General features: G+C 46.3%; 4 protein-coding genes across 6 annotated transcripts; 2 read left to right on the top strand and 2 right to left on the bottom strand.

The window, feature by feature from the left end:
- The first annotated feature begins 83,831 nt into the window (after nt 1–83,831).
- Nucleotides 83,832–93,522, top strand: CIMIP1 (ciliary microtubule inner protein 1). The gene is made up of 4 exons (XM_082428352.1): nt 83,832–83,987; nt 85,968–86,049; nt 87,474–87,575; nt 93,105–93,522. The coding sequence occupies exons 1-4, from the start codon at nt 83,920–83,922 to the stop codon at nt 93,264–93,266; spliced, it is 414 nt and encodes a 137-aa protein (XP_082284478.1). The 5' UTR covers nt 83,832–83,919; the 3' UTR covers nt 93,267–93,522.
- A 40,472-nt stretch (nt 93,523–133,994) lies between these two features.
- Nucleotides 133,995–146,462, bottom strand: ANKRD60 (ankyrin repeat domain 60). 3 transcript variants are annotated; one of them, XM_082428347.1, is made up of 3 exons: nt 140,341–144,919; nt 138,640–138,805; nt 133,995–136,449 (listed from the first exon to the last, which is right to left on the bottom strand). In XM_082428347.1, exons 1-3 carry the CDS (start codon nt 140,461–140,463, stop codon nt 136,145–136,147), a joined length of 594 nt encoding a protein of 197 aa, XP_082284473.1. In that variant the 5' UTR covers nt 140,464–144,919; the 3' UTR covers nt 133,995–136,144. The 3 variants fall into 3 exon arrangements, with proteins under 3 accessions (XP_082284473.1, XP_082284474.1, XP_082284475.1); XM_082428348.1 differs by having other exon boundaries at nt 140,346–144,919; XM_082428349.1 differs by lacking the exons at nt 133,995–136,449; nt 138,640–138,805 and adding an exon at nt 145,152–146,462 and having other exon boundaries at nt 139,660–140,471.
- Nucleotides 146,463–148,165: 1,703 nt separating this feature from the next.
- LOC309644561 (serine/threonine-protein phosphatase 4 regulatory subunit 1-like) lies at nt 148,166–217,296 on the bottom strand (the record flags this gene model as incomplete). The annotated part of the gene is given in 24 exon segments (XM_082428354.1): nt 148,166–148,622; nt 149,761–149,902; nt 152,130–152,264; nt 153,067–153,187; nt 155,460–155,560; nt 156,748–156,909; nt 157,170–157,298; nt 157,302–157,355; nt 158,219–158,314; nt 160,975–161,168; nt 163,185–163,498; nt 163,500–163,634; nt 164,739–164,923; nt 165,463–165,621; nt 167,179–167,244; nt 168,041–168,148; nt 176,789–176,935; nt 185,264–185,406; nt 186,840–186,943; nt 197,094–197,226; nt 216,660–216,704; nt 216,849–216,980; nt 216,983–217,037; nt 217,039–217,296. Coding segments are annotated over 24 exon segments (3,276 nt in total). The 3' UTR covers nt 148,166–148,464.
- On the top strand, nt 217,197–269,963 carry RAB22A (RAB22A, member RAS oncogene family). The gene is made up of 7 exons (XM_082428350.1): nt 217,197–217,330; nt 218,350–218,429; nt 248,677–248,758; nt 257,140–257,211; nt 257,303–257,409; nt 258,045–258,154; nt 262,851–269,963. Exons 1-7 carry the CDS (start codon nt 217,295–217,297, stop codon nt 262,946–262,948), a joined length of 585 nt encoding a protein of 194 aa, XP_082284476.1. The 5' UTR covers nt 217,197–217,294; the 3' UTR covers nt 262,949–269,963.
- The last annotated feature ends 18,395 nt before the right edge of the window (nt 269,964–288,358 follow it).

Raw genomic sequence — 288,358 nt, 5'->3', positions numbered from 1 at the left:
TAAAGAAGATGTGGCACATATATACAGTGAAAGTGCTTTTAATCAAAGAAATGAACATCAGTGCAGAATTGTGATTGACCACAAACCTGCTTGGTATCAACTCTTCAGCAAGTGAGAGCCAGGCCGGGCAGCTGCACGTGTTTGGGGACCCTAGTTGTAGGTTTGAAGGGCTTTTCTCACTTCTCTCCCCTGGGATGTCCGGAGCTGCTGCCACACCATGTGATGCAAATTAGAAAACATGTTCCCTTGGGAGGAAGCTGCCCCACACCCTGCGGCTGAAAGAGGGGTGCCTGGGCTGGACTTACACCCTCTGCTGAGCCGTGAGGATGCAGAGGCAGAGAAGTCACGAGAGTGTGCAGGGAGAGGTGCCCGCCCCGCTTCAAGGAAGGACTGCACAGCCATGGGAGCGTCCTTCAGGGGACCAGGGGCAGCCGGCGTAGGGGACTAAGGCGGGCTGGGGCACGCAGGCTGGTCTAGCTGCTCGGGATAAAGGCAGAAAACTGTGCCCGGCACCCTGCCACAGGCTCCACCAACTGAGCGAGCCCTGCCACGCTTGCGTTGGACTTCTCCCTCCGCCCAGCTCTGCGTCCCCCATCTTTGACTTCCCTTGATAAGTGTTGGTCCCTAACCAGCATGTCAGACCCCCAAATTCCGTGTCAGCATCTGCTTCTGAAGGGCCCAGCCTGCGACTCCAAGTCCTGCCCTCTCCGTCCAGTTGGAGAGACAGATGTCCCCGAAGGAGCAGAGGACACACAGTGAAAGTTGCAGCTTAAATCTCTGGAAACAGGAGCCGCCCTGACTGTGAAACGTTCAGGGAAGAAGAGCAGGGCTGGGCGGCAAGTCTGGAAGGGGCTTTGCTGTGGTGAAATCGGATGGGATGGTGGAGTTGACAGGGGAGGGGAGGAGGGGCAGGACCTTTCCAGGCTGGGGCACAGGCCCTGGGGGGCAGGGGCAGAGGAAAGCCCAGCGTGAGCAGGTGTGAGAAGCAGCCAGGAAATTCGGCAGGGCTGGGCCCTGCAGGGCTTGGTAGGAAAAAGTAAGGAGTTTGGTCTTCGTTCTAAAGCTGTTGCGTCCCAGACCTGGGGTGATCTGCTCAGATCTTCCGGGTACAGAGGGCATTCAGCCTTCGCCTCTGGGAGGTGGCCTGCTTCTAGGTCGGGAGGCGGCTGGGCTCTTTGGGCAGCAAGGAACCACCATCCTTCTGTAAGGGGAACAGAGTCTGGTGAGGGCGTGCAGCTGAGGGCAGGGTTGCACAGAGGGGCCCCAGCTTGGCTGTGGCGGGCGCCCCCAGGGCATCGTCAGCTCCCAGGGCCGGCGCCTCACTGATGAGCTCAGCCCTGGGCTCCTGCCTGGGAGGCGGCCGGCCCGGTGGGACTCCGCCGGGGAGTATCTGCTGGAGGCTGGGTGTGCCAGGGTGTCTGACAGCACAGACACCGTGTGTGTCTCTGTTCTTTCAAGTCTGTTGGGCTTCCAAGGTAGCCGCGAAGCAGTGACTGGTGAAGGCAGGTGCCTAATCCGGTCCCTGCAGCCCTGGATCCTTACAGAGCCGTCATCAGGCGGATGGGTCAGGGAGCAGAGAGGGGAGTTGGAGGGAAGAAGGCGGGGTGGAGGGGCACCGTCTGCAAGTCACAGGAACGCGTGGAATTCTTCAGCTGGCGTTCAGAGCTCTGGGTTCTAGAGCTAGAGGGACCAGGGGGACTCTGCTCTATCTGGAAAAATGCCAGGCATGGCCGATGAGGGGGAAATTGATGACAGCGTTGTACGCTGCGGGGACTACCGATGGGGTTACGGATGAGAAGAACAGGCGTCTTAGGATGGCTGCTCTTCCGGGCCAGCCCATTCCCACGAACATCCACGTGGCCCATCAGGACCCCCATTACAAGAGGGGAATGACTTCAGGAAGGTAAAGGCAATCCTGAGGCCTTGCAGCTACGGATTCCAACCCAGGTCTGGGGACACCAAAGCCGCCGCCCCCCCGGGCACCTGGCCACCCTGAGGGGGCCCAGGAAGAGCCACGTGCCATGCCCTGTGTGCAGGGGGCTCATGCCGTAACCGAGCACCGGGCAGCACCGGGCAGCGGGACCAACGGTGCTGTTGGCAGGAAGTCATCACATCCACGGAGCACTCCCGTTTACAAAGCACTTTCATGGCTGTGTTCTCACCTCTACGTCACCCCCGAGCAAGCGGGGGGCAGCAGAGAGTTAATAAGGATCATAACCTCCCCGGACGTCCTCTCCCCGACCCCTCCTGCTGGGTACAGCTAAACCTGCACATGCGTGTTCCACCATTGGCCAAACCCAAGTGAGAGGCAGAGCCCAGGAGGACCCGCTGGTGTGGCCCCCAGAGGTCAGCAGCCCTGCAGGACATTTCAGGGAGAGCGAGGGATGGGGTGTCACAGATGGCTCCCTCTTTCCTCCAGACTCTACCTCCCCCTCCCCACCCCCCCCCCCCACCCAGTGCAGCTTCTCTGGGTTGCCAGGGGCTGAACCAGGCCTCCATTCAGTCCACTTAATAAGGACCTACTATGTGCCGAGGATGTTTCCAAGCCTTGAAGATACAGAGGGGATAAAACACAGTCCCTGTTCTCGTGGAACATGGACCACTGCTGTGACGGGAACAAAGCTAGTTGATGTGGAAGAGTTACGAGGAGAAGGAGGAGGGGCGAAGCAGCCTGCCATCAGAGGAGGGCACGTGCTTGGCAGACAGCGCAGGGCCGCAGGGCCAGCAAAGTGCTTACAAAGGCCACTCTGGTCACTGGGCCACTGCTACGTGCTGGGTTATACTAGCATCTCTGTTCACTGTCTTAAATAGTACAGAATCCCAGCGCAATTACTTAAAATGCCTTGAGCTTCTTTCTCCAGCAAGACCAGCAAAGCTCTTGAAGTCTAGGTGCTGAGTAGCGGGAATTCAGATCCCATCTCTACTGTTTCATCCTCTGAGACAGTTTCCTGAGGGTTTATCAACTTCCCTTCTGAGCCTGTTATGAAGATTAGACTGGATCAGGAATACAACTCAGTCGGTACACTGCCTTGAGCGTGGTAGGTACTTTGTTTCCTATTAGTAGTAATACTACCGTTAATAATGGAAGCTAGTGTTTATTAAGGACTTCTTATATTCCAGGCATGGTTCTGAGCGCTTTACCTAGATTAACACACTGAACCCTCACCACCCTGTGACAAGAGTATTATTATCCCCATTTTATAGATGAGGAAACTGAGACACAGAGAGGTGAAGTCACTTTTCCAAAGTCACACAGCTGCCGAGCAAAAGAGCTGGAATTTGAACCCAGGCCAGCCTGACCCCAGGACGCAATGCTATGTTCCTACTGCATTTTATCCACACGAGGACCCCACAAGGAGAGCAAGGTGGACAGGATAATCTTGCCTCATGCCTCTATTGCCATATCCGTAAAGTGAATCTAAGTGATTTGTCCAAAGTCACCGCAGCTCCTAGTTCAGCACCCAGCCCTGCACTGCGTATCATCCTAGGTGTTTGGCTGATAGCTGGTGGTCGTTTCTGATTTTCCAAGCATTTCCTTTTTGATCACACCTCTTTCTAGACATGAAGACACCACAATGCAGCAGATCTCAGCCCAACTTTTACCTGCAACAGAAAGGTTGCGTCTCCCGCCGCCCTGGAGGCTAAAGGCACAAGGGGTGATTACAACCAGCAAAAGAACTGGAATTAACAGAATCAGACAGTGTAGAACAAACATCTCTCCCCAGCGATGGGTGCCAGGTATTTACGCTGCAGCAAGACAAAAGCAGACGATTTCTCTTCGGATTTTAGCATTTGCTTCCAAAACGGCAGAAGCCCAGGCAGGGGGACCAGCGGAGGATGGATGGGCGTCCGGCATTGATTGGTACCCGGCTTGAATAATACATCAAGGGCCTGTGACTTCATCACAAAAGCCTTGAGAGCCAGCCTCCTGCAAACCAGACTCCCCAGGGACTCGCCTCGCCAGGTGTCTGAAACTGGAAATGAAGTGGGAGGGATGTTTCTAGACGGACTCTTAAGGTGAGCTCCGGATGAGAAACAGAGATAAAGGAGCATCCCCAAGACTCCTGGAGCTCCAGACCTCATTATGGGCCCTACACCCTGAGAGCGCAGCCCCCACCGCTCCTCTTGAGCTTTACTGCCGCTGAAGATGAGCCGGATGGGAAGATAAGGCTGCCTCCTGGGCTTTGCACCCCGTAGGAGAGACACAGGCTGCTTAGGAAGGAGGGATGTGGCAGTGAGCCCCTGGGTGCCAGGCCCTGTGCTCCAGGCTGAGAAAAGGGAGAAGTACCAGCAACCTGCATCCTTCCTCCCTCCTTTCTCCCTTCCTCCAACATTCGCTGAAGTACCGGCTATCTGGCAAGTGATGTGCTAGGAAGCAGAAACACAGCGCTAAACAAGACCACCTTGGCCTCTTTCTCACACCCCAGAGAAGGAATCCTCGGAATCCTTTTCACTAAACATCTGTCCAGCACTCACTGTGTGCCCCTCACAGGGTTGGTTGAAGATCAAGCCCAATTTGCAGAAGAGAAAAGGGAGACTCCAAGAGGGGTGATGCTCTGTCACTAACCTTGTGACCTTGGGCAAGTGGCAGAGTTTGGACTGATTTTTCCTGTGCTACATCCTGTGCATTCCCCTCATGCCTCCTGGCCTTCTATGTAGCTCCATGCGAAAGGGTCAGATCTCCCAGAAGGAGAGGAACTACTAGTTCATCCCTGTGTTCTAAACAGAACCCAGCACAAATCCGACACCATGGGATGAAGACAAGAAACCCTTGGCCTCATGAGCAAACTCACCCAACTAGGTTTGGCTGCTGTCCATGGTACCAAAAGGAAGCATGGCGCCAGCTGATGTTGGCGCTGTTCTCATCACCTGACTCATGGTTTCGACAACCCCCAATGTGTTTGATGGAGGCTTTCTAACATTTCACTCTCCTTCTTCCTCTCCTGTGAGCTTTTCCATCAACCATTGGAGGCCTTGTATTAGATGTCTTAGTTTTATTTATTTATTTTTTTGTCTCTTAGTTCTTCCCAAGTCATACTTAACCCTCAAAGCAAAGAAAACTCCCAATCAGCTGTACCTGGTGTAACATACATTGTTCCACTAGATCTCAAGTTATTCATGAAATATTTTTATCTTTTATTCAATGTGTTTGTCTCTTTTATCCACTATCCTGCATTAACAGAGACCCCAGTTGCAATACATATTTCCCACCATGTTTCCCAAATGTCAATCACCCACATACCTCACATGTGATTTTTGCCATATTCTTATACCACCTATTATATTCTATACTGAATATATTTCCTAAAATCAAGTCACTTTTTAAAAATTCTAAATAGATTTTATTTCTAAGAACAGTTTTAGATTTACAGAAAAAATTGAACAGAAAGTACAGAGAGTACTCTCTCCCTCCTCCCTGCACACATTCTCCCTATTATTACCATCTTGCATTAGTGTGACACATTTATTACAATGGATGAACCAATAACCCATTTCGTTATTATTAACTAAAGCCCATAGTTTACATTAGGGTTCACTCTTTACGTTGTGCATTCCACGGGTTTTGACAAATGCATAATGACATGTATCCTCCATCACAGTATCACACAGAGCAGTTTCATCCCTTTGAAAGTTGCCTTATACTGCAGAAGACCTAAATAGACATTTCTACAAAGAAGATATACAGATGGCTAACAAGCACATGAAAAGATGCTCAACATCGCTAATTATTAGAGAAATGCAAATCAAAACTACAATGAGGTGTCACCTCACACTGGTCAGAATGGCCATCATCAAAAATTCTACAAATAATAAATGCTGGAGAGGGTGTGGAGAAAAGGGAACCCTCCTACACTGTTGGTGGGAACGTAAATTGGTGCAGCCACTATGGAGAACAGTATGGAGGTTCCTTAAAAAACTAAAAATAGAGTTACCATATGATCCAGAAATCCCACTCCTGGGCATATATCAGGAAAAGACAGAAACTCTAATTCAAAAAGATACACACACCCCAATGTTCATAGCAGAGCCATCTACAATAGCTGAGACATGGAAGCAACATAAGTTTTCTTCAACAGATGAATGGATAAAGATGTGTCATATATATATATATATATATATATATATATATATACATACACACGATGGTGTATTACTCAGCCATAAAAAAGAATGAAATATTACAGCAACATGGATGGACCTAGAGATTATCATACTGAGTGAAGTAAGTCAGAGAAAGACAAACATCATATGCTATCACTTATATGAAAAGATGGTCAACATCATTAGTATTGGGGAAATGCAAATCAAAATCTCAGTGAGATACTACTTCATACTCACAAGGATGACTATAATCAAAAAGAAGAACAATAACAAATGTTGATGAGGATATGGAGAAGAAATTGGAATCTAAAAAATGATACAAATGAATGTATTTACAAAACAAAAGCAGACTCACAGACATAGAAAACAAAGTTATGGTTACCAAAGGGGAAAGGAGGGATATAAATTACAAGTATGGGGTTAATAGATACACACTACTATATATAAAATAAACAACAAGGATTTACTATATAGCACAGGGGACTATATTCAATATCTTATAATAACCTATAACAGAAAAGAGTCTGAAAATATATATATACTTTTACAACTGAATCACTTTGCTGTGTACCTAAAATTAACACAATATTGTAAATCAACTATACTTCAATTTTTTTAAAAAAAGTTGCCCTGTGCTCCACCTATTCATTCTTATCCCCTCCTTTTGAACCATTGATCTTTTTACTGGCTCTATAGTTTTGCCTTTTCCAGAATGCCATATAGTTGGAATCATACAGGGTGTAGCCTTTTCAGACTGGCTTCCTCAACTCACTTTTTTTTTTACTTAAATAAACTTATTTAAAGGGGAAACTTTATATCATCATCAGGTAGATACCCGGATTCATGTACCACGTATGAAAGGAAACCATAGGGGATTCATCAAAAATGGCAGAGTAAGGATCTCTGACAATTCTCTATTCCATAAAAGCCAGAGAAACACTGGCAAAAAGTCAGAATCGACTTTTTCGGAGCTCTGAAAATTAACCAGAGGCTGAAAGCAATCTAAAAAGCATTTGTTCAAGAAAAATGGCTGAATCTCAATAAAAACAGTGAGTTTCATGGCATTTTAACTTGCTCTATATCCATCCTCTCCTGTCCAGCTCTGAGTTAGCCTTGGAAAACAACAGACTGCGAGCGTGGTGAAAACTAGCAACCCGGCAGCCACTGGAAGGGGCAGAACAAGGTTGGAGCTCCTAAAAGCCTCATTCCCCCAGAAGTGTCCTCATGGGACTTGTCTGGTGCATCCCTGCATGACTCTACGTGCAAAGCTGTCTTTATTTTTGACTTTAACCTCACTCAATATGGAAAGCCTGGGCACTTATCGGAAACTATTAGAAGTAATTGATTAGCTTCCTGGGTGCCTGTGGTGGTGAATAACTCTTGGGGCAAACTATAGGCTAATCAAAAAGCTTAAAATAAAAAGCTGGAGAATGAGATGTCCACGGGGGATTTGAAAAGTTCCAACATATTCCTGAGAATCTAGAAGACCATGTGCATGTGCAGGTCTGTGCACACAGTCAGGAAAGACCTGAGGAGACCCCAAGCTCTCACCTCTGTCTGACCTTGAGGGCCTGCACAAGCAGGAAGTGAAGACTAAGGCAGGGTTGTCAACGTCCTGGCCAAGTGCTGGAGACGTGCCCCAACATACACACATTTACCATGACAAAAACTGGGAGACTTCTTAGTTCCAAGGACAAGGAAGTCTCTGTCCAATCATTAACTTACCAGTAAGCTAACTGGGCAGAGACTTCACTGGCCTCATGTGAAAAACAATATAATACACCGTATTAATAGAATTAAGGGCAAAACTACATGATTATCTCAACAGATGCAGGAAAAGCATCTGGCAAAATCAATGCACTTTCATGATAAAAACCCTCAACAAACTAGGACTAGAAAGGAACTTCCTCAACCTGATAGAGGGCATCTATGAAAAACTCAGAGCTAACATCATACTTAATGGTGAAACACAGGTTTTTCTCCCTAAGGTCAGGAAGAAGACAAAGATAGATGTCCACTCTCACCATTCCTATTCAACATTGTACTGGAGGTTCTAGCCAGTCAATAACAAGAGGAAATAAGAGGCATCTAGAGGGAAAGGAAGAAGCAAAACCATCTCTATTGGAAGAGGGCATGACCTTGGATATAGAAAATCCTAAGGAATCCACAAATAAACTATTAGAGCTAAAAAACAACTTCAGAGAATTTGTAGGATACAAGATCAATATACAAAAATTAACTGTGTTTCTACACATTAGCAATGATCAATCCAAAAATGAAATTAAGAATGTAATACCATTTATAATAGCATCAAAATGAATACAGTACTTGGGGATAAACTGAACAAAACAAGAGCAAGACATGTACATTGAAAACTACAAAACATTGCTGAAAGAAATCAAAGACCTAAAGAAATGGAAAGATATGCCAAATCCATGGATAGGGAGAGATAATATTGTTAAAATTATGGTGCCCTTCCAGTTGATCCACAGATTGAACACAATCCCTAGCCTTGGATTAGGCAATGGTTTATTAGATATAACAGCTGAAGCACAAGCCACCAAAGAAAACATAGATATATTGTACATCATCAAAATTTAAAACGTTTGTGTTTCAACAGACACTATCAAGAAACTGAAAAGACAACACACAGGACAGGAGAAAATACCTGCAAATAATATATCTGATAAGGATATTGTATCTAGAATATATAGAGAACTCCTTACAACTTAACAATGAAGACATCCAATTAAAACATGAGTAAAGCATCTGAATAGACCTATCTCCAAAGATGATATACAAATAGCCAAAACACTTATGAAAAGATGGTCAACATCATTAGTATTGGGGAAATGCAAATCAAAATCTCAATGAGATACTACTTCATACTCACAAGGATGACTATAATCAAAAAGAAAACAATAGCAAATGTTGATGAGGATATGGAGAAGAAATTGGAACCCTCACATATTGCTAGTAGGAACGTAAAATAGTGCAGCCACTTTGGAAAATAATTTGGCAATGCCTCAAAAAGTTAAATAGAGAGTTACCATATGACCCAGCAATTCCACTCCTGGTTATATATGCTCACACAAAAATTGTACATGAACATAGTGGCATTATTCATAATAGACAAAAGGTGGAAACAACCCGAATGTCCATCACCTGATGAATGTATAAACAAAATGTGGTATAGATACAAACAATGGGACATTATTCAGCCATGTAAAGGAATCAAGTATTGATACATGCTACTACATGGATGAACCTTGAAAACATGTTAAGCAAAAGAATTCAAACACAAAATCCCACATACTATATGATTCATTTATATGAAATGTTTGAAACGGACAAATCCAGAAACAGGAAGTAGAAAAGGCATTGCCAGGGGCTGGGAAAGGGGAGAATGGGAGTATGGAGTATGATGAAAAAAATTTGGAATTAAAAAATGATGATGGGGCTTCCCTGGTGGCGCAGTGGTTGAGAATCTGCTTGCCGATGCAGGTGACAAGGGTTCGAGCCCTGGTCTGGGAAGATCCCACATGCCGCGGAGCAACTAAGCCCGTGCGCCGTGACTACTGAGCCTGCGCGTCTGGAGCCTGTGCTCCACAACAAGAGAGGCCACGATAGTGAGAGGCCCACGCACCGCGATGAAGAGTGGTCCCCGCTTGCCGCAACTGGAGAAAGCTCTCGCACAGAAACGAAGACCCAGCACAGCCATAAATAAATAAGTAAATAAATAATAATTTAAAATGAATATCTGCTTTAAAAAAAAATGATGACGGTTGCACATCTCGTAAAAACCACTGAATTTTACACTTTAAAAGGATGAATTTTTTATATGTCAATTATATCTTAATTTTTTAAAAGATAACCATAAAAGTAAATACCACAACAAGGAAATAGTTGCTGTACTTTAAAAGATAAAAGTAAAAATTATACAATTAAAACCAAGAAATAAGAGTAATTATTTTACGAAAATGTATTTTTGAAAATAAGTTGATCAATGATAAAAAGATGCTCTTTATGATAAATCACTAATCAAGGGACACAATTTAATGTGGTTTTGTCTAAGATAAGGTTTTATGTCAATATTGTGATTTAGCACGAATGTTAACCTGCTCACACGTGAATTCCAGCTCACACGTGTACGTAGTCAGAAAGGACCAAATACATGTAACCACCATGTTAATTAAGATAGAGGTGTCCAACATCACAGCACCTTAAACAAAAGAGAAGTTACTTTCTCTGCCTGGTAACCATTCATGGCTGGTAATGCAGTTTCATGGTGCTGGGCACTGAGACTCCTTGTTTCTCCACCTCCCCTAGGGAGTAGCCCTTGTCCACAAGGCCCCAAACAACTAGCCAATGTGTCTCTTCCCTGGTAGAGGGAGAAAAGGAGTGGAGGGCTGGTCCCAACCCTTTAAGGACATAACCATCAACATTAACGGAATCACTTCTCATTCCCATTGGGTAACACAGGGTCACATGGCCACGCCCAGCAACAAGGTCTTCTGGGAAATGTAGTCTTAGTCAGGGTGGCCATGTACCCCGCTAGCGTTCCGGTGGTGAGAGAACAGGTATTTGTGGGGGCAGGAGCACGTGACTGTCCCTGACTCAACGTGTTCTGAGTGGTTGGATAATGAGGATTAATTAGGGTGCAACTGGTTTACAGACCGACTCAGAGGGAACCCTGCCTAAGCCAAGGAAATTGGAAAGAGCAGTTGGTTTGTAGCCAGGCGATTAGTTGGAAGAATATAATGATTGGACTCAGTTCCCTGCTAAAAACGCGCTTTAGGTAGCCAGGTTGGTCTCAAAGTTAGAGTGACAATGGAAATAATAATGATTGATGATGTGTTTACTATGTGTCAGCCCTCAAAAGCATCCTAGGAGGAAAGTACTATCATTATTCCATGTCCAGAGAAGGAAACTGAAGCTAGAGAGGTTAAAAGACTGGGTCAAGGTCACTCTGCCAGGTAGGTGGTAAAGTCACACTCAAACCCAGCACCAACTGGCTGCAGAGCCTGTATTCTTGGCTTCCTTTCAGGGATCCGGTCAGCGGCCAGCCTAGTGATGCCAGGAATGGACACCAACACCAGGGCAAAGGTCGGGCTCCTCCCAGAGCTGCCCTGGTTTAATCCCAGCGGCCACATACCTGGCTCCAGGCATGTCCACACAAGGGCAGCTGTGCTTGAGTCTGGGGCTGATTCCAAATCCCATTTATACGTGTCAAGTCTTCCAGTCCGGCCCTCATTGAATGCTTTTGAAGGTTTCCAAGTTTTAGGAACAACGGTGACTTAACATCCAAAGCTTGCCATCTGAGGCCACCCAGTCTCCTGACATCTGGCTGCTCCTGACATTGCCCCCGCAGTGCCCCTCCTGGGCAGCTCCTTTGGATTCTGCATGACTCACAGGACTCACCTGCCCTACGCATCACCAAATGACTTGTTGTCTGCTGAAGACAGGGCCCTCGGGCAGTCACTGGTGTTCCTGAAAGAAGCACTCGCAGGTCACAGTAAGGGACGGGTTCGTGGGGCAGATTTGGGACCCAGAGCCCCAAGTGCGTGCTGTGGAAAGCAGAAGATGAAGGCATTGTATGGTACGTGGGCGAGCATCCCCACAGCACCAGCACAACACGGGGCTTCCTGGGCTTCTTAAGAGCAGTTAGTTGGTATTATTAAAGGATCAGGTCCTCTGCTAAAACGGAGCCCAAAGATAGAAGCAGAAATACCCACAAGGATGTGTAATCTTCACAGGTGCTGCTTGGCTCCCTATATCGGAAAGAAAGGCGGGGAGAAGAGAGAGGGAAGAAAGATGAGGGGGATGGAAGGAGGGAAAAGGAGAAAAAAGATGCCCTTGAGACCCTGGGAGCAGGGGTGCCTGACAAGACACAGTTGGAACCTCCCGGGAACCCTGGTTCTAAAACCCACAAACCCCACCCAATGGCCATCTTGTCATCTAAAGTCCCCTGCTAGAAAGGCACAAATTTACTGATTCACATCGGACACCTGCCCTGTGCCAACCCATGCTGGGCTCTGGAGGATACAGGCAGGAATAACAGCCACAGCAGTAGTAATAACAGCCAGCATTTATGGAGCACTTACTATGAGCCAGGCAATATTCTAAGCCCTTTATACATAGCAAGTTCCTTAATTCTCCCCACGACCCCGTGAGGCAGGGATTCATATTATCCCCGTTCTACAGACAGAGAAACCGAGAACCCGAGCAGAACTTGCCAAGGGGGAACCGGCGGATGAGCTGAGCCAGGATCCCACCCGGGCTCCAGGGCCGTCACCTGGCCCCGCAGAGCCCCTGCCTCGGCAGTCCCCGCCTCGGGAAGCTCACAGTCCAGGGAGGAGCCACGAGGGACTAAGCCAACCCCTCCAGGTAGCACAGAAAGTGCCACGACGGACACACAGAGGAGGAGCAGTGAGTCACCGCCCGGAGATGCAGGAAAGGGGCAGGACGAGTGAGTCTGGGGCCTGAGCTGCCACTGGGGGTTGGATGGGAGGGGGCGCCCATGGGGGCTGGGCTGAGAACTGGACTTGCTCCAGGAGAGGCATGGGGATCTTCAGGACAGGGCGGCACTCCTGGGCCCCCTTCCAGGGAGATAATCCTCCTCAGGCTGCCCCTGTCTCCCAGTTAAACAAACCCAGGTCCCTCCAGGCTGAGGATTCCTAATCCAGCCAGCATCCACCCTGCTCCTGACAAGCATCCGGTCTGCCTTGCTCCTGGCTGGGTCACCCCCTGCCATGATGGAGGGAGAGAAACGATGGGAGAGGCAGGTCTGCAGCCCAGGGCTGGGGACAGAGAAAGCAGGCCCAGGACAGAACGGGCAGGGGCAGACAAGGCTCCGAGAGGGCTGGGCTGGCTCTGGGGAAACAGAGTGATATCGAGCTGCCTGCTCTGATTCCAGGCCCTTCGTGGTGGAACGTTCCATTTCCTACGTTGACCTCATCTACCGGCTGAAGCTGGTTATTCGAGCTTCTGCACCCACTTCTGCCCCTTAGATCCACGGGGTAGCGTCTGGACTCAACCACACCCACTGCAGATAATAAGAACAGTCATAACGAAGATGATGACCATTTACGAAAACAGCAATCGTGGAGCCACCGCTAGGGGGTGTTCACTGCGCTCAGCAGGCACCATCCCATGGACCAGCCGGCTTAGCTGGGGCAAGGGCTCTTCCTCACTCACTGTGGGAGCTCGTCCCAGAGCACCCTGCTAGACAGAGACCAGCACCCGGTACCCCCAAGTCTGTGTACTTAAACTTGGCACAGACTGTCCAGGATTCCTAACAGCGTCCGTGGGGGTCCAGGTTGTTTCTTGAGATGGTTGCGCTTGTCTCCTATTTTACGCCGTAGTTTCACTGAAGTGGAACCCACACTGGAAAATCGGATTCACCGTGTCCGTGATCTAGAAATGACCACGTGGAATCACAGAGTAGAACCCACGGATTAGAAAGAGCTCGTCGCCCGGGATACTGAGAGTTATCTTGATGAATCCTCAGTGCAGCTCGATTTATGGAGTGCCTACTAAGTGTCAGGCCATATTCCACAAGGAGTTAGATACGATTATATCCCTTTTAGCCAAAAGGAAACCGAGGCATGGGAGGTAAAGTAAGTTGTCCAAGGTCATACCTCTACTTAGTGGCAAAACAGTGACGTGGATATGGACGGCGTTTCCAGGACCCAGCACTGATTGCCTTGTGGCCGCCTCCCTGACACTTAGGGGGCGACCTGTCACCTCACGCACAGGCATTTTCTCACTCCCCTCCTGGGCATGCTGTGTAGGGTGTGTACATGGGTCTGCTATGGCCAAAGAGAAATAGCGTGTTTCTGGGCCTGCCTTCCAGAAGCCCGAGCTTCCTCAAGGTCGCAGCCTGGACATACTGATCTATGGTATCTTCAGCACCAGCCTCAGGCTTGGCTCTCAGAGACTGGAAACCAAACCAATTTGTGGGTAAACTGACAGACCTCACATAGGCACCGATGGATGCGCTGCGGCTGCCGCTGCCTGTTAATCCCCACACATATAATTAGCTATTTTGATTTTCTATTCTTTTTCCATCCACAATCGTTAATCCAGAAAGAGGAGAAGTGGTTTCAGTGTTTCCTCCTGGACGGAAGAAACAGAAATTGGCATTTGGGGCTCCCAAGACAGCTGGAATTTTCAGGGTAGAGAACTTCAGAGGAGGTAATTGCATACAGAGGGAGGTCCAGGAATATATATGAGGAATCCCTTTAGTCTTTGACATAATACTAAGTGCATATGCACAGGGCAAGTCTCTGTGAAGCCTGGCATAGAACAGGGGGAACCAGAGGAAAGGTGGTGAGTGGAGATTCCAGTGTTGTGCAGAGCTAAGACACATTGCGGTTCAGACCAACCAGAATGGAGAGACATTATATGCCCTTATTCAGTTGACAGCTCACAAAATCCCCTCTTGCAGTAGAGTATGGGGCTCCTCTACATTCACCCCAAGAAAGTCTAAAATCAAGCCACAATAGACTCATGCTTATCTTCCAGGAAATTTACTCCTTGCTATGATAAAACCTAATGCTCTTTAAAAAAGGAAAGACAAAATATCCAGGCTCAATAATATATAGCATATAGACAAAAACTGTTAGATACACCATGTGGAATTAATGGCAAATTAGACATTGCAAGACAAAAAATTAGTGAACATTAAATCATAACAATAGAAACCAACCAAAATTAACCACACAGAGAAAAATGAATGGGAAAAGAAATGAGCAGAGCATCAATTACCTATAGGGCAACTTCAGGCAGCCTAATATATGTGTAATAGGAGTACACTAAGGAAAAGGGGACTAGAAAAAAATATTGGAAGAATTAACGGCTGAAAATTTTTCCAAATCTGATGAAAACTATAAAGCCACAGAGCCAAGAAGCTCACTGAACACTAAGCCCCAAAATATGAAGACAAGTACAACAAGGTACATCAAGATCAAGTGCCATAAAATGAGCGATATATTAAAAAATCTTAAGAGCAGCCAGAGGAGTCAATCACATTACAAAAAGAGGAACAAGCATAAAGAAGATAGCAAATGTCTCATCACAAACAAAAGATGCAAGCCAGAAAACAGTAGAGTAACATCATTAAAGTACTGAAAGAAAAACAAACAAAAACCAGCATTCTATACCCAGCAAAAATAGCTTCCAAAACCAAAGATGAAATCGAGACTTTTTCAGACATACAAATGCTGGAAGAATGCATCACCAACAGATGCACCCTGCAAAATATGCTACAGGAAATCCACCAGGCAGAAGGAAAGTGACACCAGATGGAAATCTGGATCCACACAGAGGAAGAAAGAGCACTGATTCTCGGTCCTTTGCGTTACCATGCACATTTTAGAATTAGCTTGTCCATTTCTACAAAAAGCCTGCTGGGATTTTGATGAAGGCTTTCAAGAAAAAGAACAAAGTTTCTGGGCCTGCACTAACTGATTTCAAGATTTGCTATAAGGCTACAGTATTCAAGACAGTGTGGTATTGGCGTACAGTTACGTGAATTGCCCAATAGGACAAGACAGATTCGAGAAATAGACCCTTATTTATAGAGTCAACTGATTTTCCCCAAAGGTGCCAAGGTAGCTTAATGGCACACTTACACACCCCTGAAAGTGAGGGCTCCTTAAATTCTGTGTCCTGGTTGCCCCCCATGCCTCTCCCCCCAGTCCTGCTGTTGAAAGTTCATATAAAAGTTATGGCTGATGGAAATGCCTACTCTTTTTGGCATCCATCAGACTGGGATCTCACCAAGGGACCTGAAAGTTCCTGGAGGGCTGAGGGCCCATCACCCACATCTTGCTCCGTCATTGGGGCTCAGTTGACATCAACACTGAATGTGTTCATGTCCCTTAACACATGCACATCCAGTCTCTCTGCTTTGCCCCAGTGACATCATCTGAGAAGTGATCCACTTTGATCCCAGGCTGACCAAGAGTCTCTTGGCTGGTTTACAATTTCTAGAAGTAGGCCCAGTTTCCCCTGGGAAACATGTCTAACAGCACAGGCTGGCCTCATGCTGCTGCTTCCTCAGTCAACCTGGAGCAGGTGCTGCCCATGGGGCAGCTTTGGTGGACAGTCCTGTATGCGCCCCAGCACCCCAATGCTCCCCAAGTTGTAGCCCTTCATGTAGTCATCCCTGCAGTGCACTGAGGTCAGTAAGCAGTCCTGGTGGGTTGCTTTTTTTTTTTTTCAATTGTGCGCGAAAAGCTGTGCAATGACAAGATACTTTGGTTGCGGAGTGAGCAGTGAGGCGGGGTCAGAAGGTCACACCTCACACTTCAGCTCCAGTAGCACCAGAATGAATCATTCCCATGGCTGAGCCTCTGCTTCCCCACCCAGAAAATAAAAGAGACTCTTTTACTCCTGGGGTTCCCAGCTCTGACTGCCCGTGGGTATCCCCTGGGGAGCTTTCCGAATTCTGGCGCCTGGGTCCTCCCCGCAGAGGCTCTGAAGTCCTGGTCCAGGCTTTCCGAGGTTTGGAAACTTCCCCGGGTGATTCTCAAGACCCATCATGCGTCAGCAAGGCGGGCTTCCTCTGGCTTGTCACCCTGAGACCACTGTCCACAAGGAAAACTCAGGAGACAGCGAAAACCCACAGGGATGTTGAAACTGCAGGATCACTTTTTAAATCACGTCATAACGTCCTGATTTGTCTTTTGTAGAAACTCAGTTCCTGGCACTGAGTCGACACCTATGTGCCAGTCTCAACGCTGGTCTCCACCCACCACCAAATCACATTGTGTCCGCACTGAGCTCACGGACCTGAGATCCACGACTCTGCTTCTTCTAAGTAGCTTTTCGTGCTGTTGTTTTCTTTTTAATTATCCTGTTACTTTTCCTTGGGATGAACTTTATAAAATATCCTCAAATCCTTTCAGAAATCTGGGAGGAGCATAAATCTTTGGAAGATGTAACTATAGATGTAATTCTTCAACAGTCTGTGAAATTTCTGCAAGTCGTTTGTGGAAGGGAACAGTACATAAATCCCAAGAAAATGGACTTGCATATGTAATTTTTCAGCACAGCGTGATAAACGCAGCTGCCTCCGAGTTTTCTGGCTGGGGGTAAAATTATGAAGATTCTTAACAGACCCCCCGCTGCAGTAGCGCCAGCGAGGAGACCAGCGTGAGAGAGCGACGGATGAGGATGGTACCCAGCCTTGAGGCAAGCCCGTGTCAGTACTGTGATGCCCAGATCCACCTCGGCACCCTCACACCTCCACTCAGACCCTTCCTTCACCTCCTGAGGGTATCCCAACTCCCCTCATAACCAGAGGTGCCAGATTGAGCAAAGAAAAATACAGGATCCCCAGTTAAGTTTGAATTTCACATAAACAACAAATAATTTTTTAGTGTAAGTATGTCCCATGTGATATTCAGGACATACACTAAAAATTTATTTGTTAGGTGGACATCTGTATTTTACCTGGCAGCCCTACTTGTAACCTCCCAATGTAGATTAAATCCCTCTGACCAGTCTCCACTGGGAATAAACGTGAACCAGGTATATTGTTCTAATCACTACTTTCCACAGAACTCTTGCAAGTCTCCTTTCCCTATCTGAAACAGGAACCACTGGCTTTCCCCAAATACCAATCTTTACTTCTTCTTTAGTAACAGAATCTCATTGCCCACTGCCATTCAGCTAAAAGACCATATTCCTGAGCGTTCCTTGTAGCTATGTTCAGTGATGTGACTAAATACTGGCCAGTAAGATATAAGAGAGAGTGTTGTGGGGTATACCTGGGAATATTTCTTGAAAGGGAGTCTCCGCCTCTTCCATCCTACCTCTTAAAACATTGTTGTGATAACTGGAGCTCTAGCAGCCATACTGGACCATGAGGACAAGGGTCATATTCTAAGGATGATGGAGTAGAAAGCTGGAAGAAGCCTGGCTCCCTGGTAGCTCCATGGAGCAGAGTTACCACATCAGCCCTGGACTCCCACCTCCCGACATCTTTTACAAGAAAGAAAACTCAACTTCTGTCTTGTTTTAGCCAATGTTATTTGTGGGTGCCCAAACCAGAACACACCTTTAATAACACCTGGGGCAAATCCCACCTCTTTCTAGTCACAATTAGGGAAGTCCAGTTTAAAAATCCAGTCTCATGTTCAATTTAATCTTATCTCCTCCCTCCCACCAGGCTGGGTGGAGTTTGAGGCTCTCAGGACTTGGGGGCACAGAGGGTAAGACAAGCTATAAATAACTATTAGGAAAGGAGACCAGGGTGGCAAGGGATGCTTGCCAGAGGAGATGATTCATTCTGATGGAGGATCCCAGGTGGCTTCTGGTAGATCACGGCACCTGAGAAGCGGGGGCATGATTCTGCTAGGCAGATACCATCTGGGGTGAGGGCTGTGCCCCCAGTGAGTGTGAGCAGTCACCAAGGCATGAGCGTTCAAACAGGCTTGGAAGTGGAGATCGGGGACACAGTGTCCACTAAGAGTTCCGTCCAGGCTGTGTCCAGGGCAGAGAGCAGGGCTGCTGGCACCCACCATTCGGTCGCTGAGCATGACCCTCCCACCTGCAGGTGCCAAGAGGGTCGTCTGCAGCTCCATGAGGCTCCCCTGCCCTCCACGCTTCTCAGAGGAAACAGGTCCCTGCACCCTTGCAGTGGAGCTTTCTGACCCAATTTCTGACGGCCATGTCTGCTCACTCCCACCCTCTCCAATCTGCAAGTCTGAACTAACTTTTCACCCAACCTCAAGGGACTCAACTCCCAAATCTGGGGTTTGCTTTGCAATATTGAGCTGGAGTGGCCCAGGAGACACCGCCGTTCTCAGAGGACCGCCCCCTCCCCTCCCCAGATACACATGGTGGCATTTTTACTTTATGAGGTCCCACACCCCTCAGTTACAGCTGATCAGACTGGAATGGACCCTTGCCTGTTGCTGGACCAATCAGAACCTCTCTCCTGGTTCTTTGGAGCTGGGACTCAAGACTCCAGTATAGAGCTTTGCCCACTGGGAGAGCCCTAACCCTTCCAGTGAATTTCACTTTGGAAGTCAGGCTCTGCTACTTGCAAACACGAGGACCATGGTAAGGTAACACTGGAACGACGAGTGAGTTTCTAAGCCTCTTAACGCCTTGGTCTCCCCATCAGGAGAATGGGAACGGCAGCGACCAAGGCTATTCCCTCAGCATTCGCTGTGTCCCTACTGTGCATTCAGCACCCTGCCAGGCAACCTCTGCTTCCTGCAGAGCTGGAAGCACCTTGAAAGCATCCTCAGCACTGTTAAAAATGCGAGGCTGCATGTGTGCGTGGCTTTAATATTATCGCTCATCATTGGTTCTCTGGAGAGCCATCGAATCTCTGGCACGCAGGGACCCTTGGAGTCAGTTTCATTAGCGAAAGAGCCAACTTAATTCCAGCCCCGTGAGAAGGCTCTGAATCAAACGGCCGCCTTTTCCCTCCAGAGCATCTCCAGGCTGACCCCGGCTGCCTTTCCGTCAGGGGAAAGATTGGACCGCCCAGCAGTTATCGACAGAGATGGCAGACGGACATTGATTGGGAATATGGAACGAGTCTCTTTCATCTCCAAGTGCCAGCTGCGAGCAAGTGATGGACGGGTCTCGGTGAGGTTTCATGTTTCCCGGAGCTGGGTGATACGGGGAAGTCGGCGAGCAGGGTCTGCCTGTCTGCACAGTTCAGGGACATTATCAGCCGCAACAAGTCGCTGACCTTTAGAAGGAGAAAAATAATAATACAACCCAGCAGCCGCCCCTGACTGATGGGTTGGCGAGAGCGAAAATGCAGAAGTCTAAATGACTTCAGAGGAGTAGCTGCCTGCTTTCTGCAGCACAGATGTTCTGTCCCACTTGGAACCCCCCTCCCCGTCCCCGCTGCCCGCTCCCTGTAGGCGCTTCTTCCCCTGGAAGGTCACGAAGCTGGTCTCCTTGCCTCCTGACTCTCCTCACTCGGGTCCACCCCAGAGCACCTGCCAGGGAAGAGCAGGTCCTGAGAACAGGATCGGAATGCTCACACCAAAAGGAAGGAGAGCGGGTGCTGGGCCGGCCAACCTCAGCTGCAGGCTACCGTCGCCGCTGAACCCTGCCTGGCTTTGGGGGTCTTCCCTGGCCACCCCGTTCTCAGCACCACACCCAGGACCCCACCCGTAGTGGTTGTCCAGGGAGCTCTCCAGAAAGGTTCTGGAGAGCTCCTGAGGCCGGTGGCTTCTGCCAGGTTCACGAGCCTCCCCCTCCAGGGCGCATCTCTCTGGCTGCTTGCTCGGTCCGGCCCTCCTGTGTGCACAGGCATCTTTTCAAGGGCAGACGCCCTGACTCTCCCATTAAGGAGATCAAAGGTCCCTTGGCAGCCAGACTGCCCTGTCAGGGAGAAGGGATTTGGGAATCAGGTCAAAGGCAGCCCCCCTCTCGCTCCACCATCCTGTCTGCTGGGTTGGGGGAGGGGAGGTTGGGGGATGGATGCTGGGGGGTGGGGAGAGGGGCAGACGGGGGTCACCTTTATGGATCAAAGAGGTGTATCTGTCTACCGATCTGTCAGCTCGGTTTTCAAGGTTTCATCATTTCTTTGTTTCATACTCCTTTTATGGGGACCTTTCCTCTCGCATAGTGGACTGAACTTGACGCCTACAGGATGCGCTGGCCCGTGAGCGTCAGCAGGCAGGACTGTTCTGCTTCTGCCCAGCACCGCCCCCTGCAGGAGCCCAATACATACTGAAAGAATCAATGAATGCATGAATGCATGAATGAATGAATGAGTGAACGAGCTGCTTTGTTCTTCCTCGTGTTCTCCATTAGGAAATGGTCTCCCAGAGAGCGGCCAGAGGCTGGGAATCGGAAATATGTCCGTGCTGAAGCTGCTTCAGCAGGTGGTCCTGGGGGTGCAGGGGTGGACATGCGGCACCTTCCGGGGGAATCTCGTTGGGAGGTGCCCCATCGTGGAACAAACGTTCACCGCGCCCCTGAGGAATCGGCACTCTTCCTGGTTTTCCTGTGCGTTATCCCATGTGAGGCTGAACTTCTTGCCCCCTGCCCCCCACCTCCACTGCCACCACCCTGGCCCAAACCACTGTCACCTCAGCCGATCTCCCTGCTTCTCCCCCAGCACCACTGCCGTTCTCCTGACAGCGGAACCGACGCTTTTAAAATGGGAACGTGAGCCTGTCTCCAGACAGCCCACAAACTTTCAGAGGCTTCTCATCCCACACAGAACAAGATGCAGAATCCTTCCTCTCCTGGGGCTGCAAACCCCCATGATCTGTCCCCAGCCCGGCTGATCTCATTTCTCACCCCCCTTCCCGTCACCCACTCTGCCCTTCCAGCAAGGGCTCTTGAACCTGAGGCACCTTTTGTCTGGATTGCTCTTCCCCCAGATAGTCCCAAGGCATTCTCCCTTGCTTTCTTCCATCCCTACTCAAATGCTGCCTCCTCCAAGCAGTATTCCTTGATTGCTCAGGTAAAATGAGTTCACGACCAACAGACTCCACCCACTTACCTTCCTTTACAGCACCTCTCCCCACCTGACATCACATCACATGTTACAGTTTGGTTTTTTTTATAGTGTGTTTGTTATCGTCTCTGTTATTTAAAAGGGAGCTTTGAGAGCACAGAAACCATGTCCATCTAGTTCATCACTAAACCCCAGTATGGCACATAGTAGCATGCAATCCATAGCTGTTGACTAAATTAATTCCCAATTTAGCAATGACGTGAACTGAGACGTGGAAAGATGAAGAAACACAGCTAGAAGACGAGTGTAGATCCTGGCCCCGCCCTCTACCTGCTAGGCTCAGATTCTCTCCAAGTCAAGGCAATGGTAGACCCGAGACCCTGGGAAGGCACCCACAAGACCTAGGTCTCTCAGGACTTTGCTCAGACAATGGCTTTTTGGAAGTTTATTATATTTGACAAGAGAGAATTCACCATGTCCCTTGCATGAACAGCATTGGAGAAAGAGTGGCCTCAGCTTCTGCAATTGCCTGGGCAGTTTTGAAAACCAGATTATTACTAAATATTAATATTCAATGAGGCTCACTTTCCAGATCTCCCTTCCTCATCCACAGTCATTGAATATGATCTTGCAGCTGAAATTCCCACTCAGCTAAGTCTTGTGTAGGAAGAGGGAGATTTCAAATCCACTCGAGATCCCAATTAACTTTCTTTTTCACTCTTAATAGCAGATGAAAAAAAAAAAAAAGCAAATACAGAGAGATTATGCCACCACTTCTCAAAAGCCCCATCGGGCTTTGTGGTGGGTTAAACAGTGTCCCCTCAAAATTTATACCCACCCAGAACCTCAGAAGGCAACTTGATTTGGAAATAAGGTCTTCGCAGATGTGATTAGTTACGATAAGGTCACATTGGATAGAGTGAGCCCTACATCCGTGGACTGAAGTCCTTTAAGACGAGGACGTGGCAGAGGAGAAGCCACGTGATGGCAGAGGCAGAGACTGGACGTCTGTGGCCACATGCCCAGAAGCTGGAGGAAACAGGAAGGAGTCTCCTATGGAGCCTCCAGAGGCGGTGCGGCTCTGCTGACTTCGATTTTGCACTTCTGGCCCCCAGAACCACTTGAGAAGAAATGTCTGTGGTTTTAAGCCCCCCAGTTTGTGGTCATTTGTTACAGCATCCCTAAGGAACTAGTACAGGGCCCACCTGAGCTCCTTTCCACCAGAAGGCGAAGAGGGGCCAGCAGTGGGCAATGAGTGGCGGAGTGTGAGGGGCAGATGGCCCGGCTCCGTGGTCCACCCTGGGCGCCGCAGCCTTTCCTGCCAGCCCTCAGCTGCTGCCCTCAGCTTGCTGGGCCCCAGGCGCCTGCCGCCCCTCGCTTGGGCTTCCAGGGCCCTGTCTCCAGGCCACCTCTTTGCTTCCCCTTCTTCTTCAAGGCACCAGCATTTGAGTTTCTGGTGACGCTTAATGCATCAGCATTTCAGTTTCCAGTGACACTTCCCAGAGTGGAGATGGGCTCTGTTGAGGGGACCCTGAGGACCGGTCACGTTGGTGAGGGAACCTACAGACAGTAAAACTCAGGGCAATGGGTGCAAAAAAGGGTCACCTGTATCCCTGATGGCCACGTAGAACTCCCTGCTCTCCCTCCCCCTCCCCACCCCCACCCAGGATGAGCCTCGGCGCCCTCACCCTCATCAGGGGAGGTCAGCCCAGGGGCACTGACGGCCGGCTCCCCTGCGGAGGGAGAGGGACAGGTGTCAGCTCCATGCGACTCTGGCCCTGCTGTGCCCACGGACTCCCTAGGCATCCTGCCCAAGTGCAGGTGCCGATGCAGCGGGGCAGGTGGTCCGGAAGTTCTGCATCTCTCACAAGCCTGCGGGTGCTGTTGCTGGTCCAAGGACCACACTTGGCGACGTGGCTCCGTAGCGATCTCTCTGCTCTTTATCATTGACTGGTCTGTACTCCCAAAGGGACCAGATGTTGCAACGACGGCAGCGAATAAACACACCCGGAAAGGTATCACAGAGAGACAACACCCATCTGCACTAGCTCTGGTTTGGGTTTGTTCAAATAGGGAAGTCGGTTTCTTCCCTAGCAAAGCAGAGAGCCATAGCACAAACAGCCCTGAAGAGGAACAGCATGGATGCTCTCTTCCTAACAGCAAGAAGGGGGTGGGCAGGTACATGAAGTGGTACCCTCGATGCCACTGAGGGCTCTTACAGATTAATCCAGATGTGAGCATTTCTGAAAAAATCATCGTTTCCCCCAAAGAGAGAAAAACCAACACTAGTTGTGCACTATGAGCTGTCATCCATTGACTTGTTTCATGCCAACAGGCACTCAGCAAGTGGATGCTAGTGTCCCGTCTTACAGTTGGGGAGACAGAGGTTCAGAGAGGGTAAGCGACTTCCCCAAGGTCACACAGCCCACCAGTGACAGGATGAAGAGCACTGGCTCTTTCCACTCTGTTACCTGTTTTGAGAGTTAAGCAACTTCCAGGGATCATTTCCCACCTGGAATGATCCTGAGAGAACCAACAGGGGAGGGAAGGCAGGGTTTGCCAAGAAGGACCAAATTGTGTAAATAACCAGATGAAGATCTTTGGCCCCTTTCTGATGATCAGAGATTAAGACGAAGGGAGAATGAAGGCGAGGATGTCTTTGCCTCACTGGGAAGAAGCCCTGCTAAGCAGAAAGAGTCAGAGGAGACTGGATGGTGAGAGGGGAGGTCAGAAAGATGAAGCCGGGAGAAATAGGGAGAAACTTCCCAGCTCTTCCAGGCCCCCACCCTCCTGGGTCTGTCGCGGGAGGGAAGGGAAGTCACTGCTCCCCCTTCGCGATGCTCTGCAAGGCTGAGGCCCAATCAGGGTTCCGGAGAGCTCAATGGAGGCCACGGCACCCCACAGAGAGCCGTCTTTGGCCAGCCTGGGGGGTTGGGGTAAGTCCCGGCACTGTGACCCAGTTCCCTCATCCTTCTCAGGACAGCACAGCAGGGCACCGGCCCCAGTGCTGACCAAGCCTTGGATTCTGGACTGAGACAGCCCTGGATGTGACCCAGGCCCATCACCTCCTGCCCAGTGGCCTCAGTTACCCTGCTTGGCCCTCCACACCCCTCCCCTATGAAAGGAGGTGACTCACCTAGCCCTGGCTGAAACTTGATTAACCAAATTCACCCCAGCCCACAGAAACAAGAGTAGACAGAGCAAGCAGTGGCCCCAGCGAGGGCCTCCTCACCAAGATGGGAGCTTCCAACTCTGTGCCCATCTTCCGGTGACCCCCCCAGCCTGGAGGTTCCTGTTGCCTCCTTACGAAGAACCTCTCACTAGAAGCCTTGGTGCCAGAGAGTAAATGGCCCACATACGCCCTCTTTTTGCCCTAAAAGACAGACCATTACCACCAGAATGGACCCAGACCGCGAGCTCCCTGGAAGGGCGGATGCTGTGCCCATCTTTCCCCGTCAGTTGCCAGTAGCTAGCGTGGTGGATACACTTGATAAACACTTTTGGGTTTATGAATAAGTGAGTGTCAAGGCTAAACTCTTCAAAAGCAGGTGATCGTGCTTTTTTTTTTTTAGTGATTCACAATTTTTAAACGTTATACTCCACTTATTGTTATTATAAAATATTTGCTATATTCTGCTGTGTTGTACAATATATCCTTATAGTTTATTTTATACTTAATAGTTCGTACCTCCTAATCCCCCACCCCTATATTACCCCTAGTGGTACTCCAGGGGAATTCCCTGGCTATCCCATGGGTTCAAGCCCTGGTCAAGGAAGTAAGATCCCGCGTGCCTCAAGGCAAAAAAAAAAAAAAAAAAAAAGTGGTATTCCAAATTCTCCAGCCCTGATTGTGACCAATGTCTCTTCAGGGAGCGCAGACAAGTGGGGGCCAGGATGATGGTTTACAAGGGCAAACCCTCATCATGAATTCCATCCCTTAAACAGAGCTGCACTTTATCTCATCAAACGGAATGAATTGATCTCAGTGTCAATCAGGACGGAGTTCGCCTCCAACTAACTCACATAACAGATTAGAAAGCTGATCAAAGGCTCTGTTAACACGGCACTTTAATAACAATATCACTTAGATCTCAAACTGCTTAATTAGATTTCACTCATCACCATCACTCGCCTCATTGCAACGGCTCGTTTATAATTTATGATCTTTACGCATTTGGTTGTTCATTTGTAAAATGGGAGAAAACAATCACCAGGCAAAAGGAAAACTTATGGAGAAATGGATTTGATTTTTCCCAAGGGCCAAGGGGCCTCCAGGGTGGGCACGATACCAAGGGAAGGGCCTGCTCAGCATCTTCCGCCCCTTCTGTTAGAGCTCCTGGGGTTCCCCTGGAAGCACCCCCAGTTCTAAGTCTCTGGGTTGGCCCACTCTTCCAGCCTCAGAAGGGATTCTGTGACATAGGCCCTGCCCACCAGCTTGTCTGACTCCAGTCTGCCCAGGGATTGGTTCAGGAATAGGCACATGACCCAACCCCATCTAATGAGAGTGAGCCCTGGGATATTTGCTGCAACTATTGGGAAGATGTTGCACTGTTGGACCCTCAGTCTGCAGCCACCTCCCTTCCAAGGTGGGTGAGGGCTGGGGGCTGAGAATGATACCAACACAGAGGATGGGGAAGTAGGGAGGACAGATTCCTGGCAACAGTTTTCAGCACCTGGATTCAGCCATGCCTGGACCACCCCCTGGATATTTTAATTTTGTGAGTCAGAACATTCCCTTATTTCCTTAAGCCCATTTGAGTTGAGTTTCTTTCACCTGCAACAGAAAGACTCACACTTGATCGAATATCCGAGATAATCCTAATGAGAATAGCCAAGTCACCAATTCTCCAAATCCAATTAGCCACCAATTCCTAAACATAAAAACATGTGAAAAGTGCCATCGTGATATAAAAGATGTCGTTTTGAATTCATAGGAAAGACAACAGTTACTTTAGCGAGGCTTTCCCTGAGTTAACATCCAGAATTTCAACATCACCCCAACCCCCAAAACATAACGCACCCCTTGTCTTACTTCATTTTTCCCCATAGCATTTATGATCTTACATACTAAATATTTCCCTTGTTTTCCTTTTTATCATCTGTCTCCCTCACTAGAATGTCAGCTCCATGAATGACAGGGATTTTTCTACATTTTGTTCACTGGTATGTCCTCCTATCAGTGGGAACTGGTACACAGTAGTCATTCAATAAATTATCATTGTATTTGAAATAGAGTGAATTAATCTGCTGTAGAAATTACACTCAGCTACTAATAAGATATGGGAATCAAGCAATGTATGGGAGGTTATTTCTCTTGCACATAGAAGAAATCCCAAAGTAGATGGTCCAGGGCTGGTGTGGTGCCCACACATTGTCCTCTGGGACCCAGGTGCCTTCTCTCCTTATGTCCCTCTGGCCTTATGAAAAGCTTTCTTCCTCAAGGTCATCTTATGATCCAAGGTGGCTGCTGGTGCTCCAGCCACATCATCTGCATTCCAGGAAGGAAAAAAGGAGGGACCCTGCTAATGTGCTTTCCCAGAAGAACAAACAAATGACTTTTATCTACAGCTCATTGGCCACCCCAGCTGTAAAAGAGGTTAGGAAATGTAGTCTTTTATATAGGCACATTGTCACCCACAATAAAATCAGTGTTCTTTTACTAAAGAAGAGGGATGATACTAAAGAAGAGGGATGAGGAGAATCTTGGGTAGGCAACTAACAATATCTGTGGAAAAAATCATAACTGGAAGCCATGTAGTGTAAACAAGTAAATGATGGTACATCCATAAGACAGGAAACTACCCAACTATTAACAATCTAGTTTTTTGGAAAATTCTTACTAATGTGAGACAATGTCTCCGATACAATGTCACATGGGAAAAAAATGGGATCTAAAACTACCCAAAGATCTCCATTTTTGTGAACACACTTCCCATTCACACACACACATGCACATATAAACACACACGTACACAGGACAAAGACTTCAAAGACATACACCATGATTTTCATAGCGTTTTTCTCTAATTAAAGCAATTAGAGGTGGACTTTATTTTCTTTTTTATGCTTTATTTTTCAGATGTTTTCAATAAACAGATGTTGCTTAATGGTAAAAATAGACAAGTCGTTAAAATTTTAAATAAAAAGTAGAAGCGAGTGGAATCCTCACTTGTGGCTTGGTTTGGTGCCATTTCACCATGTGGCAAAGCCTGGCGCCAAGAAGAAAAGAAAGGGAGAGGGAGTAGAAATGGGAAAGGAAAAAAGAAGGGGAAAAAAGAAGAGAGGAGAGGGAGGGGGAGTGGTGAGGTGAGAAAGAACAGTCAGGAAGGGCGAGGGAGGGGAGGGGAGAGAGGAAGACCAAAGATTCCCGAGATGCTGTGCTTTTTTCTGGGAAGGACTCCAAAAAGGGCACTGGAGTTGTGTTTCCTCCACAAACTCCCAAGAGCCCTGGTCCACCCCACACCCCTGCCTGACTTCAATCCCCATCCTCTCAAGGGCGAGCTCTAAGGGAGGCCCTTGGGTATTTTCTTTGATCAAGTGAACCATGCAGGAAACTCCACAGCTGGCACTGACTCACTCCCTCTCCCCTGGCTGTTCCTGCCCCAGAGCCCCTGCAGCCCCCGTTGCTCATTTTTGGCTGGTTTCTCTGAGCTCTGCAGCTGTCTCAACTCAAAAACCTCCCCAGACTCCACTCCAGGCTGGAGCTTGTACCGGAGGTGGCTGGAGATGGGGTTCATCTCTAGCCAGTTATGCCCTAAGAGGAGATGGAAATCAAAACCAATAGATAAATAATGTGGTTCGCCAGCCTTTCCAGACATCCTGCCTGGAACAGAGTCAGACCTTGGAAAAGTTCATGGGAAATCCTGGGATCAAATGCTTATTCAGCAACCACAAGCTGTATCTTGGGTCTCAGTTCCAAAAAACAAAGATGTAAGTTTCTTTTCAGATGCTCTCTTCCCCCTGACCAGCCAGCACACCATTTCCAAATACAGGGGCCTCCAAAAAACAATCCTGAAACGGAACTTGAAATTTAAATCCCATTTCTCAGAACTCATGCAGTCAAAACACAGGCCCGAGGGTCCCGAAGTGTTTACGGGCAATGGCAAGTATGGTTCCACCCCCGCTCGACCCTCCTCTCTCACTGCTCCCAGCAAGCAAGAGATGCAAGAGTGTAACCAAACCTGGACTGCTAGCGATTAGGAGCCTGCCATGACTGACCACTTGCAACGTGGATCATGCAACTGGGGGACTGAATTTTTAAATTTTATTTAAGTTTAATAAACCTCAATGTTAAAGCTGTACACTAAAAAATATTTTTCTAAAAGACAACTTTATTGTTTTGTAGTACTACTGTATTCGTTTCCTATTGCAGCCATGAGAGATTTGTATCCTGAAACAACACAATTTTTTTTCTCTTACAGCTCTGGACATCGGAAGTCAGAAATGGGTCTTACTGGCTAAAATCAAAGTGTCTGCAGGCTGTATTCCTTCCTGGAGGCTCTAGGGGAGAATCCATTTCCTTCCTTTTCCCGCTTATAGAGGCTGCCTGCATTCCTTGGCTCATGGCCCTCTTCCTCCACCTTCAAAGGCAGCGATGTTGAGTCTGCCTATTCTTCCATAGTTACAGCTCCCTCTAAGCACAGCTGAAAAAGATTCTCTGCTTTCAAGGACCATTGTGATTTCATTGGGCCCACCCTGATAATCCGGGACAATCTCCTCATTTTGAGGTCACCTGATTAATTCCATCTTCATCCTTAATTCTCTTTGCCATGTAAGGTGACTTATTCATAGATTCCAGGGATTAGGACATGGACATCTTTGGGGCACCATTATTCAGGCTACCACACAAAAGTTCATAACTTTCCATCCCATCAGCTATTATTATAGTATCGTTGTATATGTGTTGAGCAAGTGCACTGTTTCTAGTATTAGGCATAAACATAGCACTGACCTAATTGGTATCAATGGATTGGTGCACTTAGGATGATTATTTGTCTATGCACTAATGTAACATCGTGGTGTATTTACTTTCATATCTTATGCAGATAGAACAAGTTATTGTGATATCTATGTAATGACGTTGAAATTCTTATTACTTTAATTTTAATATAAAGTTATTTTTCAAGTTTAAAAAAATAAATATGGAAAAACAGATTTCATAATGGAGGAATTCTACTGATGTAAAATTGAGTAGACATGCAGAACAGTAAAGGAAACCTGAAAACATCACAAATTTCACAATGAATGGTAATTGTAATTTGCTTCAGCAGGAAAAAATTAAAAGCTTTTTATTTGCTGGATAAAAGATAACAAAATGAACAATAGTAACAGATACTTTTATCAAATACATAATGAATTTGAAAAGAAATTTCCTCTCAAGCATCAAAAAAGAATCAACAAAATAAGTCAACTAGAATCAGAATGAAATGTCCAATAATAAAATTTTAATGAGTGTTAACAAGATCTGAGCTTGTAACTCTGGCCAGTTATAAAATCATTTGAATTCTCACACAGAAAAATGGAATCATTTTTAGATGTAGAGAATTTTTAAATTATTACGTCAGTTATAAAAATTTTGTTAGAATATGAGGAAAAGATTTAAAATTATATTTCACAAAAGTATAAAATCTTCAATTAAGCCAGCAAACAATTGACTGTAGAATTCAAAACCTCTCTAAAAATATCAAAGACTGGAAGTCCTAGCTAACACAATAAGACAAGAAAAGGAAACAAAAGGTATACGGGTTGGGAAAAAAGAAATAAAACGATCTTTGTTCATAGATGACAAGATCATCTATGTCAAAAATCTCAAAGAATTAATTAAAAAAAAAAAACTCCTGGAACTAATAAGCAATTATAGCAAGGCTGCAGGATACAAGGTTAATGTACAAAAGTCAATCCCTTTCCCCTATAGCAGTAATGAACATGTGGAATTTGAAATTAAAAACACAATTCTATTTATATTAGCATCCCCCAAAATGAAATACCTGGTTATAAACTTGACAAAATATGAATAAAATCTACTGAGGAAAATGGCAAAATTCTGATGTACAAAATCATAAAAGAACTAAATAAATGGAGAGATATTCCATACTGATGGTTAAGAAGACTCAATATTGTCAAGATGTCAGTTCCTCCCAACCTGAGCTATAGATTCAGTGAAATTCCAATTAAAATCCCAGCGAGTTATTTTGTGGTTATCGACAAACTGATTCTAAAGTTTATATAGAGAGCAAATGATCCAGAATAACCAACACAGTATTGAAGGAGAACAAAGTCGGAAGACTAACACTGCCTGATTTCAAGACATACTATAGAGCTACAGTAATCAAGACAGTGATACTGGCAAAAGAATAGACAAACAGATCAATGGAACAAAATAGAGAGCCCAGAAACAGACCCACATAAATATAGTCAACTGACCTTTGACAAAATAGCAAAAGTAATAATATGGAGCAAAGATAGACTCTTCAACAAACAGTGTTGGAACAACTGGACATCCACATGCAAAGAAGAGAATCTAGACACAGACCTTACACCCTCCACAAAAATTAACTCAAAATGGATCATAGACCTAAACATAAAATGCAAAACTATAAAACTCCTAGAAGATAACATAGAACACCTAGATGACCTTGGGTATGGAGATGACTTTTTAGATACTACACCAGAGGCACAATCCATGAAAGAAATAACCAATAAGCTAGACTTCATTAAAATTTAAAACTTCTGCTCTGTGAACGATATTGTTAAGAGAATGAGGAAGCAAGCCACAGACTGGAAGAAAATATTTGAAAAAGACACATCTGATAAAGGACTGTGACCAAAATAAACAAAGAACACTGAAAACTCAACAATAAGAAAACAAACGACTCAATTTAAAAATGGGTTAAAGATCTTAAGAGACACCTCACCAAACAAGACACACAGATGGAAAATAAACATATGAAAATATGTTTTACATCATATGTCATCAAGAAAATGCAAATGAGATACACACCTATTAGAATGGCCAAAATCTGGAACACGACAACACTAAATGCTGCTGAGGATGTGGCACAACAAGAACCCTCATTCAGTGCTGGTGGAAATGCAAAATGAAATGGTGCAACCACTTTAGAGGACAGTTTGGCAATTTCTTACAAAACTAATCATAGTCTTACTATATGATCCAGCAATCACACACCTTGGTATTCACCCAAAGGAGATGAAAACTTATGTCCACACAAAAACCTGCCCACGGATGTTTATAGCAGCTTTATTCATAATTACCAAAACTTGGAACAAACCACGATGTCCTTCAGTAGGTGAATGGATAAGTAAATTGTGGTACATCCAGATAGTGGAATATTATTCAGTGCTAAAAAGAAATGAGCTATCAAGTCATGAAAGGACATGGAGGACTATTAAATCCACATTACTAAGTGAAAGAAGCCAATCTGAAAAGACTACATCCTATATTATTCTAAATATGATATTCTGGAAATGGTAAAACTATGGAGATATTAAAAAGATGATTGTGTGCAGGGGTTGGGGGCATTGCAGGGAGGGATGAAGGCAGAGCACAGAGGATTTTTAGGGCAGTGAAAATACTCTGCATGACACCGTAACGGTGGATACATGTCATACATTAGTCCAAATTCAGAGAATGCATGGTACAATACCAAGAGTGAACTGTAATGTAATTATGGACTCTGGGTGATTATGATGGGTCAATGCAGGCTCCTAAATTGTAACAGATGCACCACTCTGGTGTGGGGTGCGGATGATGGGGAGGCTGTTTCATGTGTGGGGCAGGGGTGTATGGGAAATCTCTGTACCTTCCCCTCAATTTTTCTGTGAACTTAAAACTGCTCTAAAAAATTATCATAATTTAAAAAATAGAACTCATGGCATAGATAATTTTGAATCTTCTACATCTGTCAGAGAAGAATTTCAGCTAGAAATGAGAAAATTAGTTTCTATGACGACAGATGATACTTCAGTTATGTTAGATCAAACATTCAGATTTACTGGGATTTTAAAACAAGAGACTGATGTTTCCTTAATGTTTTGTTCCACTCTGTGATACATATAAAATATTTGTGTTCAGTTTTCTGGAGCAGACGCTGAAAAGTGTCATGGATAAAACAGTTAAAACCATTTAGTATTTATGTACAAATGCTATGAATCACCACAATTTATAGAACTCCTGAAAGAAGTAGAAGACAATGAATTTAATGATCTTATGTTCTTTGCTCATTAGCTGTCATGAAAGAGTTTTTACACAGATTTGCTGTCGTGTTAACTCCAATTCAAGATTTCTTTGAAACAAAAGATATACTTGCCATATATTCCTTAATCAAAGACAAAAAATGGTGGTTTGATTTAGTTTTCTCACTGTTATCACATAACAGATGAAAGACCTAAATTTGAAGCTCCAAAGAAAAGAAAAGCTTATTGATGACCTAGCTAGACAGGTAGGAGAATTCATGTTGAAATTTAAACCTTTCATAATACAAATCAATAATAATGACTTTCACATTTTTTTCCAACATAAATCAATGTGCAGAAGATTTTAATTGCAATTGACAATATTATGTAAATTGGCCACAAAAACTATTTTAAAAATTTGAGGAATGCTTTGTTAACGATAAATTTAGAGTTCCTTTTCAATTTATGTGATGTCTCTATTGCTGTCAACGTTAATAATACTGAGTTAGCACAAGAGTTCGTGAATTTATTTAACTTAGTTTTAAAGCTAATACACTTTTACTTCAAAGTCAAATCATTTCTAAAAAAGATGGACCAATTTTGTCAATGGGGATGCAAATATTAAAAGAAAATGACATTTTATGCACAATTCAATTACTGGAAAACTTTTCTGTGTTTGGAGCAATTTAGGTATGGGAATCTACTCTTCCAACTGTAAACTTTACAAAATCTAAATACAAATCAAGTATTTCTGATGAAAACTTAGCAGCTAAATTGAAATGTACTATAAATATAAAACACACACACTAGATTTCAAAGATTTAAAACGAAACAGAAAGAATGTAAAATATCTCATCAATAATTTTTGTATCACGTGTTGAAATATTTTTCAACATATTGAAATATTTTTATATCACATGTTGAAATATTTTTGATATACTACATAAAATATATTTTTAAAGTTAATTTCATCTGTTTCTATTTTTAGCATGTTTCCAATTTTTTACTGGAAAATTTTAAATTACATACGTGGCTCACATTGTATTCCTACTGAACAGTGCAGAGTTAGACTTTCTTTTCAGAGAAAATGAAGGTTACAGTAAAAGATGTCATTCCTTTCTTTGGCTCCCTGTTTCAGATCATGGGTCCAACTCCATTGTAATAAAGGTTGCAAAATGGTAGCCAAATCCAGTCAGCAAATTTGATTTAGTCCATGTTGGTGTTAAAAAAAAAAAAATGCCTTAGTTGCCAGCACAGAAAAATTGGAAAATTACACACAAGCATTCAATTCTTGGCTTTCTTTGAAAAACCAGATCCTGCCAATCTGAGCCCATATTTCCAAGTGGTGATACCTGGTCCAGAACCCAGTGCCAAGTGGTCCTCCTTTGCCCAGCGTGGTTCTGTTTGTGAGCCAATTTATCAAAGTTGGGTGTCCAGAGTTTTCCAGCCTCATAAAATTAACCAAGAGGATTTTGCTCTTTTTCATTGTCTGATAAAGTTTAAATGGAATTACCACTTCTTTGAAGATTAGCTTGAATCCACATAAAGTCAAAGTCACTTATTTTTTAATGACAGATCTTTGATAAACTTTTCAATCTCTTCTATGGTTGTTTTAAATTTCTCCTGTGGTTGTTCTATGTAGCCACTTTTTAAAGTCTTCTTGTGTCAATTTTACATATTTATATAATTCGAGAAAGTCATCTTATTGCTTCACTCGATTTTTAAATATCCTCTGGTAATTTTAAAATATTCTCTTATAATTTAAAAAGTCTTGTTCATATCTGTGATCATATATCTTTTCTCTATTTTTATGTTGCAAATATTCGTTTTAGTCTCTTTATGATACAGGTTTCTGAGGTGGTTGTCTATGTTATTAATCTTTTGAAATAAACTATCAACTTTACAAATTTTCCTAATTAATTTAGGCTTTAATCTCTAATAACTTTCTGTTTTCTCATTTATTAATATTGTTTCTTTTTTTATATTATTTAGTTAAATTAGTAGTTCCTTTATATCCACTCATTCTTTTTTATAATAATAAAAAATATTTTAGGCTATGGATTTCCCTCTGAATACAGCCTAGGCTACATCCAAGGCATTGCTTCAATATATTAATGTCTTAAGAGCTAACATTTAAGTTTTCATTTCCTCCTTGATCTGAAAACTATTTAGAAGAGTATGCTTTAAACTTTCCCAGTAAAATTATCTATCAACAAGGAAAAGGATCATTAAATTGTGGTAAGTTCGTACAAAGAAATACTACACAGCAATGAATAAGAATGAGACTGATATATACAACAGTATGTATGAATGTCAAAAACATCATGCTGAACAAAAGAAGCCAGACACAGCAGACTACACGCTATATAATTACATTTGTATAAGATTCAAGAACAGACAAAGCTAACCTGTGGTGACTGGCGTTAGAATAGTGGTTGCCTCTGCAGAGGGGCACCGACTAGAAGCAGTGCAGAGGCATCTTTAGAAGGTTCTTTGTGGTTTTACACGTGTAAAAATTAAGATGTATACTTAACACACTTTGTGCACTTTATGGTATGTAAGATGTACTTTAATTTTTTAAGGGGAGAAAAATCTAGTTTTCTTACAAATATCATAAAACATTATTGTCAGAGAATGTGACCAGTAAATTATCTCCTTTCTAGGATTTGTTAACATTTTCTTCTTGGCCGGAGTAACGGACCCTGTCGATTTCTATTCAGCATCCTTCTCCCCCTCCTCCTTCCCACCCCAGCGCGGATTTTGCTCCCTTCTGCATGCAGCCCACGGGGAAGCTGACCCCATCCAGCTCTGGGGTCAGTTATGAGTGGTCTCAGACATCATGTTGATTCCATCCATCTTTCTCAGGGTTCCAGGTTTAAACCAATCTGTGCATTCTCTTGGCAAAACTTTCTGGATTTGAGGGCAGCCATCTGATATCAGTTAGCTCAAATATGACTAAAAGGAAGGATTTGTATTCCACATATGGAAAAGAACTTTCTTCCTGTTTCCCAGTGGATGGGAACAGGAGGCTCCTACCCGGATCTTTGAAATAACTCACCCTTCCCAGACGTCCTGGATGTGGGCTCACACATTTCCTCCTTGTTTAAAAACAAAAGCAAAAAACACAAAACAAAAAACCTGTTTGAGTCCAGGTTTTTGCTCACTGCAGCCAAGAACTCTACCAGGGAGCCAAGTCCGTGACTAAGCACTGAGAGTGCTCTATGGGCCAAGGAGAAGGATGAGGCTATTCCTTTGGAACAAGGTTGTACTAATATATAATAAATCAAGCCTGTTAGGTGTGTTGCTCAAATCCTTTATCTGCTTACTGGTCCAGGTGATCTATGTAATTATGAGAGGGGAATGTTGAAGTCTGCTGCTGTGATCATGGCTTTGTCAGGATCTTGTATTAGAGCCTGTGCCCAGTTTGGTGAATTAAGATTCATGCCTGTTATGACGTCTTGATGGATTGTAGATTTTATCCGTATAAAATACTTCTCTTTTTCCTGTTTACTGCCTTTGGCCTTCAGTGTTCTGCCTCATCTGATATGAATATTTCCATCCTAACCTTGGTTTTCCCTTTGTGCTACCCAGTATATCCTGCCTGGTTCATCTCTTTACCATTAAACTTTCGGGATCATTTTATTTGTAGTATGACTCTCTAGGTAAGAGTTTATAGTTGGTTTTGGCTTTTTAAACCAAATCTGAATCTTTCATCTCTACTTGTTTAATAAATATTTGCCATCTAATTTTGTTTTGTGTTTACCATGTTTTTTTCCTTTCTTTAATTTTGTTGAATTAAGTTTTCCTGTTCTCCCTATTTTCTTCTTGGACTTTGGAAATTTGACTACTGTGTGCCTTTAAAGATTTTACCAAACATAGTTAAACCTATATTTCTTCATCAGTATCAAAATTTCTTAAATATTTATTTCTTACCACCTCCACCCGCCAAAGCAAGCCCGCAGGCAACTTCCATGAGCAAACTGTATACAAAAGATCCTCCACCTCCAAACTGGTACTTACCACCCTCCCCCTGATTGATTTCCTGCATAAAACTTATGACCAACTGGCCTGCCATAGACTGAGTTGTTTTGTCTATATCTTTCCACATAGCTCCAACAGGGCAAGAATATTTATCTTTTTTCAGTCTGTTATAGCTCAAGGGCCTGGCATAGTGCCTGGTACATTGTAGATGCTTTAAAAATATCTGTTAAATAAATGAATGAATGCCTTTATATTTCTCTCTTCCCAAGTTATAAGTGATTTGGAATTTCAGTCCCCAGATACGAATTTTTTTCCTGTTTATGTAATTTACCCACAGAACAACTATGAGCTGTTCCAATAAGTACAAGTACTATGTCCATATTGCAGATGAGAAACTGTAAACTCAAGAAGTTTAAGTAGTTTCAGGCTGATACAGCTTAGTAATGGCCAAGCTGAGACTTGAACTCAGATTTGCCCAACAGTAAAATTTGCATTCTTAACTGTTCAGCTAGGCACGCATGCATGAGTGCACACACACACACACACACACACGTTGTAAACGCTTCCTTTGTGCCACCTGTCAGCTCAGGTGGAGAAAGCTCAAGATGAGACCCACAAGTCATCCTGATCAATGCCACCCCTTCCTCAGGGTCCAGCTCCAATGCCACCTTTTCTGTGATGCTTCTCCAGGTCCCATCAATCAGGATAACTCTGGACTTTTTCTTTGTTGCCAACTTCTATCTTACATTATAGTTATGTGAGCATCCTCTTGGTTCCCCAGATAAACTGTATCCTCCCTGTGGGGCTCCATCTGAGGCCCGTCTTGACTACTGCCCCCAGGACAGTATCCAACCACACTGATGAATTGAATTGCTGAGAGGTGGTGCCAGTGGCCTTGACCCATCCAGACCAAGATCCACCTCCTCCAGGTAGCCTTCCTGGACTACTTCTAGCTGAACACCAACTCCCCCTCTCTGACCTTTCACTGCAGTTAGAATTAATTCTAAGAATTCTGTTGCTAGGTTGTTCTCAGGCAGAAGAAAAACAAGCCAAATGAAAGAGTATGACTGCAAAGCCCCTAGGGAAGAAAGCAACGCATGCCTGGGAGCATCATCTCTCAAGTGCTGCCCCCTTGTGGTCTGAGCCTGGAACTCCACCCAGGCAACCAGACCTGAGGCATGATTTTTTTTACTCACTGTCGGATTTCATTCCTAGCTGGCCAGCCCAATGTTGCTCCAGTAAATTATTACATTTTGTTGCCTTCTTTAAAAATCCCTGCTGCTTTTCACCCGGAGATCAGTACTTAGAGTTGCCCGTGTATGATGCAGCTTGACTGCAAACCAACATCTGCGTTTTGCAGCGTCTGCTGTTGTGACTTCAGGTTTGGGGCTCATTTTTGAAAGTTCTGCTTGTTTCAGTGGATACAACAGTGAATGAGGCAGACATATTCCCTGTATCCATGAGTGTACATGTTAGTGGGGGAGACAGACACTTAACAATAATCCCAGAAACAAATTTGCTTGTGATCACAGGCTGTGAAACCAGCTGTCTGATACAGAAAGCCATCGATGCCATAATGGCCCGAAGTCATGGTGTCCTGTGCTCTGTCCTGTTCTCTTGGACTCAAGTGTGACCCGACTTCCCTGGGAGGAGAGTCCAGTACTGAGTGGTTCAGAGCCCAGATTCAGGAAACAAGCTATTTGGATTCTCACTCTGCCTCTTTCAACTTATTTGATCTGGGGCAAGTTATTCTGAAAAGCCTGAGTTTCCTCTTTCGCATAATGAAAATAATAATAGTACCCACTTCATAGGATTCTTGAGAGTAGAAAATAAAATCTTATTTTAACATCCAGTGCTGGGCATATACTAAACACTCAAATGTAGCTCCTATTTTACTCATGTGTGTGCACAGTGTGTGAAGCTGGGTCTAAATCCTTCCCAGTTGACCGATAGGCATTTATGTGCAGGTAGATTCCATTCTACAAAGGAAGGTTCACACCAACCACCTCTGTTTTCCTGGACAGGACAGGTCGGTGTTGAGGACAATGCCATGTAGGTCACTATCAGATCCCTGCCCAACATCCACCCACTTCTTTGTGAACAGATCCTGGGCTGGACTTGGGCATCAATGGCCAGCTGTGGATCATGAAACATCTAAGTTGATTCAGAAATCCAGCTTCTCATTTGCCAGCCTCTCTTGCAGCTAGGAGTAGTCATGTGGCTTGGTTCCAAGTGGTAATCTGATGACGGATTTTCTGGAAAAGCTTTTCTTTTCCTGATAAATGAGTCATGTGACTAACACAAAACTTTTCCTTTCTTCTTGCCTTGAACTCAGATGCAACACCTGGAGCTATGGCCACCTTCTTGTGACCATGAGGCAAAAGAATGAGGAAGATAGTCAATATGATAAGGATGGCAAAACAGAAAACTAGAAAAGGCTGAATCCCTGAGGGCACAGTTGACAGCTGAGCCCAGAACCAACAACCCACCTACCCATGGTTTTGCTTATAAGGAATCCAGGGACGATAGATAGGGAAGATAGATATTATTTAGATAGATAGATAACCTGCAGCTGAATGCATCCTTCATAGATTTGCTTTGCATGACTCACAAGTAGCAGCTCTCATCTCAGGGAATTTGCTGACAGTGGCTCTCCCCTCTCGGAGCTAGTTCCAAGCCAGATGGGAAGGTTGGACTCCTCTATTTGCCTGGATGGTGGACTGACCACTAAGAAGAGGAGACCTTTTATCAAGAGGAAATCCAATAGCCTAGATATTCTTCTGCCTTCCTATGGCCTGCATTGGGCCAGCCTGCAGGAAGTTATCAGGGCAATTAAATGAGATGTTCTCAGACTCTCCTCACCAAGATTCATGATTGAACACACATAGCAGACTCAGTGACCTCAGAAAAGCATTCTGGGAAACTGTGGGTTCCCAAATTCCCATCCACCCCTACTGATGGTCTCACCAGCTTCTGCTCAGGGTTCTTGTTTATTATTATTAAAAGGTCATGGTGGTTGACCAGCAGCATGAGCTGCAAAATTCCTAGACCCGGGGTGTGGCATGCTGAAGTCATTTTACTGTTGTCAGGCTTCAGGGTAAAAAGGGTTGGCATGTCCCAAAGAGCAGCCAGATCCCTCCGATCTCCCTAGTTTGCACACATCCAATGTGTGTGCTCCCGGACTGCACTCAAGCCTGCCCTGCATGATGGTCACGATTCCCTGGACACATCAGCCAGGCTCCCCTTATCCTCCTTGCTCCACTGGGCTGTCCTCGGCTGGAGGTGCAGAATTCTTGACCCCTGACCCCAATCCCAAACTTCCCCTCCCCAGCCCTCCATCACTGTAATTGGCGCCAGCACCCACGAGCCAGAAGTCATTCCTGAGCCCCCTTTCCTTCATCCCCTGTAACCAATTCACTATCAGTCCTGCTCACTATACCCCAAAAACATCCACCGAAACTTCCCGCTTCTCTGTAGCTCTACATCTCCTGCCCCAGCCCAGTTCACCAGCCGCTCTCAGCTGCAGAGGACATAGCGCTCTTGGCCCTGCTTCCCTCCCATCCACACCCCAACGGGAGCCACAGCGACCTTTGCATAACCCAGATCCGATCTTTCTCCCTTGCCAAGGCCCTCCGATGGCTTCCACTGCACAGAAAATCCAGGTGCCTGAGTTCACTCTTCCCTGAGACCCTCGAGCCTAGGTAGCCTAGCTCCTGCTTCGCACCGTCTTTGCTCGCTCTGCTCCAGCCTCACTGGCCTCCTTTCTTTTCCTGGGACGCACGGGGATCACTCTAGCCTCCCAGCCTTCCAGCTCACTGTTCCCTCCGCCTGCACCACCTTTTCAGGACTGCTGGCTCCACCTCCTCCAGATCTCAGCCAAGAGCCGCCTTTCAACTCTGGCTCGCCTAGCCCCGCCCACTCTCGCTCATAGCCCCACCCACTCTGGCTCGCGTAGCCCTGCCCGCGCCCCGCCCCCTCCATTAGTCAGTCTTATTTTCTTTATGGCCGCCTTTGCCAGCTGCAGTTGGCTCGTGGATTTATCTGATTTGTCAGCCACGCCCCCACCCCCACCCCCAACTAGAATGTGGGCTCTTTCGGGGCTGGGGTTCTTCACTCCTGCTTTGCCGGTGGGTGCCGAGAGCATTGCTTGGAACATAGTAAGTGCTCAATAAATTCTTGATGCTTCCACGACTCTTCAGGTTGGAAGAAATCCAAAAAATCATCTACTATAGGATTGCAAATTTGCAAATTTTAGAAAAAAAAAAGGCAAATATTCCAGTTAAATTTGAATTTCAAATCCAAATCCAAATCCAAATGAATAACTTTTTTAATATAAGTATGTCCTCTGCAATGTTTGGGACATATTTGTACCAAAAACTTGTTCATTGTTTATCTGAAATGCAAATTGAACTGGGCATCCTGTATTTTTTCTGGCAACCCTAGTCTGATAGAACGATCACTTTATACTAAGGCATTGGTTTCCAAACCTGGCTGGGAAGCTTCCTAGAAATATTGGCCCCCGGCTGCACCCCAGACAGATTGATTCCGCCTCTGGTTTCAGGCCCAGATGCTCTGTGATTCTGAGCATTGGCCAAGTTTGGAGGAGCAGGATGCTGAAGGTCTCAGAACATGTCCAGAGAGAGGTCACTCCAGCTTGGAGGAGTGGGGAACTCACTGGGGAGCTCTGGCTTTGAGGAAAACTCCCAATGTCCTCTCTTCTCTGCACAGAGGGAAGGCAGCCCCAGCCCCATCCTGCCTGGCCTCTCCCATCCTTCCATGCATTTAGTCCTAACTCCCGGTAGTGGGTAGAATTGCGGCCCTCAAAGGATGTGTCCACGTCATAACCCCCCAGAACCTGTGAATATGACCTTATTTGGAAATAGGGTCCTTGGAGATGGAATCAAGTGAAGGATCTCGAGTTGAGATCATCCTGGATTTAGGGTGGGCCCTGAATTCAATGGCCTGTGTCCTTATAAGAAAAGAGAGATTAGAAACACAGAGAGAAGAGGCCATGTGAAAATGGAGCAGTCACCAGGACCTGAGAGAGAGGCATGGAAGGGATTCTCCCTCGGAGCTTCCAGAGGGAACCAACCTTGCCGATGTCTTAATCTCGGATTTCTGGCTCCGGAAATGTGAGAGAATTCATTTCTGTTGCTTAAGCCACCCTGCTTAGGGGACTTCAGTTACAGCAGCCCTAGTCCTCAACTGGATTAGGGGCAAATTGAGGGCACTAACTGCTTTCTTTTTATAACCCCTCCCTCCAAAAGCGTTTTCCTAAGGATGCAGTAAGAGCTTAATATGAACCTAAGATGAACTGAGTCCAGTTAATGGCTATTTTCCAGAACACTCTAAGACCTCAAGATTGGATGAAGGAAAGGCAATGGAGTCTTTCGGTGGCATGATGCACAGCAGCCTTTGCTGGAAATGGTTTATTTGTATAAGGTTTTGAAATGTGCATCCCAATGTAAAATGCATCCAAACGATCACTCTTTACACCAGGGGCTCTCAAACTTGACCATGCATGACCCAGAGGGCTTGTTAAAACGGGTTGCCTTTCTGGACCCACCCCGCAAAGCTCCTGATGCAGTAGGTGAGGCCGGGGAGAAAGCCTGAGAACTTGCCTTTGTAACGTGCTCCGTGGCGAGGCCAATGCAGCTGGTCCACGGACCGCACTCTGAGTAGCTGGTTGGGGGACTTCTATACGAGCCTGCACTCAGCAAGCCAGCTCTGTGCTAGGAACGGTGCTCAGCCCTGGGAAGGTAGAAATAAGGATGGCGCCGTCCACCTCCACAGCCACAGCCTCTGAATGGGTCCCTGCGTCCACTCCTGCTCCTGTCAGATCGCTCTCAGACCTGCGACCAGGGCGATCTTTGAACACCCCAAATCCTATCGTGTCATCTGTCCTCCACACCCCGCACTGGTATCCCCGAGGCCTCCCTCCCTTCCCTCCCCAGCCCACCCCCCAAACGGAGAAGGAAGAAACCCAGGAATTCAGAAGGGGGGCAGGTGCCCTCATCAGGACAGAGGCAAACAAGATCAAAGTCAGACTGAGGGGTGGGTGCAGCCCCAGCGTTTGAGGTGAGGCTGCCCCCTTCCCTCCAACCTTCCCCCTCCCATGAGACATGACCTCTGTCTCCAGCAGCAAAAATTCCAGGTTAAAAGACAGGCTTTGACTTCCCACAGCAGCTGAGGCTGTGAAAGCTTACCAGACGTAATACACCCCACGACCGGCGTTTGCGATTTGTGAGGGAGGAGCAGGGGGTTCAAGGAAAAGGGGGTGCAGGTGCCCCTCCAGAAGAAGTTGTCTGAGAACGTGGGTGAGGAGACAGACAGACAGACTGGAGGAGGGGCAGCCCCGAGAGCCGGATCCCCAGCCGGTCAGGTGCCTGGAGTAGGTCTGCACGCCCACCCCCTCTCTCAGCTAGCGCCAGATGCCCCCTGCCCGGCTGGGGCAGCAGGGCCTGGAGAGCAAGCCCAGGAGGAAGAGCAGCGTGGCCCCCTTCCCGCTGCCCCTCCTCACCCCGAAGGGTAACAGAGAGACTCCTGTGGCTCCAGAGAGCAGGTCACATAGGTTACACCCCGGCGGCAGCTGGCTAGTCCTGTGGGTCACGGGTGGTAGTTAAGTGTTTTATCTCATCAGGGAAGGGAGGAGGGAAGGAGCGAGGGGGCAGGCCAGCTTTCTGCCTCCAGTCTGGTGGGAAAACACAGTTAAGGCCCTGTAGCTCTCCCCCTTGGGTGGGGCGACAGGCCACCCCAGGCTGTGAGGGGCTCCAGGGGGCGGTTCTCCCTGGAAGGAAGACAGACGGCGTCCACCAAGAAGGTAGCAGGGTCGCTTGGGACAAGGTGCTCCGCCTCCCGCCCCCGTACCTGCCTTCAGATGGGCACTGCCCAGGTGGCTCACAGGGGGCCTCCTGTGCTGGCTCCCACCTTCGTTCCCTGCAGACACCCCACACCCCCAGTTTCGGCCACAGGCTGTCCTGATGGCCACCCAACCCTTTCCTCGTCATAGCTCTCATCCTCCCACAGCCCCGACCCCCAGGACAAGGAGGGCCCCTTAAAGCACCAAGGTCCTGGCAGGTGGCTTAAAAGGGCCCTCTCTGCCACCCAGAAGGGCCCTACTGTCCTCTGACGCTCGCAGGACTTCCTTGTTTGGGGAGAAATCGGAGGTAATCGTCAAAGAAGCTATGAACTGACTAGTCCCTTCGTTTGCTATCAATCATTGCACGTCCCCTAAATTCCAGACGGTTCCCCGACGTTACTCCTCCTCCAAGTCCCAGTGTCTTTACAGGACTTTGTGTGGTGAAAGCAGGAGGAGGTGGAGGTCCAAGCCCAGCGGGGAGAGAGCACCAGGAAGGGGGCAGTGTCCCCACTCTAGGGTGACTGAGTCTTAGCCCTGAAAGTCCCTCCCCCGCCCCCCAGAAGCCCCTCGGTCCTGGGAAAACCAAGACTCTTGGCCACCCTAACAGGTTACTCCCACTTCCGGAGCGATTTGGTCTGTTTCCTGGCCAGTAAGTGGGAGCAAAGTTTACAGTCATGCTCTCTGGAACCAGGTTGCCTGGGGTCAAGTCCCCACCGCCCCACATCTGAGCTCTGGGACCCAGAACCAGCCGCCTGGCTTCTCTGTGCCTCAGTTTCTTCCTCTATAAAACGGGCATGAGAATAGTTCCCCCCTCAGAGGGTTGCTTTGGCAATCAGCTGATTTAATGTATGTAAAGCGCTTAAAATACTGACCGGCACAAGGCAAAGGATGTAATGGCTAGCCTGCAATTAATTATTTATTTAAATAGTCACCTAAATGGTCCAAGCCCTCATTTTTCCCATAATGAGAATCAAGGACATTTAAGGTTATTTCACTTGGGTTCAAAAAAATAAATAAATAAATAAAGAGATATGCAAAAGAGAGATGCAAAGATGCACACACAAATGTATATTATGTATGTTTGTGTATGTGTATATATACATACAGCAAACCCAAAGAAACAACCACAAAAAGGACTGTTGGAAATATTAAGCAATAGAATTCAAGGCAAAAAGCATGACAAAGAGGTTTACTTTGTGTGTGTGTGTATATATATAGAGAGAGAGAGACATCCACAATGATGATATAATAGTCATGAGCCTTTATGCATCAATAACGTAGTGCTAAAATATATGAAGCAAATGGATTTGAGATGTCCTTAAACTTAGATGTTTTTTCTTGCAGAAAACCTTCGAGGTTACCTCAAGATCTCTACAGGACACGCTGCTTGTTCCATCACAACGTTTACGGTCAGTATTTGCAATTACCTGTTTAACTGCCCTTCCCCACTCCCACTAGAGTCTAAGCCCCCGGGGTTGGGGGGAGGGAGGTCTCAGACAATGTCTGTCTTGCTCAGGACTTCAGTGTCCAGCCTGATGCGCACCAGGTAGTGACATATTCCATTCTGTTTCCCAATTCATGGATGTTTATAAAAATCCATCATATACATTTGGCCAAAAGAAAACTTTAATCAACCTCAAAATGTAGAAGCTGTACAGGTAACTCTGACCTGATAGCAAAAGGATAAACAAAAATAAGGAAACAAACAAAAATTTCCAACCTTCCAGAAATTAAAAATCACTTTGTGAAATGACTCCAGTGAAGGAAGAAATCAAAACTGAAATTAGAAGTTACTTATCAAATATGATATAAGCAACAATCCACATAAAAATGTACAGCAAGTGGCCAAGTCTGCACTCAGAGGAAAACATGAGAGATTGAAATGTTTTCATATTTGAACAAGAAATAACTAAACTAAATGAAGAAAGCAGTGAAAGCAAGGAACTAAAAAAGAACAAAATGAACCCAAGGAGAACAGAAGGAGGGAAATAATACAGATAAAATAAAAATTAAGAAATTAGAAAACAGAACAAAACATAGAATTTATAAACATATTCAAGAACGTGTTCCTTGAAAGGCAAATAAAGCCAACATGCATTTGGAAAGTTCAACATACAAACATAAAGATGCAGTCTCTTCACACTTGCTTTTTTAAAAAAACTATAAAATATCTAGGAGTAAACTAAGGAATAACTCTGCAAAATCAATAGGAAGAGAATCAGAAAACCACCACATCTTACTAAAGAACATTCTAGAAGACCAAAATACACAGAGAAACAAACGGAGCTTCTGGAAGGGGAGACGCAGTATTTGTAAACATAGCAGCCCTTCCCAAATTGATAAGTGAATGTCATATAATTCCAATCACAAGGGGTCAGAGAGAGGCAGGTTTTAACAAGTGGGTATAAAATTTTCCTAGGAAAACGAATGCACGAGAAAAGAAAGACAGTTCTGAAAACTAGGATGACGAGGGAAGCTGGATGAAAGGGAGGGTGGGGCTCCACGTATGTGGCTCGGGAGTGGGGCTGAAGGTCTGAGTGGACGGGAACTCATTGTCCTGGGCACCCTGAACTCTGTCTCTCATCCTCACAGGCTGCTGGCCAGACCAACACCCAGCCGGTCTCCCCACAAAATGCTTTGACCACCCACAGTCCTTCATCAGATGAGGCCACCATCCCTTCCCTACCCCCACCCCACTTGGACTTATGCCGAAGACTTAAAATTCAGTGCAGATGTTTGAGTCCTGATGCTTCAAAGTGTGAATCTGTAGCTGTTGCTATGGGGCTAAAGAAGAAAGATAACTATTAAACAAAGTTGGGGCAGATCCAAAGTAATGAAAGATGGTGTGACCCTTCAAAGGACTTAAGGACTGACTTAAAGGACAAATAGGTAAGTACTGGTGCCAAAGATGCTCAGGACATTGGCACTGACACAAAGGAAGAGGCTGGAGTGGTACCACCCATGCACAGCATGCCGTGCTCACAGCATGGGCACGCTCTGTGGCCAAGGAAAGTTGGAGAACAACAGTTGGCCCAGTGGACCCCAGACCAGGAGAGGGGTGTCGTGGCTTCGGTGCTGTGTTTGCTGACACAGCAATGTGACAAGTGAAGAAGCCAAGAAGTTGCAGAAGGTGCCCAGATGGCTACGCGTTTGGCAGATGGGGACCAAAAGAACAGGGCAATATCATTTCTGACGCAACGAGAAAAGGTTGGGAGAAGGAGAGTGATCGCAGTCAAGAATGGAAAAACTCTGGATGACGACTTAGAAATTACTGAGAACATGAAATTCAAGGGAGGTTTTTTAATCCATACTTGATTGACACATCAGAAGTTCTGAAATATGAATTCCAGGATGCTTGGAATGAAAAGAAGCATTCTAGTGTCTTGTCCCCAGAGGAGAGAGATATTTCTTCCCCCTCAGTACCAGTGAAAGTCCACGTTCTAAGCTCTCATTGGCCAGAATTTGGTCACATGCACATCCCTGAGCCAATCACAGTGGGCAAAGGAATGGACCCTTTGTGGGTGGGTTTAGACTGGGGTCTCCTGCCATACATGCAAATGGGTGGTGTCAACTCCACCATGACCATGGGGACTCCAAGGAGAATCCAGGTGTGTTTAGGGCAGGTAAACAAGACAGGTATAAATTATAGGAAAGCCCGTCAGAGTTCACTTCCCCCAGAAGAGAAATGCAATGTTTGACTTCAGGCTTTGGGACAGATCATCTCTCACTGGGATTCATTTAAAAGGACAAACCTCAGAGCAGTTTGGGCAATGCTGCTCTAATATCCCACCAGCTTCCACGAAGGCAGCCCCCTGTCCCTCAGCCCTCACCCAATGGGCAGCCCCCATGAACAGTGACAAGAGCCCGCCTGGGTCCAAGGTGGGAGAGATCACTTGCCATCGTCATCTATCTTGGCCAGGACTGCAGCAGCTGCCCTCCCCACCAAGTACAGCAAGAAAGTTCACGGTCGCACCCAACTGTGCTAAGGAAACCCAGGGGCATCCCCTGCTACAGCCCAGCCAATGAAGACTTTTTTTTCAGACCATGTCGGGGGCTGTTTCTGAACATGTTGCCCATGCCCATGTTCCTCTGAAGCATGGCACCCAGCTGGTTAGCGGTGGGGTACATCAGGAGAGGGACAGAACGAGTTCTCACCCCAGAAGGTGGCAGAGGATGCCTCAACCTGTGGTCAAAACGTTGGCTGCGAGGTGCTCCATCTGAATCCACTTAATTGATGAATTTTCATCAACTGGCATTCAGATGAATAGGATTTTATTGGAACAGATCAAATGTTCAAGGGAGACGGGTACATACACGGTATCATTTGGAACAAAACCTGCCAGGCAGTCAGCAAATAACAAGAGGCAGGTGTTGATCTGCTTTCCGGGTGACCTCACACATACCTCTCTTAGAGCACGTTGCTCAGCCTTCAGTGGGGGACAATCTGTCTCCCCGCCAGCCCATGAACCCACAAGAAAATGGGGAGGTATCTTATTCCCCTGGGAATTACAGTCATCCCTCGGTATCCATGGGGGATTGGTGTCAGAACCCCTCACCGACGCAGAAATCTGCAGATGCTTAAGTCTCATATAAAATGCCATAGTATTTGTGTATAACCTATGCACATCCTTCCGTATACTTTAAATCATCCCTAGATTACTTATAATACCGAATGCAATGGGAATGCAGGTAAATAGTTGCCTTTGAGCAGCAAATTCAAGTTTTGCTTTTTGAAACTTTCTGGAATTTTTCCCCCGAATATTTTCAATCCTTGGTTGGTTGAATCCACGGACGTGGAACCCATGGATAAGGAGGGCCGACTAGACCCTAGTGCCCAACACAGAGTGTAGGGGCCAGTAATTGCTTGGCAAATGTTTGGAAAGAGGGAAGGAAAGGAGGAAGTGAAGGAAGGTGAGAGGAAGAAGAGAGGGATGGTGGAAAGAGGGAGGGAGGAGGGAAGGAAGGGAGGGAGGTGGCATGCAGACATCCCTGACCCTCTGAGACAGCCGCAGCCACAGGGCAGGAGCTCCAGCCTCAAGTCTTCACGGAAAAGAAGCAGAAAGATTTTTCTCCTGGGAGCTCACTCCGTTTCTTTCCGGCCCCCTCCTCCCCTTCCAGGAATTTTCACCTTCTCTTTGTTGGAGTGAATCTTCTGGGGCCCATCAGAGCACCGGTCCAGGTAAATTTCACAGGAAAAGAGGAAATAATCTTGGCTTCCGGATTCTTTCTGGAAGCAGCTGGTAGCCGTTTGGAGCACACTGAATCCCAGGCCGGCTGTGGCGCCACTGGCTGGCGGGTATTCAAAGGCAGCCCTTCCTTCCCTCCCCGCCTCGTCCTGCACTTACTTCCTACAGCTGCTTCCTGCTCATGAATCCCTGGAAGAAAGATACATCCCATAGATTGGGACATCAGCAGAGAAAGTTCCAGCTCTTCGTGGGATCACAGCTGTGTCTACCCCAAAGGTTGCTGCTCACAAAAGCCCTTTCTAGGGGCACGGGAGAAGGAAGAGGGTTGGAGGGACCCGTGTTTCTAGTGAAATCACTGCATCTCCCCTTGTCATTTCAAAACAGCCTCAAAAAAGAAAGGCTGTTCTAGGGAAACAGGCTCAGGGAGTATTCATTTCAGGAACTTCATCCCCCATCCTTCCTTTACAGAGTCCCGAGGGCTGCCATCCCAACCAGCGTGGAGCAGGATGGATTTTGGCCAAAGGCTGATCTCAATGCGGCTGTGCTGGCACCCAGCAGTCTTTTTCTCTGGGCCTCCATAGCCCCCTTTGTCACAGCAGAAACTGGGTCATCATTCCTAAGATAAATTAATAATAATATGTAATATTTATATCGCATCTTATATTTTAAAAGCACCTTTATTTCATTTGCTTCACTTAAGCCTCGGAGCCAGGTACTATGTGTATCCTTATAGACGAGGAAACCAAGGCTCGCAAAGTTGATTTATCTAAGCTCTAGATAACCGTCTAGACAACCATCTCTAAAAATATTGAAGCTAAGACTGATCAATATCCAGTCCATGAAGAACATATACATAATTTAATTCCACAAGTTCAGTGTGAAGTTAATTATAATAAAGCTTAAATTGGCCATTCACAAGCAATGTTGCATTTTAGTGGAATATGCATCCAGATTACTTTTCTTACCAAAACTGGATTCTATTGCAAATACTGCTTTCTAATTTGCTGTTTTCTCTGTTTTGTTGGTTAAAGAGCATTTCCTTGTGAGGCTGTTTGGTCATTTATTTAACCAATCCCCTACTGCTGGCTGTCAAGGTTGTTTCCAGCCTCCTGACCCAGGCTTTCCGAGGCAAATCCTCAGTCCTTTCTAACACGTGAGGCAGTGCTCCCTACAGGAAGAGACTTTTCCAAGTCATTGACTCACTTGGATGGAAAATCAGAATTGAATGTCCCTCTGCCTGGCTTGTTCACTTCCCCACAGTACTGTCACATCCCCGAAGGCACAGGAGGAAATGACTGGGATGTCAGAGTGTTGACTCTGAAGCCGCTGCTGCCTGCATCCCCTCAGCCGTCCTATTTCCGGTCCACACCCGCAGCTCTCTGGGCTGCTTTCCCTGGCAGCCAGGACCTGCTCTGCTTGGACGGTGGTGGTGTGCTGGTAAATGGGGAGAAGGGGAGCTCTGATTTGTAACATTTGCCAATTTCCATGATGTAAATATTCCTACCACAGCTGATTTTAAACTACCAGTGCAGTGTCACTGGACACAGAGTTGGGGAGAGCTGAGCACAGTGGGTGCCCGTGAGCTGGTACTTGTTGAAAGTACCATCAGTTGGGATAACTCAGTTACGAGCTCCGCGCTGCCTCCCAAATTTCCCAGTGGCACAAGCTCCAGGCACCCACCGAGATAAACGGCTTAATAACGCTTGGCTTGGCTTCCTTCTCTTCCTTGTGGACTTACACCCCGATGGAGTTTCCTGGGATCATCTTCCAAATAAACCACGTATACTCAGAGTCTGCATTTAGGGGGAACTCCACCTAAGATGCCCCTCATACAAACTTCACAGCAAAGGACAGTTTTGAACCTGAAATCACAATAGGAAGTCAGGGGTTCAAGGCAGGGGTGGGAATTATTTCACACAAATGCTCCCCATTAAGAAAAACTCCACTCAAGTTGGCGGCTGCAAGGAAGTGCCATCAAACATGGTGTTGGCTGCGAGCTGAGAGAAGAAAGGATGTATCTCTGCTGAGGCAGAGGGAAGGGCATTTCCTGGGGTCTGGAACCCAGGGAGGAAGAGGGCATTTCTCAGCGCTGTCCCCACCTGCATCCGTCCAGCCTCCATCACCTCTCTCCTGGACCACGGCAGCAGTGCCCACGTGAGTTAGCCTCACTCCACATACCACCTCCCCCATTCTCCACCCTGAGCTGAAACACATGGCCACGCTGACCTCTTCCTTCCCCTGCTTAAAACCCTTCAGATGTCCCTAAAGGTCTCAGCTTCCGCACCATGGCCTCTGGACCGTTCCATGATCGGGCCCCGCCTCCCTCTCCAGACCAGGCCCCAGTCCCAACCACGTTGCTCCCCGCCCCTTGCCTCTCCTTGGCACACCCGTTCCCTGGAATTCTCTTCTTCTCTTCTTTGCCCAAGTCCCGCTCCTCTTTTGCAACTCAGCAAGAAGGGTGTCTCCCATCCAGGAAGCCCTGCCTGATGCCCCTAGCCTAGACCAGCCAACATTCCGGTCCCTTTGCTGCCAGGGGTCCCTGTGTACGGTACCTAACACAGCCCACTGTATCATAATTACGCGTTCATGCCCCGGTTTCCTCTGTGAGGCTACGACCTCCCTGCAGGCGGACTCCTGGTTTTAGTCATCTCTGCATCCGCATCACTTAGCATCTTGTCTGGAGAATGGTGGGTGCTTGGTAAGAATTTTACGTCAATTCAGTCGTTCGTTCATTGCTTCTGGCTGCAAAGATACCTGCATTCCCTCCACGATTGGTAGCTGAGTAATGAGGGGAGGAAGAGAGCGTGGTGACAGTTAACAAAATTTATTAAGTATCTATTTATGCTAAAGAAAATACCGGTGGCTCTAGGTCTTAAGGAATGGGGTCTCTGAACTCAAGGAGTCTGCCAGGAGGTAAGATTTGCACACCTAACATGTTAGACCATGGCACCTCGAATTTTAATCTGAACACAAACCAACCAGGGTTCATGTTAAAGGGCCGGTTCTCACTCAGCTGGGCTGGGGTAGCCCCAAGAATCGGCACTTCTCACCAGCTCCCTGGTGATGCCGATCTTTAGGCCTGCACCACACTGTGAATAGCCGGGTCCTTGGCTCTTAATGAAAATCATCTGGCAGACTGTAAACAAAGGTGAAGTTGCATGGCACATTCCCCATAATCACCAGCCCAAACTGAATATCTCCTTTAAATCAACTCTTGCTTTTGTGTCCTAAATGTATTTACAATAGCCAGGACATGGAAGCAACCTAAATGTCCATCGACAGATGAATGGATAAAGAAGATGTGGTACATGTATACAATGGAATATTACTCAGCCATAAAAAAGAATGGAATAATGCCATCTGCAGCAACACATATATATAAATGTGTACATATATATATATTTTTTTTTTCTCCCTGTTGGTTCTTTTTCTCTGGAGAACCCTGACTAAGACAGTCTGTTTGGGAGAGGCCCTGCCCTAGTACCCCATTGTAACCTGAGGTCTCACACGGTGCCAGGGACATGGTAGAAACTCTGCCAACATTTGTTCAGTAAATAAATTTTCCAAGAAAACCACGTTCGACTTCACTGAACGAGCCCCTGGTCACTACGTATCCAACCACCCATGCTCAGTAAGTTAACATGTCACAAAGCTCCCTTTACTATTGTTGTTCCTTAATTTCTTCAGGGTCAGTTGGAGTCTGGTTGGTTGCAGTAAATTTCCACACTATCAAAAGGGCTGAGTTAACATCATTTAGAGATAAACTAGGACAGCATTTTCTTAAGTCTCACCAATATTTTTTCCTACAGTCTATCCTTTTTTCCTCTTGCTTTTGATGCAGAGAGAAAAGGAGACACACCAGGAGAATTAGAGCACAATCCAAACCCCAGGTACTGATTTCAAAGCAAGCGTCAAAACCTTTAGGCTTTTTTTTTTTTTGGGGGCTGGTAAATAGGAACTTCTGACTCTCTAAGACAAGCCCAAAAGGCAGGGGAGGCCCCGTTGCTAAGAAAAATGGCAGGTGAATGACTCTGCTTTGAGGTCCCCCAAATCCTGAGGCTCCCCAGCCTTGGCTGCATGTCTGGATGTTAGTACAAGGATGTTAGGATGCTGGCAGAAGCAGGCAGTGGGCTTGATTGACTCAAAAACACTCCAGGAAAAAAGAGTTTCTAAACTTGTACCCAGCCCTCTGTCTTTTTCCCAACCTCTCTCTCCCCATGAAAGTAACAGATAACCTAGCAACTGAGATGGGTGTTGAAATTTGAAGATTACAACTACCCCGAAGAGATTCGTGTTTTATGGGAAGAAATCAGGACTGAGCTTTCTTCTTCTAAGATTGATTGGGTCAAAGTCAAGAAACAAAAACATCACCTATTACAAACTCAACTGCTTCAGCAGCTAGGCCAGTGATGTCACGGTCAGTGGGACATAAGAGAAAAGAGAATGGTGACAATTGTGGAAGCCCAGAAGCCAGGGCCATCTCACCTGGGGCCCTCCACATGGCTCCAGACAATTGTCGCTGCATGGAAATACAGCCCCCAGATCTCTTGATTTTTCAATAGAAGTTACATATCTGTATCTAAAATTCAAATCTCCCAATAATGAGAACAATTCATGTTTTTTAAAAAGGATTTGGGGAATCCCCTGGCGGTCCAGTGGTTAGGGCTCCGTGCTTCCATTGCAGGGAGCACAGGTTTGATCCCTGGTCAGGGAACTATATAAAATCCCACATGCCATGTGGCACAGCCAAAAAAATTAAAAATAAAGTAAAAAAGGATTTGGACAGGTGCCTGGCCAAGCGAGTCTCCGACTGGATTCTGCCCTCAAGCCAGATATTAAACAAAAGACCTTGATCAATGAGATTTGGAAAACAGGCATTTGTCAGCAGGGTAGCTTGTCGTGACTCTGTGTAGGGTTCCTTTGCTTCTCATTACTTCCAGGGTGGCAAATCAGTGTTATCTCAGTTACTGAAAATATGTATTTGAGCAAACAGTAAAGTGACGAACTCATCCCGGTTTGCCTGGGCTGTCCCAGTTATAAAACTGAAAGTCCTGCTTCCCACAGACCCCCTCGGGCCCTTTCAAAACCAGGACAGTTGGTCCCCTTAACAAAGAGACCCTCGGTGAGCCATCTGGCTGTGCCCACTTGGGAGCTCATAGGTTTGAAGAGGAAAAAGACCCTTTGGGGAATAACTGTGGCCACAGTGGGGACCGTGCCACTCAGACTCAGGTCAAACATCGCTTCTTCTGACCTTCACTTAGTGGAACTAAGCTGAGCAAAGCTGTGCCTTCAAACATAGTCTATCCAGTCTCCCAGGTGCCTGCACAGAATTGCTGGGAGAGCCTGGGTGCATGAGTGACTACACAGTGCAGCCCCCCTGCCACCCACACTGGGCTGTGTCACAAAGGAGGACACATTTTGATGCTGTGAAGCCACTGAGATTTGGGGGTTGTTTGTCACGGTACTTGGCGTACCCTGACTGATACACCAGGGGACCCTTACCTTTTTGGCCAGCGGCACCTGGCATGAAGGTGATCACACCACCCGATTAGGCCCATCAGATTTCCTCCCCAAGGAGTTTGGATCCAGTGCTCGGGGGCCTAAGTGGTTTCTACCTGCTGCTTGAAGGTAAGTCTGAGCAGGAGCCATGGGGTGGTCCAGGGCTCGGAGGAGAGGAGAAAGCTGGCGTTAGGGGCTGAGTCATGTCCCCAAATTCATATGTCGAAATCCTAACCCCCAGTACCTGAGAATGTGACTGTTTTGGGAGATAGGATCCTTCCAGAGGTAACTAAGTTAGAATAAGTTCAACAAGGTGGCCCCAATCCAATATGGCCGATGTCCTCATAAGAAGAGGAGATTAGGACACAGACATGCACGGAGGAAAGACCATGTGAACACACAGGGAGAAGACGGCTGCCTGCAAGCCAAGGAGAGAGGCCTCAGAAGAAATCAACCCTGCCCCCACCCTGATCTGCAATTTCTAGCCTCTGGAACTGCAGGGAAATTCATTTCTCTTGTTTAAGCCTCTCAGTCTGTGGTCCTTTGTTTTGGCGGCCCGAGCTGATGATTATAACTGGTCAGCAGAGAAGAGGAGCCTGAAGGTGAGAGAGGCAAAGCTTCCCTGGCTCCTGCAGTCTTTCCTGTTTCTGAGCCTTCATGGGATCTGACTCTACTTCTGGTCTTCAGATCTCGGGAATAACAAATTCCGCCCTTCTGCTAAGCTTACTTGCAACCAAAGCAACCTGAACCACATAATTTGGTTTTGTGATTATGACCATTACCCAGAGACCTTATTCCTATGAATGTTCTTAGCCCATCAGAAAAGGGACATTTAATGCAAAATACTTTTGTGGTAGACAGGTATCTTTGGCCTCCCAAAGACCTCCACATCCTAATCCACAAAACCTGTGAATATGTTCCCTTATATGGCAAAGGGATTTTGAGATATAATTACGTTAAGGGTCTTGAGATGGGGAGATTATCCTGAATTATTCTGAATTATCTAGGTCAACCCAGTATAATCCTAAAGGTCTTATAAGAGGAAAAGGGAAGCAGAAGAGTCAGAGAGAGACTGGAAGATGCTGTGCTGCTGGCTTTGAAGATGAAGGAAAAAGGGCCACAAGCCGGGAAAGCAGGTGCTCTAGAAGCTGGAAAAGGCAAGGAAATGGATTCTCCCCCGGAGCCTCCAGGAGTGCAGCCTTGCTAACACCTTGATTTTGACCTCCAGAACTGTAATAAATGTATGTTGTTTTAAGTCACTAAGAGTGTATTAATCTGTTAAAGCAGCAGTAGGAAACCAATACAACTTTGGTGTACTCTTCATAAGCCCAAGCCCTGAACTTGTTCAAACTCTTGTTTCCTTTTCCCCTCAACTATTCATACAGAAGATGGGTCAATCAAAGAATGCACCCAAGTTTTGAATTCCGGTTGAATTCCAAACAAGAAGCAATTAATGGAAAGAACAATTTCACATTCAGCCAAAGTAGTTAAAAGCCTCACAGCCATGTGAATCTTCAAAAGCAAATGTCCCATCCTTCCTCTTGCTGTCTCTTGCACTCAGATGGTTTATTGGATGGAGCATGTGTTAGCAAAACATCAGGGCTTTTGGAGAAATGCAGTAACTCTGCCTTGACGTCCTAGCTCGTGGGCCATCCAGGGCCACCCACCCCAGCAGGAGCAGAAGATATCAAGAGACTTCAGTCCTAATGCAAGTAAAGCAATGAAGGAAATCAGTCAACTCTTCCAAATGCTGATGCTTTGGCCTCATTTTTACCCTCATCTCCCAACAGGTCCCCATCCACACCTTAAGTGACATCGCAGGTTAGCAGAGTGGAGCTGCCCAGAGAGGTGCTGTTTTCCCCACGTCTGTGCTATCGGTGCAGTCACAAACCCCTCAGCCTGGAAAAAGCAGACAGCTGTGCCCGGCGGGCTCACATGTGCCGGCTCCACCTGCTAAATCATTAAAACTGAGCCTTGGCAGTCTGCAGAAAAACACATTTGTTTTCTCCATAAAGAGGAAGAGTAAGCTTTCCTCTCATCCTCATAAGTTTCTGCAATTACTTTAATGTGCAAAGCGCCTTGTACAAAAGCAGGAAGCTCTTCCACAGGCTAAGGGGCCGAGAGGCAGGCTTTCGTTAAATTATGTTCTAGGTTAAATGATACATCCACCCGCTCTGGCGGCTTAACCACCATTTCACAGTAATAAGACACATTAATGCCAAAGCTCACAGCGACATGCAGAGCTCAGCAATGTGCCTCTCCCACTAACACACGTCCCCGGGAAACATCCAGTGTGGTGGTCCAGGAGGGTTCACTCGGAGAGAACGGACCGTCTTGGGGACGGTGACAGGTGTGATTCACACACACAGTCCTAGAATCACCCGGGAAAGGGAGGCTGAGTCTACGAAACCTAAAGAATAGAGGTGTCCCAGCTCCTGAATCCAGAATAAATAAGCCTTTATTTCCATCCTTTTAATGTGTGATAGAGAGCCTGTCCCAGATTTCATATTTCATAAACCAGTTATATTCCCAGCTCACCCCACCCAACATGGAACTGCCTGGGGTCATTAGGACAGCCTGAAGGTCCACTCTCTTGCGTGGTAAGTATGCGACTCTGAGCTTCAACTTTCTCATCTGTTAAATGGGTATAAAAATAATAGCTCCTTCTTAGGGCTGTGAGAGAATCAAGGGAGAGAATGTATGCAAAGGACTTAGCACAGTGCGTGTCTCTTCAAGACCTGTTATCATCAGCGTCAGCATCCTTTCTCTGTAAGTATCATATAAGATACTTTCAAAGCTTACCTTGCCCTTTCAGTGCAGTCCTCGGACCCCATTCTAAACCTGGTACCTACAGGTCTGTGAGACTAAGGGCAAACTACAGCTTGTGGGCCAAATCCCCTGCTTGCCACCTGTCTTGTACACCTGTTGAACTAAATAACAGTTTCTACATTTTTAATAGAAAGAGAAAAATAATCTTCTTCCAAAGAAGACTGTTATTGTGTGATGTGTGGAAACTTAATGAAATTCAAATTTCAGGGTCCACAAATAAAGTTTTATTGAAACACAGCCACCCGCATTTATTTAGGTACTGGCTATACTTTGTGCTAGAATGGTGGAGTTGAGTAAACTGCAACAGAGCCATCACCCATAAAGCTGCAAATATTTACTATAGTTCCCTGACAGGAAGTTTACTGACCTTCATTCAAGGGAATGAAACCATCATCTTTGGAGGTCCTGTCCCAGTCTCACAGTTAATGTTGAAAAACCCCAAGACCTGACTTACTGGGATGGATGTGAGAAGCACCTAGAAAGATAGGGATTTTTATCAGCTCATTGACATCTCAACCAAAGACAACGCCAGAAGGGGCTAATGGCTTAGAGTCATGAGAAGGACCCTGGCATCAGAGCCATGTTTGAAACTCAGCTTGGCCACAACAGACTGTGTGACTTTGGACTGGTGACCTAACCGCACTAAGTTCTCAACTGTAAATTGGGGTATCAGTCCCTTTGGCAAGGGGTCGTCATGACAACGGCAATAAATGGCATCCCCACTGCAGAGGATCCGCTGCTCTGCTGGTGAATGACATGTGTTGGCTCCCTCCTTCCAAAGTTTGTCTTTGTTGTCTGTCAAAGAAGAAAACATACCAAAAGGAAAAACTTGTTCTATGATATGAAAAACACTGTTGACTTTCAGTTTCAGCTCCAACACGTGAAGAGCTTCAAGTCGTCACTCCCAGTTCTACAACAACAACAAAAGCTGAACTAACTGAAGAATCAATAACTTTTCTTGGACCCATCAGATACCTGAGTTTTCAAGATAAACTTCTGCTCTGAACTCTGGAAAGATGGATGATGCCAGAGGCACAGCTGAGCCGTGCTTACCTGGGACAGAAGTTGCTGGAGCCAGAATCAGTAGGAAGAGTTAAATGGTAATTTTTTTAAAGCTTTTTGTTCTTTTGACCTTGAAGTGTGGCATGTGGGATCTTAGTTCCCTAATCAGGGATCGAACCGGTGCCCCCTTCATTGGGAGCGCAGAGTCTTAACCACTGAACCAATCGCCAGGGACATCCCTAAATGATAATTTTTATGAATTGCTGAAGGCGGACTATGAACTAGCTGAGAGAGAGGAACTCTTGGAAGCTGTGGTCCTTGGGTTGAGGGGGGTGGGGAGTGGATTTCATGGGCTTTATCTCCAGGAACTCCACCAGGTTCTTCCTGTCTTCCTGTGAATATCCAAGAAAGATCCCTTCCGGGCTCTGGCAGGGGGAAGGGAAACCTAATCCTTGTGAAATACACTCAGAGATGTCTCCATAATAAAAGCTCACTCTGCATTATCCCAGCTAGGGAAAGAGCAATCCTCTTACTTTAAACCCCTCCAGCCTGGTCTCACCTAAGGATGGGGTAATGGATGAGAAACATTTGTGAAGGTCACAAGCCTGATACACAGGCCCGCTAAAAGACAGATTTAACCTAAAGATTACAGAACACTCCCCTTCTCCCACTCCTGACCACCACACCAACAGGGCTCCAATATAATAGCAGTGGATTACAGCTGAAAGTATATTACTTGATATGACATGTCTGGCTTGCAACAAAAAATTACAAGGCATACCAAAAGGGGAAAAAAACACACAGTCTGAAGAGACAAAGCAAGCATCAGAACCAGACTCAGATACGACACAGATGTTGAAATCATCAGACAGGGAATTTAAAGTAACTATGATTAATACTTTAAGGACTCTCATGGAAAAACATGCAGTACAGATGGGTATTGTAACCAGAAAAATAAAAATTCTAAGAAATAATCAAAAGGAAATGCTAGAGATCAAAAACATTCTAACAGAAAGGAAGAATGCCTTTGATGGGCTCTTCAGCAGGCTGGATATGGCTAAGGAAAGAATTAGTGAGCTTCAAGATACATCAATAGAAACTTCCCAAACTGAAAAGCAAAGAGAAAAAAAATGATAAAAACAGAACATCCAAGAAGTGTGGGGTGTTCTGGCATTATTGGAATGCCAGAAGGAGAAGAAAGAGAATGGAGAACAATATTTGAAGAAATAATGGCTGAAAACTTTCCCAAATTAATGACAGATATCAAACTACAGATCCAGGAAGCTCAGGGAATACCAAAAAGCTAAACCTGGGCATATCCCATTCAAACTACAGAAACCCAAAGATAAAGAGAAAATTTTGAATGAAGCCAGAGGGGGTGAAAAAAACTTCACCTCTAAAGGAAAAAGGATAAGAATTACAGCAGATTTCTCATCAGAAATTGTGCAAGCAGGAAGAGTTCAGTGAAATATTTAAAAATATTGAATAGAAAGAAAAATAGGACCAATTTAGAATTCTATCTCCAGATAAATTAACCTTCAAAACTGAAAGAGAAATAAAGACTTTCTCAGACAAATAAAAACTAAGGGAAAGTGTTGTTTGTGGGTGTGCTCTGCAAGAAATGTTGGAAGATTTTTCTCAGGCAGAAAGAAAATAATAAAGGTCACAATTTTTTTAATGTACATTTAAAAAAAAAAGAAAAAGCATCAGAGGAGATGTAAATGAAAATTAAATCTTTTATTTTTCTTATTTGTATTTAGACTTAAAGATAACTCTTTAAAGTAATAATGGTTTCTTAGTTTGCTGAGAAACCATTATTTTTAGGCTGCCACAAAAAAATACCACCACTGGGGGGCTTAAACAACAGACATTTATTTTCACACAGTTCTGGAGGTTGGGAAGTCCAAGATCAAGGCTCTGATCAATTTGGCTTCAGGTGAGGGCCCTCTTCCTATCTTGCAGACGGCCATTTTGTCCTCACATGGCCTTTCTTTGGTGTATTAGCACAGAGAAAGCAAGAGAAGTCTGTCTGATGTCTCTTCTTACAAGAACACTAATCCTGGTGGATCAGGGCCCCACCCTTATGACCTTATTTAACCTTAATTACCTCCCTACAGGCCCTGTCCCCAATACAGTCACATTGAGTGTTAGGGCTTCAACATCTGAATTTGGGAAGGGGAGACACAATTCAATACATAGAAAATAGTAACATTGTACTGGGGCATCAGAAATATGTAAGCTGTGCCAACAAAGGGCCCCAGAGGTCCACGTGGGGATGCCCTCCTTAACTGAGGATAGACTGTAGACCATCTGAGTTCTACCAGGTAGTGGCTGCTATGTGGTCAAGAGTGTAGGCATATCAGAGGTGAACAGTACTGGGGATGTAGTTCTGGCCCTCACCAGAATGGGGAGGTTTTACTAATACCTCATTAACATGCCTGGCATCCAGCTGAGACATCACGTTATTCTTAGGAGTAAGAACCACACCATAGAGTAGGGCCTGTTCTAGAACTTCCCTAACAAAGCCTATATCAAGCCCTCACAAGATTTACAGGAATCTGCAGTGCTTAGAGGTTAAGTCTTACTAAGTTAGAGAGGCTTGGGAACCATCTAATGCTTTACATAGACTCACACTAGGAAGATAACAAAATCCAGAGTCTCTACAATACAGTTTCTACATCTCTGGGATTCAATCAAAAACCACTAGACCTACAAAGAAAAAAGAAAATGTAATCCACAGTAAAAAAAAAAAAAAAATTAGTCAATAGAAATTTAAACGAGATGGTTCAGATGTTGGACTTAGCAAAGACTTTTTTTTTTTTTTTTTTTTTTTTTATTTATTTATTTATTTATTTATTTATTTATTTATGGCTGTGTTGGGTCTTCGTTTCTGTGAGAGGGCTCTCTCTAGTTGTGGCAAGCGGGGGCCACTCTTCATCGCGGTGCGCGGGCCTCTCACTATCGCGGCCTCTCTTGTTGCGGAGCACAGGCTCCAGACGCGCAGGCTCAGTAATTGTAGCTCACGGGCTTAGTTGGCCTAGTTGCTCCGCGGCATGTGGGATCTTCCCAGACCAGGGCTCGAACCCGTGTCCCCTGCATTGGCAGGCAGATTCTCAACCACTGCGCCACCAGGGAAGCCCAGCAAAGACTTTTATAAAGATCTTTAAATAAGTAAAGGAAAACATGGTCTTAATGGCTGACCAAATAGGGAATCTCAACAGCAAATTGAAAATTACAAAAAAGAATCAAATGAAATTGTAGAATTGAAAACTGCAATAACTGAAATTTAAAACTCCCTAGGGTATTTAACATTACACCGAACAAAAGAATTGGTGAACTTGAAGGCAAATGAATAGAAATTATCTAACCTGAAGAACAGAGAGAAAGGAGATTGGTTAAACTGCTGAAAACCAAAGCCAAAGAGAAAATTTTGAAAGCAACCAGAGAAAAAAGATGCTTTATATATAGAGGAACAAGGATAAGAATTATTCTTGACATCTCATTTGGAAACAATGGGGGCTAGAAGACAATGGAATGTCTGAAAGAGAACACCTCTCCGAATTATCTACCTAAGGATCTACCTGGAGAATTATTCAGTCATCAGCTTCCACTCCCCATTGCTTGACGCTTTCTCCTAGGGTACTGGGGTACACATTCAGGCTGAATGTCTGTGCTTGGTGATCAGGGTGCCACCTGATCACCAAGCATCAAAGCATCTCCAGGGCAGGGGTATTAATTAAAGCTACATGGCAGGACTTCCCTGGTGGCGCAGTGGTTGAGAATCCGCCTGCCAATGCAGGGGACAGAGGTTCGAGCGCTGGTCCAGGAAAATCCACATGCCTCAGAGCAACTAAGCCCGTGAGCCACAACTACTGAGCCTGCGCTCTAGAGCCCGTGAGCCACAACTACTGAAGCCTGTGTGCCTAAAGCCCGTGCTCTGAAACAGAGAAGACACTGCAATGGTAAGGCCGTGCACCGCAATGAAGAGTGGCCCCCGCTCGCCGCAACTAGAGAGAAAAGCCTGAGCATAGCCACGAAGACCCAGTGCAGTCAAAAACTAAAATAAACAACTTAATTAATTAATTAATTTTTTAAAAAGCTACATGGCACACTTGGAGGCTAGATTCTACAAGGGTGAGGCGAGTCCGAGCTTTCATGGAACCTACAGCAGACACAGCTGAAATTCCAGGGGAAACAAGAGGTTATCAGTCAGGGTGCCAAAGACATCTGGTATTCTGTGTGCCAGGCACTGTTCTCAGCATTTGACAGGGCGTATCTCATTTCATCGTGACAGCAACTCAGTGAAGTTGGTGCTACCATAAGAGTGGGAACTAGCATCAGCTGGTTTAACCAAGGTGCAGCCAGACGTGGGTCCTTCACCATGTCCACCCACTTCAGAGGGTTTCTTCTGCTTTAGCACATTCGCAACAGGTGGGCACACCCCAGAGGCTCCACCTCATCTCAGTCACCCCCATTTCAGCATCCATACCCCACTTGGCTGTACATGATGCCTTCGGCCTTCACACACTGCATTTCAGCACCCGCACCCCTCTTGTGGGTGCACCCTCCCCTTCAGTGACTCCTCTCCTTCCCCACGTACACGCCTCCTCGCCAGGTACACGTCACTCCAAGGGCGGACAGTGAGTAGACTTGCCCAACCTGGATGCAATTCCAGGCCACCCCAGAAGTGTAGTAATAATTTCTAGAAAAGCCAGGCCAGACCTACCGCCATGAAATCCATTCTTGTTTTTAAAGACAAGAAAATCAAAGCAAGTGGGTGCCCCCCAGATTCTACTCCATGTCACGGCAGAATGGCTTCAATACTGAGTGTCCCCACGCGTTTATGGAGCAGCTGCACCGAGCCGAGGGTTGGAACCTGCTCAGAATTGTTGTTTCCCGTTTAATTGGTGGGAACAAAAAGTCATGGATCCCCAACCAAAAACCATTCCACTCCATCAACCCTGTTGTCAAAATTGCTCCTCTCTCGCGAGCTCCAACCTCATTATTGGTTGTCCACGTGTTTGTTTGACAGGCAAGCCTGTTTCCCCACAGCATCAGGTGGGAACTACCCCAACTGCCACCACGTTCCAAGCATCTCTGGAGATTCAGGGTAAGCGCAAGTGACTTTAAAAGTGCATCTTGGGACTTCCCTGGTGGTCCAGAGGTTATGCCTTGTCAGGGAACTAAGATCCCACATGCCTCGTGGCCAAAAAACCAAACATAAAACAGAAGCAATATTGCAACAAATTCAATAAAGACTTTAAAAATGGTCTACATTGGACCTCCCTGGTGGTGCAGTGGTTAAGAATCCGCCTGCCAATGCAGGCGGCAGGGGTTCGAGCCCTGGTCTGGGAAGATCCCACATGCCACGGAGCAACTAAGCCCGTGTACCACAACTACTGAGCCCACATGTCACAACTACTGAAGCCCGCGTGCCCTAGAGCCCGTGCTCCACAACAAGAGAAGCCACCGTAATGAGAAGCCCGAACACCGCAACAAAGAGTAGCCCCCGCTCGCCACAACTGGAGAAAGTCTGCGTGCAGCAATGAAGACCCAATGCAGCCAAAAAAAAAAAAAAAAAAAAAAAAAGTCTACATCAAAAAAAAAAAAAAAATCTCTAAAAAGAAAACATTTTTTTAAAGTGCAGCTCTTCCCTTCAACCCCTCTCAAACTCAAGTTTTGACTTTTGAGCTGTTAATAAGGATTTCATGGAGCCAAAAGTTCTGTAAGTTTTTTCTGCTGCACTCACAGGGGATCATGTGCAGACTTTGAAGGTTGCCATGGAACTTCAGCAGCCAACCAAGAAAATGGAGAGACTGCAACCCACGCAGACACGTCCCACGTCTTCTCTCTCCCACCCCCAGCCCTGCGCTCCCTCCCTAGCACTCAGGTTGTCAGGCTGCCCATTTCAGACCTGTGCCACCAGCTGCAGGGAGCCTGTCGTCCTTGGGTTTACACTAGCATTTATCACCCGGCTGCACTCTCAGAGTGGCTCATCTACTGGCACCTCACCTGGCTCCCCTGTGGCCTCGGTGACCACACCCTTCACTTCCCCACAACCACACAGAGCTCTGCGGGGCAGGGACTAAGATCTTTTTCCTTTCACTCTGTAGGTCATTCATAAACACCTCCTGGATTTGTAAGCCAATTGCCTACAGGCTGGTGCACCAAATATAACTCTACAGCCACAAGTTCTGGGGCCCCCAAACTGTCAGGTTCCTTTTTTTTTTTTTTTTTTAAAGCAAACTAAATCCCCCTCTGAGGTCCCATCTTCAGGAAACTGGACCACCATCCTAGTAATGCACAGCCTGGGGTCTGCAGGAGTTTGAGCCAAGAAAGCTGGTCCAGGGCGCACGTCCTACAACTCACTAGCTGTAGGGCTTCAGGCAAGGAACTTAACGTCTCTGAGCCTGAGTGCCTGGTGTGTAAAGTGGGAAGGATTGCACACATGTGTTCACACACACGTGCCTGACATAACAGGTTACAGCACTTTGTAATCCGGGGCAGAGAAAAAGTATGACCTATTAGTGCTATGATTTACAACAGAAAATCAGAGTATTTTCACGTTTCTGTTTCTCTGGATTCCCCCCTCCTCAATCACTTCCTTTCCAGAGGTCAATTGTATTATCAGTCACCGGAAGTTACAGGCTGCTGCGGTCCCAGCCAGGGAATGGCAGACCCCAGGCTCTGCCAGTAAGGGCTTTGCAACATCACTCACGGAATCCTGCAAGAGCCCGGAAAGCTAGGGCTCTCACATCCCCATTTTACAGCTGAGCACACCGAGGCCCAAACAGGAAGAGAACACATCCAGGATCACTACACTGCTGAGTAAAAGGTAAAACCAGTTCATGCTGAGGTCTGGGGGAAGCCCCCAGGAAGCAGGAAGACTGATTGGCACAGACAGAAACTATAAAATGCCATATCTTATGAAAATTAAAAACAATTTTTTAAATTTTATTTATTATTTTTATTTATTTATTTTTGGCTGCGTTGGGTTTTCGTTGCTGCTCACGGGCTTTCTCTAGTTGCGGCGAGTGGGGGCTGCTCTTCATTGCGGTGCGTGGGCTTCTCATTGCTGTGGCTTCTGTAGTTGCAGAGCACTGGCTCTAGGCACGTGGGCTTCAGTAGTTGTGGCACGTGGGCTCAGTAGTTGTGGCGCACGGGCTTAGTTGCTCCGCGGCATGTGGAATCTTCCCGGACCAGGGCTCCAACCCGTGTCCCCTGCATTGGCAGGTGGATTCTTAACCACTGCACCACCAGGGAAGCCCTAAAAACAATTTTTAAAATTCAGGCTTAGGGCAGTTTCTGAACATTTTTGAAGGTTTTGAACATTTTTTCAAACTTTATTCCTCTACAGCTTCATATCCGGAAGTCAAGCCCTTCTGGGCTTGTCGAATAGCGTGGGTGGGTGGGTGGGTGGGCGCTAATGTCAATCCACTTTCCTCCTTTTTCCTCGCCCCACCCCCAGCCCCCTCCGATCTGTCCAGTGGATGCTGAGGAATCATTCCGCTGATGGCTTTGAACTTGGCCTCTCAGGGGGAAGCGTGTCCGAGCGAATGAGAACCTTGTTCAGATGGGTTGGCAGTTTTGCTCCTGTAGTGAATTCTTTTATTTTCATCCTCCTTGATTCCTTCCCAACAAACTGAAGCCATCTTATTTTCCCCTTGTTGAATTAACTTAATTAGGGCACTTGCTTTTGACAATGCTGGGAGATTTTTAGATACTGAACACTCCTCAGGAGACCAGAGGAAGGTCTGATGCTCTCTGCCTGCAATTATGGAGCGAATCGCTCAGAACACGCTCACTTGTTGTATCTATTTATATCTTGGGATATAAACCTTCATTTCCATTTTCTTCAGTTCTGCCTTTTGTGCCCGGCAGTGAGCAAGAAACTAGGGGCACGAGATAAGCCCGCATTTATGGAGAGCAGCTGGGAACACAGGCATTAACAAATAGTAACACACAGAAACATGTAAATACAGGGTGCAAAGAAGGCCACGAAGAAATAGTACTTTGCAATAGTGCCTTCTCTCTGGAGTTTCTTTAGAAGAAGGCGAACAGGAGCACACCTTTCATACAAGAGTAAGCTCTGCTTTGTAAAATATTCTGTTTGAAGTCAAATCCATTCCTCACCATAGCCAGTGGCGGGCTCCAATATTCTTTTTGTTCACAGGCTGCATCCTCTGGTCCTCAATGCCGAGCCCTGAGCTGGTCACAGGATGCAATCAGAAGAGGCATATTTTAGGGAGATCACTTCTAAAATTCACACGAAAGAGACAATATCTGAACTCTCTATAATCAAACATATTTTCCAATTTCTCCTTGGGTCACAGATGTGCTGCTTTCTACATCAGCTTTCAAAAAGACAAACCTTTCTGTGTCAGGAAGAAAAGTACAGAGACGAAAAAGAAAAAAGAAATCTCAAGATCTGATTCTTCACTCTCTTCTGACTTCCAGAAACAAATGATACATTTCCCAGCAGTGACTGGCAACCACCTCGAAAACAAAATGATTACTCCTTCCTTTATTAAAAAAAAAAAAAAAAAAAATGGTGAGGCTATTTAGTTGTCCTTGGCTACAACCAAATTTCTCTAAGTATTTCATTGCAGCTCAGGATACTGCGTTGACAGGTTCAAATCATAAAAAACTGCGTTGGGAGTTTTGAAAATGCACTGGTAGGGTTATGCAATTTTCCTTCCATTTGAGGCTTCCTCTGAGGACATGTTTTTTTTAAGTATAAATTGTAGCATTTAGAAGATGGAAGACTGATTTGCAGGCTGTGCTGACTTCAAGTAGCCCTGCCATCTCCCTCCATATGATGCCACCAAACTAGCAATGCCCGGAGGGGACACATCCCAAAGGGAGGTCACGAGGTGATTTTGGAGGTAAGGTGGCATCACAAAGCACAGAAACACACACTGACAAAGTTATTCATTTTTAACCCTTCTGACTCGGCCAAGGAGAGCCTCCATCGGGGAACTAGCCAATAGTTAACACATCCTGAATGGTGCCACCACCCTTTTTAATAGAGTGAGCAGCTACAGCATTGAACTGGAATTTAATAACATTGGCTTACGTTACTTTTATGACCACCTTCTACATACGGCAAATAACATTGGTTTTCCGTTGATGGTAATGATTTAAAGTTTCCATTTTGAATAGATGTATGTTTTCAAAAGTGTGTAAAAATTTGAAAGAAAAGATTAAGTAAATAATAGCACAGATGTCACAGGTGTGGTGCCAATGACAGGCTTGGGAAAGAGTACCGTCAATAAAAAGAAAATCCAACTTGGTTCTCCTGCTTTCCCATCGCTGCAGAGCAAACGAAAACTAAAATTAATTCCCTCTGCAGTGTGATGGAGGAGAAGAAAGAGTGGCCAGAAGGAAATTCACTAAACCGTTAAAAGCTATTCCCCCTAGGGAAGGGGCTTGTGGACAGGGGGAAAACATTCATTTTTTACTTTAAACACATGTGGGTTATTTGGAAATTTTGTGTTGCCCAGAAATTAACCTGTTTGTCTGACATCTCGGTTATAAACATGTTTCTCCAGATTGGTCATGTGCGTAGTGCCTTTGTGATATCTTTGGCATGAAAAACGTGTTAATTTCATAGAGTCAAAAAAAATCAATCTTTTCTTTATAGCTCCTGGGTTTCCAATCTTGGTTAAGAAGGTCTCCCCACCCCCTAGATTGTACATGTAGTACCATAAATTTCTTGCAATACTATTACTATTAATTTATTACTTGTACCTAGTTAACCCTTCTAGAATTTATTTCTGTGTGCCGTGGATGACTGGTTCCATTTTCCTTTTCTCCCACTTGCCAGTGGGTCCATCCTGCCTCCTCTAAACTGAACTATGCCATGGGCTCTCTCTATAGACACCATGTGAGTCAGAAAGGCAGTTACTGCTCCCTGCACCAAAACGGACTTGTTTGCACGGCCTTTAGAGCAGGGGTCCCCAAAACCCGGGCCAGGGATCGCTACTGGTCTGCAGCCTATTAGGAACCGGGCCGCACAGCAGGTGGTTGGTGGCAAGCCAGAGAAGCTTCATCTGCTGTTCCCCATGACTCCCCATCGCTCACATTAATTATCGCCTGAACCATTCCCCCACCATCCGTGGAAAAATTGTCTTCCACGAAACCGGTCCCTGGTGCCAAAAATGTTGGGGACCGCTGCTTTAGAGCACATACTGATATCTGGAGGGGTTAATTCCCCATCACTGGTCACATTTTCCTAGCCATTCTGGGGTCATCTCTTCCTCCATATGAACTCTAAGAGTTTTATGTGACTATGCGTTACTTCAATCATTTTCAAAACAAATTTTCTTTTATTGTTAAAAATGGGGAAAGGGCCTTTTAAGTCTCTTTCTAATATACCAAGAAGTAAGATATGCCAGCATCATAAACAGAAAGTGGCTGAGGGTACCTCTGGCACTGGCCCCTCGTCCGCTAGGAGGCTCCCAGAACTTTCTGAAAGAGGAAGACAGAGGGATGGAAGTTGGAGCCCCAAGTGCAGTCACCATCCTGACCTGAATCCTAGAAGATACCTATCATTACCCCATTTCACAGATCAGCATCTCAGAGAGCTTAGTTCTTTCACACAGCTCGGGGCACTTGGAGCTGAGTTGTTCACTCCACACACATACCACGCTCAGTGCAAGAGCAAGAAATATACTGCCAGCAGCACCCTGGAGGAAAATACTGGTCTTTGAATATGCATCTCCCTGATGTATGGATACGTATAAACAAATGAACTCAATGCTAGCATATATATACACAAAAATGACTAAGCCTGAATCATCATCTGACAAGCAAAGAGATACAGCAGTATTGATGCTGGCAGCCAGCATCTTCGAACAGACAAAACAAAAACAGAAAAAAATGAGAATCACTCTTTCTAAGTGTTTTTGCATCAAATCCAATATCTGTTCAACCCCTTGCTGTTGCTTAAAGGATGTCGAAACTTTCAAATGCACAGCGTGGTAAAATCTTCATTATTTCACCTTCATTTGTCCCAGCTCAAAGTCCTCATGAGAGAACAGGAATAACATAAAACAAATAAAAAGTTCTCGGCTGCTTCTCCCTTCTCGACTTTTTAAAAGTTTGGCGTCCAAGTGACTTGACAAACCCAGACCGTAGCAATGATATTTTACACAGAATTCTGGGATCAAAATACAACTTTAAAAATAATGTATTTTCTGACATCCCCCGAGAAAAAAATTACTGGTTTCTTCCCTCTGAAAGGATTTAGATGGAATAACATCTGTGTTGAGAATATTGTGAATATGTTAAACTGACAGGCAGTCTCTAAGGCACTCCGCTCATTAATGTTCTGTGCATAAAATTAAAACTTGAAATATATTTTTAAATCCATTTTGAATCATTTAAGCAATTCTCCCGCAAAGAAACTATTGTGCTGAAATAATATATTTGGAGCGAGGAATATGAAAGCTATTAAAATGTCTTAGACCCCCTGCCTTTCACGAGAAGAAGAAGAGGGGGAAATGTTCTCTCTCTTTGATTTGAAACACGCTCTCTATAAAGTACACCCAAAAGGAAAAAAAAACAACCTACTTTGAAATTACACTAAGAGCTTGACTTAAACCCACAGGAGCCAAGAAACTCAAGTTGGGCCTTCATACTTCTGCCCCAGCACACTTGACGGAGCCAGAAGCGGTTCAGTGCGGGCGTGGGATGGCCAGCAAGGGTGTGCACCTTCCCTGGTCTGCAGCGCTCAGAACCGCGAGCATGAAACCCCAAAGGAGGCGGGAGACAGAGGCGCAAAGACAGCCTTGGTTTGCTCCCGCCTTTTCCTGATTTCTGCAAACACCTCCATGTACGCTCAAAACACTCATGACTCGGTTGGTTTTTTTGGATCCGGTCGGCATGAGCGTGTGCTAAGAACAGCAGGTGGATATTCTCTCATCATTGTCCCCATCATCTGTTTAACAAATATTCATTGAGTGTCAAGAGCCACCACCGTCCTAGACCTTGAGAGTTCAGCGTTGGGCAAAATTCAACTATGGAAACTATGAGGACACACTCTAAGAGAAAGGACATGATGCTATGAAAGGGTGGGGAGGTCATCTGGCCTGGTCTGGGAAGGCTTCCTGGAGGAAGTGACAGCAGAGTTACGTTCTAAGGGAAGAGGAGGAAAGGGAAAGTACATGCCAGGCCAGGGAACGGCAAGTGCAAAGGCCCTGAGGTAGGAATTTGCCTGAAGTGTTTCCTCGATGGAAACCAGGACAGTGTGGCAGGAGCAGAGATTGTGGGGAGGAGTTGAGAGAGGGTGGAGGTGAAGGTCGAGGTAATGGGTCAGCCCAGGCAGGGCCTGTGTCCACCATGAGAAGCCTCCACCTGCCCCTAAGGGCCGGTACTTTCATTGTCCTTTGCACATGTGGGGCCTTTCCCATATGGTATTAATTCATTTCTTCCCCATAACAACTGTCAAGGTGGGTATCATCATGATCCCCATTTTACAGATGAGGAAAGAATCTCCTCAACTTTGCTCAACTGGTAAATAGCAGAGGATTCGAACCCCAGGAGCCTCGCTCAGCAGCCCAGCCCTCCCCATGCTGCAGCGTCACCGCTGGGAACGAGGGGGCCACTGGGGGCTTAACTCAGGGAGGGTGACTCCACCCAGTTTGTGAGTGTCCAGCCCACTCTGGCTGCCGCGTGGAGGGGGGTGGAAGAGGGGGGCCTGGTGGGTGCTGATTAGGTGAGATGGGAGGGGAACGTGGTTGGGGGGCTGTGGACGTGCCACTTCCCACCCCAGGGCTGAGTCAGCGGTTCCCCCTCCTGGTTCCCCCCCCCCCCCCCCGCTAGCCCCTGCTCATCGTTCGTGACTCAGCCTTGGCAGGATGCGCCTTGACCGTGCTGTGCCGGGACCAGCTTGCAGGGGCGGGTCCCCGATGAAGCCCTGCGCTCCCTCCCTCACCGTCCGCACGCACCGGAGCCCGCCATCCACCCTGCGGGCTGGGGGCTCCTGAAGGCGCGGCCTGGGGCTCACTCACCAGTGCACGCCCCTGTCCACCTCGGGCCTGCCACCACCTGGGGGTCCCAGAAAGGCAGTGACCACACGGCATTCCCCCCTCACCATATGCACACGGGACACTTGTAGACTTCTGCTGAGTGAATTTCTGCACAAACTGAACTAAACGGGACAAACCGTGGCGTCAGGAGCATTTAAGGCTTCCAGGGGGGATGACGGCATGGATTTCTGGCACTTTTCTGGTTCAAAAGCTGAGATTCTAGGGGACTGCTGTGTCATCAGTCACCTGAGAACACCTGACCGCCCCCTGCAGCCAGGAGGACGGCCCCCTCTCGCCTTGTGGCCCAATTCCCCACGTGTCCAGTGCTTCAGCAAACCCCTGGCAGGGAAATTTCGTCTCCTCTCTCCACGCCCCTGCCGCTAAGACCTTGCAACTCACAGTCAACACTAGCCCCTCGTGGAGACACGGAGATGAAATCCGCCCTGCGCACGAGGCAGGAGGGAGCGACAGAAGCACCCTGTGCAAATGCAGGGATGTGGCCCTGAGGAGGAGCCCGGCGCAGGGCCGAGGAGGGGCCGCATCTGGCCGGGCTCCTCACGCTGGACGTGCTCTCTGTTCTCACCCACCCTGGGTTCAAGGCCTTGTATTTTGCTGATTCTAAATGCACGTGAGTTCACATTTTAACATCTCTGGAACTGAGACACAACTTACGTTGGATGGATGTCAGACTTAAAGGGCAGAGTGAGGCTGACACCCAGATGGCGGTGGAGGTTTGATTCCTCCCTCTTCTGAGAGCGGAGCAAAGAGCTGGCCCCACGGGTCTGAGTTTGCTTTGCTAAGAACAGGATGACTCAGCTGTGAGGCTCCAGAGGCTGTCTGGTCCAGCCAGGCCTCCCGTAGCTGTCAGAGATTCCCTGGCCGCCATCCCTGTCCATGGGGAGAGCGTGACAAGGACAGAATCCTTCTGCCTGGGCTTTTTCTGAGCTGCACCCCGTCCAGCCACTGCCGGGCACGGCACACCTCCCAAGAGCTCGGGGCCCGAGTGCGCTCAGCTTCTTCTCGGCCAAGTTCTCGGCAGCAAATTTGACCGTTTATATGTGTATGGCGCGTGAAATACCAGGGTGTCTCATGATCAAAGGCATTTTAGATTTCATTACATACAGTGGTTATGTAATGGGGAAGGACAAACCTGACCCCGTATGGGATCTGTTTCTTTTACTTTAACCTTTGTCTTCTATTGCTTTTGCTACAAGTTAAGAATGTTGCCCATAGCCTGAAATATCCAGGAGAGCCCCTTCTCAAGGCTCTGACCTTTAACGGTAGAACACTTTTCCATTCATATTGAGATAAAAAGCTGCAGAACGGAGAATAACATTTGTCTTTGAGGTCTGCAGGAACATTGTGATCTGACCTGCGTGGTCCCCTGTAATAACAAAGGATTCTGACACCAAGAAGATTGCAACAACCAACAAAACCCCCTCCCCTTTTAGTGTTAAAGACGCCTGAATTCTAACTGGGGTAAGATGGTTCTTTGGGATATCAGTCTACCATTTTTTCAGTCTGCTGGCTTTCCAGATAAAGTCACTATTCCTCACCCCGACAACTCATCTCTCAGTTTATTGGCCTGTCATGCAGTGAGCAGTACAAGCTTGGACTCGGTAACAGTTAGTTGACCTGGGCTGGTAGTACAGCCACTCTGAGCCTCAGTTTCCTTATCTGCATAATGGGGTAATAATACCTACCTTGCAGGATGAATGCAGAAAGTCAATAGAGTGTTACATGTGCATAATACCGGCACATAGTAAGTGCCTGATAAACACTGATAACCCCAGATGAAGATCACTTAACTCTTCTTTAGCTTGGGCTGCACTGATTAAAAAGCCTTCTCAAGGCTATCCAGGCACCAAATTGCTAACTCCTCACTGAGCCCGTAAGGTGGGTACCACTCTCTTACCCATGTTACAGAGGTGACGGAGGCTCCAAGAGGCCGGAGGGTTGGGCTGAGAGCTCACAGTGAGAGGCTGGCAGGGCTGGGGTGTGCACCCAGGTGTGTGAGGTTGAGGACCAAGCCCTGGAGCCAGCCAACCACATCCCACACCTCCCTCCACACTGCACCCTCGTCACCTGGGGGACGGGGAGGGTGGGGTGACGGTGGCTAGAGACGGGGTCAGGGTGTGTTGGGCCAGGATGGTTCCAATTCACTGAGGATGCCTGACAGTCCACACGCAAAGGCAGCCCCTCTCCCCAGGGACGAACGTACTGGATCACATTCTGCTCAGAGCCCCACTTGTGCTGGGCATTTTCCTTGTCCTACTCAGGTTCCTCCAAGGAAGCTCTCCCGGATTTATAAGCGTGGATTAGAGGCCCATGGATCTCCCGTCCAAGCCCTCAGCAGCCTGCACAGTGGTTGCTGAGACCCGTGTGTGTCCCCTGTATTCATTTCCTGAGGCTGCGTTAACAAATGACCACACACTCGGGGGCTTAAAACAACAGAAACGTATTCTCTCACAGTTCTGGAGGCTGGAAGTCCAAAACCAAGGTGTCAGTAGGGCCATGTTCCCTCCAAAGGCTCGAGGGAAGGATGCTTGCTCGCCTCTTCCGGCCTCTGGTGGCTGCCTGCTTCCTCGGTGTCCTTGGCTTGTAGCTGCATCACTCCAGTCTCTGCCTCTGTCTCCACGTGGCCTATCTTCCCCCTGTGTGTGTCTGTGCGTGTCATATGGCCTCTAATAAAGACACCAGTTACCGACTTGGGGCCCCCCGATCCAGTATGACCTCATCTTAACTAATTACATGTACAAAGATCCTACTTCCAAAGAAGGTCACATTCACAGCTTCTAGGGGAACATGAATGCTGGGGGGGACACTATTCAACCCAGTACACCACCTTGCAAGATAATTGCCTTTTGAGAGCAGAGCTGGGGCTCATTTACCTATGTAGGGTGTCAATAAGTGTCTGATAAAAAAAATGAATAAATGCGCGTACTGGGGCTTGGACATGCTTATTCTTACTATCAAAGGTCACAAGCTTCTGAAATCGGCCCAGCCTGTGAGCACCTCTAACACACAGGGGGAGCCCCCCACTCACTTGCAGGGTCCCCGGGCTGAGCTCAAGGGCTACAAAATGGAAACGGGAACATCTGCCCTGGGAATGCTGTGAGTTTTGAACATACGGTTCAGGGGTTCTCGACAGGGTCTAGGGAACATGTTAGAAATGCCAGGGAGAAACAAAAAAACAAAAAAACACGAAATGCCAGGGAGGGGAGGAGCATTTGGGGGTTATCACAATGATGGGGCCACGTGGTGTGCTAAGAAAAATACACAGGACAGGGGGCACCACCAAGAAAGATCCCCACCCCCAACGACTCGGGATCCCCCTGCTGTACATTCACCGAGGTTCATTCATGAAAATCTCCCTTATAATGATCTAAGCCGGGAGCAGCCCTCTGTTTTTCATATAAACGCAAAGCCATTTCACACATGTCAATACAGTCCTCTTTGCACAGGTTTATTTGACTTTAAATTCACCAGGAATAAAACTGCTGCATTCAAATATGGTCAAGAGTTGTTTCCCAAAATCACATCATCAACGGCAATGTCACCAGTGGTATTTGAGGGGCCACTATGCTCATCCGTGAGTAAGTGGCATCTGTGACTGCATACACCCCATGATTCCACCAGGTCATGCAGGAGATACGGATCCCCTGTCTGGCTCAGTGGAAGGGCTCCTACCTGGGGCGCCTGTGTTATTATTAGGGATTGGAATCCAGACACGGCGGAACCCAAGGGTCCTTCGAGCCCAAGACTTTCACCAATTTTTAACCACAGCCAAGAGAGGGGAGCCTGGGCACACGGTCACTGAGAGACAGGGACCAGCCACAAGCACAGGGCCCTCAAGAACGAATGGGGGATTTTATGATCCCAAAGGACTCACGGTCAGTCTTAAAGGCAAGGAGGGTGTGGATGGGAGAAGACCCAGTAAAGGGCCAGAGGTAGGTTGGAGGCCCCCAGGCTGGGTGCGGAGGGAGCCTCACAGTTTAACCACATGGCTAGAGCTGCCCTAACACACCCAAAGACACCCTAAACCCAGACTCCAACAGTCCCCCCCAACGCACTCACCAGCAAAATGTTTTCTGTATTGAACCAAAAAAAATGGTTTTCCTATAAACCCATCCTGATTATTGCCAGGGTGATAAGCCGATTGTCCCTGGAGATAAAAAGCAAAATTGCACTGGTTCATCCTTTTCCCCGATCGAGGAACACTAAACACGTTGCAGGGTGACAAGATCTTCACTGAGAGATAAAGAGGAAATGACAGCTGAGTTACAGGCAAACGAAGGCCGATCGTCACAAATCTATAAATCGGGAACACTTAAGTCGGGCAGAGCCAGAGGGTTGTTTTGGTTTAATTTGGTCCAAATGTCATTGCTGTCTTTGCCACTCCCCTATCCCCTTGTCAGCGGGCTCAGTTCATGGCACCCAGCCCCAGCCCCTGGTTACACCTCAGTGTGATGCTCAAAGTCACCTGTGGTGTCCACTTCCTCCCCGTGTCCACTGGGCCTCCACACCCCGTGCAGGGACATTTGTCGGAATCGCCTGCTCGCACCTTGACCACTTCTCCAGGTGCTGGAGTGGACACGTGGCCCCAGCCCATTGATCAGCTCATTCTGTCTGCTGGCCATGGTGATCCTGTCAGAGATGGGCACACGCCTCCGACAGTCCAGTCAGAGAGAATGCTGAGACTGGTGTAGGAGCCATGGGAAAGGAGGAGCTTCCATCCATCGGGAGCCTGGAGCTGCTGGCGGCCACTGCCGGAAGAGCCTGCCGGAGATGAGCCAGCACGGAGGTGTGCAGAGCCCAGGGTGGAGGAGGCCAGGCCCTGATGGCCTTGCTCTAACTCCTGGATACAGCCTTACCTGAAGCTTCCCAAGTCTTCAAATACAGGAGCTAAATCATCCCCCTTTTTTATTCAAGCTGATTTGAGCTGAATGTGTAACACTTTCAAGTAAGAGTCCTGGCTAATACGTCCACCTCCAGACTGGCCCCCTGGCCTCCAGTCTGCTATACAGTCCATTCTCCAGACCAGAGCAACCGAAACAAAATAGGGCACGGTGCGCCCCTCCCCAGAGCAAAATCTAGGACAAAGTCCGAGCTGATTACAGGGCGTGTAGGGGTCTTGTACTTGTCAGTTGGTCTCTAGGGGTCTCCAGAAGTGGGCTTCCATTTCTTCTTGGAGGCTCCAAGCTCTCTCTCATCCAGGGGGACCAGCACCCTCCCCGCTGGGTCTGGGAGATTCCCATCTCTTGGAGCCTAGGAGCTCACCTCCACAATGTACAGCCTCAGAGGACCACAGAAACTTCAGGAACTCCATCTTGGCTGTCTTCTCTCCTGGTCTTGCTCTCTCTCTCTCTCCCCGCCCCCCAATCACAGAGAAAGAACTGAAGGGCAGTGAGGCTGATTGCGGACAGCGGCCCCCGCGGCTGTGTGCCGGATGGTCTCCCCAGATTCCCATCCGAATGCTCCCTTTTAAGCCTCTTCGACGATTAGACGGACGGGCAGGAGCCGGGAGCCACCGCAGCTGCTATTCTTATTAACCAGCTGTAAAAGACCTGGCACGCACGTAGCCCCTCAATAATCACAGCAGCAGCAAATCTCTGAAATAATAGCTATTCCCAACTTAGCCTTCCGGATTTCATAGAGCCTCCAAGCTTTCATTTAAAATCCATTTTCTGTGAAGTTACCTGAGCATGGGCAATAGGAGCCCCCACGAGATGTCTCCCCAGACACCAGCGTGAAGAACGCAGAAAGACATCAAGGCACAAGATAGACTTGCCTTTTAGATCAAATTTGCAGAGTCCCAGTGGGTCCTACCTCCACGTCGATGACAGGAAAAGCCTCTCCTTGACACGTTTCTTAGCCTCTCGTGTTGCAGTGTCACACCCTGGGTGAGGCTTGTAGCCACAGAATGGTCAGAACAGCCTTCATGCAACCAAACAGGAATCTGCTGAGGGCCTACCGTGTGCTGGGCCCTGGCTGGTGGCGGGTCTGGAGGGAGGAATGAGACTTAGACCCTAACCACCACACCGGGAGCTTGGCACGTGGTAGGTCCTTAACAATCGCGTGGCAGGTACTCATTCGGAGGGCCTTCCACTCAGGCCCAGGTTGCAGGGGTGAGGCGTAAGGGGTGGCAGGGGGGCGGACACAGAAGCACGCAACGCTATTGGCTTCTTTTATAGGCATTAAGATTGTGCAAACCGTTACATGGGAAACGATGTATTCCTGACTATTAACCATCTAAGAGGCCTGAACAGGTATTCCAGGTGATCTTTCTCCTTGCAATCTGCCACGTTGTTGATGAGGTGCATCTGGATCTTGGCTTCCTACCTTTACTGCTGTGTGACCACAGACAAGTGGCTTAACTTCTCTGATTCTGTGTCTGCCTCTGCAAAGTAAGAATGATCATCATTCCTACAGGAAGGCCTGTGTGTTGGACGGAGCTACCCAAATGCACTAAGGACCTCCCATTGAACTCGGAATAAAGTCCCAACTCCCCACCCCAACCCGCAAGGCCTGCTGGACCCAGTCCCCATGGACAGCCTCTACTCTTTCTGGGGGTGGCCTCCATGCTTCGCGTGGGTCCCTGCTCAAATGCCACCTTCCCTGACCACCCGCTAGAGAACCCCGACTCCACGCCACGCTTTATACGTTTTCATAACACTCGTCCCCACCCGAAACTCTCCTGGTTTATTTGTTTATTGGACTGGAAGGTTCCTGAGGTTGGAAGTGGACCTATCTTGTCCCTGCTGGGTTCCCTGGCCCTGGCACAAAAGCCCAGCACATAGAAGAGACTCTATGAATATTTGTTGGTTGAATGAATGAAAGCCAGCTCGCTTAAGCCTCAGCCAGCGGAGGATGCGAGAAGTTTGCCTGGTACCACCCGGTGAGTAAATGAGTGTGGGCTGTAATCCCTCCTCACCTCCCATCCCAGTGATCCGCTTTCCCATCAAAACCCTCTGTCTGACCCTCTGTCGGCAGAACCCGGGGCAGCGGGTCCTCTCTGGGAGCAGAGCCCTCCATGTGGTCAGTCCGGCTCCATAAGATATCTCTGGGGTAATAGATAACTACTGCACTGACACTGCCATTCAAGTTCAGTCTTTGTGACTTAAAGCTACGTCTAAACCCTTCAGAGACGACGCCCGTGTCCTCAGAGCATATGCATCTCTCACTAGCACCCTTCTCAAGCACCTCGTTGCAGATGCACAGATACCTTCTGCTTCCAATCCTAACAGCCACCGGGAGGGGGGTCCTGGGCACTCACCACCCTGAATGACCCAGATCCTCGAGCCACGTTCACACTTGGAAATCAAAGTCGGTTCTTTCCCCTTGCATTCAAACTCACTTTCCTTTTCACACAGGGGTTGGGCTTTTCTCACCTCCTAAGAGCTGGGACAAGAGAGGCAGGGGAGAGAGAAAGGGCAGGACAAACTGTACCCTCGCCCTGGTGTGGGGTCTCTAATTGGAGCAATAATCGATAATTATGCCAAATGTTGAACAGGCTCAGGAGGGAGACTTCTAGGGTGCTGAGGGGAGGAGAGGCGACAGCGGGGAACTCAGCTTTTTTCTTCCACAACAAGACCCAGAGAATGTGTTCATTGTTACCTTAGGGGTGTGGAGTGTAGCTTATTTGTGAAGTAAGAGAAGAGTTCTTTCTGCTGGGACTGAAGACAGCATAATGTGTTTGTGAAGGCTAGAACTTTCCAGCTCCTTAAACTGAAGCTCGGTTAAGCCATCAAGCACATTCCCTGCAAATTAGCACCTTCAGTTCAAGCCTCCGCGTCTTTGTTGTGCAGTCGAGGTAATAATCACCCGTGCTGAGAAAAAGGCACACTGGCTGGCAGGGACCTCACCCTACACAAAGTCTTCTTCGGTTAAAAAAAAAAAAAAAAAAATCATGCAATAAAAAGGAAAACTGTTTAAGCTTAAAAACTAAAAAGAAGCAGTTGGCTCCAGTTGTTGGAATGTTTTAAAAAGCAACAGCAAGATGAAAAAAATAAAAAATGAGAAATCAACGGCCCCAGAATGCTGAGAGGGCCAAAAATATTAATATACAGGAACATGGCAAACCCTCTGCAAGCTGTAAATACTGTCTCCGTTTCCCAGGTATAATCAATAAGCACGGTCTTCTTCTCCCTCAGCTCTCCCTTCAAACTTCCTGTTTGAAATCTATGCTGCAGGGACTTCCCTGGTGGTGCAGTGGTTAAGAATCTGCCTGCCAATGCAGGGGACACGGGTTCGAGCCCTGGTCCGGGAAGATCCCACATGCCGTGGAGCAACTAAGCCCGTGGGCCACAACTACTGAGCCTGTGCTCTAGAGCCCACGAGCCACAACTACTGAGCCCACGTGCCACAGCTACTGAAGCCCGCGTGCCTAGAGCCCATGTCCTGCAACAAGAGAAGCCACCGCAAAGAGAGAAGCCCGTGCACAGCAATGGAGACCCAACGCAACCATAAATCAATAAATCAATAAATTAAAAAATATATATATATATATATATGCTGCGAAACACTTTTCCCAAATAAAATAAACTAAAAGCATTAGGTGAATAAATTGTGTCTGTCAGAGGTCCATGAGTTTCTTGTTTCAAATATAGGGAGGAGGGTTCACCCCCCAGAACCAGGAAAGGAGGAGGATATGTATAAAGCAAAGAAACACAGGCCACCAGAAATAAAAAATCAAGAGAATTTCATCTAAGGCAAATGTATTCATTTGCTGAGCATGGTAGGTACACTGGTGAAGAAACTCACTGAGGGTGGGGTGGTCATGTAAGCTACAGATGCCGAGCTATTTTTAATAAAGACATAATTTCTTAGCATATAGTATAGTATGGGTATGCTCCATGAAATTCAGACTTATGTCCTGTATTTCTATATGCTAAATCTTGCAGCCCTACTGATAGAAGGTTCCAGTGGTTATGCTAATTAAGGATTGATAATACACACTCCCACAGGACAGTGAATCCAGGCTCTGTTCATACTTAGATGAAGCAAGTCCCGAGCCCATCGGTCAGGAAGGAGCCTTCAGGGAGGTCCAGGGAGCTGGTGTCCGGGGCCCCTATGTGATCTCAGTTCTGTCTCAGCTTCGGCTGCCTGAAGGCACAGCAAGCGCTGCTCCAAGGAGAAACTTTGCCTTCCACAGACATCACCTCAGGAAGGCCAGGCCCGGGCTTCTTGCCCAGCTGTCATTTGCTGAGCAGATTCGACCCGCACAGCTAAGCTTCAGCCATTCGGAAGTCATCCAGAGAGAAGAGAGGACCTCCTCACTGGTCAAGAGAGAGAGGAAAGCCAGGTGATGTTGACTCCGCACCTGCCGGGAGGGTCCTGCCCCTGGGAAGGAAGAGCGGTCCTCTAAGACAGGAGTTTATGGTGAGATGCAGGGGGTGGCTTTGGGGTTTGGTTCAAATCCTTTCTCTTCCACCTATTGTTTGAGGCAGCTTTCCCTTCTGTGACCTGGTCACGAGTGAACCCCTCCTCCGTGAAGTTCACGAATCTCCATGAAGTTAGAGGCTGAGGGAAGCGTCCAGCCAGGACCTGGTGAACGCTGCACCATGATGGTTACTGCCTTCCTGCAGTGGCCTCAGGGTGGGGCCTGGGGAGAACCCAGGCCAGTGTAGCTCGGGTTCCTCTCTCACTTCTCAGGAAAGAAGGAATCCCGCCTTCCAGGCCAGTCCACCAGCCATCCACAGCCTCTTATTCAAAACTGACATCCTCAAGAAGTCAACCCCAGTTCCACCCAAAGCCCCATTTCCGTCTCCCCACACTATCCCCCAAACCTTTGTGTCTTTGTGTCTTGGGCCAAGGACCCCTCCCAAGCCAAGGCTACCAAGATGCTATTCCTTGGGTAACACTCGCCGTTACTGGTGAGCACCAACTCTCCAGGCACCGTGTGGAGCCCTTTACATTTGCTCCTCACAGCCTGCTAAGATCCCTACAAGCTCATTTTACAGATGAGGCAACTGGGGCTCAGAGAGGTTAACCAGCTTGCCCACGGTCACTGAGATGATACACAGCAGAGCCAGAACTTGAGCCCCCATCCAATCCCAAAGCCTGTGCGCTTAACCATAATTCTCTACCCATTTCGCAACCTGGACCCATCCCCTAGGGTGCCTTGTGCAGATATTTCTGAGGAGAATGGGCAAGACTGGCAAACTCTTATTCAACCTTCAAAACCCCACTCACTCATCACCTCCTCTGCACTTTTCTAACTCATCTGGGGTGCTCTCATCCTACTGTCATTTCATATATGAAGCTGCATTCACATCCGTGTCGCTGCTTAACTGAACTCCTGGGAGAAGTTGTGCTTACTTTCTCATTTCTGCACCCAGTCACACTTTCCAGGGAGCTCTCCAGCTGCACTGGCCTCCTTATTGGTCTTCAAACAGCCTGGGCTTGTTCTACGTCAGGACCTTTGCCCTGCACTTCCCTCGTCCATGGAAAACTCTTCCGACCCCTTTGCATGGGTCCCTCCCTCTCCAGCTCTGTGCTCAGGCGTCCCCTCCTCAGAGAGGCCTTTCCTGGCCACCCACTTAGGATACTCCCTTCCGTACCCCTTCACTTGACTCTGTCACCTCCAGCCTGCTTCCCTGATGTAACCTCCTTGACAGCATGCATCTCTCCCTGGGGTTATGGTGCATTTGTTTATCTGTCTTCACTTGCTTCATTCTGTGTCTTCCCTCCAGACAAGTCAGCCCCGGGAGGGCAATGACTTCGTCGGTCTTGTTCCCTCCTGGATCCCCAGGCACATAGGAGGTGCTCAGCAAACATTTGTAGAATGAATGAACCCTTGGTGTCTGGCATACAGACTTTCAGTAAATGAATTTATTCTTAATTAATCATTTTAACAGAATCATCTTAGACGCTTCCCAAGAGAGAAGCAGACTTTGCCCCGCTACACCATGGACCCTCTTCTCTTCCTAGCCATCTACTATTCACAGTTCTTCCCAGGGTACCTTCCCTCCCGTTGTAGGAATGGCAACCTCAGAGAAAAGGCCAGGAAGAAAATCCCAGGCCCAGCTGGAGACCCAGCCTGGAGGGCTGGCTTGCTCAGCCATGGCCACGGCGTGCTACACATCACCCTGATGAATCCCTGCAGCTCTGATTCCAGCCCCCGCCTGCCCCCTCACTATTTCAGCTGAGGCAGCAGTAGGGACCACCCCAACCCTGGGCCTCCACCCAGCATTTCCAGCAGCCAAGAAGAGCATCACACACCTAGGGTGTGGGGAACGTCATCAAGAGGGGAAAACAGGGCTTCCCTGGTGGCGCAGTGGTTGAGAGTCTGCCTGCCAATGCAGGGGACACGGGTTCGAGCCCTGGTCTGGGAAGATCCCGCATGCCGCGGAGCAACTGGGCCCGTGAGCCACAGCTACTGAGCCTGCGCGTCTGGAGCCTGTGCTCCGCAACAAGAGAGGCCACGATAGTGAGAGGCCCGCGCACCGCGATGAAGAGTGGCCCCCGCTCGCCGCAACTAGAGAAAGCCCTCGCACAGAAACGAAGACCCAACACAGCCAAAATAAATAAATAAATAAATAAATAAATAAATAAATAAATAAATAAATAAATTTAAAAAAAGAGGGGAAAACACATCCTCAAAACATCTCCATAAAGGCACAAATCTGTGGATAAGGGAGGAGGTCGGGGATAGGGAGTCAGGGAGGCCCGCCAGGGAGAATAGCCGATACCCAGTGAGGAAATGAAAGCACCCACGTCCTCTCCAAGGGTCTTGCTAATCATCCAGAGATGACCTGTAGGTCAGCGGAAGCTTGCTGCCTCCTTCTCTTGGTGCCATGAGGCTCTGGACGCCTGTGCATCCCGTCGCTCTCAGGCAGAGGAACATTCCCCTGCCCTACGCAGAGGGTGCACGTTCTGTTGTCTTTTAGACACATTTTCCAGTCCCAGGCCTATGTGGTGTGAAGGAAGCCGGGGGGGGGGGGTCGTCGCTGAGTCAGTCAACAAGCACCCATTAAGCACCCCAATAATGGGGAATTGGTGTTGATGGGCATGAAAGAGACAGTGTGGGGTGTAGGGTCTGGAGGCAATATTATCTTTGAATTGCATTTGGAGATGGTTATAAAGAGTGGATTCCAAAGAAATGCATGCATATGTTCTCCAAAAGCCATGTGCGCTGAAACTCACAGCAGCACTTTCATGGAGGCCCCAAAACTCAGCCCCAGTGACGCCCACATCGAAGTGAACCCACCCCGGCTACTCGCAGCGACATTGGATGAACCTCTCAAACGTAACACTGGACCAAGGAAGCCAGGCAAAAACGACGCCAGGATGATTCCACTTACACAAAGTTCAAATTGTGATGAAACAAATCTCTGCCGAGAAAAGTCGAAGGGGGCTGGGGGGCGGGGCGTCGAGTGACCTATTTCGTAATCCAGGCGGTGGTTACAGGGGTCTCTATGACGGAATCCATTAAGCTCGGTACGCTTAGGGTTGGTACACTTGGCCTGTATACTTGCATGACAGGTCTAAATTTTAAAGGGAGGAGGGAATGTAAGGTCTTGAGGTTTCACCAAGGTTTTCCCCAGAGAAGGGCTGCTGCACCCGCGAGCCAGGCAGGTGGGCAGGGAGGGGGGCGAAGAGCGCAGCTGCGGACTGAGGTTGGCAGTGGGTGCACGGAAGCCGCAAAGCCAGGCGGCCACAACCTCGCCAGGTGCTGCGCCGTCTCCGCCTCCGCGTCCTGCGTTGCTTGGCAACCGGTCTCCTAGGCGACGTGAGACGCTGAGCCCAGGGCCCGAGCGTGCCGGGCGCTCCAAGACCCCAGGCCCCATGGCGCAGAAGCCCATCAGCAGGGCCGCGGCCGAGCGCATGAACCTTGTGGCCCAGGACGAGATCTGGTAACGCCCGGGAACCGGTAACCCAGTGGGCTGGGCTGTTCCCACCTGAAGTGTTCAACCTGGCGGCCTCAGTTTCCCCACCAAGTCCTGGAGGTGGTCGACCTCTGGGCGCGAAGGGCGTGCCCTGGAGGTGGTCGGGGGCCTTGCGGAAAGGAGGCAGTGTTAGGGACGAAAGAGCCTTTCTTTCTCTTCTCTTAGGCACACCACAGAGGCGTGAAAGATTTTGCATCTGGCTTTACAACCCACTGCAAAGCTTTGCTTGTTGAGATACGACTGATGTGTGCTTATTTTTAATATTTACCAAATGATTAAAAAAATCTTAATGTTTGTTCAGTTCGAATGAGAGCACTTCACATTCTCTCTTGATTGTCCTGGTTTTTGAACAAGAAGTTTTAATTTAAAGAATAGATCCATTTTCTAAAAGATTTATGTTCAGCAGACATCTGTAGTGGATGTTTTTATTTGGCATTCTATCCCATTGCTAAATAGTATCCCATCTCTTTGAAGTTTTAACCAGTATGGGAAGTTACTAATTTAGATGCAAGTAAGTAAATATTAGCAACAACAAACCGTCATGGCTTACCTCTTAAACTTCAGTTATCCTATTGTCATCTCTATGACTTTTACCATTTCCTTGAAAACCCTGTAATAGTCACTTCATATTTTTCTTTAAATTAGCTTTGTTTCACTTAATGAACTTATTTTTATAGGAAACTTTATATCACTCTTGAAAATGGAAAACCAGTATTACTTGCAATAAATACATGCTATTATTATTTTTTAAATCTTTATTTTTATCCAAGTACCCACGATAGGAAATACTACCTAGCAGGGTATTAGAAGGTCTGTTCCCTCTGCCTAGAATGCCCTTTTCTCTCTTCCCCCACCAAACAAACTCCTACTCATCCTTCAAGACCCAAATCAGATGGCCCCTCCTGTGTGAACAGAGCCAATTAAGCCCTTAGACTGTTGTGTCCCATGTCCAAAGTGGCTATTGAACATTTGAAATGTGATTATTCCAAATTGGGGTGAGCAGTAAATGTAAAATACTAGATTTTGAAAACTTCATGCCCCTAAAAAGTGATACCAAAATTAAGTTCACCTGTTGATTTTTACTTTTTTAAAAATGTGGCTCTAGAAAATTTTAAATTACATATATGGCTCATATTTTTGTCTCATGTTACAGCTCCCTTGGAAATAAGACTCTGCTTTAGATGCTCAGTGCCCAGGGAAAGAGCCTGGCCAGGGCCCCTGAAACTGTTGAGACATCAGAGGGGGCTTGGGGTGCAGATATTGATTCCAAAATAGGAAAAAAAACTTGAAAATCAAAATGAATAAATGTTTAATCAGATTTTTGCAAAATGTGACACACCCGCTCTTCAACTGCAACTCAGTTCAGCTCCTAGGTAGTTATGTATAAATTATATTCAACGTGGAGGAAAAGCAGGGCCAGGATTAGGGTGGGATGAGTGAGGAGCACGTCTGGAGTGCAATAGTTGTGGGGGGGGCTCCATCTCAAGGTCATGCAGGTGCTGGCCCTGCACTTGCAGGAAACTGAGAGTGGGCGCCTCCTTAAATTTTGCATCCCAGGGCCTCACTCACTCTGCCCTGGTCCTTGCTCTGAAAACAAAGGAACTTTATATGTACCTCCATAATGATTTAACACTCCCCCATTACTATAGGTCCAGGGGCCCCCAAAACAAGGATTCCATTCCTAGATGACCCCTCGGGCAGAGTCAGCCCCAGTCCTGTCTGCTCCCCGAGGTACCATCCAACGAGCATCTCTGGCTCTTAGACATGTGTCTCCCTTACATTAGTGGGAAGTCCCCAGCGACAGGGACTCCTGCTCCCTCCCTGACACGGAATCATCATTCAGTCCAGATGCACTGAAGAATGTAAACTTCTCCCCATTGCACCTTAGGGTTTGCTACTTTAACCCTTTTCAAATGTTGTCTGGCATGTAAGAGCTTTCTTTTTCAGGAAGTACCGCCTGAAGGCTGAAAACGAAGCACGGCAAAACTGGGCCCCGAACTGGGGATTTTTAACAACCCCCCTCGAGGAGGTAAATGCAAATTTGATGAGCTCGGAGGTTATAGAATCAATCATTTCCAAGAATAAATGGTTATGAAGTGTATAATTTGCAAGAATAAATTTAAAGAGCATGCTATAGGCCAAGACGGCTGACATCTGAAGTTTCCTCCCATTCACAAATTTATTGAGCACTTACTATGTTATGTGCCAGGCACGTTCTAGGTGCTTCATCCGAACCAGCTCGTTGAACCCCCACGACAACCCCTGTGCGGAGGGGGGTGTGCTCTTTGATGTCCCTTTTCCAAATGAGGAATTTGAGCTCAAAGAAGCGCAAAGTCACACAGCTCAGAAAGAGAGGCACCAGGGGGAGATGCTGGTCTGGCTGATTCCAGGGCCACTCGGCCTTGGAATTCCCATCTGTAAAATGGGGTGATAGTCCTCACTGCCTCACTGAGTGACTGTGACGTTCAGATGGAAAGAGAGGAGAGGCCAAGTGAATATCGACATGATTATTAGGAAAATACTCTTGGTATTTCCTACACCAGATAGGAAACAAAAACGAGGAAAAGGACGAGGCATAATTAATAGGGAGGGATGGGGGCACCAGCAAAGAGACCACTGACCCCATCCAGAGGCAGCCACCGTCAGCCCAGCTGAGGGCTACCAGGCAAGCAGACTGGCTTTATTTTCTGACTGTTCAAGAGAGTCCAGAAATCCAGATGCTTTAATGAAATCTTCTGAGTCTAGAATAGTGGCTTGGATTTATAAGACACCAACAGGCCTGCAGAATGCTTGTGTGAGCTTCACTGGGATTGTGGCCAGTGGTTTGCAACCTTCCACGTGATCTCCAGGACACAACATGAGGAAACCACATTTCTCTGGAGGGAGGCAGAATCGCACAAAGGCCGCATAATTCAAAATGTTCATGATTCTAGGCAGCGTAAAGCCCCTTTGTAATTCACCCCATCCCACTAGCGCTGAAATTATGCCATTCTTAATGAGTTTTTTTTAATACTTAGAGAGTTACACAATTTGAAATTGTATGCATAAAATGGGTCCTTATTAATATAATATGCATAGAAGAGTCTATATTAATATTCCTTATGTGTAATTAAGTTGGGTTTTTGAAGAGTTCAAAATTGCTTTAAAAATTAAAAGGGGGGATGGAGGCTCTCCTCATAGTTTACAGGTTGGTCCTGAACCTTGCTGCCATGTTTTAGTCTGAGTTCATAACCTGTGACGTGTTCTCAGATCACTCGGCAGAGCTGTAAACAGGCAGTCTGCAAGGGCCTGGGGCTGAGCTCGCACGCAGGCCGGCCAGTCCCCGCTCTGCCCCTTTCTAACTATGATCTGAGCACCGCCTTACCTGTAAAGTGCCTTGTCCTTGGGGGGCAGTGAGGGGAAGCTTCCGAGGTCTCAGCCTGCGGGGCCCCATCCCTGGGGATTGTGTTTCAGCTGATCAAGTGTGAAGAAGAGCCCGCCACCCCAAAGCCCAAAATCGAGCTTCCGGAGCGCTTCCGCATCCGGCCAGTAACCCCAGTGGAGAAATACATCAAGGTTAGCAAAGTCCTTTTAAGTACTTGCTTTGCTAAGTAAGAAATCAACCCCACCGGAGATGGTGTTTCTCCGTTGTTGCTGCAGGTGGGCCCAGCCACCTGCACAGGTAAGAACACAGCAGCGCCCGGCCTGCGGGGAGGCGGGTTTCCAGCCCTTTCCAAGCGCCTACATGGGAGACACAGCGGGTTACTGGTCCCTACACGGGCGGGACCTCAGAGGCCAGAGGAAGGAGTTGGGATCTGAGCCCGATTTGCAGTGGGAAGCAGGGCCACGGCGTGTTGAGAATTGCCTTTTTAAGAGATCGCTCTTGTTGCTGAGTGAGGGATCAGGCTGTCCGGAGGGGTGAAGACTTAGATGGTGTTCCCACCTGAGACCCATCAGCTGTGGATGTAGGGTAGCTGCCTCTAGAAGTTGCTGAGCTCTGTATGTCCCTGGGTCTCCTCTCATGTGTGTGTCACTTTAATCCTGGGTTCTGCTCTCTGCCCAGCTACGGAGAAGGCATTTCTGTGTCCTGATGGGGAGAGCGGATGAAAACTCAGGGTGAAGGCGGCCAGGGGTGGGGGAGTTAGGCTCTGGATTTTGTTTTCCTGACGCCCTCAGGGTCTGATGGGGTGGCCAGCTTGTTCGTAGTGGCTGCTCAGTGGGTACGATCTGTTAGCCGAATGAATGAATGAATGAATGAATGAATGCATTCCACTGAGATGTTGAGAGGGTTCCCCCCTGATTATACAACAATAGAGCCTCACTGATTTTTCTAGAAATACAGCAAAATATAAATCATACATTAAAACATCCGTATGTACCCTGACCCATGGTTAACATTTTGGGGGGTTCCTTCCAGATGTTTTCTATGCCTCCATATACCACCAATAAATGCTAGCTCTTATTTTATTACTGTCCTTTAGTTGCTCCCCATACTGAGTGCTTTATATGGTTACCTTATTTCCACAACATCCCTGGAAAGTGGCTATAATTGCCATCAAACCCATTTGGCAGATGAGGAAACTGAAGCTGACAAAGGCTGAATAACTTTCCCAAGGTCAAGTGGGTCCGATTCCAGAGCCATACTCTTAAATGTTATTTTTGGACTGCTCCTTCAATAAACACACACACATACACACACATGCATATATATATATTTAAAAACCAAACTCCACAGGCTGCTTTGTAATCTCCACTTTTCACTTAACAATATACCCTATATATCTTTCCAAGCAGTTAATTGTAGCACTGCAAATCATCATTATGGTAACGACTGCACTTTTCTGCATTGTATGGGTCGACCACGACATGTGTGCCCTTCCCCTATCTGTGGGCGTCCAGGTTGTACCCAGTTTGCAAGGAGCAACCTTGTAGACACAGTGTTTTGCTCCGGGTCAGTACGTTTATTGGGAGACGTGCCCAGAAATGCAGTCGTTGTTCCAATGAACCACACACGTGCGGAACCCGCTCTGCCCGCACAAACTCCGACTGGAAGCCTAGGGCTGGCCAGCGGACAGAGCAAGAGGGGCAGGTAGAGGCTCTGCTAGTTCTCCACAGCTGGGTTTTAATTCTGCCACCGCCCTACCCCCACCTCCACCCCAGGAGGGGACACAGGGGTGAGGGACCCTGCTGTCTCTCCTGGCCACGAGCCGTCCCCGTAAGTGCCTTGTCCCTGGGGAAGCTGGGCCCCTCCCTCTGCCATCCTGACAAATGGCCCCCGTGCCTGCTCAGGCAAAGTGGCAGCTGCCACCAGAATCATCATCTTTTCAAAGGAAGCGTTCCCACCTAGAGATCAGAACAGCATCCCCTTCTGGGGGGGGGAGAAGAGAGGAACTGTCCTGGGGCCAGAACAAAACGGAACCTGATTTCCCCCTGTGTGAGCCTCTGCTTAGGAGAAGGCCAGGTGTGGAAGCCACACCCCTGTCACAGCCTGCAGGGGTGGAAGGTGGGGGGAGGGTGGGGGGAGGAGTGGAGGGCCAGTCTCAGGATCCAGCAGAGAGAGGCACTTTGCTTGTTTCCCTCTGAGCTTCCTTCCTTGCCGAAGAAATGGTGCCCGTCTTCCTCCTTCCCATCCCCGCTTCAGGTGGATAGACCCTTTAAAAATACATTTATGGTTTAACAGGCATCCTACACCCCAAAGGGCAATGCCGTGAAAAGCCTCCTTCCCTCCCCTGACTCCTGAGAGCTGTTGCCCCCATCTCTGCACCCTTCCCCAGATGCAATGTGCCTATCCAAGTGGATGTGGAGGGCTCTAGCCCTTTTTCCTTAGTACACAAATTATACCATATTTTACATCTTTTTATGCATCTTTTTTTCTCTTAGCAGTTTGTCTTCAAAGCGTCCTATCTGAGAATATACAGAGCTACCTCATTCTTTTAAACTGCTGCGTAGTTTTCCATGGTGCGGAGGGGCTGTGGCTGAATGGGTCCCCCATGGATGGACACGCAGGCTGTGTCCAGGCATTTGCTATGACAAATAGGGCCTTGGTATGTGCGCGTGCAGGTATTAGGATGTCTTAGGATAAATGCCTAAGGATGGATTGTCAGGTCAAAGAGTGTTTGCATTTTCATTTTTCGTAGATGACGGTAATACTGCCCTTCACAGAGAATTAACAACAGATTCTCCCATAAGCTCCTTCACGGTGGTGTTTTCATCTCTTTATCTGGTGGGTGAAGTGTGGCATCCCAGGGGGGGTTCTGACTGCATTTCTCTTACAAGTTGGAGATGGACTTGAAAGCTGGTCCGTGTGTTCCCGAGGTCTCAGCATCATGGAGAACTGGCTCGCTGGAGGAAATTCTGGCCCCACTGGCATTTGTTCATGACCCTCCTTGCATGGGGCCTCTCAAGAGATTAATTTTAATACCTCATCAAGAATATATGTTAAGGGGCTTCGTCCACCAGGACTGTCCCCTCCGGCCACCGCCTCACTCAAAGATCCTTTGAGCCAAGCGTGAACTCGTAACCCCAAGCATACTAAACCTCTTCATCTCGGTTCTTCTGCTGGAACAAATACTCCTCACTGCTGTCTTGGTTCAAATCCCCCCGTAAGAGCAGAACAGAAGATTATTCCAAATGGAAGGGAGAAACCTGCATAAACATTTAGCCTCACTTTCCAAAAATTTCCCAAATTTCAAGGAATTGACAAACAAAATCGTGGGATTTTTTTCATTTCAGATAGAATCCCATTTCCCTTCTAGTTTTTAATTAAATTCAATTGTTTTTCATTCCTGTGGCATCTATGGTTTGGGTGTGTGTGTGTGTGTGTGTGTACACACATATGTATCATAAAACCTTCTAATCAAACCTATAACTGCCAGGATACCATCTGACAATGTTGCCACATATTTTATAAAGGGCACTGTGAACTGTAGTATTTGATATTTCTGCACCTTACTTTTTTCTCTTTTTCGCTCTTTTACCAAATAAAAATTGTTTCATTGGGTCGTGAATTAAATGTGTTAAGTAAGCATTACAAGATAAAGAGACATGTTTGGTGATCGTTACTTTCAGGGAAAATGTGATCTCTGAGGCCAGCTGATTGGAGCGTGCTTACGTTCGGTGCACCTTACTTAGGGACCCTGGCTCTTTTGTCTTTTCTTTCTAATTTTTGCTTCCAGTTTTATTAAGCAGCTATAATTGACATACAGTACTAAGTAAGTATAAGGTGTGCAGCTTCATGAGTTGACTTACATACACCATGAAATGATGATCACAATAAGTTTAGCCAACATCCATCTTCTCATATAGATACAAAATTTAAGAAATAGAAAGAAAATTATTTTCTCCTTGTGATGAGAATTCTTAGCATTCACTGCCTTACCAGCTTCCATATATAACGTAGAGCAGTGCTCATAATATTTATCCTGTTGTACGTTACATCCCTAGCACTTGTTTGTCTTATAACTGGAAGTCTGTACCTTTTGATCACCTTCATCCAATTCCCCCTCCCCCGCCCCCGCCTCTGGTAACCGCAAATCTGACCTCTTTTTCTACGAGTTTCTTTGTTTTTGAAGTATAACTGACCCACAACACTATGTTCGTTCTTATTATACAACGCAGTGATTCAATATTTCTAAACATTTCAAAATGATCACCATAAGTCTAGTTACGCTCTGTCACCATACAAAGATATTGCATAATTACTGACTATATTCCCCACACTGTACATTTCATCCCTGTGACTCATTTATTTTGCAGCTGGAAGTTTGTCCCTCTTACTCTCTCTCACCCATTTCTCTCCTCCTCCACCACCCCTCTGGCAACCACCTGTTTGTTCTCTGTTTCTATGACTCTGTTTCTGTTTATTTTTGTCCATTTGTTTTGTTTTTTAGACTCCACATGTAAGTAAAATCATGCAGTATTTGTCTTTCTCTGTCTGACTTATTTCACTTTTAAGTATCCTCTAGATCCATCTATGTTGTCACAAATGGGAAGATTTCATTAATTTTTATGGCTGAGTAATATTCCATTGTATATATAGACCACATCTTTATCCAGTCATCTGTTGATGGGCACTTAGGTTGCTTCCTTATCTTCGCTATTGTAAATAATGGTTCAATGAACATAGAGTTGCATATATCTTTTCGAATTAGTGTTTTCATTTACTTTAGGTAAGTACCCAGGGGTGGAATTGCTGGATAGTATGATAGTTCTATTTTTAATTTTTTGACAAACCTCCGTACTGTTTTCCACAGTGGCTGCACCGATTTCCATTCCCTCCAACAGTGCAGGAGGGTTCCCTTTTCTCCACATCCTTGCCAACACTTGTCATTTGTTGTCTTTTTGATGATGGCGACTCTGACAGGGGTCATGATTAGTGACAGTGAACATCTTTTAACGTGACTGTTAACTACCTGTATATCTTCTTTGGAAAAATGTCTATTCAGGTCCTCTGCCCATTTTTTAATCAGGTTGTTTGCTTTTTTGATGCTGAGTTGTATGAGTTCTTTGCATATCTTGGATATTAACCCTTTATCACGTACGTTTGCAAATATCTTCCCCCAGTCAGTAGGCGGCCTTTTTGTTCTGTTGATAGTTTCCTTCTCTGTGCAGAAGACGCCTTTTAGTTTGATGTAGTCCCATTTGTTTATTTTTCCCTTGCCTGAGGAGACATATCCAAAAAAATATTGCTAAGACCAATGTCAAAGAGTGTGCTGCTTATGTTTTCTTCTAGCAGTTTTATGGTTTCAGGTCTTACCTTTAAGTCTTTAATCCATTTGAGTTTAGTTTTGTGCATGGTGTGAGAAGCAGACCAGTTTGCTTCTTTTGCATGTCGCTGTCCTGTTTTCCCAACACCATTTATCGAGGAGGCTGCCTTTTCCCCACTGTATATTCTGCCTCCTTTGTCATGGATTAAGTGCCCATAGAAGTGCGGGTCCATTTCTGGGCTCTCTGTTCTGTTCCATTGACCTGTGTGTCTATTTTGGGGCCGGTACCGTGGTTCTTTCTGTCTTTTCCCCATCAGGCGTGCCGATCCTGATGCCTCCGTGGACACGCCTCGTGCTGCTGTGGCCCGAGGCGCCTCAACCCCCTGCCTTTCTATTCCAGGTGCTCCCATCCCCCCCAGTCCCAAAGACGACCCAGGGCTTCATCGGCTGGAGATCCGGGGTGCCGGGCCTGAACAAGTGGCTGGAGCACGATTATGAGATCAGAAGCTGGAAAGGGGCGTATGCCAAGGAGCTAAACTGGCCAAAGCAAGGTGTCCACTGAGTCCAGACAGAGACCCCGGCCCCTGGGGCAAGGAAGGGTGGACCGCCAGGTGCCGGTGCCCATGCCCAGGAAAGGAAGAGTTCCCCGGCCTCCTCCCAAGGACAGGGTTCCCCTCCCCATCCGCTCATGGGATATTGTTGCAAAGAACACAAAACAGCCCTTAGACGTTTTCAATTCTTCAATGCCTCCCTTCCAGAACATTCTTGTAACATATTCATTCTTGGCTAATGCAATGAATAAAGCAAAATAGACTCTCTGATTTTTTTTTAATACCATGGGAATTTCTAGGTATAGCTTTTAAAAACACAATGTGATTTCATTTTTAAATATTTGTCTAAACCCTTTAGTGTCACCTTCAATCCCCCTTCTCAGCATCCTTGCTGTAATGAGGTTGTTGGCCAGGTGTTTCTGTACCCAAATACCCCTGGGCCTGCTTTTCAGGAGGAATAAAGCGCTTTGAGCGTCCCTCGACACTCCTTCCCCAGGATACCTGCAATACGTCAACAGCTTTAAAGCAAAAAAGAGCACAAGATGTGCCATTGATGCAGATTTCCTGGAGAGGATGGGTTTCCTAAGCGCTCTGTAGGAAACCTTCCCCGATTACCTGGTCCACCCACCCCCCCGACCCCCATCACCACGCAGACAGCAGCTGAGCTGGGCAACGAGGTCCTCATCCGTCCCCCGTGGACGTTTGACATTAATCCCTTGGTCAACATTTGATTTCCGGTCCCTGCTTGTCCCTGAGGCTTTGCTTCACCTCGTACAAATGGGGCTGGGGGTGGAGAGTGCGGTGTCCAGTTGGTGAAAGAGGGCAGCAAGGAAGAGCCAGCAGGCCCTGAGGCCCCGCCAACCGGACCCCAGGCAGTAGGAAAGCGGAGAGTTTGTAGGTGGCCTGGGAAGGCGGGTCGGTGTTTCGTTTCTGAGTAGCAGCGGTGGCGCCTCCTTCACACCTGGCGTGGGCAGAGGTGGGGGGCAGCCATGTCAGTTACCTGCCCTCCACGGGGTCACGTTCCTTCCTCCCTCTGGTTGGTCCAGTGTCACTGTTCACGGGATGGGTTCCTCCCTGGGTTTGCTTGAGTGAGGGGGCTGGAGGCGCTTGTATCCCATGGAATCCGCCTACAAGTCCCACCCATCCAAACCTTTCCTGCTCACCTGTCTGTCCAGGTGTGGGTGGGAGCGCTTTACCAATCCAAGAATCCCTCATCTAGAACCTTCCCCCGACCCTGGACGCTGGCCTCCCCTAGCACACTTCTACAGGGACTCCATGACTTTGGGGGCACCAAATGCTGGGGGACAGAATTCCTCCTGAGTCTGGGCCATCCCCTGCAAGTTCTGGGCTCAGTGTCCAAATCCCAGAGGCCCCTGGCTGAAGAGCTTCTCTTGTTCAGGGATGTGGTTCTCTATAAAGCCTGCAGGATGTGCTTTGAGAGATTGGTCTTCTCACCCGGGGGTAGGGGGTGCTGAACGCCAACAGCTCCAGAGCCAGCCAGTCGGGCGCTGAGAACAGAGCCACAGAGCAAAATCTCCTCCCAGCCACCTCGTCGGTTCTCTGCCCCACAGGGCTCTCCTCCAGCCCAGAGCTGGAAACTCAGGTTCTCACGGGCTGCCCAGCCTGGAAGAGCTGGAACAGGAGAGAAACAGCCCTTCAAGAGGCCTCATCATTCCCTCTGAGTGCGGTGCCTACACTCATCACCTGCCACATGGGTCACGTGGGCCACGGCCACCAGGAAATCCCACGGTCGTCATGCTCACATCCCACCTGCCACCCACAGACCACACATTTAAAGGAGAAATGTCACAGCTCTTTAGGTCCTGAGAAAAAAGAGGACCAAGGTATTATGGGCTAAACTGTGTCCCCCCAAAAAAGATCTGTCAAAGTCCTATCGTCCAGCACCTGTGAATGTGGCCTGATTTACAAATAGGGTGATTGCAGAGGGAATGAGTTAAGATGAGGTCATACTGGAGTGGGGGTGTGGGGTTAATCCAATGTGACTGGTGTCCTTGTAAGAAGAGGAGAGACACGGGGAGGACAAAGCCACGTGAAGACACAGACACACAGGGGAGAAGCCACGTGACCACAGAGGCAGAAATTGGAGTGATGTATCTACAAGCCAAGGAATGCCAAGAACTGCCAGCAAACCACCAGGAGCCAGGAAGAGGCAAGGAAGGATTCTACCCTACAGGCTGCAGAGGGAGCACGGCCCTGCAGACACCTTGACATCAGACTGCCAGCCCCCAGAACTGTGAGAGAACCAGCTTCTGTTACTTAAGCTGCCCGGTTTGTGGTCCTTGGTTACGGCTGTGCAGGAGAAGAGCAGAGTATTGAATACATTTTGCTGCCTCCCTCTCCCCCGTTCAGAAAATACCCTCCTCTGAGCACGTGTCCTTCATTGGTCTTGACTCAGGCTGTGTCTGCATGAGACCAGGTCACGTGGCTCATTCAACTCCAAAGATGTTTCCAATCACCCAGATGTTTAGCCTGATATAGACTAAACAACGGGATGCTTGGCCAGACTCGTCCCACTTAAATCCTAATGTTTTGGCATCTCGGTCATCGCTGCAGGCGAGGCATCTACCCTTGAAGAAACCCACGTCCCTTGTTGTGATCAGACGCCGCCACTGTGGTTGAGCGGAGCAGCCAGAATCTTCTGTCTTCAAGCTTTGCCTCGACCCCGCCAGGGTTGAATTTCTGTGTGCTAGGCATGAGGCAGCACACACCTTGGCCTGGGACACAACTCCAACGTCAGGTGCTGCTTTTTGTTCTAATTCCTGATCATAAAATGAATGTGAGAATCATCTTCTACAACAGTTTGGCAACAAAAATGTCTAGCAAAGAAGATGGGCTCCCTTGACTGTCTGGACCCCAAGCCTGGACGGGAATTCAACATGCCCAGTTGGACTCTCCTGAAACTTGCTGGTGGGTCGACTTTAATTCTGATTTTAACTGGCTGGTCTGTGTTGGTCAGCATCCTGGCTCTAGGTCACGGCCGTCAAGGGAAATGACCCAGAGCAGCAGAGCGGGCCACACCGCAGTACGAACAGCTGAAACTTCAGAAAGGCTAGAAGTCCGGGTTGTAAAGGTTTTCAGGGCTGTCCCGGCCCTGGTACCCACCGTAGACCAGTGGAGGAAATGGGTACAGCCATACTTAGATCTACTTAACTTCAGGTCCTTGGGAGAATAAAAATTCAAGAGACCCAGATCAACCCTGTGCACTGTTGGTGGGACTGTAAGTTGCCGCAACCTGTATAGAAAACAGTAACGGAGGTTCCTCCAAAAATTTTAAATAGAACTATCATATGATCCAGCAGTTCCACGTCTGGGTATTTATCTGAAGGAAATGAAATCTCTGTCTCGAAGAGATATCTGCAGCCCCATGTTCATTGTAGCATTTCGTACAGTATCCAAGAGGTGGAAACAACCTAAGTGCCCATTGACGGATGAGTGGATAAAGAAAATGTGGTATATTTGTATACAATGAAATATCATTCAGCCATAAAAAGGAAGGAAATCCTGCCAGCGCAATGACACGGACGGACGGTGAGGACACGATTCTAGGTGAAGTGAGTCAGAGAGAGAAAGACAAACACTCTATGATTTCACTTCTATGTGGAATCTAAAAAAAAAAAACTCATAGAAACAGAACAAATCGATGGTTGTCAGAGGTGTGGGTGGGGAAAATGGGTGAAGGGATTCAAAAGGTACAAACTTCCAGGGATAAGATAAATGAACTCTGGGGATGTAATGTACAGCATGGTGACTATAAATTCTAAGATTTCTTTAAAAAGAGAGAGAGAGGGAGTCAGATCAAAATCTGAAGACACACAAATCCTTTAGACAGTGAGAACACAAATACATTTAAACTTCTAGGAAACTATTTGGTGCTTTTTGCCACCCCTTAATTGAGATGACACTTACTCCAAGTTTATGTTCATGTGTTTAATGCCCCGTAAAACTACTTCTACTTAAAACATTGAAGCACAGATTCTTTTTTACCCTTTTGCTCTGGTCAACACACAGATGGTTTTATAAACTAACCAACATCTCAGAAACCTCAGTTGATGGGATTTTTTTCTGCCTCCGATAATTTATTCACTAACCATGTACGTGTTTTATTTAAAAAAATAAAAATGAGACAACATTTCTGCAGGTCTCCAATTACACTGCCAGGAGCCTCCGCACCACACCAATGCCCCTGGACTCAGATGACCCAAGTAATCTGGGCTGCACTCGTGGGCTCATAATAGAGCACAAATGTCCAGTCAAAGGCCACCGCTGAGAATGGGAGTGGACAGCACTGGAGGATTCCATCACCCTGGACCGTCTCAAACTTGACATTTAATCTATGGAAATCAACCTCTTTGTGGGTGTCCAAATGTGCTCACAAATGTCACCACACACTGTGAAATGCCACAACATTTCCAAGGTCGAGACGAGGCTGGTGAACCTGGGTTCACGATGCTGAAATACATCACAGCAATGAACGTCCAAACGGGCCTCGGTCTAAATGAGTGACCTCGGGAATGAAGCAAAACGTAATCGGGCCAAGGACTCGGGATGGATGCTGTCACAAGCACAGCTCTGTCTAAGACAAGGTAGAAACTCCGGTGCTTGAATTTCAAGAAAATGACATGACTGAATGAAATAAAACTAGTGGAGGACACAACTCTTGGCTCTTACATGTTCAAACACACCCAGGTACCCACCCAGTGGACCCTGGACTGAGGGAACCCACTGTCCAACAGCTCAGGAGGCCTTAATCCAACAAGGAACTGAGTCCTGCTGGTGATCATGTGAACAAGCCCGGAAGCCGATCTTTCCCGGCAGAGCCTTGCGATGGTCCCAGCCTGGGAGAGACCCCGACCCAGAGGACCCAGCTAGGCTGCACCTGGGCTCCTGACCCACAGGAGCTGGGGGATCACAAATGCTGTTTTAAGCCACTAAGTTTGGGGTTAATTTGTTACGCAGAAGCAGATAACAAATACAGGCTATAATAGCTAATAAAGAGCAAAGCCACCCGATCACCCCATTTTCAGGAGAGCCTAGAGAATTCCCCAGAGGCTCTGCAGAGTTCCGGGATTCAGGGACATTCCCTCAAGGCACACTGATGTCACCATACGGAGCAGACCTCTTTTGCAAGGAAATACCGTGAAATATCCTTCAGGAAGCTCTTCCTTAAAATTGCAGAAGCTGGTCCAGCATTCCAGGGGACGCTTGTCATTTTAAGTTTGGGGGGACAAAGCCAGAAAAATAATCCACAATCCCTCTAGCTCCAACGACGGTGTAAAAACAGTCCTTACAGGTCCACCAAGGGCCAGGTAGAGCTTCCCTTGCATCAGTGGGCTGCGTGAGGAGCCGGGCTCAGGGGTCAGGCTGACCTGCCCTCCAACCTGACCACTCCCCTTTCAGACCGTGTGACCTCGGGCAGGTGGGTGGACCACTCAGACCCCTGCCCCCTCAGCTGCGAGATGAGGACACAGATTCAGGCTCACGGGGGGAGGTGAGTAAGGACTAACGGGGATTAGGGTGGAAAGGGGTTGGCAGAGGAGGAAAATGCTTGTTCCATCCCTGGCGGCAAAAGAATAGACGTTTCAGAAACAGGGTGAAGATGAAGTATTTAAGACGTCTGGCCTGGCCAAGGGGCTCAGCCAAGGGCGCTTGGTGCTACTTGTATTGCTGTCGTTGGTAATGAAAACAATTCTCCTTCCATAAAGTGAGACTGTCCTCAGGCTTTTCAATTAAGTGTACAACATTTACTCAGCAGCTACCGTGTTTAAGAGCTGGCTGTGGCCAGAGAAAGCTGGGCGCTCCTTCAAAAACCCACAAATCAATTAAACTCTTCCCCATCCCCCCATGGGGAAAAAAAAAACTTTAATATCTTTCTGGAGCCATTCATTCAAACTTTAAAAATGGAGCCCAGAATAAGTGTGGATTTTACACTCGTTGTACGTAATTGTAGTACAAGCAGGCTACCTGACTGGGTTTTCGTTTCAGGACACAATCGTGGGGTTAAGAGGCTGTGTTCTGCCTATTCTGGGGCATGCCTTCTGATTGGAGGAAAGGCAGACCGTGACTTCTGGTTAAGCCACAGCTTTTGGAACCCCAGGCATCAGAAGAGAGCGGCTTGCTTGTTCCCCAGAGGAATTAGGCACGAGTGTAAGTAAGCAACTGTTGTCTGTGTGTTTGTGTGTGGTTGTGATTGATTGATTTGCTGTACAGGAAGCTCTCTTTTAATTAGGAAATAAATCTTGCTTCTCGATGTCTGACTATAACATTCCCACGAGGATACATATAGAATGTTGATCTGGGCTCAACACGTGCTGCATGGCAGGCACAGAGGTGTGGAGTGAACCAGCCCCGGAGCCAGAGGCTGCAGAAGGGGTGCGTGGACAGGGCTGAGCCAGGCTAGTGTCCCTTATAGGAAAAGAGAGGCTGGACAGCCACTGGGGCGGGGGTGGGGGTGGATAAAATAAGGGCTTACATTCATTGCATTTATTGGATCTCTACTAAGCGCCAGTGTAATAGTCGGACCCCACTTTTCGATGTCTGACTGCTGACACATTTTAAGCCTCACCCTTCCCTCGCCTCCTCTGCCCACACCTGGGCACGCTTTTCACTATGCAACTCCAACTCACCTTCCGCCTTCTGCCAGCGGCCCTGCCTCAGAGCGACCTTCTCTGCCCCATCGCGGCCTCCACGCTCTCAGGGCGACAAACACCACTCGCGACAGCGCGTCACCCAGCAAATCCGCCTTTATTTGTGTAATATTTTTACTAGTATTCTACTCCTCTAAGAGCCTGACATTCCTGGCAGGCCAGGAATCATGTCCAGCTCTCCTCACCATTACACACACAGCATCTAGAACAATACACAGTGCATAATAGGTGCTGAATACTTGCTGAAAGAAGAAAGACGCTGCTTGAGGTGGAGTCACAGCTGCTCAGCCCTTGAATCATTCACAGCTCAATATATTCTTCACAATATAAAACTCTAATAAAGTTACAGGCACCTCAAAGGTCCAAATACAAAGATTTCCGGAAAACATGTGTGAAAGTTAGATGTTGAAACTCTCAACAGTCGCTTTACCTGCCATTAGGAAAGTTCTCCTTGTTAGAGAGTGAAAACATTTCTACAAAATCCCTAATTACCCTTTGTCTTTTAGAGGTGCTTTTTAGTGCCATATTTCAAATTCGACACCAGCTCTTTTGTTTTGTTTTGTTCAAGACTAAATAGAAAGCTTTCAGATTTGCCTCCTGTGACATGAGCCCGCACTTGGGCCAGGGACGTGCCACGGTGGCACATGTGGCACGGATGGGCCAGGTGTCTGAGACACCTGTGATGGTTCATTTTGCATGTTAACTTGACTAAGCCGCAGAGGCGCCCAGATTAAACATGATTTCTGAGTGTGTCTGTGCGGATAGATCTCCTATTGGTTCTGTTTCTCTGGAAACACAACTAACTAATACAATACCCATCTTGGTTGCAATGGCATTAATGGGGGAGACCTTTACTTCTCATCCCTGGTTTCAGCAAGTTCCTGTTTCCCCACTCATTTTTATAAAACAATTATACTGAAATATAGGACCACGTTCAAACACTTGCACCAAAGAAAGCCGAGGGAGCTACCAATGTGGTGCTGGGGCCCATCCCGATCTCAGGCGTGTAGGTTGTACCTCCACAGGACAGCTCAAGTTCATCCGCTGGCTGGTGTGGCGAGGGTTACCCTCCAACACGCAAGGAAATGCACCAAGGGTAAGAAAAAGCATACATCATCGTAATTTCTTTGAAAATTGACTCTCTTGCACTATCCTTTGTTTTCCCAGTTTCGATCGAGACATGGGTGTAGAGACACAGTTAAAGTTCCTCTTCACTACACAGAACACAGCATCCTGAGCAAAATGATGAATAGCAACTGGCATACAAATTCAGGATCAAGGACCCTCTGAGAAGGGGCCACAAACCGCAGAGCCCAGGTCCTGTGTAAGGAGCAGCTGCCCCTCGGCTCCGGCAGAGCCTCGCCCTGGGGAACTCCGGGCCAGGAAAGCCAGACCTTCTAATCAGTCAAGGGAGTCTGAACAACCTGAATTTTATAATGTAAAGTTTCCCAAATTTTTACACTTAAAATTTTTTTTTTTGATTTTTCTAATGTTTAAATTACTGTTGAATACTATGCAAGTTAAACCAAATATGCCAGCAGCCCCAGTTTACAATTTCTAAAATTAACTCCTACTTCCAACTGCTTTTCTGACATCTCCATTTGGATGTCTAAAAGGCATCTAACTTGACATTCAGAAATTAAATTCTTGATTCCAGCTGTCTCCTCCCCACCCCACCCCCCATAAACCTCTGCCCCTCCTCAGTGTTCCCATGAGACTCAGTGACCAGGGCATTCCCTGCCGCCGGGGATCTTGGCTTCCCCTGTCTCCCCCAACCCAACAATCCTTCAGCATATGGGTCAGTGTAACTCTCTACTTCACCTCCGCCATCACCAGCATCTCTGTAAAAGAACAGGCCTCGAACACCATGATGTTCGCCTTTTGTGGCAGTGACAGTGATGGTAGACAGCGTGGTCCATGACAAACGTTATTGTGGTCCATGCACACTGGCCTGGAAATGCTTCATCCTGGGGGGGCGCGGTGGGGGGGAACATGTGTCTTCTGTTCACATCTCATTGCCCAAAGCAAGTCACGCAATCGTGCTGAACTTCAAGGGGCAAGGAGTCTTAATTACCGTTAATCATGTCTAGTGCAGGGACTAGCACCTCTACCCTTGCGAAGTTTTTATTTTTACAAGTTAAGAACATTTAAAATATGTATAAACACTGCCACTATCTATTAAATGAGGGGGGCCCAAATCTGGCCTGCCACCTCTTTTATTAATAAAGTTTTATTGGCACACAGCTCCCTCATTCGTTTGCACATTGATAAAACGGCTTTCCACGTGGCAGAGCGGAGTCATTGCCACGGAGACTGTATGTCCCACAAAGCTGAAATATTTGCTATCCATCCTTTTACGGAAAAAGTTTGCCTACCCCTGGACTACACCATTTAGTATCACAGTTATAAAAGAACAATTTAATGCTGAGAAAGAGAAGATGTCATCTCAGGATAGAGGCCCATCCTTAAATCAGATGTTGATGGAAAAGCTGTGATGGCTTCATTTTCTTCGTTTATGTACAAAGAGAGGAAACCTCATCAGAGGACTGGGGCTTTGGAAAACCAAAAGGCAGTTTGTATCTTCTCCCCAAGAGGAGCCGTGAGATCCTGGAGGGATAGTGGGTAACTGAAAATGGGCACACGGTCTTTTTGGTTTCTGGAGATAACTCATCAATAAAAGCTGCTTCCTCTGCTTTAAAGAAAAAAATGACGTAAAAAGGAAGGAAGTACTGAGACATGCTACAACATGGAAGAACTTCAGAAACGTGATGCTGACCGAAAAAAGCCAGACACAGAAGGTCGCCTATTGTATGGTCCCATTTGTCTGAAATGTCCAGATCAGGCAAATTCATAGACATAGAAAGTAGATTTGTGGCTACTGGGGGCTGGAGGAAGGGGGTCCGGGGATTGGCTGCTAATGGGTACGGGGTTTCCTTTTGGGGCAATGAAAACGTTTTGGAACCAGATAGAGCTGATGGTTGCACGACATTGTGAATATACAAAACAACACTGAACTATACACTGTAGATGGTTCTTTTTGTGCAATGTGAATTTCAGCTCAATTTTTTAAAATGACCGGAAGTTTATTAAGTTGTCGATTCTGGGTAATGTGCATGAAATTATTCTTTTATATGTTCTTTCTACATCTGATATATGTATGGAAACATATATTACCCGCTGCAGAGGGCAAGTTAAGTACGATCCGCCCTTGAGCTGTCAGTTTGCCGTGTCAGATCTCAATCACCCATGGTGGGTATCTGGTCATTACCTCTGTCAGCCATCACTACCCCATGGACCTGCTTAGCGGAATCTTTCCCGGCCTCAGGAAGACTGTTCTGGTGGGGTCAGAGATAAAAATAAACCCGCAGGATGCTGGGCCAAAGAAGCCAGACACAAAAGAGAACGTGCTGTATGATTCCATTTACAAAAAGTGCAGAAACAGACAAGCCGGATGGATGCCGAGAGAAGTCAGGACGGTGGGATCTTTTCAGGGCAGGGACGGAGTGGGGAGGTCACATTCTAGGTCTCACTCTGGATGCCGGTGACACAGGCATGTTCCATCGGTGAAGACGCATCCAGCTGAACATTTATGATGTGTGCATGTTCCTGTATTATGCTAGACTTCAGTATTTAAAAGTTTGAAAGTAAATAATAAATGCAAAATTCCATTGGATACATTTAATTTCCTGCCAAACCTTTGAAACACTGGCCCAGAGCTTGGCTTCAGGTGGCAAACCTCCAGATGGGCGAGTCTGTGGCTCCAGCCCTCCATATCCCGGGATGTGGGGTTCAGGTGCCATTTAAGAAAATCAACGCACAGGAGGTGGATCACAGTTGCTTATTACAACTTCTTTCTTGTGCAAACAGAGCTGCCTTATCCCGGCTCAGGGTCCCCTCTGGAGACCAAGAGGGGAGTACCTGCAATTCCTAACTTCAGCCCCACCCAGCACAGGGAGCAGAGGGTCCAAAGCTGCTCCTGTGGACACTGAGACATGGGAAATGAAACGGAGGACTGGAACATTACCCACCCAGAGCAAACTGTTCTCAGGCTTAGAGTCAGGAAACCAGACGTGGAATTGCGGAGGGCAAACACTTCTCTAATGTTTTTCAGCAAGAATCCGAATGCGTTGGTCTGTTATTAAGCCCTTGGAGAAGCTGCTGGTGCCCACCTCCCCTCCGTGGGCTTGCAGACACCTAGGAGGGAGCCCAGGAAAGGCCTGTGCCCCGCCAGAATGGCCTTTCAGAGCCCCCCTCAACCCCAAGCCAAGCCCAGCCAGGCCCCGCATACCTGGCCCGTTGAACAGGTCTTGCAGTTTCAGCCCAGACCCTGTCAGCATCCATGGCCAACAGCAGGCCGGGGATTACAGGAGCTAATCCTGTGCCTCCCCCTTAGTACAGACGAGGTCAAGTCCCCACAGCGGGCACAGAGCCCAGTAGAGCCGGCTATGGGGGGGCAGCACCTCTGTACACCCCTGGGTGTACAGAGGACTCTGGGAGTCTCGGCTCTAACCTGCTGAGGAAGCCCCACGTGTCACCTGCAGTTACCTGGCGCTCCAGGTGTGGCCCCTGACGCCCAGCAAAGCTCAATAGTCAGCCACCGCCCAGGGCTCTGGTTCAAAGCCCACAGCCTCCCGCCATCACGTAAAGCCACAGCCCGCTACTGGCCACGGCACCAGTTGACCCCCAGCACCAGCACCCCAGGGCGGCTCACGCCCGTGGCCTTGTGGCTGAATTGCACAAGCAAGGCCAGGAACAAGCTCAGCACAGGGCCAGCTAGGACACACCACCGGGATGGAGACCAGGTCCCTGTTCCCAGAAATGACCCTGGAACCAGCCAGGCTTCCCCGGGGAAAGCGGCTCTCCTGGGAGAGTCCTGCCCCCGCACGGGAGAGTGTTCAGAGTCAGGCTTGGAATCTGCAGGTTACCCCCAGTCCCTGCCCAGGAGAAAAGAGCAAAAGCTCCTGGAAGAGACGGGGGAGCATCTGAGCGCAGTGGGAGCGCCAGGCCCTGCTTCTCCTTCCCGGCACCTGCGGGGCAGATCTGCAGATCCCCCCACTTTACAGATGGGGAACTGAGACTTGGGGTGGGAGGAGCGCCCGCTGGGGCCCCCGTCAGGCAGCCAGGAAGTGACAGAGCTGTCGTCTGTCTCCCGAGCACACAGGTGGCTCACAGGGAGAGAAGAGGCAGGGGGCCCATCCCCACAAAGGGCTCAGCCCTGAGCTCAGAGGCCAGAAGCCGTGGGGGGCCGGGGGGCACCGCTGGGCCCGGGCTGAGCTGGTCTCATCACTAGAGACCAGAACCTTCCCCTGGGAAGTCGGAGCCCCGAAAGGGCAGCTGAGTCCAATGTCGAGGGTCCCCGATCCTCGGCATATCAGCCACGAGCAGGGGCAGCCCCCCTGGGGTCCCTGAGTCCCAGCTTCCTGACTACAAAACGGGGGCACGTAGCTCCGCTCAGAGGACGCCGAGGAGACCTGCTGGGGTGACATGCAGGAGGGGCTCTTTTGCGGGGGGGAGCAGCTGTCACCAGGGTACCCTTGGAGACACCCCCCGACACCGGGCAGGCCAGCTTCCTGCAAAGCAGAGCAATGAGCCCGACTCTTCCTGGGTCCTCCAGACACTCACATCCCACGCTCTCCTCAAATCCCCCAGAGGCACCTCAAACCCCCACCCCTGGGCCGGCGGGGCGTCCATCCACCCTGTCAGGTGTCAGCCAGCCTGCGTCCTGCTGGGATGCACTTCCTGCTTCCTGGTGACAGTGGGGGCCTGACATTTAACGCCGAGGATGTCTCTGAACTGGGCCTCGACAAATAGCAGTCATTTCTGAATCTATTCCTCCAAAAGGTCACCAGCCAGACACCCGCGGAAAACACAGCCGTTGCCACCACCCACCCAGCGGCCCCTGCCATCCGTTGTCTCTCCCCCGGCCGCCGTCTCCTCCCCCATCTGTCTGGCTTGCAGAGCCCGGCACAGGCAAGAGGGCACCAGCCAGGGCCCCTACCTGCCTGGACCGTCACCTGTCACCCTTCCGACTCCTGGCACCCCCTCCACCCGCCTCGGGAGGCAGCAGCAGGAGGTGCCTGTGCCCTCACCTGGGGACCAGGAGGCCCCTGGGCCCAGCACCCTCCCCTGCTGCCTGGGGTCCGACAGGATGGGCTTCCCTAAGAGGCACTTTCCCTGCCCCCCGGAGAAGCCGGGGACCCTGGGCCAGGTGGTAGTCCCCACCCTGGGGAGGAAACTCTGTGAAAGCACAGCAAGTGCAGACCCCTCCCTAGCTGGGCCCTGTTCACACCCCATTACCTCCTCCCTTTGACACAGAAATGGAAGAGGGGCTGTCACAAGCCCGGCTCCATCCCCCAGGCAGTCTGTGAGCCCCACTGCCCGGCCATGCGGTGCAATTGCAGGGCCCAGGGCTGGGAGGCGGGACTGCCACCGCCACCCCGTGCTTGGGAGGGAGGGAGGGTAGGAGGGAAGGAGGGAGGGAGGGAGGGAAGGAGGGAGGGCGGGAGGGAGGGAGGGAAGGAAGGAGTGAGGGAAGGAGGGAGGGAGGGTAGGAGGGAAGGAGAGAGGGAGGGAGGGTGGGCACGCATCTAAGACAAAGTGTCACGGCCGGCCCCCACCCACCAGAGGGAGGAAAGTTCTCTTCCCAGACCCGGGAGAGGACAGTGCAAATATAAAGCTCAGCCGCTCTCCCTGGGGAGGGAAAGCCAAGGGCTCCTTCCACGATCATCACCGCTTTTTGTTTTTCTTGGAGGAGAAAACGGGACTGGAGCCCGGCCACAGCTGACAGCTGTGCCTCCCCCTCCCCCAGACGCCCTGTGGCACCTCCAGGCTGAGTGCACACCGGCGTCCGCTCATTCATTTGTTCATTCTTTGGTTCATTGGCACGCACCTGGCTGAGCACCTGCTCTGTGCCCGTGATGCACTGAGCCAGGCCGCCGGGTGTGCCAGCCCCTTGGGGCTGATGGTCTCATCAAGACGTCACTCCAACAGCCCCAGACCCGGAGGGAAACTGGGACCAGCGCTCTGAGGCACCCGAGAAGGTCGCGGTGAAGCTGAGAATTTGGCCAGGAGTGAGGGACTGGGGCAGAGGGAGGGGGTAGAGGTGGGGCACGCAGAAAGGAGCTGGGGCTGGGGCGGGTGCTCCAGAGAGATGGGGGGCTGGCGCGGCATCACGGCCTCCACCCCCGCTGGCCCCCGTCCCCGCCGCCCGGAGCACCCACCCGCGGGCAGGCACAGAGTCCACACCCAGCGGGTGCAGGAGGCCTGCTTCCTTGGCGGCTGGCTTTAGGCAAGGGCTTGGCATCTCTGTGCCTCAGTTTCCCCCTCAGTGGAGCTGCAGGGCCTCACACACCCAGGTCTGCTGACCCTGAATTCCTTCTTTGTAGGACGCCGTTCTCCCTTTGGAACTCAAAGTCTCTGATCTGCCCAAAGGGAATTCACTAGCTCTGGAAATGTCTGCTTTTTATGCAGACGATGCTGGAGTCCCAGTCGAGGTGGGAGGGTCAGGGAGCCGGGGGGCTCAGCATCCCCTAGGGGTCGGGAGCTGCCTCTGGGGCCAAATTCTGAGACTAGACTCCTGATTCACCCCTTTTGTGCTGTGTGGCCTTCAGCAAATTACTTAACCTCTCTGGGCCTCCATTTTCCTGAGAAATGGGAAGAAGAAGAATAATAGTAATACCTACCTCATGGGGTTACTGTGGAGATTGAAAGGGTTAATGACACGTGGTCATCACAACATGTCAGTAACTATTGGGTTCCTGAGGGTGGGGCTCTTCGGAGGGGGGCAACGCACCCTGACCTTCTGGAGCGGACAGCGGGCAGACACTTATCAACCAGATCCGACCATTCAGCCATCCACTTGCCTGCATTCCAGAAACTACTTTTGACCAAGCATCCTGCTAAGAGTTCACTTTAGCTATATTTCCTCAGTTAATTTATGTCTAACTGTGCTTTTACCTGAAAGTCTTAATTTTTTTATGGTTTTCTTTTCAAATTATGAAAAGCGATGCACACTCGCCTCTGGGAGAAAAATGAGTAAAATATAAAATGCAGAGAGATGAACAACGATCCCTCCACCCCAGCTGGCACAGAGCGGGGATGGAGTCTTCCGTCTCCAGGTGTGACTCTCAGAGCCTGGGATGTGCCCCAGCTTCCCCCCTACACACCATCATCCACGACGTCGGGCTTCCTAGAGCCGTCCAAAGTGACTGTCCTGGGAGGAACCCAGGCCCGGCACTCATTCACTCCTTCACGCCTGGAAAACCTCGACCTGCCATTTCTTCACTGTCTGGTTCGTTCAACTAGCTAAGGCCATCAGACCTGGGTCTGAATCCTGTGACCCTGTGACCTGGCCCCCTTCTTTATCCGTAAAATGGGACCCGCTGAAAGGATCCAATAAAGGTAAACCCTGCAAAGCCCTAGACACAGCTCCTGGTATACAGTAAGTGCTCAATAAACAGCAAAAATAAATGTTACTACTGGCGGGGGTGATGATGGGACAGGGGAGGTGTTATCAAGGCAACCCACCACCCTGGGCCCCAGAGGCTCGAGCCCACCTGAAAACTGGAGGAGGGGTCCCAGAGGGTACCCGCGGGCAGGGAGCTGGGCGTTCGTCCTCCGCTCCCACTGCCTTGGCTGGGGGCTGCTCTGGGGGGACATTAACTCCCTGGCACTTGAGCTTGGACTGGAATGGTGAGCGTCGAGAGGCAGTGGACAGGACACTGACGCCATCGAGTGCGGGATCAGATCTGTGCTTGGTGGTCTCCCGGGAGACCCTGCCCCACTGAGCCCGGGCAGCGCGCGCATCTACGAAAGCGGGGCTTACAGTAGCGACCACCTCTCAGGGCTGCTGTGCAGAGTCAGTGGGAGAAGAGCCTGGCACGCAGCAAACATTCATACACATTTCGTCTGCGTGAACGTGTGAATTTTTTCAGTTCAAATCCAGGGGAAAAAGTGCTGCTCACCAAAACAGCGCCCAGAGACTCCTCCCTCTCCTCATCCCTCCCCGCGAGAGGGACTGTCAGCCGGGGGTTAAAGGGCAGCCTTGTCGGCTGTCACTTGGGACAGCTGGCAAGAAGAAGGAAAAGCAGCAAAAGGCGGACGAAGGAACGCCCCCAGGTCGCAGGCTGGGAATGCACGTGCCCACGCCGCCCCCTTCTGGGCAGATGTGGAGTTACAGGAGCGGAGGTGCGGGCCGCGGGGACTTAGGTGCCCAGGCTGGCTGCCCTCGGGGTCCCTGCGGAGAGAGGCGCTGAGCTGGGGTCCTCCCCTCCCCCCGCATGAGCGTGGGGCGACACGTCTCCCCTGCGGAGCACTGGGGTCTCTTTAAGGCCACCTAACGCCTTAAAGAAGAGAGGTTGGGAGCGGACAGGCTGGGGAGCTGTGATGGAGGGGATCCAGGCAAAGGACCGCCCCAAACCAGAGAGGCGAGTAGGGTGGCAACTGGGTCAAAACGGCCCCGCTGGTGGCCACGGGAAATGCCAACATCCATCCTTTCATGTTAACTGGCCTCTGGGGGCTGCTCCCCCAAGGCCGAGAGTGGGGCGAATGGGGTGCAAATTTTAATGGGACACTCCCAAAAAACAGTGTTCAAGATAAATACTATTTTAAAAATTCAAAATTTCCATGATGAACAAAACGTGGAAATTTTTAAGTGAAGACAGGATCAGTATTACCGATTTTTCCCTTTGCCTCAGGCTCCAATATGTCTCAGCACAACCCTGTTACTTATCCGTCTTTAAAGCTTTGATATTTTGTTCATCACGGATTTTTGCATTAATTCTGATTTTTTGCAAATCGCATGAAAACATCACTTATCTTGTTTACTGTTTCTGGCGTCCCCTTAAATTTTGCACCACAGGGGAATGTTGCACTTGCCTCACCCTAGTCCTGGCCCTGCTTGGCCCTCCCCCGACTCCTGGGCCCTGGGGGCCCCTCTCCTTGGACTCTGCAGGCCGGCAGAGCTGGTGGAGTCCCACTGTGGCTTTTCACCATCTGTGCCACCTGGGGTAAGTTACTTAACCTCTCTGACCCTCAGCTTCCTCATCTGCTACATAGGATCACAGTTGTTTCTGCCACACAGGTGGTTGGGAGGATTAAGTGAGCTACGCATGCGTGTGAAGCAATGAACCATGAGCCAGCGTCTTTGCAAAAGCCTGTGACAGCCTTTGTTTTTACAGTACACGATTCAGAACGTAGCAATGGTTTAGAGGGATGTGTGCGTGCAGCCCATTAGCAGAAGGAACAATGTTCCACTTGCCAAGGATGCTTACGGAGAAGGCAACGCCTGGGACAAAACATCCCTGCTTTTCCTGACAGGTCACTGAACATCCATCCCTTCTGAACACCTGTCCCTTCTGAATCCCTGATACCTGGCCCTGGGGAGCGGGAGTCCTGAAGACCTGAATGCCACCCCCAGCTCCACCCTCCCTCACTGGGACCCCTGGGATAGTGACTTTCACTCTTAGACCCTCGGTGTCCTCCTCTGTCCAATGGGAATGCTGGTCGTGTCCCATAAGGTCCCAGGAACAAGTGCTTGAAGAGTCCCTGGCACCAGGACAGCTCTCATTACATACTAGCTAATATTATCTTTAGTAGTAGAATCATAATTGACAGTGATGGATGAGAGCATGGGGTCAGGGCAGGTCTGTGGCCTTGGGCACGTGACCTCACATCTCCCAGCTTCGATTGCCTCCCTGAACCCTGAAAGCCCGGTCTCTCTATTTACCCCAGGGGCAAGTCCCCTTTCCCCTCTGGAGGGAGAGGATGAACGCCTCTCACCTCCTTTCTGATTTTCTTTATTCTGATGAGCACAGGGGAGCCTGAGGCACGGCCGGCTTCTCCATCCGGTAAAGAGCACCGGCTCTGGGGTCGGCCTAGAGCAGGATCCCAAGACACACTAGTTGTGTGGCCAGGAGCAGGAAGTGGTGCATCTGAGCCTTGGTTCGCCTTCTCCAGGGCCATCGCCCCCGTGTTCACGTGCCGTGTGTGAGTGCACGCGTGTGCTGGGGCGGAGAGTGCTACACAAGGTGACACGCGGTGCGCACCTGGCAGGGGGTGAGCAGCGGGTGTCCCACGTGGGATGCGTCCAGAACCTTCTCTCGAGGTAGCTCTTCCCCGTGACCCCACTCTCAGGACCGAGAAGTTTGCTCAGGCCTTCAAGCTAGGACTCATCTCACACTCCAAACCCAATCGGGCCTCAAATCCTCATCGGTTCTGTCTCAAGTCTCTCCAGAATCCAGCCACTTCCCACCACCTCCCGGGACCCTGGCCAGGGTCACCGTCATTGCTCACCTGAATGCCTGCAGCCCCTAATCAGCCCCCCACCGTCCCTCCACCTTGCAGCCAGAGTGAGCTGTATGTGCGTGTGTGTGTGCGCGTGTGTGCGACAAATACACAGAACATAAAATGTACCATCTTACCCATTTTCAAGTGCACAGTTCAGTGGCATTAAGTACATTCATGTTGTTGTACAACCATCACCAGCATCCGTCTCCAAACAATAACTCCCCATTCCCCCCTCCACCCAGACCCCGGCAACCACCAATCTACTTTCTGTCTCTTTGAACTTGACTCCTATAAGCGGAATCATGCAGTATTTGTCTTTTTGTGTCTGGCTTATTTTACTTAGCGTAATGTTCTCAAGGTTCATCCACGTCGTAGTGGGTGTCAGAATGACATTCTTTTTTATGGCTGAATAGTATTCCATTGTGTGGATGGGCCACATTTGGTTTACCCGTCCATCCATTGACAGACACTTGGGTTGCTTCACCTTTTGGCTGTTGTGAATAATGCTACTGTGAACATGGGTGTACAAATATCTGTTCGAGTTCCTGATTTCAATTCTTTGGGATATATACCCAGAAGTAAAATTTCTGAATCATATAGTAATTCCATGCTTAGCTCTTTGAGGAGGCACCGGGCTGTTGTCCACCAGCCACACCATTTTCCATCCCCACCAGCAATGCACGAGGGTTCCAATTTCTTCACATCCTCACCGACACTTGTTATTTTCCATTTGGGGGATGACAGTCATCCTGGTGGGTGTAAGGTGGTCCGAGTGGGACTTTACAGGAGCAAATCCTACCACATTGCTCCCCTGCTCAAAGCACCCAATGGCTCCCTTCGCTCTGTGAATAACACCTTTCCACACACACAGGGTCCTGCACAACCCGGCCCCTGCCCCCTCCCTGACTGCTTCCCACCTCCCCCCACTCTCCCCTTCGCGCTCTCTGTTCCAGCCTCACTCACCCCCTTCCAGTTCCTCAGAAACGCCCAGTTCCCACCTCAGGACCTTTGCATCTGCTTCTCCCCTTCCTGGAAACTGCTCCCTGAGACACAGATGGCGCTGCCTGGGTTGATGCACTTGAGAGCCTTGAATAGAAAGAGAGCGAAATCGTGTTTCCATGGTAGGAAATCTGTGGATAACACCTAAAACTGCAAGATCAGGAGGAGCCGTCCAAGCTTATGATTTAGATGCAAAGAGGAAAATCCCTGAAATAATCAGGTAAAAGCGATGGATGGAATTTCCCCGATCAGGTGAGCACTATGGATACTGCCTTTTTCATCCTAACAAACTTTATGGCACTATTTGGCTCTAAGTGTAGCAATTACTTCGATTAAAATATAAATTAAGAAATAAGACTTAGTCCCATTTGGTTCTAAACAGCTCTCTTATTTAAACAGTGCCCAGCACTCAATAATTTGTGGAATAAATGAACAAATGTTCCATTCCCAGCCCTCCTCCCACCTTGGCTGCAGTGTGGGGGGAATAGAGTTCTGGGGTTCATCCCCCTCTGTCTTCGGTGCTCTCCCCCATCTGGTGTTGGGGCAGGAGGGGGTCCGCTCCATGTCTCTTGTCCGATGCCAGCTGGTGGCATCTTGCCACATCCCTCCAACACCTGCCCCTGTGCCCCATGCTGCAGGGATCCTTGTAGGTGAAACCCCCAATTTCGTTGCTTTTCCATGACCTGGCCCTGGGGGGTACAGGACGGGTGGGTTCCATCCCCCACTGCTGTCAGGGCATGGAGCTTGGAGGGGGGATGGGCGTGCTGAGCATACCGGCAGTTTCTCCCCAACACTTTCGCCTCAACACAGGACCAGAGCTGAGTAAACACCCAGCTGGGAAGAGAAGTCAGTCTCCTGTTGTGCAGACAGCACCCCCTCCCCTGCCCATGTACTTCTCCTTCTCCTCCCTCTTTTGATCTGGGGAAGAAGATCTGCCAAGACCGAGTCCCTCAGAAAAGAAGGAACTGCCCTGAGTTTCTATGTCATCAGATGTCCTCACAAGTATTTTATTTCTAACAGCAAAGTTGTGTTAGAGAAAGACATATCTTAAAAGGGGGGAAGGGTGCCAATAAATGCTACTTTGGGAGGCTTCCCTTGATGTTATCAACGAGAGGAGAAAGAAACCCCACTGATTTGGTCATTATCAGGAAAGTGTCTTCACAAAGGAGATCACAGTTCTCATTGTAAACAAGTGTCACAGGCAGAATCCTAAGATGACCCACAACCCTGCCCCTGGGGTCCACACCTTTGTGTGGTCCCTTCCCTGGAATGTGGGCAGAACTGTGACCCACTTCTAACTGACAGATTATGGCAAAGGTGAAGGGATTTCAAGAAAATGCAAGAACCTGACAGAGCTGGGAAGCAGATCCCACCCTAGCCAGGTCTCCAGATGAGACATTTCGTCTCAGCCTTGTGAGATACGAGAAGAGAAGCCAGTTAAGCTGTACCCAGACTTCTGACCAAAGAACTCTGAGATCATAGATGTGTGCTGTTTTAAGGCACTAATTTTGTGCTACTTTGTTACACAACAATAGAAAACTAACAGAATGAGTCTATTTAGATCATTTTAAAATGTAATAAAGCAAATGACTGCCCTGTGAAGATCACCTGCTTACATCTACCAGCCATATGGGGAAAACTGTCCTAACATCACACAAATGTACCTTACAACAGAATATAGAGTAAGAGCCTTACGGAGGGAATTTGAAAAGTGCTGTGTCTCATGCAACTAGATGGGAGTGAAGATGCTGAGCCCTGGAGAATGTTGGACCCTCAGAGGCCTGGGTGGAAGAGACCCCAGTGGAACGTTGACATAAAACTGATCCATGCTCAAATCAATAAAATTAGAAATGAAAAAGGAGAAGTTACAACGGACACCACAGAAATACAAAGCATCATAAGAGACTACTACAAGCAACTCTATGCCAATAAAATGGACAACCTGGAAGAAATGGACAAATTCTTAGAAAGGTATAACCTTCCAAGACTGAACCAGGAAGAAATAGAAAATATGAACAGACCAATCACAAGTAATGAAATTAAAACTGTGATTAAAAATCTTCCAACAAACAAAAGTCCAGGACCAAATGGCTTCACAGGTAAATTCTATCAAATACTAAGAGAAGAGCTAACACCCATTCTTCTCAAACTCTTCCAGAAAATTGCAGAGGAAAGAACACTCCCAAACTCATTCTATGAGGCCACCATCACCCTGATACCAAAACCAGACAAAGATACTTCAAAAAAAGACAATTACAGACCAATATCACTCATGAATATAGATTCAAAAATCCTCAACAAAATACTAGCAAACAGAATCTAACAACACATTAAAAGGATCATACACCATGATCAAGTGGGATTTATCCCAGGGATGCAAGGATTCTTCAATATACACAAATCAATTAATGTGATACACCATATTAACAAACTGAAGAATAAAAACCATATGATCATCTCAATAGAGGCAGAAAAAAGCTTTTGACAAAATTCAACACCCATTTATGATAAAAACTCTCCAGAAAGTGGGCACAGAGGGGACCTACCTCAACATAATAAAGGCCATATACGACAAACCCACAGCAAATATCATTCTCAATGGTGAAAAACTGAAAGCATTTCCTCTAAGATCAGGAAAAAGACAAGGATGTCCACTCTCGCCACTATTATTCAACATAGTTTTGGAAGTCCTAGCCATGGCAATCAGAGAAGAAAAAGAAATAAAAGGAATACAAATTGGAAAAGAAGAAGTAAAACTGTCACTGTTTGCAGATGACATGGTACTAGAGAATCCTAAAGATGCCACCAGAAAACTACTAGAGCTAATCAATGAATCTGGTAAAGTAGCAGGATAGAAAATTAATGCACAGAAATCTCTTGCATTCCTATACACTAACGATGAAAAATCTGAAAAATGCCATTCACCATTGCAACAAAAAGAATAAAATACCCAGGAATAAATCTACCTAAGGAGGTAAAAGACCTGTACTCAGAAAACTATAAGACACTGATGAAAGAAATCAAAGATGACACAAACAGATGGAGAGATATACCATATTCTTGGACGGGAAGAATCAATATTGTGAAAATGACTATACTACCCAAAGGAATCTACAGATTCAGTGCAATCCCTATCAAATTACCAGTGGCATTTTTTACAGAACTAGAACAAAAATTCTTAAAATTTGTATGGAGACACAAAAGACCCTGAATAGCCAAAGCAGTCTTGAGGGGAAAAAAAATGGAGCTGGAGGAATCAGACTCCCTGACTTCAGACTACACTACAAAGCTACAGTAATCAAGACAATATGGTACTGGCACAAAAACAGAAATATAGATCAAAGGAACAGGATAGAAAGCCCAGAGATAAACCCACGCACCTATGGTCAACTAATCTATGACAAAGGAGGCAAGGATATACAATGGAGAAAAGACAGTCTCTTCAATAAGTGGTGCTGGGAAAACTGGACAGCTACATGTAAAAGAATGAAATTAGAACACTCCCTAACACCATACACAAAAATAAAATCAAAATGGATTAGAGACCTAAATGTAAGACCAGACCCTATAAAACTCTTAGAGGAAAACATAGGAAGAACACTCTGACATAAATCACAGCAAGATCTTTTTTGATCCACCTCCTAGAGTAATGGAAATAAAAACAAAAATAAACAAATGGGACCTAATGAAACTTAAAAGCTTTTGCAAAGCAAAGGGAACTACAAACAAGACAAAAAGACAACCCTCAGAATGGGAGAAAATATTTGCAAATGAATCAATGGACAAAGGATTAATCTCCAAAATATATAAACAGCTCATGCAGCTCGATATTAAAAAAAAACAAACAACCCAATCAAAGAATGGGGCAGAAGACTTAAATAGACATTTCTCCAGAGAAGACATGCAGATGACCAAGAAGCACATGAAAAGCTGCTCAACATCACTAATTACTAAAGAAATGCAAATCAAAACTACAATGAGGTATCACCTCACACCAGTTAGAATGGGCGTCATCAGAAAATATGCAAAAAACAACTGCTGGAGAGGGTGTGGAGAAAAGGGAACCCTCTTGCACTGTTGGTGGGAATGTAAATTGATACAGCCACTATGGAGAACAGTATGGAGGTTCCTTAAGAAACTAAAAATAGAATTACCGTATGACCCGGCAAACCCACTACTGGGCATATACCCAGAGAAAACCATAATTCAAAAAGACACATGCACCCCAATGTTTATTGCAGCACTATTTACAATAGCCAGGTCATGGAAGCAACCTAAATGCCCATCGACAGGCGAATGGATAAAGAAGATGTGTGGTACATATATACAAGGGACTATTACTCAGCCATAAAAAGGAACAAAACTGGGTCATTTGTAGAGACATGAATGGATCTAGAGACTGTCATACAGAGTGAAGTAAGTCAGAAAGAGAAAAACAAATATCGTATATTAATGCATGTATGTGGAACCTAGAAAAATGGTACAAATGAACCGGTTTGCAGAGCAGAAATAGAGACACAGACGTAGAGAAAAAAATGTATGGACACCAAGGGGGGAAAGCAGCGGGGGTGGGGCGTGGTGGTGTGATGAATTGGGAGATTGGGATGGACATGTATACACTGATGTGGATAAAATGGATAACTAATACGAACCTGCTGTATAAAAAAATAAAATACAATTCAAAAAAAAAAAAAAAAAAACCCGATCCATGAAATGTGAAAGAGGGCATTAACCATATTTCCAGAGTAATACCTCTGCATTATGTGATTTTTAAATACACGTGTGTAACTAGTTAAAGAAACATTATAACTAGGCTTTTGATGATTTCATCTACATCTTGGCCAAGATTGGCCAAAGACCAATCTTGGTCTTTTTGTTTTTAATTCTTATTAGGAAAGTGGGAAGAATCTCCTTCTGTTTTGGGTCCCCATATACGCAGGCATATAGGGTGTTTGTTGTAAATAAATTCACGGGCGTCCGTTTCCCAGCTGGGCGGTGGGGGGTAAGGGTAGTCGCAGGGCTTGGAAGTAGGGGAGCCAGGACACAAACAGACACATCTGACCCCAAGACCATCCTTTCCAGACTATCCCAGACAAACACGGAAAGAAGAAAGTTTCCAGGACCCCAGGAATCCGCAGATGATGACAGAGTCGCCGAGGTGGCCGCGGGCATTGTGGAGGCCAAAGGAGCTGGCCAAGACCCTTCACTGGAATCATAGGTGGTCACAGGCAGCAAGGCCAAGGCCCCCCTCAGGCTCCCACAGACTTCCCACTTTATGTGCTAAAACTCACCTCTTCCCCAACTCCTACCTGAAACTCCCTTGCCTCCCAGAGATAACTGCTTGGTTTTCAGTACAATTTCAGTCATGTTAATGGAAAAAAAAATATCCTGAACTAAGGCTTTTAATGACCAGCTGTACATTTCTCGTTCGCCAGCCCATAGGGAAATGGATCTTGCTCATTTACTGTCCCCAGTGAGACTTGGGGTAATGCGTCCTGGAACCCAATTCTCAGACTATAATGGCAGGGAGAACGCATTTGGGGGCCACGTTTTGAGTTGATGACATACACTCATTTAGTGGATGGACAGCTAAAAGCAAAAATGCAGCAGCTAGAAGATTACTGTCAAATTCTACTTTTTTACTTTAATTTTGTTTTGTTTTAAGTTCCATGTATCACAAGAGCTGTGAAAGTTCTCAAAGTTAGATAAAAAGCCATACCTCAAGTTTGATTTCCAAACTAGGTCAATCTAGGGAAAAAAAGAGATGTTGCCTTTGTTTAATTATCAAAGAATGTATTGAATAGAAAAATGTATTCTCTCTGCTCAACACTCTTTGTTTCAGGAAACCACATCCCACACTCCAGCGGTCCCATGAATCCACAATCATGTGTCAGTCATGGTACCCTGCCCCAACACATGTACAGGGGCGGGCCATGAACCAGGCTGACCAATGAGAAGACTCCATTCTACTGGGCATGTGACCCAAACAGACTAATCAGGGGCTTCCCTGGGACTTGATGCTAGGGGAGGTGGATCCTCTTTCTCAAGCCATGAAGACCACATAAGGTGGAGCTTCCTGGCACCACTTTCCCCTGATACATGGAGGGACCTGACTGCAGGAAAAGAGAGGGACACAAACGTGAGAAAAAAGAAGCAGAAGAGAGAACCTGGTGACATCATTTGATCCCTGGAGCCCCTCGACCCAGTGGTACCTTGAATTTTTCTGTTTCATGAGCCCAACAATGTCCAATTTGGGCTACAGTCAGTTTGAGTTGATTTTCTGTCAGTTACACCCAAACATGTCCTGAGTAATACAGAGAATTTCTGTCATTCAATCACTAACTCACTCACTCACTCACCCAGGTGAGAAAGACATCGTCCCAAATTTGGGGAGCAGGGTTGAGCAGAGGCAGGAGCCATCAGACAGAGTGGCCAAGAGTTGGTCTCTGACGGGGGTGATGAGGGCCACCCAGGAGAAACTGGGGTCTTCAGGGCACGTGCCAAGGAGGGCCCACCACTGACCGAGGAACTTGGGCGCCCTCTCCCAGGAACGACCCAGGAGACTCGACCACAGCTCCTAAACTCTCTGCTTTTGTTTCAGAGGATTTCTTTTTTGAGTTCTAAAGTCATCATGGATATTAACTCCGCTGGGGGAAAATAAACATTGTCATTCTTCTCTCCTGAGGGAAACCTCTGCTTCCTCCCGTACAGAGATAAACCCTTTCCTCACTGCCACAGAGGCACGGGGCACTGGGGGGACGGTACAAAGAAGCCGCTGAAACAATGCGTGGAGGGAACCGCGCTCTCCACACCCCACCCTCCAGACCCGACTGCTGCGTGTCTCCCAGGAGGATGCACTGGGGGCTCGAGGCCTGTGCCCGTGACCAGCCCCCCCACCACCATCCACAGTCCCACACAGAAAACCTCCCGGTGCGCCCGTGACCAGCCCCCCCCCCCCACCATCCACAGTCCCACACAGAAACCTCCCGGTGCGCCCGTGACCAGCCCCCCCCCACCATCCACAGTCCCACACAGAAACCTCCCGATGCGCCCGTGACCAGCTCCCCCCCACCATCCACAGTCCCACACAGAAACCTCCCGGTGCACCCGTGACCAGCTCCCCCCACCGTCCACAGTCCCACACAGGTCTGCTGCCAGCCACACAGCAGTCTCACCGGAGGCCACAAACACAGACTGTGTACCCACGAGCAGACACACACGTACACACAGGTAAACACACACGCCTACACAGAAGGCATCCGCTATGAGCCGAAACAGCCTCTTGGAGAAGATACATTAAAAGAAGTTGGAGGGGCTTCCCTGATGGCACAGTGGTTGAGAATCTGCCTGCCAACGCAGGGGACACGGGTTCAAGCCCTGGTCTGGGAAGATCCCACATGCCGCAGAGCAACTAGGCCCGTGAGCCACAATTACTGAGCCTGCGTGTCTGGAGCCCGTGCTCCGCAAAAAGAGAGGCCGCGATAACGGGAGGCCCGCGCATCGCGGTGAAGAGTGGCCCCACTTGCCGCAACTGGAGAAAGCCCTCGCACAGAAACGAAGACCCAACACAGCCAAAAATAAAAATATAAAAATAAATAAATTAATTAAAAAAAAAAAAGAATGAGGAAGAAGGTGGTCTTTAAAAAAAAAAAATGAACTGGGAGATTGGGATGGACATGTATACACGAATATGTATAAAATGGATAACTAATAAGAACCTGCTGTATAAAAAAATAAATAAAATTAAATTTAAAAATGTTTTTTAAAAAATGCAGATTTCATTTTTGCTTTTCAAAAATAATTCCTAAAGTTAGTAATAAAGTTTTTCTTTTCTGTACATCAAATATATAAAAAAAAAACACAGAGACACAAACATGCATACACATACACATACACATATACACACAGGTGCACACAGGTGCACACACAGACACAGTACACTCAGACATACACAGACGCGTGCACATGCACGCACAGACGTGTGTGCAATCATAGACATGCATGTGTGGACACAGACACACAAATACACAGACACACGTGCACAGACACACACCCGCAGATGCATGTGTGCACACACATGCACACGCAGACACACAGACACACAGCAGAGGGGGCATGGAGGGTGAGGAGGTGTGAGAGGAAAGCGGATCTGAGGTGAAAAGGGACATGATGGCCACCGGCTCCGGGTGTTACCTCGGCCCAGCAGGTGGGGTGAGGAGACTGGGGCCCCCCAGTGTAGACTAGACCAGGCCTCAGCCGTCTCTGGATGCACTGGACAGATAGGATTCAAACCCCAGCTCCTCCCGGAGCCCCCGAGCCCCCGATCCTTCCTGTACCGAGTGGAGATGGCAGCGCCGCACTCGTTGCGGGTGGCGTGGTGAGCCGTGCGTGAAGTGTTGGACGTGAAAGTTTGAGCACAGCACCAGGCAGGGAGCGAGGAGGGGTCCGGAGCAGCTAGAAGCAGCCCCAGAGGTTAATAACGAGAAAGAAACATCATGTCTGAGTCAGACAGAGAAAGGGGACGGGAGCCGCACAGTCACAGCAGAAATGGGGAGACGTGGGGCCCCGTCAGCACCCCTGGGGACCCCCCCTCCCCCTGACAGCATCGCAGGGGTCGGGGTGTTGCTCTCCTGCCCACAGTCCAGAGCTGGTGGCTCCATGGCGGTGCCCAGGGACACCAGCAGACAGACCAGTTCAGGAGCACACGTGTGCCCACCCAGGGACGCAGGGCTGGAGGGCACAGGGGCTTCCCCGGGGCCCCGGGCGACAGGGCGAGTCTCGGGGATGCCTGGACGGTCAAGAGCAGAATTCAGGGCGCACCAGGGGCAAGCACCCCACAGCCACAAAGGGCGATCCCTGCCGCGTGGTGGGCAAAGGCACCAGCTGCAGATTACGCCCCGTCTGCTCCTCCCCCCCACCCCCCGCCCGGGCCCTGACCCCGAGGGCCCAGGAGCAGCGGGTGGAGAAGCAGAGCAGCAGACAGAACAGCAGAGCAGAGCGGCCGCTTCTCCAAGACACAGCTCCTGTCCCTACCTCCCTCCCCAGCCCGCTTCCTCAGGTTCTCCCCTTGGCCTCTTCCTCCTCGCCCCCAGGTTCCCTGCAGGATCTCACGTGGTCCCGAGACCCCTGTGCCTCGGAGACCCAACGTGGGTGCCACCTCCTCCAAGTCCCACCGCCTGAAACTCAGCGCGTCCACACGGCGCTCAGCACCCTCACCCCCCAAAGCCGCTCACCGCTGCCCGCCCACCGTGCCCCTCCCATCAGCAGCACCTGTTCCCCGATCCCCAACCTCCCCCTCCCACCTCTTCCTCTCTCCCGCTGGGTCAGCGGATCTCCGAGGACACGGCCAGGCCCTGGACCTCCTCTGCACCACTTTCCCCATCCCATCAGCACGTTGTCCTGCATATTCACAGATGAAGTCAACTGCTTTTCTGAAGAAGAGAATTTCCCCTTCTCTTGAAGTTCACAACTTTTCATTCGTTAAATATCTGCTGGATGACTTAAAATATACAGCTTCATTGAGATAGAATTCACATACCATAAAGATCACCCACAGAAAGTACACAATTCAATCGTTTTGAGCCTTTTTACAGAATTACCCAGCATGACCGTAATCTCATTTTAGAACATCTTCATCACCCCAAAAGGAAACTCCATTGGCGGCCACTCTGCATTCCTCCGGCCCTAAGCAACCAGTGATCTGTCTTCTGTCTGTGGATTTGTCTAGACTGGACATTTCGTGCCCATGGAATCCTACAGGATGGGGCCTTTTATGACCGTGTTTCACTCAGCAACACGTTTTTGAGGTTCTGCCTTTTAGATGCCACCCACAAGGCTGCGGTGTTAAACCAGACGAGGTGAGGCCCTCCCCTCACGCAGCTCCCCTCTGTGAAGGAGACAGAGACAGAACAGTAAGGACATCCCAAATAATTCACTACCGTGTCGATAGGAGAGCCAAGGGGTACTCCAAGGAATGTGCCAGGCCGGTGAGGAGGAGCAGGCAGGGCTCACCGCCAGGAGACTGCAGAACGGGAGGGTGGGTGGGATTAGCTGGCCAGAAGAGCACCTCAGGCAGAGGGCACAGCATGTGCAAAGGCCCTGCTCCAGGAAGGAAATAAAAGAAGGCTGTGTGCCTGGGACACGCGCGCAGAAAGGAACGTGGCCCAGAATGAGATCCACAAGAAGTCACGGGGTGGGGAGGGGGGGACTTCCCTGGTGGCACAGTGGTTAAGAATCCACCCGCCAATGCAGGGGACACGGGTTCGAGCCCTGGTCCGGGAAGATCCCACATGCCGCAGAGGAACAAAGCCCATGCACCACAACTACTGAGCCTGTGCTCTAGAGACCATAAGCCACAACTACTGAGCCCGCGTGGTACAACAACTGAAGCTCACGCGCCTAGAGCCTGTGCTCTGAAACAAGAGAAGCCACTGCAGTGAGTAGCCCGCACACCGCAACGAAGAGTAGCCCCCACTCTCCACAACTAGAGAAAGCCTGCGCGCAGCAACAGAGACCGAACGCAGGCAAAAAAATTAAAAAATAAAAGAAGTCATGGGGTGCGGGGGGAGACTTGAAACCTCCCATCAGGAGCTTTGGCTTTATCTGAAGAGCAATGGGGAGCCATCGAAAGTTCAAAGCAGAGGAGAGATATCACAAATTTGATTTGCAAGATGGTTCTGAAGGCAGGGCTGGGTGAGAGGCTGGGCGGCGGAAGGGGAGGGATGATTTGCCACAGGCCTCGGAGGCAGGCTGGACGTAGGGGTGAGGCAGAGGAAGGGGTGAGTGGGGCTCCATCCCAAGTCGGGGCAGGGGGAGCTACAGCAGCCGGCGGGACGTCCAGGGCTGGGCACCATCAGATCAGTATTCCGCACGATTCTTGGCCAAAGCAGCGGGTGGCTTTCAGGCCCCAACCTCTTTACCTAACGCAGCTCGGCAATGAACTTTCCCAGGCTGCTCACCGGCCCCTCCGTGCTGCCGGCTAATTCAGAATGCAACTGGCCCGCTCCTCCGGGCGGCGGCCACCTAGCTATTTCATGTCCTCAGCAAACGGGCACCACTGTGAAATGACGTTCCGCTCTCGGCCAATGCATTAAACTTAGGTGTTTTCTATAACCAGCGCACCCTGTGCCTGCTTTAATTCCCAAATGATTTTTCTACCCAATTTATTGCCAGGGCTCGATTCAGTCAATACTGGCAGGGATTCAGCCCGCAGAGGCGTCTGATTCGTGCATGCAGCTGCTCCGGGGGCCCATGAAGCTTCTGCTTCTGCACCACGGTGCCCCCCATCCGCCAAACTGATGGGCCTGCCCCCCCGCAGGGCTAACCAGCACCAGCGTCCAGATGACCAACCTGAGATCTGTCAGACCCTCCAGATGCCGTAGACACCCTCTCCCTGCCCAAAGGGGCCTGCAGTCCTGCTCCTGAGCTGCCCTGGGCCGGCCCTGACCTCAGGACTCCCTGGGGAAAGAAAAGTTCCGCAAACTACGAAGGCTTTGCGTTAATCTGGACAGAAACAGACTCTGGGCAGGGGGAAGGCATACGTGCCCTGTATGAATTGGGTCTTATTGCACTAGGGTCAGGGTTTAAATTAGATCCTTATCTTTCGCTCTGGACATATAAAAACAGGATGTGGGGTTTCTTGTTCCCAAGGATTTAGCAAAACTTTTGCTTAAAAAAAAATTGAAAAAAAATGCCAGAGATCTTTTTCCCTTCCAGAAGGAGGGTCATGGGGTCTGAAACCAAATATAAGAGGTGAAGGTCTTCCCTCTTGAACTTGCTCTGGCAAAAGTTCAATAGAATCACATCCTCTGGTTCTAATTCTAAACTTCCTGGAGGAGGGACAGCAGGCCAGCCTGCTCAATCTATAGCCTTTCTCAAAATAAATCACCAGCAGGTCACGGCTGCAGTACTTATTAAAACATGAAATTAGTTGACAGCCCCATGTTTTTCACTTCCCCTCTCTTTACGCAGACTCAGAAAGGCCTTTAGGCAGGGAGAACTGTTCATCTAGTACTAGATAAATGCCTTTAGGGGCCTGGCAAGCCGTGTAAATGGGTGGCAGGGCCGGGTGGAAGAGGCAATAGGGAGCGGTAGAGGCAGAGGCAAAATCAGGAAGGCGGCAGCTGCTACCCTATGCCAGTCTTTGCCTGGGAAGGGAGATCCAGACACCAGGGTTCTTGGCCTTGCCAAAGACTCTAGTGGCCCCCAAAACAGGCACATACGTCCTGTGCCATTAGGCCATGAAAGGACCAAGTGTCCTGGGACCACTGGTATCTGATCAGTGACTATTCCCACCCCCCAGAGGGGCAGAGTCCATAAGACTGACCAAAGCTCAATTTACCACCATCCCAAAGGGATAAAGCTCTGGGTCCAAATTAAATTTGCATAAAAATAATAGCTTTCCCTCTTCTTTCTCCCTCGTGACCCTTTTCCTAGTGTGGGAACCAAGCATCTGGTGCCATTGCCTCTGAGCCAGAAGGATGCTCCAGGAAGCAGAGGAAAACTGGAGTCGGTTCTCTCTCTGCTTTTGTTTCAAAAGTCTCATCCACAGAGCAGGGCGAGAACTCGGGGAGAATGGAGCTGGCAGCAGGTCTGAAGGAGAGGAAAGCTTCCTAGAAAACTTGCCATCCCACCTCATCCACCCCTGACATGGGCAAAGTTTACCCACAAGGGGCTGTACAGGGAGAGGGTCCCTTTTACCAGGAGCCCCCTTGGAAGGGGACAAGCCCCCCATAAGGATATGGCTGCCCGGAGTATCTAGGCAGAAAGGATGTGAGTCAGCCTCCTGGGGCTGCTATGGCAGAGGAAGGGACAGCAGAGGGGTACTGGAACCCCAGGAAGTCACGGGAGTAGCAGGGTGGGGTCTTACAGCTTCCTGAGCCCCCAAGTTGCCCCAAGTGGTGTGAGACCAGCTCCATGTGCCCACCGTCCCTGAGAATAGAAGGAAAACGGCCGAGAGAGAGCAGTAGACAGGACCCTGCAGACATCACGAGGAAAGGCTGAGCAGTCATTGCACGGACCAGAGTCTGAGGGTCAGACAGAACCACATGTCCCAGCAGAGGCCAGCTGCCCAGCCCTGACGCCCAGGCGTGCCACAAATGCCCTGGGACAGAAATAAAAAGTAAAGTTTTCCTCCATCTCAGGCAGCTGGAGGACTTGGACCAGACCCGCACCCAGCGGTGCTGAGGCTTTCTTAGAGTGATGTTGCCTTGGTGTGAACGTGACGGAAACCTCAAGAAGAGCCGCAGAGTTCAAACTTCAATGCCCTGCAAACCACCCCCCCGGGGATCTCGTTAAAATGCACATGCTGATCAGATAGGTCTGGAGTGGAACCCAAGTTCTGCTTTTCTAACAAACTCTCAGGTGGAGGCGATGATGCTTGCCCAGGGACTGTGCTGCAATGAGGAGGTTCTAGAAGGTGTGAAAGGGGACTTCCCTGGCGGTCCAGTGGTTAGGACTCCGCGCTTCCAATGTAAGGGGCGCGGGTTCAATACCTGGTCCGGGGAACTAAGATCCCACATGCCACGTGGCATGGCCAAAAAACAAAAACCAAAACCTACTTCCTAGAAGGTGCTAAAAGAAGACCCAGAATCCACTGGCAGAATCACAGGGGTTTGCCCACAGGCCTGAGTGCTGGCCAGGGGGTCCAGGCCGCCCCACTGGGTGCTTCTGGTGCATTCTCCAGAACTGCACACACTGGAACTGAAGGTAACTGAAAAAGCACAAAATCTCCATGTTTAAATGTGAGTCCCCAGCCATAAAAAAAGAATGAAACAATGCTATTTGCAGCAACATGGATGGACCTAGAGATTATCATACTAAGTGAGGTAAGTCAGAAAGAGAAAGACAAATACCATATTATATCACTTATATGTGGAATCTAAAATACGACACAAATGAACTTATCCACAAAAGAGAAACAGACTCACAGACACAGAGAACAGGCTGGTTGCCAAGGGGGAGGGGGAGGGGGTTGGGAGAGGGGTGGATTGGGAGTTTGGGATTAGCAGATGCAAACTATTATATATAGAATGGATAAACAACAAGGTCCTACTGTACAGCACAGGGAACTATATTCAGTATCCTGTGACAAACTGTAATGGAAAAGAATGTGAATATATATATAACTGAATCACTTTGCTGTACAGCAGAAATTAACACAACATTGTAAATCAACCATACTTCAATAAAATAAATTTAAAAAAATAAAAACGAAAAAATAAAATGGGAGTCCCGTGGATTGTGGTCATGACTGCACAAGTCTGTAAGTTGACCATCAAAAGATGAATGGATAAACGACGTGTGGTCCATCCACATAGAGGAATATTCTTCAGCCATAAAAAGGAATGAGAACTGATACGTGTGACAGCGTAATACGTGGATGCACCTTGAAAACATCACGCTAAGTAAAGAAGCCAGACACCAGGAGCTGCATATTGTACGATTCCATTGATAGGAAATGTCCAGAATAGGTAAATCGACAGCAACAGAAAGATTAGTGGTTGTCAGGGCCTGGGGCGACGGAGAGATGAGGAGTGAGTATTTAATGGGTCTGGGGTCTCCTTTGGGAATGATGACAAGTTTTGGAACTACAGAGAGGTGTTGGTTGCACAACTCTGTGAATATAATAAAAACCATTGAACTGCATCCTTTAAATGGGTGAAGTGTACGGGATGTGAACTAAAAATCTCAATAAAGCTGCTTTTTAAAAAAGCAGATGGGAGGACAAATTTGGGATGATTCCACTTATATGAGGTACTTAGAGGAGTCAAGTTTATAGCAACAGAAAGTGGAATGGTGGTTGCTAGGAGCTGGGGGAGGGGGAAAGGGAGTTAGTGTTTAATGGGCACAGAGTTTCAGTTGGGGAAGATGAAAAAGTTCTGGAGATGGATGGGGGTGATGGTTACACGATGGTGTGAACGTACTTAATGCCACTGAACTATACACTTAAAAAGAGTCCAACTGGTAACTTCCAGGTTATGCTTGCTTTACCATAAGAATAAAAAAAATGGTAGCGGGAACAGGTGTTCACAGGGTGAGGAGGGATCATCTCAAAATTACTCTCTAGTCCAAAGGAGGAAACAGAACTTCCCAGTGAGGGGGCAGTTGTCAGGACCGCAACCCCAGGCTTGAACTTGGTATCCTGATGGTGGGACCAGCCTGAAGCTGATCCCCCCTGGAGGTCCCACATCCAGTTCACAGGAAGGCAGGGGACAGGGGACACGTTAAAAGACACCACGGAAACTGGCCTTGCCAAGGACAGTCGTGTCGCCAAGCTGGATGGGCTCTCAGCAGCTTTCAGCTCTGATGCCCACGCCCTCCGCCCGCCCCCAGCGTTTCCCTCCTCCCTCACCAGCCCCTCCTCTCCTTGTCTGCTGGCTCCCCTTTTCCTGAGCCCAAAACAGAGGAGACCCCGGCCTCCCTCCTCTGTTCCATCCACAGCCCTCTCCCTCCTGGTTCCCTCTCAGATCCACCTGCTTGCTGACAACCCCAAAAACAGGGGTCCAGCGAGTGTCTCTCCTGTGAGCCTACCCACAGCATCCCCGTGGGTGCTGACACCTCAAACATACCCGCTGGAGGGGGTGAAATGGTGCCCCTGGAAAGATGTGTCCAACTGGAGCCTGTGAATGTGACCTTATTTGGAAAAGGGGTCGCTTTACCCCCTCTCCCATTCCCGCACCTCCAGCACCTGCCGGCCCTGCTCCATCCTCCCTGCCGTCACCACATGTCACCACACTGGTTCGGCCACTATCCTCTGGCACCTGGACACCAGCAATATCTCCAGTGATCTGATGGCTCCCACTGCTGCCCCCTACAGAACAAGGGCAAGACCATTTCCCTGCAGGCCAAGGGGACACACGGAGGGCAGGCCAGGGGGCAGGTGCCGCCTCTCCCTCCCCAAGAGCACCACCTGACCTGCAACACAGAGGCCGAGGGAACAGTCAGACGGAGGAGGAGGGAAGGTCTTAGGGGGTCAGCAGGAAATCACCACTGGGAGAGGCCCAAGTGGGGATCTCCAAAACCCACTAAGTGCCCGGTACCCGCAACGGAGGGACTTTGGGGACCTGGGGAGAGCCACACACGGCCCCTCTAACTTCCCCCAGCATCCCGGGCCTACCCCCCGGAGACACAGAAACAGCTGGGCAAGTGCAGAGCTGTGGAGGACAGAGCCTAGAGGCCAAAGGCCCAGGGCCACCAGCCAGCCGGGGACAGCCCCGAGCTGGGGGAGGGACAGTGGAGGAGATGGTGGTTTCTACTGGGCCCAGGCTGGATTTTTTAAGACTTGCAAAAGATGGCTGTTGATTTATAGAAGTAAATAGCCAAAGGATCTAGTAACTCCCTGAGGCAGGGAGGGGAAGCCCACAGGGTGGGTGTGCAGGGCGACAGCGGAGCAGCAATGAGACCATTCCCGGTGGCCTGCGATCAGAGCGGCCTGGAGCCCTGTCACACGTCAGGGCTCAGTCACGGCATGTGTTGAACGCAGGGCTGGATGGCAGGTCAGTCACCTCGCCTCATCACCAGCCCATCCATCTGTCTAAAAGTCCAGGGCTCCAGGCTGCAGGGGACCGATTCATTTCTTTTCAAAGGAAGTGGCTTTGCTCCCCAAGCCTCTGTCACTGTGGGGCAGGAATAATAACACCTCATGGGGTCTTTACAAGAAGCAAATGAGATACCTTACTGGCTGGCCTAAGCAGACCTGATGCATTTTTTTTTCATCATTTCAATAGGATTCCTAAACCATCATGAGATGAACCAGGTATGAAATATACTGCAGTCTGCTGAAAGGTGGAGATAAATCATGAAGTTCTTTGCAGGTGTAATTTGGTAAAAATAGCAATTCTGATGAGTGCTCATTTTTAATCTCAGCCCTTCTCTGGGTGCCATGGCTTACACTTCGGGGGAAATATGGAGGATCTTGAGTTTAAAGATACCTAATTTAGCAAAATTCTTTCTTGCTTTTCTTGTTGCAGACCCTCCTGGTTGATAAGACATTAATTTAAACATTCATGAGGGTTGCAAGGAAAGGCCTAGATTTTTCCTCCCTTTGGGCGGTTAAAAAAAATAAAATTTATCTCTAAAGCTGGCTGGCTCTTATTCCTGACCCTAAGACCATTGGTGAGCCCCTGGAGGAAGAATCTTTGGGGGGCCGTATTTCTTTCTAAAATTCTTGTACCATTAATTTTCTGTGAAAATACTATCCACATAGTTACTTTTAAAAATATCCTATACTATGCAAAGATCAAAACAGCATAAAAGAATCGAATGGAAAGTCCTTGGGGTATATTGTCTAAAGGGAGAGGAGAAAATTAAATGCAACAGGATCTACAACCTGCACAGGGGGCTCTGGAAGTACTCCCGTCTGGATGGAAGGAACTTTCGGACCCACCAAGTCCATCCGCGGTCTCGCTACGACACCTGGTGGCCGCCGCGTCCGCCCACCTGAGGCGGCAGCGCTCAGCAGCGCCACCTGGCGGGCGCCCTCGCGCTGACCCTGGGAGGCCTGGAGAGAGTCTTTTTTCTAAACCAAAGACTGAGATTGGAAGAAAATGCGCAGGCCCCCCAGGGACCTGTCGTGCTGAGGCTCTGATACAAGCCGAGCGGACGAGGAGGTGTCGGCGGGGTTTGATTACCTGCTCTCCATCCTGCGTTCTGTGCTGCCTGGTGGTGCCCAGCCCAGTGGTCTGTCCTGGTGAGGCTACGGGTGGGCACCTCTGCAGTGCTTTGAGAGTGCCAGTATTTTCTGCGTTTTACAAGCAGGGAAAGGGGCCCTTAGAGAGGTAACCGAGGTCACAGCCGCCAGGAAGTCCTCCCAGGCCGGCTGGTTCGCCCCTGGAGAAGGATCGTGTTCTGTGATCAGGCAAGTTTAATACTGTCAGGTGCTTCTTAGAACCACGGTCTAGGGTCAGGCATTCTCACTCTGCCTTTTACATGCTGTGTGACTCTGGGCAAGTTGCTGACTTCTCTGAGCCTCAGTTTCCTCAAATGAAAAACGGGCATGGATGGACCAGACCGTGTTCAGTGCCCCTCAGCACCAGCATCCCTGGGAATTTGTTAGAAATCTCAGGCTCTGCCCCCAAACTACTGAATCCAGGATCTCGGGAGGCAACGCCCAGCAATCTGTGTCTTAATAAGCACTCCCTGGGACTGATTTGCGCTCAAGGTTGAAAACCTCTGGCCCTCAGGATTACTGAAAAGATTAAATAATTCATGCGGAATGTCTGGCCCGGGATAATTGCTCAATAAATGATTGTTGTGATTCTCAAACTTTGGAAAGCTCAGGTGGGAGGTGGGTTCGCTTCTTTTCCTTTTTCCTATTTTTTTAGTTACAAATGTAGGACATGCTGCTGAACACAGAATTGCTTTACGACCCAGGGATTCCCCTCCTGCGTATGTACTCAAAAGAAACAAGTATTCAAACGAATCTTATACACCCATGTTCATAGCAGCATTATTCACAATGGTCAAAAGGTGGAAACAATCCAAATGTCCATCGACTGACAAATGGATAAGCGATGGAATATTCTTCAGCCATAAAAAGGAATGAAGCACTGATACACGCTACCACGTGGATGAACCCGGAAAACATCACACTAAGAAGCCAATACATAAGGCCATATTGTATGATTCCATTTATGTGAAGTATCCAGAAAGGGGCAAATCCACAGAGACAGAAAGCGGATTGGTGGTTGTCTAGGGCTGGGGGGGAGGGAGGAGGTCAGGGGGACTGTTACTGGGTCCAGGGTTTCTTTCTAGGGTGATGAAAATGTTCTGGAACTAGATAGGAGTGATGGTTACACAACACTGTGAATGCACTAAATGTCATTAACGGCAAATTTTATGTTATGTGTATTTTACCACCATAAAAAAAAAAAAAAGAAAAGACAGGCCGGCTGTGATAATTCATAGCTGTGTAGAGCAAGCTCGCGGCCCCAAAGTAAGCAATGCTAAGAGTTTACGGATCTTCGACATCATTCTTTTTTGCTCAAATAAAAATGTGCTTATGTGCACATTTATCGGATTTGCCTCCTTTTTAGAATTATAACTCCATGAGCTCATACACATTTCCTAGGCAACTTGCTGTTTTTCACTTAATGACACATCACAGACACCCCTCGTGGCTGTCCCTTGGCCTGGACATACAGATCAAGTCATTTTTTTTAATAGCTGCAAAACGTGCCACCATCTTTCCCAGCGGCGGGCATTTGGAGCATTTCCAGGCACTCGCCACCAGAAACAGTTGCCACAAACATTTGCACACGCGTGCCATCACGGAGTGGGGCTTCGTCTCTGTAGGATGGATTTACAAAGTGGGGTAGCAGGGCCTTCTGAATACCTACTGTCCAATCGAAGTCCGGCAAGGCTACAGGACTCTACAAGCTCCCCTCTGCAGCACTAGAGAGAGCCGTGTCCCAGACGCCCGTGTACACGCGCACACATGCACATCAGCACCAGGTGTTATCAGTATTTATCATTTTTTCCAATCGCAGATTGACCATGCACATCCACCCAAGGGGTAGAAGGGGATATTGAATTGATGCGTTGATTTGATTTAACAACTGGGGCGGTTGGCTTCCCTGTTATGTGCCCAGGTTTGGGGGATCCATGGACCCTCACAGGACATGATGAATGTTCTCCCCAGAAAATGTGTGTTCTGTGGACAAGTTCGGGGGTTCCGGCACAGAAGCTGTCTGGAAGCCCCTCTGGCTGAGCCCCACTCTTGAGTCTCCAGTGGGGCACAGACTGCCGCAGCTCTGACATTTCCGATGAACACAAACAGCGGTGTTTTTCTAAATGTTAATGGGTTTCTGTGCCCTCTGCTGGATGCTCGTGTAGTCAGTACGCGCTGCAGAGGCAGAGCTGAGAGACTGGAATTTTCCTCTCACCTTAGAGCTTTTTTTTTTTTCTTTTCTCTCTCTCTCTCTTTCCTGCAGAACTGGCCCTGGATTTTTAAGTTCAGACGACTTTCTGGACCCTGTACTTAATACTAAAATCCACAAGTTTCAGGGAAATTATTTATCTCCCACTCTAGGAATGATTAGTTCTGGATGGAGACTCTCAGTGTATAAGGTTTGTTGAAAATTTATGAGGCTCTCTGGACACCGGGAGTGTATTGATTCCCAGTGAGTAAACATTTTAAGCAAATTAATTGGTGGTAGTAATAATAATAATAATGGATACTATTTTTCAAGAGTCTGCTCTGTGCCAGGCATTTCATCCCTCCGATGATGACAGGGGCAGATTTTATTACCCGAATGTTACAGACAAAGAAACTGAGGCTCTGAGAGATGCAATTGCTTGGCCCAATGCCACCCAGCCAGCAGCAGAGGAAAATTCTAAATGGCATCTGCTGGACACCAAGCCCGGGCCCTTCCCGAGGACAATTCACATTGCTCATCGCAACGGGGCTGAGAGGGAGATGATGGGGGTCCCTGTGGAGGTGACAGTTTGCCCCAAGGTCACATACTAGTTAGGAGTGGGAAAAGGAAAAGAATCCCAGCCCACAAATATACTGAAAACAAGATGATGTTATTAAATCCTGGCAAAATACTGTTGCCTGTGGAAGGCTGCTCTATTTGTGTATCTTATAAAAGCTCCCTTTTCGCAAAGGTCAGGGGGGAGTCTGACTTACTAACACCAAGCGGAGACTTTCCTCTTGTCGGAATTAAAAGGATTGAGAGCGATTTGAAAAGGGAATAACTCTCACCCTATGTTTCTGTGGCACTTACTGCAGCGTCAGGGCCGACTAAAGTCCCCTGAGGTGCCACCAGTGGGTGCCCTTCGCCTCCCTGGGAAAGTCTGGTTGGTGACCATGCTTCAGAGAAGGGAGCGTCCAGGCCTGAGATGGAGGAAGGACTCAGTGCAGCTGAAACCCCCCGGACGAGTCTTTGGAGAGAGATGGCCATGCACCCAAGCCCTGGGCGGAGCTGAGAGACCCCGGGCGGCCAGGGGTCCAGAGGGACAGCCAAGGCAGATGGAAACACGGTGGAGGCGCAGCTGTCACCGTCTTCCTTGAGCGAGCGGTCGGTCTCTCCAGAGGGGCTCCCCGGTTCCCAAGGGCTGTTTTCCAGGCTGACATAAGGCACACTGGTGAGCAGTGTCCCTGACGGAGGGGATGCTGAGGGATCCTTCTTCACGTGGCCGCCAGGAAATCCAAGGACGCTGGACAGCACTTTCCCGGGGGCACTGAGCTCAGAGGTCATCAGTCTCATGGTGATCAGAACTTGAGAACCCAAGAAAGGCACCAAATGGTTCTCCTATTTGCCCCCATCCCCCGTCGATCATCAACAATTGAGCCCATGACTTCAGAAGGAGTCTGCAGTCAAGCTCTCAGACGAGAAGAGCTAGCATGTACTGAGTACTTCCTACCTCCCAGGCCCTCCCAACAACCTTAGGGACCAGGCACCATGACCACCCTCCAATCCCCTGTACCTCAGAGCAGTAGGGAACGTGCTCAAGGCCACAGGGCAGAGTCACCAAGATGCAATCTGGGGTCCAGGCCCTGTATGTCCACACTACCCCAGCAGCAATTCCACTCTGGCAACCGAGAGTCCAGCTTTACGGGAGATACACAGTAAGGAGGAGGGAGAGGGATATTATACTCAGACAACTGACAGTAGCTCCTTTCCTAGAGGAAGCCTGTCCCTCTCCACGCAGAGGTGAGGCCCACCTGGGTGATGGCAGACCACCGCTGCTTCACCACAAAAGTCCATCCCCAATACCTCGGGCCTAAAAGGATTTCAGGGTCCTACAAAAATGTTTGAGATCAACCCCTTTAAAAAAAATGGACACTAATATGTATAAAATAGACAATTAATGAGAACGTGCTGTATAGCACAGGGAACTCTACTTCACTGTACAGTAGAAACTAACACAACATTGTAAAACAACTATACCCCAATTAAAAAAATTTCTGTTGGCTCCAAAGCATGACCCCAAAAAACTTCAAACGTTGAATAAAATTTTCTGCAAAGTGTAAGATGATGGCAACCAACTGCAAATCAACTCTTCTGAGGCTATGGACATATTTTATTGAATAGGTGATACAGGCTTGTTTGAATATAATAGCTAGAATGTTAAGATTGTCTAAAAGGAAGAGCCCCCAGGACCTACAGGACTGTTTTAATGACCCTGCCACAGACCGAGCAAAATGTCACCATGGAGAGTATGGAACTCACCCAATTGCCGGCCAAGTGTTTAGTTGAATTGGGGGTGACAAAGACAGAGGGCTTCCCTCCAAAGTTTTGGTGACAAATGTCAGGCAGCTGGCTCTGCTAACAATAAAGACAGCAGAGCAAAGCTCCCGGAAAACACATGACTCTGAGTCACAACACTTGTTAAGTTAAAAGGGTGCCCAGGTCCCCCTGCCAACACACCTCATTAGCTAAATGAACTGACCCCGCTGGATGAGGTTATTTAATATCTGCCTATTGACTTTGGAGAACGTCTGCCGCAAACAAGATCTCAGTTTTGACACTGTTGACGCTGAGCTGCATTTTTTTTTCCTGACTGTTATGTGTCAAACAGATTGCTGAGCTGGGTCTAGCCACGTCCACTGAGTGTAAAGCCACGTCACCAACACGGCTCTTACTTGCCATGACAGCGGGAAATGCGGCCAATTAATGTAAAAGCGGAATCCAGTTCTTGGGATGTAAGTCAGAAAGAAGGGCGGCTGGGATACAGTGCCATTTTCCAGCACCTTAAAAAACCGAACTTCAACGGTCGAGTCTGTTGCCACACAGACTGACTCCGGAAGCTGTGTCAGGATATAGGGCTTCAGAGAAACACGCGTGGCCACGGGTGGAAGGGTGGACAACACTTCCCACCCGGCAACACTCATGGCCATTCCCGCCCTGTGGCTTCAGAGCCGGGGAAAGTTCCAGTGAGTCTTAGGTTGCTTCTACCCGTTTCCCCAGTGAAATGAGTTAGTTTGACGATGGTCGGCAGTCCCATCCATGTGCCTCAAATCTCCTACTCCTTTTGTTCCATACGCTGATCTTAAAATAATTCAAGCCAACGCTTAAAAATCAGGACTTAGATCAACAAGCCAGGTTTCCAGCTCTGGGAAGCTCTGCAAAGATCTAGCTGCCTTTGGCTCACCTTTCTGCTGCAGCTGAGTCACGGTGCCCCCTTCGGACAAGGGTGCGCGTGTCAGTCCGCCCCAGTCCTCACCCCTCCCTCTCAGCTCCCACACCCAGCTCACTCACCCACAGAGAAGCTTTTGTGGGTGTCGAGCCTAGAGTTCAGCAGAGACACTGCCCCACGGTAGGGATACTGGAGTTACCCGAGTTCTAGCAGGAAAGGAGAAAGCTAGCGGGAGGGGGGTGCTTGGACCTTTGGGGATGGGACAAAAGGATCTCAGATGCTCCCTAGGTCATCCTGGCTTCTCCCCCAGCCCCGCCTCAGACTCAGGCAGCAGACCCCTCCAGGGAGGTTCAGGAAAACTTCTGGAACATTGCTAGCTTAGGGAGCATCTAGTGCCATGAATTTTACAAACTGAAATTCACAGGTCACACTGCCCACGACCTGGTGACGTTTGCCTGCACTGGTTTTGTGCCGTAACAGCAGAGCTACTCTCACCACGGCTACTACCCCTGTTATGCCGACGCATTAGATGGTGTCCAGACGGGAGAGAAGGTAATTGGTTCCCATCACCCCAAGCAGCGTTACTGGATACAATGAACAAATAGCTCAAAATTAAAGGCTGGCGTGGGAGCCCGTTAGGTCTGTGACGGATTTAGGAAATGAACACAAACTCACCCACTTCCATCAATACCCTCCTCAAGTCATTTGCAAATAGGACAGATGGTTTCGTATCTGATTCAGAGGAACTGCCACGTTTCCCGGTCTTCCTCCTCACCCAAAGCCACTGGCCACCGTGGATCTGAACTCAGGAAAGTTACCCCAAGTCAGAGCTGACATGCAAACATTCCCAGGTGGAGCTACGTTTTGTTCTCCTTCTTGGATCCAAACCCGGCCTTGACTCTCTGAAAAGCCTTCTTCACGACAGGGTCCTTCGGGTCCTTTGTCCCCAGCTCCACCATCCAGTAGAAGAGGAACATCCGCCGCCTGCTCTGGCTGCGGTTTAGGCGGCAGGCGAGGGACATGGGCGTCTCCCCCTTGGCATCTCTGTCGTTGATGGAGGCCCCATATTTGAGCAGGAGGCTGATACAGTCCAGCCGGCTCATGGCTGCAGCCACGTGCAGGGGCGTCCTGCCCACAGGGGATCTGCCCTGACAGTTGGCACCTGGGAAATAAGAAAGTTGGCTGAGGGAGGGCCCCCTGCTGGCAGGAGCCAACCTTCTGGAAACCCGTTCAAGAAGAGAAGCATGGGAAGGGCCGGGGCTGGGAAAGGAATGCTTGGAAGAACGAATAACCGAGTGCACGGAGGGGGGCACTGCTGCATCTCCCCCCTCCCACCCAGCATCCAGCACTGCCTTCCCCCCCACCCCATGCTTCTCTTACGGCAGCCAATGACCTTCCTACAATGGCTGTACCACTCTCCCGCTCAAATCCCATTGTTGGCATCTACAACCCTTGGGGTAATGTTCTAGGTCTTTACTGCTCTATCTCACCCACCCCCCCTTATCACTCCAGCATTACCCCCAGCCGTGATCTTCCTCCCCGCCCCCCACCCATGCTCCACTTACACCAGCCTTCTGGCTTTATCCCGTCAATATACCTGCTCCCTTATCCTGCCCCAGAATCTTTGCACATGCCGTTCCCTTTGCTAACAACACTCTCATCCTTTTTTTTTTTTTTTTTCTCCTGGGCTAACTCTATGTTTCTTGAGGTTTCATTCACTTCCTCGTGAAAACCTTCCTTAGCCCTCCTCCCCACAAATCTCCCTGCATTTGTTCGGCAGACATTCTGCGTCTCCAGAACACGCCATGCACGACTGACCACGGAATTAATTATTTGTAATAATTTGCTGACTTCCCTTCATAAACTCCACAAGGGCAGAAAACACACTTGTTTTGATCACTGCCGTTTTCATCCCCGGCACGTAGCACGACGCCTGGAGAAGACAGGCGCCTGGGAAATGACAGATAATGGGCAGCCTGACTCATGGACAGACTTCCCTTCGACTGAATTCCTCACTGCCTCCTGCAGATGGAGGGGCTAATGACAGGTGTCCAATACAGACTTGTTGAATTGAACCAAATTCTGGGTAACAAATATCATGACACAGAAAACTAGGCAATTCAATTACGTGCAGCTGACATTTCGGTAGCCAGTGTTTATGAGCTATGGCTGGTCGGTGAGGTAGTTTTAAATAGGTTCCCACAACACTTAGCCTCAGCCCCGGCGCCTCTTCACAGCCACTGTCTGCAAAGGACAGAAAACTTTGCAAAGCTGGCTGTAATTTTTTAACTGGTGCTTTCAAATACATCACAGTTCCATCAGAGTGAAAATGACTTTTTATGAGCTTAACGGACTGCTGGGTTGTGAAAAGCCCATATTTCATCTTACAACTGGAGAAGTGCAGAAAGCAGTGGAGGAAGGAGGGGAGGAGAGTCAGAAAAACCTCTACCCATCACAGATGTGAGGCCCCAGCATCCTGCCCAAGCATCTGAGATGCTTTCCCAGCTTGGTTGGTGGAAGAGGGGGAAACAACACAGAGAGCCTGGGCTCAAGGCCGAAGGCTGGGAAGGAAGGGTTTAACTTGGAGGCGAGTTGATATGGGAAACCCTCAGATGAGGCCCCCTCCTGAGCCCCAAACCACTGACCAAATACCACATTCTTCCTTTTTCCCGAGGAAGCCAGTGGCCTGGGATGTCTGCAACTGTGTCTACTGTTGGTGAATGGTCTACACCTCAATCAGTGGGCCTCTTTTCCCAAAAATACTCTACATCCAGGGAAGATAAAATGTACTCCCACAGAACCTCATGCAAAGCCCTTTAACTCGGAGACAAGGCAGGCTAAGGCTTCTATGTCTATGGAGAGGGAGAGAGTGAGAGTAATTGCCCTTTGGTGGAGGAGAGATGAAAAGAGGGTTTGGGGCAAATTCAAAGAGCTTGGAGAAAGGAGACTGGCTAGCCTGCCAACCACCAAGGCGGGGATGCCGGTTTGGGGCTAGACCCCTCGGACCACTGCAGAAACGGGACTTCGGGTGGGGAAGAAATAACAAACGGGATGGGAATATCCCCAGCAGAGTGTCTGGTCGGACGCAATAAACCAGGAAGCCCGGTGACTTGGTGTCCTGAAAGGTCCATCTTCCTGAGCCCCGGCCAAGAGAGGGGACACAGCCTCCGATAAGCATGTCCAAAGACCCCCTCAGACAGGGACTGAGAGGCCCGATGGGGACCTCGATTGGTGGTTGACAAACTTGGGTCCAGGAAACCATTACTGAAGGGACCAGAGGGCAAGCCACTGTGTCCCCCTTGCCCTCAAAAGAACCCCACTCTTGAACGTACTCGGCTGCTATCAGAATTACCATGTTCTAGAAGGTACTGAACAGCCTCCGAGTGACCCCTGTGTGAGGCAACATAGAGCGCCATGAACGCTCTCTGAGAAATCCACTTCTTCCACTGCTTGTCATCAAAATGCTGCGAATTTGTTGTTCGGTAGAAAGAATCTTCAGCAACACCGAGGCAAGACAGCTGGGCGAGATAAACAGAGTTACGCACGTGAGTCTGGGTGATTTCAGAAGTGCAGATACACCTGGCTGGTGGGTGACGGGACGCTCTGGAGGGAAAGTTTGCTCGGATGCCACATGCAGGCTGGTGATGGAATCAGACAGCGGAGAAGCTGGAAACGAGCCAGGGGAAGACATGTAACTCTCTCTACACGTCCAGGAAATACGAATTTACCATCAGGCAGCCTCGGGAGGCAGGAAATTCTTCCTGTCCATGTTTTGAAGAGAGAAAATAGCTTTTCTGGGTGTCCAGAGGAAGGGGGTTACGGCTCTGAAGGAAGACCCCAGCCGACATGGCACGGCCTCCCCAGAGGGGCACAGGCTTCTCTGGAGATGTGATGGATCCTGGCCTTCCGGTCTATTTTTGGGCCCATTGTCTCCGTTAACTTTTGGGACACTCTGAACTCTGCTCCCAGGTGAATAGCAGCCCCGGGATATAATCATCACGTGGAGAATTAAGGCTCTGAGCACAGGACGAGGACTACGGGCTCCGACAGAGAGGAACCGGTCGCAGATGTGCAGCATCTGGTGCGGGGCGAAGCGGGATGTGAGGGGGCCCCCAGCGGGGTGACAGCGATTCTGGCTCAAGAGAGGAGGGACTCACCCATCACCCATGTCCAGAGCAAGAGCCAGAAAGTCCAGGCACGGACACAGAGCCAGAGGGGAAGCAAGGGAAGGCAGGGGAAGAGGAGAAAAGCAGGAAGGAACCAGAGGGTTATGCAAACAGCTGGATGGGCCCCGCCCTTCCTTCTAAGGCTCAGGCTCCAGGGCAGCAGGGTCCTGGAGCGGTCCCTTCCCAGACCTAATCCCAACCCTCCTCCCACACCCAGCCTTCCCTGATGCCCATCCCAGCCAGAAGTAAACTCTCTCTCCTCCACAAGCTCATAGCTTCTCATCCGAATTTATTTTCCAGAAAGAACATGCACTTGCCCCCTTGTGTCTGAATGATTCACCTTCACTGTTGGGTAGACACCCTGATTTCCTCCTCTTGCCTTCCAACTCCCACCCCGGAGCCCAGCTCAGCACCCAGCTCGAGGCCTGGCCAAGAGTTAACGGCACCCACTGTGTTTCCAAGTCTCTCCCCCTTGGGTGAGGGCAGACCACCCATCCCCCCCCGGAGGACTTTTTGCAGCATTGAACACTCTGGGCCACACGTTTCCAAGTTATCTGGCATTCTCCACTGTTAACTTAGGTTTTCAACTTTACAAAATAGACACATGAATAGAAAATGCGCTGCCCTGGTTCCTTTTGGGGCGGGGTGAGTGGGTTACAAATCACAGCTACGTGGACACAGTGAAATCGCAAAAGCCAAACAGCAAATGGAAACACTCGATTTGATCATGATGACATGAGTCCTTGTTATCTTTTTTCTCTACTCTGAAACTTTTACCCAAATATTCATATTAAAGACTAAGCGAATCCCCCCACGCACACACACACGCCCACAATTTACAGCTGGTTCATGAAGTATAATATCCATTTAAAGAAGCATGAAAACACCTTACTGGAATCCCCTTCCACGGCCGCCAAAACCAGTTCCGTCCATCCATCATAATGCCAGATACGTAATGAAATAATTCCACCAGGAACAACATCGTGGAACTTCAGCGTAGCGTTATCCATCAAAATTCCTGCAGGGAATGATTTTTTTCTTTAAAAAGAAAAATCGGGCATTAAAGATAAACTGTTACACTGGTTTAGTTAAGAGATTACCTGACCTTGGGTATCACAAGGATAATTTGAGAACCTTGAGCACTCTCATTTGATGACCCCGCATCCGTCTGTTTGGGGTTATTGATGCTTTTTAGAAAATTAATTTGGCTTAGTTCAAAGAGAAGCCAAACCAAAAAGAAAAAGAAAAAAAGGCAACGATTTATAAAATTCTGTAATTGTAACTTGACCTATGGCAAAAAATTACATGAGTGAATAAAAGTCATTTCAGGAGGCAAACCCTAAGTAGAGCTACTTGAACTTGAAGTAACTCTATATTACAGATGTGGCACAATGCGGTTATACAAGTTATAGATGTTAAACTAAAATACTAACTAATTCTGGTTAATGTTGTCATCAGTTAGCTTAAAGAGGTAATAATGACAAAAATTTGTTGGATCTTTCAAATTGCGCTCTGTGGCAGCATTTCTCAACCTTGGCGCTCCTGACATTTGGGACCAGATGACCCTCTGCTGTGGGGTCTGTCCTGGGCATTGCAGGGCGTTTAGCAGCAACCCAGGCTTCTACCCACGAGATGGCAGTAGCCCACTCACCTAATTGTGACCACTGAAATGTCTCTAGATGTTGCCAAATGGCCCCTGGGGGACAAAACTGCCCCAGTGGAGACCCTATGGTAATATAAGCATCTCAGTGACTTGGGATGGAAGAGCTCCTTTCTCTGTTTGGGAGGTTCTCCCCAAACAGCCCCTTCCTCATACGAAAGAATGGGGGCCGGGGGGTGGATCCACTCACACTTCCTAAATTCAGACCCTTTGGGGAAGACCATCAGAATTAGTAGAAGAGGATTGTGGAACATTTTAAGAAAAATGCAGTTGTTTTCAGTTTACTTTTTTAAATACACACACTTCTTCCTACATGGCCACCTGTAACCTAGCTGAAGGATAACACAGTCATTTGTTTTCTCCAATAAGCAGTGCCAAGAATGGAACCTCTCAATTCTGCCCAGGTTGGATTATCATGTATTCCGAGTAGAATTCACGAGTTTTTTGGTTTCATGATTGAGTGATTACTGAGTGCCTGTACCCAGCACCCACATTCTTTAATCCTCACGACGAGCCAAGTTCGTCCTCTCCGTTTGCCGCAGGAGCGGACGGAGGCTCGCGTGGCCGGCGAACGGCAATGCTGGGACCCCAGACCTGCCTTTCCTCGGGCACCATGTGACGCTCACTCTAGATTCTGTTGGCACCCTTTGGTCCCCAGCAACTCCAGATGGTGGATGTAAACGCGGAATAGCGATTAGCAAATCTGTTAATTAGGGTCTTATTTGTGGTTCTAACACAGAGAATAATCAGTAATTAGTCTAAGTAAGACAACTCGAAGACTTCCTAACAACTTTGAAAAAAATGGAGCAAGGCTGTGTTTCCCTGAGAAAGACAAGAGCACAATGCACACATGCTAAACAGCTCTTAGAGAAATCAGAGCACATTCTCCCCTTACAGGCAGGCAGCAACTGCCTTCGGCTTACACAGATACTAATTATCACCAGCTAAATACATTATTAGAGTTGACAACAGACGTGGAAAAGTGACCCGCCCCTCCAGGAAGATGTTCACCCCCCTTTAGACTTGTGTCTCTCAGGGTTTTCACACACATTATCTCATTTGATCCTCCCTGGCAACCTTTGAGGTGGGTAAAGAGGCATCAGGCTGGCTATTTATCAGTAGAAGCCCAAATTTCTTCTACTGACGTGGTGTACCTTCTCTCCTTGTTTGCCATCAGCAGTAAGGATGGCAACCAAGCTTGAGAGAGGTCAAGCTTCTAACAGTTGCTAAGTGCTTGCTGAGTGATAGGATTGTGACATCAGTGTAAAGCCACCCCATCCCTCTCATTCCCTCTTAGCTTTCTTGAATTTATTGCTCAGCATAGCTCATCGGCAAAAATAAATTAACGGAAGGGGTGCCAGACATCTGTAGTTCAGGACACGTAATTTTCGAATTACTTGTTTCGGAACTCTTACTAAGTTCTTCCATAGCTCACTTCACTTTTAACACATTAAGTACAGGAACATCTCTTTCCCGATAAAGCCTCGAAAATGCTCCAAAGCATCTTCCAAATACCCCTATAGCAAAGCAAATACATCATCAAAAATGCTTAACCGATTTCCAAGAGGGCAAAGGAAAGGATTTTGGCCTTCAATATACCTTCTGAGTCTCCCGAGTCACTTCTGCCTAAAGGGGGACACGGCACTGAGAATCCTAGAGCTAACGGGGCTCTGCTTTACAGATTAGGAAACTGAGCCCCGGAAGCGCAGGGCCTGGGAACACGATTCTCGTGCAGACAGGCTGCTTTCACACCCGTCTCCATGGCTTCCCGGCCCCTGCAGTATAACGGCAGTCTCTCTGCAATATCGGCTGTTCACTTTCTCTGTGCAGCAGACCAGAGAGTTTTTTATGTCTTCATTTTCTTGAAGTGTTTTCGCATTGATTTCAGCCGGGTGGGGAGATGTCGGAGCCTGGGGCTTTGGTCCTGCTCTCATGTCCTAAATCCTGTAGGGGTCGGATCAGGACAGCCAGGTCCCCAGGCTGAGGGAAGGAGACCGATGGAGGGAGAGATGGGGCTCTAGGGCCCTTGCCCACCACGGGGTGCCTCCCCCATGGGATCTGTCTGGGCAGGGGGCCTTGGGGTCCTGATTCAGTCACAGTGAGCTTTAGGCGCTGGGTTTCGATTCCGGTTGGGCTAGCTTTGAGCTCCTGACATCACAAGGGCGCAGCTTGAGATTCGAAGTTCTGATACAGACTGGGTCAGTGCCAGTATTCAGGGTTCAAACGTGGATAGGGTTTGAGATATGGGGTCCCAATGAGGGCAGAGTTTGCTCTGGATTGGGGTTCTGATGAAGGCAAGGTTTGCTTTCTGTCTGGGAGTCCTGGTATGGGAAGGGTCTGTTCTGGGATGCAGAGTCCTTCTGTGGGCAGGACTTGTTTTGGGATTTGGGGGTCTGATGTAGGCCTGGGTAGTGTGGCAACTGGGGGTGAGGAATCAGACAGGTCTGCCCCGGAATTCGGGGGTCTTGAGGGTGACAGGTTCGGCTCTGAGACTTGGAGTCCTAATATAGGTGGGGTTTGGTCTAGCATCGGGGGTTCTGGTGCGGATCAGGTTGATGAGGGATTTGGGTTTTCAAATACAAGCAGAGTTTGCTTTGAGTTTGGGGGCCCTCGTGTAGGCAAGGCTCGTTTTGAACTTTGGCTTCCTTACACAGATATGGCTGGCTTAAACCTTGGAGTGCCAGTGTGGACGTGGTTTCTGTGGAGGTTGGAGGTTCAGATACGGGTAGACTGGACTTGAGTTTGGGGTCTTGGTGTGGGCAGAGTTTGTCTCACGTCTTGGAGCCCTTCTGATGACACTTGGCTTCGGGTTCTGCTGTCATCATGGTGAGCTTGGGAACTAGCTTTCAGACGTGGGCAGAGTTAACTTTGAATTTGGGGGTCCAGAAGTGGGAGGAGTTCACTTTGGGCCCTGGCTTCCTTACATAGACGGAGATGGCTGATGGATTGGGGTTCAGATGCACAACTGGTTGAGCAGAGTGGGGCTCAGCATTGGGTGTACCTGCTCTGGGATCTAGGGTCATGATCTGGGTAGTAGGCTTCATGCCCTGGGATTTAGGTTTCTGTCGTGAGCCGGGGTCACCTGAGTATTGTGTTTGAGGTTCAAACGTGCATATGGTTCGTGGAGAGATATGGGGTCCTGAGGAGGGCAGAGTTTGCTTAAGGCTTTAGTGTCCTTGAGTCTACATCGTTGCTGGGAGGATTGGGGGTTCGGATGGTCACATGGTTAGCCTGGGGATTGCGGGGTTCAGTCTTGGGCAGGTTTGTTCTTGGTTTGGGGGCCCTGAAGTGGGCAGAGCTTGTTCTGGGCTCTAGAGTCCTTGCGTGGACACCGCTGTCAAAGGATTCGGGGTTCTGAGGTAGTCATGGCAACCCTGGAGAGTTGGGGTTCAGTCTTGGGCAGGTTTGACCTGGACTTGGGGTCCTTGCACGGATGTGGCTGGCTGGAGGGCTGGGGGTTCTGGTGTCCCACAGCCCAGCACAGGGACTTGACGTTTAATTCCATCTGGGGTCCTGACACGAGCAGCTTTGCCCTAGGTTGTGAGGTCCCGCTGAGGACAGGCGTTTCAGGCTTGAGGTCTTGTGTGGCACTGCTGGCTTTGGGACTTGGGTCCCTGATGAAGATGTGGGAGTTTGAGGGTCTGGTGTTGGAGGGTGCTGCGGTGGCAGCGTCTGTTTCGGGATTCGGGGTCCTGACGTGGACAGGGCTGGGCTCAGGTTGGCAGGCCAAACCAGACAGCTGGCTTTGGGCCTGGAGTCCCAGCACAGGCACGATTCGCCTGCCGATTAGGGTCTTGCTGCGGACACGGTCTGCCTGGAGATTTGGGGTCTAACGTGAAGCTCGGCTTTTCTGGAGCTGGGAAGTCCCTATGTGTCCAGGGTTGGCTTTTCCACCCGTGGTTTCAGGGGGGTGGGGTGTGACATCTGGGGGTCCTCCTCTGGGCGGGCTTCCCTTCCCCCACTGCAGGTTCAGAGGGGCCTGGGCGCCCCGGGTCGAGGGAGTACACGGCGCCAGGAAAGGGGTCGGGCAGGGGCCACCTTGGTCCAGGTACTGGAGCCGCTGGAGGTTGAAGGGGATGCCGGCTATTAGGTCCAGCTCCTCTTTGAGCTCCCGCACCGTCATGTCGCTGCGGCAGCCTGTCACTCGGAACATCTCCCCGGAATCTTCCAGCAGCACCCGCAGGGCGAAGACGTCGGAGGCCAAGCCGAGCGCCAGGCTCACAGCCTGCGGGTCCCCGACGCGGCTCCGGCCTCGGGCGCGGGCGCGGGGCTGCGCGGGGAGGGGCCGCGGAACGCCCGAGCCCGCCCCACGCCCGGCCGGCCGGCCCGCAGTGGGGTCCGGGCGAAGGGCGCCCCCCGGCGGCCTCGCCGCCTCCGCCACCGCTGCCGCCCGGTCCCGGCCGCCCGGCATCGCCGTCCCCGCCGCGGAGGCCCCTCCGGGACGGCCGAGCCCCCAGGGCCCTCAGTGGGCCGACGGGCCCGCCGTTAACCAAGGCGGGGCTCCACGCGGACGCGGGTGACGCGTCTGCGATAAGGCGAAAGGGCCCGGGCGCTTCTGAAACACCGGGAGGCTGTACTGAGATCCATCCAGAAGCCTGGCCGAGGCGGCGCGCCCCGCAGACCCAGCACGGCCGCACCCCCGACTCCTCCTCGCCGCTTCCGAGCTGCTCTCGCCGTCAGTGCCTTGAACCTGTAAGACGAGGCGGCTCGTGGCCGTTGTTAGGCAACTGTGACCTCCTCTCCATGTCTGTTTAAAATACAATCACTGCACAATTCGGGGCCAACTACCTGTAGGAATTATGCGTGAATAACGCTCTAAATCATCTTTGCATGCGTCATCTACAGAGGGTGGTAAAGTGCAGACTTCAGCCATGCTTAAAAATCGTTATTTCTTAGCATGAAGGAAAAAACCAACATTGCAGAAATATGACCCCTTTCAAGCCCATCTGGGCCCAACTTGATAGTGAAAAAACCTGATACTTGGCCCCTCCGGAAGTGGGAGACAGACCTTCCTGAAAATTTGCAAAGCTACATCAAAATCCGTCCATGTTGAAAACGTTCTCGAATTCTTGAAGTGAGAAAGGTGCTAATGAAAACACTTAGCAAGGAGGAAATGTCCACGTGGGGAAAAGCTGAGATGGTCCTACTGTTGAGACGCCTCTCAAGGCAGCTGTACCTGTGAGAAACTATCTCGTGCTTTTCCATTAATTCACCGGAGGAGGCAGAGTGCTCAAGAAAACAGGAAGCTTACCTTCAGTGGTCAAATCAGACACTCAACACTGCACCTAAGAACAATTAATATGTGAAGACCTAAACTGATGGAGAAGCTACAGGAGAGAACAGCAAGGGCAACCAAAGAAGAATAAAATGCAAGCTTTCAACATACTTTTTGCAGAGAAGTTAGTCATAAAAATAGCTTTCCACTGGAAAGGCATTCATATTAAATTATAGAAGAATTTTAACACATAAACTGAACATTTTAAGGTTAGATTATTTACCAAAGAGTCTCAACAAATCTCTACCAGCACATCTGACTCAGCAGGCAAATCCTACACATCACAACACCAACTGACTTTTTTTTTTCCTTAACGGAAGATGAAGCTCTGCACAGAATACAAGATTCCAGTTGAGTAATTCTACTTGCTGCTAGATCAACAGACTTTAACAACACGATAATCTCAATTTCTAGGCGATAAAGAACAATTAAAAATTGCTGGTTACTGAAGCAAAACAATACCTCCATCTATTTACTTTAGGCAAGTACTAAATACAAGATAGATTGATTTTTTTTTTTTTTCTTTCTTTCTTAATATGTAGTCTCCAATGTATTAACTCACTCTTTGCTGAAGTTGTCAAAATGCTATCCTGGGTTGCAATGGGAAATTCTCATACATGTGCCTTATTTTCTTTGGCACGGTATAGATTCCTTCCTTTCTTTTTAAAGAGTCAGCCCAGTGGAATTTGGGGGAGGGGAAAACATCCTGTATACCAGGAAATTCAATATATAGCTCCAGAAATTTTATCTTTAAAAAAAAAAGAAAAGAAAGATAAGAAAAAAGTCCAAGGGAAGAATGGAAACAGCTAGCATGCCCTTTGCAGCTAGCTCTTGGACCCCGAATGGGCTGCTCTTTCCTTCCCTTATGCTTGCCTTTGAGAAGATAAAAATATAAACAAGAAAAATAACTTCAGCATACATGTGTGCAGAATTTAATCAACTGTCTATAGAGCCTTGAGTTATTAATTAATGCAAAACCTGTTTAAATTCTAATTCTCTTAGTCTACATTTTAAAAGCATGAAATCTAAGTTCTGTGTACTTAGATTTGAAGAGTATCATAATTTAACCTCCCAAATCACTGGTATTTGTGGCCAACTATATAGAGTGATCAGAACTATGATTTCCTATTTTTTGTTAAGATTCTAAAGCATCAGATATAAAGTCAATATCCATGCATCTCAGTGATCAATTTCCCCCACCCCCAAGTTCTTAAACAAATGATAATATATCCATATAAGAATGAAAATCTTTCTGCTTTATGCCTTTATCAAAGGCCAGTACCTATCTCTATGGAAACAGTTCCCGCAAGAAGAGGAGGGGGTGAGTGCTTGAGGAAAAGTTCCGAGTACAGTTTACAACAAAAGTACGATATTAGAAAGATGGCCATAAATCAGTCGTTAGTAGATTTCTTTAACTATCACATTTTTCAAAAGTAAACACATTGGGCTATATTTGCAGCAACTCAAAGTGGAGCATAAATTTAAATGATGTATTTGTTCTGTTCACTGATAGGAGGCTAATCTTACATTAATATATTTTCTTCCTGTCAAGAGTTATTTACATATGTACAGTATTTCAGTTAAAAATAAAATATAATACCATAAACTATATTTTATAGGAAAGCATGAGGGAAGCCAAATATACAAGTCTATCAAAGACTTAAAAGCTTCTAATAACGTACTTTATTCTTGGGGGGGAGGTGTTGGCTGGGGGTTAAATAATATAGTCTGTAATAGAGAAAACAAACCGCTCACAGGCAGTCTGATGCCATGGAGGTCCCCCCGCCACCGCCCCCTCAGTGAGCCACCTGGTTCTACAGCCTTTTCACAGATTTCCTGATCAGGCAGGTAGGGGCACAGAAGCGCAGCACAGGCCAGGCCACCTGGGGCTCCTGCCTGTCCCAGCAGAAGTTCCTGTGAGTGCAGATGGGAAAGGGGTCATTTGAGCACACAACATCAGAGTTTCAGAAATCTTTCCTCCCTGGGCAGGTACGATACAATCAGTTCCCCTTCAAGGAATGGTGAGCAGCATATGCCACACACGAAATGACCAGATTGTGAGTGATCACAGACTGGTTAATTCTGGTTTTCTAGCATGGTAGTGTCTATACTATTCCGCCGCTTAGGTTCTAGGGTGGCAAAAAAGGAAACATCTTGGTCCCAGTCAGACTGCAAAGCTAAGACAGTCTCTTCAACGACTTCAAGATGAGGGTTACCGGCATTTCTAAAATACACTAAAGAGAGAAAAACATGAAACTAAATCACATGTGCCGAGAACTGTGTTCAAAAACATACTCTGGTTTGGGTTTTTTTTTTTAAACCACGTCTCAGGACAATAAACCATTTTTCATAGAGTAAGTCCTTTAAAATGATAAAACTGCTTGAATCAAAGAGTATTTCCTAAATTTTAAAGACAAACTTCTAAGAATAGGCATGCATATTTTTTCAACTATAACTAAAAATCTTTTAATATTATCTTTTCTTCCCTCCAGTACAAAAGAATTGGCAACACAGAACACAGGAAGGGGGGAGCAGGTTGCTGGCCAGATGGGGTGGAGGATGGGAGGGAAGTGGCAACAGAGGGATATGCAGGGCGGGAGTTAAGCTGTTCTCCTGAATATATGGTGTAGAAGTCAACTATCCAAGGGACACAGTCTTATATTAAGTCCTGTTCAGGTTTAAAATAACTGACTAGGTTGGGGTATAAACTTTTTCTGACTGACTACAAAATTAATACCATTAAAACCTAACCATAGTTAATGCTTAAATTGACTACCTTTCATAATCTGTCTCTGTCATAACTTGAAGTTTATAAAAGCTTCCCTCATTTCTAGAAGACTATGTAATATTTTGCATTTCAGCATGTTTATTAAATATAAAACTGAGCTATCTTAATTCTTAGTCATTTTATAAATAACATAGTTTATGCATAAAAATTAACATATCAATTTATATAATAGATCTGAAGTACGCTACCACACAATTTGCCACAATTCCCTAAAGAGGAGATTTAGCTGCTGCCTGATGAAGTTTAAAATCCATAAGCTCGGGCTTCCCTGGTGGCGCAGTGGTTGAGAATCTGCCTGCCGATGCAGGGGACACAGGTTCGTGCCCTGGTCTGGGAAGATCCCACATGCCGCAGAGCAGCTGGGCCCGTGAGCCACAACTACTGAGCCTGCGCGTCTGGAGCCTGTGCTCCGCAAGAAGAGAGGCCGCGATAGTGAGAGGCCCGCGCACTGCGATGTAGAGTGGCCCCCGCTTGCCACAACTAGAGAAAGCCCTCGCACAGAAATGAAGACCCAACACAGCCAAAAATAAATAAATAAATAATTTTTTTAAAAATCCGTAAGCTCAGAAAAATGGTCCACGTACCCTTTTCCAACAGTGTCTGTCTTAGAGCTTTGGCGAGCAAAACCCTTACATTTGGCACAGGATCTGATGCAAGGCTTAAAAGGCTGGGGAGTAAGTGTTCAACAAACTGGTCCACAGGGATACACTCCTCGCTCACCACTGCCTGTGATGAAGAGAAAGCCAGAGCCGAAAGACGGACCTTTTTCAATAGTGACCAGCACGGTTTTTCTAAAAACATACACTTCTGTAATTCCAAAGAAGTAATTTCAGGATCTTTTGGTCTGAGGAGTGTCTGTGTGTGTCTGAATTTTAAAATCTCAACCACCGAATTTGGTTAGAAACATAGTTAGCACTTTTATAATTCATTACCAAGCACTGGGGTACAAGTGAGGCAATATTTGGTGGGGGAGGCAAAGGCTTTGGAGTCAGACAGGTCCAGGTTCAAAACCTAACCTGGTCACTTCTAGCTTCGTGGCCATGAGTAAGTGGCTTCACCTTTCCGGGCCTCGGTTTCCTCACCTGTACCATGGAGTAGCAATGGGGATGGCAGATCATTTTTGCAAAGGCTAGCGTAGTGCCCGCCAACAAGGGTTGGGAACCTTCACCCCTGTTACTCACCAGAGCTCAGGCTTTGAGGGCAGGGGCCACGCCTATCACATGACAGCAAAATCCCAGACCCCAATTCAGTGCCCGGCCCTCTGTGAACAAGTAGCATTTACTGCTGCTCTACTTACAAAGAGTCGTACATGGATTCTCCCATTTCATTCTCATAGCCAGCCACGGAAATCAGACTGAGCCTAGTTTTACAGGTGAGTCCAATGTTGTGGTCACACCCAAAGGCTCAAGACCCACAGGCAGCAGCAAGGTGGAGATTCCAAGGCAGGAATGTGGATTCTAAATCCTGTAGCTCTTCTCACTACAGGGTAACAACAGCAGCTGCCATGTACTAAGTGCCTTCCAGCTTCCTGGCACCGTGCTCGGTTACTCAGATGCGTCAGCTCACTAAAGCCTCAGGGCCACACCAGGAGGCAGGCCCGTGCCACAGGAACTCCATTTCACAGAACACGGAAAGGCCGTGCAGAGAGGGTGCTTTGCCCAAGGCCACCCAGCAGGGAAGCAGTAGACTCAGGCTTCAAAGTAACAGGTTTCGACTCCAAAGTCAGCCCCCCTAACCTCTAGGTTACGACCTCTCCCTGCATTTAAATAGTAATCCATGTGCCCACTGGGAGGTTCTCTTGGCTGAGGACACTTTCCTTTTGTTTGTGTTATTGTAGGTTTTCTAAATCTTTAATGAAGGCACACCAAAAAACGGATTTTTCTTGAACAAAATTAGTTGGTGCCTTTTCCTTCTGTTTCATCGCGGACTGTCTAAATCTCAGAAAAAGGATTTAAAAATAAAAGTAAAAATATCTCATTTACCCTTTCTCTACAAAATAATGGGCAGCACTGACTTCTTCATAAAAGTCTGTGGTATCAGGCCTGTGATTTGTGACTTTGGCACTTACCCTGCCCCCCACTGCCCTTCTGCAAGTAGATGGCCAAAGTACCCCTGTGATACCCCTGCAGGCCTACAGGGGGCCCTGGTGAGTTCTTCAGTAGGGAGGCCGGGTGGTTCCGGGGGAGGGAAAGGGGGCTGCGGGGCCGGGGGTCAGGTAGAGCCCGATCACAGCTTTACTGTATTACTGACAAAGCCGGGTGACAGGTACATGCAGGTTCATTCTACTGTTCCCTCTACCTTTGTATATGATAGACGGTGTGCATGAGGAAAAGTTAAAACTGTTAAAATAACACTTTAGCAGAAAGAAAATCATGGCTTTACGCTTCCTGGGTGATCTTGAGCAAGTTACCTAACCTCTCTGGGCTTCAACTCCTTCAGCTAAAAAAGACTGGTCTAAAAGTACATGGGTGCACCGAGCTCAACACCTGGCAGACCTTACTATTAGGAACAGATGTAGGATGAGATGCCCGGCACACAGAGGCGATCAAAAACGTCAGCCATCCTCCCCAGCCAAACGTAAATCACGCCCTCATTTCCGAGATGCTAAGTAGAGAGGGTGACCTGAGGAGTTGACCTTCACCTGAAAGAGGTGAAATGGTCTCCGAGCTGCCCTGCTGCTGTGCTCCTCATGCCACCTTCCTCCTTCCCTACTGCGGTGGGTGCAGTCGGGATGAGTGCACAGAAGGGCTGGGTAACCCTGCGCAAGTCCCTTTGCCAAACTGGGTGGTCACAATCTCCTGTGAGATAAGGGGGTTCGGTCCGCTGCTCCCCAACTTGCTCCCCAAGTTCCTGGCTAGTCCTCCGGGGCTGAGATCCTTTGCCTGGTGCTGTGTGTTGATATCACACGGCAAACGTACGTGCAGGGTAGATGCTCCCCCCAAGCCCTGCTAACCTGACAAATGAATACAAACGCTTGCCTTCCGACCCACTTAGAACAGTGCTGGAACCTTAGGATGAGTTCATTGATGAAATTTAACCCCACCGCACTTTCACTGTTGGAATAGAACTTCTGCAGAATTGCTACAACCTGTGAAAAATATTAGAAGAGCGAATTTAGAATGCTGTCATCTACTTGAATTATGAATACTACTCTACATGGAAACTAGACATTTTGATGCACCCTTCCACCTTTAAAACGAATTTATAAGCACGGGAGAAAGTCATTTTTGTCACAGTGATCATTAGAACACAGAGGAAAAAAGATGTTTAAATATATGGTGATACACACACACACACTCACACCCATAAAACCCTTCATAAAAATGAAATGTAAGAAGGGACTGGTGTTAGAAAAATACATTGTTAATCTTAAGATTCCAAATTTTAGAAAATGTCCCCTTGCATAACAACTAAATCATTACCTTTCAGAACATGTCATTTTTATAAAATTTTAGCACCATCAGAGTACCTTAGTAAATATTTTCAAGTGAGATTTTTTTTTTCCTCAGTATTCAGCTGGTATAAGCCCACATAAAACAGGATCGGCTTTTCTTTGCTAGAGTTTTTGCTCACCAACTACTTTTCTACAAAACCGGGCTGGAGAGTCAACCCAATCTGTGTTGAAAAGGAACACTAAGCCATTGTTTAAAGAGTTTCCTACATAAGGTGATTTATCCACAATTTTCATCTCTCAAGCATACTGCTTAACAAAAGAGCTATCTTATATATTGATAAAACTATAATACAGTTCCTAATTTCAAAACTTAAAAGTTGCTTTCATGGGTAAATGGACAAATTAAGCCCAGAAAAAAATAAAGAAGTTAAAATGGAAGAAACATAAATATTCCTTTTTCTAAAAATCATAAACAGAAAAGGTCATGATTCCTTACTAGCTTGAAGGAGATCCACCGAACTTCAGAAACTTTATCTGCACACAACTTTAAGGCAATATGCACTAAATAATCATAAACATCATTAGGATTATAGAGTTCCAAAATCAGTATCAGCTGTCTGAAATTTAAAAAAAAAAAGAAAGAAAGAAATTGTTTTGGGGTGAAAAACACATTATCAACCTCTCTTTATTCTCATTTCATTTTATAGATAAAAATAGCCAGGCTGGGAGATCAACGGAAGCAGAAAGCTGAGTGAAAATGGCCACGCAAAGAAAATTGGGGGGAAAAAATCTTAATTCTTCATCTCTCTCTCACACACAAATCAAACAGAAAGGAAATAAATTAAACTTTGTAAAACAGAGGCTGAGAAATTTATGAATAGGGATTTAATATTTCAACTTTAGGTTATCAGTTCGAAAGCACATAAAACTTTAAAAATCAGATAACATAAAAATAGCCAGGACGCTGAAGTTCCCAAAGATCAACAGATCAAGGGAAAACAAATGAGATTTCACTGTCTCCACAGTGTTCCTGAAGCTGCAAATTAAATTTTCTGCTTTTGCTGGCCGGCTCACGCACTGTTCACGAGCCTTTTTCAATCCAACAAGGTCCACCTGGAGAGAACGGGAGCACGAGCTCTTTACTCCCAGGGAAAAATTCATAAGATGGCTGGTGGGAAAAACCTACTACCAAAGCTTTCACTGTTTTCTAAACGGGGAAGGGGAGAAGGGTATGAAAATAAATGGCATTATTTCCACACTGGCAAAGAAAGGAAATGAAAAAGAGATTGGAAGGAAGCTAGAACCAAAAGCCAGGAGTGCCAGTGAATACTTTCATATCAAAAAGCACTGTTTTCAGAAAAATGATACCAATATCGTGGTCATGGAAGCACAGAATTCGTATCAGTGGCTTTGGCTTCAATAACCGCCGCAGAGATGTTAGTTAGATAGCCCGCGCTCGGAGACAACGCCGTCGGGCGAAGCGAGCTGAGCCGAGCCGGGCCGAGCCGAGCCGAGACGGCCCGGCCCGGCCCGGCTCGGCCCCGGGAAGCAGGTCACAGCAGCCGGCACCGGCTCCGGCTCTGGCTCCACACCGTCCCCGTCGCTGGTCCCGGTCCCGGGAAGCCGGTCAGCCGGTCCCCAGCCCCGACTCCATCCCCTGTCTCCGGCCCCAACCCCATCCCGGGGTCCCCAGTCCCCGGTTCCATGCCCATCCCCGGCCCCGACCCCATCCCCATCCCCGGCCCCGACCCCATCCCCATCCCCGGCCCCGACCCCATCCCCATCCCCGGCCCCGACCCCATCCCCATCCCCGGCCCCGACCCCGACCCCATCCCCATCCCCAGGAAGCAGGTCAGCCCGGGCCGAAACGGACCTCGCCGAGTTCCCACACTCAGCCGCTAGAGGGCGCTATGCTTTCATGGAAAAAACGTGGGCCTGTTTTTTCCTCGGTTCTCTGAGAATATACGCCGCCGGGAACATGGCATAATGACTGAAACCTCAATCTCTCAAATTAAGCATAATGATTAAGGATCACAGCAAAGAGGAAATCTTTTAGTTTGCCCCTGGCATCGGCCAAATCATAACCTGAATAGCCGCAAAAGCCTGATGGATTTCTACAGGGAAGACAATTATTTGAGAGATTGCCAGTTGAGGGCAAGAAAAATGAAAACTAGAGATACTGAAATAAATCTCGACAAGGTGAAAACTAAAACCCAAACAACAACACCACAAACAAATCCACTCAATACTGCGGAAAGCACATTATACACCTCGGGATGGAGAATTATTTAAAGTGACACTTTCACTCTTTTAGAATCACTAAAACCTTGAACATTCCTCCTGCTGGCACAAAATGGGGAATTAAATAACTCCTTCACACACAAAATGATGTACAGATCTGAGCCACCTTGGGGGACGTTTTTATTAAATAATCGCTTCATCTGGGTTAGACCTTTTCATATCTCTCACTGTAACATAATTTTCCTTAGTGGCTGAAGTGTATAAACTGCGCTGTGCCCTTACACAGAGGGCTACACTCAGAATGTTCAAGAAAGCTTTGGCAAAAACTGCTCCGATTAATAGGAAAATATTGAAGAGCGGGTGATTCATCTTTCATTGGGTCCGAATAAATTGGCTTACAGAACAGCACGACGCTCTAATTCCAAAGTGACTCTCGCCCCGCCTGCCTCTGAAAATGAATGTCTCCCCAGAGACCGTGGTATTTGTAACTTAGAGCTTTGGAATTCAGTTTATCCCTTAATAAAAACATAATCTCTTTATCCAAAAGAACACTCCTACTGCTACTTTAGAAATCAATTATAAGGTAGGGAAATGAAGAATTATTCCGTCTAACTTGCCTTCTCATAACCCCAACCAGGCTTTACTTACTCTGCCAATCCGTATCGAAACCTCCAATTCCTGCTGTTATCGGTCACTACAAATTCTTGAAGCTGATAAAGATATTCTCTCCTCTTGTCTTCATGAAGCAACTATTTTTTAAAAATGTATATGTAAGTAAAAATACATAATCCTTCAAAATGTCCCCAAATAGACTGCTTTATTATACTTCAGATTATACATTTGTCACCGGCCAGAACCGCGCATTTCCCTGACGCCTTGTACTCCATTACCCAGTGTGGCTGTGAATTAGCTTTGCTGTTAACAGACGTCCAACGCATCCCTGACTGCTTCCAACCTTTCTCCCCTGGTTCGTGTATGTGCTTGTGTGTTTCTACACGCCCCCTACTCATCCTTCTTTCACAATTTCCTGCCTGAAAAAAAACCAAGCATGCGTGTGCTCGGAAGATAATGCCCCGGCTGCTTCCCAGGGAGGCGGCACCGCTCGTGTGCTCCTGCACCAGACAGGAAAATCTCCAGCGGTGCGGCATGCGCCAGACTCCGTCAAGGGCAGCTCCTGGTCATGTGAACGCGAGTAATTAGTTTCTCTAGGTCATTTTTAAACTCTTAGTTTTACGCTCATCATTCCTCTGGGGCGGGGGGGCGGGGGCGGGCGGCGGGGGGAAGGCAAGAAGGGAAGCAGCAACATCTTGCAAGAAAGAGCCCTTCATGCAGAACTGAGATTGGATTTCAGCTGGGCTCTTCCCTTAGGTGACCCCGGGCAAGTCACACGCCACCCGGGAGCCCGGTTCCTTCTTTCTCAGAGTGTGCTGGGCCATCTGTCTACCATCCTCCATGCAATCAGAACTCTAAGGGGCAGGAAGATTAGGAGGAAAGATAAAAATATTTACCCATCACTGAAAGAATGCCCACTTTAAGATTTTGGATGATATGCTTCAACTAAAGAAACCCAGACAGCTGTTTCTGGTTTTTTTTCCACTGATACTTTACATATCCAGGGTTTGAAAAAATTGTATTGGGACTTCCCTGGTGGTCCAGTGGTTAAGAATCCACCTTCAAGCGCAGGGGATTCGATTCCTGGTCGGGGAACTAAGATCTCACACGCGCAGGGCAACTAAGCCCACACGCCGCAACTACTGAGCCCGTGCACTCTGGAGCCCACGTGCCACAACTAGAGAAGCCCGGGCACTGCAACAAAGAGCCCGCACGCCGCAAAGAAAGATCCCGTGTGCCGCAACTAAGACCCGACGCAGCCAAATAAATCTATAAAAATTGTATTGAAGAGGGGAGATGTTTTTGTTTTAATCCTTCTTCCTACCTTTAGAAAGTCATACAGGTGTTTCAGAACTCCTATTCGTACTTCATCCAGGTCCTTTAAAAATCCATTGAAGATGGGCAGCAGGTCGGCAGCCGTTAACTGATCCCCAAGGATCACAGCCAGCTCGTGGATGGAGAAGGCTAGGGTCCGAAGGACCTTCCACTGGGGGTGCGCAGAGACATACGGACCACAAAGGGCAAGCATAATTCAGTGTTATCAAGAGCGTAAGTGGCATTTGTGGAGCCAAACTGATACTGCCAGGGGTTGACCACTTAAAGCTTCATTTCATCAGAGACCAGTAAACAAGGCAATGGCGGCCACATAAAATACAGCTCAGCGAGCAGCCTTGCCGCAGCTTCCCTTTCTGCCTAATTAGATGACCCATCCTATTCTGTGCCTGGCCCTGAAAAGGCTCCTTTTACCTGCACGTCTGAAGCCAGCGTCTCGTACGTATCTTTCAGGCAGTGCCAATTCTGCCTGCCCAGGGTCAGCGCCACCCCCGGGAGGCTGTAGGCACAGCGTTTGGCTATGTCGGTATTGACAGTCTGGGCTCAAGCTGGGTCGGTCATGGACACGTACTGATCTAGCAGGGGCTGAGGTATTATATCCTGGGAAACAGGAGAGAAAGGGAACCATCATGCTTGCAGTAGAGAAGGAGAACACTCACGAAAGACGAGGACATTGGAACTTGGAGGTGAAAACAGCAAAGCAGGAGTATAAGAGGAACAAGAGGCCTTCCCAAAGCTCGGGGCTCTGGATCGCACGAACTTCTTCTTCGGCATGTAGTGAGTTTTCAGCTTGGTCTAAAGTTAATGAGCAGTGGCCCCGCTCATCTTTTCTAAACTGGTCCAACACTGGATATCACAGAGCACAGTCTGGAATATCAGCGTTTGGCTGGTCTGGTACACGCGGCTCTGGAGGATGCAAACTAGCTCCTCTCTTCTTATTAACTGCCCCCAGCACCTGTGGCCGGAGCCCTACACTCTGCTCACTGCTACCTTTTTCCAACTGATGGGATACTGCCTTCATAAGACATCACCCACTTACCTTTTTGCTCTGCAAGGACAAGGGGATACAATAACGAAAAACCTTTACGAGAACTTCCATAGCACTAGAAGCTAACCCGCACGACAGAACAAAACCAAACACAGTTCAACAAAGGAAGCTGTCGAAAACTTTTCAGACAAAAAAGGAGCTAAATGGCTTGGATAAACAGACACTAAATATTAATGTATACATGCCAAATTCTTTTCTCATATTAGATTTGCTTTATTAAAATACCTTTGAGATTGTTCAGAAGACTTTAAACAACACTTGAGAATTTACTTTTTTTAAGTTGGAGAGGAAGTATCAGCACACAGATTATGTCATTAATATCGAGGGAAGAAAAACATTCGGTTCCAGCAGACGTTCTTAAATTTAACTTCCAGAAAATGTAGTTTTGAGTTGCTTTTCTTTTCAAGGAACTAACCTGTAATTTAGGTTTATCCTCTTCAAGTGGGCTGCAGCCATGCCTCTGGTCAGTCTCCAAGCGGTCACTGGTTCCACTGCCAGGTTCGCCTGGACCCTGCAGAGTTGATCGGGCACATTACCAATGTAGCCCAAAGAAGGAAGCTGTCCTACCACTCCCCCTTCAAAGAATCCTCTTTCAAGGCCAAAAGTGACTTCTGCAGACCAAGACCGGAGCTCCTCTGAAGTCAATGGTATCCCTCCAGATGTGAAAAAATACATTTGCACAGTTGTACATGATACCGTACAGGTCAGTCATTTCAAGTGCATTTTAATTTCAAGACTGCTTGAGGCCCTTACAAAAGACAGGCTCTTGCTAGTGAGTACCAACAACTCGAGTCTGTATTTATCCTTCTTTAGGCCCCAGGGTCCCCGGTGTGGTTAGCTGATGCCCTTAGGTAAGGGTCGCATGTTTAAAGCAGAGGCCACTCCAGAAGGCAGGGCGAGGTCTGCAAGAAATGGTGAAGAGCGCCCCCAGCATTTCTCAGGGACGAGAGAGTACAGCGCTCTGGACTCCAGACAGAGGATGGAGAGGCGGCGGGTTGGGGGGACCCATTTAATCTGAGTGAAAAGATGTGGCTGATGAACGGGTATTTACTTAGAAAACTGTTCTCAGTTTTCACATGTACAAATACCGCTAATGTTTGCTGATGAACCTTTACATTAGGTTAACAATTAAAATGAGCAGGGCCATCCAGCGGTGACATATTGGTCTCTGGTCGTTGATTAACATTAACTGAGATGGACCTGACCTTCTCCTTCAACCATAACATGGATTTTCCTACTTGCACTTGAAATGTCATACTGTCTACCAGCTTAATGGATTCTGACAAATCAGCTCAATATATGATCCGGGAAAGTCGATTAATACACCGATAGACGCTTCATTTGCTCTGAGGCACACTACCAGAACCTTCAATGCCCAAGGTTTTCACTGAAATGTACTGCTTATTTTAACAGAGGACATGATAAAACAGAAATATTTTGGTATGATGACCTAAGACCCCAATTTTTCCAAGTTCATAAATTCATATAGCTTAATAAATAATAAATCGTTATTCTTCTTCTAGGAATTAATTTTATTCCAGAGTCTTTAGTGCCATAGTTACATACAGCACTTATTCCAGGAGCCAAGTTAAGGTTTAAGTAAACCACCCCAAGTCAAGGCAACCCCAGAAGGAATTGGGAGGTCATTTCCCCAGAAAACCACCTGGCAGCCAAAAGAGACAAGTGGGAAAAAACAGGCCCCACCTTCCCCTGGGCATCTCGGGACCCAGTTGGTGCACGAAGATGGCGGAGTGGGAGCTGGGCCAAGGTCAACGCAAGGGCCGAGGGTGACCAGCCTCCCAGCCTCACCTCCTCTTCTGTCCTCATTGCTTAAGCTCTGAGTTTTTTTGTTTCTTTTTCCTTCTTTTGCAACTAGAAGCATCCTGACTGATCCCTTAGGAACCTAAGACTCAAATTCAAGAGCCCTGACATCCCTCGCCATAAACCAAAAGCCCAACTGTACAGGCCCTTTTAAGATCCTTCACTCAAGACAGCCAACTTGGAGGAACCTGTTCTCCCTTCTCCTGTTTCGCTTCTGTATATGACAAAGAAGCCCGAACACCATCACGTCTCCCACCAAGGTAAACGTGACCACGCCTTTCCACTTAACACAGGTGATTTTTATACTCCAGGTAACAACGTGAGCTTTCTTGCCTATTTTTTGAAGCAAATCAGCAAAACAGGATATCATCTCATTCCCTACTAATCAAAGGCAACCTTAATAACCCTTGAACATTTTATATTCAGGCTTTTTTAATTCGTCTTTTGTTTAGCTTCACTGGAGCAGACCAAGGGGGTAAAAGGAGGCGATAATTTAATCACGGACATCAAAATATAAACTGTGTGAATGGAGAAACAATTGGTATTCTGACCCTGGAGACCACAAGTTTGAAGAGATTCTCCATCGTGGCACATGAAAATGAGAGGGTGCCCACACATCATGACTTCATGATCACAGACCCCTTGCTACTTTTAATTCGCTAGTCTCACCACTACCTGTGAAGGACCCCAGCTCAAAGGGGTCCACGTGCGAGTTTAGCAGGAATTAGGAAGGCATCAGAGCCTCCTACCACGAGCGAGCTGGAAAGCTAGAGAAACTCAAGGTGAGAAATAAGTGCCAGGCTTCCTCCTCGCCCCAAACACGGAGTCCCAGCCTCACGGGGGTTGGTTCCAGACTAGAGGAGAAAACGTAGTGAGCTACTTGGCTTCTCAAAATCTCCCCTCCAAGAAACGGCAGCCAGCACCACTCCTGAGCAAGCATGGGTTAAAGGAGGCCCACAGGACGGGCTGGAGGTGATGCGCAATCTCAAAGGTCACCGTCAACTTTACATTCTAGGAGTTGCATGAATTCACCTCCCCTTGCTACTGAAAGATGTAAGCGTCGGTTTAGCAGTGAAACAGAGCATTTAGACGGTTAATCCCCCCCAAAGAACCAGGTTGTCTTTGGAGACGAGGGAAGGTGCTTTTGGTCTCCCCACGTTTGTTTTGTGGAGGAGAGTCGGGGTTATCAATCACCTGATTGATTCGTTGTCTAGTTATCCAAAACATGGCCTTAAGAATAAAATTAAATGTGCCATTTATCATTTCTGCCAGGATATATTAATAAAAGAAAATGCAGCTTTGTGATTTCCGTCACATCCTCGGTGGCTGAGGGCGACGGCAAAGACTCACTGTGCTTTGTAACGTCCTGGCCGCGGCGAGCTCGTTCCGCGCTGGTGAAGCCGACGGGGCCGGCTGACCGCCAGGGGCTGGGCTGGGACCTGAAATGGACACCTCCTTGAGCCCTTCGGCCGGCGGGCGCTCGGGCTCATCCACAGAGTCTAGCTGCGCGGCTCTCAGTGCAGCGGACAATACCTGAACTTGAGCTGCAGGAAGAGAAGTTCCAAGAATTTTAATAACTTTATTTGGTTTGCAGGGATTCACTCACAACAAGACAGGCTGGACGTGGACGCACCGCACAAGCCCTCCCCTTCCGGACGTCGGTCGCCCGGCGCGAGCGCTCACCGAGGTGCTGATGTTTACGGCCGTTAACTTCATTCCAACTAAACGCCAGCCACACACAGAGCATCCAACCTGAACTCGAAAAGCCTCAGTTAGGAAAATCAGAGTTCAATTCCATCATCTTTCACAGAAAGACAACACGATGTTCCTGAACGCTGCTGTCTGGGAGGCCCAGCAAGGGGGGGGGGGGCGGGGGGGGGGGTCTCCCATTTATAAACCAGGGCGGCCGTTGCTCTGCCACACACACACACACACGCACGCACGTGCTGGGATCAGTCCATCCCCGTCCACACCGACGAGTGAAGACCGCGTTCACCCAGCCCCGAGCGCTACTCGTTCCTTCCGTCCAAAGCACGGCTATTGGAGACCCTCCTAACAGTGAAGACGACATGGTTCACATGCCTTTCTGTAAAAACAAACCGATGTTTCCATGTCTCCAGCCTCCAAACACACACACACACACACACACACACACACACACACACACACAATACTGCCTGAATCCTGTTTTCTACTAGTTCAATTCAACAAGAGTCCTTAAAACGTTTAGAGCTTACAAGGGCTCCCCACTGGGCCCAGGGCAAGGTGCCACCTCCTTAGTGCACCCGAGGCCCTTCCCAGGGGTCTGAGTGACATTTTCAGCCATGGCCAGTTCACAAATACCCAACGAGTAGTTTATTTCTCAGTCTTTTGGGGTCCCAGATCCCTCTGAGTGCTGATGAAAGCTGCGGGTCCTTCCTTACAAAGAAATTAAGTCTGCATATGCACACAAGATTTTACAAACAACAATTTCAGGGAACTCGAAGGAACCTCTGAAACTCAACCCTCGACTTCTCGAGATGATGGAGTCCTGGCCGTCGCCTAAAGCCCGCATCAAATGTCAGCTGCTCTGCGAGGTCTTCTCCCAGATGCTTCCTCCGCCCCCAGGAGGGACCGGCTTCCTGCCCTGTGCGCCCACCCCTGCCCCAGCCCGTGCCACGCCCTGTGCCGGGTGGTTGTTTCCATAATCCCCTCAACCAGACCCTAAGGGCTTCACGGGTCGGACATTACTGCCCCAGCACCCAGCCCGGGTCCAAGCACTGAACAATGCAGCTGTAGAAATGTGTTTTCCAAAAACAGACCTTTGTCTGTAACAATTAGAAGCGATATGTTACATGTGCTCATTCCTTCAGCAAACACTGACTTAATTTCCTTTATAAATTTAAAGACAAAGAATCATCACAGGGCTAACTGGATTTTCACATTTCCTTTCCCGAAAGCTTCACAAATCTTTGCCCGGCAACAGCAGTAAGTGTTGTTTTTTTCCAATTTCCCCAACTCAAGGAAGAATACAAATATAGCCCTGTTTAGAGAAAGAAGAGGCATGATGATGGGTATGGACCGCAAGGCCTGGCTCCCGGATCAGACGCTCGGTGGGAACACTAGTCACAAAATGAAAAACACCCCAAAGAAGAAGTTGTGCTTTTCCTGGCTGTACAAAGGCAAAAACCTTACGGTTTAGGGGAGTTAATAGGCTCCAAAAGGAGCACCATCCTTGGCCGTTCGTAACCAGAAAGGGCACTGTAACACAGCAAGAGATAGAACCGTGTCCAAGGAGCTAATAAAATTTCCACCGCTCCAGACACGCCCGAGAACTAGCCGCTTTTATCGGAGAACCGGTTCGCACGGCTGAAAAGCAAGGAGGCGAAACCCTTGCAGAGACCTGCAACAGCAGGATCCCGGTGTGAGGGCTGCGCGGAGACTGGGCCAGGCGCCCCCGTGGTGGGTGCGCAGGGTCGATCGAGGGAAGTACGCACACGTGGAAAGCCACACACGGGCCTGGGTGACACACAATCCGGAAAGATCCCCTTTTCTCTTTCATTACCGCGGACAACAGTTACCCTGCACATCTGGATCGTTCATCATATGCTCCTGCAAACCATCCAGGACTCTCTGAATCTCGCTCCTAGCCACACAGCTCCGGTGCACGGCCTCGGGTGTGCCGCCACCTTCCTCCTGCGGGCCAGCCTCGCTCAGGAGCAGCTCTAAGTCCTTGCTTATGTCAGGGAGAGGAGTTCGCCAATAAAGGAAATTATTGAAAACGTCCTCAGGACTCCCCGGGTGGGCACAGGAGTCTGGTCCAGGATGGCTGTTGACGGGGAGGTCGTTAACACTGGGGAGCTTCGTGGCCTCGGGGGGAAGCCTGGTCAGCTCGGCCAGCCAAGACAGAGTCTTCCGTTGGGTTCTCCACCAGGCCACCGGAGGAGCTACCGACGCACGGGAAATTGCTGGTGTCCGTGGATGTGCCTTCCATGGGTAGAGCTGGCTCTGCCTGGCCCGGCTTTGTGGAACTAGTTTAAATTGAGGGAAACAAATTTTTAGCACCGTGTAACAGACCGGAAGTAAAATGGGAAAATACCAGATCCCCATCCTTGCGAGGCCGGTCCTCCTCTCTACCTGGCTACCCAACCTCCCGTGTCTTCCGGTGCCGGAAGTTAATAACCTCACAGAGGATAAGAGGTCCAATCAGTGCCCTCTGCCCCACTGGGAGTATTACAAGCACTGAAAATGCCACAGGAAGGTTCAACCCATCCCTCCATTACGTGCAAGCGGTGCATTAGCCCTGGCTTCGGCGGGCACCCCTTCCGTGGCGAGATTTCATGCACTCACTGCTCGTCAGTACCTCCACCAGGGGGCAGGCATTAGAAAATAAAAGGTGCTAGAGCTGCTAAGAACTGGCTATTTGTGAACCGCTTGGAAAGTCTTGATGAGGAAGATGCGGCACACAGGGCCTGACCTTCAGCAAGAACTCAATGAATTTTGGTGGAGAAAGATGGAGAGAAGGATGCACCAATCTTACGAAGCAGCATCCGTGCCATCCGAGATGTGAATCACCTCCTCTCACACTGCTGAGGAGGAATGTTCGCAATGGAGAGATGCTTGTAAAACTACCTCGAATGGCCTGCTTAGTACATACCCATCGTCTTCTGAGGAAACAGGAAAAAACCCGAGATCAATCACTAGAACTTACTAGAAGAACAGTGTGGGCCTACTAACGGTGAGTCAGGAATGTCACCATCAAGTGCATGAAAAATCCTACGGCACAAAATTCTATTAGGGAGACTTCACATTTTCCCTGTGTAAATTATCCAAAGAACTTCATTAATCAAAAAGTAAGAGAAAATTTTCTTTATAGGTTATTTAATCACGACTCTGAATGAATATTTTATCTAAATTTAGGAGACACAGTAGCTTCATTATTTATAACCCAGTAGTCATGTTTCAAAATCATTATTGCAATTACTTTTTGCTTCTTTACATAATTAAAGCTCTAATATTCCATCTTGCCCAGAAGGTCACTGTTACTAAAACTCCAGACAAGATAATTGCTAGAATTTTAGGTGGATGCTTGAGGTGAAGCCGGGATCCTGATAATTATCCCAGCCGAAACTTACCAGGCTGAGGACATGTTACCATGGCTGCCTGCACCTGGTGACCCGGAGGTGAAATCCGAGTCCGAATCCGGAGCCGGTGGTCGGATGCTCAGGGTGCCATCTTCTCGAATATAAAGGCCAGCCCTGGAGGGGTTGGCAAAGGTGAAGATGAAGGGGCCCAGGGACTCGAAGGCAGCCTGGCGCACCTGAAGCCAGGGAAGAAGGGCGCGGCGGACGCGGTGTCGGCCAGGTCTGATCCCAGGCTGAACAGGTGGCTGATCACCAGACAACTCACCGTCTGCCACATTACGTCTAAGCAGATGTATTGCTTTCTAAGGCAGTCCCTAGGTTCCAAATAAACTATTTTTCAACAGAAAATCAGGAAAAATTCAGTGCCATCATGTAGTTTGTATGCTTCCAGAATATTAATTCTACATCAAATAATTCCAGACTTTGTAAAGCACCTGAACAGACCTTATTAATCATTACGGGCATGTTTATGATCATAACAGAAAAGGTAACAATGCAGTTACAGCTCTCTCCGTCTCATTTCTCATTTCTGTGATATTCGTTCGCTATGAATGCCGAGGTGTGCGCCACTTTCTTACTGCACACCAGGCTTCTGAGATTTTAGGTGCCCTAATAATCCTCACAAAGTCTAAATACGCCAATCCGTTACTGAAAAGACACAGTACACGGTGCCAAGTCCAAAGCCACACCGAGGCCTGCCAGTGGCCGCACTCACCCATCGACAGGGGTCGCTGATCAGCGTGATAAAGAGCGGCGAGAGCCTGGCCCGGCGGCCCTCGGGGGACGTGTTGTGGGACATGGCCATGAAGCACTCCGCACAGGCTTTCCTCATCCCCCACGCGTTGTCCGAGCAGAGCTCAAAAAACTTCTGGAGCTACCGAAGCAAACAAAACCATGCCACTCAGACTTGGTCACCCGAAGGAAGGGCAGACCTGTTTCAATGATGTAGTTAAGGCAGAGCCGTAAGTTAATGACACAAAAGGGAACTAGATACAAGTCCAAAAGGAATCGTCTGAAACAAACAGAAATTAGGATAAGTAACTTCCTTTACCTCTTAATCCTAGTAAATGACTTCGTTCAATTCAACAGGATAATACAGAAAACCTCCCCCAAGGCTGAATGACTGATATGCGTTCTGTGAACTGTAGAGAAGAACTGTGAATGACTTTGAAATTGTGGCTTCCCCAACTAGCGGCCCCACCCAGGCATCTCGGTCTTTGGCTGGGGCACTTAGTGGAAGAAGGCAGACTGTTAAAACCTGATGGTACCACAAATAGCTCCAGGCCACGGAACGCAACCTGTGTGCAGTGGAATGCAGTGGATGGCCATCGCCCTGGATATACAGGGTTGTGAGTCCATTTACAAGTTCACGTCGGTCCTCCGCGGTGTGACCGTAAACGTGCGGCGCTTCAGTTAAACTAGCTGTATTCCAGCCATACAGGCAGTACGCCCTGTCACGTAAAAGTGGCAAGTGCTTACTTAGCACAGTTCTCTGGGGGCCTGGTACTGGGTGGGCAGTGGAGGAGCAAAGATGAACGTGATGGAGTGAAGGTCCCCGTCAGCAACACGGCAATGAGGCGTGGTGGGGGGGACATGCAAGTACTCTGAACAGAACGCCATGGAGTGCTGAGAAGGGAGAAATCAGCTCTCTCTGACCCAGCGGGTAGGTGAGTCCAGGCAGGGAAGGAACGTGACAGAGGCAAATGCACACGCAAGCTGGGTGTGAAGTGTGAGCAGGGTCCCCCCGCCAGGCAGGGAAGCCTCTGGAAGGAGACGGGCAGTAATGAGCGGGGCAGGGAGGTGCACGAGGGCAGAGAGCTGCAAGGCCGTGAAGAGCCCCCCGCTGCCTGGTGACGTGGTGCTCCAGACTGCCGTGCTGAGAGTCACCAGGGACTTCAGCGAAAATACAGACCCCGGCCGTGCCCCCTTTCTCCCTCCCTGTGATTCAGATGCACGACCGAAGGCCAGGGCGGCGTTCAGACCCGAGGGAGGCGACTGGAGGTGAGGCAGGAAAGGTACTTGTGAAGGGAACTGAGGGGTCAACAAGGGTCTGGATTTTAATCTGTAAACCAAGAAAACAATCCCACGGGTTCTGAAACCCAGGAGCAGTGTTCTAGAAAGAGCAGTCGAGAAGGGACAGAGAGTGGCTTAGACAGTAAGAGGAGACCGGGGGAACGTGACCGGTGAGGAAGCGGCAGCAGAAGAGTCCCCAGGAAAGAGGACGGGGGCTGCTCCCGCTCCATCCCACACACCAGCTGCCTGAGGCTTAGAAGACATGTTAGCTTCAGGAGTCAAGAAACCGGAAACGGATGGATGCAAAACTGAGCTGCCATTCCAAAGTAACAGACTCATAAATACAAAACGTCACCACTAATTTCAAAAGTGCCCTAAGAAGTGCATCAGCAAGTACAGTTGGCAAAACGTCACATACCAAAAATTTCTCAGTGTCTTCTTGTCCGACAGCATGACAAATATCACCAAAATTTGTGGCGCATACCTTAAAAAGGCAAAAGGCATACTCATTATTCTCAGATTTCCTTTTGTCTTAACAAATTGTGAAAACTAACAAGCAGGAGCCTTGAGAGCAACGACTCCTCTGGTCGGGCAGCAAACCAGCACTTACCGAGCCGGGTGCCTCCACTGCACTGGAAGCAGAAGATTTACAATAGAGCACCACATGCTAGGACGCTGTGGCTCCTAATCATCTCAATACATAATGCTTTTGCTTAGCACTAGAGCAAAGGAGACCCTTAAGGTTCTCTGCATGGTAAGTGAGACCTAGCTCCTTGCCTCTGCATCACGAGGGGAGACCACAGGGAAGATGGGCAGCTGCACAGAAAGGTGGACGGTGAGGCTGCTCGGGGAGGGGGTTGGCAATGGTCTTCAGAAGGAAGAATATGACAACCGAGTGACGAGCGATAAACGGGGAGGGCAGTGCAGGGGGTGCAGTTGGAAGGTACAGCAAACATGCGAGCGTCCTGGAGCCAGTCAGCCCCAGTGATGAAAGGCCTTGCACGCCTGGGCCCTGGCATCGAAGCACAAGCCAGCGATGTCTCTTCCTCCTGCACCCGAGAGGGTTACCCTCACGGAGCCGAAACCCTACGTCTCCACAGATACCCGGATGGCAGGGAAAACTGGCAACAGTGTTCACTGTTTTCCTTACACAGTTCACACTGGCCACGTTTTTCATCCGGACTGTGTCTACTGAGGAAGTCCAGGCACTTTAAAGGAATCAATTTTGAATCTTTTTTAACTTTTTGAATTTTTCAAGTTTTGAAACTGTACATTCCCACCTTCCGAACTGGAAAGAGCTTCCCATCACCACACAGCTCACAGAAGCGAGGGAGCTGCAGGCGTTCAACTGTGCTCTTGCTCAGCACTGACGCCAGCTTGCAGATTATCTACAAATAACAAGAAAACTTGGGTCACGTGGAATACCAAAGCATCAATGTCCCACGTATCACTAACTGGATTCCGAAAGCTAATCTTAAAAATATTGCCAAAATACCCAAGAGGTCAGAACAGAGAACACCTTCTTTTGCATTTTGTCAAGTTATATCAATAGAAGGCCTACAGTTTTCAAGTTTTACTCAGATATGGTTTGTCTAAAGCTGAAGAGTTACCATTTGCCAGGTGCCGGCCATGTGCCTGACACGTGAATGAACAATTTACGTGCATTACCTCTTTCACGTTCCTCAAACCCTATGACATGAGTATCATTTATCTTCATTTTTCCAGATAAGGAAACTAATGCTCAAAGAGGTTAAGTCATGTTACCAAAACCAAAGAGTAGTGAGGTGGGACATATAGTAACAGCTGGACAAAGCATAAAAGAGGGCTCACAGGCGATCACTGAAGACTAACCAAACACTGGTGGGGACTAAAGGGAAGCAGACCCTTGAGAGGGGAAACCACACTGGGTACAACATGCACTGCTTGCTTCTGCCTTTCTGCCTGGGGCATCCTTCATTCTGTACAGCCACGCAGGGTAGCTGGACTTCCAAGTAAAAGCTACTGTTTTACTGGCTTGAGAAGTCAGAGGACAGAGACGGAGGTGGCCAGGGAGGCTGGAAAGTGAGGGTAGAAATCCTGGGAGGGAGGGAAGGATGGAGGGAGGGAGCTAAAGAAGGGAGAGCCCCCACCTCCGATTAAATCCTACTCTTATCCTTGGCTGATCTCAGCACCACGTGGGCACAGGGGAGATGGTGAGTTTCACAGGGCAAAGCAATAGCTTGAAGGCAGAAGGAGCTGTGTGGTTTCAGCTGCTGAGAACTGCAAAGGAAACAGAATCTGAACTGTTTGCTAGAACAAAGTCAACACTCTTCAGAGGAAAAACACAGAATCCAGAGTTTCTGCAATGTTTCAGCGAGAAGATATATTAGTCACAGACGTGAGAACAAATGGGAAAATGTGACTTATATTCAAGAAAAATCTCAATCAGTAGAAACAAATCCACAGAAGATCCAGATGTTAGAATTAGCGGACTTTAAAAGGACTTTAAAGAGCTATTATAAATATGTTCAAGAACTAAAAGGAAAATAGAGTCATAACAAATGAACAGATAGGAAATCTCGCCAAAGAAATGGAAACTATAAAAAACAATCAAGACTGCTGGTAATAACACAGTAGCTTGGTCAGACCTATGCTCTTACAGATAACAATTACAGAATCTTGAAAAACACATAAAAAAACAATCATTTAAGAGTACTGGAGAGCAACCAAAAGGCAGAAACTGGAGCGGAGGCTGTCCTTAAAAGATGAACTGCAACAGGAGAAAGTTGCAAGTAAGGTCCAAAATCTGTGTCTATATGTTGCTGAGATCTTTGGCTGCTGCTAAACTACACATATATGGGGAGACCCCAGGAACCCAGCAGAAAAGCAGCAGCCAGAAAGTAAACAAACTGAGCAGAGGCGTCAGCTGCTGCTCACCACAAAGGAGACAGCTGGGAGTTGGAGATCAGACAAGATTACTGCCTGCTATGTAAAAAATCACTTTAGAGAAATAAAACAGAATCCAGAATCTCTGTAGTGTATCATTTTTAATGTCCACTATTCAATTAAAAATAACTATGTATTAACAGGAAAAAGTGACCCATAATAAAGAAAAAAGCAATCAACGGAAATCAACACCAAGATGATCCAAATGTTGCAACCACCAGACAATCACTTTCAAGGAGCTTTTATAAATATATTCAGGGATGAGAAGAAAATACAAGCATAAAGAACATATAGGGAATCTCTACATCATAGAGATATAGAAACTTTAAAAAAAGGTCAAAATGGGGACTCCCCTGGTGGTCCAGTGGTTAAGAATCCGCCTTCCAATCCAGGGGATGCAGGTTCGATCCCTGGTCAGGGAACTACCATCCCACGTGCCGTGGGGCAACTAAGCCCACACGCCGCAACTGCTGAACCCATGCGCTCTGGAACCTGTGTGCCACAACTAGAGAATCTGTGCGCCACAATGAAAGATCCCGCCTGCCACAATGAAAGATCCCACGTGCCGCAACTAAGACCCAATGTAGCCATAAATAAATAAAATAAATAAATAAATATTTTTCCTTAAAGGTCAAAATGGAAACTCTAGAGCTGAAAACCACAATAACTGAAATAAAAAATTTAATGGATAGGGCTAATAGCAGATTGGAGATGACAAAAAGAGTCATCGAACTTAAAAATAGATCAATGAAGATCACTAAATCTGAACATCAGAGACAAAAATTACTTTAAAAAACAAAACAAACAAACCAACAAACAAAAACAGAACCTCAAAGACCTATTGTTGGGACAATATCAAGGGTCCCAACTTTATAAGGCCCGGACTGAAAGGAGAAAGAGAGAAAAAAAGCACCTAAAGGAACAATAGCCAAAAACTGCCCAAATTAAGTGAAGGGCATCAGTACACATACCCAAGGAGTTTAATAAACGCAAAGCAGGATAAGCATTCACTCTGCAAAGATAAGGAGAAAAATCTCAAGAGCAGAGAGAGAAAAAAGGGTATTTTCTACACAGGAGTACAATATGAATGACAGCTGACTTCCCCAGGAGACAAGAGGATGATATCTTTAAAGTGCTGCAAGGAAAAATAAAAACAAACCTCAATTCTATATCCAGTAAAACTATCATTCAAAAATGAAGGCAAAAAAAAAAAAAAAAAAATGAAGGCAAAATAAAGACATTTTCCAATTAAAACTGGGAGATTTCATCAGCAGCCAACCAAATTAAAAAACAGTATTAAAGGAAGTTCTTCAGGCTGCAGGGAAATGATACCAGATTGAAACTCAGACCTAGGAAAGGAAGCAAGAGCACCAAAAATGGTAAAAATGTGGGTATAAAGGGCTATGCATTTTTTCTCTTTTCTTACTTTCTCCCAGAGATAGAATTGTTCAAATCTAAAATTATAATACCACATTACCAGGATCATCATGTGATGTACATGTCATAATGTATATGACAACCACAGCACAGAGGAGGAGGGGGTGAGGGGAACTACGATGTTGCAAGGTCCTACATTTTTGAAAATCCTCAATAGAGAAATTAAAGTGCAGTATACAAAAATATCCAATTAGCCTGAGAAAAGGCAGGAAATAACAGAAGAACAAATGACACAAATGGAAAAACAAATAACAAAATGGCAGAATTAAATTCAAATATATCAATAATTACATTAAACATAAATGGAATAAACACTCCAATTAAAAGGCAGAAACTATCAGACTGGCTATAAAAGGAAGACCAAACTCTATGCTAATGAAAGCAGGAGCATTTTAAATGTAAAGACATATAAGGTTTTGAGTAAAGAGATGTAAACAAATATACTATGATGGGCAGTAAGCATAAGAATGCTGGAGTGGTTATACTAATATCACAGTGGACTACAAGGTACAGATTGCTACCAGTGATAAAGAAAGTCACTTCTTAGTAAAAGAGTCAATACATCACAAAGATATAAACGTTAAATGTGTAGCTTTAAATCCTTAAAGTAGACAAGAAGGTAGGCTGAAAAATATTAAGCTTCCTCCTTAAGAAACTGGAAAACTACAAGCAAATTGAACTCAAGTAAGTAGAAGGAAGGAAATAATAAACAGTAGAAATTACCAGTATCATAAATGAAAGGGATAAAACTACAGATCTTTCAGGCATTAAAGGGGTAAGGGAATATTGTAAGCAACTTTATCCCAACAACTTGATAAATTAACAACTTAGATGAAATTAATAAATTCCCTAAAATATACAACTTACCCAATAACCCAGGTGAAATAACAAGTCTGAATAGCCCATATCTGTGTTGAATCTGTTATCAAAAACCACCTCACAAAGAAAACCCTAGAACCAGAGGTTTTACTGCTGAATTCTAACAAATATTTAAGGGAAAAATAACACCAATCTCAAACAAAATCTTTCAGAAAATAGAAGAGCAGGGAATACTTCCCAACTCATTTTTTGAAGCCAGAATAATCCTGATTCTAAAACCTGACAAAAATATAACAGGAAAAGAAAATTGCTTACAATAGTCCGCTTGAATATAGATGTGAAAATCTCAACAAAATGTCAGCAAATAATGGAAAAGGGAATGCTCTTCACAGTAGAATGACAGCTGGAATCATCAGTGGACGCTAATACTAGTGGGTGAAAGTTTGATGAACAGCAAACTTGTGTAGCTGCAAAGTAACTCCCCTTATTATGTCCAGAGGGGAAAAGCTGTGCAGAGAAACTTGGCAGACAACACCTCTGTCTAAGTCACCAGAGTTAACGTCATCAATATCAGGACGAACTGAAGTCCTAGGCCTCCTAACGTGACACATAAGGACACAACATTACTTCAAGGGCATCCCGCCAGAAATGCAGAGCCTGAATCTAGTCATGAGGAAACATAGGACAAACCTAAATTGGGAGACGTTCCACCAAAGCAACTGGCCTGTCCTCTTCCAACATGTTAATGTTAACAAAATTCAGAGAAAGGCTCAAGATCTGCCCCAGGTTCAAGGAGACAGAGGAGATGTGACAATTCAGTGCAATGTGTGATCCTGGACAAACAACAATATTTGAACATGAACCATGGATGAGATATTAGTATTGTATCAGGGTTAAAATTCCTGATTTTGATCAGTGTACTATGGTTGTTTAGGAGAGAATTTCCTTGTTTTTAAAAAGGAAATATGCACTGAAGTATTTAGGAGTAAAGGGGCACAATGTCTCCAATTTACTCTCAAATGGCTCAGAAAAATATACACACATATGTGTATGTATATATCTGTGTGTGTGCACAGATGTGTAAAGAGAGAGGATGTGATTAAACAAACAGAGGTAAGTATAAACCACTGGAGAAGTGGGATAAAGTGTGTACAGGAGTTCACTCCTGCAACTTTTCTACAAGTTTGAAATTAAGACAGAATGAAAAATTACCCCCAAAAATGTTTAAAGAACTCTCCCATCCCCCCTCCAAAAAAAAGAAAAAGGGAAGAAGAAAGGAAAGAAGGAAGGACTTCCCATCCCTGAGGTCTGCTCTGCCCACTGCACTGCACAGCCTTTTTTTTTTTTTTTTTTTTTTTTAAACAGCAGAGCAAGCTCCTGGTTAGCAGTTCACCCACTATTGTACTTGGAATCTGCACATAGCAGACAAGAGGGAAAAGAGAACCAACTGGGGTGGGGGAAGAGGAAACTATCCCCACAACACAAATGAGGAAAAGGCTGTGTCTTCCGAATTTAGAAGACACATATTTCTGATCTGATTCTCGGCAGAACCGCACAGAGCGACAGCCACATAAATGAGCCGCGAGGCTTCGTATCCCGGGTAACGGGCAACTAAAGAGGGCCCGGCATCTCCATCCACCCTCTCCATCTGCCACGCCCACACAACCTTATTACTACCCGTGTGCAACAAATCCAAAATCGTTAAAAAGTCAGCACGCCGAGTGACAAGAAATGACATTCCCGTGGCCCTGGGAACCACTTGTATGCAATGCCGATCTTCGCTCGGTTGCTGGGAGCCAACTATTCTTTATAGCACACAACCACAACATTCTTTTTAAATAAATGCACAAATAAAAATGAGCTCAAAACTAGGAATGACAACAAAAAATGAGGAAGCCTTAATGTGAAAACGTGTTGTGAGAGAAAAATAGGCTTCTGACAATTAGTTATAATCTCAGAATGCTAATGGCCTTCCTGCAAGCGAGAGGAATTATAATTGGTCTCCGGTGGCCTGTTTATGCTGTCTAGATATAATTACAGGATACAGAGCTTCTAGGTTTTACCAATTCATTCATTCAACAACTAACATTTATTTAGTACTGACTCTGGGCCTGGCACTGTGCTGGGTGCCGAGGGCAGAAAGACACCTGTTGTTTAAGACGCGCACTACTTTGAAGGAGAAATAAACAAACAAATGAAGTTCGCAGTTCGATTGCTAAATGACAGAAGACAGATATGAACCAAGCCTCCGGGATGCGTGAAGGAGGGAGTCGCTAATGTCGCCTGGCATATTAGACAGACTTCACAGAACAAACCGCATTTATCTGAGAAACCAGGACATAAGAAACCAACACATAATACACATAACCTGCACTGCATAACTCAATTTTAAAATGCCCAGGACATGTCCAGTTGGCTAGCTCCGATTCTCTCAACCATGTATACGCCAGGGTTGCTGGCATCAGAATCGACTGATTGTAACTTCCAAAGGGAACGCAAAGGCTAACGAATAGATGCACATTTTGTCTACAGACGCACGCCGTTTCCTCGGAGCAAGAAGCAATTCCTTCAAAACGGCACTGTTCTGAGAGTGTGTGCTTATGGACATATGGACGTAGCAACATTCACACCATATGGCTGCAAAGAAAGCCCAAAATACAAGGGCATCGGAGCAGCGCAATTTGCTTCTTTTCTCACCTGTCACCTCCTCACACATACATGTTGGTAGCCACAGTGTTTGGGGTGTCACTCAGACCAGCTAAATGAAAGCGCTGTCCTCCTGGGGAAGCTCTGCCAATCCCACACGTGGCCTCTGCCCCTTGAAGAATGAAATCCACTCCCTATCGTACTGTCATTTCCGAGCTGAAAAGAGAACAGCACCCTCCGTACTCCAGGACTCTGGGGGCCCAAGGAGTGAGACCCCCTCCAAGACTCCTTGACCTCCAGGAAATAAGGGAAGACAGAACAGCTTCTGGGTCTGACCCAAGCACACACGGGCCAGGCAAGGAGCCCCAAATCCTGCTTCCCTTGGGGACCTAAGGGAGGAGAAGTGGCAATCTTCCAGAAGTGCCCTGAAACGCAGATGTGCCTCTACCTGGGGAGGGTTCAAGACCATTTCTGTTCTTTGCAGCCACATTTACAAGCTTGCACATTTCAAGTAATGAAATCGGCAACCCACTTTGAATAAAAAGTACAATTTATGTGAACTAATTTGTTCTGCAAGTGAAATGTGAAGAGAGCTTTTTGAAGACTTGTTATATTTTCCAAATATTTTCACCAAAAGAAAAGAAGAATACTGCTGACAAGAATGGAGTGGTTGGAAACAAAACAAAATAAAAATCATGCAAAAACGCCTTTAAAATTATTTGTCATGGTATTTGGCAGTCTTTAGGGATAAGATATTTGGTTGTCAGTTGTAGCTTTGGAAACTAGCCTAACCAACTTTCAAGTGAAAAAGAAGATCTAGTTGGCAAAGTTTACCGCTCAACTGCCAAATATCCCAACTAAATGATATTATCCAGGTTCATTCTGTAAAATGAATTTAATTTCTTACAGGGAAACTTGAAATTTATCAAAGAACCCTGGAGAATCTGAATTTTAATAATCAATTATTCTTCAGCCTGATTCATCTTATAAACATATGGAATATGCAAAAAATTAAATTAGTTAAAAAAGCCAGACCTTTAACTCATAGTTGAGGACAACTTTTACATAAATGAAGAATAATGACCAAATGTTCTAATGCTGTATTACAAATTTTTAGCTCCATGGTGTATAATGTTTCCACTTTGAAAAAGAAAAGAATTCCTTTTTCGAACATCATTCTTTCTCAACCAAGAAAACAACTATATCTTATTGTACTCACAATTAAGGCTTAAGATTTTGTAAATCCTTATGTATTCTCCTAAAATGCTGGAACATTCCTGGAGCTGTTTAGTTCTGTGACGCCAACACAAAGGGCCGGGCGGTGCAGCAACCCCTGCCTCGGTCCCTGGGGAGGCAGCAGCAGCCACGGAACACAAGGTGGCCTTGGATGACCTTCCCCTGACCCACGAAGGAGAAGCCCGAGGACAAGCTGGGGTCTCGGTCTAAGGGCGGCACGTGAAGGCCAGCACTGGCTCATCAACAGCTAGTTTGTGAACAAGGGTTCCAGAAGCAAGTAGAAAGTCCTTGCTTGTATAATCACTTCATAATGGGTACAGAATCCTACAAACCCAAGGATACCACAAAATTAACTACTAAAAGCAGAAGACATTCAGTACTTACACTCTTCCTATCATCGTATACCTTTAACTGACAAGAGCACAGAGACTTGAACACAGCATTTCCCAAACTGCTGTAAACGTGATGGGCACATTCTTCAGATACTCTCTTATTTGCTGACATACCTAGTTTAGTCTCATCTTAACTTATAAAACAGACACACACGTCCATTAGATTTCTCTTTTTTAATTGTCCAAGTACCACCTAAAAGCATCTCCCATACCACACTCGGTTCCTTACTTTGGGAAACAGGGTCCATGACCCAAGCTAGCTCAAGGCTTTACCTAATAAATCTCAGCATCTTGCCCAGCAGAAGTCCATGCCAGCTGCCTCACCTCTGCCCGAATCACTCTGATTTCCCAAGCTTTGCCTTCCTGAAACAATTGGGTATAAGGATAATCACTTCCAGGAGAAGCTTGGATCTGAACTGAGAACTTCCTCTGACGGAGACCACACCACCAGCTGCCTTGTTTATGGGAACAGCGCTGCTCAGCACTGAACGCCCGTGACGCTTCCCGTCCCGCACACGCCGAGTTGTGGGACAGTCTGCCAAGCTCGGGGCTGTCGCTCCCCAACGGACTTACACTCACGGCTTCTGTTCTGTCCTCATCGTCACTGTCAGGGGCGGAGAGCGCCAGCAGGACTGGACACACTTTGCTTTCAGTATCGTGCTGGAAAATTAGATCTTGTTCCAGAAGAATCAACAGCGCCTCCTGACTTGATTTTCTACCCTGGAAGAGGCAAAAGGTGAAACACAGCATGAGCCAAAGTGCTTTCAGGATCAAGACCAAACTCCCTACGGTGAGTGCCAGGCCAGCCCTGCCTCCTTCCCCCGCCCCCGCCCGCCCCTCCACACGGATCTTCTGGCCCTTGGGTCACTTCCTCCCCCAGGCCTTAGATGAGGCCGCCAACGGCACCGACTGTTCCTCTGCGCTCAGGCCACACATCCCGTTCCCCACTCGGGTCGGGTTCCCCATCTACACTCTGACGGCGTAACCAGGCTTGCACTTTGCCTTCACAACACCTACCCCAGATTTCTACACACACACACACACACACACACACACACACACACACACACAATTTTTCCTGTATGATGACACATTGTTGTCTGTCTTCCCACCGCAGAGGGTGAACTTGGAGAGTGGGCACCACGCAGGCAGGGGGTGGGAAGACGCGGCGCTGTCCTCCCGACACTCTGTAAAGCCCTGGCGGGGAGGACCTGCCCTACGAGGCGGGACACACGCACAAAGGCTCCCGGGGCCAGAGACGGAAAGCTGGGAAGCTGCCTGTTCCTCACCGTCTGCACCGGGTGAGCGACCGCCGGAGCTTGAGGGCTCCTAAGAGGCTAGAGAGAGAACGTTTTGGGGAAGTGAAGGCACAGGAAATTCCAATTTGTAGAGCAAGTAATGAGACTGGCAGCTCGCCGCAGTGATGGGGAGGCAGGAGAATAGCAACGGGACCCAGAAACGTGCAGGCAGAGTCGCAGGTGATGAGACAGGAACTGGTTATGAAGAGGCGAGCCTGGGAGACTGGAACCCCGGAGGCCTGCCAGCAGAAAAGTTTCTGAACAGGTGGTGTTGTTCTAAGCCACCCAGTTTGTGGTACTTTGTTCTGGCAGCCGCAGGAGACTAACACCGCAAGCAGGAAAAGGGGAGAGGACAGCGTGCTCATGAGCAGAGAGACGAACGCTGGGGAGAAGTCCCGGGCGACAGCATGGGGGCGGCGGGTGGATGGCGGAGTGCGAGCCTGAAGGGCCAGCGAGGCTGGAGTGGGAAAGGCTTCCAGGTCCCACTAAGACTTCTGGCAGCTACTCCGGCACCGTGGGAGCCCCAGGGTGGAAAAGCAGAGGAGCGACAAGATCGTCTTGGCCTCAGTGAGGGTGACAGTTTAGAAATCTCGAAGGGTTCTAAATGCTGAGGGCAGGCAAGGGGCTCCTGCGCAGCGACGCTTCCGGCTGTGACCAGGCATGGGCTTGAGGGCAGGGGACAGAGAGGAGAGGGGGTCCCTGCACGCATGTGGTCACAGAAAATCAAAGATGACTCGGGATCTTTGCCTCCAGGCACCAATAAATAAAACAGAGAAAATAAGACTGAAGGTAAAGAGAACAGGTCTGGGCGCTGGAGGAGTTGAACTCTGCGGATCTGATGCAGCAGATCTCTAGGGAGAGCCAGCCACTGGGCTTTGGGGGAGAAGGTCAGCGACGCACCAACCCCAGAGGCCTGGCTGAGACGCGGCATCCTGGTGTTCGCACGCACAGGGACCTCCCCAGGCCCAGGGGAGCAGACGAGACCCGGCACGGTGAGAGAAGAAGACCAGACAACAGCCTGAAGGGCGGGCGAGGACCAGGGCTGGTGATGGAGACTGGGGAAGACGCAGGCAGGGAGGGAAAAGGCAGGGGACACTTCCGAGCCCAACAGGTGACACTGCAGTGGTGCGAACGCTGTGCCTGACCTGCGCTGTGCGATGATGGCCAGTGGGGCCTCCTGGGCAGGGGATCAGCCTCTTGGAGGCTCAATCTCTTCACCTGTAGGAGTGGACAACGATAGTACCTATCTCACAGGTGGTTGTGGGGATGAAACAACCTCATATACATAAAGGACAGTGTCTGGGGCATATCGGGACGGAGCAACGTTAACTGCTGGGTGGGCGTCCAGGAAAGGCTTCTTCAAAACCGCACAAGCAGCTGACAGTGGCAAACGGGCAAAAGCATCAAACAAAGGAAAAAGGAAGTCACTGGACAAATAAGTGGTGAAAAAAATAGAAATGCAACACCATAAAATAGTTCAAATGAGTGACCAAGAGCTCTCTGGATCAACGGGGATAGATCTTAAAAACGGGGGGAATAAAAGTAGGTGGCAGAAGGGAAAGTACAGCCTGATGTCATTTATGGAAGGCTTTAAAGCACCCCAAACAAGACACTCTCTTATTCAGGGCCACTTACACAGGCGGTGTGACTATAAAACCCGGCATAGAAGGGACACACCAAGCCAGGGTGGCAGGTTCCTACAGGAAAGGGAGAAGGGAGAATGGGATGGAGGAGGGGCCCAGTGCAGTTTTCACCATATCTGCAACCTATAAATAAAAATAAAAGGGTTTGAAGCAAAATTGCAAAATGTTAACATTTGTCAAATATGAGCGGTTAGGGATATGGGTGTTTATGACATAATCCTCCCATGTGATTAAAATATTTTATGAAATTTTAAAAGTTAAAACTATTTTTGAGAAAACCCAAAACATCAGATTTCACAATGCGATTAGTTGAGTCCATGGCAAGATACCTCTCACTGGCTTCGGGACCACCAGCTGCAGTGCAGCGAGCTGACCCCTGAACGGGAGCCCACTCAGGGTCAAGGCCACAGTGCAGACACTTGGAAAAGGAGTGATGGTGCGCTCGGGGTCAAGGCCACGGGACACAAAGATGAGGGAGACTTAGGCATGGTTATAACTGAAAGAGAAAAGCCAACGAGAGAGACTGGAAAATAAGCAAGCTATGAACAAGAGATGGGACCAAAGAGGGGAAGGAAGACATCAGACTGGAGAAGGAGGTCGGACGGCCGTTCCCCTAAGACAGAAGGCAAGGAGCCCAGGACAGCTATGTTACCAAAGGGAGAGTTTACAGCCAGTGCAGTTCCAAATACCTACCAGCTACCAGACCCTTTGCTAGGTCACAGCGATAAATAAAGAAGACGCAGGTCCTAGCGTCAGGGGTTCAGAGTGTAGAATGGGAGAGAAACTATTGGTTACAATGTCCAGTAGACCTGGGCAATCCCCAAACATACACCAGATGAGCCTCACGAGCCCGGGCTCCCAACACACACAACCACGCTTGTCTGCACCTCGGCTTCCTCAGCTCTAAAACGAGGATGAACTCACCAGCATGCCCACTCTTCCCGAGGTGGTTAGGAAGAGGAAACAAGACCATGGTACGTCACACAGCGAGAGCTCAAGAAATCGTAGCTGTTAGCCATCGAGGCAGTCACGGTAATAATACTGCTATCGTGCCCAATTTCGTGAATTTTATACCTCACAGGGGTCACTGCACGTTCAATGGTCATGAAAAGTACCTGATGGTGAACAGAGAAAGACAGCCTGTTCCGAAATGCAGGTGCTGGATGGGGCCTGGCACACCCACTGCCTCAAGCAGCAAAATCTTCGCCTTTGCCAGATTACAAATCCTAACTCATCGGGGACTTTCAGGCATGCCGAGCAGCCCACACAGTGGATATGTGAAGGGTCGGCATCTGTCAGAGGGAGGTGGGGAGCGATGGGAGTAGAGAGGCGTTTGGAAGGAGCCAGGAGACCAGCAGGAGTGGAAGGAAAGGACTGGGCAGATGCCTGCGGTGTCCACGGCGGGATGGGGACGGGAGGCCCACGGAGGAGGCCGGGCTGTGCCCGAGGGCGTTAAAGAGTCTGGAGACTGTTCAGTAAGATGTGACTTCATCATATTTCTGTGTTTAAAGACGACAGGAAGGGCAGAGGGGGTGTCTCAAGAGGTTATGTGTTTGTTACGGAAACAAAGGAGACTTGGGTCTAACTAGCTGTAGGAGATGAGAGAAGGAAGGATTTGGATGGTTCCCAGGTTGTGGCTCTGGGGAACTGAATAAAGTGGATGGTGGTTCCATTCATTGAGAGAGGGGATGAAGATTGAAGGCCTCTATTTTCCCTGGGAAGTAAAATGCAAGGTCACCGGCTAGGCGCAAGGCAGGGCGAGGTGAAGAGGCTTGATGAAAGTGGCAAAGGTCTAAAAGAGCTGCCAAGGATAATGTGAAAAGCAGCTGACGAGGGAAAAGGACAAGTAAAAGGATTGCCAGGCAGCACTGCAAGTCCAGCGGCGACTGGAACCCATCAATTGCAATGGCCCCGATCAGTGCACGACGTGCCTCCCCTACCAAGATGGGAACCCAGGACGGAGGGGGCCGGCGGGCTGGGGGCGGGCGGGCGGGCGGGGCCGGGAGGGCAGAAGCGCGGTCCAAAGGAAAGAAATGGAGCGTGATGGCGGAGACGGCCAAAAGGGCAGGAGGAGAGAGGGAGCGGCTGAGGAAGAACAGGAAGCAACAGCAGGGCACAGAGGGAGTCGGGGAGCCAGAGGTCTCCAGGGCAGGTGGGCTCAGGGTGGTGGGAAGTCAATGGTGAGAGAGTGGACGACATCTTCAGGACTTCAGAGAAGGCAGCTCTGGAGACCCCAGGAAACGAGCAACCGAGGTACAGCAGAGCGGAGGGGGGCAGTGGAGGTGCGTGAACAGCACAGGCCGACAGCGGGGAGAGCCCGCTCTTGGCCACGGACACGACTCCTCGGCAAACACAGGCTGCGTGTCAGGAACCACGCCAGAGCCTGGGACCAAAACCACGGCTCCTGCCTCCCTCCTCTGGGATCGAATGTAAGACAGCGATACACGACAGAGGCCAAGGACGTGTCAAGTCCCCCAACCCAGCATAACTTCATTTTTAAGAATGTATCCAAAGGAAGAAGAAAAGCCGACAGAAAAATAAAACTGCACCTTTTGTGAAGCTCACTGCATCTACAGGACACAAAAGCTGAAAGGAAGCTAAGCATTCAAAAAAATTAAAAATATGAAGATTATGAAGATGTGAACAACATTAATGACACACAGACGAGCTTCCTCGGGTAGAAAAATCCATCCTACTCATCACTTCATCCCCAGCACGAAGCGTCATGCTCAGCTCATAATGGGCACTCAGAAGCTGTCTGAACAAATGAATGGATGGAGGAAACCACATCACATTATGATTAGACCTATGTAGGAAAACATGTAAGCACCCGGAGAAGAAAATGCGAAAATAATCAAAATACTGATGACAGGACAGGGGAGGCAGGATGACTTCTTTCCTTATTTAAAACCATGCTTAATCCCATCACACTGTCTGATAGTCAAAAGTGAGTATTTGCTCTTTTAAGAATGCTTGGACCAAGGGAAAAATACAAGTCAAAATTGTAGACTTTCTTGGCAATGACAATAACAAAAACTTGGCATATCATAAAAAAATTAGTGGAAATCCATCCCCAGAATCAACTGACAGAAATGACACAAGGTTACTTGTTGCAACAATTTTAACATGGCAAAGGGTAGATATGACCTAAGGTCTACGGATAAAGTACAGTGGAGTGAGTGCTCTGATGCTGGGAAAAGTAACAAGGACGCCTTCCCTCACCTGTCATGGGCTAATCTCCGGGACACCAACACAATGGGAAAAGCAAGGGACAGAGCACCAGGAACAGTGTGCCACCTCACATCTGAGAACGGAGCAAGGCGGTACAGGATACAAGGACATACGTGTATTTGCTTAGAGTTATTTGTGCATGTGTATTTTTTAAAAGCAAGAACAAACCAAAAGCTAATAAAAATGGCCATCCATAGGGGAGAGAGAGAACGGGGAGGGAGACAGGAGTAGAAATCAGATTTCTCTAAATGTACTTTCTTTTACAGTTTTGACTTTAGAATCATGTAAAAACATTTTAAAAAATTACAAGTCTAAATTAAATCAAAATGTAAAAGCTCAAGCAATTCTTAAAAATGAAAAATAAATGAAAACAAATGAGCCTGTATATCAAGATGGCAGCTTAACCACAAAAAGAAGGGTTAATGCAAGTGTCTTTAAAACACAGTAATATTAATATGACTGTGCATCTCTGCTGGGAGATAGCCTAAAAGCAAAAAGAACTGCAAAGAAATCTTAAACTATATCCAGTAATCCTACCATGTTGTTAGTAATAATACTGGTATTTTTATTTTAGATACACACACATACACATCACACACACACACATTAATACCATGAAGAAGGAAGATTTATACTGTGTAAAAAACAAACAAATAAAAAGATACAAATATAAAAATCAAGTAAGTAAAAGCCCTATAATCCTAAATTTGAGTTGGAAATATCAATATAAACTCATGAGGAATTTTTATTTTTTTAAGAAACTAAATTGCTCTGTCACTAGAAGCCATGACCACTCTTGCAGCAATGAGCGTCCCTGGTACCCACATTCTGGTTTCTTATTATTATTTCCCTCATAAAGGAACCAGGGCTCCTTGGAGAAATAGCTGATTCCAGGTAAAGTGAGCTAGCAAAGTCTACTGGATCACATTAAGAAAATTCAGGAGCCAACTTGAAGGGTTACCTCTGGTCAAAACTAGGACAATTTGATTATTAAAAAGAATAAACACTACAGTGGCTTAAAACATATCTAATATGTTAAAATTCAGGAGTTCATAGTAGTACTCAAAATAAAATTTTAAAACCTAATTGGTAACCTTGTAGATTATTAGGATACCAACTGATTATTCTAGAAACTGGTAAATAAAGGGGAAATGTAAATCATTTAACCTGTCTCCCATAGACAGTTTTTCAGAGTTACCAAATAGCTGAGGGGGAAGCTCTTTATGGAAGAATTCCAGCTATTAAATTAAGAAAGAATGATGAGGGATTCCCTGGTGGCGCAGTGGTTAAGAATCCGCCTGCCAATGCAGGGGATGCAGGTTCGAGCCCTGGTCTGGGAAGATCCCACGTGCTCTGGAGCAACTAAGCCCACAACTACTGAGCCTGTGCTCAGAGCCCGTGAGCCACAACGACTAAGCCCGCGTGCCACAACTACTGAAGCCCACACGCTTAGAGCCTGTGCTCCGCAACAAAAGAAGCCACCGCAATGAGAAGCCGGCGCATCACCACAAAGAGTAGCCCCCGCTCACCACAACTAGGGAAAGCCTGTGTGCAGCAACGAAGACCCAACACAGCTAAAAATAAATAAATAAATAAATTTATTTTAAAAAATGAAGAAGGAATGATGTTGATAACAGATACACACTACTATATATAAAAAAGATAACCAACAAGGACCTACTGTATAGCACAGGGAAATACACTCAGCATTTTGTAGTGACCTATAAGAAAAAAGAATCTGAAAAAGAATATATATACATATGTATGTATGTATGTATAACTGAATCACTTTGCTGTATACCTGAAACTAACACAACATTGTAAATCAACTATACATCAACAAAAAATAGAAAATAAAAGAAGGAATGATGGAATTAGAGCATCACAATTTTGCAACCTCTAACAAAATCCCAGATCTAGGTGATGATCACCAATGGTTGATCTCAGATTGATGAGGAACTCTGTCATAAACAGATAAGGCTGACAAAACCTAATCCAGTGACCACACTGCTTTCGTGCTTCCTGATTTGATGCAGTAGGAAAACACAGCAACACCTAAAAAGTGTTCTCACTATACGATACAAAAATCTGAGTCTGACTGAGCCTCTAGACTTCACCAGTTTGGAGGAAATGCTGGGAATAGAGGAACATCTCAAACAACACTGGAAATGCAATCAGCCGGATCCCAAATGTGGGAAATCCTATAGGACTAATGACTTAGTTTCCTCAACAAATACATAGCAGAGGAGGAAGAACTGTTACAAATTAAAGGGGATTTAAAAGACACATCAATCGAATGCAATGTGTAGACCTTGTGCGTATTCTGATTTGAACAGACTATCTGCAAAAAGCAGATTTATGACAAAACTGGGAAAATTTTAACAGTCACTAGATGTCAGATGATATTAAGGACCTACTGATAGTTTTTATACTTGTGATAATGGTACTGTCGTTATGGGGTTTTTTTAAGTGTCTGTATTTCTTAGGGAGCAATACTAAAGCGTTTACAGTTGAAAGGTCTGGGAAATGCTTTTATCTGGGTTGGATTTATCTGGGTAAGATAAATGAAAAACGACTGGTCAAATGTTAATGATAGTTGGAGCTGGGTGGAGAGTACATGGGCATTCATTTTAATACTCTCGCCACGGCTAGGTGTGTTTGAAAATTTACATAATAAAAAGTGAAAAAAAAAGAAATATGATAATAAGAATGCGTGCCATCTACCTTCCTATGTGATTAAAGAAACTGGGCACAAAGAGACCTTTCGTTCTTGAGTCACTTAACTCTAAGCAGCTGTTTTCTGAATTATGAATATCAGCTAAAATAAGACGAAAGAGAATTTGCTACAAAGACCTTAAGGTTATAATTTTTCACACCTGGTTGTCTGGATCTGTGAGGCAGCGCACCACGATGGGTGCGAGACGTTCAGATAGCACCACTGGAAAATCGGATCTGTTTTCCTGGAGAAAAATGGCAACAGGAGGAATTTGTTCCAGCAGCTCAGCCCGCACTGTGGGCTCTGCAGCAATAAAAAAAGGAGACAAAGAATTATATAAGAAGAAGCCAAGCATCTTATACAGTATATATTGATAGTTTCTAGCTTTTCTTACTAAAATACTTCATCAAGGAAATTAGACAAATGCAGTTTAAAAACCATTTCCCATTTACAGTATTTATGCTACAGACAAGCTTAAAAAGCTGATAAGCTATACGGCAATATAAAAACATAAAAAGAAGAGAGAATGGCAACTCTATTATAACAAGCCATATATAAATCAAGGAGGGAGCAAGAGGTCTGCATGCCGGGCCAGCGTCCAAAACCCATTACAACTAATGGCATATATGTGAGACCTATGGGTTGTGCTGATTTAAATTCCAGCCAGAATGTATACATTATAAATAGTTCTTTCATAAATGCACTCCCCCACAATCCACGCACCCCAATTATTTCTAAGGCAAAGCATTAAACAAAAGAGCGGCTCTAGCTCCAATATACCACATTAAATTTAACACAAATACATAATTGCTTCAGCACTGTAAATGGTGACTCATTTACAAAGAGAATCCACTTAAGGACTCACAACATCCTCTTGGGCCTTTTTAAAAGCGTTGTGTCATACTCATACGAATATTTTAAACTAATATGGGAGCTATATGGAAGAGCTTATTTTTCTATTTTCGGTTAAAATGATCAAAATCCAAAGCAAGCCTAAGATTTTGGAAACTTTCTGAAGCTGTTCAGCAGTCCTCATAAATGCAGGGTGGGCAGGGGGTGCAGAGCAGCCGTCAGTACTGGCAACCCCACTCATCACTCACGTTACTCATCTCGACTCTGTGTGTGTGTGTGTGTGTGTGTGTGTGTCTGTGTCTGTGTGTGTCTGTGTGTGTGTCTGTGTGTGTGTGTGTGTCTGTGTGTGTGTGTGTCTGTGTGTGTGTGTGTCAGTGTGTGTGTGTCTGTGTCTGTGTGTGTCTGTGTGTGTGTATCAGCTGGTGGGGGGATGGACAATGTCTTAGTGTCTACCATAAGGCAGTGTGCTTTTCTTCCAAGACAGCAATCATGGAGAGGTATAAAGAGAAAGAAAAATCAAGATTAGCCCACAAAGATCACAGGTGGGGGAACTAATGACTGGGATTGTTCTAATCCAAAGGACTTCTTTTGATTTGGTATTTCTTAGCAACCAACAGTCTGGCAAAACTCACAAAATACAAAAGGCCTAACTGCCAGGGCAAACAGCATTCACAATCCTTAGTCATTCTAATTTTCTAAAAATAAGGATAATTTGATGCCAAATAAGATGCCCATTCTTCATGACAAAATCCATTCATGGGTAGACACTGCTTAACGTTTACCGATTAACAAACAGGTTTTATTTTAATCAGCTATCAAAGCTTATATACAATTTCTTGGAAATGTACAACGTAAAAATAAAAATATACAATCCTTGTACAAACCTGCATCTTCTGACAATCTGACCACGATCTCCACTACCGTTATGAAGTCTTCATCGTTACTGAAGTCCCGGAAGAGATCAAGCAGCCCTCTGGTAATAATCTGACTGTGGAAGCGAGAAAGGGTCCAGACAGTTATGTGTGCTAATTCCGGCATGTGCTACGAGCAGGTAGTACAATCATGGGGGAAAGGAAAGTCAGCCACCTCCGTCCAGAGGGAGAAGACACGGTCAAGGAACATCCAAAGGTGGTCAACATCCTGTAGGAAGGGGACCCATACCCCCCAGTCTGGCAGTCACTGGAGGTGGAAACTGTCCACCTGCACAAAAGAAAACCTTTTTCTCCTTTTCTGACTGATTCTTCAGGCCTAGATAGACTTGGAAAAGAGGTCCCATGACAGCGGGAGGGAATTAAGTGACCAATAAAATGCAGAAGGAAAAGGTCCAAAGGGACACCCGATGGCCATCTCAATCTCGAATGGCCTCTACCCTCTAGGTGTCCGTAGCAGCCCCCTGGCTGCCCCCTCCCCACGATGTGACAATCAAGAATGTCTCTATATATTGCCAAACGTCCACTGGGGGCGAAATCACCCCTGGTGGAGAACCACTGCATTAAAGGATGCTGGGCAAAAGGCATAGGGAACTCTCTGTACCATCTTTACAGCAATTCTGTAGATCTGAAGTTACTTCAAAATAAGGTTCAAAGACAAAACAAAACACAAAGACCAAAAAAAGCCACAATGGGGTAACACTACCCCCACTAGAAAAACTAAAATTATAATAACAATACCTAGTGCTGATAAAGATATGGAGCAACAGGAACTCGCAGATTTTGCTTGTGGGAATCCAAAATAGCACAACTGTTATTTGGAATGCAAATTGTTATTTGGAAAACGATTTGGCAGCTTCTCAAAAAGTTAAATGTACACTTATCATTCAACACAGCAATTCCCTCTTAGGTATGTACCCAAACGAAATAAAAACATATGTCCACACAAAGGCTTGTACACAAAGGTTCATATTAGCATCATTCATAATAGCCACAAGATGGAAAAAACCTCAATATCTGTCAGTTGGGGAATGCACACACGAAACACAGACTATCCATACAATGGAATATGAGTCAGCAATAAAAAGGAGAGAACTGCTGGTAATGACAGGGAGGAATTTCAAATGCATTTTGCTAAGTAAAAGAAGCCAGCAGAAGAGACTGCATATCACATGATTCCATTTATAGGAAATTCTTAAAAAGGCAAAACCTTAGCATCAAAAAACAGATCAGTAGTTGCCTGGGCCAGCGGTGGGGAGAGAGGGGGAGATTGACTGCAAAGGGGCAAACAAGGAAACAAGGGGCTGATGGAAATGCTCACGCTTGACCATGGAGATGACTGCATGAATGCACACCTTTACCCCAAATTCACCTCACTGGACGCTCTAAGTGGGTGGATTTTATTGCATGAAAAGTATGCCTCGATAAAGGTGTTTTAAACAAAGACACCGATGAGGGGAAAAGTCAATGGGATCAACAGTGGCTAACGGTGGCCTGGAGGCCTTGGTGTGCCCGCAAAGAGGGACTGGCATTCCTGATGGGTGTCTTGGAGCAAATGGAAAGGAGCCTCTGCCTGCCTCTGTCTGCTCCTCTGGGTACCTGACAGTCTAGAAATAATACACGTCTCTGTGTCATTTCTGGCCAAGCATCGGGAGAAGAGCTGAAGTCGAAAACCCACCTTGATTTTCAGAAAAAGATGACTAGAAATGTGGAATTCAAAGAGGCATCTTTTGGCCCAGCATACTACGGGAAGAAATCCATCAGCTCAAGCCTGCCCATGGAGAGACTTATACCACCCCTGGGATGAAAGGTCGAGATCTGGCAGCCAGGAGGTTTGGGGAAGCCGGAACAGACACTGTAAAGTCCCTGATTACATTTCACTGGACCACATTCATGGCAGCCTCCCGGGGGAAATCAAGCAACTAAGATCCCCAATCTGCTTGTAAGGCCATAGAACGGACAGACAGAACTGCATCCAGCCTCAAGTGGTCACAGGAGGCCTGCCCTCTTAAGGAAAGCAAGGAAAGGGGCAAGAGAGGGCCCTGAAGCAGGGACACATCCACCGCTGTGAATGCAGGAGGCGAGAGAGCTAGAGACGCAAACAGATCGGTGCTTTGGCACCAACGCTTTGGCTGCTTGATGTTGGAATGACCTGGAGAGGTCAGAGCGCATGAGCAGAGGCCAGAAGCATCAGAGTCGATACTTGTGTCAGCTGTGCTAATGACACGAAAGAACAGTGGACGACTGTGCGCCTCGGGCAAGCGTGAGGAGCTTAAATGAGATCACGAGATCGTGCACGTGAAGCTCAGAGCATGGCACCTGGCACACGACGAGTCGTCCAGCGCATCAGCCATCAACCACATTACGCTATAAGCAAAGAATTGCAATCAAAATGTCTATCAAAAGAGGGAAGCTAAAATAAATTACGACGTAGCTATACACTGGCATACCGTACAACCATTTTTAAAGGAACCTATAGAAAGGCACTGAGTTAGAAAGATGCCCATGATACGTAAAATGAAAAAACAAGAGGAGGAACTTTACATACAGTATGAACCCATTTCTTAACAAAAATTATGTTTATGCATATGTGTGCAATGCATGCACATATAAACACACTCACATATACGTACACTCATTTAGGAAACGTGTGGAAGGATATACACTGAACGGCTCATGGTTACTATCTAAGATTATAGTGGGGAAGGGAGGGAGACTCTCACTATTTAACTCCTGAAATTGCTAAATTTCAAAGAGCATGTATTATTTCCGTGAATTTTTTTTAAACATAAAGACAGAGGATGGCTTGATTTCACATGGCAATGTTCCCTGGAAATGTCACCATGGAAGGAACCCTTGGTGTCTCTGTCCCTTCTTCCCCTCACCCACTCATGCAGTTATGATCATGAGTTTAGCTCCACTGGCTCTGGACTAGGGGCAGGAAGCCTGGGGTGCAAAGACCAGCAAGTTCCAGGTCCCGCTCTGAAGGAGCTCACAGTCGAGGCCAGTAAGGAGGCAGGAAAATCGATGATGACCAACAGTGATGAGATTCTAAAGACAGAGAAAAAGGACGTGGAGGAACGAGGCAGGGAGACGAGCATGAAGATGAGCAGGTGTTGGGCAGGGAGACGCGGAGGGGCGAGGTCTTCGGCCGCCGATGTCAGAACCATCAGACGAGGACTTGAAAATAAGTCTGATACACGTGCTGCAGGTCACGGGAAGAGCTGGACATGCTGGGGCAGTTAGGGAATATGGGGACTCTCTGTACTTTCTGCTCAGTTTTTCTGCAAACCTAAAACTGCTCACAAAAATAAAGTCTGTTAATTAAAGAAAAAATTAAAGTGAAATAAAAACCTTCCAACAAACAAAAGCTGTGAGAATTCATTGACAGTGGTCTTGTGCTAACAAGAATTGTTAAAGGAAGTTCTTGAGGCAAAAGGATATCTGACAGAAATGGACAGTTTACAAAAAGAACTAAAAAGCACGAAAATGGTAAAAATGATAGCAAATACAAAAAATATTTTTCTCATTTTAGTTGCTTTAAAAAGATAGTTGACTCTCTGAAGCAAATATAGTAACAAGGTATTGTAGGGTTTGTAACTTGTGTAGAGGTAAAATGTAGGAAGACAATAGGGGGCGAGGAAACAGAAGTCCACTGTTGTAAGGTTCTTATACTGCATCCTGCACTGCATGAAGAGTGGAATAATTTTATTTGAACAGTTGGAATAAGCTAAAGAAATATACTATAATCCCTAGAACAACCAATAAAAAATTTTAAAAGAGGTATAACTAGTAAGTCAATAGTGAAGATAAATTGGAATTATTAAAAAACTCATTCGATTTTTCTTAAAAAGGCAGGAAAAGAGGAAAATACCAGGAAGAATTGTGACAAACAGAAAACAAAGTGCAAGACAGTAGATTTAAACTGAACCATATCAATAGTAACAAATGTAAATGAGCTAAACATTCAAATTAAAAGGCAGATTGTTAAACTGGATAAGAAAGCAAGACCCAACTATATGCTTTCTACAATAACCAGGCTTTAAATATAAGACATAGGAAGGTTAAAAACAAAAGTATGGGCAGAAATATACCATACAAACACTAATCAAGAGAAAGCGGGAGTGTATATATTAATATTAAACATAGTAAGCTTCAGAAAAAGGAATATTACTAGAGATAAAGAGGGACACTGCACACTGATCAAGAGATCAATTTATTCAAGAACACAGGGCAATACTAAGTGTGTACACACCCAAGAACACAGCTTTGAAATACACAAAATGAAAACTGTTAGAATTGAAAGAAAAACAGATAAATCCATGATTATAGTCACAGATTCCAACAGTCCTCTCTCAGTAATTGACAGAACAAGAAGACAGAAAATAAATAGGAATAAAGAAGACCTGAATAATGTTTTCAAACAACTTTCCAAGTTGACATTGATAGGATACTCTACCCAAAAACGTTGGGATGCACGTTCTTTTCAAGAGCACATGAAACATGCAACAAGTTAGAGTAGATTTCTGAGCCATAAAACAAATCTCAGCGACTTGTAAAGAAGAGAAATAATACAGAGTATGTTCTGTGACCACAAAAGACTTAAACTAAGAATCAAATAACAGAAAGATACCTGAAAAATCCTCAAATATTTCTAAATTAATCAATATACTTCTAAATGACTCATTGGTCAAAGGAGAAATCATTATGGATGTTAAAAATACTCTATACTAAAAGGTAATGAAAATATTGCCTATCACAACTTGAGGATGCAACTAATATAATACTTAAGTATTTATAATACTTAATATAGTACTTAATAGCAATCTTAAAATGTAAAATGCAGATGTTATAAAGGAAAGGCCAAGAAAGTAAAATGTTAAGCATTCCTCACAAGAAGTAAGAAAAAGAACAGCAATTAAATTCCACCCCCCAAGAAAACTCCAAGGAAGGAAATAATACAGATTAGAGCAAAAATTACTGAACTAGAAAATGAACATATAACAGAGGAATTCAAAGACAAAACTTGATTCTTCAAAATAACTAATAAAATTGATTATCCTCTGGTAAAAATCATCTAGGGAAAAAAAAAGAGAAAAGGCAACAAGAGCCAACAACAGGATGGAAAATGGGGCCATACTACAGATTTCACAGACAATAAAAAGAAAATTACCATTTGCCAACACACAAAAGAAAATTACCATTTGCCAACAGACAATGAAATAACAGATCTAAGCGATGATTATTTGTGACCATTAAAATCATTAGAAGAAAGGTTGGTAAGGAATTTTGCAGTGAAAGAATCGAACACCTGCGCCCACTGCTCAATATTAACATCTCAACCAGACCTTGTCTCCTGATGTTCTGTAATAAAAAGTACACAAGACAACATATGAAGTATTGTTTAAAAGAAAATTGAAGCAGAATCTAATCAAGTCTCCAAGTTTAATTTTCAGTTTACAGAAAATACAGAGAACAAAGGAACACGTGAAATTACACCATGAGAATAATGACCACCAAATCCAGACTGTGGAAAATTCTACCAGACTAATGACCCCTTCAAGAGGGACCTCCCTGGTGGTGCAGTGGTTAAGAATCTGCCTGCCAATACAGGGGACATGGGTTCGATCCCTGGTCCGGGAAGATCCCACATGCTGCAAAGCAATGAAGCCCATGAGCCACAACTACTGAGCCTGCACTCTAGAGCCCATGAGCCACAACTACTGTGCCCGCATGCCACAACTACTGAAGCCCGCACACGCCTAGAGCCCGTGCTCCACAAGAGAAGCCACCACAATGAGAAGCCCGCACACTGCAACAAAGAGTAGCCCCTGCTCACCGCAACTAGAGAAAGCCCGCGCGCAGCAACGAAGACCCAACACAGCCAAAAATAAATAAATAAATAAATAAATAAAAATTTTTTTTTTAAAGGCATTTTGAGACAGTCAGGGAAAATTGAGCATAGATTGGTAGACTGGAAGGCATTATTAATTTTGTTGAGTGTGATAATGATACTGCAATTAGATTGCAGTCTTTAATGGATAAAATGACATAATATCTTAGATTTCCTTTAAAATACACCAGCAAAAGAGCACAAAACTTATACAGAGAAAATTTTATTGGGACATTAAAGGAAACCTAAATAAATAGAAAGATATACCATGTTTATGGATCAGAAGTCTAAATATTGTAAAGAGGGCAATTCTCTCCAAATTGATGTACAGATTCAATGCAAATCCAATCAAAAGCCTAATAGGTGTTGTTTTTGTTTTGTTGTATTAGAATTTGATGAGCTGATTTTGAAATTTATATGGAAATGCAAAGGACCAAGACAAACAAGTTATGTCAAAGAATAAAAACAAGGTGAGAATTCTTTCTCTATCAAACATCAAGACTTCCCACAAATCTACAGTAATCAAGACAGTGTGGTATTGGCTGTGGGGAGACAAACCAACCACTGGAAAAGGAGACAGTCCAGAGAGTCATGAACAGACATAGGATTATAACAGACATGGCACTGGGGAAAGGACATATTTTTGGTCAGTGGTATTGTGACAATTAGGAAAATGAAGCTGGACTCCCCCCCCCCCCCCGCCTTTCACACAATGAACAAAAATCAATTTCAGATGGGTTACAGACCTAAATGTGAATGAAAGAAAAAAAAACTAAAGCCTTTGAAGCAATATAAAAGAATACGATTATGATCTTGGGGTAGAAGAAGACATTTTAAAAACACTTCAAAATGCACCAAGGATAAAAGAAAATGTTGATAAATTTAACTACATTAAAATGAATAGCTTCTGGTCACCAAAAGAACACCATAAATAAAGCTAAAACATAAGCCACAGAATGAGGAAGGATGTCTACCATACACAACTGACAAAGGGCTGAAATGTAGAACAAACCAAAAAACTCCTACAAATCATTAAGGAAAAAACAGACAATCCATCTATCCCCTACCCCAACAAAACATTTAAACAGACACGTCGCAAGAAATTCAGATGTCCAACAAACGTATGAAAAGGTGTTCAAACTCATAAATAAGGAAAGTGTAAAGTAAAATCACAAAGCGATATCGTTATATACACTACATACTACCAGATTGACCAGAAGTTTAAAATCTGACAATATCAACTGGCAGATAAAATGTAGGGCAAAGGTGGGAGTGTAAATTTGTGGCAACCACTTTGGAAAACTGGCACCATCTACTAAAGTAGGAGATAAGCGTACCCCATCCCAGAGTCATTCTTCCCTGCAGATATAAAAGAAGCATGATATAAAATTCAGACCTCACTGAGGATTTTAAAAAACTCTTAGTGATTTTTTTCTATAAAATAAATGACCTATACTCTTCAAAATGTCAACAATACCAAGAGAGGCAAAGAAAAGCTGAGAAACTGTTAGAGATTATAGGAAACTAAAAAAACACGAAAATTAAATGCACTACATGATGCGGGCTTGGACTCTGGACCTAAAAATCAAACAAACAAAAATCCTGATATAAAGGACATTATTAGGACAACTGGCAAGATTTGATTAAAATCTACATATTAAATAATAGTATTGTATCAAACTTAAATTTCTTGATTTTGATAATTGAACTGTGATTATGTAAGTAAATGACCTAAGTCCTTGTTCTTAGAAAAATGCACACTGAAAGATTTAAAGGAAAAGTAACACTAAGTGTACAACTTACTCTCAAATGGTTGATAACCAAAAAGGAAAACTACGGAGAGAGATGTACATCAAATGTGGCAAAATGTTAACAAGGTGACAAATCTGAGTAAAAGATATACAAGAATTCTTCCTACTCTTCTTGAAACTTTTCTAAAAGTTTGAGATTATCTTTTAAAGTTTAAAAATAATCTCCTAGCAAAACAGAAATATAAAGAAATATAACCCAGAAATATAAATTTTCTTAAGCTGATGAGAGGTAGCTACTAAAAAAATAAAACAAGATAGGAAAGGAAAAAATAAAACCATCATTCTTCACAGGCAACATCACTGTAGTATGGAGAAAACCCACAGAATCCACAGGGAAGTTATTAAAGTTAATAAGTGAACTTAGCATAATCAATGGAGACAAAATCAAAATATAAAAATCAATTCCATTTTCATATGTCAACAACAATTACAATATACCTTTAAGAAATGATACAATTTACATTAGCCTAAAAGATCAAATACCTAGAACTAAATCTAACAAGATACAAAAGATCCCTACAACAGAAAACCATGTATTATAGTTTTATAGTTATTTATGTGTATGTTTATACATGTATATGTATATATGTGTATATACACACACATACACACACACACACACACACACACAGGGAAAGTGAAGAATATCTTAAAAAATGGAAGGAGTAGAAAACTAGATATTGTAAGGATATCAATTCTTTACATATTGATTTATAGGTGCAATGCAATTGCAGTGAAAATCCCAGCAGGTTTTTTTTCTAGAAACTGATAAACTGGTACTAAAACACACTTGGAAATGCAAAGGGCCAACAGCAGCCAGGACAATCTTGAAGAACAAAGTGGGATAGCAAGGTATCAGGTAATCTCTCTGATACCAAGACTTTGATGACAAAGTTGCAGTAATGAGGACGGTGGGGTCCTGGTGCGACGACAGATACACAGCCAATGCAGCGGACTAGAGAGTCCAGAAACGGACACCTGACTGAAGACAAAGGTGGCAATGCAGAGCACAGATCAAAGCGCTCTCCATACATGGCCCTGGGTTAACTGGAGACCACAGGAGGGAAGTGAAACCTGACTTCTCCCTCACATCATACCAAACAAGAAAAGCAATTCCGGGTGGACCGTGGCTCCCAGTGTGAACGGGAAACAACAAAACTTCAGGAAGACGGTGTAAGAAAATACGCTAGTGGCCTGGGGGGAGGCAGACGTCTCTTACACGGGACATGAAAAGCAGAGACCCTAAAAGAGAAAGCTGCTAAATCGTGGACTACATGTCTCAATGAAGAGCGGCTCATTAAAAGACGCCGCTCACAGTGCCCTCACTTCCCCAGCGGTAGATCAGGGATAATAATGGGGCTCGCTCAGCAGCACTTGCTGCGAGCCTTCTATGATTTAACAGATGTAAAAGCAGAGACTATAATTTTTTAAAGGAGTAGTAAGAATAGACAGTGAGTAGAAACCGGTCTTAACAGAACCTGTCCTTCAGGGAAGGGATGCGGGGAGGGCCGGGTAGAGCCCACAGGACTGTCAGGGTGAGAGGTGGTTTTTTTTTTTTTTTTAATTTATTGATTTATTTATTTATTTTTGGCTGTGTTGGGTCTTCGTTTCTGTGCGAGGGCTTTCTCTAGTTGCGGCAAGTGGGGGCCACTCTTCATCGCGGTGCGCGGGCCTCTCACTGTCGTGGCCTCTCTTGTTGCGGAGCACATGCTCCAGACGCGCAGGCTCAGTAGTTGTGGCTCACGGGCCTAGTTGCTCCGCGGCATGTGGGATCTTCCCGGACCAGGGCTCGAACCCGTGTCCCCTGCATTGGCAGGCAGACTCTCAACCACTGCGCCACCAGGGAAGCCCTGAGAGGTGGTTTTTAAGTGGAAGGAAAGGGCTCGTAGAAGGGGTGACAAGGAAGAGACAGAAGACGGAGGGAGACGAGAGAGCGCCTCCTCCTCTGAGGGAGGAGGGAAGTGCCGGCAGATGCAGGTTTGGGCGGATTGGGAACTGAAAGGGATGCCTTAGTCTCTGCTCTCCTCCTGAAGGAAGAGTCACGGTTGTCTGCTGAAGGGAAGAGACGCGGGCTGAGCCCGGAGGAGGGTCCTGCCAGCACCATGAGCAGTGACCGCAGAAGGTGCAGGACAAGCGGCACAAAGGTCCCTGAAGCCCAGTGCCGTCAAGACACAGGACGGGCATGCAACGCACCGACACATGCTTCTCAATTGCGGGACACGTTTTACTTTTCTGAGCACCATACATGTGAAGGAAAGCCAGTTAGCGATCCTAATTATTTAAATCCCATTAAATTTCACCACCGTCTCCTTCCTGGCTTACCGGGTGGCCAGTAAAACAGCAACAAGAATAATGGGAAAGCCTAATAACGCAGTGCTGTTCAGACAGACTCCCAGCATCCAGGGAACAGCCCGTATTCCACCTCCTCCACGCATCCTGCGAGGCTGTCACAGACAGGTGGCCGCCAGTGGCCCCTTAACCGTACGCAGGCCAGGCACAGCTTACCGGTTGAAGATGTTGCCGCTGAAAGTGTACTTCTCCAGGCGAGCAAGTGCAGGCAGGTTGTCCTGGCCCAGAACGTCCAAGGAGGCTGTCACCCTCATGCCGTCGCACGAGGGACCGTAGTCCTCAGATCCATCTAGAGGGGAAGAGGGGAACCACACTCGTAAGTGCGCACCAGCTGGGACGGGTCACACCTGGCAAGACGGGGCAGGTCGCACGCCTTCTACTCTCGCAGCCCCTCCCAGCTGAAGCCTCTGAGTACCGCAGACTTGACAACGCGTGGAAAATGCAGGGGGCGGGTTTATAAACCAAGGGAAGCGTGATGAGACCAGAGCCTTCGAGAAGGGCCAAACGCCCTCCCTTCAGGGCTGCCGGTCTGATGCACTCTCACCACCGTGGATAGGACCCTCTCCGCCATCTGGGAAGCAAGTGAACAAAGCGCTCGCCCCTATGAAAACTGGCCACGGAGCTCTACGCGAACACATTGAAAACGGTTGAAAGAAAAAGAAGTTTGACCCCTAAGCAAGGATCTGATGGCAAGTCCTCGGCGCCGTATCTTGTCTTGGCCTAAATGTCCTCACTATGCAGCTTCACCCACTCCGTGACAGCGAGTCCCATCAACCCTCAGCCCTGGCCTGGCAACACCCAACCTGACCCCTCCACGTGGATGTCTAACGGGTGCCTCCAACTCACTCTGGCCAAAAAGGAGCCAGCTGTCATGCTGCCTCTTCCTCTCCAAGCCTGCTCTCCCCCGTACCCCCAACCGAGGGCAGGCATCCCCTCCCTCCAACGTAACGCCAAACGTCCCTGGAATGGAATGAATCCCCCAACTTCTATGTATTAGCTGCGTGACCAGAGTAAGTGACTTAACCTGTCTATGCTCCCATATTCTAACATGTAGTGTGCATACAAAACCCTACCCTTGCCTGGTCCAGATGTGGGAACAAGGGAGTTCGTGCATGGCAAGACCAGCGGGATCTGGCCCTTCATGATCTGGCCTTGACCCTGGCCACCACCCTCTACGCACCCACGCGTCAGGGGTGGAAAGGCCTCCCTCCTACCCCCTGCACTGCAATAGCTGGGCGAGAAGCACTACTGCAAAAAAGCAGAGGGTTCCTATGTGGCAGATAGAAAAACCACGGTTAATTTAGGCAGTAACTGATAACAGCTGAAAACAAGAGATGACAAGTTTGCGCCTAGGTGCTTACTCTTCTTTGAAACATTAACCACATTTTTTTCTCAACGAATTCTTTTAGGCTAGTAATTAGAGCCTATTAAAAATGTACACTGTATAACAGTTACCCAGAGAATTCTAACACAGAATTAGACGTTTGCAGAAACAAATGTGTGTGCCACGATCAACGACGTCATTGTCCTGCAGGGTCCCTCCTGGGAGCACCAGGCCCCTAACCACAGTCACGTGGCACGGGCTATTCTCAGTACCTTTCAGGACCCAGGAAGAACATGCAACCTCCAACCCACAGACAGTCACGCAGCACTGCGGGCCCGGCCTGGAGTGGGCTTTAGAGCACCGGGTTCAAAACAGACAGCTCTGGGACCTGATGACGTCCACAGACATACATGCCCTTTTCACACATACAACTTTTCATAAGGATCAGGTTTCAAAACATCCTCTGAGGCCCAACCGTGTACTTCATGGGTTAAGAACTCCTGTTTTAAAGTAACAGAAAATATTTCTTCAAAGAACTCTGCTTATCAGAGACCTAAAGAACTTAGCAATTCATTCTACAAAAGAATAATCGTTATTAGAGAACATTAATGATTCTACTACACTAACTATAGAAAACTACACTAACTATATACATGGAAATAAAAGCCATAAGCCATAAAATACTGGATAATAACTAAACTTTATTGGTTACTTCCTATAGGCCAGGAACTGTGCTAAGAGCTTTCTGTATAGCAGTAGTTCACTAAACCCTGACAATAACCATATTAGCCCATGTTTCTGTTAAGGGAATTGAAGCTCAGAGAGGTTAAGAAGGTTGCCGAAGGTCACGCAGCTACAGAGTGGCAGAGTCAGAATCTGAACGCAAACAATCGGACTCTAGATGTTGCACTATGCCGTACTGCCAGAAAGGAAGCCGAAATATTAATTTTAATTTTCAAAGAAGTCCCTCCCTCCTCCCTGCCCGGGATTCAGCCACAGTGGCGTTCGTTCCCTTAGTTCTTCAGACACACCAAAAGCCTTCATCTCGATGATTTTGTACATGCTGTTCCCACTGCCTGGGACACTATCACTCCTTAATCTCTACGCCCTACCCCAGCCTGGGTGTCAGTGTCCAAAAGAGCCTTTCCCTGATCTTTGGGGGAAGGCCAGTCCCTGGCTACAGCCTCTCCTGGAGCTGTGGCTCTCCCGTCCTGACGCCGCCACAGAGGTGCTGGCACCAGCTTTTGTGGCTGCTCGTGTCTGTCTCCCAGCAGCTCTGCCCGCTGCATGGAGGGGCTGTAATCCCAGCACCCAGTATAGTACCTGACAAGTAACAGGTGCTCAATAAAAAGTAGTGCCGTGAAGGAACACCAAAAGAAACTTAAATGAATGAAAATACTGAATTTAAAAAAAAAAAAGAATGTTATAATATAAAATCATAAAGAAGCAAGAAGGAACCTTAGCACATGCCTTGATAAATTCCCTCATTTTATATTCAGAGCCCCCAAAGCCAGCAGCAAAACCTGGAATTCTTAGAACCTAAATGTTCTGCATTCCGGCCCAGCACTCTTTCAAGAGATGTGCAGAAAGACCTACTGAGATGAAGGCTGAAAGCACAACAAAGCCAAAGGCAAGGGTTATGGCCGCCAAGGCAACTGAAGGAAGGCAAGAGAGACTTCTGTTTCCAGCCGAGAAGGGAAAAGACCTGCAAGGTTTACACAACTAGAAAACCAGGAAAAATATCAATGAAACAAAAGTTTCCAGGCACTAGACAACAAGCAGCCCAGCACTAGGATGTCCCAGAGAAGATCTCTCCTTGTCACAAACAAGTAGAGCCCTGAGGCGGCAGCGGCTGACCGCCTATACGGTTCTCAGCTGCAGAGCAGGAAGCGTGAGGAGGCCAGGGGAGGGGAGGGAGCCGCAGAGACCAGCACAGCAGAGATCAGCACAGCAGCCCCCGGAAGATAAACCACTCGTGCGTTGCTAGGAAACAACTGCTGTAGCAGAAGTTGACACCCTATGGCCAACATTTAAGACCTACATACAGGTAGGGCTAAGGCACTAGATTTCTGATGCTTATACGGGGATAAAAAATATGGGTGGTGAATTTGAAACCAAGCCCCCAATATAAGACAATTGTGGAAAGGGGGTTACAGTTAAGGTGGGAGTAGGGTAAAGGACAGTCACCTCTGAGAACTCAGAACCACAGCCTTGCATGACCTATGGGTGTAGAGACCAGATTTACACGACTTGCGAAGTGTAGGCGCCTCACACTGAGCAACTGGGAGGACCACTGTCCAGATTTATTCCAATTGCAGGCATCCCTGCTAAAGCAAACAAGCTGTTCAAAAGAGACTTACAATCCAATAAGCATGCACCTTCATAAAACAATCCCTGCTGAAGATAAATATGCAATAAAAAATTTCAAACTATACATGGTTACAAACCATCAAGAGGAAGGGTTAACAGACACAACAAATGAGAATTTGCACCCCAAGATTAGAGATATTAGAAAAAACCTGAAGTACACTGTCAAATAATTATGCATAGAATGAATAGGATTTTTAAAGTAGATATCATAATGAAAAAAGAGGAGAGTGCAGGGTGGGAGGAACAGGCATATTTGAAAGAGAACCAAGCAGAAATGAAAAACAGAGACAATTTAATTAAAAATTCACTAGCTGGCTTAAATAGCAGTTTCGACACAGCTCAAGAGAGAGTTAGTGAGCTGGAAGATTGATCTGACAAATCACCCAGAACACTGCACAGAGAACTAAAGAGTTGGAAAATACGGGACAGCAATTGAGGCACATGAAGAATGGAATGCTAAGGTCTAAGATAAGTCCAGTAGGAATTCCAGGAGGGATTAGTGAAAATAGGAAGATGCAATATTCAAAGAGATAATGGCTAACAATTTTCCAGAATATAAAAAATGAATATTTAATTTGAAGAAGTACAAATCCTGAACTGAATGATTAATAACAAATCCATACTTAGAAGCACTGTAGAACACCAATGGCAAAGAAAAGCATCTAAAGAAAATGGAGAAAAATCAAAGATTAAACCCCAGACCTCTCACTTAAAAGATGTCAGAGGCATAATGTATGAGTTGAAATAGCTGGTTCTGAAATCCTGCTCTGCCTCTTAGAAGGTACCTACTCCAGGTAAATATCTCACCTCTCTGATTCTCAGTTTCTCACTCTAGTAAAATGGATGCCTACCTCAGGTGACTGTTGTAGGGTAGGTTAAATGACAGTAGATGGACAGATAGATATAGTTATACAGCACGCAACACACATAAGCGCTTGAGAAACATCAGCTGCTGCTGTTCTTATGGCTAAGCCACTGAGCGCATTATGTCACTGGTATTGTTTATGCTTCTACCCACCCACCCCCCCAGAGTTCAGGGCAACCACAGCAACTAGAAAGTGTGTTGCTGGGGTCGGGGGGGGATACGAGGGGAAGCCCTCGTATTAAACTCAGCCCAAACTCTGGTTGACCCCTAAACCATGCCCCTGTGTGGTAAACTCCAGCATAGCTGAGGCTAGGAGAACTGAAATGAGATTTGGGGTGCTATCCACTACAGGAAAGACAGTGGGAACAGCTGGACCTCAATTTAAATGCCTACTGAAATAAAACAAAACAGAACAAAGAAATCCACACTCTTTGGAGGCATATAGCAGAATTCAGAGATTTTTACAGCACATGATATTCACTATATCCAGGTTACACTCCAAAATTACTCAGTAAACAGAAAACTTGAACTAGCTAAAAGAGAAAACATCAAAGCATATTGAAAGGATCCAAATTCTGGAATTACAGACAAGGATTTTAAAACAACTATTATAAAATGCTTATGGATATAAAAGAAAACATGCCTATAATGAGTGAAAAGATAAGAAATCTCAGCAAAGAAATGTTAACTATAAAAAGACACGAGGGCTTCCCTGGTAGCGCAGTGGTTGAGAATCTGCCTGCCAATGCAGGGGACACAGGTTCGAGCCCTGGTCTGGGAAGATCCCACATGCCGCGGAGCAACTAAGCCCGTGAGCCACAACTACTGAGCCTGCGCGTCTGGAGCCTGTGCTCCGCAACAAGAGAGGCCGCGATAGTGAGAGGCCGCGCATGGCGATGAAGAGTGGCCCCCGCTTGCCGCAACTAGCGAAAGCCCTCGCACAGAAACGAAGACCCAACACAGCCAAAAATAAATAAATTAATTAATTAAAAAAAAAAAAAAGACATGAAATAAAAATTCTAAAATTGTAACAATATCTGAAATTTAAAAATTCACTGAGCAGACTTAACAGAATGGAGATGACAAAACAATGGCCAAAAATTCCCCAAACTCGGTGAAAGAAACAAATATTTAAAATCAAGGGTCTCAGCAAACCTCAAGAAGATAAATACAGTTGGCCCTTGAACCACACCGGGGTTAATCCAAGTATAACTTATAGTCCGTCTTCCAAATGCATGGTTCCTATGCATCCACAGATTCAACCAACCACAGACCATGTAGCACTGAAGTACTTCTTACTGAAAAAAGACCTGTATATAAGTGGGCCTGCACAGTTCAAGTTCAAGCTCTTCAAGAGTCAAGGGTACACAGAAAACCACACTTAGACACATCACAGTCAAACTGCTGATTACCAAAGAGAATCTTGAAAGCAGCAAAGAAAAACAAAAATTACGTACAAGGAGTAATGATTTGAATGTCCCCTGACTCCTCACCAGAAATAGTGGAAGCAGAAGACCGTGGAAGCACACCTTTAAAGGACTGAAAGAAAAAACGTCAATCCAGAACTTGACATCCAGTGAAATATCTTTCAGGGAGAAAGATGAATGCAAGACACTGTCAGACTAAAAAGAAACCAAAAAAGCACACACACTAAGAATTTATTTTTTAACACAGCCTTTTAAACATTGCCAGCAAATGTGGACTGCAAGAAATGCTCGATGAAGTCCTACAGGCTGAAGAGGAGTGGTACCACTTGGAAACTTTACCTTCAAAAGGAATCAAAAGCATTGGAAACAGTAAACATGTGGGTAGATGTTTTAAAAACTATTTTTCCTCCTGATTTCTTCAAAATACACACAATGGTTTAAAGCAATACAAATCAAAACTTATAACTTCGTATTGGAGAATTTATAGCACGTAGATGTACTATGCAATAAAAACAGCAACATAAAGTAGGAGGGTAAGAAATGGAACTATACAGTTGTCAGTTTTCAACATCTTACGTACAGTGGTCCATTATTAACTCTAAGTAGACTGCTTCTGTCTCCACGGCTAGACTTGGAGGCCCTTATGCCCTGGGACCACGTCACATAATGCCTGGTACATAGCCTACACTTAATACATAGCAGTTTCTGTAGAAGTCAGTCTCCCAAGACTTTGACTACCTGGATTTAATTCATGAGAGTCTAACAGCCCCTGAGAAGCTGAGAAAATCTAGCTTCCACCAAAAGAAACATGAGGCGCAGCAACTAGCCTAAAGCCACCTGGAGCCGCACGCACAGCGAGTTATCAAGAAACCAAGACATTAATTCATTCGCCTCTGCTTGCAAAAATGAGAGGTCTTAGTTTCAGGACAGAACGCAGGTCAAAACTATCACATAACTGCTACGATAAAATGAATACATTTCAACATCCAATATAAAGCGCATGAGTTCATCAAAAGTATTCCACCATCCTAACGATGAATATAGTAGAATTAAATTTTGGTAATTCATATTAAGTAGGTAAAGAGGGGCAGAGGGAAGAAAGACGTGTCAAATTCACTGGAAATAGTAAGAAATCTGAATTACAGGGATTTTCGTTTTGTTTTAAGAAGTGGAATTACAGTTTTAGTCCTGTACAGAACAAAGAACCAGATGATCGCACGGTTACCTCTCTGGGAGAGTTCTGCATTAATAGACCGCTGGCGGCCAATCAGAGCCAAAGAGGACCGGCCTCCTTTACATCCCTGGTCGGTCACATACTCTCCAACTGCAGCTCTGACCTCACCAGCGAGGCTGCAAATGCACAGCCGTCACCTGGCCTCACTACGGACAGCTCAGGACGGCACGTCCCCCAGTGTGGCACAGGGAAGGGACATTAAATATCACTAAGCCACACAGTGGGAAAGTTATTCTCTTCTCAATTCTCTGATTAATCAAGGAAAGTTTCGTTTCGACTAGTGCGTCTTCAACACTTCCCTAAAACTGGTTCATCTCCCTTTCGAATACAGAGAAGGGCTCGCACTCGGAATACTTAGCAGACAACTGTGTCTACCTAGAATTTTATCATGTTATTTTACTTCTGTCTTATGATATTTCGGTTAAGTTTCATGTTGAGCAATTCATACAAGTTCCCCAAAATGTGTTTAAATAAAAGAAATTGATACAAAGAAAAATACAGGTGGTATATAGATACAGCAGAAATAGGAAAAGCGGTACACAAATGACAGACTTCTAAAAAATACTGGATTGGTATAATCCAAGGACAATATTCCCCACTAACAGCATCACATTCATATGTGAATAATAGTGTCTTTTACTCCAAATTCCAAATATAGGTAAACATCGTCCTTTGTGTGGATCGACATCCTGGCCCCTTTCAAAATCCCACTTGAAGCCAAATTGATGAGATTATCAGTGACACTATTACTATTTACTTGTAGATGATGTATTAAATTTTTTGAACTACTCCATACAAGCACCAGAGTTTACTAAAATGTACATGCAAGGCAGATTTGGAGCCCCTTGCCACAAAGGGAATGAAAACAGCCAGCATTATCTTCAACGTCAACTCTGACAGTAGTCTGAACAGATACCATGATTAATAACCTCTTCCCATGACATTTTAATGTTGTTTTTTTTTAATTAAGTCTTCAAAGGCAAACTAAATCAATCAACAGCTGACGAACCATATAATAACAGAGCAGGGTTTCTCAGCCTCAGCGTGATTGGTGTGATCATCCTCCGACGCGGGGCTGTGCTGTGCGTTACAGGACGTTCCGCAGCCTTCCTGGCTTCAACTCACTGGATGCCAGGAGCATCCTCTCCCCACTTTGTGAAAATCAAAAACGTCTCCAGACACTGCCACAGGTCCCCAGCTGAGAACCACTGTGAAAATAAAAGCCAGGTGCTACCTGAGCAGCCCCTGGTGAGTGGATGGTCCCATAAGGGAAGGGGCTTCATGTCAGCAGGAATGACCCGGCCCCCCCTTGGCCTCTCTGACCTCATCTCCCACCCCCCTGCCCTCTCCTCCAGCCACGCAGCTCCTTGCTGTTTCCCCATGACCCCGGTCACGTCCCTGGCTGAGGGCCATCACACAGCCCAGCACTTCCCTCTGCCTAGAAGTCTGCTCCCCAAGATGTCCTCTTTGATAACTTCCTTCTTCTCAGTAAAAGCTTTGCTCACTCGTCCTCTCAATGAGGTCCACCCTGACCACCTGATTTTGAAATCGCATGCCTCCCACCTACACCCCACCGTACCCTGACCTACTTTTCTGTTTTTCCAGTGAATGTATCACCTTCTGACACACAGCACGTTTTCTTCCCACATCTACTGTTTATCAGCTGGGTCCACCCCCCAATCCTCCACCACTGCACCCAGGGCAAAACTCTTCTACTGACTCCTTGATGTGCCTGGCACACAGCAGGCAATCAGTAAAAGCTGCTGAATGAATGAATGAATAAATGGTAAAGATCTGTCAAGCTAGCTTGCTATGCCTGACAGTGGCAGTAACACATAAAATGACTCCTGCTCCCAGAAAGAATTTTCTAGAATTTACATTTCTAGCCACCGCTAAGAGGGCAAACAGGCAACTGTTCACGGAATGAGGAACAAAGGTCTATGGACACGGTGATATCAGGAGCAGTCGATTGTCCTGAGGAGCCACAAGTCCAGATCATCCACAAACATCAGGAATCTTAAGCATTCAAGCTAGAAATAAAATATGAAGTAGGGTATGAATAATGCCTTGTTCAAATTTTTTCATTATATTTTCTTACATTTGAAAAAAAAAAGTTACCTACTCCACTCAAGAAAGCTTAATATAATACAGAAAAGCAAAGCCTTCTTAAGAAAATAGTCTCTAATACCTTCAAGCCTTCTTGGCTCACTTAAAATATTTTAAAAACAATACTGATCACGATCGGCTTCATTTGCTGTCTCCGCGATGATGGACTTTTGGCATCAGCTGCTTTCTAAGTTTCTGCCACGTATGAGCTTCACTGGCAAGTGCGCACAGGACATCACTGACCCTTTACCAAAAATGACTAATAATTTAAAGCTAACAAAGACCAGCAAGGGAAAGGCTGAGAAGTGCTATTTGACTTGTAGGGGTAGGGGCCCCCTCCTGCCACACCTTGTGCTGGGCCCCCTCCTGCCACACCTTGTGCTCAGCCCCGTCCCCAGCTGCACACCCACGTGTCCACATGTTCCCCGAACCGTAGGGTCCACGAGCCTGTGGCTCTGGGGCATCTCAGGCAGCGGCTGTGGCTGCTGTCTACCCTCCAGGGGGATGGTCCAAGTTAGAAAACCCAGCTAACCAGCTAAGAGATATACAGCTCACCTCCATCCAACCAAAACCAGAGCAGTCCTGAAGCAGTAGCCTTAAGCTCACCCAACCGGAGATGAGGCTGGCTCTACTTCAATGAGATACTGACCAGTTTACAAAGTACAACAGAATTATTATCCTTTGACCCTGACGCTAGGCGGCTAAGTAAAAAACAAGCGAACAGACAAAAACCTCTTTCCTCATTAACTGTGTTTCTGGAAGCCACAACCGTGGGGGGAAAAACATCTTTCCCTTTCCCAGATCCTCCTCAACACTAACTGGTTACTCAAGGGTTACCTACCAAACATAATGCACACTGTCAGTACAGTCATCATCTAAAACAGGCTGGGGGGGCTTCCCTGGTGGCACAGTGGTTAAGAATCCGCCTGCCAATGCAGGGGACACGGGTTCGAGCCCTGGTCCGGGAAGATCCCACATGCCGCGGAGCAACTAAGCCCGTGCGCCACAACTACTGAGCCTGCGCTCTAGAGCCCTCGAGCCACAACTACTGAGCCCGCGAGCCACAACTACTGAAGCCCGCGCGCCTAGAACCCGTGCTCCACAACAACAGAAGCCACCGCAATGAGAAGCCCGCGCCCCGCAACGAAGAGTGGCCCCCGCTCACCACAACTAGAGAAAAGCCCGCGTGCAGCAACGAAGACCCAACGCAGCCAAAAAAATACATAAAAAAATAAAAATAAAAAATAAATAAAACAGGCTGGGGCGCAAAATAAGTTGGATGAGGTTGCTCTGGCGAAAACACACAGGGGACCCTGAGCACGTGCCCGTGTGTCAGTGCTTTTCACAAGACACCAACCTGTCTTAAACCAGGCTAAGTATGAATTAACGCTTTAAGTATAATGTTAGGTGAATGTGCTTTACAGGTTCAAAGTACAATAGATACGATCTAATAAAAAGAGAGAAAGAAAAGAAATTTTACAGGTCATTCTGCATCACAAAAAGGATCAGAAGATCTCGTACAAAAAACAGAAGGCGTGTTAACAGCAAACCCATCACAAACGTCCTCTCCCCACCCACCACGGTTAATTTCAGGTGACGACAGTAAACCATAATTCAACATTCGACAAGAGTACTGGCGGTTCAGAGATGACAAAGGCATGGTCCCCAGACTCCAAAAGCTCCCAAGGGAACAAAGATCTTCCCACACATAACAACCCACAATACCCCGGTGGCAAGAGCCATAGGGTACAGGTGTAAACAAGCCAGGGAGGAGACCAGCTCTGCTTGGAGGAGGAAGGAGGTGATGGGAGATGCTTCCCTAAAACAGCAGTGATATTTGAGTTGGGCCTTGAAGATCGAGTAGGAGTTTACCACACAGGAAGAGAGAGACGATCTGGGAGAGGGAAAAAGAACATTCCAGATGAAGGGAAGAACACAGCAGAGGAAAGTACACTGGCTGTCTGCTGCCTTTGAGGGGTTCGGGAAGCCAGAGATTTCTCACGAAGCCACCAAGCCCTAGCTGAGCAGCCAGCCCAGAACTGGTCTGAAGTGGAAAGGTGAGAAAAAATAAACACAATAAAACATGTCCAATGAGATAACTTTATTGGCCCAGACATGAACAGAGGTAGAGACGGAGGCAGAATGTTAGAGCACGTCTATCCCGGCAAGCATTTTCATTAAGAATCCGTTCTCCAGGCATTCCCAATATTTACGATTCTCCATTCAACATGTCATCCTGTCACTATAACTCTGTGTGAGATACGCCACCCTGGGCCAGCCCAATTATCCATACGATCCAATATTCTGTCTCTAACACAGCACTAGGGGACGTTGGTTGGGAGAAAACATGACAGATGTGACCCACTGTCTGTGTCCCCTTCAAAATGTTAGAAGATTGGTGGATGGTGGCTGGGAAGGAGTCTAGCCTTATTTGCAAAATGTGTACTTAAAAAAAAAAGAGAGAGAGAGAAAACTGTATTAATGTAGAACTTATGTAATTGATAATTCTTAGCGCTTCTCATTAGCCACTCTTCGATGAACAATAACTAAGTCTCTGCAAGGCCTTATATGATTTGGGGGAAACTAGAGTAAACCATCCATTAATGTATTATTTAAAGTGGCTTCATCCTTCTTGCTAACAGGCTTATAAACACTAATGCAAATTCTTAAATTGGGACTATTTCTAAAAGCTACACCAGACAAACCCAACCCACGTGAAAGATAAAGAACGTTCTTACTTCTTCACTGACTTTGGGGGGGCGGGGGGCGGAAGGTGGAACTGACCCCTGCACACGGCAGGTCTTTGTTGACTTAACTAAATATCAATGGCAAGCTGCGCAGGCAAACTTTCTCCGTATAAACGCCACTCTCTAACGAGACCCACGCTGACTTATTAGCTCCTGTATGAGCGGATCGGTCCAGTGCAGAATGTTTTGTATCGCAAATCTTCGAGGGCTACTGATGCCTATTACTAGCACTACGCAGTGGGCTGGCTGAAAAGACCAACCGAGCTCACGAGCAGCCGCCCTTTCTATGCCATGCATACATGGGAATTCCTCTTTGATTTGTGGCTTTAATCACAGCTTCCAAAACCCGTCATTATTTACGACTCTGACTTTTACACTGACGGTCAACGGGAAACACTGACTCGGGTTCCCTGATAGGCAAGCACTCTGCAGCTCCAAGCCGCTCGTGGGCTCCACTGTGATATTATACATCTCAATTTTCCTGCCAACCCACCCAGCTGGGGACAGAGCTGGAGGAGGTGTGGGTGAGGGGGCCAGACTCTACTCAGTCTGATGGATGGAAGAGCACTACTGAAAAATGCAGCGACTTCTCCACTCAGACTCGAGGCAGATTCGAAAAGGAAAAAAAAGGTTGCAAAACAAAACCCACAGCCCCTGGGGTGAGTGTATGTGCATGGGGGGCTCTATTTTCCTACTGTTCAAAGTATTTGAGACAATCAAGCAATGCTGGCCAACATTACACCACTTTTCTAATGACCGCCTTGGCCAAACTGCCAAGAAGGTCGCCTTCCTCTTTCTGGAAAGAAGCAAACTCCTCCGCGGGTGCACCGAGTTCCATGCCTGTCTTACACAGTCATCACCCCGCCATCACCCTCCCCTCCTGCCCCCTGCCATCTCCCCCTTTGCACGGACTCCTTCCTCCCATCCATGGTTATGCTCTCCCCTGTGCCTTGATCTTAAAAAGCAATTCTTATTTTTTTAACTGAAGTATGCCATTCGCACAGAAAAGTGCACAAAAAGTGTTCCACTTGACTAACTTTTTAACTGAACATGCCTGTGAAACCAGTCCTCAGCTCAAGAAAGACAATTTAACCGGCATCTCCAGAAGCCCCCCACACTCCCTCCCACTTACTGCCTTACCCAAAGGGGACCACTCTCCTGCCTTCTACATCAGATCAGCTAGATTGCTGTGCTTGTTTCCGTACTCTGTGTAAACAGAATCATCCAATCTGTACCCTTTTGTGTCTGGCTTCTTTCACCAACCACTATGTTTGTGACGTTCATCCATATTACTAAGTGACGCTGTAGATAATTCACTCTTACAACTGCATGGTTTTCCATCGTGTGAACATCACCACAATTTATAATCCATTTTACTCACGATGGACATTTGGGTGGGTTCTAGTTTTTGACTATTAAGAATAGTGCAACTATGACCCTGTCTTTTTGAAAATATGTGTTCACGTTTTGCGGGCAAGTAACCAGGAGTGGAACGGTTGGGCCATCCAAATCCTTTTTCTTTTTTTTGAAGGTTGCCGGAGTAGATATAAATAACACAAAGGTGTTCTGGGCTCTCTTATCCAAGAAGAAAAGCAACTGACTTCAACCCCTCCAACCCCTCCAGCTGCTTCTTCTCAAAAGGGTCTGTTTTCCTGGCTACACTGGGAGCTCCCAAGAACGATGACCACTCCCCAAAATGCCCAAAGGCCAGCTAGTGTCCGGGGTACAGTGGGTGCTCGATGCATGGCCACTGAGCTACAGGCAACATATCCTCAACTTCCCGATGCCACTCATTCTGGCCTGGCTTCTGCCCACTGGCTGCACTGGAAAGGTGCTCACTGAGGTCACTCACCCACTGCCCTCCTTGGCCTGACCCAACTCAACCGGCACCTCCCATCTGTGCCATCTCTACGCGCACCTTCCCTCTAGGTGGGAGCAGCTCTGGGATGGAGCCCAGGGTTTCTTCATCCCTCTATCCCCAGTGCCTCCCACAGGCTGGTGCCTGGGAGGAGCTGGAGAAACATCTGTTACCTGGATGAATGCCTTTCCAAACAGGGTAAGCAACCACTTGCCCTCATCTCTTATTTTTTTTCCTCATCTGGGTTAAGGCTAAGTGGTGTTTTGAAGCTCAAAACCACTTTCTCTTTCATTAGCTAGGTTTTGTTGTAAAATTTCTGCTTAAAAAAATCTTCATTTGTGAGGTAGAAAGCCATATAAAACTCTCTTTTTAAACAAGAGACAATTTCAGGGAATCTCCGATGTTCATCTGTTTGTCTCATAGGAAGTGGAAAATACAGAACAACACAAGTAAAGTGCATTACGATTATCATCCGGGAAGCACAGTTGACTCGGCCCACACCATGCTGACTCTCCTGTTCCTTGCTCACCCTCATCCTGTTGGGAGGAGATAGGTACATGCTTTTAATCCCCAACACACCAACAGGAAAAGGGAGACGTGAAGGCTGAACAACTTGTCAAGGGCTCCTCAACAAAGCAGGGGCTGTGCCGGCCAAAGTCAGCTCTTCAAACTGAGCCCAGTGGGAAAGGCAGCCCTTCAGGTTGGCTCAGCTAAATCGACAGACTTCTGGGTGCGGACAGAATGAAATCAAGTTTCAGAGAAAGACAAATATATGATACCACTTATCTGTGGAATCTAAAAACATGATACAAATGAACTTATTTACAAAACAGACTCACAGGCATAAAAAACAAACTTATGGTTACACCAAAGTGGAAAGGGGGGAGAGAGAAATTAGGAGCTTGGGATTAACATATACACACTACTAAATATAAAATAGATAACCAACCAACAAGGACCTACCGTAGAGCACAGGGAACTATACTCGATATCTTGTAATAACCTATAATGGAAAAGAATCTGAAAAAAGAACATATATATAATAAATATATAATAAAAAGAATATAAATATATGTATATACAACTGAATCAGTTTGCTGTACACCTGAGCCTAACACGACATTGTAAATCAACTACACTTCAATTAAAAAAAAAAAAAAATCCACCCCCCTCCCAAAAAAAAGGAAGAAAAATGAAATCAAGTTTGATTTAGAACAGAGGGCCAAATCCAGCCCTGTGTTTGTAAATAAAGTTTTATTAGTAAACAGCCATGTTCATTCATTTATGTATATCTGTGAGTGCTACCAGGCTACAGTAGCAGACTTGAGTGGTTATAGCAGGCCTTCTGGCCAGCAAAGTCTAAAATGTTTACTATCTGATCCTTTACAGAAAAAAAAATTTGCCCATCTCTGACTTGGAGAATAGTCTGATGTCTGGACTTTGTTCTATTTCCCAACTATTAGCACATTCAAGTTCCTGTTCAAACTATTCCACTCAACAGGGAGGTCTTTACTTTAAAAAAAAAAAATTGACAATCTTTGATTTGAGTTTATATAATAGTTCAGAGAGAAGGTTCAATGGTTTGGTTTGGGGCTAAAATTAATCTATTTTCTCTGCTTGGCTGTGGTCCTCAAGCAGAACATTTTTACAAACCTGGACCAAAGTGGGCAGGTGAAATGGAATGCATTCTGCTCTGGAGGATGTCTTTTATTCAAGCTTGAACATACACCACTCCTTCTAGCATTAAGATTCAAAGAGTCTATCTGTATCCCTCTCACTTAGCTAATCCCATTTTCAACAAAGGTCCAGATATTATTTGTTGGCACCTACCTTTTCAACATCAAGTTGGAAGAAGTATACCTTCTTCCAACTTCTTTCATAGATACCTCAAAAACTAAACATTTGAAAAGAAATACACAGTCCCCCAAATACTAATAGATTCTCCAAGTCTGTCTTTTGAAGCTAAATGCATCTACAGTAACATGGCAGCTGACTTCAGAATTGAAATCCAGCTTTAAACTCTTCATGTAGACGTTTGATCATATATGAAACTTTCATCTCATTTTTAAAAACTTTCTATTAAGGAAATTTTCAAACACATGCAAAAACAGAATAGTATAATAAACCCCACACCCCTAGCAACCAGTTTCAACAAGTATAAACATTCTGCCAATTTTTCCCACTCATCCTTCTTCCCAACTTTTTGATTATTTATTGTTTGTTGCAGCATTTTCAAAGCAGACCTCATACATTAAATCATTTCACCCATAAATGCTTATTTGTTTCTGTTAGATAAGGTCCTTCTCCTTTGAATAAAACTGTGACACCACTATCGCATCTGACAAAATTAATACTGATTCTTAATATAACCTAATACCCAGCCCAAGTTTAATTTTCCCCAACTGTCTCAATAATGTCTTTTTATAGCTGATTTGTTCAACTAAGGATCCAAATATGACCACATATTGTATTTTGTTGATAGGTCTCTTAGGTCTCTTTATATCTGCAACAGATTCCCCTCACTTTTTTTTCACCCACCACTGGCACACACTTAAATTCCAATTGGCCAAGCAAACCTTACCAGGAGTAATACCTCTTCAGCCTCCACCTGCTTTAAGCAACCCAGACGGTCACAGGACTTTAAGCCCCTGAGGCACAGACGCATCCAGCTCCACCTTCTACGTGCAATCCACCACCGGGACCACTGTGCCAGACCATCCCACATACTTTCTGCTCTCAAGAGAAGGAATTTAGATTGCTTCAGCAAGCTAATTCACTAAAATTAAATCTTTTCTGTGCTGCAATGACCCGAAGACTCTGAATGATTTTAAAAGACAAGGCAGCCTTTCATTACGGCTTCTTTTTGAAGTTAGCCAATTTAATCAAGATATCACAAAGTAAATCGGACAAGACTCCTCATCCATTATCACTACCAGTAACGACATTAATTGATCTCCTAGATTATGGAGGACACTGGGTGATAAAAAAGGATGACCTATGTTCCTGCCCAAAGTGACTTAGAGCCTAAATGGAGCGGTTATCCCATCGTTTAGACAAAAAATGCCCAAGAAGGACAACAGACGGAGAATCACCGCAACCAACACCCATGCTCCTACCATTAGCTTAAGAATATTTGTGAGCTCAATCTGTGCGACGGAATAAAAAAAAGCAAGACTCAGAGGAACAGAGCTGGATTGCTAGTTCTATCATTTATGACCTGTGCCATACTGGATAAGTTAGTTAACCTCTCTGATTCTCAGTTTCATCATTTGTAAAACAGGAATAATCCCACCTACTTCACAGAGTAGCAGCCCTTAACACTGAATCAGAAAATCGTATATGAGTGCCTAGCAATAATGATGATGGCTAAATTAATAACAGTAATAAAATCATTGAATATAATACTCTATGCCAGGCACTGGGCTAAAATGTTTTATGTGTATTGTTTCATCTAATCCTCATATCAGTCCTATGAAGCATCTCCAATTCTTATGTCATTTTCCAGATGAAGAATGTGAACAGAGTGACTGATCTGCTCACACTGACTCAGCTAAAGGCAGGAAGTGGGTTACAGGACCTCAGGGTTCTTGCTATCAATCACAGCATGATAATGCCTCCCAAATAGCACCCCAGTAAAGTGCAAAGGTGGGACCCAGGGCTGCATAAATTACTGGGGGGGGGGACAGGCCCTCCTATCATGGCTATTAATCAAACCAATTATATTGTAATTTCATAGGACCAGCACCCTGAAGCCCCCACCCCTGCTCAAAAAAAGAAGCCCCAGGAGGCTCCCAGAGTTGCCCTACCCATGGCATGGGTGTGTTCAGAGCCATAATGCTGGTGTTCTTCCTTACTGGGACGAGTCTTCAGCAGTCTGCTAAAGAGTATTCATGGCATTCTTCATGACAAGTCTCAAACACCCAATATTTGTACAAACAGGGCCAAAGTAAAATCAGAATTATTTTTTCCTATATAATCTCTTCCTTTTTGTACATATATACAAAAAAGACAAAAGGAAGCCAGCTGCCACAAAAGAGGTCCAAATGCCTGCCGTCACCACGCTGTGAGAAGCCCAAGCTAACCAAGTGGAAGAAGTTCCTGGAAGAGAACTGAGGCCTTGACCTGCAGTCCCAGCGGATTTCCTGGCCAAGAGCCACGTGAGGAAAGCCATTTTGGACCTTCTTATCTTCCCAGGGTTCAAAGAGAACACACGAAGCTTCCGTATCACCCAGTCAATGCACAGAATTGTTAGAAATAACAAAATGCTGTTGATTTAAGCCACTGAGTTTTGGGGTGGTTTGTTAGATAACTGAAATAGCCAGAAATCAGCTCTTCCAGCCAGGCCAAATATCGAATCTATGAATGAGAGGTGCCTTAACAGCAGCTTACTGTTGTTTATCAGGAGAAAGGCTACATTCCTTCCATTAGAAGATGCCCGCTGGCCGAAACATTCAGCTCTGTAAACCTGGGGCCAACACTGTACTTTGCCCCACAGTGTTAAATAATTATGAATAATGATCACAACAATAATAACGGCAGATAATATTTACCCAGCGTGTCCTATGTACAAGGCTTCACGCTAAACCTTTTATTATTTAACCTACGCGGAAGCCTTCTGAGGTGGACTTCTATTATGCCCATTCTACAGATAAGGCAATGAGGCTCCAAGTGGTACAGTGACTTGGCCAGGATCACACAGCCAGTAAAGAGTGGCTCAGGACTTCACCCTCTGGCCATCGGACTTCAGGACCCATGCTCCTAAACATTGGCCCCTTCAAGTGTCATTCTACTTTAATAAAGTTGCCTCCTTCTAAAAGAAATAATGTGTATAAAGGGTTTAAACTGTGCCTGACCTATGGTGTTTTCTGTAAACACCAGTTCTTGTTAGTAGGAAACTTGTAGATAGGGAAGGGAAGAGCACAGTAAGCCCCCATTAATGTTGGCTATTGTGATGGTTTGTACAGGCCTCCATCAGCAGGCAGCCCGGCGTTTGGTAATTGTCTGTTTACAAGTCGGCTCTCTCCCTGTACTGTGAGCTCCCTGAGAGTCGTCACCGTTTCGGGTTCGAGTTTGTAGGTCCCGGGCTCCGCGCATGGCCGGCCCAGAACCCGCAGGTGCTCAAGAAATGTTTTTTGAATGGAAAGGAAATGCTTCAGTCACCATAAATGCGAACTTGCATTTCCAGGAACACCTTCCCCAGCCATCAGTCCTTAACGTGATTCTAAAGGAAAGGGTAGGAAGGGACAGGTGAAGGATACCCACCCAATGGGCTCCCAGGGATGAGACGGAGCTGGGCTTGTGGCCCAGACACTGGAGAAGTCTGTGCGAGTCTGTGGCCGGCCACACGGGGAGCCGGACCTCCCAAACTCCCCAGCACTCTGAAAAGTCCCAGGGAAAAAAGTGGAGACCCTGGGTGGAAGCCCCCGACCCCCAAGGTGGCCACGCCTCCTCCCGCCCGGAATCACTAGGAGGAGGGACTACCCCCCCCCCGCCCCTCCCGGGACGCCGAAGGAGGAGGAGGAGGAGGAGGAGGAGGAGGAGGAGTTGGAAGAGGAAGAGAAAGAAAGTGACTGGAAGTCAGAAGTTTCCCAGCAACAAAAATCCTCCCCATCCTCGGCCGCCCCGCCCAGTGAGGAGGGAACCGCCACAAGTGAACAAGGCAGTTGGGGGTCCCGCTATTTTGGGCCCAACACGGAGAGCCCAGCCCGTAGGTCCGAACCCGGCCTTTCGTGCACCCCGAATTCTATGAGAGGTTCCCAGGGAGGGGCGGGACGCCCCAACTGTTACTTACAATCGTCTAAGTCATCCTGCAAGTCCACAAAGTACAGGGGGATCCCTGAAAACCAAGAGACACATAAGGAGTTACAAGGGGGCTGCGGCAGGCGGGCTCAGGGGCGGGCGGGGGGGGGTCCCCGGGCCTCGAGGGGTGGTCCCGGCTTGGGGGGAGGGGGGACCGCCCCGGGAGTCCAGCCCCACTCACCCGCCATCTTGGAATGGGCCTGGAGGCGGGGCCGGCGCGCGAGGGGCGGGGCCAGAGGGAGAGAGGCGGGGGTATCTGGCTTCGGGCCCCGCCCCTCGCCGGCGGCCCCGCCTCGAGCCTCGCGGCGCCAGCTGGCCCCGCCCTCGCGGCGAAGGTGGCTGCCGAGGTGGGCGGGGAGGTCAGGTGACCCGGCCGGCGTCCCAAGATGGCGGCAGCGGTGGCGCTTGGGAACCCGCGGCACCGTCCCGGCTACTGAGGCGGGCCCCGCACGGCTGGTGACGGACGGGCCAGGCCGAGGACCGGCGAACGGGCGGCCGCCGCCTCTACGCGCCCCGCGGCCGGGGCTAGGCCGTGCCGCGGCGGCGCTGGGGGATGCTCGTGCTGGGCCGGGCCTCTCCCTCCTCAACTTAGGGCGGCGGCGGGCCCGCGCCCCTGGCTCCCAGGCCATGGCGCTGAGGGAGCTCAAAGTGTGTCTGCTGGGGGTGAGTGGCGGCGGGCCGGCTGGGAGGGCCGCGGGAGGCCGGGCGGGCCGGGGACCCGGGCGTGCCCACATCCCCTCTGCCCCTTCTTCCAGTCTCTGGGCGGGACGCCGCCTACCTGCCCCGGGACCCTCCCTCCAGCCCCCCTCCCCCCCCCCCGGGCCGTCCCGCCCACCTGGCCGCACTGTCCTGAAGGTTTTGCTGGCGGGAGGGACCTTCCCCCTCGTCCCTCCCTGGAGCCCAGGGTCTCTTCCCGCCCCCCAAAGGGTGAAGAGCCCTCCCTGCCTCTCCATTGCATCTGGGTTAACAGCAGCTCTTAAATAGCTTCCCCAGGTACTCGTTAGGAGTTGGCCAAGTCTTGCAGAGTACAGCCAGTAACAGGTCTTTAGGTTTTACGAGCAGCAGTAGTCTCCTTTGCCGTCTGCCTGGTGTTTTTGAGCTTGTGGGATACCTCTGACACTTCTCACAGAGTTACTTTCCTTGGGGCGGGCGGGGGGACATTCAAATCAGGAAGCCCCAAAGACCAGTTTGAAGCTTCAGCTTCCTGACTTGTCAAGGCAACTTTGCTATTTCAGAGCATACTTTCTGAAATTGGTGCTCTCTTGCCTCTGAGTTGCTGCTTTAAAGACTGAAAAAGATTTCAATAACTAGGCTTCCCCCTTCCTAGATAGGGTGGGGCTGGGATTTATCAGGGGTTACTCAGAAGTAGTTCAAGAGTTCATAGTTCACTTAGACTTATTATAAAGCAAGTGAGTTTGTCACTTTGCACAGTAAGCAGAAACTTTGGATCTTTCAAAAGATCCTGTTTCTTAAAAACTTGGAACCCCTCTCCTACAATACAATTTGAAATCTCCTAGTTACTCCGCTGAATTTTTATGAAAACCTTTTTGTGTTTCTTAACTTCTAAAATTTACCTATCTGGAATGATTTTTCCAAAATCCTGCACTTAGGGCACAAGGTAGTTTTTGGTGTATGCAAGCAGGTAAAACTTTCTCTTCTTCACCTCTCTCATTCTCTTTCAGGATACAGGTGTAGGTAAATCAAGTATTGTGTGGCGGTTCGTGGAAGACAGTTTTGATCCGAATATCAACCCAACAATAGGGTAAGAGATCAAGTTTATTGAAATGTGCATCTAAAGGTGTATTGAAAAGTCCATTCAAATAAAGGCTGTGTTACAGGGGTTAGGCATCCCCATTTTAAACTCTAGTGAATTTGGAGACAGTGGTTCCCATCATCTCTAGAAGAACTTGAAATGGTGGAGTGAGGAATGATGTGTTTTAGGAAAATTGTGTTTTGATTTGTGAGGAATGAAAACTTCAAAATGAAAGTATGAATTAAAGTTTTACTTGTTAGGATATACATAGAGCCTTCGATCTATGAATAGTAACAGCAATTACACCTTGAAATAAGGCAGAAGAAAACAGGTCCTAATACTTATTTTTTCCCCGGCATGTCACCTAAAAGATATTTTAGGTGGCTTTAGTTCTTCGTAAAAAATAGTTTGGGGTCCAAACCCTTCTCACACCTTCCAGCACTGCTACTACACGTTCCAGTAGCAGTAAAGAATTAACAAAATAATGTCAAAATGGAAGCTTTTTTCCGGGTATCTGGGTCTTAGAATAAGTGAAATTGACTGGCTGTCGGTTTTCGACTCTGTGAGAGAACTTTTCAGGCTTTTTAAATATCATAATATTAATACTTTCTCTGTGAGAAGTTGTGTTTCGTGGGTTTTAATACTTTGTTAGGCTTGTAAGACTAGATAGCTGCTATGCAAAGCCCCAGTCGAGTGGTTTCTAACATTTAAAGAAAAATTCTGTTCTGCCTAATCGGGAAATATTTTACAGCATACACACACACACTAGAAGGCATCAAGATGAAACAGCCCCTAATTCTCTGAAATTAAAATGCCTTTCAGTGTCCTTCAGGAAAGAACTGGGTATGTCTGCATGTTTGAAGTGGGAACTCATCCTCCTCTGGGCCTGCCTGTCACTGCCCGCGTGGGAAAGTGAAGGGGCAGGAGGTGATAGCAGGTGGTGCTGGTGACTCAGTGAGTGACACACCTCACACGAGGCAGCACTAAAAACCCAAACGCCAGCTCGGTTAGAAGCGCTGTCTCACCAGAGAAGAGGGGAGGTGGAGGGTCTCCCTCAGGCCTGTGGCCCGGTCCTGGGTGGCCAGCCCTGCCCGTCCCACAGGCGCGGGGGTTCTTCACCTCCCCGAGCCCCGCTGTCGTCACCAGGCGGTCCAGGCGCACGTCTCACAGGGAGGAGGATCCGAGGCTCCCCCCTCGTCCCTTCCACCGTCCTTGTTTCTCTGTCCTCAGCAGGTGTCCTCCTCCTTCAGGGCCAACCCCACGCACACCTGCGCTCTGGAGCCCTGCCTTCATCAGGTCTCCCCTTCCTTCCCCAGCCCTGCCTTCTTGTCGGAGCCTGCAGACACGCTCCCCGAAGACAGGGCCGTCCCCCAAGCCTGCCGGGCAAACTGGGGGCTCCGGAAAGAGGACTTCCTGCTTCCTCATCTGCTGCTTCTCAGCCCCTGCTGTCTCCGTCCCACCCCACCGTCCCACTGAAACCACCTTCCCTCAGTACCTGTTTCCATCTCATTGCCAAAGCAACGGCTTTTTTCTTTCTTTATTCATTCACTGAGTGCCTGCTGTATGCCGGATACTAGACTGGGGGCTGGTGATTTAGGCCAGGGCTCAGCAAACCGTGGCCGTTTGGCCCACCTCTTGATTTTATAGATACAGTGATACCGTGACACATCACACCGTTCATTTATATGTTGTCTGCACCGCTTTCGGGCTACGATGGCAGAGTTGAATAGTTGTGACTAAGACCCTGTGGCCCGCAAAGCTGAAAGTATTTACTATTTGGACCTTTTCAGAAAAAGTCTGCCAGCGCCTCCTGCCCTCGTGAACCTCTCCTAGGAGGAGAGAGCCATATTCTGTGACTAAAGTACAGGAAGTGATTTCTTTGACCGTGTTCTGTGCTCAGAAGGAGGAATGTGGAGCGCCTGTGAGAGCCTGTAGCAGGGCCTCGCCCAGGCCCCAGGGCATGACTGGCTCCTGAGGGGAACAGTGAGGGGGTGAGGCACTTGGAAGCCCTGACATTTCAATATGGAGAGATGAGTGGACTGTATTCAAAAAACAGTTTTTGAAGAGTGGAAGGTAACGGCGGTGTCGAGGGCAGTGAGTAGCACGGGGCAGTGAGTAGCACGGGGGACGGCAGCAGCTGTGAGGGTGGGGGACAGGGCACGTTGGATGGGTGGCCCGGAGGCTGGGCGGGCAACAGGGCCAGGCCCCGGACGTTCTTCCTCTCCCTGGGTCCGTGACCATGCCCCTCAGTCCTCTCCACGCCCCCGCCCCGCACTGCGTCCTCCTCCGTGCCGTGCCTTTCCCAAACACTAAGGGGCTCTGCGTATCTGTGACGGAGCTCATAAACTCCCCAGCAGAGGCCCGGCCCTCTGCTCCTCTTTCCGTGGACCTTGTGGAAGAGAAAAGGACCAACGTGTCCTCAGGTACCCAAGCCAGCAACCTGGGCATCCTTCTCAGATCCCCCTCCTGATGTCCCCTCCCCTCCCTGAAGCCAGCATGAGTCACTAGCTCCTGTCCAGGGCTCCTCCTGAATATCCTTCCATACCTGTTCTGTGTTGACTTCTAGACCTTCATCTTCCCTCGTGGTGGTTCCGACATGGACTCTGCCGCCTGCCAGCTAGTTAACCCTGAATCCGTTTCCCCATCAGCAAAATAATAGTAATACTGGCACCAATTCCATATTGTTAGGGGAATTCCATGAGATACTGTATTTAAAATGTTTAGCTAAATGCCGGGGACACTGGGGCTCAATACATGATAGCATTGTTGTTTTTAAAAATATTTACATCTTTTAAAATTATTTTTATCAAAGTAATGTGCATGTGTTTTTTTTCTGTAACAATAAGGCTTATAAGTTAAGTATAACAGTCGCCTGGTCCACTCTGACTCACTCCCTAGAGGCAACTACTGTTGTGGTGTTGTTTAGCTGTTTTTTTCTGATCTTTCCTCCAGATTTTTTCATAACATGCATATACTGCTAATTCTTGATCCCTTCTCTCTTCTCCCGCACCCCATCGCCCAATTTTAGGCATTATCTACTGATTGTTTTCTTGAGAGATGGGAATTTAGTCATCCTACTTCTCCACCTCCCTCTGCTCATCTGCCCTCCCTCCATCTTTCCAGCAAAGCACTACCACTGAGCGTCAGTGTAGCGTTTAGAATGCAGGCTCTCAAGCCCGGCTAGCTGCCTTCGCATTCCAGGTCTAACACGTAGTCGCTGTGTGTCCTTGAGCAAATTATTTAACCTCTTTGTGACTAAATTTGCACATTTGGGAGAATAAGTTGCATCTCATTATAGAGTTGTGAAAATTGAGTTAAACACATAAAAATTAGTTAGAATGGTACTTGGCATATGGTAAGCATTTGTTGTTTCTTAGCAACTGTTATTTTTTAATAAGCCTCTAACACTATAGGTTTTTTTAGACTTTATTTAAATGGAGTTAGACCAGTAGGTATTGTTTTGTATCTGCTTATTTTATTCAAACCTCGTGAGATTCATCTGTGTCATTTCATGTAATAATAGTTTATTCTTTTTCACCTCTGTATAGTAAGTATCTCACTGGATAAATATACCACAGTTTATTCTACTGTTGGATATTGTGGTTGTTTCTAGTCTGAGGCTATTACAAATAATTCTGCTATGAACATTTTCGTACGTGTCTTTTGTGCCCATATGTATGGAATTTCTTTGGCAATTGGCAGTGGAATTCCTGGGTCAGAAGGAATATGTATCTTAACTCTAGTAGCTACCTTGTAAAGTATTGCGCCAATTTACATTCCTACCAGCAGTGTTTGGGAGTTCCGGTTGCTCCATATCAGCTACAGCATTTGGTATTATCAGTCTCAAATTTTAGCTGTGTTGGAGGGTGGGTGGTAGTACCTCATTCTGGTTTTAATTTCTGTTTCCCATATGACTAAAGCTATTGAACACATTTTCATATGTTTATTGGTCATTTGGATATGTTGCCTGTTTGAGAGTCTTGTTCATTTTTCTATTGGGTCATCAGTCATATCCTTATTGATTTGTAGGTGTTGTGTACGTATTCCGGATACTAGTCATTTGTTGGTTCTGAGTATTGCAGATATTTTCTCTCACTCTGTGACTAAGGTTTTCACTCTCTGAGGGGATCTTTTAATGAAGCGTTGTTGCCTTTAATATATCCATTTGATCAATCTTTCTCTTTATGGTTAGTGCTTTTTATGTCCTTTAAATAAACTTTGATTTACCAAGGTCATGAAAATACTCTCCTGTTATCCTATAGAAATTTGGTTTCACTTTTCAGATTTAGATTTAAATTTTACCTGGAATTAATTTCTGGATGAGATGTAAAATAAACGTTAAGTTGTGGGGCGTTTTGGCTTTTTTTTTTTTTTTTTTTAATTCCAACAGGGTTATCCAGTAATCCTCATCCCCTTTTTGTTTTTTTAGACCGTCCATAATTCAGTGTTCTATGCTGAGCCGTGATTGTCATAAATTGAGCATCTGTATTTATAGTGCGCTTTTTATGGATTTTTTATTATATCCCATTGATCTGTGTTTTTAATTGACTTTACTGAAGTATAGTTTACATGCAATAAAATGCACCCATTTTTAGTGAACATGTTGATGAATTCTGACAGATTTATACACTTGTGAAATCACCACTGCAGTAAAGATGTAGAACACTTCCATCACTCCAAACTGTTCCCTTTTGCCCCATCCTGTACTCATCCCCACCCCTACCACTGGCTCCAGGCAACCACTGATAAGCTTTCTGTCACTATAGATTATATGGAATTTTAAAATTTCAATTGTTTGTTACTAATATATAGACATAAAATTGATTTTTACGTATGGACCTTGTGTTGTGTGACTTGGCTAAATTCAGTTAGTTCAGGCACCTTTTTAATAGATTCCTTGGGATTTTCTTAGGTGCACAATCATGCCATATGTAATAGGCAATTTTATTTCTTTCTTTCCAATCTGTATGCCTCTTATTTCTCTTACGTGCCTTAGCACATGAGCTAGGACCTCCAGTACTGTGAGAAGTGGTAAGAGCAGACATCCTTTCCTTATTCCTAATCTTGGTGGGGGAAGCATTCGGTCTTTTCCATTAAGTTAGACGTCTAGGCTCTAGGTTTTTTTTATAGGTGCCCACTATCAGGTTGAGAATGTTATCGTCTATCCCTAATTCAGTGAGATTTTTTTTTTTATCAAGAATTGTGTTGAATTTTGCCAGGTGGTTTTTTTCATCTTTTGAACTGTTCTTATGCTTTTTCTTTTTCAGTCTTAAAATAGTGAATTACAACAATTGATACTAAAATATTAAGCCAACATTGCATTCCTCGGATACATTTCACTTGGTTAATATGAATTTTTTAATACATTACTGAATCTGATTTACTAAAATTTTGCTAAGCATTTTTGCCTCCATGTTCATGATGGATATTGATCTGTAGTTTTCTGTAATATGTTTCTCTCGTTTTGGTATCATGGCCTCATAAAATAAGTTGGGAAGTGTTTTTTCCTCTTCTACTTTTTTGGAAGAGTTCATGTAGAATTGGTATTTCTTCCTTAAAAGTTTGGTATAATTCATAAATTATATCCATTTGATCAACGGATGAAGCCATCTGAGCAAGGAATTTTCTTTGTCAGAAAAATTTAGCTACCAATTCAGCTTCTTTAATAGATATGGGCCTATTCATTTCTTCCTGAGTAAGCTTTGGTAGTTTGTGTCTTCTTTCAAAGAATTTGTCCGTTGTATCTATTTTTTAATTCATTGGCATGAAGTTGTTCATAATATTCCTCTGTTATCTTTTTAATGTCATTAGGGTCTGTCCAGCTATAAGTTTAGCAATTTTAATGGTCTTCTCAAAGAATCAGTTTATTTCATTAATATTTCACTCTTTTCCTTGTCATTGATTTTTGCTTTTATCTTCATTTTTTCCTTCCTTTGCTGATTTTGGCCTAACTTCTTCTTTTTTAGCTTTTTAAGGTGGAAGTTTATAATATTGATTTTTTAAAGCGTTTTTTTATATATGCAATTTCCCTGTAAGTACTGGTTTGAGTGAATCCCACAGATTTTGATATGTTGTGTTTTCATTTTCATTTAGTTCAAAGTATTTCTTTCCCTTGTGACTTGTTTGACCTGTTAGTTGTTGGAAGTATGTTTTCTAACTTACAATTATTTGGGAATTTTTCCAGATATTTTCAGTTAGTACTGATTTGTAGTTTAAATCCGTTGCAGTTGGAGAACATACTCATTATTATTTCAAACCTTTCACATTTGACATTTGTTTTATGGCCTAGAATGTGGCCTTCAGGAATGTTCCATGTGCACCAGAAAAGAACGTATTCTGCTGCTGCTGTGTGATGTGTTCTGTAAATGCTAAATAATCAGCTTGGCCAATAGCACTGTTCCTCCTCTTCGCATCCTTGCTGATTTTTTTGTCCCTTATTTGAAGTGAAAGGAGTGTTTGAAATCCAACCCTAACTGAAGATTTGTCTAGTTCTGTTTTTAGTTTGATCAGTTTTTGTTGATGTTTTGAAGCTCTTATTACTGAGTGTACCTACAGGTAGCGCTGTTATTTTTCTTGATCACTTGACCTCTTCACTATCATGAAATGTTCCTCTTTTTCCCTGGTAACAGTCCTGATTCTGAATTCTACTCGGTCTCATATGAATACAGGCTCTTCAGCTCTCTGTTGGTTAGTGTTTGCATATCTTTTCCCATCCATTTACATTTAACCTATTTATATCTGTATATTTAAAGTGAGTTTCTTGCAGACAGCATTATGGGTCCTGCCTTTTATTTGGAGTGTTTACACTTATGCTGTCTAATACAGTAGCTGCATGTGGCTATCTGAACTTAAGTTAAAATTTAAAATTCAGTTCCTCAGTCACACTAGCTACCTTTCAAGTTCTCATTGTAGAAGGCTCTGTTGTGTAGTACTGGTTTAGACCATTTTTATTTTTTGTAACTATCAATATGGTTTGGCTTAAATCTACCATCTTGCTGTATTTTTCTACTGCCCATATTAATGGTTCCATTTTATCTTCACTCGTGGCTTGTTAGCTGTACCTCTTCTATTATTTTAGTGGTTGTGCTAGGATTTACAATATACTTCTTTAATTTGTCAGCCTACCTTCAAATAATATACGGTTTCACGTATATAGTGTAAGAACCTCCTTACAAGAGTATACTTTCATTTCCCCTCGCTCATCTTTTGTGTTATTATTGTCATATATTTTACTCCTGCATCTTATAAAGTCCACAATACACTTATTTTTTGCCTTAGTCAGTGATCTTTTACAGAGACTATTAGTCTTTTTTCTGGGTCCTTGTGCCAGTGTCACAGTTTCTTAAATCCAGTACCTTTGTAATAAGTCTTAATGTCCAGTAGTATGAGTAGTTCTATTTTATTCTTCAGTAATTTCTTGGCTGTTCTTGGCCTGTTACATTTCCATGTAAACATTAGTGTTATCCGTTTTCACACACACCAACACACTAATCCCCACTGTGTTTTTGATTGACATTCCATTGAATTTATAGATTGGTTTGGAGAGAAATGACATCTTTATGATACTGCATCTTCAGTATATGCACATAGATTATTCTTCCATTTGTTAGGCTTCTTTATTTTTTCTGAGCATTTTTTTCTGCTTTTCTGTATAGTGGACTTGCACATCTTTCGTTAGATTTAATCCAGGGGGTTTGATGTTTCAGTGCAGTTTTCTGCTGTCAATGTGCTAAATGGTATTGCTTTGAAATAGCTTTATTTCTAAAACTTAAACTGTTTGTATCTTTTATTGAGTTGAGTACAGATCTGCAGTACAGTGTTGAATAGAAATGGTCATACTGGGTATTCTTATCTTATATTAATCTTAGCAGGAAAGCTTTATCTATCATTACCATTAAATATGTTTGCTGTAGGGTTTTTGTACATACAACTTATCACATTACAGAGTGTCCTTCTTTTTATCATATGCTGGAGTTTGTTTGTTTTTTTTTAACATGAATAAGTGTGGAATTTACCAAAAGATTTTTCTACATTTATTGGCTTGATCCTGTAATTATTCTTTTTTTTTTTTTTAACATCTTTATTGAAGTATAATTGCCTTACAATGGTGTGTTAGCTTCTGCTTTCTAACAAAGTGAACCAGTTATACATATACAATATGTTCCCTGTAATTATTCTTTTATGATGTTAATGTGGCAAATAACATTGTTGAATTTTCATGGAGTAAATCCACTTAGATTGTGATATATCTTTCTTTTTACATATCACTGGCTTTAGTTTACTGTGTTTTTTTTAGGACCTTTGTGTATGTTTATGAGTAAGATTGTCATGTAATATTACTTTCTATAATGTACACGTCAGATTTGGTAGGAAGGTTTTGCTTCCCTTATAAAGCTAGTTGAGAAGCTCTTCTATGGAAGAGTTTGTGTAAAATTGCTCTTATTTCTTCTTTAAATGATTAGTAAAATGCATGTGGGCTTCAAGTTGTCCTTGTATAATATAGTTTAAGGAGTCAATTTCTTTCTTTTTTTTTAATAATTTTTATTTTATTTTTTTATTTGATTGCGCCGGGTCTTAGTTGCAGCTCGCTGGCTCCTTAGTTGTGGCACGTGTGCTCCTTAGTTGTGGCCAGTGAGCCCCTTAGTTGCAGCCAGTGGGCTCCTTAGTTGCAGCTTGCCAAATCCTTAGTTGCGTCACATGGGCTCCTCAGTTGTGGCAGGCGGACTCCTTAGTTGCGGCTCACCAGCTCCTTAGTTGTGGCGTGCGAACTCTTAGTTGCAGCATGCGAACTCTTAGTTGTAACATGCATGTAGGGTCGAGTTCCCTGACCAGGAATCGAACCCGGGCCCCCTGCATTGGGAACGTGGAGTCCTTAACCACTGTGCCACCAGGGAAGTCCCTCAGTTTCTTTCACAGTTGTAAGATTATTGATTTTCAGATTTTCTATTTCTTCTTGTATTGATTTTGATAGATTGTGGTTTGGGGTTTTTTTTAAGGATTTTCACTATTTTCATATACTTTTCCCAATTTATTGGCATAAAGATGTTAAGGCTTTATACTTTTTACATTTTACATATATCTCTTTTACATTTCTGATATTAGTTTTGCCTTTGGTCAACTCTACAGTATTTCTCTTTTTTCATTAATTCCTGCTTCTATCTTTATAGGTTCTGTTCAATGTGCTATTCTTTTTCTAACTCCTTGAAAGAGATGATTATATAACTGATTTTCAGTCCTTATTTTCAGTTGTATTCCTTATGTTTTAATACCTTAGCCATGGCTTTTGCTGGATCCAGGTTTTTGTATATCATCATTTCATTGTCATTCATTTCAAAATATTTTCTGATTTTAATTATGATTTCACCTTTGATCCAAGTGTCATTTAGATATGTGTTCGTTGATTTCCAAATATAGGGAAATTTTCTAGTTAACTTTTTTTAGTGATTACTGGCATAATTGTATTGAGGTCAGAGAACATATTTAAATCCTTTAATTTCTGATGCAATTTGCAATTTATCCAGCATATGTTGATTTTGGTAAATGTTTCATATGTGTTTGAAAAGATTGTATACTTTGCAACTGTTATTTGCCATGTTCTGTGAGTGGAATTAAGTCAGGTTTATTAATCGTGTTCATTTCTTCTGGTTTTTCGGTCTACCCAAATCCATCAGTTACTAAGAGACTTAGTGGGTTAAAAATCTTCCACTATGCTTGTGTATTTGTCTGATTATCCTTTTTGTTCTGTCAGTTTCACTTTATCTGTTTTGCAGCTACAGTAAGTACTTACAAATCTGGAATTTTGTGTCTTACTGATAATACAAACCTTCTAACATTCTGAAATGTACTCTTTAGCTCTGGGAATGCATTTTGCCTTGAGGTCTAATTGTGTCTTAATATAACAAGACTATTTCCTTTGGTCAGTATTTGCATGGTGCAACTTTGTCTCATCCTTTTGTTTTCTAACCTTTCTGTATCTTTCTGTTTAAGGTGGGTTTCTTGTAAGCAGCTTATGATTTGAATTTGATAAAATACATTCCATATAACCACCACCTAATCAAGATCCAGAAATTCTCATCACCTCAGAAGGTTGTTTCTGTGAGTCCCACTTCCCATAAGTGACCGCTGTGCTGACCTCAATCACTATGGATTAATTTGCCTGTTCTTGCACTTCATGTAAATGGAATAATACAGAAGGCACTCTTTGGTGTCCTGTTTCTTCCCCATAGAATGCTGTTTTGGGGATTCAGCCATGTTGTTGCATGTATCATAGTCCCTTTTTTTAATTGGTGACTAATATTCTCTTATAGGAATAGATCACAGTTTGTTTACCCATTAGTTTTGGGCTATTATGAATATAGGTGCTGTGAAGATTCTTTTAAAACTCTTTTTGTACACACAGGTTTTCATTTCCTTTGGGTAAGTAACTAGGAATCGAATTTCTAGTTCATAGGATAGGTGCATATATAACTTAGTACAAAGTTGCCAAAGAGTTGTCCAAAGTAGTTGTATCATTTTACCCTCCCACCCGCAAGGTATAGAAGTCCAGTTGCCCTACATTCTCACCAGCAGTTGTTTGTCTTTTTAACTTCAGTTATTCTAGTGGATATAAAATGGTATCTCATTGTGCTTTTAGTCTGCATTTCCCAGATGACTAATAATGTTAAGCATTTTTCATGTGTGTATTTGTCATTCATATCTCTTATGAAGTCAGTACTCAGGTCTTTTGCCCATTTTTACTTGGAGTTTTTGCCTTATTTCTTACAGACTTGTAGAAATTCTTTACATATTACAAATAGAACTCTCTTGTCAGGTATATTTATTGTGAATATTTTCTTCCATTCTGTGGCTTGCCTTTTCATCTTCTTAATGATGTCTTCTAATGAGGAGTTTTAATTTCAGTGAAGGCCATGTTATCAGTTTTGTCTTCTTGGGTTCATGCTTTTTTGGTCCTCTCTAAACAAGCGCTGCTTGCCCCAAGTTCGCAGTGATATTCTCCTATGTTTTCATCATAGTTTTAGCCTTACTTTTAGTTCTTTGATCCATCTCAAATTAATTTTTCTGTATTCTGTGAGGTAGAGGTAGGAGTCATTATTTTCCCGTGTGATTATCCAGCTGTCCCAGCATCATTTGTTGAAAGACTTTCTTTTCCCCATTGAGTAGCATTGGCGTCTTAATAAGTTATAGTGTTGAGTCTTCTGATCCGTGAACATGGTGTCTTTCTCCATTCACTTAGGTCTTCTTTAATTTGCCTCTGCGTTGTTTTGTAGTTTTCAGTGCCGGAGTCTTAAGAGTATTTTTGTTAAAAATTTTTCCTAAACATTAATGTTTTTTAAACTATTGTAAATGGAATTGTAATTTTTTATTTTATTTACAATTGTTTGTACCTGTATATAGAAATACCATTGATTTTCGTATATACTTTAATCCTGTTAAATTCATTTATTCTGATAGCTATCTTGTAGAGTCCTTAGTTTTTTTTACATACATGATTATGTTGTCTGAGAATAAAGTCAGTTTCTTCCTTTCCTTTTAATTTTTTCCATACCTTGCTTCATTGGCTAGGACCTCCGGTACCATATTGAATAAAAGTGGTGACCAACATCCTTGCCTTTTCCCAATCTTAGTGGAAAAACATTCAACATTATACTATTAAGTATGATGTTAGTTGTAGGGTGCCCATTATTAAGATAAGGAAGCTTCCTTTTTCTAGTTTGCTGAAAGTTCTTTTAAATCAAGAATGGGTCTTGAATTTTGTCTTAATACTTTTCTGCATTTATTTAGATGACAATATGGTTTGTTACCTCCTTTTTTCTGTTAATGTGATGGATAACTGTATTCATTATCAATTGCTAAGTAACAAATTATCCCAGTACTTAGCAGCTTGAAACAACAAACATTCATTATCCACATTTTCTGTGGATCAGAAATCAGAGTGGCTTAGCTGATATGGTTCTGGCTCAGTCTTCTGTGGTGTTGCAGTCAAGATGTCCCAGTCAAGGGGCTTCCCTGGTGGCACAGTGGTTGAGAATCTGCCTGCCAATGCAGGGGACACGGGTTCGAGCCCTGGTCTGGGAAGATCCCACATGCCGCAGAGCAATTAGGCCCGTGAGCTGCAACTACTGAGCCTGCGTGTCTGGAGCCTATGCTCCGCAACAAGAGAGGCCGTGATAGTGAGAGGCCCGCACACCGTGATGAAGAGTGGCCCCCGCTTGCCGCAACTAAAGAAAGCCCTCACACAGAAACGAAGACCCAACACAGCCAAAAATAAAAAAGTATAAAAATAAATAAATAAATTTAACGAAATTGCCAAACTATTAAAAAAAAAAAAAAGATGTCCCAGTCAAGTCAGGGCTGCAGTCATTTGAACGCTTGGCTGGGGTTGAAGGATCTGCTTCCAAGATGGCACACTCACATGGTTGTTGACTGGAGGCCTCAGTTCCTCAGATCTTCACCATGTGGGCCTCTCCATGGGGCTGCGTGAGTGTCCTCACAAGAGGACAGCTAACTTTCCCCAGGGCAAATGACCCAAGGGGGAGCAAGGAAGAATCTGTAGTATTTTTATGACCCCTTAGCAGGGAGTTACTAAACCCATCCCAGACTCGCAGGGTACGGAATTAAGCTCCGCTCTTGAAGGAAGGAGTATCAAAAGGCAAAAAATGAACATATTTTGTAACTACCACAATTACATTAATTGAATTTCAAAAGTTTAATCATCCTTACTGTAATAATGTTGTGAGTAGACATCAGATAAACTCGGATTGAGAAACGTTTTACAAAATGACGGGTATATAATCTTCAAAAGTCTCAAAGTTTAAAAAGTCAAGGAAAGACTGAAAAGCTAACCCAGACTGAAGGATACTAAAGAGTCATGACAGTTAAATACAGCATGTGTTTTGAAGCAGATGTTTTACCAAAAAGGGATTTTTGAGTTTACCAAAACTCAAATAGGCTCTGAGGAATAGATGGTAGTAATGTGTCGGTGTTAATTTCACAGTTTTGATTATCTTATTCTGCTTAGGCAGGAAGATAGTCTTGTTTGTAGGAAATGTCCACTAATGTTCAGAGGTAATGAGGCAACTTACTCTGAAATGGCTCAGGATAAATAACTTCTGTACCTGTAACTTTTCTCTAAATTAGAGACTGTTTCAAGTTTGTTTGTTTGTTTTTAATGATGGCTATTTTACTGTAAATAAAGACATTAAAAGACAACCAACTTTTATCCCCCAAATGTCATTAAAAGACAGCTGGCTGCTTGGTGTAAAACAGTATAACATTGAGCTGTTGACGCACTCTTCACCTTACACGCCGGCTCTGTGAGCCTGGGTCAACCCCCCCACCCCCCCCCACCGCCGCCGCATGTACCTACCTGCTTGGCCCACCTAATTTAAGCGATTCTGAGATTGAGTAATTATTCAGGGTAGGATAAAAGAGGAAATGCAAAACTCATTTCTTTTTATTTTACACCCATATTACCATTTCCATTGCTCTTCCTTCTTTCCTGTAGAATTGAGTTTTCATCTGTTGTTATTTCCCTTCAACCTAAAGAACTGTTTTAGCATCTCATGGATTCTCAGGGCTACTAGTGACAGATTCCCTCAGTTTTTGTTTATCTGAAAAGGTCTGTATCACATCCTCACTTTTAAAGGATATTTTTGCTAGATAAGGATTTCTGGGGGGGGGTTTCCCCCTTTTTGTATTTTGTTTGTACAGCGTAATGATTTGATATGGGACCATATTGTGAAGTGATTACACAATAAGTGTAGTTAACATCCGGTCACCACACAGAGTTAGAAAAATTTTTTTCTTGCTATGAGAACATTTAGGATTTACTCAACAACTTTCAAATATACAGTACAGTATTATTAACTATAGTCACCAAGCTGTACGTCCCATGGGTGAAATGAGTGAAGATGTCAGAGGTACACAGTTGGAGGTGTAATGTACAGATGGTTTTCTTTCAGCATTTTGAATATAGTATTCTACTGTATTCTGGCCTCCGTGGTTTCTGCTGAGCGGCCTGGCATCGTCCATAGCACTGTTCCCCTGTAGGTAACATATGTTTTTATCATCTGGCTGCTTTAAGATCTCTTTATCTTTTTTTTTTCTAATTAATATTTATTGGAGTATAATTGCTTTACAATGTTGTATTCGTTTCTGCTGTACAGCAAGGTGAATCAATTATTCATATACATATACCCACTCTTTTTTAGATTCTTTTCCCATATAGGTCATTACAGAGTATTAAGTAGAGAGCCCTGTGCTATACAGCACGTTCTTATTAGTTATCTAGGGTCTCTTTATCTTTTGTTTTCAGCAGTTTACTGTTTTGTGCTAGGTGCTTGACATACTCTGGGGTAACTGAGTTGCTTGGATTAGAAATATGATTGTTTGGGACATTTTCAACCATTATTTCTTTAAATATTTTGTCTACCCCATTCTCTTGCTCCACCTATAGGATTCCAGTTACTCATGTATTAAACTGTTGGATATTATCTCGCAGGTGACTGCGGCCTGGGTTTTGTTTTGCTTTGTTTCCATCTTTTTCTCTTTAAGGATCATGTTATTTCTGTTGATCTGTCTTTAAGTTCGATTGATCCTTTCTTCTGTCTTTTAAGCACATCTAGTATATTTTTTTCACTTCAAATACTGTCTAATTCTAGAGTCTTTGTTTTTTATATTTTGTAAGCTTATCTGTTCACTCAATATGACTCTTTGTCTTTAAGTCCTGATTATATTTCTAATAGCTTTTAAAGCACATGTTTGCTAGTGCCAACATCTGGATCAGCTCAGGATCTGTTGCTATTTACTCTTTTTTCTCTTGACCTTGGGTCACATGTCTTTGCGTATGTAGTAGCTTTTCTTTAATTACTATTGTATACTGAATGCTGCAGAGGTATGTTGTAGGGATTTTCTATTCTCTTATCTTCCGGGCAGTGCTGAGTTTTGTTTTAGCAGAAAGTTGAACTGTGGGCTAATCACCTTGAACTTGGGGAAACGTGCTTTTACACTCTGTTAGGATGGTGCTGTTGGATTGTTGCCTTCGGCCTCACGGCAAACCCTTATTCCTGGCACACAGTCTTTACTTCTGAAGGGTGGCCTGCCTGGCTTTTCACTCCGGGTGCTCACCGGGCCCCTGTAAGTCGGCAGGATTCAGACTTCCAGCTCTTTCTCCTGCAGTTGGCAGCAGCTGAAATCCTGCTCAGCTCTTTCAGCCTTCCATCGGCACTGTCCTTGGAGTCTCCCCCGCGCATGTGCGGTTCAAAGTCACCGTGGGTCTGAGGGGACTTGATGCATAGACTTGAGGCTCCCTCTGCAGCATCTTCCTTCCCAGGGCATCCCGTCTGCATTTCCAGCCACACTGGGAGCCCCAAACCCCATCCTCCAGCCAGCGGCACTGGTTTTCTGCTTGACAGGCTGGTGAGGGTTCTCCCAGTGCGGGCTCCCGCCACCGTGCCTGGGCTCAGAGCTCCCTGACTTTGACTTTTAATTTGAATATTTAATTATTTTACTTTTAATATAATTACTGATGTATTTATGTTTAAACACTACAATTTTACACTTTGCTCTTTATTTACCCTGTCCTGTGCTCTTGTGGGTTGAATTTTGTTTTGTTTTGCTTTTAATGCCATATTTCCCCCTTTGTTACCTTGGAAATACATTCTTTAATTGTTCCTCTAGCAATTACGTTACGCATCCTTGACTTACTTGAGTCTAATATAAATTACTTTCACTACATTCCCACAATGCAAGGATCTCAAATCCAATTTCCCTGTTTCCTGCCTTTTATGCTTTTACAGTGCATTTTAATTCTAGACCTTATAGGACCTTTATTATTGTTATACAGTCAACATTCCTGTCAGTTTTCTCCACATGTTTACTCTTCCTGTTGCTTTACATTCCTGCCTGCATTTCTGACGTTCCATCTGGGATTATTTATTTCATTCTGAAGAATACTGTTTCATATCTCCTTTACTGTACTCTTCTGGTGCTGGGGGGTTTTTTTGTCTGAAAATGTCTTAATTTCATCTTTTTTAAATAGAGCTTTTATTTACATACAATAAAATGTGTAGTTCAGTGCATTTTTGCCTTGTACTTGTTTAAGTGCCATCAAGCTATAGAACATTTCCATTACCCCAGAAAGCTCCCTTCCTGGTATACCCACCCCTGCCTCATCAACCTAACCACCATCAACCTAACCTATCACAATAGAGTAAATGTGTGTTTTTAAACTTCGTATAAATGGAGTCTTATTATATCTACTCATTTATGCTGCCTTCCTCTGCTCAAAATACTGTTTTTGAGGTTCATCCATGTTTTTGCACATATCAGTAGTTTGTTCCTTTTTATTGCTGAGTAGTGTTGTATTGTATGAATATACCACAATTTGTTTATCTAGTCTCCTATTGATGGGCATTTAAATGCAGTCCAGTTTCAAGCTATTATGAATAAAGCTGCTGTGAATATGTGTATACAGTTTTTGTGTGTAGATATGTACACGTGTCACTCTTGAGTATATACCTGAATATGGAATTTCTGGTTCAAAGGCATGTTTCCTATCTACCATTGTGTAACAGATTACCCTAAAGCTTAGCAGCTTAAAACAACAATGAACACGTATTGTCTCACAGTTTTTGTAGGTCAGGAATTCAGGAGCAACTTAGCTGGACGATTCTGGCTCTTGCCATACTGACTCTCCATAGGGCTGCTTGAGTGTCCTCACAACATGGGAGCCCAGGATGGAAGCCACAGTGTCTTTGTGACCTCACCTTCATTTCCATAATATCCTCTTGGTTACACGGGTCCGCTCCATTCACTGTGGGAGGGGATGACACAGGACATAAATACCAGGAGTAAGGACCCTTAGGGCCATCTTAGGTGCTGGCGGCCACAGTAGGTTTTATGGCATGTTTATAAGAACTTGCTGTTTTCCAAAGTGGTTGCATGCTCTTTTCCAGTCCTACCAGCAATACATGACAGGTCCATTTGTTCTACATCTTCAACAGTTGTTTTTAATTTAAGCTATTTTGGCAGGTCACAATCATTTTTTAAAGTCTATTTTCATTGGATATAGAATTCTTGGTTTTCAGTTATTGTCTCTTAGGTCTTTGAAAATATGTATCCCATTTTCTTATGACTTCATCTGTTTTTATTGAAGTCAGGTGTCAGTCTTGTTGCTCTCTGAATATTAATGCATCATTTTTTCTTCTGAGTGCCTTTGAGATTTTCTTTTCGTCTTTGGGTTTCACCAGTCTTACCTTGATGTGCCTAGGTGAGACTTTTGTTGCATTTATGCTGCTTGAGTTCATAGTATTTCTTGAACCTGTGGTTTGATGTCTTTCAGGTTGGAAAATTCTCAACCATTATCTCTTCAATATTGCTTTTGCTCCATTTTCTCTCTTCACATTCTCAGACTACTATTACATATAGTTTAGAATTTGTGTGTGTGGCTTTTACACTCTTTTCTACATTTTCCATTAATTTTTTTCCTCCATGCCTTAAACTAAGTATTTTCTCCTAGCCCTTCATCCAGTTTTTAATCTTTTAAAATTTTTCAACTAATTCTAATCTAATATTAAACCTATCTTTATTCTTTATTTCAGTTATTATTTTTCTAAAGTTCTAGAATATCTGGCTGGTTTGTTTCTTTTAGTGTTCTTTTCTTTGCTGAAATAACCACTCTAATCACTATTACCACATAATGTTTTGTTATCTTCATAGTAAATATTAAAATCTATTATCATTTATCTATTTATTTACTTACTGTCTGACCCCACCACTCCATAGTTCTATGAGAAGAGGAACCTTATCCAGAGTGACTACAGATGTATCCCTAGTGCCTAGCCCTTAGTCATGCGCTCAGTAAAAAAAAAAAGATTGTTCTTTAATTGTAAGATTTTTACAATTGTATACAGTCATCATCTCTATTTACCAATCTCTGATTCATTTAAGACCCTCCTCTTATCGGCATCTGCCCTATTATTCCACTGAAACCACTGTTGCAGAGTTTAACATCAACTGGTGAATGGCCAAGTATAATCCATTTTATTGTATTTCTCCTCTCTAGAAGTACCTAGCATTCCTTTTTTTTTTCTGCAAAGCCTCTCGTTACCTGGGATACAGTTCTTTTTTTTTTTTTGAAAGTGCAAAGGCTCTGAGGCCAGGGTTCAGTTTATTTGTTTGTTTATTTATTTTGGCTGCGTTGGGTCTTCGTTGCTATGCACGGGCTTTCTCTAGTTGTGGCGAGCGGGGGCTACTCTTCGTTGCGGTGTGCAGGTTTCTCATTGCAGTGGCTTCTCCTGTTGTGGAGCATGGACTCTAGGCGCGCGGGCTTCAGTAGTTGGGGCACAAGGGCTCAGTAGTTGGGGCTCGTGGGCTGTAGAGCGCAGGCTCAGTAGTTGTGGCACACGGGCTTAGTTGCTCCACGGCATGTGGGATCTTCCTGGACCAGGGCTCGAACCCGTGTCCCCTGCATTGGCAGGCGGATTCTTAACCACCACGCCACCAGGGAAGTCCCTGGGATACAGTTCTGATTCTCCTCCTTCCTACCTCTTGGGATAGTCCTCCTTTTTCTGTTTCTTGGCCTTGGTGTCCACCCCTAAAATGTGGAAGCAGGGAAGATTTCTGCCATGGCCCTGGGTCTTCCCAGGTGATTTCATTCACACTCACAGCCTTGAGGGCCACCTTTCTCCAGCGAATGCAGATGACTGCTGTGTCACTGCAGACACACCTGGGACACCACATATCTGCTTCTGAACTCCTCTCTCTACCTTTCATCCCAAAGACCTCATCCTCCTTGTCAGCGTGTCCACCACTGAATGTGAATTGATACAACCACTCCAAGCTCCAAGTTGTAGTGATAATGTTGCTCATATTTTATACTTTAAATATGATAACTTAATCCGTAAAACAACCGTGTGTGCTTACAATCCAGATATAAAAAGTCACAAAATTCTCATCCAAGAAAGAAACAAAACCAGCAAGATAAATTTTTAAAAGCCCATTAGACATCTGAGCTCACAAAGAAACCTAAATGAACTAAACTTCAGAAAGTGACAAGCCACTCACAAGAGAGAAGTGATCCATGGCTGCTCTCCTTCCCTGCAGAGACAGGGACAGGGAGAAGCGGCCGTAGACGGGGCCCTCAGGCTGTCAACTGCGGAGACTTGAGGCAGCTGGTGAGCCCAGAGGAACATCTGTGAGGGAGTCCCCACCTTCACTGGACATAGGGTGGCAGCAGCCAGGGCACAGGGATCCAGGCGGGGAACTGGAAGGCCAGGAGAACGCCTCAGAATCTTGATCATGTTTGCTGATCCTTCCTCTGCTGTGGCCAGTCAGCCATTAAGCTGATCTAATACAATTTGTATTTAAAGTCGGGTCAGTAGACTGAACCACAAGGGGAAGAAAAGAGTTAACAGCAAAAGGACGTCTGAAATCTGTAGGACAATATCAAGGCAGTTTCACTGTAACTGTTTTTACTCATGACACCTCTTCCACCAAATGTCTGGGTTTTTTCCACACCAACAATCAACTCTCCAACTCTCCAGACAACCACTGGACATCCTTCAGTTCAGTTCGTTTCTGGCACTACCTCCCCAGAGTTGTGTCAGACTCCACAGGTTCACAGCTCAGTCCCACGAGACTGCTGGCTCTCCCGGTGCCAGTCACCAGTGTCACGTGCCCAGGGCACCCATACTTCTGTCTGACGTGGCTACAAAGTTGAGACTTCCCCCCCAAAACACATACCCCTCCACCCCTTTGAGGTTTGATAATTTGCTAGAAAAGCTCACAGAACTCGGGAACACAGTTTACTTACATTTACTGGTTTATTATAAAGGATACAAATGAAGAGTGAGACAAAGAGGTCTGTAGTGCTGGAAGGGTCCCAAGCACAGGAGCTTCTGTCCTGTGGAGTTGGGAGTATGCTACCAATCCAGAAACTCTTCAAACCCCATTGTTAAGGACTTTTTATGGAGGCTCGATTGCTAGGCATGACTGACTAAATCATTGGCCATTGAGGTTAACTCAGTCTCCAGCTCCTCCTCCCTCCCCAGAGGATGGAGGGTAGGGCTGAAAGTTCCAACCCCCTTATCAAGATCTGGTCTTTCTCGCAACCCGCCCTCCCACCCCACAGTCTGGAGCCATCTAGGGGCCTGCCAGGATCACCTCATCTGAACAAAAGACACTCCTCTCACTCAGCATATTCCAAGAGATTTAAGAGCCCTGTGTCAGGACCTGGGAACAAAGACCAAATACATATTTCTTATTATGCCACACTCACATACACATCATTGGCATCCCAGAAAGAAAGGAGAAAAAGAATGGCACAAAAATATAATTCAAGACATTAAGGACAAGAACGTTCCAAAACTGATGAAAGTGATCAATACACAAATCCAAGAATATCTCTAAACGCCAATCAGAATAAATACAAAAGAGTTGATCTTAAAAGCAGTCAGAAGGGCATTAAAAAACACATTATATACTGAAGAACAGTGATAAGAATTGTCACCGACTTCTAAACAAACACTGGAGGTCAGAAGATAATGACATGGCATCTTCAACACAGTAAATAAAGGTGGGGCAGGGACCTGTCAAGCATGAATTCTATATCCAGCAAAAATTTTCTTCAAAATGAAGGTGAATTAAAGATATTCGCAGACAAAAACTGAGAGAATTTGCCTACAGCAGACCCATATCATGAAAGATACTAAATGAAATTCTAAGACTGTTGGCTTTTAAAACAAAAATAACAATTGTATTACTGTGTTTATAACGTTTGAAGAAGCTAAATATAAGGCAACGAGCACAATGGGTGGGAGGAATACATGAAATTAGATTGTTGTGTATCTTCCATTGTTCATGAAGTAGCACCATATTATGTGGAAATAGACCGAAATTTAAAGATTCATATTGTAATCTCTAGAGAAACATTGGAAAAAATAGGCACACACAAAGTGGTATCGCTAAAAAGTCAGTACAAGAGAAAAAATAGAATACAGAAAAAAGTGTGATTTATCCAAAAGAAGGCAGAAAAGGAGGAGCGGAGAAACAACAAACAAATGCCAAAATGAGAAACTTAAAACCAGTCATGTAAATAATTACATTGAATGTCAGTTTTCTTATTTCTAGCATTCACATATTTTATAGACTCCACAGGGCATTGTGCATTTCTACATACACTATATTGATGTCTATAAATACGGTCTCTGTGACAGTTTTACTGTTTTTACAGTCTTGGTGCTTTTTTTTTTTCTTATCGTATTGACTCAATCCTCCAGTACAGTGTCGGAAACAAGTGGTGAGAGTGGACATCCACGCCTTGTCATAAGGCATGGCTGACATAAAGCGTAACAGCCAAAAGGCCGGCGAGAATGTGGAGCAGCTGGAACGGGGTACGTTTCCGAGGGGAGTAGGAAGTAGTGTGACCGCTTTGGAGGACTGTGCTCTGTTTTCGTATCAAGTTAAACGTACACCTAACTTAGGGCTCAGCACTTCTACCCTTACGTATTCACCCAAGAGAAATTAAAATATATGTTTAGAGAAAGACTTGTAAAAAAAAAATGCCTTATTCATAATAGCCAAAAGCTTGAAACAACCCAAATATCCCTCGACATAATGATGGGCAAAGTCTGATATATTCATACAATGGACTACCATACAGCAATAAAAGAAGAACTAGCTATCAAATAATATAGATTCCTTTCAAAAACATGATTAAATGAAAGATGCTAGACACAAGAGTATATATGAAATCCAAGGACAATCAAAACTAATGTATGAAGTAGGAGTCAAAAAGTTTTGTCTGGGGTAGGTACAAGACTTAACTAGAAATGGGCAAAGTTTCCTTAACTAAGGAAACTTTGGGGGTTATAGAAATGTTCTTTATCTTGTTTGGGGCAGTAGTTACAAAGCCCTGTGTTACAGGTACTGAAGGTATTCCTAGTTTTCAAATGGGAGAACTGAGGCAAAGAGAGGTTAATTGACTTGCCCAGTTGGTGGCAAAACTAATAAACAGAGCTGGGTAGTCTGGCTGAAAAGCCTGCACTCTTAGTGAGAATGCTGTTGTCTCAGATCCTTGCCCAGAAATTCTACTTCTAGGACTTTATCCTTCAGATAAACTCACAGAAGTTCCAAACAACAAAGTTAGTAACTATACAGGGTTAGTCATTGCAGCGTTGTGGATTAGCAGGGGGCTGATTATATTATTTATAGCGTAATCACTTGATATAATATGATGAAGGGGAAAAGGCCAGCTTGAGAAAACTTTATATACTTATATTGAATGACCTCCTAGGTGTAGTGTAGAGTGAAAAAAATCAAAGATACATACTATATTCTACCATCTGGGTTAATAAATAAAAGAAGATGCAGGGGAAACTGTATACACATGTGCTTGTATAAACCGCAGGTATATCTGAAAGGAAGCCTAGGAAATGGATGAGATAGTTTCCAGAGAGAGGAATTGAATGGCTGGGAGAGAGGGGTGCGAGGGAGACGTTTCAGTCCAGTATACCTGTTCTGTACATCCTGGGTAGTGAAGCCTGTGAGTGTATTACCTATTCCAAAAATTAATGATATAGTAACAATTTGGAAATGACTGAAATAGCTCATCACACACATAGTTGCCTGAGCTGACAGAAGCCTGCTTCAGACTTCTTAGAACTATCCCTCTCACCAGTCCATACCCTGTGGCTTTGGGGTATCAGCCTCAAAGTGTCCCTTCCTACCCATCAAGCCTACCCCGTCTTTCTCCAGGATCGTTTCAGGGCCTCCTAGCTCGTTTCCTTCCCTGTTTCCCTTTTGCGTCCCGTTCCCTCCATCTGGTCCAAGCTCTCACGGTGCTTAGTATTCCCCAGGTTTTGCCTAGAAATCCATTTCCACTTCTGCCCTGTAAGGTCCTTAAAAATAGACATCCATCTCACCTATCCATGGGTTATTAAGGGCTTGGTATCTGGCAGAAGGACCTCAAAGGCCTGTTGCTTCCAGAATTCAGCTTTCAAACAGGTCTGGTAACACTCTGCCTTCCTCGCCCTCAGGGCCTCCTCCCACTTGCAGCCGTCCTGCCCAAAACTTCATCCTCCAAATGACTTCACATGCTGCACAGGTGGACGTTTTAAATTTATATTGTTAAGTATTTTATTGTCTGTTAGAAAAAATAAACTAGTCCATGAATCCTGTGGGATTTTAATTTTACCAATATTATTGCTCAGAGACGTTTAAGTTAAAAAAAATAGAATGATTTTTTACAATATTCAGTAGTAAGTAATACAGATGGAACATGGATATGGCAGAAATGGTGACAGTCAGGCCCTGGCCTTCGGGAGATGCTGACGTACAGGAAACAGGGCCTCACGCAGAGCAGACACTCATCCGTGTGAAGATGCAGCGTCTCGTTGACCTTCACCGCCTGTCCGTCCCCGCCCTGCCTGGAGCCTTTTCTGTGGTTACCTGAATGCGCTGGCCACCCCACCCCACCCCACCCAGGCTCACTCTGCAGAACCACTTGGATTCGTCTTGCATGTTCACCATTCTGTGCTTTTGTTCCTGCTGTTTCTGTTTATAGAATGTGATCCCCCCACCTTAGGTCCTGTTGCTGGGCAAACTCTCTCCTGAAGGAGGGTTCAGCGGGGTTCAGCTCCAACTTCAACTCTTCTCATGAAGTCCTCCCTAGTGTATTAGTTTCCTATTGCTGCCGTAACAAAATATAGTAAATGTCACTTGCAAGAGCGCAAGTTTATTGTCTTATAGTTCTGGAAGTCAGAAGTCTGAAATCAGTAGCACTGGCTTAAAGTCAAGGTATTGGCAGAGCTGGTTCCCCCCAGAGGCTCTGAGGAGGGAATTGGCTTCCTTGCCTTTTGCAGCTTCTCGGGGCTGCCTTTCTTCCAGCCTCCCATACCTGGCACCGCTGCTGTCTCGGGTACTTTCTTTTTCAGTGTAGACAGTCTTTATTGGCAGGTGTTAAGAACGCAAAATAGTAGCAAGTCCAGAAGGATGGGAAAGGAAGCAGGGCATGGCTCTCCTCCCCCACGTGAGGACCCTGGGAAACCAGGCCAGTGGGCTGGGGCCTTGGCCACTTCGAGCCCAGCACCTTCTGGAGAACAAGCTCCCATGCAGGAGAACGCCTCACAACACAGGGGAAGGGAGCGGAACCCCGGAAGATGCCTTTCACCCATCTTCAGGGCACATTATCCTGGTCTCCACTTGCATCTTACATCACCTTCTCTGGCTCCAGCTTCTCCTCGTCTCCTTCTAAGGACCCTTGTGATTACATTGGGCCCATCTGGATAATCCAGCACCCTCACCCCGTCGCAAGATTCTTAACCAAATCGCGTCTGTAAGGCCCCTTTTGCCATGGAAAGTAACATATTCACAGGTTCTAGGGTTGGGGTGTGGACATCCTCCCACACCTGGAGTCACCCTTCTCCTGGGAACTCAAGATGTGGCTTTACCTCTGTGCTCCCACAACTCTCTGTCCATCCTTCAGCATCTCGTTGAGTATCTGCCTTATAATTTTCCGTCATCTGACCAGTCCTCTCCCTCTGAGCCTCCGGGGGGCAGGGGTGGGGTTGCAGCCATCCTGCCTGCCCAGACTTCCTGCCAGACAGAAGAAGGCATGTGTTTGAGGGAGTCGACCGCCCAGCGCACGACGGCCCTGCGGTGCTGCGGTTCCCAGGCCAGGCTCAGGGCCCGGCCACCTGTTGAGGTTCCCAGCTGTGCCACTCACTTGCCCCGCCCCTCCATGCCCTGTCTGCAAAATGGTGCTGACGGATCGAACCCAACCCAGAGGCTAACAGCAAGGACTAAATGGGGTCACACGCGTGAAGGACGAGAAGAGCACCTGACCACTCAGGGCAGCTAGCTCCATCCCTGTTGTTGTTGATTTTATTGTTTTTGTTGTGAAAGGTTTTTCTGTTGTGTAAGTTATTCTTGACAAACTTAGGAAACTTAGGCTACACTCTTTGTTATTAAATCTGATTGTCTTTAGGTTTAAAGTAATGTTTTCCTTGATTTTAAATATTTTTGCAAAAGTTTTTAGAATGACAAAAATGTAGAAAGTACTAGAGAATTTGTTTAGGGTGACCGTGAACCTGTGGCCTAGCCATCTCGTGTGCACCCACCGCTGTGGTTCAGGTGGGCAGGGCTGCCTAGACAACAGCCCTGTGCAGAGTGGTACAAAATGGCACGTCAGGCCTTAGATCTCTGAGAGATGGTAGAGTTTAAAGATGCGCATGACTGTGGAACCTACATAAGGAGCTGAGGTTCTGGATACTCAAAGCCTTCCTTACAAGGCACCACTTACCATTATGGGGATGACAGCATCCGTGTGTCATTCCAAGGAAAGGGCTTGGAGGTGCTGGAGTGTGATGCAGGGCACACGTATGTCCTGAGAGCTGAACAAGTCTACTGCAGTTAGAGGAAAGGCGTTTTTAAAACACCTTGTAGCAAGTACTTTCATTGGGAACACGTGCTCCTACCAAAGATCCTGACTACTTGGTGCCCATGAAAGTCATATTTTTAGAATGTCATGAAAAATGGAGAAGTATATGAAAGGCATTCTAGCTTTAGGAAATAATGCTAGTAGGGATCTTAGATTAAAGAGGTAATAAGATCTGCCTAGGCAGAGTGAGGAGAGATGGTTTAGCAGTGAAGAATAAGGTTATCAGACAAGTAAATGGCTTGCTGGAAAATAAAAATATCATTTGGATGGCAGGAAGCCATTGCCTGTTTTTCAAAAAGCAAGCTATTGAAGTTATCATACCGTCCACATCATTTAACTTGAACGTTAAAGGAGTGGTCCTGGAGTTGGAGTGATGGTGGGAGGGAGAAACTGTAGTGGTCCCGCTCGAAGAGTAGGGTCCAATTTATGAATTTATTTCAGGGATTGAGGTTCAAATGTAGATTAAATGTAAAATGAAGGACCAGACAGCTCTCTCAGAGTGGATGGAATTAACAAAGGACAAAGAGTTGCAGACCAGTGTCTGTTCCGTGGAAGGCAGACACCATGTTCTGATTGAGAGCTTGGAATTGGGGACTGTTTTGGGAGTGGAGTGGAAATAAGCCCCGTCTTCACCGCGTCATGTGTGAGATGGGGATGAAGTGTCTAGATTGTGGAGCTGAGCTGAAGGCGGTCAGATTTAGAAAAGCGCTGTCCCCCACGGATGAAAGCCTAAAGCTGTGGGACAGGATTCACTCCGGCGAGCCGTGTGGGAGGCCTTCTGCCCGGGGCCGGCCAGCGCGCAGGGACCTTCGGGAGAGACAGTGGGCATTACCCCCTGCCGTGTTTGGCCCGAGTCAGGGTGTCGTCACTGTGTAGACTCACCAAATGCAAATGCCAAAGGGGAGGAAATGTCCTTAGAGGTGTGACAGGCCAAGATCTCAGGTTCTCAAAGATCAACAGAGATGCCTGTTGCAGTGAAGAGGCGTCACGGGGCTCGGGAAGGAGAGGACAGGGAGGCGTGGTGGTCACGCCACAGCCACCTGAGCTGGGACCCGGCGGCTGGGGAGACACTCGTGCTTCAGCCGGGAGTGCCACAGCCTCTTCCTTAGCATGGCTCTGGAAGTCTGGGCGATGGAGGGACGCGGAAGTCGGTCACTGCTCGAGACGCCTGGCTGTCGCCAGGTGCCTGTTGGCTGGCCTGGAGGTGAGAGCTGGCGGCCAAGCAGGAGCAGGTCGTGAGGACTTCCCTGGACGTGGTCAGCCCTGCTGGTGGCACCCACCCCCACCCCCAGAGGCCACGCACTTGGCTCAGGAGCCCCCAAGGCTCCTCTGATCTCAGCTCTCTCTGTGTTCCAGAAGCACTTCTCACTTTACGCTTTGGGGAGTGCTTGGCCGAGACTCCCTGGAGCTGTGGGTGTCATGGAAGGCGAAGTGGCTTATGGCAACATGGTAAATGCTTTGTCAGAATTCCAGGATAGCAAGGAGGGAGGTGAGGAAGATACGCCTATCACAGAGAAAGACGTCCAACAAGGTCCCTACCTTCGTGGCGCTTACATTTCTCACGGGTGAGTTAGGCATTGAACAGGTAGATTTAAAAATAGATAAATAGCCAGGCAGATATTATACAGACCTTGTAGCAGATGCCCTGAAGACAAAATGGGATGATGTGTGTGTGTTTGCAGGGTGAAGTTGGGGTGCAGAGCTGCCTGGCTTGGGGGGACCACACCAGTTTTTGTGATTGTTGGCAGCTGAGCTAAGACCTAAAGCCTGAGGAGCATTTGGCCAGGGAGGAAAGCATTCAAGGAAAAGGAACAGTCAGCATGAAGGTAGAAACAGAACAATTGGGAGGATTTGAGTCTGGGAGGAGGAGACCAGTTCGATGACTGCAGTGGGCCAGGCAGGGTGTGCTGGGATCATATCAGAGCAGCGATGGCGGGTGAATCAAAGACAAGACATCTCTGACTCAGCAGAGTCAGAAAAGTGGAAATCATAGCTGGTGTGAATGGAAATGTGTTTATTCTCAAGTTGGGAGGGTTGATGGGGGAACATGTGGGGAAACTTGGGGCTTATAACCTCTGTCTTCTCTGAGAAGGCCGAAACAAGCTGTTGCCCGGGAAAGAGGGGTCTCGGGCAGTGGTTGGGAGCTGGAAAAAAGTCGTAGGAGTGTGGGATCGTTGCTGTGTGGTAAGAGAGGCCTGGGTGGGTTCAGCTGAAGTGGGATAGTCTTCACACCGGTCCTCACAGCTTTGTGACTTTCTTCCAGCAAGGCAGCCACCCCCCCTCTGTGCAGAGGAAGCAGGGAGAGAGGCTTTTCCAGGTGGTTGAGACAGAAGGACAGGCAGGAATCCTAGAGAACTGGCACAGTATGGCAAGTGATGCTGGCGATAAAAGGACAAGAGGCCAACAGATGTGGAGACCCAAGGAGACCTAAGTAGAGAGCTTTGGACATGACAAGACCTCAGTGCAGATGGGAAGGAGTTGTCTTGAGAGCGACCATGGGGGAGAGGTGGAAGGATGGCCTAGGGTCGCAGACAGGAAGTTGGGTTTAATCCTTTTAGATCCCTATATTACATTGCAGCTGCCATTTTGTGTTTTTTCCTCCTGTCTGAGTAATGAATCTGTGCTTTCATTACAAGGGAAATGGTTGGCAGGTTGGTTGGATTTCAGTGAATTCTTATCTAATAATGAAACATTTCCTTTTTTTTTTTTTTTTTTTTTATTTATGGCTGTGTTGGGTCTTTGTTTCTGTGCGAGGGCTTTCTCTAGTTGTGGCAAGCGGGGGCCACTCTTCATCGCGGTGCGCGCGGGCCTCTCACTATCGTGGCCTCTCTTGTTGCGGAGCACAGGCTCCAGACGCGCAGGCTCAGTAATTGTGGCTCACGGGCCCAGTTGCTCCGCGGCATGTGGGATCTTCCCAGACCAGAGCTCGAACCCGTGTCCCCTGCATTGGCAGGCAGATTCTCAACCACTGCGCCACCAGGGAAGCCCAAAACATTTCCTTTTAATTGTTGTATATATCTTTCTCAGCTTTTTCTCTACTTAAAGCATATTTCTTCTCTTGTTCTTTGAGCAGCCAAAACGGATGTGTTGGGTGCACTGGCTCTGTTAACAGGCCTCTACCAGGTGTCTGTTGTCACTCTTACATCTAACACCACAGCCATAATTGATGGAGAGTTGAGTTGCAAGCTCTTAGGACTAATTGTAGAGTCTAAACTAAAACATTTCCTGCAGCTGCCTTTAAATAACAATAATAACAATAGTAATAATATTTTGTATAGGGATAGTACTTTACAATTTGCAAAGTGCTTTCACATACATCGTATCATTTAATCTTCACAATAAATAAGGCTTTTTGAATGCTTAGATCTTTCCTAAAGTGAGAAATCATGGTGCACATCTTGATTTAATCATGGTGAGTTGCCAGAAGTTCTTGACGTGATAAGCATTTATTGAGCACCTTCTGTGCCTAAAGCACTTTACTAAGGACAGCACGGGGTAAACTTCCCGTAAGGAGATACCGAGTAAGTAGCCCCGGCCCAGTAACTGTGTGATCTTGCTTCCTGGCTCACTCCCCCTTCGTCATCACAGTCACTGTTTTGGCGGCTGCTTGCTAAACCATAAAGTTATATAAATATTACTAGGAATTCATTGTATCAGAGTTTACGTTTTTAAAACTAGGATTCTGATACTTGTCTAAGCTCAGTAATACTTCAGGAAGTCATTCTATCGATTTCAGCTTGAACTTTCTTGAAAATTATGTATCTGTTACTTGAATCTCAAGGATATTTCAGATTCAGCATATTTGAAAATGTCTAGCCATTGAGTTGGTTGTCCTGATTAGGATGATTAGGCTGTGACTCCAAGAGTACAACTTGACCCTCAGCCCCAGAAGGCTTATTCAGTGGGAAGAAAGACATAATCATCTCTGGGTTCTTGAGCCAGACTCGGATGCACTGAGGAGACTGGGAGAGAAAGGGCTTCCCAGGAGGGAGCTTCCTGGGTGAGATGGGGAGTAGAGGGTAGCATTGGAGCCGAGCACAGGCCCAGGGCAGGACTCCTGAACCTTTAGCCAGGAGCCCCTAGAGGGCCCAGGCATGTGTTCTGGGCCACCACAACTCCTCACAGAGTCTCCAGAAAGCATGAGACCCCCCAGCCCCTGCCTTCAAAGGCCCCTGGGCAGAGTGGCGCCTCACAGAGAGCAGTAAGACATGCCCATCAGCATTCCTTTCCCCATAGAGGGCTGGGGCGGCCGCTGAGGCCTGATGTGGCCCATCGGGACCACCAAGGGGCTGCTTTGTTACTGAAACACAGAGGAGCCAGCTGTCTTCCTGCTTCTCGTTTGGCATCTTCGTTTTATTAACTCTAGTATTTCACTAGCTCTTTATGTGGTCGCGTGGTTTAGGAACGGGTGCGGACAAAGCTAAATGGCCTGATGCTTATGAGCACACCGGTTTCCTGGACACAGGTTTTACAGGAGTTTTCCCGTGGTGCCATCTTTTTAAAGAACAGCTTCTGCATATTGCAAGGGAGGCTAATGTCTGGACTATCAAATTATCTCTTGGTTCTTTTGATGTGGAGCTCAGGCAGTCACAAGCCAAAGAACCCTTCCTTTGTGTTGGGCAGATGTGCCTGACGCTTTATTTTGACCCAGAATATGCAACCAGCATCTGAGCCTCTCGTGAATACTCCGGAGAGGACCACAATTAGGATATAGTGTGGAGCGGGAGTTTGAGCATGAAGTCGAAGTGGTGTTTCCAGCTGGGGCTGGCGACGTGCTTTAAATAATTGTATTCTGATCATTCAGGTCTCTCTTTATAGGGCATCTTTTATGACCAAGACTGTCCAGTACCAGAATGAGCTGCATAAATTCCTAATCTGGGACACAGCTGGACAAGAACGAGTAAGTCACTCTTTAATTTACTGTGTGTTTTTCTGAGGCCCAGATTAAAGCCCCGACAAAACCGCCGGTTCCTGTCATTTCACGTCACTCGCCTCACTTCTCTGCGCTGGAGACACGTCTTTCCATTTGCGTGGGCCAGCCTTTCTCTTTTCAGTTAGAACCACGGAGTCCACCGATGGAGAAAGTGATATGGGCACTGAGGACATTTTTATACTTTTTAGTGTCTTCAAGTAAACGCTGACCAACAGGCCTGGTAAAACCCTGCTCAGAGTATTGTGTGTAATTTGGGGCTCCATCCTCTAGCAAAGATATACAAGAATTAACGGTAGAAAGGGAGAGTTAAGCACATCCCATTTATAGTCGCCTTTTAAATGCTAAGGAGCGAACTTTACAGCATATAAAGTTTGAGATTTAAGTGAAATGGATGAGCTAACACAGTGCCGTGCAATAGGTGCTTAATAAACGCCTGATGATGAAGTTGTCCAGAGTGGGCATCTGCCTCAGGAAGGGCCTGGACCAGAGCTGGGCCGGGAGCACGGCCTCACCGTGCAGAATGGCATTTGGCAAAGCCCGCCCTAGTCGGACGGGGTGGGAAGGCGGGGAGGGGACCAGACGCTGCTGCCACCTCATTTTCCCTCTGGGCCCGGAGTCTCATTTCCCTGTTGAGGTGTGTCTGGCAGCTACCCCATTATTCAGCTGCTGTTTAATTTTGTTTTCAAACACTATTATCAAAACAAGAACATGTGATGGATGCACAGTGCTATCTTAAGCTCTTATAAGTATAGCAGAAGTGATCCGGAGAAATAGTCTGTCCTCACAGTCTTACCTGAGACAGCATAGATACCGCGAAGGGTATAAAACCTGACAAGAATCATCACAGACACGTGCAGGAAAGCACAGCAAGCCACTGCCGTTGTCCTAGACGTAGACAGCATACGTTTGTGCAGGTTTAACGTCTAGAGTGTGCTCTGTTTGGTCTCCTCCGTTTTTTTAATGCTGGATATCACACCCTGTGTCCACTTCCTCACCTTAGATGCGTCTGCTAAGGCTCCGGTCCCTGCTTCTCCCACGTTGTTTGGGCCGTGCGTCTCCAGTGGGGCTAGGCCTTTGCTAACCACCACTCTGCTGTCCTTCAGAAGGGCTGCTTGCCACACAGTGTTCCTGAATATATCCATGGACACAGCCCTGGCATCTAGCCTATTAGCCACGAACTCGTGGCTCTTCATACAAGTAATATATGTGCCCTTTCACTGAATCCCAAGTTTCGGTTACCCCCTCCCATATATTTGATGACACAGCAAAACCCTCATTATGAAGCATCGTGCTATGATATGGATTCCATTGTGCTTTGAATCAGAGCCTGTCCTGGTAGACATGGTGATATATAACATCTCTTCTTTCCAGAACATAAAAGAAGAATAACACAAGGGTTTATGCCTCTCTCTCGCTGCTACCATAACAGCAGGATTCTGTGAAGTTTTGTAATTAGCTGGTCTGCATGCCTCTTGTTTCCCCATTTCTAATTGATTCTGCACCAGGAGTAGTTGCTCTGAGATGCAAATCTGCCTCACCCCTACCTGGAGCTCTATCAATGAACCAGCCAGGGGCTCGCGCAGGGAATGTAGATGAGCCCAGTGGGCCCGGAAGGCCCGCCCGTCAGAGCCCCGCGCCGAGGAGACCCTCAGGAGAGGGGTGCCTGCAGTGAGCCCTCGCTCCAGCTGGTTGTTGCCAGATCACAGGGTTTAAGAAGAGCGAAACGTCTGACAGCTAATCACAAACTGTTTGCAATGCTGTGAAGATCCTCCAGGGCGCATCTGTAAGCGTGTCCTTCCCGTTTGTCCCGGGCACGGCCTTTAGGGCCCGGACCGTGCCAACCTCGGCCTGACTCTCCACCTTCACCTGCTCCCACCAATTCATCCTCCAAGACCAAACTGCATAGCCTTCTGCAGTGCGCCAGGCCAGTCCACACCCTCATACCCATGGCTTGCCGTTCCCTCTGCGCAGAATACCCTCCCTGCCACCGTTAGCCTAGAGACCGCATGCTCAGCCTTCAGAGCTCGTGTCTGATGTCGCCCCAGGGAGCTTTCCTCACCACCCCTGCCGTTCTCAGATGGCCCCGTGTCCGCTGTGCTCAGGCGTGAACACGGAGGCGCTCGACTCCCTCCCGGTCAGCCTGCCACGTCGGCGAGACCGCGTGTCCCGGCAGCTCCGGCTTCTACATACACCTCGGATCCACTCAGTTCTCCCCGTCTCCACTGCCAGCTCTCTGCTGTCCGCCACTTTAACTCTCACCTGAGAATTCCTTTCACCTTTTAACTTCCCCCTTCCCAGCCCCACTTAATACCTTATCCTCCCACTTAACTGCCCTTCAGTAACTGCCCACTGCTCCTCTCCTGGGAGCCACGCCCTGCCCACTGGCCTGCACAGCCCTGCACGGCCTGTTCCACCTGCTCTCCAGGGCCCTCCCGGTCCGTCCACGCTCTCACCCGCTGAGCTCCAGCCCGCTGCCTCGGCTCAGTTCCTCAAACTCTCCAGAACCGGACCTTCGTACACGCTGTTTCTCGTACTGGAACTCTCTCTTCCCTCCACTCAGAGCCTGGCCAGCTGGCTCCTTACCAGCCTTTTCGTCTCAAGTTCACCGTCACACCTTCACAGTTTTCCCTAACCCCTCTGTACCTAAGCACAACCCCAGCTCATTCTCCATCACTGCCCTTTATTCATTTCCCTCAGGACCCTCATTCCAAGTTGTAATTAGATATCTTTCTACACACTCTTCCTGACAGGCTGTGCCCACAGACTGTAAACTGTGAGAGCTGGGACCACGGGGTCGTATTCCCAGGGCCCAGCACAGAGCCTGACCTGGGGTTGACGCTCAGACATTGGGAGGGCCAATTAGCAGCTGAACTCTTTAGTGTATCTCTTCGGATCCTGAACAGTCTTTGCAATTGCCCACATCTGTGGGGTTGTCCCCCGTTTCCTTACTTGTTTATCTTCTGTTAGACTGTGAGCTCCTTGGGGGCAGGGACCGTCCTCATGTCTGTGCACTCAGCCCCTGGCACACAGTATTGATGCCAGTGGATTTAGATCAGTTGATTGTCAGCCTGCTTTGGCACAGGTAAGGAGGAACAGATCCTCTAGCTAGTTTTACCATGTGAGTATTGCATGCCTCAAATTACACATTTCTGATATTGCATATTATTCAATTCTCTGTAGTAATGACATTTATTATGGAACCAAAAGTCATCGTAAAATGGCACCCCTTTATGAGGAACTGACCATTCAGGCACAGGGTCACCCATTTGACCCTCGCGTTTTCACAGATGGGTCATCTTTCTGATGGTCCAGTCGCAGCTGGTTGCGAAGTAATTTCATTAAGTCAGTGAAAGTGATTTTGGAGAACTTCGCAGATGTCATGCAAAGCCATGGACGGTAAGGGGTTTGTTACATTAAGTGAGGAGAAAACTACTGATGAGAATGATGACATAAGTGCTTCAGAAGGTAACGATTTGTGTATCAAAAGGTTGAGAGGCCTCGGGAAAACTGATGGAGTCCTCAAATATTTTGTAAAAATTCCTTTTTTATGATAGGACTAGGAAAGGCAAACATGAAATGAAAGATAGATATCATATTGTGCCAGCATATGGTTTTATCAAAAGAATCACAGTCAAGTTATCGATCAACTCTGACTCAGTGTTCATTCAGGAAACTAGCTCCTGGTTGCAATAATAAACCTAAGTTTTTTCTAATATCAGATAAAATGAAACTCGTTTTCATAATTTTTTTCTCAAGATAGAGCCTTTGTCAAACCTTTTCATTCCTATTTGCTATCCTAAATGAATTCGTTTTAAGTGATCTTTTCCCACCAATCACCCTTCACTAACAGGGACTCCTGCAGAAGCATGGAGACAGACCCAGCCCCTGCTCAGACGTGCACCTCAAGTCCATATCAGAAATGCACCATAACTGTAGCAGCAGCATTTCAGTTACTTGCCATCTGTCTGTGATCATGTAAAAGAAAGCTTCTAACCAAAGTCTAATAGACACTGCATCCAGTCCTTGAAGATTTATGTCCCTGAATCTTACTGTGGTTTCTCCTAATGACTGTTTCTAGAGGGCAGAGCACCAGGAAGACACGGACTCATCCACTGTCACAGGAGCCACAGAGGAGTTGTTCTTGTGTCTGAAATCAGGAAAACGTGTAGTGGCTTAATATCTAGAGCCAGGGTCCACACTGTGGCCCACAGGCCAAATCCAGCTTGCTTCCCGTTTTATCAGAACACAGCCATGCTTATTTGTTTACATATTGTCTACGGCTACTTTCACACTTCCGTAATAGAGCTGAGGAGTTGCGACAGAGATCATATGACCCACAAAGCCCCAAATGTTTACTGCCTACCCCCTTCCAGAAGAAGTTTGCCAACCGCTGATCTAGAGCCAGATTGGGAGCAGAGCTGTGCGGATGTCCTGTTAGTCTCTTTTTAAGCTGCCACCTTCTTTCTTTACACCAAAAGGACATGGAAAGAGTTTCAGTGTCAGTAATGGTGGAGTGGCTTGTAACAGACTAACCCTCCCACAGATAACTATTATGTGTAAACTCTGGACAAAACATTAAACAACTCTCTGAAGGTACTGCCAAGCAACCAGATGCAGTTGGGGACTGAAAAGGGAATGACATTGAGTGAGACTCACATTTTCATGGCTTTTCCCCAGAGGGCACTCCCCAGACCATGCAGCACAGGGTAGCTAGGACTCCAGCAGAAAGACTGTCTTTTTAGCTTGCAGTATTTGAGGACAGAATGCAAGGTTGCTAGAGCAGCTGGGAAGGAAGGAGGCAAATCCCAGAAAAGATGGATCCAACAAGGAGGGAAGCCCCAAAAATCTGCTTGTAAATTCCCTTCAAGGCTTTGCTTAACCCCCAAATTGTGAATGCACAGGGGCGACACTAAGAGACCCAAGAGAAACCAACAGCTGGAGGGGTGACAAGACGGAGCGGAGATGCGGCTGCTGCTCATCACAGGAAAAGGAGAGTTTGGCGTCCAGTCCTGCCCTGTTAGAGGGGGTTGATAAACACGTTGGGCTTCCCTTGAAACTTCTGAAGGGCCATGTCTGAAGAGTAGAGACCCAAGTAGACCCACCCTAACCATGTGTAAAACCAATCTCAGGGTGATTAGCCAGTGTTTTAACACTCTTCAGAGAAGATAATGGAAACCAGATGGTTTAGAAATGTTCAAAGATTTAAAGGAAAAGTAGTCTTTTTTTTTTTTTTTTTTTTAGGAAAAGTAGTCATAATCTACTTAACTACAGATGGGGAATCTTACACAGAATGGCAACTAATAATCAGACGGAAATGCTAAAACTGAAAACTGTAATAGTTAAGATGAAAAGTCCACTGGATAAGTGACAAAACAGAAGAACAGAGTGGAAGAATAGGAACATAGTCTTAGTACCATAGGGACAAATTCAAACAATCTAACATATGTGTAACTTGAGACCCAGAAGTTGTAAAAAGGGGGGAAGGAGACAGAAAAGATATTTTGAGAAATAATGGCTGAAAATTTCCCAAATTTTGGTGGAATATATCAACTCGCAAATCCAAAAGTTTAGCAAACTCATAGGTACAAAGAAAACCACATCTAGTTCCATCATAATCAAACTGCTGAAAACCAAAGTTAAAGAGACAGATCTTGAAAGCAGCCAGAGATAATAGTATAGACACATTATGTGTGGGACACAACAGTATGAATGAGGGCCAGCTTCCCACAGAGTCAGTGGAGGCCAGGAGACAGTGGAGCAGTGTATCTTTAAAGTGCCAAAATTATCCATCTGCCAAAATTATCTTTAAAATATGAAGTCAAAGTCATGACACCATTAGAAGAAGAAAAGCAGAGAGGATTTAGCAGCAGCAGTCCCAGAAAGGTTCTCAGGCTAGAGGAAATGACACCAGATGGTAACTCAGATCCGTAGGAAGAAATAATAACCACTAGAAACAGTAAATATAAAAATCTGTCTTTTTTCTTCTTATTTAAGAGACTACTGGCTGTTTAATGCAAAAATTATAATATTGGATTGTGTGGGTTATCACATAGATTTAAAATATTTGACAATAGCACAAAGGACAGTGGGATAAAAAAATTCTTGTAAGGTTCTGATCTTTTACATGAGGTGGTGCATTTTAAACTCTAAGTCAACTGTGAGGAATGTATATTGTAGTTACAAGAGCAGCCATGTAAAAAGTAATACAGGAAGGTATAACTAAAAAGCCAGTGGACAAATTAATAAGTTAAAATTGAATACTAAAAAATAGTTAATGCAAAAGAAGGGAAGAAAGGAAGAACAGGTTTTTTTGTTTTTAATGGAACAAATATAAAGCAAACAGCAAAATGGTAGAACTAATATTAGTAAAAACCAAATATATCGGTAAGTACATTAAATGTAAAGGAACTAAACATTCCACTTAAAAGGCAGAGGTTGTCAGATTGGATCAAAAGTCAGGATCTAACAATGTGCTGGTTATAAAAGGATTACCTTAAATGTAAACCCAGACATTGCTTGAAAATAAGAGAATGGAAGAGGATATTCTATGCAGATCTTAAGCAAGAGAAAACCATTGTGGTTATATCAATATCAATAAATATCAATAAAATAGACTTGGATATTCAAGGATAAAGAAGGGGCATGAAAAGAGGAGCATTAGGGAACTTTCCATGTTGATACAAACGTTTTATATCTCAGTGGGATGGTGTTTACGTGGTTGTATACCTACACATTTGTTGTTTTACCAAAACTTAAGACCTTTTATAAAACTTAAGATCTTTGCACTTCTCTAAATGAATTTTACCTTACAAATTTAAATGGAAAAAACAAAACAAAGCCAAAGAAACAACAATCTTGTAAAGCATGTTGCCAGAATAATGCATCAAAAATGAAAGCTAATATTGCCTTTGCTCCTGTGACTCTCACCCCTTGGAAGACAATCCAGAGTCTTTTCTACCTAATAATCTAGTTTCCTTAAAGTTGCTTACAGGCTTTATTATTGTTTTTTTTTTCTTCTCTAATACTTAACATATTTTATCGGAAGTTATCAGGCTTTGACCCCAGAAGCAGGGATCTTTCTCATTGAGACTAGTAAAACTTCACATGGATGGTCATCTGGGTTTGGCATTTAGTTTGACCTCCTCCTGCACCTAAACAGTTCTTATTCCCTTATTCCCCACTTCTGGCTTACTACAGTGTGCCAGGCGCCTGGCCCAGAGATAAAACGGGGTACTGAACAGACATGCTCTCTTCCTCATGGAGTTTACAGTCATAATTTCACTTTCATTTGTAAAACTCAAATTAGCATGAAAGTTTAAAAGCCAAAGGTTAAGTCATTGGGTAAGAAGTTGTGGAGTCTGTAATTCTGTATATGGAATGTATTCAGATGCTCACTTCTCATGACATTTCCTACCTGTGTTTTGCGGGGAAGCCACAGAACAGAGAGCCAGAGGAGAGTCCAGTGGTATCTCTCACATCATATGTAGGGGTCAGGTTTCAAAGTCAGGGTGTAAGACAAAGGTCAAGCGTAGGTAAGAGTCTTGTCTTTCAACACTGGCATCACATTCACTGAGCAAGGTGCTCACACAGATGCCCAGGAACCAGGGTTGACTGGGGCGAGAGCTTCCCATTTTCCATCTCACACTCTATCAAGAGAAATGGCCCACTGAATCAGCCTCGCTGTTTAAATTGTTATTCCTCTCCCTTTCCTTCTCTTCCCTCCCTATTGTATTGGGGCAGGGAGGTGATTGGTGGGAAGGAACCCTGCACACAGAGTTAAATTCATGTAAATGAAATGAGATCTGTACCTGCATTTGGGAATTGCCACGTGTGTGGAAGATATCAAAAAAGCGAGTTACAGGCCCATCCAAGTCGTGAATGTAAATGTGTACTCATTTCTGTAGCACAATCAGCATTTAGATTACAGGGTTATCTTTTCAACACCCAAATGCAGCCACTTCTCTGGAGAACTATTTACAGCATTATTTTTATCTCTTTGATAGTTTGGGAAGCCAAAGTTTAAAGGACTATTGAACAAATGAATTTGGGAATTATAACATTGAGTTCAACTAAAATTCCTTTTTAGCTGAAACAATTGTTTATAGCACCATATTTAATTCCTATAAAACTGTATTCTAAACTACCTTCTGAGAGGCATTTCAGTGTTACATTAAAAGTTTTTGCCTTTGGTAATTATTGGTTCATTTGCTTTAAAGCATCATGTCATCTTCTTTGGCTTAAGAGAAAGATTACCTTTTGTGCAGGGATAATGGGCTTAAAAGTCTAGTAAAAAACATATTTAACCAGTTTTCCCAATTTTGTTGTTTATTTTTCCCTCTTCTCTGCAGTTTCGTGCCTTAGCGCCAATGTACTATCGCGGCTCGGCTGCAGCTATAATTGTTTATGATATCACAAAAGAAGTAAGACTTACATACCGTTTTCTTTAGACTATTTTGAAAACTCTGTTTTGGTTGCTTAGATCTCCAGTTGCTTTCCTCCTCTGTGTTACAGGAGACATTTTCAACATTAAAGAATTGGGTAAAAGAGCTTCGACAGCACGGCCCACCCAATATTGTAGTTGCCATTGCAGGAAATAAGTGTGATCTTATCGACGTAAGGTAAGTTATTAGAACAGGAGATTACAGTGCTGATTATGTGTTCCTTTTCTTACAGAGCAATATCCAATATAAGAATCTTGCTTTTATTTTATCTCTGACGTTGAAAAATTCCTTTTTGTTGTTTGGTTGGAGTCCTGAAGTTTCAAACTAAAATTTAAGAGTTCAGACATTTGGAGCTAATTAGATTATATATCGAGACAGGTGTGTGATTTATTCAAACGTCATTTGCATCATACTTGACAATATCTGGGATTAGTGTAGCCCTCAGCTCTCATGACATAGGATACCTGAATGGGGAAGGATATTTTAAGGAAAGCACGTTTATTGGCAATTTCTCTGGACCACTTCCACGATTCCCCAAGCAAGGGCTCTACTTTGAGGGGAAGAGAAACCCCGGTGATTCTCTGGCCATTCCATTGGATGCATTGCTAGTAGTCCCGAGTTCTGTTCTGTTCTGTTCTGTTTTCTTTAACCATAGAAGGGGTGTAATTGGGAGGACCACGGCGTCAGGGCTCATTCACCAGCCATTCGTGACATCCTTTATCATCATAAATCTGGTTAATTACTGGGTAGGTGGGGATCACATTAAGCTCTTGATGGGCAGAATTTCTGATTTGCAATTCATTGCCTTCCAGAGAGGTCATGGAGAGAGATGCTAAGGACTACGCCGACTCCATCCATGCAGTTTTTGTAGAGACCAGCGCCAAAAACGCGATAAACATAAACGAACTCTTTATAGAAATTAGTGAGTATCTCTGTGCCTCGTGGGTTTCCTCTGTGCAGAGCAACTTAAAACAGAATTATCTTGCCGAGTAGAATTTTCTCCTTACGTAGAGTGGTCTAGTCTCTGATACTGTTCTCAGTGGAATGAGATTTGAGAATTTAAGAGTGACGGTGGGTTTTCATATCATGCTGTAAGTGCTGGAGAGCTGCTGCCTGATGACTGTAGCCCTTCTAGAAAGAATGTTGCTACTGAATAAATATTGTGCAGGGCCTAGAGGTCCTAGAAGCCGTCATCTCTCCCTCTTTCTCTCTTTAAATGTGTTTCAATTAGTTGTCCAGAGTCATTGAAAATGAACAAAATAAATAAAGGGAAGTGAAATGTGTGTGTAATTCCACTGTAAGAGAGCCCTCAAAAATTAATACTAGGCTCTCGCTAGTGAAACGTAAGACCACTTTTTCCCACCCCTCCTCTTTCCCTTTCCCTTTGCAGAAGTGTTAATAGGACGGCACTAGACAGGGGAGAGGCTGCTGCGCGCCTTTGGGGTCCTCTACAGATTGTATCTGTGTGTTCATTTCATTCAAGTTCATCGGTATATTCGTGGAGAGCTGTTCCAGGCTCGGGGGAGACAGCGGCAAACGAGATGGGGTCTGCCCCTGCTGTCCTGGGGTGCACGTTCCACTGTGGGAGAGACAGTGAACACACAAATAAGTGAGGTCCTTTCAGATGATGAGCAGTGATAGGAAGAAAATAACGTAGGATGAAGTGAAAGGGTTTCTGCAGGTGGTCGGGGAAGGCTTCTCTGAGAAGGTGATACTGGAGCTGAGACCTGACAGAGCAGGTGTGCAGAGCCCTGGGGTTCATGTTAACTGAACAGGTCAGACTTCCCGTTGGAGGACAGGAGAAAGCCAGCAAAGCACAGTGAACTTATTCATTCAGAACCATCCTTTGGGGGAGGTCTGAGAGAAGTGGAAGGGCCCTTGGCCAACATGTAGAGGAAGGGCCACCGGGGCCAGGCAGGGACGGCCCAACAGAGGAGCAGGCCCGGGGCAAGCGCCGAGACCTGGGGGGCTTCAGAAAGCCCTGGTGACCCTGACAGCTGGCAAGGGCAGGCCCAGCTCCAGCAGGTGGACCGCACTGGGATTTAGGCCCTTGGCTGCTCAATTGTTGGGGTTATTTTCGGTGTTATTTTTATTTTTTGATGTTTTTAGTTTGTTCTGAGAACCAGAGATCTGGATTTTATGTAACGTGTCACACTGTTTAAACCTGGCCACTTATTCACATATTTTCAGGACCCTGTGCAGGCGTGCCAGGCGCATCTGCTGCCTGGGGCGGCTGGTAGAGGCCGGTGTGCACGCTCCAGTCCAGCCCCTGCCTGCCAGCGTTGAAGAGTCATGATATTATCGTCTTCCTAGATTGTAAATAGCAGTTACCCAGCATTCTTGAAAGGCAGTGTGAAGCCAGTCGGGAATTTTTCACAGTTCAAGCTAAAATATCTAAGTGTGTGGTGTCATGAGTGCTAAAATTATCACTATTTCTTTAAAGTGTTCTTTACTCCAGCAGTATTAAAAAAACAGGAAGGTGGTGAACTATACCAATAATGAAAATTCCTGTGTAAAAACTAGCCTGTACATACTCATTTTGACTGAAAAATAAAAAATATATGTTCAAAAAGATTAGAAAAATTTAAAGAGATGTAAATTGAGTTTATTATTTACTGGGGTGTTGTAAAATTGCATTAGCACAGTGCCTGGTTTGCTAGCTTTTAAAGTCTAGTATACATGCTGAAAAGTGCTCATATCAGAAGTGTAAAGCTCCAGGCACGTTCACGGACTGAGTAGACTCCTGTAATCGGCACTCACTTCAAGACCCAGCGGCGTCCCGGCAGCCTTTCCCCTCCTCCCCACCCCCAGGGAGGCACCATCCTGACCACTAACTCTTCTTGTTTTGCCTGTTTTTATATTTTATGCTTTTTAAAACATACTGGGTTTACTCTCCTGTGTGTGGCGTCTTTAGCTCTACATCACGTTAGGTAGATTTGTCCACATCAGCGCGCGATTCACCCTCATCGCCAGAGCGTGTGTGCTAGGGCGGGCGCGGCGAGGGATGCCCACAGTGTGGATAGGCGTTTGGGTAGTTACGTCCAGTTTCGAGCTGTGACAAGTAGAACCTCTGTGAACATTCTGCTTCATGTCCAACATGTACGCGACAGGTACACATTTTTCTTGGGTCTGTTTATACCCAGGAGAAGAATGACTGAGTCTTCAGGTATGCGTGCGTTGAGCACAAGTTTACTGTCAAACAGTCTTCAGGGTGGTTATATTGGCACGGACACCAGTGGGGTCTGCGAACCCCAGTCACTCCGACGCGGAGGGGCAGGGTAGTGACCTGCACCTATGGCAGTGAATGAAGTCGAGCACCTTTCCAGTGTCTGTTTACATTTTTATGATATCTAGATATCCTCTTTTGTGTAGTTTTGCCTATTTTTCTGTTGGGTTTATCTGCCTTTATCTTAGTATTTATAGTTTATTTTGACTATGAGTCCGTTGTTGATTATGTCTATTGGAGAGATGCACTGTGTGCCTTGACTTTCATTTTTTTTTTAATTTATTTATTTATTTATTTATTTATTTTTGGCTGTGTTGGGTCTTTGTTGCTGCACACAGGCTTTCTCTAGTTGCAGCGAGCGGGGGCTACTATTCGTTGCGGTGCGCAGGCTTCTCATTTCAGTGGCTTCTCTTGTTGGCGGAGCATGGGCTCTAGGCGCGCAGGCTTCAGTAGTTGTGGCATGTGGGCTCAGTAGTTGTGGCTCGTGGGCTCTAGAGCGCAGCCTCAGTTGTTGTGGCGCATGAGCTTAGTTGCTCCGCGGCACATGGGATCTTCCCAGACCAGGGCTCAAACCTGTGTCCCCTGCATTGGCAGGCGGATTCTTAACCACTGTGCCACCAGGAAAGTCCCTTGACTTTCATTTTTGAATCAACTCCTTTAGTAACTTGGAGCTTTTAATCTTAATGTAATCCAATTTATCCTTATTTTCCCTTACGGTTAGCATTTTGGGGCTCCTGTTTAAGAAATCCTTGCATATTCTCAGGTCACGAAGGTGTTCTCCTCTGCTTTCTTCTAAAAATATTTCAGAGATGGCTCTGTAATACCAGCTGTGTTTTCAGTATCCATTTATTGAGAAATAAGTAATGACAAGAAGAGTCAGTAAAGCTTTTAAATAAATGTGCACTGTATTCACAGCAGTGCATATAGGCATTTGAAAGTGCTTGTAGGACATACTGGAGGACGCTTCCTAGCCATGCGGGCACCGTGCTGTGTACTGCCCTCTCCCTCCCCAACCCCAGACTTGCAGGCTGCTGGATGTGCCAGAGGCTTCAGGCTGGGCACCCGAGGACCTGAGAGTTGGCAGATTCCCACTCAGCCTCATTAGTGCCAAAGATGCAGGTGTCAGTTCGTTCCATGTTTTCAAAATACCTCAGTGCCAGGTGCTATGCTAAATAGATATTGGAAACATAAAGCTGGAGATCTCTTCCCTTGAAGAGCTTTGGGCCTGATTAGAGGGAGGTAATGGAGATAGTTGCGTAAACAAATGTGTAGTAAGGTGCTTCTGGCTCCTGACTTGATTTTAGCATCTGAGATACTGGACAGAGTTAGGAAGTGGGAGGGTGTCAGGAACGCCTTTGTACAGGAAGCAGCGCGTGAGTTACCAGTGAGGTAGGTGGGTGGGTGATTCAAGGTTGCTCTCGAAATTGACATTATGAGTCACAGAGCAGTAAAGTGAAGCCTGTTCATTCTCATGCATTGTTGGTAGGAGAGTAAAGTGGCACAGCCTCTTCAGAGAGCAATTTGGCAGCATCTGTCAAAATTGAAATTGCACGTCCTTCTTGCATTTGTGCTAGATAGACACTGGGAATACAGTGTCGGTGTCAGATAAATACCCAGGAGTAGAATCGCGTGACCCGGCTCTTCCACGCCTGTTAATTTATCCCACACATGCACTCATGGGTTTACAAACACAGTCTTTGCATTGTTTTTAATAACATCAAAATATTGGAAACAGACTTAAATATCTATCAATAGGGGATAAAGAACGGTACATCCACACAACGCGGTATCACAGAGCTACTTAAAAGAACGCTCTGGTGGAGCAATCCCCAGGATATATTAAGTGAAACAGTATTTGCTTCTGCCCTGGTTTTAAGAGCGTGTGTGTATTGTGCATGTCTGCACACACCTGTCTCTGGAAGGTGGCCTCTGCCGCGACACAGAGGGACTGGCACATTCTGATGCAATTTTTTTAACATGTAATTTTTTTTAGTTAAAAAAATGTGTACTAAATGCCATGTGATACCCTTCTTTGGACCCTGGAACAGAAACAGGACATTAGTGGGAAAACTGATGGCATCTGACAAAAGTCTGGAGTCGTGTTGATAGTGATGTTCCAGTGTCGAGTTCTTCGTTTTGCCAAATCCCATGGTAATGCTATAAGATACCAAAATCAGGGGAAACTGAGTGAGGGGGATACAGCAGTGCTCTGTGTTACCTTTGCAACTTTTCTGTAAATCTAAAAGTCTTCCAAAATTAGAAGTTTTTTCAACTTTTTTAATTTTAATGAAAACTGTCAAATTGCATCTGCGAAATGGTTGTGTCTGGGAATGAACAGATTGAGAAAGTGAAAGCTCATTCCCTTCCCTCCCTTCCTGTCCTCTTGGTTCAGGTCGAAGAATTCCATCCACTGACGCCAACCCGCCTTCCGGTGGAAAGGGCTTCAAACTCCGAAGACAGCCTTCGGAGCCAAAACGGAGCTGCTGCTGACTGAGCCTCGGCCTCCAGGCTCAACAGTGAAGTCGGTGGTCCTGAAAGTTAGCGGGAGGGCTGGAGCCCTGTCGCCAGGGCTCGCCTCGCCGGTCTTGGATCTTCTTCGGGCAACAAGGATTCACAGGAATTGACCGGTTCTGTTTCCTCTTTGGAGACTGCAGCAATAATATTTCAGTCTGTGGACTTCTCTTCTGTAAAGAATCTCTGGTGTACAAAGGGACTACTACATCATTGGCTTTTGACCTTGCTGAGAAGGAGTGTATAATTGTATGGATGGTAGGATTAAATTGTTGAGTAGTTTTGTAATCAAGATTTTATGTAACATTTGTAAAGGGAAAATTAGCACTTTTGTGGTTCTTAAGGGAAAAAAAAGATCTTGAGATTATCATTTCCTTGGTTTCCCATTGATACCAATGATACCATTTTCTTGGTATCATTTAGAATGTGGTCGGTTGTCATAAATGGAGGGATGGCAATTATTATTATTTGAAGCTAAAATGGGTTATTTATAGGGCTGATGGAGATGGTTTCCCCCCTGCCGTCTCTAAAGCACTTTCCGCTGGGTACATCAGCCCAGGACACGCACAGTAAACTCCCAGCCGCAGGTGCACGCCTCACCCTGGGTTTGCATCTGGACCCGGTCACATGCGTGTCACCAGGCACATTATTGGCACCTTTTTCAGGAAGCTGTCACGATCAAGGTGGTGGTGGTGGTAGAGAAGCTGCCTGGAATAAATTGAATTGCAGATGATTATAAACTGACTAGCAGTGGTTTACAAAGAGAAGAAGAGAGAAAGTAAAGAAAGTGGTGTAAATGCTGTCAATTTTTTATTTAACCGAGATATTTTGGTGGGGGAGACAATGATCTGTTGCTTAGCGTATGTAAAGTTGTAGTCTATATTTACGAGACCATTGCTTACAGATTATAAATTATGTAAATACATTAACAAATTCTGTGTTTCATTCAACACTCCATTTCCTCTCGCACTGTGCCCGCCCGTTTCTCAGCCTGTGCACAGGAGGCTCCTTGATGCACGCTGACATGGTGCAAAAGCTTAGAGTGCGAGGCTTGCGATCGGTCAGGACTTCTCTGCCTTCCCTCCCGCCACCCCCGCCCCTCCAGTCCCATCTGGAAATCATCGTGAGTGAAGACTATGCCACTTTGACAAGCCTGACTAGCCCTTCCTAGCTTCGGGGCAAAAGATTAAGGTCCCGAGCTCTCCGCATTTACCTACCTGGTCTTGGGGGTAAGTTTCTTTTAGCTTTTACAGCAACCTCAGGCCAACTGTTTCGAGAGAGCTTTCCTTGTTAACAATTTAGCCTGCCTTTCCGTTTCCCTTGTTTTCCCTGCCTCTGTTAGTGGTTAACGGCTCTCTTCCCTCAGGGAGCCTGCTGAGGTTTTTAATGTAATCTAAAAATAAAGCACTGAAGTGAAGTTGGTGAAAATTTGTTCCTGGGCTAACTTGGCACCCTTCCAACCTGAGTATTGTACGGGAAGGAAATGTACAAGATCAAATAGGAAATGAAACAGTTTGAATTTCAAACCAAATTGTGCTTTCAGAGCTATCCTTAAACTGAACAGTTGAAACTTTTAAAAATAATGGTTATTTCTTTGTGCCCCCCCACTTGATACGGTTAGATTGTAATGGGAAAATTATAACTCAGATTAAGTAAAAAACGATTCCCTTTCCCCTGGTGTATGTCTTAAGCATTTGGAATTGCTTATTCTCTTATCGAAATCATATAGAAGGAATGTAGGTAGTGAAAATTCTAATGTTGTTTTGTTTAAAATACGTGTGGACTCTGTGCCCCTGCAGCATCTAGCTTGCTTCCCAGCGTGAAATTAGCAAGCCTTCAGAGAGAACGCGTGATTCTGAGGGCTGGGCTCTTTACACCTGAAGGTGGTTTGGCTTTGTTTCATATATTTCCAAATGGATCGGGCCATCAGGCCACTGCCCTGGTTTGTCCCTAACATTCCCACTGCTGGGCCTCTATCTCCATGACAACAACACAAAACAAAGGTTGCTGGATTCACGAAGAGGCGATGCGTGTGTGGCCCTTTCCGTCTTTTTTCACCAAAAGATGACACAAATCTGTGACCTTCACATGTTTTCAACCAAAGCTGTCAGTCAGCTGTGGATGATTTCATGGTGTCTGTGTGCACAGGGAAAGGCATAGTGCCTCGGTGCCTCTCTTATTGGTAAGGCCTCCGAATGCCTCTCATCCTATTGTGACATTTACTGCACGGAGCCCAGAACGGGTCCATCCTTCAGCCCTCCGCAGCCGCTTTCTCATCCTGATTTCTCATTCTCCTTCCCATGTGTTCCTCATGCGTTTCAGGGCCTCTCTTGCTCTCATTTTCCTCAGTCTGTCTCAGAAATTGCCATGTCTCTGTTTCTCATGTGGTGTCTTTTTAATGCTTAACAATAACAACTACACATTGCTCTCTCAGAATTCAGAATTCATACTTGATGAGAACAGGGGGAAAATGTTTTCAGTTATCTTGTTTGCTTCTCAAATGCAAAGATGAATATTAAAGTCAGAAACAGTGTTTTATTTTGAGCCCACTTTGGATTATTCACCTGACTAAACGATGATCTAGTACACGTTTTATATATTCTTTATTCTTATTTCTTATTATGAGAAAATGCTAGATTGTAAAAGAATTGAGTCATAGCCCATCTATAAAAATCTTTTGGTTCTTTTATGACGCAGGGACATCTTTAAAAACTTTGGGGACTGAAAAGAGAAAAATCATTAATTAGCTGCAAGTGTATATTGATTCCTCTCAGAGAAATGGAAATCAGCTCTTTGCAGGTGTCCAATCTTAGTAACCATTGGTCTTAAGAACTCTCCTTTCACATAAGTGTTTTTCTGATTCTGTGATAACTCATTAACTGTCATTTGGTGATTAAAAGAACATAAAGTATGAGTATGATTAAGTGTCCTTCATTTTAAACTCTCTTTAATAAGTGATTAGGGAGAAGTACCTATTGCAGGCCCTTCTGGTTCCAAATGAAACCTCCATCACCTGCTTTTCAGCCACAGGCCACGTTCTACACACAGCGAAGGAAAGGTCTGATTCCTTTAGAATAACACACTTCCTGGTCGCCTGTGTGTGATTTTGTTTGAGGTGCCTGCCTCCCGTTGTACACAGGCTTCCTGGATTCCTCCCCATGTGTGAGAGGATTGACCCTCCTATATTGGAGGCCCGACCTCCTCTAAGTGGGCTGGTGTCCTTCTTGAGGTTATCGGGTTTTATTATTTCTAAATATATAAAAAGGGAAAGAAAACCACATTTAATTTCAGAACTTCTTTTTACGTTTTGTGTTTATTTCTTTTCTATTCTCAAGAAGGAAAATAGGTCTAGGAGACCTTCTAAATTAAACTCTGGGAGATAGAATAATGAAAATGTCCTCAGATGACGATTCCATGGCTTTCCTGGAGGCGTCAAACCAGCATATCTGTACTGTTATGTCATTGTGTTAAAATGGGCAGATTTAATTCAGACTACACCGCACTAATTGGCATGTCAGCCTCAGAGCTTGAAAAGGCATTTGTTCACTGTTATATGCATCTTTTCATAGGCTGAGAGTAAGTTGCAAAAGAGGTTGTATAAATTCTTATAAGCATTTTTTCACTTGTTTTTTTTCAGAACACGCTGAGAATGTGATTCATGGCCCCTTAGTGTATAAGAAGTATGCACACAGTATGTTATATATGTGACAGACGAGCCCCCTACACATTCGGATGTCTTTGCAAGAAACTGTATAAGTAATGAGAAAATCCTTTCCTTCTGGGGAAAAGTTATTAGAATCCCCTTAACTCTGATCTATACTAGGTACCTGCTGTAGAACATCTTGGGGGGGAAATGACAGCCCACAGACTCAGGCTGGCTCTTCTCTCTCAACTCATTAGGCTGCAAATGTTCCTCCTGTCTCTGTAATGAAAGTTAAACAACAGTGATAAGCCAGAGAGTGGAAACCTGTAAAAATTCTTCATTATTTAAATTTGTTTTAAAGGGACTATAGCAGCATGACTTGTTTGACTGCAAGAGATCGTCTACCTCTTAACAGTTAATATTTTTTAAAAGAAGAAGCAAAGTGTACCTTCAAGGGTCAGGCTGTGACTATATACCTGCCCTCAGCTTGGTCCATCAAAAATTTTTAAATGATTCAAGGTAATGCTTAGGAGATGTGTTTTAACTCCTGTGGTACTATGATTCAAACAAACAAACAAAAAAACAGTCCAAGCACCAGATTTATCCAGGAGACAAACATGATAACTGTATAGTTTTAGCAAAGGGAGATGGAGGTGGAATTTAGCCTTGGACTGAAAGAAATGACCTCTGCCCATTTCTCTTGACAGCAGAGTTACTTGTCTTGACTTCCAGTAATAGAAATCCAGGCAATGTGGTTATCCAGTTTTCATGAAATATTAATGGAATTCTGGGGCATTTGTCCTGTTTTATGTGCAAATGAAAGTCTAAAAAAAAATCAGGAGGGTATTACATTTTTCAGGAGCCTCCACTTTTTCAGTCCAAGAGAATGATAAGTGAGCAACCTGTTATTGATGAAGTTTCATTAGGCATAATGAAGAAAGGGAATAAATAGAACCAAGAATCTCCATCTTTCTCAGTTTGTCCTTCAGGATTCTCCTAGCATGTTAGGAAAATGATTTACTTCCCAAATCTAGAAGGACTTCCAGTGGCATAGATCAACTTTGATTTTTGGTCTGTACCATCAGAAATAACTAATATCTGTGTTCTTTCCTCTTAGAGTATAATCAGTTCCAGATAGGCTAGAATTGTTTGTGGCTTTCAAACAAAAGATTCAGAAGATTATTAAAAAGAAAAATCCAAAATCTTCCACCTTTTCCTTTCATTACCTTGAACATTTTAGATAGATAGTAAGATTAGGATGTGTCATCAGTAGATACTAGAATTGAAACCATGGAGTCTTAACGAATTAAACAGAAATTTTAAAAAATTCATGGCCAGTTCATTTTCAGATTGGTGTGCATGGTCCTGGCATCCAGTGCCTCATCAAAATGCTTCATAATTGAAACAAACAAGATTCTAGATAGCTTTCCACGAACAGGAATTCAAGTGCCAGGAATTCAGCCAGTTAATGGGAAATCCTCAGATAGGAATGATTTTTTGAAAGAGCCTTCTATAGTTGGCAGTTTTAAACTGTAGACCTTAATCACCTCCTTAATCCTGCAAAAGAAAATGCTCCGGTTTTGATGCAACTTCTTGATTCAGGAACTTTTTCGTGTTTCCAGAAGCAAATTGTTTAAAGCGGTGCTTCAGAGGAAATCATCTTTAAAACAGCATTTCACACACAGGGCTGACAATCTTTACTCAGAATGGCAATTATCCGGGAAACTCCCCATCTTATGTCACGGAGAAAAGCCGAGCACCCCTTCTTCCCCAGGGCAAGCACAGCGCCCACTGAGCACCAGCTGGCGTGGCACAGGCTGGGGGGCGGGGTGGAGCACGCCCCCTCCCACTTCAGGAATCGTCAGCGCCCAGCAGCGTGTGACATCAATTGGAGCTTAACCCTTAATTCATCGTTATTAATTTTTTCATGAAATTTATACTTGAATCATCAGTTTCACCCACTGGAAAATGTTGAAAGTGGGGCTTAGATGTGTGTACCTCCGCTGACTGCCTATGCGGTTATTACCTAGTTTAGGAAACTTTCTTAATGTGGCTCATGCACGTGATGTCCAAGTGACTGGTCGATTCAGTGTGGGGAAAATTAGCAGCAGCTGGCCAGTCAGAGCAACTGATCGGTGGCTCCGTTTCTTAAACCGTTTGTTGTATTGTGTAGACAGAGCTTTATCGCCCTGGAAAAGATTTTTTTTTTTTTTTAACTCTCATCCAGCCACTCAGTCTTTCCATCGTCTCACTTTATGAGTCACTCACATAATTGTCAATCATGCCTCGGACCTTCTTAAGAACGGACGTCTTGCCTTCTCTGCGATCGAAGCCGACTTCTTGGCCTTATTTCTCTTCTTCTCATTTTGCTGTGGGCTCTCCCTTAAAGACGCAGGGCACCAGCTGCCTCAGCGCGTGTGACATGCCTTCCCGTGCCGCCTTACCTGGTCGCAGCAGTAAGGTTTGCCCACCGCATCCGAAAGAGAAAGCAACAGGCAACCCGTACTGTCAGATAACACAAAGGCTAATTTTAGGGGCAGAAGTCCAGTATTTCCAACGAGGAAAAGGGCAGTACTAGCTTACAGTGGCAACATGACTGCGGAACAAAATGTTTCTTCCCGCCGGCGATGAGGCAGTTTTAAGTGTCAGCACCTCGCTTAGTTTGTAATAGAACATTTGTGAAAGTGTGTAAGACCCCAAGTCTAAAGTCTTGAAGAGAAATGGCTGTGGAGATGAGCCTAGACATTTAAAAAAAAAAAAAAAAAGCTAAGCCTTTGTACCAGCAATTCTTATTTCTCCTAAGAATGTCATGCCTTTTCAAGACCTGATGCAAGGAGTAAGATATTTGTGCCTTTCTATAATAGCGTCTATTATGAAAAAAATCCAATTAAGTTGCTTACAGATTAGGCCGCCTTGTTGCACTATAAACAGCCCAAATTTATAGCCGTGGCTTCCCTGCATGACGCATCGCTTAATTACCTGTGATGAAATATTGTAATGATGGTTTGCCAAGCTTAAATGGATGTTTGAAGACTTTATTTTTGCAGTCTTAACCTTGGGCTGGACCTAAGTCTATATATAAACCGTATGATGTCTGTATTGTTTGTAGATGCTGACGAAAGAAAACTTGATCTTTTGATCTTTGTTGTAAGATTTTTCTTTTTACATTTAGGCTGGTAGTAGATGGTTTGCAATGGTGGTTGATTTGGCATACTGTTAAACTATATTGTTTTAGCTTGAATATTCTATACTAAACTTTTATAGAGTATAACATGCTAAGTCACTACAAAATTTGTTGTATTGTAAGGAGAGTGTAAACATTTTGTTAATAAAATGCTATGTTTACAGATATTTGTATTTGCCTTTCAAGTGGTTTTTCTTTGTGATAGTCTTCATCACACGTTTGTCTTAACCAAATCTCCCGGAGTCATTTTAAAATGATTTTTGAAAACTGGAATGCCAGAACTTGGATAGCTGTAGTGTCTGGTGAGCAGCGCGGTATTTGTATCCATCACTCCAGCTCCCAGCAGCTCTCTCTTAGACAACTCCTTGCTGTCCGTGTCCTTGCAGAGCTCAGATGGGGAACGATGATGCAGGCAGGCCTGCAAAGCCTCCAGTGAGCGTTTGGAGGGAATGTTGCTTCCCTACCTCGTGAGCAAAAAGTTTCACACCATCTTCTGTTATCTGGTGGATTTCGTCAGCGATGCCAGCATTTCCATACAGTGTGGACTTCAGCCCTGGACTCCCTCAGTCCGTGCATTGCCCACAGAAGCACAGCTTCACACACTCGTTTTCCCTTTGATATCCCTCTGCGAGAGAAGCACAGTTGTCTATATGCTATGGTTGTGTTGACAGGACAGATGTGTTCTAACGAGGGAACCAGAGAGAGCAGCGAAGTCGAGATGGACAGACTTGGGTTTGAGCTTCAGCTTAACCCCTTTCTAGGCTGGGTGGCCTTAGACAAAGTTGTTAACCTCTCTGAGTTTCGTGGTCTTCATCTGTAAAATGGGACGATAATAGAGCACCAACCACATGTGGCTATTTGGGAGAGATAGCTACATAACTGGCATTCAGCACAACATTGACAAAGAGTAAGTGCTCGCATATAACTTGTTTTTAAAGCCATCTCCCTGATCATCTTTATCTGTTTCAGTTAAAATAACTATTGGTCATTAGTTTGGTTTTTTGTTTGTTGTCATTTTTTTTTATTTTTTTTTTTTTTGAAACGTAACATACAGAAAGTTCCATAAATCTTGTGTACACCTCAATACATTTTCACAAAGGAGACATACCCACGTAACTACCCCTCAGCAGCCCAAACAGCAGGACATCATCACATCCCAGAAGCTCCGCCTTGTACCTCTCTGGAGGAGATTAATTTTGAACTTTACCATACATACCATTTGGAACCGTAGTGTATGTACTCCTGGGTCTGGCTTCTTTTCATTCAACACGGGCTGTAATATTCACATTCATTCATTCTCACTGCTCTGTCGTATTCCACTGTGTGAATAAACTACTGTTTATCCGTTCTGCATTGATAAGCGTTGGGTTGTCTCCAGATTTTTGCCATTACGAATGTACCACAACAAACATTCTTACACGTGTCTTTGGTGCCCGTATACAGATTTCTGCTGGACATATACCAGGGAGTGGAATTACTGAGTCATGGGAGAGAGATATATTTGTAGATTGGTTTATTCATTTTTGCTTCAGCAGATGCAGTTTTCCTAACGTGGCATATCACTAGAACTCCCACCCACAGCGTATAAGAATTGCAGTTGCACAGCACCCCTGCCAACACGTGATATATTCTTCATTTTAGCTGTTCTTGCAGGGTGTAGTGGTATCATACGGTGGAATTTGCATTTTCCGATTCGATGTGTGTTTCTTAGTCCATATCCTCCAGTGTTACAGTACGTACACCCATAGCTAGAGCTGCGTGTGTGGGGAGATGAAGGGGATGATGCGAGGTATGGTGGGGACCCCCAAACCCAGGGTCAACTCCCAGGTCCTTTATCTGGCTACTGGAGAAGATAAACCAGAAAAAGCCATAGGTGAGGTTGAAAGGTGAACCAAAACCTGTGGGGGGGGGTGGAAATGTTTGCTGCATATATGATGGAATGGATTACTATCTAAGTCTGCTAAGAGTGTCCAGAAAGCAGAAAGAACCACCCTCAAGAAAGGAAATAAAAGGACCCATTACATGAAAAGACAACTCACAAGAAAGAAAATACACATAGCAAATTAACAGATTAAAGAGGATAAACTACACTAATGTACATCCAAACCAGTGAACTAATGTTTGGCCTGTTGGTGAGAGGGAAGCACACCAAGCCCTCTGGGGGGGGGGGGACCCCTCCCTTGGTCCGCATCTAAAGGCATCACCGCCTGGAGATACTGTAGAAGGATTCACACAAAGAATAGTCTTTGCAGCCTTGCTTATAACTTCTGGAAGAGGAGCATAAAGGAAACAAAACTGTCACATACAAATTAACATGGAAAGGGGCGCCCAATATATTGAGTGAAAAAGATCAGAATGTGTGTAGAGTATGAGTCTATTTGTATAAAACAAATTATGCACATACACACATTTACATGTGTGCATACTTTCAGAATCTCCTCCCTGAGGAGAGAGGCTTGGATACAGAGCTGTTACCTTTTTTTCACTTTCTGCTTTATCTGTACTTCTATAGTTTTAAAATTTTTTTACTGTGTGTTAGGTGTGGATTTTTTCTTATTAAAAAAAAATCATGGGGACTTCCTGGTGGTGCAGTGGTGAAGACTCCATGCTCCCAATGCAGGGGGCCGAGGTTCGATCCCTGGTCCAGGAACTAGATCCCACACGCATGCCGCAACTAAGAGTTCGCATGCCACAACTAAGGAGCCTGCCTGCCGCAACTAAGACCCGACACAACCAAATAAATAAATAAATACTCTTTTTAAAAAGTCATGAACTCCTGCACCCTAATTCACTCTTCAGATTCTTCATGAAAACTGGTTCAATACATACACTGAAGTTGCATTGGTCTTATTTTTCCTTTTTAAAACACACACACAGGGACTTCCCTGATGGCGCAGTGGTTAAGAATCCGCCTGCCATTGCAGGGGACACGGGTTCGAGCCCTGGTCCAGGAAGATCCCACATGCCGCAGAGCTACTAAGCCCGTGTGCCACAACTACTGAGCCTGTGCTCTAGATCCTGCGAGCCACAACTATGGAACCCATGTGCCAGAACTACTGAAGCCCGCACAGCTGGAGCCCACAACAAGAGAAGCCACGGCAATGAGAAGGCCACGCACTGCAACGAAGAGTAGCCCCCGCTCGCTGCAACTAGAGAAAGCCCGCACACGGCAACGAAGACGCAATGCGGTCAAAAATAAATAAATTAAATAAATTAAAATAAATTTAAAAAAAATAAAACACACACACACACACACACACACACACACACACACACACACTCCTTCAATTTGGTTAGTAAAAAGCTTAGAGCCGGATTGGGGCAAGTGTTTAGAAGTTTACAGTCCACATTTATTTTGATATCTTTTCAAGCTGCCCTAAATCCTCCTAGAAGAAAGGGTGGTGGGGAGAGTATCAATAAATATATGTTACGAAGAAGAATATTAGACTATCACCTGTCAAAATAGTACCATTACAGAAGCCAGTCTCATTTATAGATGCCAAGAAAAAGAGAAGACTGTCAAAAGGGAAGAAACAAATTAGCACACACCTGAAACAAACAGGGATGTTTTAAATGCAGACACAAAACAACTGGGCTTTATTTTTCCACAAGCAACTGGCTGTTGCCTTAGAGCATATAAGAACTAAATCATGGACCCAGGTTTCTAAGCAACCTTAATGTTTATTGCAGGGTTTTTTTTCCCTTTAGAACTTAAGAACTAGATTTCCATTAAGATGGCATATTATAAAAATAAAATGCAAAGCCTTTAAAATTTTCCAGTTGTTTGGCTTATAATAACACTAGCCAAAAACATGATTCTCCACTGAAAATGTCAGTGTTGGTTGGGAAGTCAAGCATCATCAGCCTTCTAGGATTTACCAAGAGTATTAAATTATCAGTTCTCTTTATACCCTTTCTGAGAGACTGCTGGAGCTTGTAAGGGAGAAGAAAGGAAAAAAAGACTTTACAGCTAACACCTTGTCAAAATGAATCACTGTGTTAGTAATGATTTTAATCAGACCTCTGGTCACTTAGATTTTTTTATTTTCAGCGTAACCTTTCAGCATCTTCCAGAAAACAATGTAAGAATGCAGAGATCACCTTTTAAGATGTGTTCATAAAGCTGATATAACCACAGGTATCACTGTTAAAGGGGTGGGAAACAGGACAAGAGGGTCAGAATTCTCTTTATTAATACACAGTGTAGAATATTATTACCTTCAGGCTTCTGTTAAATAAAATATATGGAAAACATAATGGGAAAGCTACCAAGGCTCCACTCCATTAGAGAAAGGTCACTTTTAAGAAGAAAATTGTAGGGTTGTGAATATAAGTTGTGAGGTTAATGCACAGTATTAGAGCACAGAATCCATACGCGTGGTATACTATCATCAACATTAGAATTTCAATCAGCTGCTCCAGCGATGGGGTCAGGTCACATCTTCTTTGCATATAAATGGAACACATCATAGTTTTTGAAAAAAGTGAAAAAAAACAAAGGAAAAAATGAGCAGACGCTACAGCAATGACATAGGAGATCTTTACCACCAGGGTGATATGAGGTCTGAATCACCGGTTATGAATACACGGGGCCATCAAATCATAAAAGATCCCACTAAGAATGTTTTGCTTGAATGTTTTAAATTTTATTTTTATGCTTTTTATGTCCAATGTGATAACCCCATGTTAGAGAAGTAGGATCCCTGTGGGTTTTCTTTCCCTGGTCTTAAATTACTTCTCCCCAAACGCATCTCCTTCTGAATGTAATAGGAGATGGGAACATGGGTAGGTAAGCGGCAGTTTTTATAAATGGGCTGTTAACAACCTCGCGGTGCTGAAAGGACAGCCTCTTATGGTACAAATATGGAGATGATTATTGTGTGTATCAAATTACCACCACCACCCCCCCAAAAAAAAAGCAAAAAAAAAAACCTCAGCCACCTTGCACGGAAGACCAACCTGGAAAGGCTCCTTGGCATTAGCTGGATTAAAATGATGTACAGGCTTAAGGGATCCAGTAATCTTGAAGAGAGAGCATTTCAAGACGTGGAGTAAAATTACATGTACTTAGGCTCTTCTCTAAACTGAACGACTGCGGGGTCATTTTTCAAAGGGTGCGCTAAGGCCAACCAGAGGACATTTAGTATTTTGCCGACTCAGCGACTGCTTAAACTTTGGCTACCTCCTCTGCAAGTCAACGTGTGATTTTATTTGCTACATGATAATGATGCCGACTTCATGGGGCTACTGTGAATAGCTAATGATGGCAAGCCGTCAGGCTCTATAAATCAATATTATTAATCGCACCAATAATAAACATACAAATTCCATTATTAGCCCTAGCATCCGACAGCCTGTTACAAAAACCACACACATTGAGTACCTGCTTTTTTTCACCAAGGTTCCTATGGGGGCTTCTTTCTTGTGTCTATATTACAGGCTAAAAAATATAAGCGTTTGTCTTTGCTTTTCATAATGCTGTAGTTTAAATAAAAATACACCCACACATGCCTGTGAGTACACACACAAACACAAAATGGAGCAAAGGCAATGACTTAAATGGCAAAGTACCATGAGAAAAAGACAAAAGATGTCTTGCAGCCACAGCTGCAGAATAGCACAGGATGAGAAGGGTTTGGTCCGGAGAACTCTGAGGCTTGGGGTGGGGCGGTAGGGGATGGACAAGAACAGCTGAAGGGGCAGAGTGCCTGTGCCCATGGGCACTGCTGCCCACAGCCGCGGCGAGACAAGTGCCACCCCTTCCCCTCCCAGGTACCAGCTTGCAGAGGCTGAGCCATCATCATCTATTATTTGTATCGTCAAATGTTAAAACACTCCTGCCACTGCAAAGCCCTACATCTCAGACACGGAGGAGTAAATAGATGAAAAATCACGACAGGGTTTTATGACCCCTATCACACACCATACGTTATCACAACACAAATACATTAGGACCTCACGAGGGAATTAATCTTCTGAGAGATAAAGCTGGTGATACCTTTGTGATACCTTTCCCATGGGAGGAAATAACAGCAGGTATCTACTACATGCCCCTTTTTCTAATTGTTGTGAATGAAGAATCGCTTGCTTTTACTGAACAAAAGATGGGGGGATAGGGGATGCCTTCACCAAGTTACAAACTGATGATGAAGAGCCAGTTTTTAATGCCCTGTTTCCTGGGTGTGCTGTATCTGGGGTGAGAGGGATTTACCTATGCGATGAACTCATTTCCTTCACAATGTACCAAAAAACTCGCCCTGCAATAAGTAAAATCTCCAGGAACATAACAGCTCCCAAGCCCACACAGCATACAAGCCTCCCAGATGCAACACAAGAGACCGGGAGAGCTGTCTGAAATGCCACCCTCGTGGTCATAGCTAATATTTTACTGAGGAATTACCATGTGCCAGGCACAGGGCACTAAGAACTTTACTTGCATTCGTTCATTGCATCCTCCTCAAACCTTAGAGAGGGAAACTCTGATTATTCCCCACGTTACAGAGGAGGCGTGGGCAGGGAAGGAAAAGCAGCTCCTGGCAGCCAGGAGCTGGCCTGGCACTCACAGCTGGTCCTGATGTCCTCTCTCCTGTTGAACAGAAGTGCCCAGGACACCAGCATCCCACAGGGCCACTCCGTGACCAGGGTGGGTCGAGACAATAATAAGACCCCTCCGTCATCCTTCTGAGCCCAGACAAAACAAGGACATTGTCCAAACCCCCCAAACTGACCTCTCCCAGCTAATCTGAGTGATGGGTAGGCTTTGCCAGCTGGTTGCAGCTGTGAGCTGCCTCTGGTCTGCCCTTCCTTGCGTCTAACCCAGAGGGAAACCCTCCCTCAACTCGCTCCCTTCGGGTGTTCTGAGCTACCTCCTCTGCACTGCAGTAAGCAATGACGCCCCCTCGGTCCACTGCAGCTGCGTCCCGGGGCCCTTGGCTGGAGGGCATTGCCCACAGCTCAGGAACCTGCCGGGGGGTCACACACCTAGTACATCTCAGAGCCGCTAAACTGGTCTGTGGCCCAGGCAGCAGTCTCCACCACCCCAGATAGGATCAACAAGGCCTTTCCCAGCGTGAAATGATGGGGTCTGCTGCATGCAGCTGTTTGGATTTCCCGAGAACGCTGCATTTGCTTGACACATTGTGATCGCTTGTTTGTGTTTCCCCGCCCCCAGACAGAAATGCAAAGTCGTGACAGTCACTTGAAAATCTGTGGCCCGAAGCATTCCTGGGAGCAGGGCGCAGGAACGTGGAAATGGATAAACCAGACCTTAAAACACCTCCACCGCAACACCTCTCCCTCCCTCCTTCCCTCCCCAGCGCTCTCTCCTGCCCACCCCTCCCTCCCTCCATCCCTGGGTCCCCTCCCAGGCCCAGCTGGGCGGGCTCCGCCCCCGCTTTCTGGTGGTCGGGCCGCAGGGGACTCCTCTTCTTCTGATCCTGGTGTCGGGGCTGCAGCAAGACGTCTATTCTCACAGGGCCCTGGGGGCGGCCAGTGTGGGTCAGAAAGACAGCGGAGGTGGGGGCATTCGAAGCTGCATTTGCAGAGCAAGCAGAGTTTTTAATCAGATCAGTAAAAACTGCCAAGTTTTCTATTGATGCCTTCCTTCACCGGTGGCTTTTTTTTTTTTTTTTTTTAATGTACTAATGTCATCTCTTTGGGGTGGCTTGGGAAAGAGGCCCATAGAGATGACAGGGAGTGTCCAACACCTCCAGCCCCCTGCCACCCCATGGCGGGGCCACTGGAGGCTCTGTCTTGCTTGGCTTTGTCTCCGGCTGGACCTGGACGAGGGGTCTGTGTGTCTTTTGTCCCTCGGTCCCCACGCTCGGGTGGTGTGCCCCCTCTGTGAGGGAGGCCACTCACGGTGGAAAATCACTCGGGCTTGGGGAAAAGTGAGGTTTGTAAATGTTACACACACACACGAACTTGCAAATGCACAAATGGAGGCGCCCCCTGTCCCCCGAACACCCCAGACACACTGGAAATGATCTATGGGGCCGCTATCAGCTCTCCCCACAAGGAGACCAGGCTCACCCCCGTCTCATCCAACATTTATCACGTAGCTCCTCTCCTCACACCGCCGGGGGGGAACAGCGAGGTAAATATGCCTTCCTAACCCCTAAGGAGCTTGGAATCTAATTATCTTCTAGAGATCCTTTGGGGATCTGCTTAATAAATCAATACCAATGATTTGTAATTAGAATATCAATTATTTGTATGCAAATGTGGCCTTCTGGGTGCTTGGGGACAAGGCCTAAGGATGGAAAAGACTCTTTCTCCCCACCCCCCCTTCAAATTCTTAATTACATTATTTCGTTCATTCATCAAACATGTATTGAGCGCAGAGATGGGGACCACAAATCCATCCCCCACCCCCAGGTCGCTCCCAGTCAGGAATGAGGAACCCAGGCAGTTCAGGGGAGCGGGGAGAGCTTGCTTCTCGGTGGAGAAGGGAGAAAGCGTCGCTCTCCTTCCCCTGAGCAGGGACCCCTTCCGGAGTCCTCCCGCCTGAGCCTGGAGGGCCCCCCTCTTTGGGCAAGGGTTAGGCCACCCTGGGCCACACGAGTGCACCCCTGTTTGCAAAGAAGTGGGGTGGCTCTGAGTCCATGACCCCACCACCACCATCGAGGCCGGTTTGGAGCTGCTGGGTCCACGTGGGTTTTAGCACATCGTATGTATGAGCTAGTCCTGAAATTTCAATAGCTGGTGACCCTGGATCTCCTTCCCTCCCTCCCTCCCTTCCACCCTCCCTCCCTCCCTCCCTCCTTTCCACCCTCCCTCCCTCCCTTCCCCCCTCCCTCCCTCCCTCCCTCCTTTCCACCCTCCCTCCCTCCCTTCCCCCCTTCCTCCCTTCCTCCCTTCCTTCTTCCCTCCCTTCCTTCCACCCTCCCTCTCTTCCTTTCTTCCTTCCTCCCTCCCTCCCTCCTCTACTGATTGCTGTGCTTGGAAGCTTTGCTAGGAGCTCACATCCGGCCCAGATCCTCATGAAGCTTGTGTCCTAGTGGGGACAGGGGCCGCAGATAAATAAACAAGTAATTCCATGTTGACAAGCGCTGGGAAGGAACAGCCTGACTGAGAAGCTGGCGTCAGGGAAGCCTCACAGAGCAGGCTTCTCAGGCGGGTGTCCTGTCCAGCTCACACCCACCTGCCTTTGGACCTCCAGCTCTGCTCTCACAACTCCCCTCCCGAGGTTCGTTTTCGCCTGTGCGCACGTGTCTCCACATGTGACCGGGACCTAGCCCGGTGCTCCACGCACAGCAGGCGGTCAGGAAGTGGTCCAATGACGGTCACAGTGCCAGGTGGCCCTGGGAAGGCCACCGCAGGAGAGGGAACAGCCAGTGCGAAGGGCCTCGGGCAGGGCCACGGGATTCTGTGGTCGTCCCCCAGTCCCTCACCGTGGCCTCCACTTCTGAGAGACGCACCCCACCCCCACACCTGTGGTCCCTTTCATCCACGCCACTGTCCTCCAGCTCCAGTTTCTCACTCCTCTTGGGAGAGTGTTTAAAGCTCCCTGTGCCTTGGTTCCCTCAGCTTCAAACTGGAGAAAGTGATGTTATCACTCATAGTTTTGAGAACGTAGGAGAAACCCGTGCCTCTCAGGATGGTGCCAGTCACGTGGCACTTGGTCCTCGGAGGCTACAGTTGATGTTGACATCACTCCACCCCCCAGTCAGCTTCCAGAGCATCTCTGTGAAAAATAAACTGGCTAAATGCAGTGTGGTATCCTGGACTGGATCCGGTAAAAGTAAAAGGACATTTGTGGAAACACTGGTGACGTCCAAAAACAGTCTGGAGTTTACAGTGATACATGTTCCAATGTTGCCACCACAGTTGTGTAAAATGATGTAAAATGATAACATGGGGAAAACTGGGTAAGGAGTAGACAAAACTCTTTGTACCACTTTTGCAACTTCTCAGTCAGTCTAAAATTGTTGCAAAATTAAATGTTTACTTAAAAACAAAACATTTTACTTTCTGTTTTTGTTTTTGTTTGTTTTGAGCATTTTATTTATTTTTAAGGCTTTCTAACTATTGGAATGGTTTTATTTATGTATTTATTTTATTAAAGTATAGTTGTGCTATACAGTAGATCCTTGTTGTTTATCTATTTTAGGTATAGTAGTGTGTACATGTTAATCCCAAACTCCTAAATTATCCCTCCCCCGCTTCTCCTTTGGTAACCATAAGTTTGTTTTCTATGTCTGTGGGTCTCTTTCTGAAAAACAATGCATTTTATACGTATAACTGAATCACTTTGCTGTACACCTGAAACATGGTAAATCAACTATACTTCAATTAAAAATAAATAAATAAGTAAAACAATACATTTAAAAAACAAAAATGAAAAAAAATTTAACAAAATGAAACAAACCAACAAAACAAACAAAGAACCAATGCGTTTGGTCATGCTTACTCATCTGGATAGGACATCCTCTAGGATACCCAAGGGTGACACCTAGACTCTATAGCACAACAGAAGACCCGTCACCCCGGCCCTTGCTGGTACGCTTCTCAGTGCTTTGGTCTCCTCGTGTGTAAAGTGGGGCTAAATCACCCTCTTGACATGGTGATGATTAAACAAGTTAATATAAACAAAGCACTTGGTGCAGTATCTGGCCCACACGTACACACTCAATACAAGGGAAGTAGAGGTCCACAGGAGATGAAGGTCGAAGATGCTATGTTGCTGGCTTTGAAGATGGAGGAAGGGGCAAGAAGCCAAGGTCTGTGGCCAACCTCCAGGAGCTGGAAAAGGCAAGGAGCCTGCAGATGGAGCGCAGATGGATTTTAGCCTCGTAAGACCCATTTCGAACTGCTGACCTCCAGAACTGTAAGATAATAAATGTGTACTTTAAAAAAAATTATTATTTTTATTTATTTATCTATCTATCTATCTATCTATCTATCTATCTATCTATCTATCTATCTATCTATTTTGGCTGCGCCGGGTCTTCGCTGTGGCATGTTTAGTTGCAGCATGTGGGATCTTTAGTTGTGGCATGCGGACTTCTTAGTTGCAGCATGCAGACTCTTAGTTGCGGCACGCATGTGGGATCTAGTTCCCCAACCAGGGATCGAACCCAGGCCCCCTGCATTGGAAGCGCGGAGTCTTACCCACTGGACAACGAGGGAAGTCCCGTGTGCTGTTTTAAGCCACACTTTTGTGCTCATTTGTTACAGCACTATAGGAAACAAATACATATGCTAACCTACTGCCTGACACAGAGCAGGAGCTAAATAAATTTGAGAAAGCTTTATTACTCCTTGCCTTTCCCCAGATACACCCTGGCAGGCCGTGTACCCCAGGGCTTTTGCATTTGCTATTCCTCCACTTGGAGAACTCTTCCTTCTCTTTTCTGTCTGGCAAGATCTTTCCTACTGTTTTCCCAAGATTATTCTCTAATACCCTATGAGCTTTTAAGTTTTCTCCCAGTCCCCAGAGTAAAGTTCATTGTCTCTTGGTATCTTTCTTCTTGACTCCCCTCACTAGACAGTAAGGTCCTTTGTAACCAAGGTTAAATCTATCCACTGCAGGATGCTGATGCAGTGGATCCTGGGAAATGCTGCTTGGATGAGTGAATGAATGAAAGAGAGAATGAGTGAGTGACTGACTGAGGCCAGGAAGGATGGGTGGGATTTGGACAGCCAGGGGTGGCGGCATTTCCGAAGCAGGAAAGGGGGTGAGACACCAGTTCAACAAAGCCACCCATTTCTTCAATGTGCTTCAACCTTATGCATTCTGGTTATCAAAGAATTTGAGGGTCAGAGAGCAACAGTAACTGATTGCACTATAGAGAATGCCAATTTAGGTGTTTGAAAATCCAATAATAATATTTTAAATAAACTTGTAAATTTAGAATAGATTTGGAGTTACAAAAAAGTTGCAAAGCCCGGGGGGAGGGATAAAATAGGGATTTGGGATTAACATATACACACTACTGTATATAAAATAGATAACCAACAAGGACCTACTGTAGAGCACAGGGAACTATACTCAATATCTTAAAATAACCTATAAGGGAAAAGAATCTAAAAAAGGATATGTATATGTATAACTGAATCACTTTGCCATACACCTGAAACTAACACAACATTGTAAATCAACTATATTTCAATTAAAATTCTTTTAAAAGGAAAAGTTGCAAAGATAGTAAAGAGAGTGTCTATGTGCTCAGCACCCAGTCTCCTCTATCTCTAACATCTTCCGTGTGATACGTTTGTCACAACAAATGAACCGCTATTCACGTGATTACCATGATACTGTTAACTGAAGTCCATATTTTATACAGATTTCCTTGGTTTTCCCTAATGCCCCTTTTCTGTTCCAAGACCCCATCCAGGACACCACATGACATTTAGTCATCACATCTCCTGAGGCTTCTCTGGGCTGTGACCGTTTCTAAGACTTTCCTTGTTTTTGATGACCTTGACAGTTTCAGGAGTGCTGCTCAGGTATTTTGTAGGACGTCCCTCAGTTTGGGTTTTTCCAATGTTTTTCTTGTGATTAGACTGGAACTGTGGGTTTCTGGGGGGGGGATACCACAGAGGTGAATTGCCCTTCTCATCACATCGTATCAAGGTCCATGCTCCCACCATGACTCATCATTGATCACCTGGCTGGGGTACCATTTCCAGGTCTCTCCTCATAGAGTTACTATTTCCCTACTTTCCTTCTTGTACTCTTTGGAAAGAAGTCGCTAAACATAGCCGTCACTCAGGGGGTGGGGGTTATGTCCCACCTCCTTGAGGGAGGAATAGCTAACATAAATTATTTGGCATTCTTCTGTCTTTTCTACTCTATTTACTCAGTAAATGATTAATATCAGTATGGACTCATGGATATTTATTTTATTCTTCAGGTTATAATCCAATACTATGCTACTGATTGCTGTTGCTTAAATTGTTCCATTGGGAACTCTTTCATTGGCTCCTGTGTCCCTTTGACATACCACCTAGTTTTGTCTTTTGAGCACTTCCTTACTTCCAGGCACTCTAAGATGCTCCAGGTCCATTTCATAAGTTCCATGCTGCCTTCTTAGAATCAGCCATTTTTCTGTGGCATCCTGGTTCCATTTATTGGGAATGATATTAGAAACTGAGATCTGAGAGCTGGGTGCAATGAAAATATTTTAACATGATAAAATAGATAAACGACAAGGACCTACTGTATGGCTCAGGTAAATATATATATGTGTGTGTGTATATATATATATATTTTTTTATATATATATATATATAAAAAACTGAATCACTTTGCCTTACACCAGAAACTAACACAACATTGTAAATCAACTATACTTCAATAAAAAGTTGTTTGTTTTGGAAAAACAAGATAAGAAAGTATTTTAACATGAAAGCTCTCTCAATGAGACTCCTATTTCTGGCAGTATGGAGGATTGGATATTCTGCGTGACCCTCCCAATCAAAACAACTCGTGTTCTAAGAGCATCGAGCAGCTGGAACCAGGGGTGCTCTGATGCCAAAAAAGAAAGGGAGGATGAAACCCTCGTTGAGAAGCTGAGTCCTGGAGCTGTGTTCTGTCCTGGAGAACTGAAGTTGTGAGCAAGTGTTTTGATTTTCTCAGTCTTTTGGGTTTCATAGGATGAAAGACAAAGTTCAGGGCCCACCCCAGGTGGGGAGTCTAGCAGGGGCCTTCAATGTACAGTCAGCTGAAAATACTGCCCCCAGCTCCAAAGGGAAGGGAAAAGGCCATTTCCTCCGAGACTCATGAAAACAGGGCAACTTTCCAAAGGTTTGAGGTTACCCTGGCTGGTGCCCACCCCTGCCCCCTACCTGGCAGAAGACTGGATATTCCACAAACGGTGGCAACGATGTTTCCTGCCCCATGTGCTCTACTAGGACCTTGCCACATCCCCATCCGGAAGTAGAGTCTCTGTCCCCTCCCTTTGAACCTGGACAGGCCTCTTGACTGCCTCGAAGGATAGAATGCAGTGGATAAGTAGCCCTGGGTGACTTCTGATACCAGTTTACAAAAGGTGACACAGCCTCTACCTGGCTCACTTGTTCTCTGTTTCTCTCTCTTTCTCTCCCTCTCTCAGTGTAACTGAGCAGGACCCTATAGGGCCTTCCCAGACCAGGACCCGACCCTCTGCTCCCTGCCATGTCCTCCACCTGCCTTTTGTCTGTAGAAAAACTTGAGAAAAAGAATAAATTTAATCAGAGAAGTGAGAAAATGCAGAAAGAAAGGAAAACAGTCAAGCAAGACAAAATAATAATGTTTAGCCATTAAACAAAGTCAAGGACATTTGGTTCCTCCTCAAGGGCTAGAGATAATATTCTGAGCCACGTCCTGTGAGCTGTTTTGTAGATTCTGAAACCCCCACCAGGTGGAAGAAGTTAACTGTATGCTGCCCACAAACATGGAGACCCCAGACCAGTTAGAACCAGAAGGTTGATGATGTTGACTCCCAATTACCTCACCTCCAGCCAATCAGAAGAAAGTTCACGAGCTGATCACATACCCCACAACCCCTGTCCCTCACCCTGTCTTTAAAAACCTTTCCCTGAAAGCCCTTGGGGAGTTTGGGTCTTTTAAGCACTAGCTGCCTGGACTCCTTGTTGGCGCCCGGTATTAAATGTTGCACTTTCCTTCACCACAACCCAGTGTCAGTAGATGGGCTTTACTGCGTGCAGGCAAGTGGACCCAAATTGGGCTCAGTAACATCAGGACACTGGCTTTCAAGCCCTGAGCTGCCATGTAGAAAGTCCTGCCCCCTGCAGCCTCCATGTGGAGGGACTATGTGGGCAAATGTGAAGTCAGAGGGCAGTGGCCATGGAGCCCCAGGTGTCCCAGCTGCTGTGACTTCCTGGGCAGGTGCCAGACATGTGAGCATGTGAGCCCTCCTGTGATTCCAGCCTGTAGAATGGGGAATTTGGACTTGCCCAAATCAAGGTCTGGCCTTTGTCCAGGCTTCCAGGGGGTGATCTCTGGACCCTGGGGATTTTGTGACTGATAGGAGTATCTGTTTGCCTGAGGATCTCGGGTCATACTGGATAGTCTTCACAATGTGATTTAGGGCACCGGAGTGGGGAGGTGCATATGCAGATAGCCTGAGAAAGGGGACTGGCCACACCAGAAAGAGCAACAGTGTGACTTAGGGTCACGTGATATCAGTTGAACCTGGCGACTGAAACAGCCTTATGGGCAATCAGTGGACCAATCGTGCCTATGTAATGGAGCCCCAATAAAAACTCTGGACACAGAAGCTCAGGTGAGCTTCCCCGGCTGGTGATGCTCTGTGCACATTGTCACACGCTGACCCTGAAGAGTAACGCTTCCCAACTCCACAGGGAGAGGGCAACGGGAGCTCCACGTTTAGAATCCTCTGCCCCATGTGCTTCCTCACTTGGCTGATGTGAATCTGCGTCCTTTTCCTGTAATAAACCATAATCACGAGTACACCAGCTTTCACGAGTTCTGTGAGTGCTGCTATTGAATTGTCACACCTGAGGGTGATTTTAGGAGCACCGCCTCCCCTGACACTGGCCATTGGTGTCTGAAATGAGGGCCATCTCAGGGGCCATGCCCTCTAACTTTGCAGCTGGTTCTAAACTCCCTGCACAGCCTCAGCCCTTCTCCTCCTGTCGCCCCATGAGAGCCCAGGCACCCCACCATGCGTGCGAGGGAGACCGACAGCGTGTGATGTCTGAAGCCACTGGGCTTTGGAGTGATTAGCTACGTGGTGATGGGTGACGGCAACACCAGACCCCAAAAGATTCCCGTAAATAAGGTGAAAGATCGTCAAACACACAAGGGAACAGGACGCCCTGAGTCAGCAGGAACCACAGCATTGAAACTGCACACGCTTCAGCTACTGAGCAGGTTGTAAACAGATGTATGTCCTCAGTGTTTAAAGAAATCAAAGCGGGTGTGGGGATTAGGAAGCCGTTTCCCCTCGGCTCTAAACCAACCCTCTGCTCTCTGCTCTGAGGTGCTGGGGCTGGAGGCTTGTCCACTCACTTCTCCTCAGGCAGCTGCTTTCCTGTCCGGTTGCCTCAGTACAGGCGCTTGAGGAAGACCCAAAGGCAGGAGGGCTGGGAAGGGCGTCTTGCCCCTCCTGTCTGCTGGGTGTTCCCGTCACTGTCACCTCAGCAGCCACCCTCCACCTGGCAGCAGCCTGCTACTTTTTGCGAGGTGATCCCAGAAGCACCCTCACTGCATCGCCTCAGAGGCCCCGGCGCTGGCCTGTCTGCTCCCACTTGCACAAGCCTCTCCTCTCAGCTCCTGGGGTCTAATGACCCGACACCTTGCCTATGTTCCCCTGCCCCCCGCCCCACTACCCTTGCGATACCTCGGCGTCTTCCTCTTCTGGCTTTTACAGTTCCCCCTTACCTGATTACCCATTTCCTCATACTAAATTATCTTTGTCAAAATAACTGCTGTAATTTCTGCTTTTCCTGGCTGGACCTTGACTGATAGAGTACTTTGTACCGAGAGTGGTCCCAGGAAACAGACCCTCCAAGAGGGGATTCTGGGGCTGACTTAGCCACATCCTCATGCTTGACTGTGGTGCCCACGGGGTGTGGAATAGAGGCAAGGGTGTGCTGGGCTCGGACCAGCTCGCAGAAGCCAATGGTGCATCTTTTTTAGCTCTGTGTTCCACGATGTTCCATAGGTGGCTTAAAATCGGTCGTGGGGGGAGTGTTTGCAACACAGAAATCTGCCAAAACTACAAATCAGTTATTGTTATCCCAGAGAGTCAGTTTAGCATCCAGCGTGGGTTACAAGTAATATGCAGTGGCATCACTACTACTTGCCTTCACATCTGCATCTGACTGTGATGTAGTGCCCACAGCAGCAAGGGCCCGGGAGAGCCGAGGGGCTGCTACCCCTGACGTGGCAGTGATGACCATGGGACTGTGTGTGTGGGGGTGGGTGGCTGCAACTGAGTTCCCGGAGCTTTTTTTTTTTTTTTTTTTTTTGGCCACATGGCTTGTGGGATCTTAGTTCCCCGGCCAGGGATTGAACCTGGGCCCTCGGCAGTGAGAGTGCAGAGTCCTAACCACTGTGGCCAGGGAATTTCCTCCTGGAACTGTTACGGAAAGAAAATGACAAGCTCTTTAACCTCTCCGCTTAAGTCACGCTTGGAAAGCCAGAGAGATTCTACAGAGCCCTAAAATAATCCTTTATTTCTTGTAGCTATAGGTTTTCGACCTTGCTGAAAGTCATAGCCCAGATTTAATTGTTCAGGTTGCAGAATTACAACATAAATGGAATCCATAGATGTTCCAGAATCTCAGGCAGTACATGTAGATGTTTACTCTGTCTGGCTGAGAGACGACCAGAGGCACAGATGTACACTGACCCCTGGGGAGTGGGTGGCCAGGAACAGATACAGCAGAACCGGATTTCGTGAGAAGGAGGTGTGGGGAGGGGTTACGTGGATGCATCCCAGGAAGAGCACAGTGTGAAGGTATTTCCAGTGTCCCGTGTGAGTGCCCACCCAAGGGCATCAGTGACTCGGTAATAATCCACTGGACAGGCTGACACATTCTGGGCCAGCCCTGCCATCGCTTGTACACTGAGTTTACTTAAAAGTGTTCATGGTAGCAGGTGTGGAAGCTCTGCATGGGCCCGAGAACATGGACTTCCCCTCATCAAGCTGACCTGGCCACTGCCACTGCCTAAAGTGACAACAGTGGAGACCAACACTAAAACCCCAATACGGCACCATTCCCTGCATGGAGGGGGACCTGGAACCAATGTTAGAGACCTGCCAATGTGATCCTTAGTTGTATAAAGGCATAAAATAGAACTTAGAGGCTTAAAAAAAAATAACGGAAATGAAAAACTCCTAGAACAGGTTTATCAGCAGTCTAAGGGAAAATTACTGACTGGAAGAGAGATCTGAAGAAATAGCCACAATACGGGACACAGAGATGAGAGATGAAGCTATGACAGAGAGGCAAAGAGACACAGAGAACGGTATGAGACGGTCTAATAAATGCATTTTATTTGTAACTCACTACATAGTTACATGTATAGGTATGTTAGTAAATACAACTGAAACAAAAGTTTCATGAATAAATATAACACACTCTGATAGTTTCTGTTCATTTTCTTTCTCAGTGCTGGTAACAACCTACTAAATTGATTTTATGTCACCTTTGGGAAACAACCTGCAGTTTGAAAAATACTGGTTGAATAAACTACTAGTCAGACTTCTGGGAGAAAAGAGTGAGAGGATGGACTAAAGTAACATTTAAAAGAGACATTGTCACACATGCTCCAACATGGGTGAATCTTGAAGACATTATGCTAAGTGAAATAAGCCAGACAAAAACGGACAAATACTGTACAATTCCACTTACTTAGAGTAGTCAAATTCATAGAGAATGAAAGTAGAATGGTGATTACCAGGGGCTGTGGGGAGGGGGAATAAGGACATTGTTTTTTGGGTGTGGAGTTCCAGTTGCAAGATGAAAAGAGTTCTGGAGATGGTTGGTGGTCATGGTTGCACAATAATGAGAATGTATTCAATATCATTGAACTGTACAGTTAAAATGACTAAGATAGTAAATTATATGCTATGTGTATTTTACA

Source organism: Balaenoptera physalus (assembly GCF_965194825.1).
Source record: "Balaenoptera physalus genome assembly, chromosome: 16".
Classification (NCBI taxonomy): Eukaryota; Metazoa; Chordata; class Mammalia; order Artiodactyla; family Balaenopteridae; genus Balaenoptera; species Balaenoptera physalus.
Note: the sequence above shows the minus strand (reverse complement) of the source record. Positions and strands in the feature narration are given on the sequence as shown.

What these genes read in the sequence shown, in the direction of transcription:
- RAB22A (XM_082428350.1), top strand. Translation starts at nt 217,295, where the DNA reads ATGGCGCTGAGGGAGCTCAAAGTGTGTCTGCTGGGG. An exon ending in TGTGATCTTATCGACGTAAG is followed by an intron (nt 257,410 to 258,044) that starts GTAAGTTATTAG and finishes ATTGCCTTCCAG; the next exon opens with AGAGGTCATGGAGAGAGATG. An exon ending in CGAACTCTTTATAGAAATTA is followed by an intron (nt 258,155 to 262,850) that starts GTGAGTATCTCT and finishes CTCTTGGTTCAG; the next exon opens with GTCGAAGAATTCCATCCACT.
- ANKRD60 (XM_082428347.1), bottom strand. Translation starts at nt 140,463, where the DNA reads ATGGATAACGCTACGCTGAAGTTCCACGATGTTGTTCCTGGTGGAATT. An exon ending in TGGAAGGGGATTCCAGTAAG is followed by an intron (nt 138,806 to 140,340) that starts GTGTTTTCATGC and finishes TATCTCGCCCAG; the next exon opens with CTGTCTTGCCTCGGTGTTGC. An exon ending in TCAGTACCTTCTAGAACATG is followed by an intron (nt 136,450 to 138,639) that starts GTAATTCTGATA and finishes CTTATTTCCCAG; the next exon opens with GTGCCAACTGTCAGGGCAGA.
- CIMIP1 (XM_082428352.1), top strand. Translation starts at nt 83,920, where the DNA reads ATGGCGCAGAAGCCCATCAGCAGGGCCGCGGCCGAGCGCATGAACCTT. An exon ending in GTGGCCCAGGACGAGATCTG is followed by an intron (nt 83,988 to 85,967) that starts GTAACGCCCGGG and finishes TTTCTTTTTCAG; the next exon opens with GAAGTACCGCCTGAAGGCTG. An exon ending in CAGTGGAGAAATACATCAAG is followed by an intron (nt 87,576 to 93,104) that starts GTTAGCAAAGTC and finishes TTTCTATTCCAG; the next exon opens with GTGCTCCCATCCCCCCCAGT.